The 288,358-nt window shown below is 37.9% G+C and overlaps 3 protein-coding genes across 3 annotated transcripts; 2 read left to right on the forward strand and 1 right to left on the reverse strand.

The window, feature by feature from the left end:
• Nucleotides 1–13,946: 13,946 nt before the first annotated feature.
• On the reverse strand, nt 13,947–145,444 carry LOC149195481 (uncharacterized). Its single transcript, XM_089407931.1, has 7 exons — nt 145,145–145,444; nt 80,767–80,823; nt 80,277–80,368; nt 75,118–80,002; nt 74,797–74,985; nt 14,101–14,215; nt 13,947–13,969 (listed from the first exon to the last, which is right to left on the reverse strand). The coding sequence occupies exons 1-7, from the start codon at nt 145,391–145,393 to the stop codon at nt 13,947–13,949; spliced, it is 5,610 nt and encodes a 1,869-aa protein (XP_089264057.1). The 5' UTR covers nt 145,394–145,444.
• On the forward strand, nt 120,232–121,196 carry LOC149195482 (uncharacterized). Its single transcript, XM_089406182.1, has 2 exons — nt 120,232–120,383; nt 120,544–121,196. Exons 1-2 carry the CDS (start codon nt 120,266–120,268, stop codon nt 121,194–121,196), a joined length of 771 nt encoding a protein of 256 aa, XP_089262308.1. The 5' UTR covers nt 120,232–120,265.
• Nucleotides 145,445–211,360: 65,916 nt separating the features above from the next.
• LOC149195483 (uncharacterized) lies at nt 211,361–215,393 on the forward strand. The gene is made up of 5 exons (XM_089407932.1): nt 211,361–211,499; nt 211,650–212,188; nt 212,347–212,765; nt 213,521–214,753; nt 215,246–215,393. The coding sequence occupies exons 1-5, from the start codon at nt 211,361–211,363 to the stop codon at nt 215,391–215,393; spliced, it is 2,478 nt and encodes an 825-aa protein (XP_089264058.1).
• Nucleotides 215,394–288,358: the final 72,965 nt, after the last annotated feature.

Raw genomic sequence — 288,358 nt, forward strand, 5'->3', positions numbered from 1 at the left:
AGCCTCACTGTCTCTGCCCCTCACCCACTGCTTCAATCTCTAGCTCTCTCCGGCAACTGACTGTTGCTACTCTGGGAATCGATCTGCCAAGAAATCTAACTACTCAAGTGTCTTCTCCATCACCATATCGACCTCCCTCTTATAATCCTTTGCTGGGGCACCAACTGCCAAGATTAAAACATAATCAATGGCTAAGATCATCTCTGAATCAATCTGTGTGAGTTTCTTGATGATTCTCACTTTGACTTAATTAATATTGATTAATTAACCATATTCCCTAAGTTTAGACTTAGGAAATATTTTAAAATTGGTTAATAATCTAATTAAGTCATTCCTCGGCAGAATTTCCATAAACAATTTCTGCGTTTTTGAGATCTCATGTATTCTAGCCTCTCCACCAAATTTCAAGGCTAGAACACATCCAATGCTACAAAAACTAACATAGTGACCCTTACAACTAGCCAGAAGAGGAGTAAAAATTTAATATTGAACCCAAGACAAGTCTATCTACCTACAAGAATCAAGCCCCAGTTAGATAAATTACTGCAAAAATTGTTTGTGATAAAGTCCTTACAAAAATTGCCAAGAAAAAGCTAGATTTGAGACTAGAAAGCTACCTACAGCCTCCAAATTTTCCTTTGACAAAAATCAACCACAAAATATGCTAAATTGAAATCTTTTGACGCATAAAGGAGCCCTCAAACCCTAGCGGTTCTGCAAAAACCCTAGACGGCCATGTTTGGTTGATAAACGTCCTCCAAAGGTTGAAAAAATAGGCCTAAACCCTGGCTATTTAGGTTGAATGAGGGTTAGGGCCGTCAGAACTTAGATCTCTTCGTCAAATTGAAGATGGCCAACCTACAAAATAAGCCTGAAAACCCTAGACATCTAGGGTTTGTAAGACATGGCCTCCTCACAAAACTGAGTTCCCTTGATCCTCGAGGGCTTCACTTCCAGAAAATTTTGAATTTGCCTTTACATTTTAAATCATGGCACCTGCAAATTAAATCAAAGTAGCCATCCACAATATCTAAAAAAAATCAAAATAAAAACCCCAAATTAATTCTATACCAGGAGAATTTATAATACAGGGTTAGTAAAAATATTTACATAATGAAAAAAAAATACGACGACTAAAAATTTATTTACAAAATTATTTACGAAGTATTCACAATATCTACAATAATTAGCGGATTAAATCTTTGTAGTCCAAGATAAAATAGAAATTTTGAGAATTTTTAAATAGATATTATGGATGAGTAATTTTGAAAAAAAAACTGGCCAGAACTCTCTTGCAAAATAATTCGTCACAATGAAACCCTAGAACTCAAACAAGGTCAGTCATTCCCCATAGTCTGTGAACTTGGAGCTCAAGGGCTAGGGTACATGTAAATCTCTATTCAATCTTAAGAATAATTGTTAGTCATTCCCCATAGTCTGTGAACTTGGAGCTCAAGGGCTAGGGTACATGTAAATCTCTATTCAATCTTAAGAATAATTGTTAGATCATATAGTGAATCAGATCACCTAAGATAACTCGTACCAATAGAATGTTCTTATCACCGATAAAAGAAAATCAGTTGCAATATTTGGCACAACATAGAGCATAAACAAATAAACTAGCATACCATAGATTAGCGAATAGAAGAACACCATGAACTGAAACCCCAAAGTCGTTCCATCATGAGAAAAATAATTCCAACAGAGCAGAAGCTCAATACATCAATAGAAAATTACTTCACCCAAAAGATGGAAATAGAAGCAAAATAGCTTCCTTATATAGAGAAACCCCTCCAAGTGGAAAATAACGGCTAGTTGGATTGATCCTCGTCAAAATACTCTCGACTGTCGAATAACTTGATCATCTTTAAATCTCCACCGTCGAATTTTTAATTTTAATGGAAAATTCGAATTTCTCTTAAAAAACATCTTTTATTAATCCAAAAATTAATATTTTGGATTAATTTCCTCAAAAATTTGACTTTGATTTAACCACTAAAGTCCAAGAACTCAAATTTTCTGAAATTTTCAATTTTTCCCTTGGTGGAAGACGTCCAAAAATTGACTCCTTTTTGATCCACGAAATTTTGATTATTTTCCACTTCGAGAGAAATTAATTTCTCTATAATTATCTTTTGACTCAAAATTAATTAATTTTCTAGCTTAGGATTTTTTATTTAATTTAACGAAAAAAATTAATTAATTGATTATAGAGGGGATTAATATTTTTTTCCACCCTCAAATATTTTAGCCATGGTTTCTGATTGTGAAGGACCATGAACCAAAAAAAATTTACATCAAAAAAATTCAACCCCTGAAAGGGGAAAAAGACATAGACCCTCAATAATTTGTTGAGAAATCTAGGGGCAGCAACTTGATGACTTGATTTCTCTTAACTTGTTAACTGTGTGTGATGTAATTTTAATTCACTTAATTACCTTCTTCTTTCACTTATTATTATTATTATTGTTCTCTATCATCAAACAGCTACCAAAGCATAAGGGACAATGAAAGAATAGGCATAGTATGTAGGCTATCAGCCAGGGCCAAAACCTCTCCAACTAAGAGGAAAACCCACAAGAATTCTTCTTCTTATAGAATCTTCAATTGACCTAGACCCTTGACCAAGACCCTCCAAGACCAAGCCAAACCTTCTAGCAACTTCTGCAAATTTAGACTTCAAGCAGCGTCTTTTGCAACTTCGACCTATCAAGCAGCGTCTTCTGCAACTTTGACCTATCCAACAGCCTCTTCTACAACTTCGACTTGCCCAACAGATACTATTGCAACTTCCACTTGCCCAGCAGATTCATCTGCAACTTCAACATGTCCGACAAATTCTTCTGCAACTTCAACCTGCCCAGAAAAATCTTCTGCAGAAACCCTAGATTTTGTTCCTTTCTCCTTCGCTTGGGTAGATTCTCTCTCCTAATGAATTCGGCTTCCAAAATAGCTCCTTTTGATGATCTAACCTTTTTTTTGCAACTTGAATTTTCTATAGCAGCAAGAATCCTAATTCCTTCGCACGTGTGGAGAGAATTAGCCCAAAAACCATCCCAAAAACTTGATTTTCTTTTCCTCCTTTGTCTTCTTCTTCGCACTTCTTTTCTCTCTTGTGATCGAACTTGAGTGTGAGTGTTGTGCATCTCTAAGTGAGGTCAAGGTCTTCTTTATATAGGCTTTCCTTTGGGTCGAATTGCTCCTCTTTAGGCCAGCTTGACCATGAGTGAAGCCTGACTTGAACTTTGCATTATGACTTGTTCTTGGAGGGTTCTTTGACTTGACTTTGACTCAAATAAATTCTTTTTACGATATGTAACATGCCCAGTTGGGTCTTTCATACATGACAATAACTCATAAGCCCTAGAAGCTCTCAATGGGAGCTTGACCTACAAAATAAATTTCCTTGAGCTTGAAACCCATGCCTCAAGATCAATCATAATAAATTTAAGTTTCTCATTACATCAAATACATAAAACCATGATTACATATGTCATTATGAAGACCGAACTTAGGTACATATAATAACACTCCCTCTTAATTAGGGAGGTATTAATAATCTATACAAGGTACTTGGACATTCTCAATCTGAACAATTCTCATAAGAAGAGTCGAATTGGTAACCCATATGTATAACATCATATCATCCAACATTGTCACATAGCAAGGCCTTGACTAGCAGCGTTATCTCTCCACAAGATCATAGCACAATGCTGGCAAGGTTAATGATTTATAGACACCATCATTATTGTCTCTCAAGGAGCATATCCCACCTGGGTGTTCACAGGGTATTCCCTTCCAAGACTATTCTTATCTTGGATTCCCAGTCCTCAAAGAATATGAGTCCTCTACGACTACTCTTATCTTGGATGCCCTACCACATCCTCAAAGAGTATCGGATGCCATATGATTACCCAAACCTCCCTTCGTTCTTCCCAAGTGAAGACAAGAATGATGTGCCTATCTCTCCCTCTCAACTAGGGAGGATATACCCATTCCTATAAAGGAATGTACCCATTCCCATAAAAGGAATGTACCCAAGCTCCCTCTCAACCAGGGACTTGTCCAAGCTCCCACTTAGCTAGGGACTTGCTTTCCAAGTTTCTTCTTTACCAGAAACTTGTTTCCAGGCTCCCTCTTAACAATGGACCTATTTCCAACAACAATTATCTCTTCTTTGGTGGAGATCATGGTACCTTTAGCTGCTTGTAGAGTTCCCTCATTTAATGTCATGAATTTCATCTTCTTCGTGTTGTAAAGCATCGGCCATCCATCACTTTCCTTCATGAACCATCTCAGTCATGTCATCCTATCAGAAAATGATATGCCAGTCCATGTCTGGCTTTCCTTCATACAACTACCTTTTCCACATCATGTATCCTCCAGGATCTTCCATCCTTCCACATGAGTACTTATTTGTAGATGGCCTCCACAATTCTCTTTCGGTAGTCTTGTATTAGCCCATCTAGATATTGTTCAAAAAAAAAAAAAATGAACATCAAATTGAAATTACCTTTTGTGATGGACCTTCATCATGACATCTACTTGTTGCAAAATAAACATCCTGCATACATATTGACACATCTCCAAGATATTCAATTTTCAAGGGTCTTCTTTCTTTCCAGACTTTCCCAAAGTCTTCGTATCTTTCCCATGGAGATATCATGGTCAATTTATTCTAGTCATCGGATGTTGATTTCCTTTTCCATAGTTGCATCTTTCATGATCTCTTCTTTCTCTCTTCACATATTGCTTCCCAAGAATTTCCATTCATAGTTCCTTCATTTTGTCAATCGCCTCATATTTCATATGAGGACATATTATGTTGATTTCATCTAGTCAATATGTGAACCATGCCTTCATGCATTCTTGAAAGAGATCCCTTTTCTTTGATCATACTCATGAGGTAGAGTATTCACCCATGCTATCTGCAACTACATAATGACATGACTTTGTCAAACATATGCATACATACCTCTTTTCTTCTTTTGGTCATCCAGACTTCCTTCAGCAACTTCTTTCCTTTGATTGAAAGTACTTCAACCATCTCGACATGCTGCATTTCTCCATCATCATACCATCATTCATTCAAACAATGAATCCCATCCAAAGTGGAATTCTTAGCGAGACATTTGCTTCTTCCAAGAGATGAACCTTCTAATGAAGATTCCAATAGAGGATCTTAATTATCCTCATCCTGCAAATGCTCCTTTCCAATGATGTATTTCTTTTGATGTTTCTAATTTGATACATAGGGTATGAGGGGATCTTTAATGGATTTTATGAGAATCCTTTGAGCCCTTACTTCCCCTTTCATGTACTTTGCAAGAGCTTGAGCTTCTTCCTCTGGAGGTTTAGTCATTGAGCCCTTAACATGATTCACAACTTCATTTTCTATGAGGATCAAATATGTCCTCTTCTTCCATGCAAAAAAGTTTGATGCCCCAACCAACTTGTTGCTCTCCTTTGCAAAAGAGAAATTTTGATAGATTCAGATGTGGACACAAGGATACTTACTTGAGAAGATACTCCTTGATAACAATATCTTCAATTTGTTGCTTCCTTGATTTTGATGATGGCAATGCCTTCTCTTGGCTTTTCTTCAAGATGCTCCAATCTGTAGTTCTTTTGTTTTAGTAGAGGTAGGGTCTTTTGAGGTCTCCTTCTTCGAGGTGATGTTTGTGCGAGGTTCCCAAGAATGCTTAAAGTGTAGAATCCTTCTAGGGTTTTTGAGGTCTCCTTTAGTGGCTTCTTTCAAGATGATGATGTAATCCTTGTCCTTTTGAGATAAGTGGTCCTTCTTGATGAATGATGCTCTTGATGATCCTCTAGTGCTTTGTTCCTTAAGTTTCCTTATTTAAGCTGCCCTTCCTTGACTTGTCACCTTAGCTCTAATACCATGTTGAGAAATCCAGGGGCAGTAAGGTAGGTGACTTCTCTTAACTAGATAATTGCTTGTGATGTGTTTTTACTTCACTTAATTAGCTTCTTCTTTCACTTAGTATTATCATTGTTCTCTATCAACAAACATCTACTAAAGCATAAAGGACAATGAGACAATAGGACACAATATGTAGGCTATCATCCAGGGCCAAAACCTCTCCAACTGAGAGGAAAACCCACAAGAATTCTTCTTCTTATAGAATCTTCAATTGATCAATTCCAAGACCTAGACCCTTGATCAAGACCAAGCCAAACCTTCTAGCAACTTCTGCAAATTTTGACTGATGAATTCGACTTCCAAAATAGCTCCTTTTGATGACCTAACTTCTCTTCTACAACTTCACTTTTTCGCAGTAGCAAGAACCCTAATTCCTTCGCACGTGTGGAGAGAATTAGCCCAAAAACTTGATTTTCTTTTCCTCCTTCGTCTTCTTCTTTTTCGCACTCCTTTTCTCTCTTGTGATCAAACTTGAGTGTGAGTGTTGTGTGTCTCTAAGTGAGGTTGAGGTGTCCTTTATGTAAGCTTTCCTTTCGATCGAATTGCTCCTCTTTAGGTCAACTTGATCATGAGTGAAGGTCGACTTGATCTTTGCATTATGACTTGGTCTTGGAGGGTTCTTTGACTTGACTTTGACCCAAATAAATTCATTTTACAATATGTAACATGCCTAGATGGGGTCTTTCATATATGACAATGACTCATAAGCCCTAGAAGCTCTCAATGGGAGCTTGACCTACAAAATAAATTTCATTGAACATGAAACCCATGCCTCAAGATCAATAATTATAAATTTATTTTCTCGTTACATAAAATCATGATTACATATGTCATTATGAACACCGAACCTAGTTACATATTTCAACATAATTTACCCAATTCTGCGACACAATATGATCTTGTATGAAACCAATTGTATCTATAATAAAATAATTTAGCCATGGTTCCTGATTGCGAGGGACCATGCACTAAAATTATTCTTAGACTCGATAAGCACTAGAACTCACCTAAGACCTTGTCAATAAATTTCACCCTACCTTTGGGGGGTTTAAGCTAAAAGAAAACTCTACCGATTATGCATGTTTACAAACACACATAATTCGAGGAGGTTAAAAAATTTCCTAGGATGAAATACTTTGCCAAAATCAGAGGCTTACCTAGGTGTCATTACATAATTAAACAGTCATACTAGCATCTTTTACAAATAAAACTTGTAGAAATTGGGTTTACAATGACATATTCATGTTGGTTGATGACTTTGATCCTTGAAAAATTTTGGTACACTGCATCCTCGGGTTGTTGACAAAATTGTGGATAACAATGATAATAGCTTTGATGGATATGTACGTTTATTATTGATATTATAATTATGATGATGATAGTCGTGATGGATGTGTTCATTATGTTGGCTACTTGCACTAGTTTTGGTTCACGATGAGCAACGATGTGGATGACTATGTCATGTTTATTTAACATGCTATTATGTGAATAACTAACATTGCGAAACATTGTTACTGATGATTATCGAGTATGATAGGAAACCACTAGATGCACTCACATGTGATGAGTCGACGACATTTGGTTTGATGGAATTGAATATTTTATCATTAAAATTTCAAAGTTCAGTTTGAATCGTGCTATAAATTCTAATGACATGTTAGTGGTTGCAAGCATAGGTTAGTTGCTTGGCCGAATGACTCACACATGGGTGATGGGGTTGTACAAATAGATGGAACTGCATAAGAGGGGTGGGACAGTATCCCTGATTTCACCCGCTAGCACTCCCATCGTGACTTGGGCTGGAATGGTTGGGGCACCTTCGCCTTGAAGATCATGATGTCATGGGGGCAGGTCCCAAATTGGGTCGCTCACGAGTATTTTACTAAGGGACGTGCATCAAGGCAGATTCATTGATCCCCAACACCATTAGTCTCACTATAGACGACAGTATGAGATATGATAGCAGTCTTTGTCATTGCACTTAGATTTCCCCCCTCAGAGTCACTGGATGCTTGAAGGACAAGTGGTGTGGCTCCCTTGGAACTTTAGGGGAAGTTCTTGAAGGGCACGACGAGCATGACTGACTTGGCACCCTTGGCATCCAGAACAAATTGTTAGGCATGGCACCCTTGGAACTTCAAAAGGATTTTCTTGAAGGCACAACCAACTTGCCACCCTTGGCATCAAAAAAAAACTACTAAATATAATCAAGGTATGAAAATCCTACTAATTCACATCACGTGGCAAATGAGGTTAGAACCAAGGCAACTAAACCAAGAATAAAACTTGGGTTAAATGGAGAAGAGGAAGAAATAAAAATATTGTACCTTAAGAACTCTACCCTTCTCATGTTAGAAAATATTAGGTAGATAATGTACATAAGCATTTTTAATATGTCAAAGGGGAGAACAGGGGCATAGAGTTAATTATAAATATTTATCCTAAAATAGTTACACTTCATTAAGAAAAGAGGGTGGTAATTAAAATAAGTATTAATAAATTAAATTAGAAAAATTTAGAGAACCTCCATGTGGCAAGAGCCAACATAAGAATATCCATTTAAGAGGAAAATTGAGTTAAATTTGGAGGTAGTTAGGGGACCAAACCTGAGACTTATCAATTGATTTCAGTAATGAACACAAATTAAGGAGTAGAAAAGGGGGATCAAGAGACAACTAGGAGAAGAAATAGGGAGTCTTGTTGGGGTGAGGAAAAATATTATTTGTTAAATTAAAATTTAGGTAAATAATTTTGGAGAGCCTTTGTGAGAGAGTGATACATGGGTAGGTAAAAAATCAAAATTTTGGATTAATAAAAATAATCAATTATGCATGAACTGCCAAGTGTCACATACGAAGCCTCCTATAAAAGAAGGGGCAAGCCATGGTAGAAGGGACCTTTGATGGAATCGAATATTTTGTCTTTAAAATTTTAAAGTTCAGTTTGAATCATGTTATAAATTCTAATGGCATGTTAGTGGTTGCAGGCACAGGTTAGTTGATTGGCCGAATGACTCACACATGGGTGATGGGGTTGTACAAATAGATGGAACTGCATGAGACGGGTGGGACAATTTCCTTGATTTCACTCGCTAAGACTCCCGTCGTGACTTGGGTTGGAATGGTTGGGACACCTTCGCCTTGAAGGTCACGATGTCGTGGAGGCAAGTCCCAAATTCGGTCACTCACGAGGATTTTACTAGGGGGCGTGCATCAAGGCAGATTCATTGATCCCCAACACCATTAGTCTCACTATAGAGGGAAACTTGAGATATGATAGCGGTCTCTGTCATTGCACCTAGATTTTCCCCCTCATAGTCACTGGATGCATGAAGGGCAAGCGGTGTGGCACCCTTGGAACTTCAAGGGAAGTTCTTGAAGGGCACGACAAACACGACTGACTTGGCACTCTTTGCATCAAGCAGAAATCGTTAGGCATGGCACCCTTGCAACTTCAAAAGGAATTTCTTGAAGATCACAACCAACTTGGCACCCTTGGCATCAAAAAGAAACTACGAAATATAATCAAGATATGAAAATCCTACTAATTCACATCACATGGTAAATGACGTTAGAACCAAGGCAATTAAATCAAGAATAGAACTTGGGGTAAACGGAGAATAGGAAGAAATAATAATATTATACCTTAGAGAACTCTACTCTTCCCATGTTAGAAAATATTAGGTAGGTAATGTACATAAGAATTTTTAATACGTAAAAGCGGGGAAGAGGGGCATAGAGTTAATTATAAAGATTTAACCTAAAATAATTAAACTTCATTAAGAAAGGAGGGTGGTGAATTATAATAAAGATTAATAAATTAAATTAGAAAATTTTAGAGAACCTCCATGTGGCAAGAGCCAGCATAAGAATATCCATTTAAGAGGCAAATTGAGTTAAATTAGGAGGTAGTTCGGCGACCAAACCTGAGACATATCAGTTGATTTCAGTAATCAACACAAATTAAGGAGTAGAAAAGGGGGATCAAGAGACAACTAGGAGAAGAAATAGGGAGTCTTGTTGGGGTGAGGAAGAATATTATTTTTTGAGTTAAAATTTAAGTAGATAATTTCAGAGAGCCTTTGTGAGAGAGTGACACATGGGTGGGTGAATAATCAAACTTTTGGATTAATAAAAATAATCAGTTATGCATGAACTGCCAAGTGTCACCTACGAAGCCTCCTATAAAAGAAGGGGCAAGCCATGGGAGAAGGGACTTTTTGCTTACACTATTATTGGATGGATGAGATTATGTCATTGTGAGTGGCCACGAGTTATAGTGAGTTTGGTGAGGTGGAGGTCTTTAGATATGAAACTCTTGAACCAAGGAGTGTTCATCTCTATCAGCTAGCATATTTCCTCTTTTGTACCCATTGCAGCTCGGGGGTCTGCATGGAAGAAGAGAACCTAAGGAGTAGGTTGGGAAGTCAACCACTGGATCACTAATATTCGGTCAGAGCACATCAGCATACACACTTGGACACGGACGACAGCAAGGGAGTGCAAGTAGCAGCAAGGCCAAGATCGAATCTCCACTTCGGGGTGAATGGTACATGTTGTATTCATGATGTTCTATTACATGATTTTGTTGTATCTATACTATATAGTTACCAAAATGTGAAAATAGATGATATGTGGAATGCATTGTAAATTATGAACATTTATGTATTATGCATTGTATTATGTGATCTTGGTATGAATGTCGCTAGCTATGATAAGTTAAATTGAAAATATTTATTCGGTTATGGTTGTATTCCAAACTTAACTGCATTATTTATGGTCATAGGGATGGTCCCTACAAAAGCTTGAGATTCTTGCCTACAATAAAATGAGGGAGGAATGGGAAAGAGTAGAAGAAGAGAACATCTAGATTCTAGATTCATTCAAGATATAAAAAACACAAATGTTACATGGAAAAAAAAAGAACAGGACTAGACCCTACCTCTTTGGCTCTACAATGGCGGTGGCAACCTTCAATCTCCCAAGCTCTCACAAATGGCATCCTTCAATCTCCCTTGCAAGCTCCCACAATCTCCCTTCAATCTCCCACAAGCTCCTCAAGCTCAAACCCTCTCAATCTCTCTCACAATCATAAAATGATGTTATGTGGAAGGGTAGGAGGCTTTTTATTCTTTTTGGCCCCTCCACTTCCCTCAAAAACAAAATCCCCACTCTCATGGCCACGCGCGAGTGTCTTTGGGCATGGGAACAGTTTTTTTGGGCAAGAGCAATCACTCCCATATCTCTCCCCTTCGTTAAAAATCGCTTCAGGAGTGACGGGGAGTGATCATTCCTAGAAAACCAAGGAGCGCAATTTTTTTTGCGGCAGTGCGCTCCCGAAAATCGCTCTCAAACGGGAACAATATGGGAGCGCACTCCCCAAGTCACTCCCTGAGCGCTTTTGATCAGAGGGTGGGCGAGGGCTCCCTCATAGCCCTGGTTATGACTTGGTGTTTACTTCAAGAAAGGTGTCATAACCTTATACTAGGTTATGCAAACCACTAACCATGAGTGCCTTTATGGAGGTAATGCTTAGCTACTTGAGTTACCTTGCCTTTATTATTTGCAATGTTGCGAACATCTCGATAACATCCCGATTTTATCTTAAAATCACGATTTTTTGTCCTAGCCGATTTTTGCCGATTATTAAAGATATTTTTATGGTATCTTAATTTTGCCGATTATTAAAGATATTTTTATGGTATCTTAATTTTGCCGATGTTTGCCGATTTTTTACCGATATTTTCCTGATTTTTAGGATTTTTTTGTTTTTCGAACCCTTGCCAATTATATCCCAATGCCGATGTTCGCAACAATGATTTTTTGAAGCCCCATATTTGCCTTTTTCTTTCTTGTTTTGATATGGCTTGCTTAACAAGATTTATGGATTTATCAATAATAATGATCATACAATTCCCCTTTAAAGATGGGCAGTTTACAATTCATCGAGGTCAAGATGTTTATCATGAGTTCCTTTTACTCTGATAGGCGTTATATGCATGGATACTTTCAGGGACGAGTGGCAATATAAGACGTAGAGGTCAAGCTAAAATTTGCTTTTGCTTCTTTTACATCCAACATATGGCCCACTTCCTCACAGGATGAGGCCAACAGTGATCTAATATGAGTGACTAACATCAACCAATCAAAAGATGGGATAACAAACATTAAGGAATGATGACAACTGTTAAGTAAGAATAACATGAAGTGCTACCATCATCACGGCATCCTATTTGTGCCCCTCTTAAACAGTGAAAGAAACACCCTAAGGAAGGTCACCCTAGACTAGGGACACATGATAACCACCAAGGTGTAAGGGAACAAGTACATAGCATTGTCCAAAAGGTGTGTCTCTTCATGAAAAGGTGCAATAGATGACCCAATAGGTTTGTTTCATCCCATAAGTGATATTTACTTACCAAAATGGTGCCACATCACTAAAGAAACCTCTCTCAAGCCCAACGCCATCCTCGAGAAAGCCCATGTCATCATAAAATGCATCATAAAGTTGACATAATCATGTTAGGGCATGATGTCAATATGGTAGGTGTAAAGTCCCATACAAAGGGGTCCTAAGTCATCATCATCATCAACAAAAGAGCAATGTCCATCAAAAATGTACAATGTTATCATAGGGGCATCTTGTCATCTCTTGAGGACACCTAATCTCGAAGCAACATCCAAGCCTAGATCATCAACATCCAAGGTCTTGCAGTTGAGGCAAGGTCTCATCAATTGTGCCAAATCAACCTTAAGGTCAACATCCCTCACAAGGTGCTCAATGTCCTCTGTCAAAGTGCTTTCCCTCATCCTCAAAGTTGTTGGATGTCGTCTCGAAAGTGTTGAAGTATCATATCATTCCTCAAGGGATCTTGGTTGCAACTAGAAAAAACATTTAGCACGTACTCAGAAAATCAAGTGAGATCAATGTCATGGGTACAAGAACCATCAGAGCATCAAGGTGGCCCATATTCAATGTCAAAGCCATCAAGGTACTTCACACAAGTATCACCTTCAGATGTCTTACTAATTTATGATTGTATACATGTCACCATACTTAGGTATGGGAAGGTTATCACGTGACCCCATTAGGTGCTTCCAACCAAAAAGGAAGGAACAATTCCTAGACTAACCCTTTCAAATGATAGGTGCAAATAACAGATGTTATGAATTGGTGTTTACTACATGAAGCGAGTCATAGTCTTATACGAGGCTATGTAAAACCATTGTACATGAGCGCCTCTATATAGGGAGTGACTAGTTGCTTGAGCTACCTTCCCTTGTCTTTGTTTTTCCAAGCCCCCATATTTGCTTTTTTTCTCTCTTTGACCTGGCTTGTTTAACAAGTTTCATTGATTTATCATGTAATAATGATGATATAATCCCCTTTTAATGATGGGTAAGTATCCCTTTATCGAGGACAAGATGTTCTTTGAGAGTTCCTTTTACTTTGATAAGAGAAATATGTGTGGATACTCTCAGGGATGATTAACTATATAAGAGGGGGTAGAGCTCAAGCTATAATTCGCTTTTGATTATTTTATATCCTTTGCGATTCTTTTGCATTTTGATATTTGAATTATGTTTTTTATTTTCTTACAATTGCATCAACCTTAGGTGTAATCAACCCCTTCTTCTCATAGGATGGGGTATACAGGGAACTAGTACGAGCAACTAACAACCACCAAAGAAAGATGCGATAACAAAATAAGGCGAATTGTGGTAAGTGTCAAGTACGAATAACATGGAACACTAACACCATCAGAGCCTCCTATTTGTGCCCCCTCCTAGAAGGTGAAAGAAAGACCCTAAGGAAAGTCACACTAGACTAGGGGCAAATGATAACCACAAAGGTGAAATACAGGAACAACTACACAGCCAACAATGGTCTATAATTCAATTTCAACCTGTGATCCATACTAGAATGCCTTAAAAAAGATACAACTTTTTTCCATCTTCCTTTCAATGTGCTCCCATGCAAACCAACAACTTAAGCTACACAAAGCTCAAACGAAATCAAAGATTAAACCTAATAAATACACATCAATATAAAAATGTAACACAATATCTTGTTCGTAACTGAGTCAAAGTTACACAGAAATAACAGGATCTCAATTTATAGTAAATCAAGCATGCTGCCACATTGGCAATAAATTCTACCTGCATGAAGATCTTGTAATGTGCTAAGCCACTGCTCCTCCCAAAGAACAGTAATATTGCCAAGTTCCAAGATGATTAATTGCACATCCTGAACTAGTTTTGGATGAACTTTGACCTGCATATATATACCATGATTAATGATCAAGTCTTCAACAAATAAATAGCACGACTTGTGAAAGTCTTTGGGTGGCACCAAATATTAAGGTCATGAACAGCAGCACCCAAGAGCATTGTATATCTTACAAAATAAGGTGATAAATGAAGATAGCTATAAACAGTCCATACATGTCTTAGCTCATTGGTACAAAATTGCACTAAAACCTGCTGTGGATGAATAGAGATGTGTCAGGGATAAGATCAGGGCTGCAAAATCCTGTTAGGATGAGGCATGATGTGCAATAAACTTAAGCTTCATTACAAAGAACAGTATGTGAAAGCCAACCAAATCAGGGTTACATGAAAGACTTATACTTAATCCTTTTATTGTATTTTGCAATTATCATGCATCACTAACAAACTATTATTCCAAAAAAGAAAATGGAAAGACTGTTTCAGGAAGAAGTCACCATCTAAGAGAGAATATTCAGAGAAACTCAATTATGGCAGAGCTCTAAGCTGTGATTCATGACTTCAGTATAATATTGTTTCCAAATGAAAAATCTATGCTTCAACGAAGCAACATTAGACTTGCACACCCAAACTCAATATAGACCACAGAAATAAGACTAATGTGTTGTTTTCTTTTGATCAATATAAAATGCTTTTTTATTTTCCTGGTCAAATTTTGCACATGTATGAATTGGCTCAAGAAGACTTTCAAGCAACAAAAAAGCATCTATGGTTTATGGTACGTCAATTCTCATACACCTTTTACCCATAGAATGTACTATTTTCAACTCCTGCTTCAGAAAATGGAATAGAATTACTAACATTCCAAGACCCCATAGGTAGTCAATCCAAATCCAAAAAAAACAGTGACATGGAGAAAACATGACTATTCCTGTCAATGCTTCATTGTATTAGCTCAAATGCCCAGGGGCCTTTTTACAAGATAAAAGGACCAAAAGCCTATATGAAACAACTTAGAAACCACAGGAGCATTATAGAACCCATTCCTTTCCAGAAACTCTAAGTTGTCAAAGTAACATCTGAATTGATTTGCTCCTTAACTTATATGGATGTGTCTTTTCCTGAAGTCATTCTAAGCATGAAAATCTTGATTCTCTCTAATTCCGTCTTTCCTGGAAAATAAAGTTAACTCCCACAGTAATGACCCTCTTAGTACAACTGCTTCATTCAATCTTAATGTAAAATTCTGCACTCTTGCCATTGACATGTTTTATACTCCCAAGCTAAATCCGAAGCTTCTCAGTTCTAACACCAGGCTCATGCACTGCAAACATTGTAATATGGTAACTTATTGGAAACTCTTCATAAACTTCTGGAAAACACTTCCTAGCAGTTTCATAAATGGAAACATGTCTGCCAATTGGGTTTAGCTGAGGTGCCTAGGAGAAATGTCGTTACCCTCCCCATTAACTCAAAATCTAGCAGGCCTTGTGAGAGGCCTCAAAATGTTGAAGCTTGTGGTAGCTTCAGAAGGTCTTCTGCATAGGCTTGGTGTCTTAGGATATGGAAGATGATTTATTGTCTCTTTAGCCGCTTGCTTGGTGGAGTAAATGATTTATGTTTTCTTTCCTAACTCAAACTTAGGAAAGGTACAATATTTAAATAAATTTAATTATCGTGGACTAAGTTGCACAAAACGGGGAAACGGGTATGAGTTTCCGAAACGGGCACGGATATGAAACGTGGTCCCCCCAAATTTTGGAAATAGGGAAACGCAATTTATATATATATATATATATATATCAGGACATTTAAGAAATATGTGCAATCATAAAGCATATATGATACATTCTAATTTATTACATTAAGATTAAATTGTCAATTGTCAATGCATAAACTATAAGTCTCTAAATTTACATCACATTTACTCATGAATGATCACATAATGAAAATAGAAATATCCAAAATCAGCCACGACAAATTTCTAATTTCTCGTCTCGTGCTTGATTGGGAGTCTCCTCCTACATAGTCGAACGACCTTGGTGCTCTTGATTAAATACAAGTTTCATACCCTAGTACCCTACATGCTCTTGACTATTGGGAGTCTCCCATGCATAGAGGGCTTGGTTATCTTGATTAAATACAAGTTCCATACCCTAGTACATGACAAAATCCAATGGAAACATTGCAATCCCCCCAATCCTGAAATCTTGAAAAACAGATAACTCTGCTGGATTTTGAGTGAGATCTAAAATTCTAGTTTCTCCATATGAAATCCAATGAGGGCGAAACCACTCTCAAACATCATGAGTCATTTCATGGTAATGTTAAAAATTTAAGTAAAAGTGATATTCTCCTTTATTTTTCATTTTCATCCTTTTACTTTAAGAATTTAACATTAGCATGAACTGCACATCAACACCAAGGCCATAGGCTTGAACATTCGGCTGCCCCACTCAAAAAAATCCTTTTTTTTAATAGCTTGAGAGAAATCTAGAAGCATCTAGAGGATATTTGAGTCGCCCAATAAAAAATTAAAAGCGAAAAATTAAAAAAAAATACAAGAAAAAGTTAAGTTACAAGAGGAATCTCCAACATACGACCCGGAAACTCGTTTCCGACCGTACTGGCCACATCTCCTCCTCAAGAAACATGCCAGTACAGCCAAAAACAAGTTTCCGGGCCGTACCGTACGGGTTTCCCCGTTCCATTTCATTTCCGTACGGAAACGAACCCTAGACCCACATTTCCTGAAACTTAAATTGTGGACTATTAATTCATTTTCTAAGGATAAATAATTCAATTATTTAAGTGACTTAGAAATAATCGCAACCATTGATCTCCAAGATCTTCTAGAAGGGAGATTAGGATTACCAATTTGGTCTTAATGAAGATTATAAAAAAACCTAGCGAAGAGATGAAGACAACAAGAACACAAAAGAGAGGCAACTAAAGGATTTTTGGGAAAATAATTTTCTCAAGAAAGAGAGAACGAATTCTCTAGAGCATGAGGCTCAGTTCGACTAAGGAGAAGGACGAAAAATATAGGGATAATTTTGGAGTACTTTCAGGAGGCTGATTTACTGGGAATTGGAGAGGCCAAATTGTTGAAGTAAGAAGGAAGTGTAGTTGCTGGGAAGGTCGATTTGTCAAGGTCGAGTTGTGAGTGCACAACGGACGAGCGAGAGCTAGGCGCAGAGGTCGATTTTCTAGTGAGAGGTGGGTCGATTTTTTTTCACGTTGAATTTGAGGTTGATTTCCAACTGATCGTTTTTCCTTGAGTTGACTTATTCCACTAGGCCCAAGTTGCACGTTCCAATCACTGTATTTTTCTTTGTAAATTTTGTGGGTTGAAACCCTAATATTTAAAATTAATAAATGACTGAGAATTGTTGTGGGTAAATTATTTCTATTGTAATGTGTGATTGATCTCTTTGATTTATTTACGCTGCATATATTTCTAGATGTTAAAATATCAGTGATTTTGTTTTTAAGTAATTCAGGATTTATTTTGTTAATTAAAAAAATTGTTGGGAATAAATCATTGTTGTAAGAAAATAAACCTGGGTTGGTATTAGGAGATTTAAAAGACAAAGCAAGATCCATACCAAGATGCAATAATGAAATGGTTGCCACTGTCACCTTAGCAATCCACCTCCTGCTCTTTAGTAGCATTTTACCACACATGAGGCTTCCCATTTTATCACCTAAAGGATGTTCTAAGTCAATTGGCTCAAGGTGATATATGTGAATGGCTAAGAAAGGCACTTCTTCTGTGGATTAGGACACGATCCCCTACGTAAAAGGAACAGTGTAACACAAGTTGGGCGTAGAAAGAGTGCTTGATACCTAGGGTTTCAAGATATAGTTCAACAAAGGTGCATATAGGCAACCAAACACAATGAAAAGGTTTACTTGAAGATATAATAGAAAATAAAAGATGTAAAACCTTCAAACAAACCCTACGTTGAATCCTTGTGTAGGATTAGGGTTTATTATGGCAATAATTACCTAGGGTTGATGACATACGCCCTAATGAGGCAATTTTCACCATAAAATAAGCTAGATTTTGAGTGTGTGATGTTAATCAAGGTGAAAACAAGCCAAATTAGCTCCAATGTTGTGATTCCTCAAACCTTAGTCGAATTAGAACCTTACCCTTGTTGAAGAATCTAGGGCAGTTAGCATTAATAGATTCTTCTATACTTGATAACAATTAGTGAAATGCTTTTACTATTTATCTTATCTTGATCTTCTTCTTATTACGAGTGTGTGTGTTTACTTCATCAAACTGCTACCAAAACAAAGAGACAAGAACACAAGAAGCTGGCATTTTGCTGTTGATTTCTGGTAGCATCGGATGTGCTCTAGCCACGAAATTTGGTGGAGAGGTTAGGGCACATGAGATCTCCAATACCCAGAAAGGGTTTGGGCAGATTCTAAACAGTTTAGGAGATATTAAAATAATTAATATTTTTAATGGAGTCCCTAAGTCTAAACTTAGGGAAATTAGAATATTAATGTGGATTAATATAAAACTGTGTTAAAATGGTCCAAAAGACATGGATCAAGCCAAATCTAATCTTAGCTTTCGATTAGAGACTTAATCTCGGCCGTTGATATGTCAATGAGAAAAGTATAAGAGGAGGCTTGCGGGTCACATGGAGGATACACCAGATGATCAGTCATTCTATTCTCTAGAGCGGGGTTTGCTAAGAGAGATAGAATCAGTGATCGGAGTTGCAGCTAAGAGGTAGTGAGTACAGAGAGACAAAGAGGCAGAGATAGCGTCGAGAGATCATCGCAGGAGCAGAGAGAGTGACGCAGTAGCAGCCAGGGCTCACGCAGAGGCAGCCAGGGGTTGCACAATGCTTCAGAGAGGCCAGCGTAGCTTACGTAGAGGGCCAAAAGGCAAACGCAAGTCCTCCTGAGGCTAGCACAGGCCTATTCAGGCTGACACAGGGCCAGTGCTAGGCAGAGAGAGGCTGACGCAATCCAGAAAGGCTGACACTGGGGTTTTTGGGGCAGATTGGAGCTGAGGAGCTGTCAGAGGGTTTATCCGGGGTTTCAGCCGGGACATCTGTCTCACACTGAGAGGTACTACTACCAAGGGCATTCTTTGTTGGGTAAGCCGGATTTGGCACCCAAATTGTACTCTGAAACTGTTTAATAAGAAAACCTTCAAATAGCTAACCCAGTTTTCCCGCATTGGTTTTTTCAGGGGACATTGGTTCAAAAATAACGATGTCATTTTGTGTGTTTGTATCTGTTTCCTTCAATTGATGATCTGTAATACGTTGAGCATGCACTAGTGTTTATTTTCAGTATTTACATTGTAAATAACTTGTTAAGTAACGGAACAAGTAGGCATGAATAAATCAGTGAAGTGCATGGAGGGTTTCTAACTGGTAGACTTAGAAACTTCAACATCTGCTAGGGCCAAAACCTCTCCCCTTTGGAGAGGAAAACCTGCACATAATTCTTCTTATAGTGATTCTATTTGACGAGCACCAAAAACATTATACTTGACCCTCTATGCCACTCCAAGGCCAAGACACCAATCCTCTTCCTTTGGTACTACTGATATCATCATCATTGTTGCACCATCACCGAGGTCTTCATCAACGAGATCTTCATAATGTGATATGTATAGGAGAGTTGCATGTAGATCCACTAATATCATGACAGTCTCATCATAATTGTACCTTCACTGAGATCATAGCCTTCGTGACTGTCTCCATCAAGAACAAGATCATGATTGTGACAGGATCATGATTGCACCTTAATGTATGTCAAGATGAGTGAATCACTGTGAGATCTTTCTATCATACTATGTCGAGACTGTGTATACTACTATGGGATCCCTTAGATCATTGTCATCACTAGTTATGCCGAGATTTTGTGACTGTGTTTTCTTCCTATACTGAGGCCTTCATGATATTGTCTAGCATGTTGAGACAGATTCTTATCATTCTACTTACGCAGACATTGTAACCATTTTAGCGGCACCCATCCGAGATTACTATGAAGTTGTCCATCCGAAGTTTGATCCTTACTGTTATACGAAGAAACTCAGTCTTGTACCCATCCGAGATCACAGAAGAATGTGAGTTCCTGCACCTCCGAAGTTGCAGAGATATTCGAAATTATCTGACTGTAATTTTGAACTTTACACGCCTATTTATAGTGGTTTGACCCTGTATTTGAGCCGACATGACCAAGTGAACTGTTGTGTCATTTATATGAGCCGACATGTCATCTTTTAGTTGTTTAATTCATTTTTGCAGGCTGACATGATGTTCTCTTCATCGTTTTGCTTGTAGTCTTCTTTGTTGAAGAATGGTGCTTGTCTTGGAGGGCTTCTTGACACTAGGTTGACCCATGTACATTACATAAATGCTCATAAAGAGCTCTTTAACATAATCTTGACTCTTTGACTTTCCTAGACCTATGGAATGAGCAAGAAACTCATTCATATAATTTTATAAAAATAATAATTTTTTTCTTGACAAGTACAATGATCAAAATTACATTGACAAATACCGAACCTAGTTACACTTTTCTTCAGCACTCCCTCTTAAATAGGGAGGTATTTACAATGGTACTTGGTTATTCTCAATCTGAAGAATTTCTCATATGAAGAATCAGATTGGCAATCCCATCTGTATAGCATCATATCAATCAGCATTGTCATAGTGCAAGAACTTGACTAAAAGCTTCATCTCTCCACGAGATCATGAGCTACAATGTTGGCTAGACCAATGATTTATAGGCACCTTCATCATTGTCTCTCAAGGTACATACCCACCTAGGTGTTCACTGAGTATGACCTCAAAGAATATCGATCCTCTTGCCTACCCTTATCTTGGATGCCCTACACATCCCCAAAGAGTATCGGATGCCAAATGATTACCCAATTCTCCCATTCTTTCTTCACAAGTGAAGACAAGAATGGTGTGTTTATCATGTGTCTACATTTCCATTCATGGCTTTCATCTAGACTTACGGATGTTAGTCCTGGTCTAGTGCATGACACATGACACGGAAAAACACAATTGTCACTCCTTTGTAATCAGGGGTGATCTTAATTCAAACTCCCTCTTGATCAGGGACCTGTCAAAGCTCCCTCTTGATCAGGGACTTGTCAAAGCTCCCTCTTAGCTAGGGACTCTTCTATATATCAACAACTTTTTCTTTGTGGGTCCATCAGCTACTTGATCAACTTCTCTCCTTGATGTCATGAAATTTAGTTGAGTTTCTTCCTTGTAGAGAAACAACCATCGACCAATTTCCTTCTTATTTTGTCATGTCATTTCTTTCTTCATGGACATTGGCCTTCTTGGTACATATCTCGAACCTTCTTCATATGGCTACTTCTTCCTCATCATGTTTCTTTTAGGAATTTCCATCCACCACATGAATGCTAGTTGTACTTGTACTTATAACTTTCGTGCCAATAGCCCTGCATGAACTCATCCAAATATAATTCAAGAAATCAAAACATAACATTAAATGAAATTGTACCTTTCGATATGGCTCTTCATCATGACATCTTCCTGTAGGTATCAGCGTCCTGCATACATGTTGACACATCTACCAAAGATATCCATTGTCAAGGGACTTCATCTTTTTCAGACTTTCATCAACGTCTTCGTATCTTTCCAGGAGATTTCCTAGTCAAATCTTCTTGGTCTTTTGGATGTTGATCGCCTTCATCATGGTTGCATATCTCACGATCTCTTCCTTCCTCACACATTCCATTTCCAGGAGCTTTCAATCAGAGTTTCTTAATCAACTACCTCATACTTCATATGAGGACATATTATGTTGATTTCATCTAGTGTGACTTATGCCTTCCTGCATTCTTTCAGAGGAGAAGATCATTTTTCTCTTGATCATGCTTCTCAAGATAGAAGTAATGATCCATGTTACCTGCAACCATATGACATGACATTATAATATTAAATACAAGCATACATACCTCATTTTACCTTTAGGTCATCTAGGCTTCTTCCAGCAGCTTCCTTGTTTGAAAAGATCTTCAATCCCTTGATCTGCTTCATGTCATCACACCATCATCCCATGAATTCCATAAGTTGGAGTTCCTGATGAAACACTTGCTTCCTCTCTAGATTAGTGAACCCTCTGATGAGGATTCCATCAGAGAACCTTGAGGATCTTGCATATCCCCATCTGGCAAATGTTTCCTTTTTGCCTTGATGTATGATGAGCCTTGTCCTAGATGACATCTGTCTTTCCTTCAATGTTCAATGAGATTCGCAAGAGCTATATCTTTCGTGTTTCACTGCCATGGATTTTGTCCATTTTGTCCTTCATGATTCCCATGGTGACGTCACGAGCTCTTGCTTCTAATGCTCCATGATGCCATGATGCATCTTATTATCATAATCACAAGATCTAGGAGCTTATGATAGGACCTTTTTGTGAGGGATGTTATCTTACTCATAGGAGAGATTTGTTATTCCCTCTTTCCTTCGCCCTTTTCTTCAGCTTCCTCCATCTTTCAGTGATATGAGCTTCCAAAATCTTTCTATAGCATTGAATCTTAACTATACTTATTTTGTCTTGCTTGAGGACAAACCTTGCCTTCCTTTTCTGCACATGGTTGAGTTCTTTCAAACTTCAACATTTTTGCCATCAACTTGTCCTTCTCTATCTTGCATAGAGACTACAAGTTGTTGAATGACGTAACCTTCTTGTTCATGGATATTTGTTACCTTGCCAGTGCATCAATGATGACTGCCTTCATTCCTAGATCTTATATATAAGATCTTGTGAAGATATCCTACATCCTCTAATGCCTTTTTACTTTCATGTAGATCAGATTTCATTTGACCTTCTTTATTGCACCTCAAGTTAATGAGTTTATCATCTACATCATCTTTCATAAACATCCCTTTTCATAAATTCAAAGGAGACCTTTCGATGACTTTAGCTACTTAGTGGACTATGTCTATTCTCCTTCTTCATGCAAGGAATATTGATAACCCATCCAATTCATAGATGTCCTTGCAATCATGAAGTCATTTAACCAAACTTGAATATAGAATGAAAAGATACTTACTTGTCATGTGAAGATGAAATCTTCACCTTGATGCTTTCTTGAATGATCTCCTTCAATGAGATTCTTGCTTGAGCTGCCTAGTACAATAGAGTTCGAAAACCTTTCTTGAGACTTCCTTGCATTGTTCAGCACCAAGCACTACTCAGCTACTGCCTTTTATGATATGTTGAGATTATTTGATTCCTTGACTGTGAGGGTATGGAATCAAAATCAAGAATTTTCAGACCACTATCACGATGTCCACCTGAGATGAGGCATTGTGTTCTCCTTCTAAAGTGAAATTGTTGTAATGTATGTTGTGACTATATATCTTTGTAACCTTGTTGCAATGCTCCTTGCTGGAGTAGAACCCTACTTGAGTTGACTTAGCATGAGCAAAGATCTTTGTGGCCTTCGAGCATTGTTCAATACCAATCATCGAAACTACTTAAGTCATTAAGATTGTTGTGGTATGACATGGTTTGTAATGACATCCAAATTTTGAGCCTAGCACTGAGACTGTGAAAGATTATGTTTTCCTTTTGTTGTAGTGTAGATTAGGATTGCTTCTCGGACTTTCGACCTTCTCCAAGATGATAACCTTTGACTTTGAGTTATCTTGCTTTGTAGTCATATTGATAAGGTTCTTGGTGACCTTTTTGATGATGACTGTGGAGAAAAGGTTCTTTACTGAGGTAGACTGCTTGTTGTAGACTTGATCCTTTATTCTTGACAAAACCCTTAAAGGATCCTTGTATGTCTCTTTTGTTGCCCTTCCTTTGACTTTTGCACCATAGCTCTGATACCATGTTGAAGAATATAGGGGAGTTAGCATTAGATAGATTCTTCTATACTTGATAACAATTTGTGAAATGCTTTTACTATTTATCTTATCTTGATCTTCTTCTTATTATGAGTGTGTGTGTTTACTTCATCAAACTGCTACCAAAACAAAGAGACAAGAACACAAGAAGTTGGCATTCTGCCAGGGCCAAAATCTCTCCCTCTTGGAGAGGAAAACCCACACATAATTCATCTTATAGTGATTCTAATTGACGAACACCAAGATCATTACACTTGACCCTCTATGCCACTCCAAGACCAAGACACCAATCCTCTTCCTTTGTTACTACTAAGATCATCATCATTGTTGCACCATCACCGAGGTCTTCATCAACGGGATCTTCATAATGTGATATGTATAGGAGAGTTGCATGTAGATCCACCGATATCGTGACAGTGTCATCATAATTGTACCTTCACTGAGATCATAGCCTTTGTGACTATGTCTCCATCAAGAACGAGATCATGACTATGATAGGATTATGACTGCACCTTAATGTATGTCGAGATGAGTGAATCACTGTGAGATTCTTCTATCATACTTATGCCGAGAATGTGTATATTATTGTGGGATCCCATAGATCCTTGTCATCACTAGTCATGCTGAGATTTTGTGACTGCGTTTTCTTCCTATACCGAGGCCTTCATGATATTGTTTAGCATGCTGAGACAGACTCTTATCATTCTATTTATGCCGAGACAGTAACCATTTTGGTGGCACCCATCCGAGATTACTGTGAGGTTGTCCATTCGAAGTCTGATCCTTATTGTTATACGAAGAAACACAGTCCTGTACCCATCTGAGATCACAGAGGAATGCAAGTTCCTGCACCTTCGAAGTTGCAGAGATATCCGAAATTATCTTACTATAATTCTAAACTTTACACGCTTATTTATAGTGGTTTGACCCTGTATTTGAGCTAACATGACCAAGTGAATTGTTGTGTCATTTATATGAGCCGACATGTCATCTTTTACTTGTTTAATTCATTTTTGTAGGCCAACATGATGTTCTTTTCATCGTTTTGCTTGTAGTCTTCTTTGTTGAATACCGGTGCTTGTCATGGAGGGCTTCTTGACACTAGGTTGACCCATGTACATTACATAAATGCTCATAAAGAGCTCTTTAACATAATCTTGACTCTTTGACTTTCCTAGACCTATCGAATGAGCAAGAAACTCATTCATATAATGTTATAAAAATAATATTTGTTTCTCTTGACAAGTACAAAGAACAAAATTACATTGACAAATACCAAACCTAGTTACACTTTTCTTCGACAACCCTAGCCCTAACAACTTGCTTAAAGGCCCGAAAAAGCTAGAAAGGAGAAAGAGGTAAAATTTTAATGAATTTTGACCATCACAAGGACCCCAATGCCTTCCCCTACTTGGGTAATGAAGTCTTAGGGGCTAAACTTTACATATATCAAATTCATGCATGGAGTAAAGCGGAAAACCCTTGCTTTCACTTGAAAACCCTAGCTATCTTTTTAAGTGGAGAAATCAACAAAAAGAATAGCTCTCTAGGAGGTCTTCTAGAGATTTCAAGGAAAATAGATTTAACATGCAATAATTCACCAAGACTTTTCAATAAAAATTTGCATTTAGACAAGAAATAATAAAAAACCCTAGCAATATTTCATTACATGTAAAACCATAAAAGATATGCAATAATACTCACAAATTTTCCAAGAAAATGCCTTCTTTCAATCCCAAAAAGATGTCTCCAATACACAAACTAGTCTCCAATAGCAATAGCTCCACAAAAGATCACATCTCCATGAGCAGCGAAATACAAAGGCTAAGTTGAGCTCTCTCTCCTGGACTTGAACCAGAGACCTCGCCCGTGAAGTAAATCCTCGCACCTGCGATACTATCCAATCAACTAATTGGAAGAGAATCAATAGATTCTTTTTCAAGAGCGATTCATCCTTCCCGAACGCAGCATACAACTTCCTCTCCGTTGTACTGCGCTCTCCAAGTGTGCTTGTTACCCTTTTCTTTTTATTTCCTCACCAAGCCAACGACGAGCAAATGGAAATCACTTTTGATCAGAAAAGGAGGCGTTGAAAGACCCTCCAGGCCCAAAATCCACAAAGATGATGATGAACAAATGAATGGAGCGATCCTTCTATTACAAAAGGTCTATGACTTCCATTAAAGAAGTTTACTTTTAAGTAGACACAAAGTAAATGGGTTACAAGCCAACCCAATAGCTCAACAACACGAACTATGCCAAAGAAATTCCACATAAATGAGCCATAAGGCCTCTCTAAGCATGATGTCATGCCCTTTTAAGACTAAAAATGCTTCAAAAGTGCTATGCTAGGGCTAGGATCCACAAATCAAGCCTCAAAACATCTCCACGTGTCCAAAAGCCAACTCTAGGTGCCCCGCGTCATCTCCATGGCTGTTATCCAGACAAAGTAATGTAATCTCTCTCAAGCGTTGGGGCTCCATGAGGCAATACAAGGCCTCCCTAATCATCCTAGGAATGATCAACATCATTTGGGCTCTGGATCAAGGCATTCCCATCAAGTAGTGTCAAGGCTAGCCTAGGGTCCTAGGGACATGCTAGGTCCTATTACCCATCAAAAAGGGTAACCCATAAGGAAAAAATATTCTCCTACATTTGATAGCCAGCCAATAGCCCCTGACAGCCACCATTTCACGATGTTATGCCATGTGCCTTTGCCATTTGCATCAGCCACATGCTTCTCACTATCCAACATTACCACTTGAATAAAGGTGGGATGTTATTCAAAAGGTACTTTGATCATTTTGCAATCGGGTGCTTATGCTTGTTTGTTTTGGGTATTTATTATGGATAAAGGGGTGATCTAGAAGATTGATCGATCTTGACTATAAATCGATTCTCTCACCTTACCAGTGGGGTTAATCTTTAGCCCTAGTCCAGCAGAACCTCTCTTGAGGCCTTCGCGTTATAGGAGGGACACTACTTGGAAAGCCATGATTGAGATATTATGTTCATTATCCCTTATACCATACATAGCACCTTCCACGCCACATTACAAGCCCCATACAGCACATCCATTCTTCAAGTTTAGGTTGTCATTCGTACTTTGGGATTTGGCACCCACATGTCCACATTCCTTGAGTAGGGTCGGAAAACTACTATCGTGGAGGTTGATGCAGCTAAAAGAATGAAAAAGCATATCATGGCCACAATAAAGAAAAAGAAGAAAATCAAAATGCAAAAGATTGTTAGGACATAAGATTAGCATGTGGGCAAAACCCTAGAATGAGCTCTATCCTCATCATTAGCCATCATCAATTCCTAAGCACATGATGCTCCCTCACATCAAAAGGAACCCCTGCATGTCCCAACCCTAATGAGCGATAAACCATCTCATCTTGAGGGGTAATATAAAATGCTACATCATAAAGAGCAAGCTCTAACCCTTGAGCTATATGTGATAATACAAAGCATTATCAACAAGAAGTAAAAGGCGCACAAGAGGGGTGGAAAAAGCTTGTCGAGTAGGGTAACTAATGCCTCCATGATTGCTCCCTCCTTTACATTCATGCACTCAAGATGTGGACTCCGCATCAACTAGTCCCTTTGACCATGCCACTTGGCCATGAAGCCTCTTCCCTTCCATTATCATTATTTACACCACCACTTGTTGATTGAGGAGTGGACCTTTGAACTATCACTTCCCCTTGAGGGCTAGAAACACCTAATAGGGTTGATCAATAACCATTTTTATGAAGGTAGGGAACACCTTTATGGGACTTGGTCTAGTTATATAGTGGAAGGTGATCCTTGTTTTAAGTATTAACATGCCCCTAACCTTCAAGTTTGGTCCACTTAGATGCATATATGATCTTAGATTGTGAGAGATGGTTGCTTTCACTTGAATTCATGATGCTTTTGTCAGGTGGTCCACAGTAGCCCAAGCCATGAGCACACCCACTCCACAGATTGTTGAAGAATGTCACTAGGTTCGGTCTTCATTCTTGTATTTGAGTAGTAACGAAGTGTATTTATCAAAAGAAAGAAAAATAAATTTTTATTATTATTATTATGACTTATTAAAGCATGGGTTTCATGCTTGGGTCATCATGTTTTAGGTCAAAGTCTCCAATCAGGACTTCTATGTTCTGTCTTGATTCATTTGAGTCATTGTCCATTTTATGAGACCCTTCTTGGTCACCTCCACAACAAGTCAGCCCTTACCTGATCAAGTCGGCCTACATAAGGGTAATTAGACCCACAGAAAAGGGTATATACAGTGCAGTTCGATTCATTTGGAGCATCCACTCACAAGTTCGATATACAAGCAGAAGAAGCAGAAAAAGTGTGAAATTCCAAGAGGTAATGTTGCACACTTTTGGATTATCAAATGACTCCAAAACGTCTCAAATTTATAGCCTTTAAAGCCTCCACATAATCATTTAAAGAGACCCATCTTTTGGCACCTTTTTACACCAAACCAACCTAGCTTGGCAACCAAAATTACATAGTCAACTTCAAAAATTCATTTCTCTCTAACGACAACTCAGATTCGGACGATCTTCAGTGACGAACTAATACCAAGCTTGGTACTGCACCCATACTGTTTTGTGATGTCCTTTTGAAAACGAACTCTTTCCTCCATGGCTTCCGGGTATATGGTCCTGGAACCTTTGTCCAACTCATCTTGAAGCATGCCCAGCATTGTCCTAGGTATGGTTGGACCACCAATGTACTTCTGCATATTTTCTACGCTCAGCCGCAAGTCATCGTTGGTGGCCTCTCGCATTAACTGCTCTATGTACCTGTCAACCTCCAGCTGAACTTGGCTCTTCTCAATGACTTGGGTGAGGGAACTGATTAAAGGGATCTTGTGTGTTCTCACCATGACATCTAGACTCTTGAACAACCATGCATAGGAAGCCTTAAATGCTATTGATGAGCAGAGGGAGCTACTCATAGTTCCGGATCAACATCCGGATCCATGCTTTGTCTAGCTCTGGTTGTGGCTTCATTATCTTATGCAAGTAAAGTGGGGCTCCCTTATATCTCATTGTCCATTCCTATACGTGTGCAATAGCAGAATGTATGTCGTTGAGAGTTTGGACAATCTTTATGCACCACTACTGAAAACCATATAGGTGGACAATTGCCTTCGGCACGGTGACAAATTCATCATAAAGTTTCTGCATGATGGTATCTAGAGTCGATACTTCAGCAAGTATCGCTTTCCTCATCTCTAGCATAGCAGATCCTGTGGATTGTTCTGCCTTCTACTTGCCCGCTTGCAAGTCCTTTGCCATTTAATCATTCTCTGCTAACAAGAACTTGACATTTGAGCTCGTGGCTTCTGCATAAGCCTTAGTGGCATCGACCATGGCAGTTGGATGCTTTCTAACATCTGACACTATCACCCTTTCCTTCATAAATGCAGGTGATGCGTGATCATCTAGGAAATGCTTTCTCCATGCCTGTACAATATTTTGCTACAACTCATCAAAGGATATATTGTACACATCCATCATCGGATCATCATCAAGAAGGACAGCCTCTCCTTGCTCGCTCGACATTGGTTCTGATACTGGAGGTGGTGGAGAACACTGGGTGACCTCGGATGCTCTCGGCATGAGGTCGATATCTTGGTCCTGTGGCTCCTGTTCCAACTTTGTGTCCATCTCTTCAACCATTTGCTCAATCTGTTGAGCAAGTTCCCGATCCTACAACTACTCACCCTCTTCTTCATCTACTGGTTGTTCTAACTCTTCAACCTGTATTGGCGAATTTGCTCTATGATCACGCCTTGCCCTTCTTCTTGTTCCTGATACTATTTCTCTTCCCTTTCTCTCCTTCTTAGCTCTTGCTCTTCTTTCAGCTTCTTCCATGTTTCCTGTGTGAAAAATTCTAACATGAAATTCTACTACAGTAACTGATTTATTTCTCCTACTCATTTTCCATGATAAGTTATTTACAAAAACCCTTCAGTAAACATCAAAGTAAATTCTACTGCAGTTGTCACATAATAGCATAGAGAAAAGAACAGTGAAATACAAGCACAAGAATCAATCACATCAACACAGTTATTTTCGGACAATAGTCCCCGGAAAAACCCAATGCGGGAAAATCGGTGTAGCAAATGAGGGTTTATTTATTATTCTTCAACAACAATCTCTTTACAAGGAATGATTTGCAGAACATAGAGAAACCTCTAAGAAAAAACCTGAGATAATTTTCCTCCACCCTTTGGAGAAATTCTGACACCCAAGAGACCCTCCAACCTCCATTGTGTCACCTCTACACCATCCCTGTGTAAGGACTATGTCTCTTGTTGCGCTGCCTCTCTGAGATGCCCCTCTACGTTGTCCCTCTGATGCACTGCATCCCCTCCTCAGTCTCTGACTGATCTTGATACCCTGCTCTTCCTTCACCCTACAACTCTCCCTCTAAAATCGAACTCTTACTTCTTGAGAATCGATTTCCCTCAAGTTATTGAGTATTTGCCTGGTGTGTCTCCAAATGACTCTCAAGTCTTCATTTATACTTTTCCATCAATGGTCGTGATCTAATCTCTAATCAACGACTAAGATTAAATTAGACTTGATCCTCGTCTCTTAGAAGCTTCTCACCCATATTTTCATTACTACCCATTAATATTTTAATTTTCCTATGTTTAGACGTAGGAACCCCATTAAAAATATTAATTATTTTAATAAAATACAAACCAGGTGGAATTTCTCCAAACAATTTCTGGGGCTTGGAGATCTCATGTGTTCTTGCCCATGACACTGCCACTATCACTGCTGCATCTGTATTGCATCTCCCTCTTAAGAACTACACTATTTGCTTCTACTACTGAAATAGATTCTCAATCATCCCCATCTTCTCGCTGAAATAAACAAACTTTGTTCTTCCTAGAGCCTTGGTAAGAATGTCTGCCACCTGTTCTCCTATCGAAGTGTAGAGCAACTGTACTGCACCTCGTTGGACACAATCTCTGATAAAGTGACACTTGACGTCAATGTGCTTCAACTGATCATGAAAAACTAGATTCTCAGAGAGCTTGATGCAACTCTGACTATCACACAAAATGTTAGTCACTCCATCCTTCTCCTGAATAGATTCACCAGTAAATTTCTGAGCCATATGGCTTCACACGATGTTGTGCTAGTTTCCATATATTCAGCTTCAGCTGAGCTTAGACCTACGAACTTATGTTTTCTACTACACCAGGAGGTCATTCCTGATCCAATATTGAAACAGTCCCCAGTGGTACTTTTCCTATCTACTGAACTTCCAGCCCAATCTGCGTCAGTGAACCCACTCATCCTAATATCATGGCTTCAGGGGTACATTAATCCATGCTCGATTGTTCCTCGTATATATCTGAGAACATACTTGGTTGTTGCCCAATGTGCCCTCGTTGGTTCCACCATGAACTGACTGAGGGTGTTGATAACGTAACAAATGTCTGACCTGGTATTGACCAGATACATCAGGGACCCTATAAGTTGCCTATACAAGGTGGGATCTACTTCTTTATCTTCAGACGCATCAATCTTCTTCAAGTTGGTGATCATTGGAGTAGCCATGGGTCTACAGTTCTGCATTCTGAACCTTTTCAAAATTTCTGTAGCATATCTCCCTTGTCCAAGGAAAATTCCACCCTTCTGCTGCCAAACTTCCAACCCCATAATAATGCATCTGTGACCTATCCCAAATCCTTCATGTCAAATTTTGTAACCAAGTTTTCCTCACAATCTTTGATGAGCCTAGATGAACCTGTCAGGAAAAGGTCATCAACATATAACACCAGAATTAGAGGCTCATTCTCTACAATCATATAGTAGAGGTTAGGATCTGTGTCACTCTTGATGAATTCCATCTTCTGCAAGTAAGCATCAATTCGACCGTACCATGCTCTAGGAGCTTGTTTAAGCCCATACAAGGCTTTCTTCAACCTACATACATGAGTTTTCTTCTCATGTGTCTCAAAACCTTCTAGTTGTTCAATGTATACTTCTTGTTCTATCACCCCATTCAAGAACACAGTCTTGACGTCCATCTGGTGAATCTCCCACCCCATATGTGCTGCAAGGGATATCACGGATCTAATAGAAGTATCCCTAGCTACTAGGACAAAGGTTTCTTCGTAGTCTATCCCTTCCTTCTGAGCATACCCCTTAGCCACGAAACTGGTTTTGTATTTTTCCATAATGCCATCTGCGGCATATTTGACTTTGTAGATCCATCTCGAACCTACAATTGATCTGCCCTAAGGCCTAGGTACCACTTCCCAGACATCATTGATCATTATGGAACTATATTCCTCCACCATAGCATCTACCCATACTTGATGTTGAATGGCCTCCTGAAAACTAGAGGGTTTTCCAACCTGAGCCACCAAAGTTTGGTATCTATCTGGTTGTCTATGCTCCCTTTTCTCGTTCCTAAGAGCTCCAATGAAGTCCTCTGCAACTCGTAGAATCTGTCGAAGTTTCGAGCTCGTTCTTCCACTGGTAGTGGGTAGATCTATTTGCTCCTTCCACCCTTTGTGATGCCTCTGGATCTTTGTCTTTTGTAGAAATACTAGAGCTGGTTTTTGCTGGTCGAAATGGCTGGACCAATGGATCATCCTTTGACTGCTCTTCGAAAGGCATTTCTCGAGATTTCCTAAAGTCTCTGTCGTCCATGAACTTTACATCCCATCGTACTACGATCTTTCTATTTCCCGAAAGGTAGATTCTATATGCCTTAGCATTCTCGCTATATCCCACAAGATATCCTTTTTCTGCAGTTTGATCCAACTTCTTCCTCTTTTCTTCGGGTATATGGCAATATACCAAGCTCCCAAATATTTTGAAATGACTCACTTCAGGCTTCTTGCCAGTGAAGACACTCTCCAGAGTAATCTTACCTAATGCCCTGTGAGGAGTCCTGTTTTGAACATATATTGTTGTGTTGCATGCTTCTGCCAATAGAAATTTGGGCATATCCTGATCATACAACATTGCCCTCGCTGCTTCAACAATAGTTCTATTCTTCCTCTCTGCTACTCCATTCTGCTTCGGATTATATGGAGTTGTCCATTCTCTTTTGATGCCTTCCCTTGCGCAAAAATCAGTGAAGTCCTTATCAATGTATTCTCCACCATTGTCTGAGCGCAACACTTTTATCCTCTTCCCTGTCAGATTCTCAACTAGAGCTTTAAACTCTTTGAATCGATAAAAAACCTCATCCTTGGTTTTTAGAAAGTAGATCCAAGTCTTCCTGGAATGGTCATCAATGAAGGTGACGAAGTATTCGGCACCACTAAGAGCTTTTGTGGACATGGGTCCGCAGATATCTGAGTGTATCAATCCCAGAACACTCTTTGCCCTACTCTTACTTCTGGAATAAGCCGCCTTGGCGTACTTGCCCAGTACGCAACCTCTGCATACATCGTCTCATTTGGTACTTAATTCTGGAACTCCTATGACGGTTCCTTTGAGAATTCTTAGAGCCCCATGGTGTAAGTGCCCCATCCTTCTGTGCCATAGTTCATTCAAATATTTTTCACCACTACTGCCTATCAGTGCCATTGGAGATTCTAGTTGTAACTTATACAATCTGTTACTTTTGACTCCAATTTGGGCTTTCTTCTTCCAACTCAGATGCTTGACATACGCTTTCTTCCCAATGAAGTAAACATCATATCCCTTGTTCTATCACTGAGATACGGAGAGTGAGTTCATTCCCAATCGAGGCACATTGGTAGCTCGAAGCCGATCCCCTGCTTCTGTTTGAAAAACTACAGTACCTCTTCCTACGGGGGTACATTTTGACTTATTTCCCATGGTGATTTGGAAGTTCATCTGTTCTTCTTGATAGCTCGAGAAACATTCTCGTATTCCCGTCATGTGCGTAGAAGCCCCACTATCAATATACCAAACCTCAGAGGAAGCAAAACTTGTCAAGCAAGCACCTTATTCTTCCAATCTAGAAGCCAACACAGAACTGTCATGATCCATTATATTCTTTGTGTTTTCTTCTTTCCCGAGAGAACTACGCGAGTCCCTTTGAGTCGCTGCTCTAGCATTACGTTCACGACTCATTGCAAATTCTCTAATCCTGTTGCCTGATCTCAGCTCTGATACCATGTGAACATTTCTAACATGAAATTCTACTACAGTAACTGATTTATTTCTCCTACTTATTTTCCAGAATAAGTTATTTACAAAAACCCTTCACTGAACATCAAAGTAAATTCTACTGCAGTTGTCACATAATAGCATAGAGAAAAGAACAGTGAAATACAAGCACAAGAATAAATCACATCAACACAATTATTTTTGGATAATATTCCCCAGAAAAACCTAATGCGGGAAAACAGGTGCAACAGATGAGGGTTTATTTATTATTCTTCAGCAACAATCTCTTTACAAGGAATGATTTGCAGAACATAGAGAAACCTCTGAGAAAACACCTGAGATAATTTTCCTCCACCCTTCGGAGAAATTATGACACCCAAGAGACCCTCCAGCCTCCACTGCGTCACCTCTGCACCATCCCTGCATGAGGACTGCGTCTCTTGCTGTGCTGCCTCTTTGAGCTGCCCCTCTACGCTGTCCCTCGGATGCACTGCATCCCCTCCTCCCCAATCTCTCATTGACGCTAATACCCTCCTCTTCCTTCACCGTGCAACTCTCCCTTTGAAATCAAACTCTTACTTCTTGAGAATCGATTTCCCTCAGGTTACTGAGGATTTTCCCGGTGTGTCTCCAAATGACTCTCAAGTCTTCATTTATACTTTTCCTGTTAAGATATCAATGGTCTTGATCTAATCTCTAATCAACGGCTAAGATTAAATTAGACTTGATCCTCATCTCTTAGAAACTTCTCGCCCATATTTTCATTAATACCCATTAATATTTTAATTTTCCGAAGTTTAGACTTAGGAACCCCATTAAAAATATTAATTATTTTAATAAAATACCATCCAGGTGGAATTTCTCCAAATGATTTCTGGGTCTTGGAAATCTCAACCCCATTAAAAATATTAATTATTTTAATAAAATACCATCCAGGTGGAATTTCTCCAAATGATTTCTAGGTCTTGGAAATCTCATGTGTTCTAGCCCCTCCACAAAGTTTCGTAGCTAGAGCACATCCGATGCTACACAAAAAATCAACATCTCACAACTTTCTTTATGCTTCCTCCAACCTTTGCTTTTCTCTCTTACTTTGCTTTGCTCTCTTTATGTGTTGTTGCCTCTTTGCCTCCACTGCCAAAGTTGTTTTCTCAATGAGAGGATCTTCTTTGAACTTGTAGCTTTGCTCAGCCTCTGGGTTCTCGGCAATCTTCCTCTTGCATTTGTCATGTGCTAGTTTGTTGCTTACTATTGTTGTTGTTGTTGCTTCCTGCAGTGCTTCTGCCTGTAGAGTAGATTTCCATTCTACAACCATGTTGACCAGTTCATTGAGCTTGGAGGAGTTGTAGCAGTATCTCCAGGGATCTTCCTCTGCGCAATGAAAAGTCTCATGGATCCATGGATAATACACCTTCGCACAATGGTTCTTGCATATACTGTAGGGATCATACGGATTGTAGTCCTTGTGCCAAACTCAAACTTCTCTAAGTCCTTGCCCTCGGCATCCGCATCCTTCAAACTCTTGATCTCGTACAATCTAATCCGCAAAGGAAGAGCAGGCCATGGTGCCTTCTTCCTCCTATGCAGACCTGTTGATAACCCGGTGGAGATATGATATCCAACCTCTTGCGTGACCAACTTATCTGTGGCAAACCTTGGTAGCACATGCAAAGGCTTATCTCTACCAAACATATTGATGAAGGTGCCACCGAGTGAGGCATACCAATCTGCAATGTCAAGTAATGCCTCCATCACTTCTTAGGACATGCAAGGTGGATCCTACTCAAAGATCAACTTGTAAACTGGGATGATGAAATGGTCAGATAGCCTCGCCATGACTCCTTGGTAGTTGCACTCAGAAAGCAACTTGCAATAAATATTCACGATAGCCTCTGATGGTGTCCAACCCATGTCAGGATACTGATGTTGGGCACAGATTGTATCAAGTAGGTACGCGAACATATAAAATCTCGCTTGCTCATCCTTGGGTGGATTCCAGGCATTAGTCACATGCACTTTCAACTGAAGAGCCAACAGATCCGACCAGTTGAATGGCCTTCCGTCATTCACCAACTGGTCCAACACAACCACCCAATTCTACAGAAAGGTCTTCGTGCTCTCTTGACCGTACAATCGGCATGCAAATATGATCAAGAGTTGGTAGGCCTTTCTGAGTGACTTAGTCTTGTAAACATGATTGGGTGTCGATCTGAACTTCGATAGCTCTTTCACCCAGTGCTTTATGATGTCTCTAGTGTTCACATTGTTGTGGGGGGCATAGAAAAGTGCATCCATGTGGTTCACCGACTGTGGTAAGTGATACATCTGATGATAGTTTTTCGTCCTGAAGGTAGCAAGTTGTGTTCCACTGGCACTACTCAATGTCATCGTCTCGGGATCGGTATGTGAGACAATCCAGTGAATGATGTCCGCACATGGGAAGGCGGGGAACCTACATGCAACCTTATATTATCCTAACCGGTGGATGCTGACATAGACCTGCCGATCTTCTAGATCTTCCTTGAAGCTTCCTACAAAGATATCCTCGATTTCCTGCCATGTTATTTTCATGTCCTTCTCTATGAACAGCAGTGTGTCCGCATAGACTAGCAAGTTCACTGACACCTGTTCAACTACATCCCCACTGCTGCTCTCGACAGTATCCTTTGATGCAACTTTCATGGAAGCCATGTTACCTGCACTGCTGAAGAGCTGCTCAAAACTCGTTGTTATGAAGTGCTACTCGTTGTTATCCATGATTTGTAAGCTCTTTTACCCAATTATTTTAATGATTGGTTGCACTGGAAGCCTAGGGGATGCATTGGATCTTATGCAGGATTACAAGTGGTTTCCATTTGGGTTTGGTCTCCCTATATGGGATCTTAACCCCAGAGGTCTACATTAGCACATGTAGGGTGTTCATAGAGAGCCATTAGCCTCCACAACAGCAGACAGCACTCCACGGATCTTCATGGATGCTAAGGGATTACTAGTGATCCACTTTTAGGATGATGATGATATGCTTGGTACATTATGCCCAGCAGGCCCCCCTAGAAGCCCTACACTCTTGACAGGTGTCCCAGGACTTGTATGATGTCATAGCAGCATTCATTCCACCACTTGAACCCCTGCAGAGGATCTAGGATTCATATGGAGACCCATGGGGTCATTTATGCGCCCTCATACCCACTGGAAGCACCACCGGTCTACTACTTGAAGAACAAGGGGCCACCCTTTGCCCATCATATTCTGAGGAATTTATTCCTCAATATGGCACTTCAGGATATTATTGAGCCTTTAGAGGGCACTACAACATGCACATACTATCATTTGGCCCCTTTTGAGGCTTATTTTTACCAATGGAGGTTTTATTTGCACATTATTTATCATTAGGGGCTAATGTAGGCCCATAGGCTAATTCGAATTCCTTAGGAGGCTATATATTGATGTTAGATACATTCATTTGTATCGTCACTTGACTCGGGATCTCTCTAATCATAGAGAATTTTCACACTCTCCTTGATGGATTTTTTGGACATGGATGAATTTTGATGTATGGATTTGGGCTATTTTTCTTGTCTTGGAGCTTTGTTGAGCAAATGAAATGTTGGTTGGATATACTTTATAACGTTGTAGGTAAATTTTGATGCTATTATTCTTGTCGTTGCATACTGCTAAAATTAGGGCCAGTTGCTGCATAATCGAAATGTGGAATTGAGCATGTTTTAGCTAATTTAATGTAAGGGCCAATGTTATATGAACAAAATGTCCTAGAGATTTATTTATCTCGAAAAGCTTGCATCATTTGCTTTGAAGTATAAATGCTTGAAGGTCACTTTTCTTTTCTTTCTCTCAACATTGGACGAAGTTGACTTTCTAGGCCTCCTTGATCATGAAACCAAGTTCTTACTCATCATTATCCTTGACTCCATATCCCCAAGTGAACTAGGCACCGATCCGTCAAAAAGGGTGATCATTTCAACCCTCTTTTAACCATTTTCCCCTTTTTCCCAAAGTCTAGCCCCATTAGGTCACCTAGGGCACCAATTTCCTTGGAATTGACCCAAGGAAAAAATTCGATCTCTTATAGCCTACTGCGCTGGGGGGGCGCCTCCCTCTCGAAATTTGAGGCAATTCTAACAGTGGAATCTCTGGGAATCTCAAGCCCTCACTTTAGGATGGAATCGTGCCTAGGCATCCCCAAGGCCCTCAATAGGATCAATTCAACCTTTTGAAGAAAGATTTTTTGTTTGGTCCTTTCCCCTCACCTTGTCCAAGATAGGAACATCATTGGTTGCTCCATTCCATCCCCGAACCCAAGCTGGGTCCACTTGGACCCGTGTGGTCCCACTTCTCAATAAAGACTATTTGTCAAGGACCATTTGGGAATCCAATTTTCCCAAGGATTATATGGATTGAGAAACTTGTTCATAAGCCTATCATTTCTCCCTCAACCCTCTAATCCTCACCCCTTATCCCTGGTGGACCAAGTCCCTTGCTTAAAGAGCAAGCAAGCTCCATTCTTCACTCCTTCCTTGGGAAAGGGTTTTCAAGGTCACTTCTCACGTAACCATTGACATATACTTTACAAGTGAATCCCTACACTACTGAGACTCCTCCCATCGGTGAAAGCCTGTAAAAAGTAGGGAGACTTAGCTGTGGTGACAATGGGCTAAGCCTCCATAGTTGTCCTTGACCTAGGAGTTGCTCTTTTAGGAACCCCTTTAGGTCCCCTGCTGGTTTGAGTGGTAACAAGGACCATTGATGAGGAAGTGTACATCGAACAACCAGAGGGATATGAAGTGAACAGCGAGGACTCTCATGTTTGCAGACACAAGAAGGCCCTATATGGTTTGAAGCAAGCATCGAGGGCATGGTATGCAAGAATAGATGCATATCTACTTAAAATTGGGTTAGTGAAGGGTTATGTTGATCAGAATCTATACATCAAAGTCATGAATAATGAGCGCGTCATTATTCTACTATATGTGGATGATCTATTAATCACGGGTGTAAAGCGAAGAATTCAAGAATGCAAGAAGATGTTGGCAGTTGAATTTGAAATGAAGGATCTAGGACTAATGCACTATTACCTAGGTTTAGAAGTATGGCAAAGACATTGAGAGATATATTTGGTGCAAGGAAAGTACATCATCAAGTTATTGCAGAAATTTGGGATGATGGGTTCCATGCCGATGACTAGTCCTATGATCACCAACCTCAAGAAGTTGAGGAGCTCTAACTCTAGTCTCGTGGATCCTACCTCATATCATCAGTTGGTGGGTTCCCTGATGTATCTAGTGAATACTAGGCCAAATATATGTTTTTCAATGAACATTCTTAGTCAATTTCAGTTGGAGCCTCGTCATGATCACTAGATAGTTGCCAAATGTTGAATTTCCACAACCATGGTGTTGAAATTTCTAAGTCTATCGTTAGAAATTTAATCTGTATTCTTCTGGTTTATTTCTTCTTCTTGTTAATTTCAAACAAGTTATTTAAAATGTATAAATAACGAAATAAACACAATACAGTCTCAACATCTACAAATCATCAGCTAAAAGAAAACAAACACACAAGTGACAACATTATTTTTGGACAAATGTCCCCGAAAAAACCCAATGCGGGAAAACCGATGCAGTTATTCTGAGGGTTTATTATTATGCACTATTTCGTTGAGTACAACTTGGTGCCAAACTAGCTCACCCGACAGAGAAAAATAACTAGCAGAAATACCTCTCTATTTGGAAACAAGTATTCAAAAAACTTGTCCCATGAAACCCTCACCAGCGACTCTGAAGCTCTGTGCTAGCCCTTCTGGCCTCTGCATTAGCCCCAAATCCCTCTGTGTCAACCCTTTGAGGCACTGCGCAGCCTCTAGGACCCTTTGCGTCACTCCAGCTGCTCTCTGCATGGATGACGCAGTCCCTGGCCTCTGTGTTGTCTCTGTTGGGCTCTGCATGGCCTGCTATGTCTGCTGCTTCACGCTCTCTGCCTCTGTGCTGGTCTCTTGGCATTGTCTCTGCGTCTCTGTGCAGTACTCATTGCCCCTCGTTGTTGATCACTGATTCGACTTTGCTTAGCAACCTCGCTCTAGCAAATCGAATGACTGATCACTCTGGTGTGTCTTCCAACTGACCCTCAAGCCTCCTCTTATACTTTTCCTGTTCGTCCTTCAACGGTCGAGATTAAATCTCTAATCAACAACTAAGATTAGATTTGTATTGATCCATGATTTTTGGAACCTTCTAACCCAGTTTTATATTAATACCCATTAATATTTTATTTTTCCCAAGTTTAAACTTAGGAATTCCATTAAAAATATTTATTATTTTAATATCTCCCAAACCGGTTAGAATCTGCCCAAACCATTTCTAGGCCTTGGAGATTTCATGTGCTTTAGCCTCTCCACCAATTTTCATGGCTAGAGCACATCTGATGCTACCCCAAATCAACACTCCCTCTTAGCGAGGACTGTGCTCTAGTAATACTTTCCACTAAGCATTACTCTGATTATCCGGCACCAGTACCTGTGCTGAGGCTAGGCCTCCCCGCCCAAAATCCCCTACACTATTGCATCTGTACAGTAGCTCCCTCTGCATCCGTGTTGTTGCTGGTCCATCCTCCCAACATTGCATCTGCATTGTAACCCCCTCTCATCTCGCTGCATCGTGCTACTGCATACTACAACTCAGTCACTAAGAAGTAAGTAACTGATGCACCCAACTTCTGACATCCCTGTCAGGCTAGAAACACTCCCGATGTTGAAGCTCTCTCTGCCGCTAACAAGTGCTCCCTCTACTCACCTCTGCGTTGCTGCAACAACTCCCTGCATCTCGCACCATTGCACAACTCTTTGTGCCATCCTGCACTTGTGCAACATTCCCGTGCCTCTCGCATTGTTGCAGCCTGCTAGCCTCGCGCTGCCTGGGGACTCCTGCACTATAGCACTCTCTGCCACTTCATCCGCATCTGTTTCTACGTACATCCCCCAATCCTGCTACTCTCTCTTCGGGGCTCTCGTAGCAAGGTGTAATCCAAGAGGTTGGGTACCTCAGGGATCCTACCCCTCATTGCCTGTAGTCTTCCTTACTACAGCTTGGTGTCTCCCCACCTCTTCTCTAGAGGTACATGAGCACTCATGGCACAATCGTCATCCTCCTCGACTTCCTTTTCCGCCTTCACTAGCGTTGCCTTAGAGTCAAATGCCTCTCCCTTGTTCTTCTTCCTCGGACACTGGTTCGCATAATAACCTAGTTCCCCACAATGGAAGCACTTGACCTTGGAGAGGTCCTTCTTCCTCTTCTCCTTCTTTCCCACAGATGCCAGAGATGCATCTTCTTCATCTTCCTTCTTGATTTGAACTCCTTTGCTGCTACTTCCCGCCTTGCTAAACCGCCTAATCTCCTCTTAGCGAAGAGCCGGCCACAATTCTTCCCAATCTGGAAGATCCGCCCTACCCTGTATGCTCTGGACAAATGTCTCCCACTCCTCGGAGACTGCTTTAAGTGCAGTCCTCACCATCAACTCTTCATCTGGCGCAGCTCCTATGGAAGTTAGTTGGTCCCAAATTTCCTTCAACCGGTTGAGGAAGTGATCTATCTGCTCCCCCTTCTGCATCTAGTATGACCGTAGTTGATTCTCAAGTAACATCTTCCTCTACACAAAAGGATGTCGGTAGAACATCTTCAAGGTGTCCCACATTTCCTTTGTCGTCTCCTTCTTGGCAATATGTTGGACCACATGATCCTTGACCCCATCAAGGATGATGCATTTTGCCTTGGCCATTACCTCCTTGTACTTCTCATTAGTTGTCGGGTCAACTAGGATAGCCATTGTTCTCAAGGCGAAGCCTTTGATGCGATGTCTATCTAGAATGGACAGGATCATGGCTTTCCAGACCACAAAGTTGGACGCCCCATCCAACCTGTCCTAATCCCTCAACCCATTCATGGCCATCTCTCTGCTCATCTATCGACTCCTCCAAGTCTCTCTACTTCCCTCCGGAAGTTCTCTCTTCGACTCCTATTGAGTCTCTCTACTTCCTGCCTGGAAGTTCTCTGCTAGACTCCCTCTGAGTCCCGATTTCCCTCCTGGAAATCCTTCTGCCAATCGTCAAGTCGCCCCTCTTCGATCGTTTGTGCACTCGCAACATTGATCCGGATTCCTTGGCTAGAAATCCACCTCAGTAGCGACTCCCTCTACCTTGGTTTTGCCCTATTAGGTATTGTTCTGCCCACAGTACCCCACCAGCTTCGCTCTTGCAAACTGCCCATAGCTTCCTATGCCCCAGCAACTGAAGGACCGAGCCTCTAAGCTCTGCTCAATCCCGGCACTAGCAAAACAGCTTCCTCATGCAACTATGTCAACCCTTCTGGTCTCTACGTGGCTCTGCGTCAGCCTCTTTCTGCCCTCCTCAGCGTCTACACAGGCCTCTCTTTGGCCCGGACTGATGACGCAGTCCCTCTGCGTCAACCCTTCTTTTGTTGCTTCTGCAAGGATTAGCCTCTGTCACTCAGGACAGTTGATTCTGCAGCAAATGCTCTGCTTAGCTAATGCCTTCAAAGCTCCTATGATCTGTAACCACGCTCTGAAACCATGTTGAAATTTCTAAGTCTATGCGTTAGAAATTTAATTTGTATTCTTCTAGTTTATTTCTTCTACTTGTTAGTTCGAACAAGTTATTTAAAACATATAAACAACGAAATAAACACAATACAGTCTCAACATCTACAGACATTAGCTGAAAGAAAACAAACACACAAGTGACACCGTTATTTTTGGACACATGTCCCCGGAAAAACCCAATGCGGGAAAACCAGTGGATCTATTCTGAGGGTTTATTATTATGTAGTATTTCCTTGAGTACAATTGGGTGCCAAACTGGCTCACCTGACAGTTAAAAATAACTGGCAGCAATACCTCTCTATTTGGAAACAGGTATTCAGAAAACCTATCCCATGAAACCTTCAATAGCGACTATGAAGCTCTGTGTTGGCCTTTCTGGCCTCTGCGTCAACCCCAAACCCCTCTATGTCAGCGCTTTGAGGCACTACGCGGCCTCTGGGACCCTCTACGTCACCCAAGCTACTCTCTGCGTAGATGACACAGTCCCTCTGACCTCTGCGTTGTTTCTGTTGGGCTCTACATGACCTGCTCTGGTCACTGCTTCTCGCTCTTTGCCTCTACATTGGTCTCTTGGCACTGTCATTGTGTCGCCTTTAACCGAACTCGTGCGGACGTTGCAAAATCGACTTGTAGCACATAACCAAAATCGTCTCCACCGTCGCCCTTCACACATGAGCACGCTCAACTCGTGGTCATGACATACTCCCCCACTTTAAACGGTTGTCGTCCTCGACAACACCATCTCAACAACCACCATCGCTAAGACTGCAAATCCATATATATGGGTATCCAGATGTGTCCACCTCTGACCTGCCTCATGCCATCGATATGCCAAACTCTGCAAGAAAATCATGTGCTGGTACCCCTCATGTTGGTGACTAGTTGGGTAGCTAATCCAACCATACATCACCTCCATAAGAACGCATGCTCCTACATCATCATGACTCATCTCTACATATTGCTGCCAATCGTGTCCATCTCACCCCAGATGTCTGCTCAAAACATAGGAGACTCACTGCCATGAGCAACTAACAATGAGCCTCATCCCCATGTCAGTCTAAGAAGAGAGGGAGGAAGTGGAGGTCGAAGGCTCTCCCTCTTCCTCAGCTAATAGCTCAATCCACCTGTCTGGATCTTCCTCCTCCAATCTCTGCATGTATGCTTCCCGACTCTCCATCTGAATCTCGGGTCTAGCATCTCCAACTCCTTCCACTGCCTCTAGTCTACTTGATAGATCCAAGATACTATCAGACAATGCTCTAATCACCTGTGACTGCTCCATAAGTTTTGCCTCTGTACAAGACAACCTCTTATAGACTTCTTCATCTCACTTGACTTCCTCCACATTCATCGTTGTCAACTTACATTCGGTTGTCGTAGTTCCTATGGTTGGTACACCAATGGGATCATCATCACGCCCGTCGTAAATGTACAACTTCTTCAAGTGAGGTACTATCATAGCTTCAAACTGTTTCATAAATTCCATACCCAGTACAGCTTCATAGTCATCTATCCGCACAATCGTGAAGTCGACTTTCCCAGTCCATTCACCTATGCTCACATCAACCTTTTTTGCTACACCGATCACTGAATCTGGTGGAGAATTCACTGCTTTCAACTGTGCTTGAACTAGTATAAATTTCATCCCAATCTTCCTCGCAGTTTCTTCACTCATGAAGTTATGAGTTGCACCACTATCTACCATAGTGAGAATAGTGCCATTCCCAATCTTCATCTCCACATATTCCAATTTGTTCCTTTCAGGATCTCATCATGAGACCGCTTCCATAGCCACCACCTCTCCCAAAATCTGCATCACTCCAACATAAGTTTCTTCTTCTTCGCATCGACTTGTGCCACAGCGGCCACTTTTGTTCTTGAAGGACAATCTTCACCATATGTGGTTCTTCACAAATCCAACACTCCAGAGGCTTCTTCGTCTTTGACTTGACATTCGATCTCGAAGACTCTTCTTTCATAGTCTTCTCTTTCAGCTTATCTGTCTTCTTCTTTCGTTCTTCGGTTCCCTCATCATAATGTTCTACCAAGCGATCAACCACTGCAAATTCTTCCTCTAGTGTCTTGATCTTCTGCCTCTTCACCTCATTGCATGCCCAAGGTTTCAATCCTATGATGAAATTGAATACCTTGTCTTTCTCCACCATATCAGGTAACTCCAAGATCGCACTTGAGAACTCTCATTGATATGCTTGTAGGCTCCCTTGTTTGCTTCATATATTTTATCTTCATCCTTGCATCCCAAGTCTCATCTTGTGGGCTAAAATGAGTCTGCAAAGCTTTCTTCATGTCATCCCAAGAAGAGATTTCCACTGCCTCACCATTGGCAATCTGGTCCATCTTTCTTCGCCACCACATCTTAGCATCTTTCATCAGCTACCTTCACTTTGGCCTCATCATCAGGTATACCCAAATTCTCCAAGTATTGCTCCATATCCCATAAGAAATTTCCAAGAGCTTTCGCACTCCTCATCCCATCATAAGATTCGGGTTCTTTGACCTTCACATGGGCAACTCCTCCAACAGAACCTTGCCCAACTGCTTTCTTCAAAACAACTATCTCGTTTCGAGCATCGTCAAGTTCCTTCTGCAACTTCAAGATTTCTGCCAAACCTTGATCCCTTGCAGCTCCAATGTCCTTGACTTCTTTCTCTATTTGCGCATACATCCATTCTGTATACTCGTATCAGATTTTGAGGTCTTCAAAGTCTTCCTTCAACTTCATGTGCATCTCTCGATGCTCGGCATACTCGGCGTTCACAGAAGCTATATTAGAAGCTAATTCCTCCATTTTATCCACTACCCTATCCATGAAAATTGTTTCAACATCCCTACTAGATTCCCCTGTCATAACTTGAGGTTCTTCCGCTTGATCAGCCATCAACTTCGCTTGTGATCTCGTTGAGACCATAAACTTCTCCTATCGTTCAACTTGACCCTTCACTTGTCCCTATCGAACTTTCCAAAGCCCTGCGGAAAGTCTAATACCACCTGTTATCAAGAGATATCTGCTTCACTTCAGCTTTCTGCAAATCGTTCAAAAGCCCACAGAATTCGGAGCTCTAATACCAAATGTCACGCGCCTATCCTGGAGGTGGTCTTTCAACCGCACATAGGCAGGTGTGGCAATGCTACCCACTTTCTTTTCACCAATATTTATGAATGCGGGCTACGCCTAACATTCAACACTTAGTTATTTTTCTTCACTTCTACTAAGCATTCATCATTTACACAGCGAAATAACATTTACATCATCATCATCATATCATAAATATGCACAGCGGATTACTTTCTTTTTAAATGGGAGGGGCAACTCCCAGATTAGAGTTTGCCCAATAACCAATAGTTCAGTATTTTACAAATACATATACAAGTGCAGCTTTGCTAGGAAACTCCAAATTTACCCTTAGCAAACTTTCCAAACTTTCAACAGTTCGGCCTGTCTGTGTCGGGTGGCCCTCATTCAGCAGCGCCCACTTCCTTTGTTCAGGGTTGCCCACTTCACCGTGTCGTGTTGCAGCTCACCACACCGTGTAAAGGCGCCCACTCCACCAGGTCGCCTTCCGCAGCTCGTCGCATCGGGCAAAGGCGCCCACTCCACCGGGTCGCCCTCCGCAACTTGTTGTACCGGACAGAAGCGCTCACTCCACCGGGTCGCCCTTCGCAGCTCGTCTTACCGGGCAAAGACGCCCACCCCACCGGGTCGAATCACCCTCCGCAACTCGTCGCACCATGCAAACTTGTCGCAGCTCGTCCGCAGTTTGTCGATTCGCTAACCGTGCAGACCCGACCAACCGCAGAATTGTACGCCTGTTTGCCAAACCACAACCCGTCCCGTTTCCCTTGGCTCGTCCATCGCTTGTGCCTTGCCTCAATCCAATTACTTTCGCTCTTGTTTGCCCAAGTGTTAGCTCAACGCTTTATGCTTGAACTTGCTTGCTTTTTTTTCCATCCAACTCATCCGCCTACATATATGAACTCGTCCATAAGTTAAGGTGGGTCGGCCTACCCACTCGTCGACCCACCCACTCGTCCACCTCCGCACATCAACCCGCCCAGGGCATCCAACTCCACATGTCAGCCCATCAACTCGTCGGTTTTTCGACTCTTCATATAAATTCATCATGCGTGCGCCCATACTTAGTCGATTTTCCACTTCTCAATTTTTCGACTCTCCAAGTAACTCGTCACGCAACTCGCCGAGGCACGTTTAACCGAACACTCCCGCTTGTCGTGTCACCTTTGACTGAACTCATGCGATTGTCGCAAAGTCAACTCGTCGCACATAACCGAAGTCGTCTCCCACCGTCACCCATTGCACATGAGAGCGCTCAACTCGTGGTCGTGACATACCCGGTCCTACGGCTCCCGATCTATAGCTCTTGCCTCTATCAATGATCCAAGTCCATCTGGCCACTGAATCTCGACTCTCCAATCTGCGCTCTAGTTGTGCCTTCGTCCGTCAAGGCCACAACACATCGAGACTCCTATCGACTTGTTCACAACTCCACTTATGAACAACTCTCAATCCGCCCACTGTTGCTCGTCAGCTACTCATGGACTTCAGCCCACTATGGTCTTCATGCGTTACTCCGATGAAGACCAACATAAGGCACGGAGGGTTGCCACCTATCACTGTAAGATGTCCATCTCCCACAATGAACACGAGCTAGGAGGACTACACAAGTCTCGGGCTCCATAACTGCTCCTCTGGTTCGTCAACCCTTGAGCTCAACAATTGCCACTCTCGCAACTACCTTTGTCCATCAAGGTGTTGCTCACCGGGCTCCAACTTGGACACTATCACGTTGTCCTCTAGCAAACCATAAGTGCCCAATCTCATCCACACTTGGTCTTCTCTCACGCTTCCCTCCAACAGTCCACGAGAAAACAAGGCCACACTGTAGCATCTACTCCTAGTTAGGATCCCCACACCTAGGAGACCCTTACACATGGCTGCCCACATACTCCACCAATCTGCCCTTTGTTTTGCAATAGAGGAGCTATTGCACAAATATGGGCATCAACAACATGTCCTCTCCTAGGACACCATCAACTCATCAACCAAGGGAACATCTACAACACACCTTGTTGTTGTCCTCTTGTCTCTCATCTAATGTACCTGTTGTCACCTTCGCTGCTTGGTAGGCTCCCCAACAGTCCACGTGGGCTCCTCCAAACAGCTCCTAAGATCTCCTACAAGTGCCCATCAAACTTATCATTAATACATACCTCTAGGGTTGGTGTGATTTTGTTGTAGGTTGTTGCTTCTGGTTAGGGTTAACTATAGATCATGTCAACCTTGTTCCATGCTCCAGAAAGCCTTCCTACAGTTGTGGAATCCCTCCAATAGGCTTCACTTCCCTTCGTTGTTCCTAATGGAAAGTCTGCACTTGATCTCTAGACTTTCCAGCCCTCTCCTCAAGCTGCTACAGACTCGTCCTAGGACTGCCAAGCTACAGGTGCCTGCGGCTCTATTGAAGGTTTGTCCACACCTTACACACCATGAAAATTTCCCATCAACCTGATCCAAGTCTTGGTCAAAACAATGACCCAACACAAGACAATTTGTTGCTCCAAGTCTGTTGTTACGTTGTTGTTGTTAAGACTGTGACTGGTTAGGGCTTCTTAGCTTGCTACACCAGCCCTTAACCAACCACCGAAACTACACCCAATCACTGCAGCATCATCAAGGAAGGGTCCTCTGCTACTCGATTGTTGTTTTGGGCACAAATCTACCCCAAAACCTCCCTACGCAGCCCCTGTTTTAGGTTGGTTAGGCCTACGGCCTACCACAATGACTTGTTGTCACCTATAGCCAACCAAAACAGAGTTTCTTTGCCTCCTATTAATGCCCAACAGACCTGCATCTAGCCCTCTCCCACTCGGCCTCCATGCAAGAGTATTCTTCCCTTCAAAACAATGCCTAGAAGGCTCCACACTGAATTTGCCCTAGTCTTGCGGCCCAAAAAAAATGCCCTTGCTCCCTAGGCCGAGTCTCTTTTTATCCTTCAAGGAGCTCTTGCATTGCACTATTGGATCACCCTAATAGCCTCACATTAGGCCTCCTTTTATAGGATCTCATGGGGCTCCAATGAACAGCCCTAAGAGGGTTGCCAACCTGTCAAATAACCTACTAACATTAGGCCGCTTTGAACAAGCCCACATCTTCACCCACACCTATCTTCAAAAATTCATAACTCCTTAGCGAGAACTCAGAATCAGATGATTCTCATTGCATTAGAATCGTCTCGTCGAGAGCTATCATCCTCATCCATCACATGTCGAAAACTCCTCATGGTTTTCGCCCAAACATCTATGGGTGCAAAACCCCAAGCTTGGGTTCTAGGCCCACAAGCCTACTTGTGGCGCTTTGACCTCCAACCCTCAAACACTAGGGTTTGGAGTACCTCCCAAGCTACACAAATCAATACCAAACATATACTGAGGTATCTTTGTGGCACTATACATCACTGCCTAAAGTATGATAGTAAGGAAGTCAAGCTAATTGGCTTCATAGACTCTGATTGGGGTGGCAGTGAGACCAATGGAAGGAGCACTACTGGAGGATGCTTTAGTCTGGGAGTTGCTACGATCTCGTGGATGAGCAGGAAGCAAGATCTCGTTGCACTGAATAGTGTCGAGGCAGAATATGTGGCTACATGCAAAGTAGGAAAAGAGGTTGTTTGGTTAAGGAAGCTTCTGACAGATTTGTTCGAGAAGTCTCTGGGTCCTACTGTGATTAATTATGACAATCAAAGTTGTATCAAGATGTCTAGAGATCTCGTGTTTCATTCGAGGACGAAACATATCAATAATAAGTTCCACTTCATTAGGAACTTGGTGCAGGATGGGATTATGAGGTTAGAGTATGTCCTGACAGATAAATAGGTATCAGACATACTAACAAAGGCTCTTCCTAATAAGAAGTTTGAATATCTAAGGAACCTGTTGGGTTTAGTAGATATTGGTGATTGTATTGATGATAAGGAAATGGAAAATATTTGTTGAGGCTTTGTGAGTGAAGCATTGCTTGGGGAGACATTAGGTCGGCACCCTGTGTTAATGTCTGGTTCCCGAAGTTGAAAAAGGTGGTGTTGGTTATTGAGCTCTGTTTTGGATACAGGCTCTTCCTAATAAGAAGTTCGAATATCTAAGGAACATGTTGGGTTTAGTAGAAATTGGTGATTGTATTGATGATAAGGAAATGGAAAGGATTCGTTGAGGCTTAAGCATATTGCCTAGGGAGACATCAGGTCGGCATTCTCTGTTGATGTCTGGATCTCAAAGTTGAAAAAGGTGGTGTTGGTTATTGAGCTCTGTTTTGGATACACACCTGTATGTTTGGGTTGGTGGTTAGCAAATAAGGTTGATGGTACCTAGAGGGGCTAAAAGCTTGAGTCTACCTTAGTCCCACTTGGATAGATTGCCCTGGTCAGGAATCTAGTCCATGGCATTGCAGTGCCTAAAAGTTCTTCATGTTTTCCATATAGTTTGAGATCTTCCATTGTATTTGTACATTATGAATACCTCCCTAGTTAAGAGGGAGTGTTAGAAAATGTAACTATGTTCAGTCTTTAATAATGTACTTGAGACATTATGTAATGTACTTGTCAAAAGAACAAAGAAAATAATTTTTACTATTGTAACAATGACTTATTAAAGCATGGGTTTCATGATTGGGTCATCATTATATTAGTCAAAGTCCCCATTGTGGACTTCTAGGATTAATATTGGGTTTATAATGTCGTACATTCAAAGAGACTCTTCTTGGGCTTTCGAATCATATAAAAGGATTTTGTATCAAGTCAAATATGAATTATGTACCCTCCACATCATGTCGGCCTAAAAGAGATCAAGTCGGTCTAAGGATCCTCATTCCACCAACAAGAAGCCTATATATACAAGGAGGTCGAAGTCATTTGAAGCATTCACTCTCAATCAAGTTCAATATCTCAAGAAGAGTTGGAGAAGTGCGAATTCTGTTGCTGGGAGGTGGAAAGAAGTGTGAGTTTGGGAAAGTCTTTAGAGAAGAAGAAAATCGAACTTTCGGTGCCTCTCTCTCTCTGTTTCATGGTCTGGATTGGGAGATCAAAGTCTCCTAAGATTTCGTTGTTGTCGAAAGCTGCTGCCTAGTCGAAATTGCTGGAAACCGTCAAAGATCTGGGAGGCTAACATGGTGTGGAGCGAAAGTTTGGTCTTGGTCTAGGGTAAAGAGTCTCAAAGAATACTATTGAAAGGAAGAAGTATCTTGATTGGGTTTTCCCCTTGAGGAGGGTTTTGCCCTGGCATGTGGCTATATCTTGAGTCTCTTGTTTTGTGATCTTCATACACATATAATATGGCAATTGCTTGATGAAAGATAAGATAATAAAGAATTAAAAGACGCCAACACACTCACAAGTAACTATCAAGAAAGGAGAATCAAACCCTAATATAATATCTTTGATTTTCCAACATTTTTCGCATTAAAATTTTAACAACAAGGTCTTGAAACAATTAAAATTCATCACACATAACTCATAAATTTTTAACTTAATTTTCTAGCCCTTTTCTCTTGATTAGTCGTGGGCTTGGTTGACTAATTTATCTAGGCCATGGGGGTTTTTTGAGGCCTAGTGCAAGTCACTAATCATTAGTGTGTAAGATCCATTACCTTTTGCCTTCCTCCTTGGTGTTTAATAGCTTGAAGAGTGGTTGTTGTTGTTAGAGTTGCTCATCTTCTTGTGATCTCTTCATGGTATTGGGAAGACCCTCAATCTTTTAATTAGTTTCTTTTGTTCTGGATTTGGATACTATTTTTGCTCTAATTGATTAGATAGGACGTCATTGATATCATAGTTATATCTGCCTTTGAGTTGTTTTTCTCATTAAGTCATTGTTAGTAATCTCATTTGTCATTAATTACTTGTGTTGACATCATTGAATTTTCACTTGTTTCCATTATAATATTATATAAGTGAAAATAATGTCAACTAACACTATAACTAAGGAATTTGAAATTGTTGTAAATAGTTTCATTGAGTAATCCTAAATTGCTTCATTGGTTATCATTGGAATCTTGTAACCTTGTGTTTTAAAGGTATTTCATAAGCTTGGTTATAAGTGGTTTATATCTCTTACATTGAAGTGCATTTTCACTATTGTATCTCTTTGAATCTATTTTCATCTCATCTCATTTGTATTATCTTTCTAATTTAGTTTTGCATTCCTAAAATTTACCTCCAAGTATAAGCTTGGTAGATAGAAAGTTAGGACCACCTTATTCATACCAATTTGTGAAGCTTGATCCTTGCTCAATAGTTAAAACAGGTGACCTTGCAGTTCTCTTGTGGGCAATCCCTAGTAGGAACGGAGGCACTTGGGTCGTTAGAACTGCTGGGGAGGTATCGTTAACGAGGCCTTAGCCTCCTTCCCCGGCAATTCTCTCTACAAACTTGTTTAAGACTTGCTTCAAAACAATTGGGGAGAAGCCTTTCATCTAGATTTAGGCATATAGTTAAAATTGACCAAAATCTCGCATCTCACATTAGATAGATCTTGCATTCATTTGTCATTTGATCATTAGTAATTGGAATTGTGAGCTCAATTCATAATTGCAAGCTTTACATTATTGTTCTTGTCATTTTCCTTGCAATTGTCCTTTAAACCATTTATTGCTCATATCTCTAGTTACCTTGATCTATTTCTTGTACTAACATTTCCTTGTAGACTTGTAGTATCGTGTATCTTGTAGCTTGAAGTATCTTTCATTATTATGCAAGTTCTTTGATTTATTTGGCCATTGTTATTAAGGCACTAATCTCTTATTGTTTCATCTTAAGTGGCATATTAATCTAATTAAATCTATATATCTCTAATTGCTTAACTCAATAACTCAACTTGCCATCTAATCTTAATTCAAGTTACTAAGGGAAGTGATTGCCTTGCCTCTTGATCTCCTAGACTTGTTGATTCCAACAAGTTTCCCCTCTACCCCCTTAGCTTACCTAGTAGAGAGCTTAAACAAAGTGTGTAGGGATCAGAGTGATAGCCTATACTCTAAGTGTTGCACTGTAAAGACCACACCTTGTGGGGTTAGAAATTTTTCCCACGTTTACGTGTACATCTTGGGCAACATGTCCAAATGAGCTCCATCTTCCCTCTATTTATACCGTCCAGAGGGGTGTGAATAGACATGGCCTTTGGGGCAGGGTCGACTTGACAATTAGGCCAACTTGGCATCCAGAGGGGACACATCTCTTCATAAACTCATGTCGGCTTATATACAGGACAAACAACTATATATATGCAGCCAAGGTTACCACAGACAGAACATAACTCAGATTTGTCTGAGATTTTCGGATGTCTGTCACAGGATAATTTTCGGATGGGTACAGGGGTCTGCAATCCGCACTACAGGAGGACACAACTTCAGAGGTCTCTGAAACTTCATAGGCACAGTTACAGTCTCGGTGTAAATGCAGTCACTAACACTGTCTCAGCATAATTACAGTCTTGACATACTCTCTAAGCACAGCTACAGTCTCGACATACTAATGATGAAGAAGATCTAGGTGGTATCTCTGTAACAGTCTCGGCATAGTTATGATGGGAAGGATTTCGGTGATCCAACAGTGACATAATCTGTCTCAGCTTGCATTCTGAATGCAGTCATGATCTCAGAATAGCAGCAGTCATGATCTCAATCATGATCGTGATAAAGATGTAGTTTCAAGATCTTGATCTTGATCTCGGTGCAGCTGTCATATATATATAGACATATCTAAGTATAAAGATCTCACTATTTTGATGAAGATCTCAGTGAGAAAGCAGTTGTGATCTTAGTAAAGGAGCAGCAAAGATCTCAGTAAAGAAGCAGTAATAATCTCGGTGAAAATGCAACAATGATGAAGCTGGAATGACCTCTGTGGTGCATTAGTAATGACCTTTGTGTAGCTGCAGGGATGATGATAAACTCAATAGTGACAAAGAAGAGGATTGTTGTCTTGGTCTTGGAGTGGCTTAATTAGGTCAATGGTCATGGTCTTGAATCTCTATAAGAAGAATTTTGAGCGGGTTTTCCTCTCCAAGAGGAGAGGTTTTGGCCCTGGCAAAAAGCCAACATTGTGTGTTCTTGTCTCTTTTGTTTTTGATAGCTATTTTTTGAACTAAGAAAGACACAATCTAATAATAAGGAAAGATTATACTAATAGGAAAAGTCAAAAGAACCTCACAAATAGTTATCATGGCGAGAAGAATCCCATTAATCTTAATCGGCCTAGATTCTTCAACATGGTATCAGAGGTAAGGTTCACAAGTCAAAGGAAGGGCAGAAAAGAGACATTCGAGGATCAAGTTTCAAGCAAGGCATCAAAGCAAGCTGAAGGATATCAAGATCTACATTGAAGAATCATCTTGATCAAACCCTAGATCAAAGAAGCAGTCTACAACAGCAAGGGTTTTGGAGAATAGCAGTGAAAAGATGATGCATTCGGAACTCTGGTACATGGCAACAGTTTTGGTGCCTCTCACAGTTTCGGTAAATGAAATATTAAAGCTGCATACTACAAGATTTGTCATCTCAAATCATTAATGTTGCATACTACAAGGTTTGAAGCAATTTAGTGTCATCTCAAATCATAAGGATCAGATGTATAAGTCAAGTAACTTGAAGGCAAGAAGGCAAGCTTCCTATCATCAAGAGTCTCATCTGAAGGAAGCATCAATACCAGTGTTTTACAAAACGGCCAGCTCGAAACTGAAACGGCTAAGCCAGATTGAGCTGGAACCTGGCCGGGTCAGCTCAAAGGCCGAATCAGTTCAGTTGGCCCGGTTGTTACGAGCCGGCCGAGTCGGTGACCGACTCGCCGTGGTCGAAAAGCGGCCTGCAATTTTTTTGGGGAGGAAAAAGGACCCCACAGTCAATTCTAATTTGGCTTAGGGTTATTCGGCATCCATTTACCTCTCCCAAACCCTATAAAACTACCCAACCCCTCTCATTTCATCACAACTATCTCATTGCATTTGTGTGAGAATTTGTGAGGAAATTGCGAAGAGTTGTGGAGTTTGTTTTTGGAGCAGCAGCAAGGAGTCTTGGGCAAGCATTGGAGCAGCAATGAGGAGCTTCTTGGGCAGCGATCAGAGCAGTGTTGAGGAGTTGGTTTGTTGGAGCAACATTGAGAAGGCAGTTTGTGCCTAGAGGTATTTTTTTCACTTCTAAAATTTGTTTTTGCTTTTATTTTTTTGTGCAAATCTATAAATTGAAAAGAGTGTTTTTTGTAAAAGAAATGAACATTTAAGCAATGCTAATTTTTTTGTTTTCATTATCAGATTTTTTTCCTTTCATTTCCAAGTCAAAAAATGGCTCTTGGAGTGAAAGATGTTGCTTGGGCATATGCTGAAATGGTTGATAATCAAATGCATTGCAAATTTTACCATAGAAAAATTAAGGAGCGTCCTAGGGGCATTAATAGGCTGAAACAACACTTGGCAGGTATTAGAGGCCAAATTACTCCATGTGAATCACCACAAATTGAGGAGATTAGGAAGTTGTTAAATAGCTTTGAGAAGTTTTAGGAAGAAAAAGTCAGGCAAAAAGAAATAGAGGCTGAAATTAGGAGGAAGAGGAGTATACAACAAATGATGGCTACCAACCCCCATTTTGATTTTGCGGGCTCTTCTTCTATCCCTTGTACTAATGCATCCAACCCCTTCCACTATGTTCCTCCCTCTTTGGATTCCATGCAAGAAAAAAAGGGTAAGGGTAAAATGTAAAAGAAGGGTGATATGAATATCAAAAGTTATTTCACTATCACACCCTCCTCTCCATCAGATACACATGGTCCTCACGCTAGTAGAACTTTGAAGCCCACTTTAGATGACCATTGGAAGAAGAATTGAGGGAGACTTCTTGTGATTACATATCTAGATGGTGGTATGATGTTGATATCCCTTCAATGCTTCTCGTTCACCATATTATGAGCCTATGTTTGATGCCATATTTGCTGTAGAAAAGGGCTTCAAAGGCCCTACTATGCATGAGTTAAGGGGGCATCGTTTGCAAAAAAAAAAATCCTCCATTAATGAGTATTTGAAAGATTTCAAAAACTCATGGGCAAAAACAAGATGTACCATCATGTCAGATGGATGCACTGATCAAAGGAATGTACCATCATAAACTTTCTTATCTTTTGCCCACAGGGAACCATGTTTCTAAAATCAGTTGATGCATCTGATAGGGTGAAAGATGGACAATTATTGTTTCAACTATTGGATGAGGTTGTTGAGGAGGTGGGGGTGGCTAATGTTGTTCAAGTCAACACAAATAATGCCTCTAACTATGTTCTCGCTGGTAAACTGTTAGAGGAAAAACACAAAACTATCTTTTGGACCCCATGTGCTGCACATTGCATAGACCTCATGCTTGAGGATACTGGCAAATTAGATTGGCTCAAGAACATTGTAGATCACGCCAAAAGCATAACAAAATTTATCTACTATCATTCATGGATTTTGAGCCTGATGAGGAGACACACAGGACTCAATTTTTGACATTGCAATCTATACTTTCCCAACATAGAAACTTGCAAAAGATGTTTTCCAGTGATGATTGGAATTGAAGCCAGTGGTCTAACAAATAGGAAGGCAAAGATTTGAAAAAGAAAGTTAACAAATAAATCTTTTGGAAAAAGGCAGCAGAGATTGTGAAGGTTGTTGAGCCACTGGTTAAGGTGTTGTGGTTGGTGGATGGGGAAAGACTGGCTATGGGCTTCATTTATGAGGCTATGGATAAAGCAAAGGAGCATATAAAGAGGGCATACAAGGATAGAGTGGCTAAGTATGGGCCCATTATTAATGATGGAACAATCAACTCCATCGCCCTATACATGCAGCTGGGTATTTTTTGAACCCACAGTATCATTATAAAGCTCTAAAGGCCGCAGCTTTGGGTGGGGAGGTTTGAGATGGATTTATTGACTGCATTGATCGCATGATCCCATTGGAGAGTGAACAACTAGAGATACACCGACAGGTCACAACTTTCAGCAAAGCCACCTGTACCTTTGGCAAGAACCTAGCAAAGATTGCAAGGGAACCAAATGAGCCAAGTAAACAAAAATTTCAATTTTCAAATTCTTATTTTGTTAAATTGTTTATAATTTGAAAGTTGGATATAATTAGTTGACCTAACTCATTACACTACTATGTTTTTTGCAGCACAATGGTGGGAGGCTTTTGGTAGCCATTGTCCTCAATTGCAAAAGTTTGCAATTCGTATTTTGAGTCAAACTTGCAGTGCTACTGGCTGTGAGCGAAATTGATCTGTCTTTGAGAGGATTCACACAGAGAAACCGTTTGGATCAAAAATGGTTAAATGATCTAGTTTATGTCCAATACAACCTTCAGCTCAGACGCAACCAATTGCTGAACAAAAGACCTGATTCAGATCCCATTGTGTTGGAAGATATTGATCCAACATCAGATTGGGCAGTGGAGAGTCATCCAGCTGAGTTTGATTCTGATAAGGAACTTGATTTGGATTTAAAGACAGAGACATCACTTGAAAAAAATGTTAAGTTGAATGCAAATCCACTTGTACCAACCTTAGGCCCAACCCCAATTCCTCCAGTTGCAGGCGCTTCCTCTGTTCAGCCACGACGGAAGTGCATGTCTCGTCTATCTAAGCATGCAGTTGTTGCACAGCCTGCTAGTGCTACCACTTCTATAGTTGCAGTTGGAGATGAGGAGGAGTCATGGGTTTCCATGTCTAAATCTGATTCAGAGTCTGAGCCAGATGATGTTGGCTCCTCTAGCAGTAGCCAGTAGTACTGGTGACTAGTGATGTTTCACAATTTACTTTTGTTGTAGAGGCCATTTCTAGCCTCCTTGGTTATGTGTTTTTGTTTTGATCTCTATATCATCATTCATGTATGTATTGGACAGTGCACTGGGTGCCATTTTGATATAATGGATATATTCATGAGCCTACTTTGATCATATGTTGTCTTCTCTCTATATTCTAAAGCTTTGTGTTTGGAAACATGAATGAAAATCTTTAAAATTATGTTTTTTATGAAAAAAAAATTAATGTAGTTTTTACAACGACCGAGTCATTGAAATCAAACCGGCTGAGTCGATACCGAGTCGGAGTCGAAGCCGACCCACGGCCGCTTCTGAACCGGAGTCGGAGTTTTAAAACATTGATCAATACATCTGCTTCAACCACTTTCAGCATAATCAAGGTGAAGATTCTATCTCCACATGTCAAGTAAGTATTTTCATTAATCAATTTGGTAAAATGACTTCATTGCAAGGAGATCTATAGGTTGGATGGGTCATCAAAGGTCCTTGCATGGAATAAGGAGGATTGTGATTATCATAATCCTCATAGACAAGAGAAGTCAATAAACATATCAAGGTCTCCTTTGAATTCATGAGAGGGAACTCTTAAGGTCCTCTCATCCCTATGTAGCAAGAAAGGAGACATAAAAGAGATATATGAAATGCTAGAAGATATACTCTCTGAAATGAAGTTAAGAAGGTCATATCACTTAAACCTGATTGAAGATATCAAAGAATGAAGAAATATCTTCATGAGATCTCAATTGGGAGATCTGGGAAAGATGATAAGAAGATGATCATCATTGATATACTAATTGATAAGCAAGGTAACAAATGTCCATAGACAAGGAAGTTACCTCATTCAACTTGTGGTCTCTATGCTATATAGGAAAAGACAAGTTGAAGGTCAAAGAACTCAAACATTTGCTAAAAGGAAAAAGGAAGCTTGGAAAGATTATGAAAAGAAAGCTCATATCACCCAAAAGATGGAGGAAGCTGAAAAGGGCCAAGAAAAAGAGGGAATAATAGATCTCTACTATGATTGAGATGGTATCCATCACAAAAGGGTCCCATCATACGCTTTTGTTATAGATATGACCATGATAATAAGATGCATCATGGAAGCATTAGAAACAAGAGCTCGTGACATCACCATGGGAACCTCATTGGACATTAAAGGAGAGGATGAAGTCATCTAGGACAAGGCTCATCATACAAGTAGTAAAAAAGGAAACATTTTCTAGATGGTGATATGCAAGATCCTCAAGGTTCTCTAATGGAATCCTCATCAAAGGGTTCACTAGTCTAGAGAGGAAGCAAGTGTTTCATCAGGAACTCCAACTTCTGGAATTCATGGGATGGTGGTGTGATGACATGAAGCAGATCAAGGGATTGAAGATCTTTTCAATCAAGGAAGTTGTTGGAAGAAGACTAGATGACCTAAAGGTAAAATGAAGTATATATGCTCGTATTTAATATTATAATTTCATGTCATATGGTTGCAAGTAACATGGATCATTACTTCTATCATGAGAAGCATGATCAAGAGAAAAAAGATCTTCTCCGCTGGAAATATGCAAGAAGGCATAAGTCACACTGGATGAAATCAACATAATATGTCCTCATATGAAGTATGAGGTGGTTGACTACAATGAAGAAACTCAGATTAATTGCTCCTAGGAATGGAATGTGTGAGGAAGGAAGAGATCATGAGATATGCAACCTTGATAAAAGCGATCAACATCCAAAAGACCAAGAAGACTTGACTAGGAAATCTCCCGGAAAAGATATGAAGACTCTGATGAAAGTCTGAAAAAGATGGAGACCCTTGACAATGGATATCTTTGGGAGATGTGTCAACATGAATGCAGGATGTTGATACCTACAGGAAGATGTCATAATAAAGAGCCATCTAGTAAGGTATGATTCGATTTAATGTTATGTTTTGATTTCTTGAATAATATCTGGATGAGTGCATGCAGGGCTACTGGAACAAGAGTTGTAAGTACAAGTACAACTGGCATTCATGTGGTGGATGGAAATTCCTAAAAGAAGTATGATGGGAAAGAAGTAGCTATATGACGAACGTTCCAAATATGTATCAAGAAGGCCACTTTCCATGAAGAAAGGAATGACATGATGAACCAAGAAGGAAAGTGATCGATGGCTGATGCCCTACAAGGAAGAAGCTCAACCGAATTTTATGACATCAAGGAAAGAAGTTGATCAAGCAAATGAAGGACCCACGAAAAAGAAGTTGTTGATGAAAAGGAGAGTCCCTAATTAAGAGGGAGCTTGGATTGGGTCACCCCTGATTAAAAAGGAGTGACAGATGTGTTTTTCTATTTCATGTGTAATGCACTAGACCACGACTAACCACCATAAGTCTTAGTGAAGGCCATGAAGATAAATGTAGACACATGATGGATGTATCCTCCTTAATTGAGAGGGAGAGATAGACACAACATTTTTGTCTTCATTTGGGACGACAGAATGGGGGATTGGGTAATCATCTGGCCTCTGATGCTCTTTGAGGATGTGTAGGGCATCCAAGATAAGAGTAGGCAAGAGGACCGATATTCTTTAAGGGTTGGGAACCCAAAATAAGAATAGTCCTAGAAGGTCATACTCAGTGAACACCCGGGTAGGTATGTACCTTGAGAGACAATGATGAAGATGTCTATAGTACATTGAGCTCTGATCTACTGAGAGATAGAGTTGTTAGTCAAGGCCTTGTGGATACAATGTTGGTTACTATGACGCTATACAGATGGGTTACCAATCCGATTCTTCTTATGAGAAATTCTTCAGATTGAGAATGACCAAGTACCATTATGAATACCTCCCTAGTTAAGAGGGAGTGTTGAAGAAAGGATAACTAGGTTCGGTCTTCATGACATTGTAATTATGATTTTTGTAAACAAGAAAATGAATTTATTATTCCTTGTTGCATGGGTTTCATGAGCAAGAGGTTTATTTATTAGTAGCTCCCATTGAGAGCCTTAGGATTTATTAATATGTCAAAAGAAGCTCTTCTTGAGCATGAGAAAAATATATATGAGTATATAGAAATGTCAAAGCAGCCCTCCAAAACGACAAGCACAATCCTCTTCACGTCGGCCTGCAAATGAATTAAAGAACAGACATGTCGGCTTAAATAAGGTGACACATCTCTTCATAAACTCAAGTCGGCTTATATACAGGACAAACAACTATATATATGCGGCTAGGGTTACCACAGATAGAACATAACTCAGATTTGTCTGAGATTTTCGGATGTCTGTCACAGGATAATTTTCGGATGGGTACAGGGGTTTGCAATCTGCACTATAGAAGGACACATCTTCGAAGGTCTCTAAAACTTCGTAAGCACAATTACAGTCTCGGTGTAAACGCAATCACTAACACTGTCTCGGCATACTCTCTAAGCACAGCTATAGTCTTGACATACTAATGATAAAGAAGATCTAGGTGGTATCTTTGTAATGGTCTCGGAATAGTTATGATGGGAAGGATTTCGGTGATCCAACAGTGACATAATCTGTCTCAACTTGCATTCTGAATGTAGTCATGATCTCAGAATAGCAGCAGTCATGATCTCAATCATGATCGTGATAAAGATGTAGTTTCAAGATCTTGATCTTGATCTCAGTGCAGTTGTCATATATATATATATATAGACATATCTAAGTATAAAGATCTCACTGTTTTGAAGAAGATCTCAATGAGAAAGCAGTTGTGATCTCAGTGAAGGAGCAGCAAAGATCTCAGTAAAGGAGCAATAATAATCCCGATGAAGATGCAGCAATGATGAAGCTGGAATGACCTTTGCGATGCATTAGTAATGACCTCCATGCAGTTGCAGTGATGATGATAAACTCAACAGTGACAAAGAAGAGGATTGGTGTCTTGGCCTTGGAGTGGCTTAATTAGGTCAATGGTCATGGTCTTGAATCTCTATAAGAAGAATTTTGAGTTGGTTTTCCTCTCCAAGAGGGAGAGGTTTTGGCCCTGGCAAAAAGCCAACATTGTGTGTTCTTGTCTCTTTTTTTTAATAGCTATTTGATGAACTAAGAAAGACACACTCTAATAATAAGGAAAGATTACTAATAAGAAAAGTCAAAAGAACCGCACATCATGGCGAGAAGAATCCCATTAATCTTAATTGCCCTAGATTCTATTGCCATACTGGGCTATAGAGCGCCTCTCGGCGTAATAAAATACATAATGGTACAAATTATGAAGACCGAAACTAGTTACATTCTCCAACAAGATGGACGTGAAGATAGAATAACTCAACGAGGTAGTTGAGGAGGAGATTTATATGGAGCAACCAGAGGGGTTTGAGATTTTCAACAGAGACACTCATGTTGTTTGCTAGAGAGAGTTATTTACAAGCTCAAGCAGGCACCGAGAGCATGGTACACTTGCATTGACAACTACAAGGATTGGGCTTCCGAGTGAGGCGGATGCGAACCTGTACTACATCACGGTTGGAGGGCTTCTACTCATTCTAGTGCTCTATGTTGACGATCGTATCTTGACTAGAGCAAACAGTTTAATCCAGGATTGCAAGGCAGATCTTACAAGAGAGTTTGAGATGAAGAACATAGGCCGTATGCACAATTTCCTTGGGTTGGAGGTATGACAGGGTGATGGGGAAATCTTCTTGGGGTAAGGGAAGTACACTACAAAGATTCTCAGGAGGTTTTGTATGCAAGATTGCAAGTTCATGACCACGCCTCTAGTCACAAACTAGAGGAAGGTGGATGCCATGTTGTATTGGCAGAGCATCGGGTCGTTGATGTACTTAGTCAACACATGGAGTGACATGTTTTGCAGTGAATCAGTTGGGCCTGTTCATGATGGAGCCTACCAGAATTCACTAGGTTGTTGCTAAGCATGTCTTGAGGTATCTCAAAGGCACGGCAGATTATGGTTTATGGGACAGACAAGTTGATTATGGTAGCTCCACAAATCAGAAGAGTAATTCGGGTTGCATCCTCATCATTGGGTCAGCAACTACTTCCTAGTTCAGTGGGAAGCAGAGATTAGTCACTCTCAATTCAGAAGAGGTTGAATACATGGTTCTAGCTTGGCAACATGTGAAGCCATCTGGATGAGGAAGTTGTTTGTGCATCTTTTCAGGCAAGAGTTGTATCCCACTGTGATAATCAAAGTTGCATTAAGCTCTCTAAGAATCCAATTTTTCATAACCACTCCAAGCAAAAAGAGATCAAGTACCATCATCACAGGGATTGTGTGCAGAAAGGGATAGTAAATCTACTATACATTCCCAAAGATGAGCAAGTTGCAGATATCTTGACGAAGGCCTTGGTCAAAGGCAAGATTGTGCTTTTCAAAGATAAGTTGGGATATGTAAAGAATCTCTTCCTTGCTAACAGGTAGTGTTGAAAATGTAGCTAAGTAAGGTCTTTTGGCTTGTGTCTTACCCAATGAAGACTTCAACCTGTCTTTCTCTAGCTTTCATGCGAGATCATGAGATAGACTTCAGTGTGATGAGTCGATTTTCAGTTTCCTGGAATGGTCATCAGTAGACTACATGCGTAGTGTTGGAGCTTCAGTTCGTTGGAGTTTTCTTTAGTAAGACTACAGGATCAGGTGGCAGAGACAAGTCCAGTTAGGACAAGTTAAAACTGCAGAGACAAGTTCAATTAAGATAAGTTAAGACTTCAGAGACAAGTGAAGAGAGGGCAAGTTAAGTCCTCAGTTAACTTGGTTCACAAAAATAGGAAATAAAGGAGCAACTCGAGCTAGTTAATTGGGAGCTAGTCCAAGTGTAACTGAGACTTGCTCTAGTTAATTAGCAAAAGGAACTCATTGCATTAGTGTGAACAGCAATTCAAACTTGGCCTCTTGCATGCATCAAAAGTCTATTAAGGCAAGAGAAGGATGAAGGCACAAAGATTGATGATTCTTTATTGATGGTATAGCACATTGGTTGAGGAATGAAGATCAAGAATTTGAGCAAGCTGAGACTAGTTTCAGCAGGGAATAATTGTGGGAGCAAGCCGAGATCAAAAGGCAAGGCCAAGAGCAATGTCAGGTTGAGAACAAAAGGTGGGGCTGAGATTAGTGAGAAGAAAGCCAAGAGATATCTCTGAGGTTATTTGCTAGCTATAGTAGTAGTGCATTGAATTGTAAAAGATTTATTTGCTCAAAGAACAATCAATAAGAAGACCACAACAAAGAAAGTAGGTTTTCCCATTTGGGTTTCCTGGGTAAAACACTAGTGTCAAATTTGTGTTCATGTGTTTTTGTCTCAACTAGTTCCCACTGCATGTTGAATGTTAAGAAACTTTGTATCTTGGCGAAAGTTAAACTTGGTTTCAGTTTTCAGTTACCTTGATTTTTTAGTGAATTCATTTAAGTAGTTGCAGAGTTACATGAAAATTAACACGGCCCTCCCTTCTTAAACATAGCATAGTTTGGTCCTTTACATAGTAGACAGAAGGACAAGATCTGAGGCCTTTTGGCCCCAAAATAGGGCTTTGGCCCTCCTCTTAATCACAGAACAGAACCCCTTTTATAGACAGAAAAATCATTCTTCATGAAATAAGCATTAAGACTTCTATTCCCTCAAACTTAGTTAAGGCATTGACTCTTCCAAAGTCCAAAGTGGGTTCTCCTTTTAGGGCATTCCAATGACTGCTCTTTAACCTTGCTTATCTTGACTTAAGGCTGCTCTTTAACAACCTTAGCTCTGATACCATGTTGATTTTTCAAGGAGAATTTAATCTTCTTATCTGATAATTACTTTCCAATGATTTCTTAAGCAAATTAATTTATGTCACATTCATCATTAAGCAATTATACATAGAAAATATCAACAGTAATGCAATAATGACAGTAGGATCATAAAGAGACAGCCAAGCACAAAGAGACACAAATTTTACCTAGGAAAACACTAACTAGGGAAAAACCCCAACAATCATTTCTTAGCAGAAATTCGTCAATTCAACAAAAGGTACAATCTGATTTTCTAGTTAAAATAGGACAAACTGACCACATAAATCCAATAAGTCAAACCTGGTCCAACAGACCAATTTTCAGCCCTCCTGCTGCTACTCAGAATTTCAGTCAACCTTGGTCAATAAGGCCAAAATTCAGGCTCGTGCAGCTGCCTAGTAAGTTTGTTCAATCTGCCCAGAAGTTCGGTCAACTCCCCAGAACTTTCCCAGAAAAATTTTAGTCAAACAGTCTGCTGTTGTAGCCACCTAGGTCACAAGGTTCGTCGAACTTTAACCTTGAGTTGAATTTTGGCGAACCTTCAAACAATTTTGAGGTTCGGCGAACCTCATAGCCATTGACCAAGTCCATAGATCGAAACTCATAACTTCATGTCACAACTCAAGCTTGTAATTTATCCTTGCAGTTGCCATGCCCATGATAGCATTTTTTATGTTTACTTATGTTGACTTCTTACTAGTTTATCCTATAATTCATTTTACCATATATATATATATATATAGAGAGAGAGAGAGACGAACCTAATGGTGAACCTCATCAAAAAATTCGAACTCAAACCGAACCTAATCATTGTCGAACCCGAACCTGAACCATGTGACATTGGTAGCCACACATGTGAGGTTAATGTTGGTCAAAAGATGGATAAACTTGGCTGCCACAGAAAAGACTTCTTCCTCGGAAATCTGGATCGCTTTCATAGACTCCTTCACACGTGTTAACAGAAGATTAGATGCTTTTTATGATGATCCCAATTGGCCTCCGAGTGATGAGGTTGTTGAAAATAATACTAAGAGAAGGGGGTGAATCGGTATTATTAAGTCAAATTCTTTTTCAATTTATACAAAGATTTGTATACGCTACTTCGGTTAATGAAAACAGTGTGTATACGCAGATCTGACTAATGAAACTCACGTATAACTTCCAGACTTATAATTTAATTTATTCTTCAGATGTTGATCATTCATCTGTGTGTCAGAACCATATAACAGCAAGCAGGAACAGAAAAGTAGAGCAGACAGTCACACAAAAGAACACAAGATATAAGGTGGAAACCCAATGTGAGTGAAAACCACCGCTGCAATATGTCTCTATCTTCTTTCAATTAGAAACTTCTTCTTTTTTTTCAATGATTCTGTATTGGTATAGTCTTATACCAGCACGCAGGCTTCAACTTGCAGAAGGCTACAACCTTCTCTCGTTCTCCAGACTCTCCTGGAAGGGAGCTACAACCCCCTTAGCTCTTGTACTAGCTGAGGTACTAGTACGTAGGTGCTGACCTACAGAAAGCTTCAACCTTCTCTTTTCTTCCAGGGATCACCTTTCATAAATTTTCAGACTGGATCCATGAATATCAGTCAAACATCAAGTAGATCTACAACAACCAATATCCTTTGTACAAATACTGAATCAACCAATAACTTCTCAGAATACTGTAACTAGAAAGTAGTACCAGTAACCAGACACCAATTCTGAACCCAGAACACTGCAGCAAGAAGCAGCTAAAACATATTTCAAGAGACGTACGCTACTTCACCAAAATAAACCTGCATATATACGTAGCTATGCGAAAGCCAACCGGCGTATACGCAGTCTTCACTTGCTTAACCTGCGTGTATACGCGCTTCTGCCGTGTCGAACCTACGTACAGATCTATAAAAGATAATTTATCCTCAGACGTTAGTTATACCCAGATTATCAGTTTTATAGATCTAATCATGCACCAAATATAATAGATCAAAATCACACAATGATACTACTATTCAAGCCTTGAGATCTTGACCCATCAATAGAACTTAACCATCTTGTAATGCTCAGGTTCCTCCTTGATTCAGGTCCAGCTATATCTCACCAACCAATCACCATTTTTCAAATCTTGCTCCTCTTAAGATATTCAATGCATAAGTCGATACCCTTGCCAAATGATTTCCTTCCCTTTTTATAGTCTTAGGCCTTACTCAAACCATGGTCCAAAACCATTGAGAACTAATACTAGGGACCCAATACTTGGGTTCAGCACTTTAAATGCAATACCAAGGACCAAAACCATAGGTTCAAATATGTCGGACTAAATACCATGGACCAACCATAAATTTTCCCAAATGTACGCGCTTTTCTTTGCATGAAAGTATGTGCATACGTATACGCGCCTTCTGATCGGTACACCCACGTGTATACGCGACTTAGTTACGAGGAACTTGTGTATACCTTATTTTCTTTCATTTTGAGGGCTTGACTGTGATCTGCCATTTGAGTGAGTTGCCATCAAGGACAACACCTGTGCCATAGTGCCAACAATCTCCCCCTTTGGACTTGATGGCAACCCCAAGTCACTCAAAATCATTCTCCCCCTTTGACATCAAGGGCAAAGGGTTATGCTCCCCCTGAATACATGCTGAAATCTCTACTCTGTTGTGCTGTCCAAGCTCCCCCTAACTGTAGGCAAGGTCTGCAAGAAGATGTTCTACAAAAGAAACATGACTTTATACATTATAAATGACCTTCCTATCACCAAAGACTCATACATACATCCATCTCCCATCCAAATGGGACTATACCAGTATTGACTCATCCACCCAACCAAGTGGTGATACATGATAAATTAAGAACATTACATCATTCATCCCAGGCATAGTGGGGAAACCAAAATAGGCCGTTACATGACCTTGATAAAAGAAATATAAGATATAGAGACAAAATATCTACAGCAAGACTCTGACAGTTATCAACAACTAACATCAACAGCATTTGTCAATCATTATTTAGACCAGCACCCATGTTCTCCTTCTGCACCTATTCTATCTAAAATCAAACCAACTGTGAATTTGAACCAAGATCTTCTAGGATAATGCCAACAATGCATTATTAGAAGAATATATGCTCCCCCTGAACCTGTGCCAGATGGTCTCTGTCAAACCCATATCAGACTCATTTCATCCTGAGCCTGGCCCCACTGCTTTTCTTCAAACCAACATATACGCGACTGTACCTTCATGAACCTGCATATATACGTGAATCCTCCTCATTCAACTCGCGTACAACCACTTTTCTCTGAAACAGACAAGATTCAACAGCAAGATGATGCATCAACTACCCCCAGCTTCTATCTGAGGTAATCAAATGTCTCATTGGGCAGTGGTTTGGTGAGGATATCAGCAACTTGTTCCTTAGAGGGAACATACTCCAATTTGACCTTTTGTTCAAGCACTTGTTCCCAGAGAAAATGATACTTGATCGGTATGTGCTTAGTCTTTGAATGCATGACAGGATTCTTTGAAATACTGATTGCACTTGTATTATCACAAAAAAAGGAGATAGTTGGAGTACAAGTGATTTGAAGGTCTTGTAATGTTTGCATCATCCAAAGGAGTTGTGTGCAACAAGATGCAGCAGCTACATGTTCTGCTTCAGCTGTAGATAATGCAATAGAACTTTGTTTCTTGCTGAACCAAGATACTAATCTAGGACCCATGAAGAATGCACCACCATTAGTGTTTTTTCTGTCATCCACGCTTCCTGCCCAATCCGCAACTGTATATGCATGAAGTGTGAGATTTGTACCTCTAGGATACCATAAGCCATAGTTTTGAGTTCCTTGAAGATACTTGAAAATTCTCTTAACTGCCTGAAGATAAATTTCCTTTGGATTTGCTTGAAACCTTCCAACTATTCCCACTGCATGCACAATGTCTAGTCGTGTACCTGTTAGATAGAGCAGACTACCAATCATGGATCTATAGGTTGGTTGATGTACTGCTGCCGATTCATCATTTGCGCTGAGGCTGCATCCTGTCACCATAGGGGTACATACTGGTTTCGAATCCTCCATCCCATATTTCTTCAAGATCTGCTTGAGATACTTGGTTTGTGATAAAAATATGCCGTCTTTGTTTTGTTGGACTTGTAAACCAAGAAAATATGTGAGCTCACCAAGCATGGACATTTCAAACTCTTTCTGCATCACCAAGGCAAAATTTTGACTCATGTCTTCTTCATTGCTACCAAAGATGATATCATCAACATACACAACAAGTATTAGCAACTTATCATTGTCAATTTTTATATATAGATTGCTATCAGTTGATCCTTTTATAAAACCTTGTTGATGGAGGTACTTATCCAACCGATAATACCAAGCCCTTAGAGCCTGTTTAAGACCATAGAGAGCCTTTTTGAGTCTGCATACAAGTTTTGGATCATTTCCAAGAATAAAACCATCTGGTTGTTCAATATATACTTCTTCATCCAAGTCTCCATTCAGGAAGGCAGACTTCACGTCCATTTGAAATACTTTGAACTTCTGAAAGCTAGAAAGAGCAAGGAACATTCTTATGGCCTCAAGTCTAGCAACTGGTGCAAAAGTTTCTTCAAAGTCTATCCCTTCTTGTTGAGCATACCCTTTGCAAACAAGTCTGGCCTTGTTTCTAATCACATCTCCATTTTCATTCAGCTTATTTTTGAATATCCATTTTGTTCCTATGACATTCTTATCTTTTGGTCTAGGAACCAACTCCCAAGTGTTATTCTTTTCAATCTACTCAAGTTCTTCGTCCATGGCCTTGACCCAGCATTCATCTTTGCATGCCTCTCTTACATTTTGCGGTTCAGTGGAGGAGAGCAATGCTACATAGTTTGAAGCTTCTGAAATGGTTCTTCTTGTCTGTACACCTGCCTCTTTCTGTCCCAAAATTTGAGATTCTGGATGATTCTTCTGAAAGTACCTGGATGGAGTCTTTTCTTCTATCCTCATCTGTTCTTCTGGTGCCTCATGGGTTTCTTCTTCATCATGGATCTAATTTGATGTTGATGGATAGTCCTCATCATCTTCGTAATCTTCATATTTTACCTACCTAGGAGTGTTTCCTTCTTCATCAACCACTACATCAATGCTTTCAACAATTTTTCCAAGTCTTTTATTGTAACACTTGTATGCTTTGATGTGGAGAGAGTAACCAAGGAGGATGCCTTCATCTGCTCTAGGTTCAAACTTGCCAAGATTTTCGTCAGTCTTCTTGATGTAGCATTTGCCTCCAAAAATTTTGAAGTATTTTACCGTGGGAGTCTTACCATACCAAAATTCATGAGGAGTCTGAGTGTTGTTTACCCGGATATTTGTCTTATTGATAATAGTAACTTCAACAAATGCGGCTTCACCCCAGAAGGTTGCGGGAGTTCCAAACTCATCAAGCATAGCACAAGCCATTTGTTGAACTGTTATGTTCATCCTTTCCACTAATCCATTTTGCTGAGGAGTCCTTGCAGTAGAGAATTCCCTTCTTATTCCATTTTCTTCACAAAAATGGGAAAATTCATCCGAGGTAAATTCTCCTCCTCGAACAGACCTGAGGCATTTGATTCTGCGATCTGATTCGTTCTCCACCAAGGCTTTGAATGATTTGAATTTTTCGAAAGCTTCATCTTTATGCTTCATAAATCCTATCCAACACATCCTGGAAAAGTCGTCAATGAACAATATAAAGTATTCTTCTCCTCGAGGTGACCTTTTCCTAGATGGACCACATACATCAGTATGGACAAGTTCAAGTGGCCTGCTAGCTGATCCTTCCTTCTCAGGGAAATTAGTTCTGGTTTGCTTACCAAATTGACATGATTTGCATATTGTATTGTCTGGAATTCTGATGTCAAGTAGATCACGAACCTCCTGATATTTGCATGCTTTCCTTATCTGTGAGAAGCTTAGATGCCCCAATCTTCTGTGCCATAACCAATGTTCATCATTCTTGCTTAGATAGCGTTGTTGTTGTCCTCCCTTGAGTATATATAAATTATTTGGAGTTCTTATGCCTTTGATCACTGTTTCTCCTGTATCAAGCTCACGAACAATGCATCCATTTGATCGAAATATTACTTCATTTCCTTGATCACACATTTGACTGACACTTAATAAATTATGCTTTAAGCCATCAACATACATAACATTTCCAGCCTTGACCTTCTCTTTCAAAAGAACAGAACCTTTACCTTTTATGAGTGCAGGGGTGTTGTTTCCAAATGAGACCTTCTTTTCTTTTTCACTGAAGTTTATCTTTATCACCTGTCATATGTTTTGAGCAACCACTATCGATGTACCATTGATTTTCTTGTCCTTCTACATATAAGGCTATCCCACATCTTTTTGGTTGCAATTCTTTCTTTTTCCATGTTTGGGGACTCAATGAAACTTGCTCCTTCTGAGTTGTTTGCCGAAACCTGCTCCTGCATTCAAAATCTTCATGACCGAAGTTGTTACAAATAGAACATTCTACTTCATTCTCAAGAGCAGAAAAGTTATTGTAGGTCCTTTTCATGATCCCAGTCATACTCCTTTGTTTTTGAGCTTCTCTAGTCATGATTGTCTTGTAGGCAACACATTGAGCTGCTTTGTGACCAAAGTTATGACAAGAGAAACATTGGCCATTGAAGAAGCTCCTGCGATTATCAAATCTACCAACCAAATGATTGTAGTTTCTATCCATTCTTGAGGCAAATTGAGAATGATTTACCTGTGGTTGGTTGTAGCTTCTGTTCATCCTTGAAGTAGATTGCCCCCGATTTACCTGGTAGTCTTTGTTCATTCTTGAGGTAAATTGTCCCTGACTTACGTGGTGATCTGCATTATGCTTTTGCTGAGGATTGTCAACCTGTTCACTTCTCCTTGCAGCTTCAAGATAACTTTTGGAAGTAGATGGCCTCTGTGCTTGAGATGTTTCTTTGGTATACCCAAGACCTGTCTTAATTAGTGGAGAACGCTGCACTTTGATAATCTCATCTAAAATTTCAGATCCTTTAACAAATCTAAGATTAAGAGCTTTCGTTTTCTCAATGTCCTTTCTAAGCCCCACAATTTCACATTCTAACTTTTCATTGTGTTTCTCCATTTCAGCAAGTTGGGAAGTCAAAGTATCTATAATCATATATTTCTCTTCTAAGCAAATTTTGAATTTAGAAATTTCTTCATAAAGACTTTCTTCATCTATAGCATCCAAGAAATCATCATCTTCAAAAGCCATCAAAAGTCTATAGTCATTACCTTGTTCATCTTCATCGCTATTTGAAAGTCCATCACTGTCTTCATGTGTGTAATAACTTTTCTTACTTACATTCTGTTTTTTGTTCCATCTAACTGGTTCCTTACCTTTGTCAAGTTTATCTTTATGAGGACACTTGGCAGCATAGTGACCGACTCTTCCACAAACAAAACATTTGAAAGGGAGCTTACCTCTGAATCTTCCAGATCCCCGTTGAAGGTTCTTGACAAAATTTGACTCTTCCTCTTCTTCCGACATATGTCCTGAGTCATTGTAATCTCCTTTTCTTGAGGCTTTGAATGCAGCTTCTCTCCTGTCTGATGGTCCACCTTTTCTCATTTCCTAAGCAGTTAGGATTCCGTGCAGCGGTGACACGGTAAGACTCTCTAGATTCTGCTTTTCTTCTATGGCAGAAACTTTTGAATCAAACTTAGGAGACAAAGATCTTAGAACCTTTTCAACCAAAACAACTTCTTTTATTTCTTCACCCAAGTTTTTCATACAATTAACAATCTCATCTATACAAAGGAAATAGTTAGCCACGCTCTCATCATTGTACATTCTGAGATTTTCATACTGAATTCTGAGAGTTTGAAGTTTTGCCCGTTTTACCTGATCATCTCCTTCATAGCTCAGAACGATCTTGTCCCATATTTATTTTGCGGTTTTGAGCTGCATAACCTTGACGAATTCTGATTGAGATAGACTCCCTAATAGGGTATTGACAGCTTTTGCATTTGTTTCATACTGCTTTTTACCAGCCGTATCTGTAGGAGTTGCTGAAGGAAATGTGTATCCTGTTTCCACAATATCCCAAACTTCTGTACCAAGAGATTGAAGATAGGCAGTGATTCTTACCTTCCAATAGAAAAAGTTGCTCCCATCGAAAATTGGTGGCCTGATTGATGCTTCCTTTTCATAGTTGCTCATGATGATAGATCTTCCTTCAAGCGATCAAGCTTCTCTTGAAGGACCTGCTCTGATACCAATTGTTGAAAATAATACTGAGAGGGGGGGTGAATCAGTATTATTAAGTCAAATTCTTTTTCAATTTATACAAAGATTTGTATACGCTACTTCGGTTAATGAAAACAGCGTGTATACACAGATCTGACTAATGAAACTCGCGTATAACTTCCAGACTTATAATTTAATTTATTCTTCAAATGTTGATTATTAATATGTGTGTCAGAACCATATAACAGTAAGCAAGAACAGAAAAGTAGAGCAGACAGTCACACAAAAGAACACAAGATATAAGGTGGAAACCCAATGTGAGTGAAAACCACCTGCTGCAATATGTCTCTATCTTCTTTCAATTAGAAACTTCTTTTTTTTCAATGATTCTGTACTGGTGCAGTCTTATACCAGCACGCAGGCTTCAACCTGCAGAAGGCTACAACCTTCTCTCGTTCTCCATACCCTCCTGGAAGGGAGATACAACCCCCTTAGCTCTTGTACTAGCTGAGGTACTAGTACGTAGGTGCTGACCTACAGAAGGCTTCAACCTTCATAAATTTTCAGACTGGATCCATGAATATCAGTCAAACATCAAGTAGATCTACAACAACCAATATCCTTTGTACAAATACTGAATCAACCAATAACTTCTCAGAATGTTGTAACCAAAAAGTAGTACCAGTAACCAGACACCAATTATGAACCCAAAACACTGCAGCAAGAAGCAGCTAAAACATATTTCAAGAGACGTACGCTACTTCACCAAAATAAACCTGCGTATATATGCAGCTATGCAAAAGCCAACCGGCGTATACGCAGTGTTCACTTGCTTAACCTGCGTGTATACGCACTTCTGCCATGCATAACTTGCGTACAGATCTATAAAAGATAATTTATCCTCAGACGTTCGTTATACCCAGATTATCAGTTTTATAGATCTAATCATGCACCAAATATAATAGATCAAAATCACACAATGATACTACTATTCAGGCCTTGAGATCTTAACCCATCAATAGAACTTAACCATCTTGTAATGCTCAAGAACCTCCTTGATTCAGGTCCAGCTATATCTCACCAACCAATCATCAGTTTTCAAATCTTTCTCCTCTTAACATGGTCCAAAACCATTGAGAACTAATACTAGGGACCCAATACTTGGGTTCAGCACTTTAAATGCAATACAAAGGACCAAAACCATAGGTTCAAATATGTCGGACTAAATACCATGGACCAACCATAAATTTTCCCAAATGTACGCGCTTTTCTTTGCATGAAAGTGCGTGCATACGTATACGCGCCTTTTGATCGGTACACCCGCGTGTATACGCGGACTTTATTACGAGGAACTTGCGTATACCTTATTTTCTTTCATTTTGAGGGCCTGACTGCGATCTACCATTTGAGTGAGTTGCCATCAAGGACAACACCTGTGCCATAGTGCCAACAAAGGTCGAATGCCAATTTATAGTGGATTAGGGTGCTCCAAGTGGTGCGTCTTTATGGCTGGGCCAACCTGCTCTTTTGAGACCAACTTGAGCATTTTGGAGGCAAATTAAATTCAAAATTTAAATTTCTTCCTTTTAATTTCTTTTGTGGGCCAACCTAAATCGTTGGGAATACCGACCGCAGCTACCCCAAAAAAATCAACAAATACTCCCCTCCCGAGTTCAATTCTTGCATGTGACAGTTGAGGTCATAATGAATATTTCTTGTAATGGCTTGGAACCTTGTTGTCTGAGCAATCTCTTGAGGACCAAAACATGTATATTCCTCATATTAAATATAAAGATATTTCTCATGGAAAAATAAAATGGAAACATGTGGGAAATATTTCCTAGACATTTCCTGGCAGATTGACGTATGAAATCCCATTTCCAAACTGTAAAAACAGTTACATTATTCTTCTCCAAATCAAGCATGAACAGATCCCACAACTTGAAAAAGTATAGAAAAAACAAAAGAAATAGTTTATAAAACAATAAAGAAAAAGTAGTTATCCATCAACTTCGAGCTCAAGATAATAAGATTTAATTCAGCTGTTTCAAGCTCTTCCAGTTCTAAATACCTGAAGAAAATTTCATGAAATATTCTCAACTTAACTGCTATTTAATATTTACATAAAAATTACTGAGTGCTAGAAATACAACACGATAAATTGATTTTTCTTACCAGACAATCTAAGATGCGTTGAAGCTCCTCTGATGGCTCTCCATCATAAGCACTGATATCAACAAGTGTAGGGTAGACTATAGCCCATGGAGATAACTTTGCCAATGTAATCAACAATCCCTCCAACTGTTTACGAACCTGCTGTTCAGGATGAGTGCTCAACCGAGCAAATAGTTGAGGGATTATCTCCTAAAGTGTAAAACAGAAATAAATAAAACATCAGATGAATGTAGAAACATATCAGATGAACATAGAAACATTGCATTCACAATAATTTCTAGAGAAGAATGACATAGATACATCAAACAGACTGAAGAATACCTGCCATGGTAGAGGGGGCACTGTCATAAGACCATGTTCAAGTGTCTCTCCTAATTCTACTCCATAATTTAGAAGGATATTTAATATGTATAAAGTTGCTCTAAGTGTGCAGTCTTCCCTCCCATGTTTTAGAACATCTAAGTTATAGCCTTTCCAAGGACCTTGTTCAAGATGTGTCCTATTTGATAGTGAAAGATACTGTAAGAAGCCATGAGCTGCATGGCCAAATAGTGATACCCTTCTCTTCCTCAAAGTCCACCAGATGTCTATCAATTCATTCATCAATGATGTCATAAGAGAGGGATCTAAATTGTGCTTGACACTCAGTACTTCTCGCTGAAGTTGAGCAACTAAAAGAGAGCATGCACTTTCACCATCTGAATTTTCGACTCCTGCCGCCCCTGCTGCTGACTGCATCAAATACACAGTACGTTGGACCAACAGTTCTACAAAGTTAATATTTTCACTGTTCATGTATACTTCAGTGTCTGGCCACGTTAAAATTTCCTCACTTCCTAGATTTGCTTTCTCATTCTTTAAGAAAGCTCTTATGATAATGGCCCGCACTTGCATTACCTCTTCTTCAAGTAAACCTGTCCCATCAGAAGAAACTTCCTGAATCAGAATTGGTGACAAATTGCATGACCTTAAAGCTGCACAGTCACCTGAAAGTGATGCTCTTGCTTGATGGTAACACCAAGAGGCATATGAAAGCCAAGCTTTAGACATATTTGGACACAGAAGTGTAGCTGCTTTAATGGAAGCACCAACCACCTCCTCAACTATCAAGTTGTAGCTGCCGGCTGACATCCAGCCAGTTTCCCTTGAAGAGGCTCCCTCATCCAAGTTAGTAGCACTATCATTTGCTTTGAACTTGGGGTTATCTAAACTCATTTTTGGGAGTAAGTTTGGCCAATGTATGTCAGTATACTTTTCTTTCAACCAAAATGACAATTTCACACATGCCTTTGCCTTCAACATATTGTCGGATGCAGAAACAGACAAGGTAGAAAATGGTATGTAAGAACGCACCAATGACCAAAGCTCTACTATGGCTTCCTCACATTTTCCGTCTGCAAACAGAAGCAGAATACTCTCATACTGTAAGCTTGCAACAAGCCATTCGGAAAAGTCATCTTTGTGATGTTTTGAAATACCACTCAACAATTCTTGATGCAGACGATGAGCCAGTTGGAAATTGGTTTGTTTGCGAGCCAGTCTTATGACTTGTTGGCAGAGCTGAAAAGTTGACTTTGACTCTGGTAGCACAACACGGTAGACACGTAAGAGTTTCAACCACAGAAGACAATCTTGTTGTAATGGATTCATCGGCACTTGAACTGCATGCTGCAGGGAACTAAGAACTGATGCAAAATCCCCAGATTCATCATGGCCAGAACGAATTCTGCGCCCTTGTTCAAAGGCATAAATGCAGTGAAACTGGGTAGCATATGCTGCTGCCTCAGGCAACCCATCAATTGAAGACACTAGCAAAGCCTCTTCTAGCATTGCCTTCGCCTTCTCTGTCTCCAGCTTAATCTCCTTTTCCTGGGAATCTGTACGAAGCATTGCCTGCAAAAGCATTTGCTCACTCCTGTGAAGAGCCTGCCTAGGATCTACTGTAAGTTCACTGCTGCTCTGTGGAGTCAAGTCCAAGTATCCCCATGCACCCTGTACATCACCTCCATCAAAGCGAGCTAGAGCATGAATAGCATTCATTTCATTGCCAGCTGTTGTCAATGCACCAGCATAGGATTTCCCTGCATGCTTAGCACGAAGCAACTGCAGTTCCTGCAGCCAGTGGTCTAGAGAATCCCAATCTGTTAGAGCCACATAGCCTTCAATTATACGTGCAATGACAAATTGCACTCCATCAGCACCCATCAAAGAAAGAGCTTCCTCAGACTGAAGCATGTGTGTAAAGTGGGCTGTGGCATTTTCATATTGCCCACGAGCTTGATATATAAGACCAGTCATCCATCCAAATAGTCCAAATGCTCCCATAGATTTCAGTCCTAGTGAACTGTCATCTAGAGGCAGTGCACCAAAGGTCGATGTTGCCCATATCTGGAGACCAACAATGGCATCTGACTCATGAAGTCTGGACAAGGCTAGTGATGTATGGCGTAGGATTCGGAGCACATCATTTAGTAATTTCGCTCTCAAGCTCTGTGAATTATCCACTGTTTGACTTCTAGCCATATCCCTTAATGTTGATGCTGCTGCATTTCTAAGGTCATGCAAACGTGTTGCAGCGTGATGGAATGTACCTGCATTACACTGGATTGCTAAGCTAGCATTCATCAGTGCCTCACAAATGCGAGCAAACCACTCTTCACACACCTTCTTATTTGCACGAAAGAATAATGCACTTTGAGTGGGCGAAGCTGGTAATACAGCAGAACCTTCATATGCATTATAAATTTGTTTCTTCAAAGACTCCACAAATTCTAATAAGAGCCTCATTGGCAATAAATGGACACTTAAAGAGCTGGTGCCACTACTTGATTCACGTTGCCCAGAATCAACTTGTAATAATTGTGCTACATCTAACAGCATTCGCTCTAAAGCAGCAAATGTTTGGGTTGGTCCACCGAGATGAGTACGAAGCCGAACAGTGATGCAATGACGAGCTGCTTCATGTATTGACCACCAAGCAGCAGCAAGATTGTTGGTGGAAAAGACTCTTTCAAGTGTTTCACAGTCTACATTAAGGTCCAACCACAGGCTACCTGCTTCTGAGTTTAATGGATCTTTGTGTGGTTTTGGAAGCCAACTCTTTAAATTTCCATGATAGCTAAGAACAAGACGCTGGAACCATCCAGAAGGAACAACCTGTGACCGTTGGGAAATGTAGTTCAAAATATAGACAAGCTGCTGTGACCTTGATGATTGCGATAAGTGCTTGATTGTAAACACTTGCTTCCAGTGTGAATACTTTCTGCTTCCTCCCTTAACATAAGATATAATGTGCTTGTATGCATAGTTATCATCATTTTCAATGCAACCTCCCAAATACAGTGCAGCGGGGACAACCAGAGAAAGAACTTTTCTAAATGCACTTTGAAGTGAGGAATCAGGGTCTCCAAGTTTTTCAAGAGCCACATTTGCAACTGCTTCAAAGTATACTGGATATATGAGCTTTGCTTGTAAAAGGAGCTGAAGAACTGATGCAACCCGGAATCTGACTTTCAAGTCTCTATCTGATGCTGCGCATAAAACTGGGAACAATATATTCTTGCTCAAACAGGTATGCCAACATGCCCGAAAATCTTCGCAACCCTGATAACAATAGAATTGGAATGTCTCATCATTAATAATGGTCATCATGCCCCTACAAAGGCTACTAACCCAATCCAAGGCTTCCAATTTGACAGAAAGACTGGCCGAAATATGCAGAGCTTTAGCAATATAAACCCCATACACATTTAAATTCTTGGATACTGCCATGCTTGTTTCCTTGCTTGTCTCTGCTAAAGGATGTGATTTTCCATTGGACCCGGAGAATAAAACATTCATTTCAGGATGTCTCTCTCCAATCATAAGTTTTCCAAAAACAATAACAATACAAATCCTATGTAGAGACTGAATTAGAGCATACTGCAGCTCTAAGTACCATATGAAAGGGTTCTTGAAAGGATTCAACTTCTCTATGATAGATTTGCTTAGTTCTTTTGCTCTTTCAAACATATAGTTGACCATATGTATTGAATCTGAAAGTGCTTTTCCTGTATCCGAGAAAGAATTTGCTAAGACCATCAGATCAAATCTTGTCAAGGCTACAACCTCAACTTCTGAAAGAACTCTTCCAAGAGAATCTGCTGCAGCCTGATTATGATTTCTGTTGTCAGGCTCTTCTGGGTCATGAATCCCTGCAGAATGAGCCTTCAAAAGTAGATCCTTCAGTATTTGTAATTCTGCCATCAGAGAATTGATGGCTTGCAACACAACTTCATTAGACGCATGCTTTAGCAAAAATAGATAAGTGGCTGCAGCCACCCCTGTCACAAGATGATTTGGGTGTAAGCGTAAATATGCAAAAGATGAATCCATCTTAAGAATGTTCTGGACTGCTGATGCTGGAAGGGCAAGTCTTTGTGCAGACATTAACTGCAGATTGGTCTTTAGAACTGCCTGAATTTGCTTAGATGAGAGTGCACCAGCACCCAGAACAACTCCATTCTTTGCTTCTAGGCATCGGAATAATATGTCCATTGCAGCAGGATAGAAGTTGGCAAAGCGTTCTTTCAATATATCAGCAAACATAATAAGGCATCTTGAGGATTCCTTCAGCCATTTGGTATTACCAAACTTTTTAGTCACCATTAACAAGCATGTAAGCAATCGTTGAAGCATTTCCTGAAGTGGCTCAATAATGTGTTCAAGCAAGTTCATTTCTAGCACACCAGTTGCTGTGGCTTGTAAAACTGTGACAAAGCAGGAAACAAGCGCAAGCAGTCGTCGTAATTGCTGCAGTGTTCCAGGAGTTGCATCCTGAGCTAATACTTCCATATCTCCTAAAAATTTGGTTAACAAGTTCAGTGAAAACTGCAAGTTACCCACCCAGAGCTTCTGAAACTGCAGGAATGTGTCAGTAATTATGCATCTATCAGTGTCAGAAAGATCAGGTACAAGCGCCCAACCGAGCAACAAATCCACAATATCTGCAAAATGAGACTGGAAACATCGCGTAAATTTCACTGAAAGAACTGTAAGAAGATTCAGAAGTGATCGAAGAAGAGTCAAGGAGGTTCTTTCATCTTCCAAAATTTCCTGGCATGCTCTGAGAACAGGTGAAGCATACCCTTCAATGACATTTGCATCACCTGTACTAAAAAATTCATGAAGCCCTGCCAAAGCCATCTCCGCAGCCCTATTATCAGCACTGGCATTGACATACAGATATTAGTGCATGCAGAGTCCTTGACAAGTTGACACTAAGATATATTAAATGATTAAATCAAAAATATAAACATCTATAATATAAATTAAAGAAAGACCGAGTGAGACCATATTGACCAATGGACTTCTTGCCCTCTGTGGAACTACGAGTCCAAAAACAAAATCAAAGGATTTCAAAGAATTTCATGATATTCAAAAAAGACATAATCTTCCTCACCATAAAATAAAGAATACGAAGGGGCATTAAATGCACAAACCTCGGAGCACAAGCGGCAAGTGATGAAACTTGGGAATTACTTCTTGGCAATGCACCTTGAGTCTCAAGCTCATTTGTACGCCCTTGCATGATCTACAAAATATGACCAGTAGGATAAGATAAGAGTGTTATTGATGTTCACAAGTGGCCAAAAGAATAGGTCAATGGGACTTGAGCACACAAACAGCAGTTGGCAAACTGTAGGACTCCCACAACTCATATAAGTTACATGCTACATACCACTACAGAGTCTGTAGTGTGTTATTTTTTAAACAATACACAGAATAGAAACTTTTTGAACTGTAACTTCCATGGAATTGTTTGCTATATATAGTACAAACAAAATGCATTATAGTTTGAACAGGGATTATTCTGAGCTACTATTGTTGAAAGCTACCTTAATATAGTCAATAAGGAAGGCAATCAGTTCTGCAATTTTAAATATAGCATTTTTTAATCTATTCAACTTAAGAAATCCAATAATCTCTTACATTGTGGACATCTCGAGACTGTGGTGCATCAAAAATGGGCCAAATGCCAGAAAAATCCTGCAGAAAGGCAACAAATATATCCCCCTCATAACTATGGAATCTAAAATCTAAAAATTTATATCGCAATTAAAAAGCAATCTGATGATTGACCTATAACCTGCAGACCCTAAAAGTGTAACAAATAAAACCTGCTATGAATTAAAGAGAATGTATAAAAACAGAGGGTAAAAAACATTGTGTGCTATGTACTATTTTTTCTGCGAAAATAAAAGAAATTTTCTTAAACTTCCTGTGACATATTAAATTTATTCTGTTATGACTGCTTAATGACTTGTGAATGTAAATAATTAATAATTAATAAGTTAACAATGATTAGTGTACTGAGGAGGCGTGTTTCAGAAGACATGACTTATCATGAAGGGGCACCTGCCGAGGTATATAAGCAGGCCCTCATTCGTAACAATTCCATCATCTCATATCTTCTATACATTTCTTATATAAATATATTATTGTCCTATCATGGATATTTATATATTTCAGATCTTCTGAGTATTCTGCTGTGTATATGAACTTTATTATTGTCCTATCATGGATATTTATATATTTCAGATCTTTTGAGTATTCTGCTGTGTATATGAACTTTGTTCGTAACATAATGCTTGAACCTGAGAGTAAAAGAGCATATCAAACATACTTTACCCAAAAACATGTTGCATCCAAATCTATCGACTTTATGTATTAGTATTCCAAATCTATTGACTTTATGTTAGTATTAGCTATTTCTTATGCATCCTGTACTTCTAGGCTAGGTCTAATAGAGAGTTAGTTATTTCTTGAACTACTAGTGCTTTCAGACTAGTTACAAGTCACAAATCTGAGTGTGTTGAGTATGTTTGACCTGGTCCCTTATAGGCTACAAGTAATTTAGTAAGTGGTTCTAAAATAAACAAACTATCTAAGACAAAATAGAGTCTCCATAATCTTAGCCAACCTTTTAAAACTTCAGACCCATATAAAAGCCATGCCCTGCAAGTTATGAGTCATGACCTACAACATAGAAGTGCATAAGTTCAACACAAAATGCCATAGAGGGAAATCTATTCATAAGGAATAAACTCAAAAATAGCACTTACCCATTTTTTTACATAATTCTCTGGATTCTGACATACATTTAATAAACAAAACAAACACTACATAAAGTCAGATATGATAATTTAACGAATGACCACAAAAAGTGGGTCAATGGAACTAAACGATTATATTCAGTGTAATACAAAGTGGCAGTGCAAAAGCAGCTCCTTTATCTAAGCTTACAGCAACAGGAAAGGATCTAAGACCTAAGAACAATGCTGCAGAATAATAAGAAACTTATCCAAGAAAGAAAGAAAGAGAGATACCAGCTAAGTTACCAGGATTCGCGTCCGGATGCGGATATGGATCTGCCAATTTTTTGAAAAGCCAGGATCCGGATACAGCAAGGAACAGCAAGTACAAACAAATATAAAATATTTTATAGTTTTTAAAAATTATATTTGAATAAAAATAAAATAAAAACATATATTAATTTTTAAATATAATACTTATAAAAATAATTATTAGATGAATAATATTAAAATTAATGTATCATTTGATTGTTAAGCGGGGCTCTGCAATCTGAACTAGGGTTTTGCGTTAGGGTTTTGTCGCTGGTCACCATGGCGGGGCACGGAGGAGGGAGTTCAGCTCCCTCCTACAGTCAAGTGGTTGCGGACAGAAGCAAGGGAGTTGGATCGCATCGCTTCAAGAAACCAACAGAGGTGGTAACAGAGGCTACGAATACAGAAAAATCGGAAACTATCAGACCTCAAGGACAGGAAGAGAATCATGAGGAAGCTAGTAAGGAGAAGAGGATAGAGGTTAGCAGTCAGAAAGTTGCTCCTATGAGTACAACAGGGGTCTGTAAACCCAATTCGACCACTATTCCTCGGGTCGTTTTAAGTGACCCAGCGCTACAGGTGCACAGAGACCACATGGTGGAATATGCTGTTATCTGTAAATTTATGGGGATTTGGCCGACGGAGAAGGATTTGCAAGCATGGATAAGGAACCACTGGAAACCAAAGGGGGAAATTAACCTTCACCTTAGGTCCAAGGGCTTCTTCACGGTGGTGTTCACAAGCTTAGAGGATAAAGACAGAGTGTTCGAGGGAGGACCCTATTTTTACGCTTCTACAGGCCTTTATATGCGACCATGGGTAATGAACTTTGTCCCAGAACGAGAAACTTTCACATTGATACCGGTATGGATAAGACTCTACTCCCTTCCTTTAGATTATTGGCTGTCGGAGTCTCTAAAGGCTATCGGCAACAAGCTAGGGCATTTTATAAAGATCTCAGATGCTACTCTAAGAGGCAAATACACTTCCTTCGCCCAGATATGTGTGGAAATGGACTTATCTGGGGCACTTCCGGATGCAATCATTTTAGAAGTGTATGACGAGGAATGGGTGCAGGCGGTGGACTATGAACACGTCCCATTTAGGTGCCGTAAGTGCCATGAACATGGGCACCTATACAGGGACTGCCCATTGAACAAGCTAGAGAGCAATACGAAAGCCACTACAGGCAAGGATCCCGAAGGTTTTACTAAGGTTGGGGGTAAAGGGAAAGGAGGCAAGCGGTACCAAAAGAAAATTAATGAAGACGGACAACCGAGCCACAATAGTTTCAAGATCTTAGAAGAAGAAGTCGAAAACAACGAGACAAACCAGGAATTGGAGAATATTCCCACTGAGAAGGAAAGGGATGCTAATATGGAGGATATACCAGAAAACAGCAAACAAAAGGATGATATGCCGAGCATTATGGAGCTCAGTAGGGACCACGAGATGACCCCAAGTGAGGCTGGAACGGAAGACCATGAACTGCAGGAGATTCTAGAGAGGGAGAATTTAGATCTAGAAAAGTTTCTGGAGCAAGGAATCACCAAAGCGGTAGACTCTCTGCTAAAAGAGGAGTTTCATAGGGTTCAACAGCTCTTCCTCTGGAGATCACAAACGAAGTGTTCTGAAGTCAAAAGAAACCATAATAGCCAGGAGAATAGGGGAGTGAAAACGATGGAGGATACACCGATGCATTCTTCTAGATATTTCCTCCATAGAAGGAAGTCGATTCTCTGAGAGAAGAAGGAAGTGGATTCTCCCGATTCGCCGCACCTTATTCTCAGGACCCGAAGCAGCTAGGGTAAGGACCAAACTAGCTAAAGGGCAAGAAGGTAAGGCCTGAACAAGCTAGGCTCAGGGCCAAAAGCTAAAGGGGTTAGGCGGAAACACACTATGGAAGCGAACACACATTGGTCGGGACCGTTGGGAAAACGGATCAAGGCGCTTGGACAAGAGGAAGGAGGCGCTATCCGATGCGAGGGCCCGACCCCGGCTGGCATAACGTATCTGAAGTCCGATAGTCAGGCACCGTCCCACCCAACTAGACTGTAAGAATGACTGAATGAAGAACCCGGGTAGGAAAAGAGGAAGAAAAAAACAGAATGAGCTGCTGACCGAATGTGGGAAACTTATGATTAGAGACTCCATTGCCTTCCAGAATTTCATGAATAACATGGGGCTAGTGTTCACCAAAACAGTAAATGGCACTTTTACTTGGAATAATAAGAGGGGAGGGGCTTCTCAAGTCGCCTCTAAGCTAGAAAGATTCATAATCTCAGAGATCCTCCTTCTCACAGGCCTTGATATGTCAGCTTTAATCCTTCCCTTCGGAGGCTCAGACCACTGACCTGTCCAGCTTGAAGCGACTTTTATGGGTACACTGAGGAATAGACCTTTTAGGTTTGAAAATGTCTGGCTCTCTCACCCTGACTTCACCAACAATATTGACAAATGGTGGACGGAAGATATGCCCGTTCAAGGCACTAAAATGTTCATGTTGCAGCAGAGACTTAAACACATCAAATCTAGGCTTAAAGATTGGAAACAAAAAGAGTTTGGTAATATTTTTAAAGCCATAAGAGAAGTTGAGAAAAAACTCCAGGGGATTAATTCAGGCTGACTCTCTTCAAAACGAATGGGAAAATCGGTGCATGCAAGAGGAGATTTTCTGGAGACAGAAATCGAGGGTGCAGTGGATTAGAGAAGGAGAAAGAAACACGAAGTTTTTTCATAGATCAACCTTGGATCACAGATCTCATAACAAAATTTGAAAACTTAAAGATTCTCAAGGGAAAGAGATTGTCTCTCACAAAGAAATGGAATCTGTCCTAGTTCAACACTTCCTTAGCATAGCAGAGGAGCCTCTCGTCGACAGATCTCGGTTCATTAACAAATTCACAAAGTTCATTCCTAAGCTTGTAACCAGGGAAGACAACCACAATCTTAACAGGCCAGTGTCTGAAGAGGAGGTTAGTGAAGTTATCAATGAGATGCAAAATGGGAAAGCTCTTTGCCCTGATGGTTTCAATGTGGACTTCTTCAAAGCTTGTTGGAAAACAGTGAAACAAGATATGCTTGATGTTGTGGAAGACTCTAGAAGATCCAAAATTGTTTTGAAGGCTCTTAATGCCTCTTTCATAGCTTTGATTCCAAAGCAGGAAAAAGCTATGACACCGAACAGATTCAGACCCATAGCCTTATGTAATGTGGTGTACAAAATTATTTCCAAAGTGATCGCTAACAGACTCAAGCCTCTTCATCCTGCTCTTGTCTTAGAGGAGAAAACTGGATTTGTGGAAGGAAGACAAATTCTCAACAACATCATACAAGCTCACAGGGTGGTACACTCTCTTAAGAGCAATAAGCAAGCTGGTATCACCATGCAACTTGACCTAGTGAAAGCTTATGATAAGCTAAGCTGGTCTTACATCAGGGCAGTGCTAAGAGCTTATGGCTTCGACCACAACTAGATAAGATGGGTTATGGCCCTTGTATCCACGGCTAGCTTCTCCATTCTGCTTAACGGCTCTCCCTCTAGAACCTTTATGCCTTCTAGGGGTCTCAGACAAGGGGATCCGCTCTCCCCCTTCCTCTTTGTTCTCATGATGGAAGGGCTAGGCAGAGTGATCAAAATGGAAAATGCTGAAGGAAGAATCCAGGGTCTGAAACTTACCCCGGATGGTGCTGCTTCTACTCATCAACAATTTGTTGATGACACAATGCTGCAGGGCATTCCTACGGTCAAGGAAGCCAGAGCTTTCAAACAAATCTTGAACGACTTTGCTTTGGCTGTTGGTACAGAGGTAAGCCTTGACAAATCAAAGGTGTTCTTTTTTAACACTGACATTGCTATTCAGAGGAACCTCACTAGAATTCTCGGGTTTCAAAGGGATCAGTTACCTTCCAAGTACCTTGGAATGCCTCTTATTGACAAACCTCTGAGCAAGGGAGTGTGGGAGTCGGTAACTAATAAACTTCATGATAAAGTCAGGAAATGGACCTGCAGGTCTTTGAATTTGGCGGGGCATCTTGTGCTTACAAAGGCTGTCCTGCAAGCTATACCCATTTTCATGTTTTCAGCTCTTCCTGCTCCTAAAGGAGTTATGCAACAAATCAAGAGTATTCAACGAGATTTTCTTTGGGGCAAAGGGGAAGAGAAAAAGAAGTGGGCTTTGGTAGCTTGGGACAAGCTCTGCAAACCTAAGGCCCATGGTGGTTTGGGGCTTCATGACCCTGAAACCCTCAGCAGAGTTTCGAGAGCCAAACTTTGGTGGAGGTGGCTCAAGGAATCGGCAACCCCTTGGGCCAAGATTTGGAAGCAGAAATATACAAATAATTGGCAGGAGAGGGATCATATCCAAATGTCAAGGCTCATCAAGGGCTCCCACATTTGAAACCTTGCTTGGGAGAATAGAGCCATTGTCTAGCAACATAGTTTCTAGGAGATCTAAGCTGGGAACCTTGCACGGTTTTGGGAGGATAACTGGTAGCAGGAACCAAATTTGTTTAGAGAAGAACTAACCGCTCTCAAAAATGACACTGACAACAAAGGTTTACTTATGGTAAGTGACTTTTGGGATCAGGTAAGGGAAAATGGTAAATGGAGAATGTGGAAGGATCTTGGTTATAGTGAAGAGAGTCCTTTGAAGGCCCAGGCGGATTCTCTTGCTCTTGACTTGGAGCAGAGGAATATTTTGGTGTCATCCTCGTCTGACCAACTAAGATGGGGTCGAAACACCAAAGGCACCTTTAACCTCAAAGAAGCTAAACGAATGGCCCTAGGTTTTGATTATCCAAACCCTGATCAGGTTTGGAATGACCTTTGGCAAAACTCGCAATGGATGAAAATCAAGTTGTTTATGTGGTTGGTTCACCAAAAGAAAATTCTCACATGGGAGAATCTTCTGAAAAGGGGATTTGTTGGCCCATCCAAATGCCATCTATGTGGCTTACAAGAGGAGACGATGGAACATTTACTAAACCTCTACCCCTTCACCTCTACCTTGTGGGATTGGGCGGCCTCAGTCTTCAGGCAAACTGACAGGGACAGACTCAGCATCACCAACACTTTGAAGAATTGGAGGAAAGACTTCTCAGGTAATGAAATCATTAACAAGGCTTGGACTTTGGTTCTAGGCTTTATTATCTGGGATGTCTGGAAAGAACGCAATGGCAGGATTTTCAAGAACAAAACAAGCTCGACCCAGAACATCATTGTCCAAATTTTACGACAACTCAAAGATACAGTAGGAGCCCTTATGTGGAAAATTCCTAAGGACCCTCCTTTGCCCCAGGATGCTCGCATACTGCTACAGTTGGGTCTCCATTCTCTAGTTCCCCAAGGCACTGACAAGGGTGTGAGCAAAACAACTGCTGGTAAAGATATCTGGCAGCCTCCTCCTCATGGTTTTTTGAAAATCAATATAGACGAGGCTTCTAAGGGCAACCCAGGGATGGCTGGATTTGGCGGTGTCATAAGAGATGAGCAGGGGCGCATAAAGGATATCTTTCACAGTCATTTGGGGACTGCCACTAATAACATGGCAGAGCTCATGGCCTTAGAGCAGTGCCTAGAAATCTTGATGGAGTCAAATTTACACAATGCCATCATTGAAGCTGACTCTAAATTGGTCATTAATGCGGCCAAGAAAATGTGTAATGGAACGGCACCTGGAAAAGTGTCGAAACATTGGAGGCTATCGCAGGTCTTTCAGCGTATTCATTCCCACTTGCGAACCCTGAGAACCGTCAGCTTCGTTCATGTGCGAAGAAAATCCAATATGTTAGTTGATCGTCTGGCGAATGAAGGAGTGCTATGTAAGGAAAGCTATATTCGGTACGATTGGGATTCTATACCCTCTGGTAAACTGCGTGATGATTGTCAACAACAGGCAGCCAAAGATATGGCGTACTTCTAGACCATGAATAATGAGCAGGAGGAAGACTAGCGGAAGTAGGAGAGAGCGGAAGTCCTTGAGCCTGGTTGAAGTGCCGCAGTAAATCCTAACCGTCGATCCCACAGTCAATGCTTAAGTCATAGCTAACTATGGGGGATGAGTATTTGGTAAACAGCGTGCTAGTTGAAGGGCCGCAAGCCATAGGTTTTGATGGCCTTCGTTAGCGAATGGATATGGGGTTTGAAAATGGTCGGAGGTTAAGTCTACGAGCAGACCCGAAGATTTATAGATCAATGGTTTATAATCTTTATCGGCTCCGTAAAGCGGGTAAGTGTCGTGCAAGTTTCTGATCCGATATCATTGAGGACCGTCGGATCAAAAGGGTCTTGATCGAATGGATATCAGGTTTCAAAATGATCGGAGGTTAAGTCTAAGAGCGGACCCGAAGTTTTATAGACCAATGGCTTATAATCTTTATTGGCTCCGTGAAGAAGGTAAGTGTCGCGCAAGTTTCCAGTGCGATATCATTAAGGACCGTCAGATCATTTGAGTTCTTGATCGAAAGGATATCGAGTTTTAAAATGGTCGGAGGTTAAGTCCAAGAGCGAACCCGAAGTTTTATACACCAATGGTTTATTTTCTCTGTCGGCTCCATGAAGCGGGTAAGTGTCACGCAAGTTTCCGATGCGATTTCTTTGAGGACCGTCGGATCAATGGGGTTCTTATCGAATGGCTATCGGGTTTTAAAATGGTCGGAGGTTTTGTGTGTAAGGTTTTGGGTTTTGTTGACCCTGTTGTCTGTTAATCATCAACGGGTTTGTCTTTTGTTGGTCTTTACACTTGTAAAGACGTGTACCATATGTAATCTTTTTATCGGTTAATTGAAGGCTCCACTCTTACTTGACCAAAAAAAAAATTAATGTATCATTTATAAATTTAATTAAATATTAATTAACTTTATATATAAATAAAAATAAAAATAAATATGTAAATATACAACTTCGGTCTTCTATATAATACTTTTAAAAATATTTTAAAATAATTATTAATTTAATAATATTAGAATCAATCTATCATAATATTCAAAAATTAATTATTAGTTATTATATTTATGTTACATGGCTATTAAACTTTATAAAACTTTATTATATTTGAGAATAAACTTAAAGATTAATTAGAATAAATAAATGTCAGTAGCTTACAAACTTTACCTCATAAACTCATATGAATTAAAGTTTATAATATGGTTTGCACTAAGGATTATTATATGGTTAAAAAAATTACGATCATAATATGGTCAACCCCAGAAAAATTATTGAACTATCGCATGCCAGCTTCCTAGTTTATCACTCGCTCTACTGATTTTTCCATTATCATGCGACTCGTTCACGAACTTTTTCTTTCTGGAATTTTGCGCTCACATTTGTTTTTGAATTTTGCGCTAATGTCGAAGAGTTTTACACGTGAATCAGATCCAGATCCGGATCCGTCTCTAATCTGAAGATCCAGCCACTGGCCTGGATGGATCCGGTAACATAGGATAACATCCTAGATCCATCTTAAGTACGGATATACCAAGTGCCGAGAGGGATCACGTCCAGAGTTAATATGTATCTAAGTTGGTACTCTTGCATTCCATAATGGATTTCCTCAAGCCTTTAAATAGGCTTCATCATAACAAATACCATGGACAAATACCATGGGAAAAACCATGGGTTGTCAAAACTTGGAGCCAAAAAACCAATGGTAAATTATTAATTTTACTTCAATTTTTTATTTTATTTTATTTTTTTATTTCACTGAGTCAAAATGTTTATGTTTACATTACAACATCTCTTCCATGTTGAGTTGGAAAGCGCCACTTGACGCAATAACATAAAATGAGTACATAACTAAAATCTCAGAAGACTAGACCTCCTCCAAGGCAGAACAATTTCAGAAGACCACCATGGCAATCCAACTCACCAAGGTACCAAATTATATTTCTTGGTTGCTATTTATGTACGAATTTTGGGCATAAGGCTAGGGATTGCAAATCTTATAGTAAGGTTAACTACAAAGAATATCATACAACCCTAGAAGCATGTGTTAAAATTTGGGTACCAGAGGACAAGTGGTTCCCTAAGGCTTTGATCTTTGGCTTAGGGAAAAGTGTCCAAATTTATTTGTACTTTTCTTCTAAAGTGACTTTATAAGTGGTAAAGTCAGTTTAATTTAAAAGCGACTTTATAAGTGGTAAAGTTACATTTTAATTTAAAAGTGACTTTAAAAGTGGTAAAGTTACATTCGAATTTAAAGGTGACTTTATTAAAGTCAATGAAAAAATAGAAAGTGAAAAAGTGACTATGGAAATAAAAGGCTAAGTGGGTCTTTATTTAAGTGGGTGAGTTAAAAAATAGAAAGTGAGAATTAAATGCACATTTATTCTCATTCCTAGATCTAAATGAATCTCAGCCATTAGATCTTAGGGTAACCCAAGAGGTCATTTAGAGAGTAAAAAGAGAAACGAAGAGGAAAATATCATTCATTCTTTCATGAGCATTTCAGAGAAAGAGGAGAGAGCAAGGACAAAATTATGAGCAGTAAGAAAGTGAAGGAGAGCAGCAAGAAGACATTTTAGCGAATCTAGGCCACAACATTTATTGGCACGCATCCCAAGGAAAAACCTTACAACAGAAAAAAAGGCACAGATATCAAGGAAGAGGGACAATAGAAAGGGCACGAATTTCGAGGCAAATTTGGGCACAAATCTCGAGGCAGATTTGGGCACGAATTTTGAGGCAATTGTACTGTTGAAATCTGTACAAGTTCTGGGCACGTTTTTCGAGGCAGGCCGTACAACATTTAATGTTGTTTTATTGCTGGAAAATTTATGTTTTGGCTGTTTGTTGATTGGCACGATTTTCAAGGTGGAGTGCAAGCACAGAAATCGAGATAAGCTATAATTTGTGGTTGCTGGAATTTTTACTATGTATTTCAGTTTCTATGTAAAAGCATTTTCAGAAATAAAGAAGAGCTTTCAAACTGGTTTTCCCCAAGAGTTGTAGGGGGTTTTCTAGGGTCACATTGACCAAAAATCACTGTGTTATTTCTGTGTGTGACTGTCATAATTTTGCTGTGTTTTATTTCTGCAATTTTAGCAGTTGTGAAATCTATAAATTTGTGTTTTCAGAAAATTATTGTCATTTCCAGATTTTAGAATTTTTATCATGCTTGGATTTAAATCTAAATGCATGGAGTGATAAGGAAAACTAATAACCGGAATGGAGGTTGAAATTTCTTCATGGTATCAGAGCTTGGTTGGCAAAGTGTAGTTTGGGACAGCAAAGTGAAAATTACAGCAAACAGATTTTTAACAGAAACCTTTACCACAGATTTGAAAATTTCAGTTTGGTAGGACAGTGAAACATGTCTTTGGGTTTGAGAATTGAAGACAGGTTGGATGGGCAGAACAACTACAGTGAATGGAAGGAGAGAATCCAGAGCATCTTTGAGAAAGCAGAAGTCTGGGGCATTATGGTAAATAGTAAATACCACACAGAACCCAATAGTAGTACTTGTTGACCCTATACAGTTGGCAAAGTTTAACAAAAAAAATGCTAAGGCAAAAAGATTGATTCTGGAAGGAATCAAAAACCATGTCATTCCTCATGTGAGAGGAAAGATTTATGCACATGAGATGCAGACAACCTTGACCATTCTTTACCAAAGCTCAAATGAAAACAGAAAAATGGTCCTAAAAGAGAAACTAAAAGCCATTAAAATGGCCAAGACAAGTAGTGCTACAACATACCTCACAAAGATCACTTCAGTGAGAGATGAGTTGGCAATTGTAGGTGAGATCATTGCACCCACTGAGTTGGTAAGGATTGCTTTGAATGGTCTTCCCAAGACTTGGAAGAATTTTGTGGATGGCATTGTTGCACGAGAAAGCCTTCCCGATTGGGAGAGGTTGTGGGATGATTGCATTCAGAATGAGATCAGAAAGAACCATCTTGGGGCAGCCAAACAGCTGGAGGAAGATAACAATGTGGCATTGTTAGCAAGAGGCAAGAAGGGCAAAGCAAAGAAGCAAGTTTCCAACAATGGAGGCAAAGGCAAAGGTAAAGGCAAGCAGCAGAACAAGGAGAAGGACTATTCCAAAGTCAAATGTTGAAATTGTCAAAAGTTAGGACACTATGTTGTTGTGTGTCCGGAGAAGAAGAACAAGAAAGGGAAAGATATACCCATGGCAGCTTCTGCAGAGATAAAGAGCTTCTCATAGAGCTTTGATCGGGAGTTTGGGTTCATAGCTTGTGAGGCGACTATTGCAGGATCACCTACCATACAGGTTCAGAGGGAGTGTGCATTCCCTGCTACTAGCATAGCATCTTCTAGCATTTGGTATGTTGACAGTGGCACTTCCCGCCACATGACAGGAGTCAGAGAATACTTCTCAGAGCTTTCAGAGGGTGATACTGATATGGAGGTAGTACTTGGTGATGACAGCATTGTTAGAGCAGTCGGTGTGGGGACATTGACATTTGATAGGGGATCCAAACCTCCCTTGAAAGTGTCAGATGTTTTATATGTGCCTAGAATGAAGAAGAACTTGATATCCGTCTCAGCACTTGAGGACAGAGGGTATGATGAGTTGTTCAGGGGAGGGAAGGTGCTTATATATCCTAGGGCAACTCCAGCTTCTTCAGCTAGAGAGATTGGTGTGCGCCATGCCAAGGTGAACAAGTTCTCATTCCAGCCCCTAATGGCATTGAGTAGCAGCGCCTGAGACAGGACCGACAATAGATCTAGCAGTTCAGAGTTGTCTGAGATTTGGCACCGCAGGATGGGGCACATGTATCATGGGGCCTTGAGTACATTGCAGGAGATCACCACTAGTGTGCCAGATTTCAGTTCTGATCACCTTGATGTATGCAGAGGATGTGCTATGGGGAAGTTTGCCAGATCCCCTTTTCCTAGCAATGACAGCAAAGCGACCGGGATCCTTGACTTGATTCATACCGATGTGAGTGGTCAGATGTCTCATGTATCCTTGAGTGGCTATGAGTACTATATTTTATTTATTGATGACCACTCCAGGAAGACCTGGATTTATTTCTTGAAGACCAAGAGTGAGGTCTTCAAGCAGTTTGAAGAGTTCAAAGCTCTTGTGGAGACCCAGACAGGTAGGAAGATCAAGGTCCTCAGGTCGGACAATGGAGGGGAGTATACCCTTGGTGAGTTTGTTGGTTTTTATGTTGATGTAGGTATTAGGAGGGAGTTCACAGTTCCTTACAACCCCTAACAGAATGGGATTGCAGAGAGGAAGAACAGATCCATTGCAGGGGCCGCCAAAGCCATGCTTCATGATTAGGGGTTACCTTTATTTTTGTGGGCAGAGGCTTGCAACACTATAGTGTGCTTGCAGAACAGGAGTCCACATCGTGCCCTGGGGAATGTTACTCCGGAGGAGGCTTTTTTTGGGAAGAAGCTTGATGTTGGGCACTTTCGTATCTTTGGGTGCCTTACATATTCCTATGTCCCCAAGGAAAACAAGACCAAGCTAGAGCCCACTGCAGACAAGGGCATCTTTGTGGGTTATAGCGAGACCTCGAAAGCTTATCGGATTTATATTCCTGCGTAGAGGAAAGTGGTTGTCAGGAGGGATGTGAAGTTCGAGGAGGATAGAGCTTTCAGGAGATCACGGGAGTTAGAGTATCCATAGTCAACAGACCCTCAGAAGCAGCTGAGTCAGTCACAGGGATCCAGTGGTCAAGGATTAGGAGGTACATCGATTACAGTGTCAAGTCCATCAGTGAGAAATGGCTCTTAGAGTCAGGTGGGTGGTTCTTCGGGCAGCATGCAAGGCACTGCACAGAGCAATTCACAGGGTAGTCCACTAATGGGCAGTTCGCACGGTACTTCAGCATCTACAGGCACAGATTCAGGCATGAGGTCAGTTGGCAAGCCTTCAGGAGTTCAGGCTTCTGATGATGATGAGGATTCTTTCACTTTGGTGGCAGAAGTATGCTCAAGGAAGAGGAAGCCCAAATGGCTTCAAGATACCTTGCGCGAGGCCACATCAGTTGTTGGGCCAAAGAGAGGTTATAGAGAGTAAACCACCTGAGTGGTTCTGTAGTTACATGGCATTGGTAACAAGCATTGTTGACTCCGAGCCTTCTAGTTATGAGGAGGCAACCAGCCAGCAGGTCTGGAGAGACACCATGATGGAGGAGTATTCTTCTATTATGAAGAACGATGTTTGGGAGGTAGTGTCGAGGCCTGAAGGTAAATTAGCTGTTACTTCCAGATGGCTCTACAAGATAAAGCATGTTGCAGATGGCAACATCGAAAAGTTCAAAGCTCAATTTGTGGCGAGAGGGTTCTCACAGGTAGAGTGAGTTGACTATGAGGAGACCTTCGCTTCCGTAGCTTGGTATACATCTATTCGCTCCATTATATCGATTGCAACAGAGACGGGTTGGAAGATCCACAAATGGATGTGAAGACTGCATTTCTCAATGGCTTCATTCAGGAGGAGGTTTATATTGAGCAGCTGCAGGGCTTTGAAGTGCATGGGAAGGAGTCCCATGTATGCAGATTGAAAAAGGCACTCTATGGCATGAAGCAAGCTCCCAAAGCTTAGTACTCGAGGATTGATACATACTTGCAGCAAGTGGGTTTCACAAAGGATGAGGTTGATCCAAACCTATACTTCATTGTGGTGGGTGAGGAGCCTCTAATTATGGTGTTGTATGTTGATGACTTGATCATCACTGGTGCAGAGAGACTCATTGAGAGTTGCAAGGGAGATCTTGCTTCAGAGTTTGAGATGAAGGATATCGGCTTGATGCATTATTTTCTGGGAATGGAGGTGTGGCAGGAGGAGGGGCATTTCTTCCTGGGACAAGGGAAGTACATTGTGGATATTCTTAGCAGATTTCACATGGAGGACTGCAAACCCATGTCTACACCTATGATCACTAACTAGAAGAAGCTTCACGCTTCTGATTTCGAGTTGGTGGATCCTACTCTATACAGACAGCTGAATGGTTGTTTGATGTATTTGGTCAACACTCGACCAGATATATGTTTTGCAGTTAACACTATGAGTCAGTTCATGTGTGACCCCAGGAGAGTGCACTGGGTGGCTGCAAAACACATTCTTCGTTACTTGCAGGGGACTATGGATTTTGGTCTGGATTATAGACAGGGTGATGGAGTGAGACTGGCAGGGTACACGGATTCAGATTAGGCAGGTTGTGCTTCAGATAGGAAGAGTACTTCCGGATGTTATTTTGGGTTGGGTTCGGCAGTTGTGTCATGGATCAGCTGGAAACAACAGTGAGTTGCATTGAGCGCCGCTGAGGCAGAGTATATGGCTGCTACTTTGGCTAGTTGTGAGGCCATATGGCTTCGCAAGATGTTGTTTGGTCTATTTGGTCAAGCATTGAGACCTTCAGTAATTTACTGTGATAATCAGAGTTGCATAAAACTCACGGAGAATCTAGTTTTTCATGACAAGTCAAAAGCATATTGAGATCAAGTATCACTTCATTAGAGACTATGTCCAAAAGGGAGCTGTCAAACTTGAGTACATTTCCACAAAGGAGCAGGAAGCGGACATTTTCACCAAAGCCTTACCACAGGGCAGGCATGTCTACTTCAGAGACAAGATGAGAGTGGTGAGGAACACTTTCCTCGGTAAGAAGGAGTGTTAAAATTTGGGTACCAGAGGACAAGTGGTTCCCTAAGGCTTTGATCTTTGGCCTAGGGTAAAGTGTCCAAATTTATTTGTACTTTTCTCCTAAAGTGACTTTATAAGTGGTAAAGTCAATTTGATTTAAAAGTGACTTTATCAGTGGTAAAGTTACATTCTAATTTAAAGGTGACTTTATTAAAGTCAATGAAGAATTAAAAAGTGAAAAAATGACTATGGAAATAAAAGGCTAAGTGGATCTTTATTTAAGTGGGTGAGTTAAAAAATATAAAGTGAGAATTAAATGCACATTTATTCTCATCCCTAGATCTAAATGAATCTCAGCCATTAGATCTTAGGGTAACCCAAGAGATCATTTAGAGAGTAAAAGGAGAAGAGAAGAAGAAAAGATCATTCATTCTTTCATGAGCATTTGAGAGAGAGAAGAGCGAGCAAGGAGAAAATTTCTGAATATTACTAGTGAGAAAGTGAAGGAGAGTAGTAAGAAGACATTTCATCCAATCTAAGCAATAGCATTTATTGGCACGCATCCCAAGGCAAAACCGTACAACAAGACAAAGGCACAGATATCGAGAAAGAGGGACAGCACAGAAATCGAAGAAGAGGGACAGCAAGTTTGGGCATGAATTTCGAGGTAGGTTTGGGCACAAATTTCGAGGCAATCACACTGTTGAAATCCGTAGAGTCCGTACAGCGAGTTCTGCATACGTTTTTCAAGGCAAGCCTCTTTATTTAAGTGGGTGAGTTAAAAAATAGAAAATGAGAATTAAATGCACATTTATTCTCATTCCTAGATCTAAATGAATCTTCGCCATTAGATCTTAGGGTAACCCAAGAAATCATTTAGAAAGTAAACGCAGAAGAGAAGAAGATAAGATCATTCATTCTTTCATGAGCATTTAAGAGAAAGAGAAGAGAGAGCAAGGAGAAAATTTATGAGCAGTGAGGAAGTGAAGGAGAGCAGTAAGAAAACATTTCAGCAAATCTGAGCAGCAGCATTTATTGGCACGCATCCCAAGGCAGAACCGTACAACAAGACAATGGCACAGATATCGAGGAAGAGGGATGACAGAGAAATCAAAGAAGAGGGACAGCAGTAAGGGCACGAATTTCAAGGCAAGTTTGGGCACAAATTTCGAGGCAGTCATACTACTGAAATCTGTACAAGTTTTGCTCACATTTTTCAAGGCAAGTCATACAGCATTTAATGTTGTTTTTATTGCTGGAAAATTTTTGTTTTTGTTGTCTGCTGATTGGAACAATTTTCGAAGTGGAGTGCAAGCACGGAAATCAATATAAGTTATAATTTGTGGTTGCTGGAATTTTTACCATGTATTTCAGTTTCTCTGTAAAAGCATTTTCAGAAATAAAGAAGAGCTCTCAAACTAGTTTTCCCCAAGAATTGTAGGGGGTTTTTCTACGGTCACATTGACCAAAAATAACTGTGTTATTTTATGTGTGTGGCTGTCATAATTTCGTTGTGTTTTATTTCTGCAATTTCAGCAGTTGTGAAATCTCTAAATTTGTGTTTTAAGAAAATTATTGTCATTTCCAGATTTTAGAATTTTTATCATGCTTGGATTTAAAACTAAATGCATGGAGTGATAAGGAAAACTGATAACTGGAATGGGGGTTGAAATTTCTTGAGCATGTTAATAAGTAGACAAATCGGAACCCTAATGGATTCTCCAGCAAAAGGTACACAACATTTGCTCCACAATTCAAGTACAAATAGAATGCTTTAAATGCCATAACTTTGGACACACTACACTGCACGAGACTACAAATGTGACATGAAGTGGACTCCTAAATAGATTAGGAAAGAAAACAAACCCACTAAGGTTTGGAGAAGAAAACATGCCGAGAAAGAAAAAGAACTATCGTCAGAGGGAGCAGCCCCGCAAAAGAAAGACACCCTTTGCCATTGACGTCAAAGGGGGAGAGAAAAGGAAGTGCAGCATGAAGCCAGGGGGAGCATGAGTGTTGACATCAATGACAAACGGGGAGATTGTTGGAAGAATTTTTCATTGATGTCAACAATCATGCTCACCCTATCATCATGTTCCCATGTCTCCATTGTTGGAAGAAATTGTCATTGAGGTCAACAAGACAAGTGTTGGATCAACACCGAAGAATAAGGACAAGTGTAGTATGGGTCACAAGAATATGTAAGACACTAAGTTATGAGAAGAGGAACGTTATCTAGTGAACAAGTATACATGGTTTAAAGACCCATTGCTTACTTAACACATTTGCTTGCTCGGATCACTATGACATACAGGGATCAATTACGAAATTTCACTAGACAGGTTTGATATCACATTGCAATTGATTCCAAGCCATGATTCACGAGTCGAAGCCATTCATTGTTCATTGAGATCACATGAAAAATTCAACATGCATTCTTAAGTAAGAATTCATATATATCTAGACTTGTCATGTTGGGAAAACTAGTATGTATAATGTGTAAAGTGATGAGCTCACGGACACCTCAACATTGAATGTTTCTCAAACTATACTAATGTGGATTAGCCACCAACCAATGGAGTTATGAAGCTCCTACTTGCAAGGGATGGCCCCAACCATTTATCAATATAATATAACACATGTCAGCTACATGTTGAATTCATTTGTTTCCGTGAGATATGAAGAACGTGGTGATGAAGTTGATTAAACAAGAACGCCATGGAGGGCAAATTAATTGGGCTTTGTTGAGAAACATTGTGAACTTTTTGTGGGAATAGGCATTGATAGTATGGATTGTTATAAAAACGATTTTGAAGGTCACAAGTCAGCTCGATTTTGGCTATGAGACAAAAATTAATCTTATAGGTTGGCCCAGCTATTGTGCCCACTCATAACCACCATATATTGATCTCATACGTGGCCTTTGATATTCAATCAAAAATTCTTCAATACAAATGTATCTAATCTTTGCGATTAAATTCATTTTGTTTCAGTGGTCTACGCTAAGGTTCCGGAGAGTTGTAAGTTCGGTCTGAGGAGTTTTTGGTCTGAGTTCTGAGCAAAGCACTATTGGTTGGCTCCAAGCAAGTTCTGAGCATTTGAATGACAGCCATCTATAGATCAATTTAGTTTACTGTGTGTTTTGGCACAGGACAGTTGGATAAAAACTAAAGGACTCTCATTTTGCGTGGCTCTCTACATATTTGGATTCATTGCATCCATCTTCTACTTTGTGGCTTTTTGTGTTAACACGAAGGACACTTCCTGACTTCCACGGAGGGAGTGACAATGATTATATCGAGAAGGTCAAACTCTACTATTATTCGAAATTGTTTATTTTAATGCAGAGACCATTGACTTCACTTGACCTTCGATGTATGAATGTAAGTCAAAGGCCAAGCACCATTGAAATCATTGTATTGTTTATGGCAGCGATACATTGATTATGGATTGTTATAAATTACTCTGGATCTTATTGCACGGTTTTGGTCGAGACAGCAAATGTGACATGAAGTGAACTCCTAAAACGATTAGGCAAGAAAGCAAACCCACTAAGGTTTGGAGAAGAAAACATGTTGAGAAAGAAAAAGATGTTAAAATTGGCAACTAGGGCCAAACTCCATGTGGGTCTTCTTATTTATGGCAGCTGATATTTTTCTTGGATTCCTCTGGTCGAGAGGTGTAGGATTGATCTAAAGATCATCCGATTCCGACATGTATTCATGGAGATATGAATTTATTTGTGTTATGTGACAATTCGTCAAGGTCGCCCAGCAACCAAATTACCCACATCTTACCTCAACATTGCACTGTAAATAGAGGTGGCCTTCAAGTCATTTTAGACTCATCTCTTGTGATCTCACTCTCCACTCGTTTGGCTTTTTGGTGGAAGGAGAGGTCTAAAGGAGAAGCCCTCTACACAGTCCTAAAGGAGGAGTCTTGGAGGTGCCCTAGCTGCAGGTAAACGTGCCCTAGCCGCAGTCAAGGAGGGCAATGAAGTGTAAGCTCTCAATGTTGTCAGGGTTGCATCTTAGATTAGTCATCATTAGTAGAATGATGGATTTACCACTGTTGTCTCACATTTGTATATTTGTACTATCTCTCTCTCTGTTGAACTATTGAAGAATATAAGAAAAATTGATCAAGGGTTTCCCCACATTGGGGTTTGTCCCTAGCTGGTGCCACATCTTGTCCTCTTGTCTTGGCTTGTGTTCTGTTGTGGTTTCCCCACATTGGGGTTTGTCCCTAGCTGGTGCCACATCTTGTCCTCTTGTCTTGGCTTGTGTTCTGTTGTTTATGTTTATGCTCTATCTGCACTTTACTATCATGTTGATGTGATTGCTAATCTGATTATTGTCATTGGACTAATATGAAAAATTGAAGTAAATTGCTCTAAGCATAGAACATACCAAAATTTAACATGGTATCAGAGATGAGGTGAAGACAAAGCCCAAGCAAGAATGAAAGAGCAATCACCAAAGACAGTTGGACAAGGTCAAAGGCACAATGGGTTCCTCATCCCACTTCCCGACTGAATTGGAAGAGCAAGAAGCGTTGGGTTTCGTGAAGGGTAAAATTCCTAAGCCCCCATCAAATGCATTGGTTGCTACAAAGAACAAATACACCAAGGATGAAGTCAAAGCAAAGATGATTATCAAAGATTCCACTGACAGCGTCTGGTTGCCTACCTAAAGGTCACTTCAATGGAACGTCCAGATCTAAGGGTGGAAGGAAAGGCAGATGCCTTGCTTGCAACAAGTTTGGCCACAATGCGAGGGAATGTCCAAATAGAAGGGACACATCACATGATGATGATCACAATCATTTCAGGGGCATCTTCAATGATCGAAGGTGTTAACCACTACGTGTCAACGACCCATATTAGTACACCCCCTTTTAATCGCAAAAGGGATAGTGCCTGATCGATGTGTTCGTGTCGTCCAGCTATCATCATCAGCTTGATCATCATCTTATAATGTAAACCCACTCTGCATGTCTATAATGTAAATAATCTCAGCAGATCCGTGTCGTGTATGTAATTACCTAGGTAAATCTACTTTACTAGTGACGATCTACATTCCAGGTGGTTTTTTGTCTCACCGATCTATTCTCGGATGCTCGGCAGAGTTTTCCTTCAGCCTTACCCCAAAGTTGGAATGCATTTTGTCACTGGGATCTTAGGGGAGTCCTAGTGTTCTAGATCGAGTCTATGTAAAAGTGATTTGGGAATAATCCTAACTATTTGGTTAGGTTACCCGGATGCGGGTGTCAACAGTAGCATTTAAATGATAAGACGGATCGTCGGCGAGTTGGGAGGCCATCAGGCTACTTGCTTCGTCCTGAGAGCCCACCGTAGAGGAATTAACAACACCTTGCAGGTGACATTTATGGACTCCGAAAGCTGTGACGAGCTCACCTCCTTCAATATCATGGCCCCTGCAAATCATTCTGTCAATCCTCCTCTTCTCCATGGCATTTGTTCTTCGCAAGCGACTGAACCATGTATCAGAACTGCAACAGGCAGTCGCTGCCTGATCCTCCCTTGTCAAGATTTTGGTAATGGTTTCCATTACTCGCATTCTCATCATTGCCTCCTTGATTGTGGCTCACCCACCCCTGCTCACGCTCAGCGTCGCCCTTCTTCCATTTCCTCCGCTGTCAATTTAGTTTTCATCTACGCCATGGCTCGCCTCAGGCACCGCATGCGCAGTAGACGTGGAGGAACACGTGGAGGTTTTATCCGCTCGCAAGCTTCAACCAGTTTCGCCTCTGATTCCCCGGACTCAACTACTGAAATGCCCAGCCCGCTCATTTACCCCACTCATCGCTACCCGAATACCAGAAGTGGTAGAGGTAGGAGGGACAATGTTGTCCACATTGTGAATCTCCCACTTCATCCGTTTTCTGCCCCTTACAGTACCCAGTTTCGATTCCGCAATGCCTTAAATAGGCCTACAATCACTGCAACCATCACAATCTCCTTCGAGGAAGAGTCTGCGACGCAAGCTCCTCTGTCAAGCCGCGGGAACGAACAGAGCAAGGAAATGCCTGGTAGTTATGGGCTCAGCAACAAGCAGCAAGGTGAAAGCAGCACGGTTCTACATGGCAAAGCCAATGCTGGTGACACTTCTGGTGAGAAGGACAAGCGCAAAGGCACGAAAGCTTCCAGCAGCAGGCACGAAGACTCTGGCAAGCGACAAATGGATGCAAAAGGCACTGTGGAAGTTCCACCTACTCAGAGTCGTGGCGCGTCTGAAGCGGATTACGATTGGTATCAGTTTGCCTGCCCAATTGAGGAGGAGCCAGCTCCGAAGGAACCACCAGCCTAACACGTGGCCTCATGCAACGGTCTTTGGCTCCAAGGTGGATACGTCTCACTGTTTTGTGGTTTCTTGTCTTATGCAAAGGTGTCCGGCCTCCAGGTGGATATGTCTCACTGTTTCGTGGTTTGTGGTCTAGGTGTGTTCTGTTTCTACGCCATGTGTCTTGGATCCTTTGGTTGAATCTCCGCCAGGTGGACATGTTTCACTGTTTCTTGGTTAGGCCCCTGTTTTTCGATTCTAGAATTGCACTCCTTTTTGTTCATTTTGGAAAACCAAGGTCTACTTTGAAATAGTTTTTCTGGTGCATTGGCTGGTTTCCCCCATAACAGGGGCAATCTTTAAAACTTCTTGGACTGGTTTCCCCTCTGTTGGTGCAGTCCATTTCAAACAGTTTCATTTTGTGATGATGATTGATGTGTAACACCTCTGATTTCCGGTCTCTCTGTATATTTTTTGTATCATATCAATAGATCAATACTACTTAAAAAAAAAAAAAGACTATTTGGTTAGGTTATTTTACTACAAATTGCTTGGTCTGTTGGATTATATTTGTGTCGCATAACTGGGTAGTCTATGAGGGTCTTCTGCAAATGGGTGTTCCCCCTTGAGATGTAAAAAATGTGAAAACCATGATGTAAAGGTTCTTGAGGGTTGGAAAAATAATTTATCCCCTCATAGGTTGATTAATTAAATTTTTTGGCCAAAATTAATTAAAATCCTAAGCCAGAAATTTAATTAATTCTAGGTCCTAGGTAAATTTAAATTCTCCGAAGGCAAAATTCATTGATCTTTAAAAATTAAATTTTAAGAGGTCAAGGGACTAAGGTAAATTAATTATTTTGCTAAATTTTAAGCCTTTGATCATTGGGGTTAAGTCAAAGTCAAAATTTTGAGGAAATTAATTCAAAATTTTAATTTTTGAATTAATTAAAATGCATTTAATTGAAAAATTCGAATTTCCTCAAAAATTTAAAATTTCGACGGATGAGATTAAAAGAAATTTTGATCCTCATCAATGGTCGAGATTGCTTTAATGAGGATCACTCGAACTAGCCGTTGGAGGATTTATCTTTAAATAGGAGATCATTTGTGAGTCATGAAATCCGATCTCTCAATCCTATACTAAGCAAAAAGCTCTTGTGTAAACTTTTTCGGATAGTAAAGGAAGACTTTGGGGTTAATTTTCACCAGTGTTACTCTTCATGGAACTACTGTAAAATGTGTCAAATTCATGCGTAAATTTTTTTAGCCATTGATAATAGCTTCTGAAGAGTGATTTGAGTACAGGTATCTTGCTCAGTCGCTAAGTTTTGAATAATAATCTAAATTCTAAACATAATAGCAGGTATCTCTATTTGTCTAAGTTTTATTATTGTTTTCTCGCTCTATGTTTATGGTTGAATTGAAATTTGCAGGAAAGTCTTGATTTTTAGATCATCGAGCGTTCGGGGAAGTTTTTGGTTGAACCAGCCAACTCCCGATCCGTTTTTCTGAAGAGCCGAGCTTAATGTGATCGCGGGCTTATCATAAGACATTTTTTATGGGTGATGCATGAAGGGTTTTGAGCTCCGTACCTCCTTTAAAATTCAAAAAAAATAATTTTTTTGTGCTAAATCAATAGATCTACCATTCATGTACATAGATCTGTAACTATTTTTGGTTTTCTGACTTAGGTTTTCTGGGTTTTAGTTTTTTTTTTAGTCATTGTATATAACGTTTCGGTGCTTCTTGTTGTCTTGCAACTACAGATCTGAAGGAGAAATCTGTATAGAGTCCAGATCTAGGCTCGGGAGGGTAAAATCTGGATCTCTCGGATTCATCAACATCATTTTGCAGGAATATTAATCAACCTTTTTGCAGTGCAGGGGTTTAAATTTAAATTCGGATCTAGAGATTTCGTGAGGGTTTCAGAGTTAAATCTGAAGCAAGTTGATTCAAAATTTTAAATTAAGTTTTCTAGAAATTCTTTAAGAGTTTTTGGTGGATTTAAAGAGGTTCTGGGCCACCATTTTTGCTGGTTGGTTTGCTCCCTGGGTTTTCGATTTTCTGCTGCATTCTTCTCCTCCAGAAAATTTTGAAGGTTTTTTTTTTGTTATCCGCGTTTCAGGGGTTTCTGGGAAATTCGAATTTCTTTTGTGGCCCTAATTTTTCTTCTCTACTGTCCACAGTTTGTTGGCCACAGTTCATCCACCCTCGAAAATCCTCTTGCTGCCCTTTTTCTGCCATCAATATGCCATTTTAGCGCTGCCATTGAGTTGTTCCTCCTCGAAGTTGTCCATTCATCCTCCTTCAAGCGCTCACGCAATTCGTTTTACCCGCCTCTCCTAATCCGCAGCCTGCCCGCAACATCCTTCAAACTCTTCGAAAGTCCCTTTCTTTTATGCTCCATCACGCTACCCATCCAGATCTCCTTGCGTGTTGCCTCAGATCCATCGATTTTTGTTGCACATTGTCCGCTGCCTTATTCCTCCATGCACAATCCTCTTCTATCAGAGTCGTAGTCACGTTCTACTCCATCCTTTGACCTACCATTCCTCTATTCTCCCCCGCGTTGCTCTTCACTTCTTACATTCGTTGCCCTCTGACCGCAGCATTCACCTTCATGTTCCATTCCTCTTTGCCTATCCTCATCACTACTAGTCGCAGCTATCCTCCACACCTGCGTCTTCTGCTCTTTCCACGCATCTATTCCTTCCATAACCCCGCATCTCTCAGCTCCTCGTTCCATTCCGCCAAACCTGCAGACACAATACACCAAAAACATTCGACTTTCTCATTTTATGTATACAGGTTAGGGTTATGTTTATTTTTATTTTCATTGTGATATATGCGTTGATTTAGTTTTAGGTTAGTAAATGGTTAGGGTGTATATATTTTTTAGTTTCATTAAATTTTAACTTAGGACTTCAACAAATAAAAAAATTAAAAAATCGATTTAGTTTTTTTTTTTCATTAAAAAATCTAAAAAGGTTTCAAAAAAAATCTAAAATCCAAAAAATATAAAACATAAAAGTTCTTTTGACATTTGATTTTTTCCTTTTTTTTATTTTTGATTTAAAATTCTAAAAATTAAAAAAAAAAATCATAACATTTTAAAAATCCTAAAAAATCTTAGAAAACATTAAAAAATTCTAAAAATTTTGACTAAAGAAATAAATTAAAGGAATTGCGCTTTAACATTAAAAAAATTTAACGTGACCTACGGCCCATTAAAAATTCAATTCATTAACCCTTTGATTTATTTTACTTATTCATTTTTCACATTGAAGTTATTGCCTAAGGAATAATTAAATTGTTTATCTAAAGTTCCTTAGTGTTATTTGGTGATTAAATGCATGTTTATATTTCTCTATTGTCAGTACGATTAATGTTTCAAAATTTATATTGACTATAGGAGAAAGTTAATTAATCCTAGATCTGGGCAGTTAGTGAAAATTATTATAAATCTAGAATCTCTTGCATGTTATAGTTTTGGGCGTTTATATTGATTATTCATGATTGTCATTATTTGTCACGTATTGGAAAATTGGTATGGATAACTTGTTTTACTTAATCTACAGTTAATTGAAAATAAAGGCAGTGGTCTATAATTGTTTCTATCTTGTGGTCGTGTCTTGGTTACATTAACATTTAATCTATTCATCTAAATTCATCGAGATTCGTTTACTTTCGTCAAGATGTTCATCATTAAAATCTCCTAGACTCTGTTTTTCACAGGCTATCCTCATCCATTTACTTAGGGACTACCCCCCTTGACTTGTTTGGGAAGGAGTCTAAACGGAGTAAGGATTTAAGAGTGATAGCCCTTACTCTGGGCGTTGTCGCGGTGCCTAGACACTTTGTGCGACAACATTTTTTGGTGTCGTTGCCGGGGATATTTTATTCTCGGTGTTTCGACGACATTTCCTCACCATTCTTCTCATTTCTCATCTTTTCATTTGACCCAGCAACGACAACATTTTTTGGCATTGTTGCCGAGAATAGAGTTTTTCTGTCCTTGGTTTTCTCGACATCGTTTTAATCATCTCATCTTTTCCGCCATTCATTAGCCTATCAAGCGGCACAACATTTCCTGGCGTCATTTGATCTTTTCATCAAATTGCCTTTCATCATCTCATTAATCGTTTCATCTACACCTTTAGCACCTGGACATATCAGTTCATTTCTTATTTGGGTGGCGACTCCACTTATTCATCCATTATTTCTCAAACAAGAAACCCTCCCTTATATCCAGTTGTTTGCCTTTTGGATCTTAGAGCTAGATTCATGTTCAAGTGGCAACTCCACTTCTTTCATTTCTTACAAGAATTTCTAATAGAAGCTCGCTTCTTGTTGATCTCTTGATTTTCTTGAGCAAGGGTCTCTCTCTAGCATCCATTTGGTCCCTCCTTATCCCTTCAAGCAAGTCATCATGGATGATTCATTTACCCCGTGTCATTTTACTGATTTTCTCCATGATATACCAGAAGAGGCCATTCGTAAATTGCCTTTGTTCTCAGGTAGTGATTCAATCGCTGTTATAAAGCATCTACGTAGGGTTTCTCATACAATAATCAAATATTGTAGTTCTGCCCAGTGTAATCATGAAGATGTCAAAATGTGTCTATTTGCTTTTTCTTTAGAGGTTGATGCTTTGAATTGGTTTAATAATTGTCCTGAAGATTCATTCGCTTCTTTACAAGACATTGTCAATGCTTTTACAGATCGATATGGTGATCAAAGTAGCTCGCCTTATGCCCCTAATCTTATGCAACAGAATGAGAGTGATCTTGTAAAGGATCCAGCTGTCAGTGAAAGATTTCAAGACAATTCTCCATATCAGAACATGTAATCCACTTGTACCGTTGCAAATCAAATCCATGACAGTGGAAAAGCAGGAACAAGTTATCAAATCAGTGGGGACAACAAAAGGGAAAATGATAAGCAAATTATAGAAGAACTAAAGCAATCGGTTAAAGACATGCAATTCAATCAAACGCAGCTGGTAAAAAATATGGAACTTAAACAAGAAAATTTTGTAACTAATTACATCAAGGATATGAGGACTTTGTACACCCACCTGGAAAAACATGATAAGGAGATGGAAATCATGAAAATTAAACACTCTGATCATGTAACCAACATGCAGAGTGAGCATGCTAAGGAAATGGAAACCATGAAAGCTAATCACGATGAGGAAATTAATTCTATGCAAAGCAAGTTATTAGTCCTAGAGGAAAGGATGACGATCATGGAATTCAATCATTCAAATCAAGTGACTGCCATGGAAGCAAGTTATCAAGAAGAAATAAGTTCAATTCAAAAAATCGTCAACTATGAATGAAGAAATGACCATCATGAGATTCGATTATAATAATCAGTTAGCTCCCATGCAAGCAAATCATAAGAAAGAAATAAACTATATGCAAAATTGTTTCATGGGCATGAAAGAAAAGAATGATAAAATTATAAAGGACATGGAATATGGTCAAATATCTCTTCAGAATAGATTATTGGCCATAGAAGAAAAGCAGGTACCATGTGTCATAAATACAGATGGAATACATATCATCGAAAACAGATTAAAAATAATGGAAATTAATCATTCTAATCAGATGTCCATAATTCATGATCAAATAAAGGCTATGCAAGCTAATCATGTCACTCTGCAAGAAAGATTCGTGAAAACTGAACTCAAATCAAGCGAAGTTAATAGTAAGACATGCCAGAGAAATGGGTTCAATACATAAGAGGCTGGATGAGAGGAAATCACAGATGCAAAATGAAAAAAGACATGTCACGCATATCTCACATACTTCATCTAAGAGTTTTGAAGCAGAATGTTCAACATCATCAGTGATACAGCCTGCCACAAAAAAAGCGCAAGAAAAAGAGAATGAGAAAGCGATTTGATGCATCAAATGGTCGCGAGCAACTTGATTTTCGGATAGAAAGAACTCCTACTGTGTGCAGGATTGGACATGGCACATACGAGAAACAGCCGACAGATTTGCCTAAAAGCAGGCAAATGCTCAGTATGTGCTATATTGAACACATCTGATGCCATGGGGCATCTTTGTGTTGTATTTCTAACCTTATGCCCTATTTCACTTTGTATTTAGATTTGTGTTTTTCATGTTATTAAACTAGTTAATAAATGAAGAGCTTATATCTTTCCTATGCTTAACGTTATATAATGATTTTTGGATGGACGCTACTTATGTTATGTTGTGTGTTGCTTGGATGCATATTCTGGATTCTCACATTCCTCTAGTGCAGTGACGTGTCCCCAAGTACAGCCAGATGTTGACCACTACGTGTCAACGACCCAAAGCAGCACACCGCCGTTTTAACGCAAAAGGGATAGTGCCTGATCGATGTGTTCGTGTCGTCCAGCTATCATCATCAACTTGATCATCATCTTATAATGTAAACCTAGTCTGCATGTGTATAATGTAAATAATCTTAGCAGATCAGTGTCGTGTATGTAATTACCTCGGTAAACCTATTTTTCTGGTGACGATCTACATTCCAGGAGGCTTTTTGTCTCACCGATCTATTCTCGAATGGTCGGAAGAGTTTTCCTTCAGCCTTACCCCAAAGTCGGAATGCATTTTGTCACTAGGATCTTAGGGGAGTCCTAGTGTTCTATATCAAGTCTATGTAAAAGTGATTTGGAAATAATCTTAACTATTTGGTTAGGTTATTTTATTACAAATTATTTGGTCTATTGGATTATATTTGTGTTGCAAAACTAGGTAGTTTGTGAGGGTCTTTTGCAAATGGGTGTTCCCCCTTGAGATGTAAAAAATGTGAAAATCATGATGTAAAGGGTCTTGAAGGTTGGAAAAATAATGTATCCCCTCATAGGTTGATTAATTAAATTTTCTGGCCAAAATTAATTAAAATCCTAAGCTAGAAATTTAATTAATTCTAGGTCCTAGATAAATTTAAATTCTCTAAAGGCAAAATTCGTCGGTCCTTAAAAATTAAATTTTAAGAGGTCCAGGGACTAAGGTAAATTAATTATTTTGCTAAATTTTAAGTCTTTGGTCCCTGGGGTTAAGTCAAAGTCAAAATTTTGAGGAAATTAATTCAAAAATTTAGTTTTTGAATTAATTAAAATGCATTTAATTGAAAAATTCGAATTTCCTCAAAAATTTAAAATTTCAACGGATGAAATTAAAAGAAATTTTGATCCTCATCAACAATCGAGATTGCTTTGATGAGGATCACTTGAACTAGCCGTTGGAGGATTTATCTTTAAATAGGAGGTCATTTGTGAGTCATAAGATCCAATCTCTCGATCCTGTACTAAGCGAAAAGCTCTTGTGTAAACATTTTCGGATAATAAAGGGAGACTTTGGGGTTAATTTTCGCCGATGTTACTCTTCATGGAAACACTGTAAGATGTGTCATTTTCATGCGTAAAGTTTTTTAGCCATTGATAATAGCTTTTGAAGAGTGATTTGAGTACAGGTATCTTGCTCAGTCGCTGGGGTTTAAATAATAATCTAAATTTTGAACATAATAGCAGGTATCTCTATTTGTCTGAGTTTTATTATTGTTTTCTCGCTCTATGTTGATCGCTGAACTGAGTTTTGTAGGAAAGTCTTGATTTTTAGATCATCGGCCGTTCGGGGAAGTTTTCGATTGAACCAACCAACTCCCAATCCGTTTTTTTTAAGAGCTCAGCTTAATTTGATCTCGGGCTTATCATAAGACCTTTTTTATGTGTGATGCATGAAGGGTTTTGAGCTCAGTAGCTCCTTTAAAATTCAAAAAATTTAATTTTTTCTATGCTAAATCAATAGATCTACTATTCATGTACATAGATCTATAATTATTTTTGGTTTTTTGACTTGGGTTTTCTGGGTTTTAGTTTTTTTTGGGTCATTGTATATATTGTTCGGGTGCTTCTTGTTGTCTTGCATCTACATATCTGAAAGAGAAATCTGTATAGAGTCCAGATCTAGGCCCTGGAGGGTAAGATCTGGATCTCTCGGGTTCATCAACATCATTTTGCAAGAATATTAATCAGCGTTTTTGTAGTCCAGGGGTTTAAATTTAAATTCGGATCTAGAAATTTTGTGAGGGTTTCAGGGTTAAATCTAAAGCAAGTTGATTCAAAATTTTAAATTAAGTTTTCTGGAAATTCTTTAAGAGTTTCTGGTGGATTTAAAGGGGTTTTGGGCCACCATTTTTGCTGGTTGGTTTGTTCCCTGAGTTTTCAATTTTCTGCTGCATTCTTCTCATCCAGAAAATTTTGAAGTTTCTTTTGTTATCCGCGTTTCTGGGGTTTCTTGAAAATTCGAATTTCTTTCGTGACCCTAATTTTTCTTCTCTACTGTCCACAGTTTGTTGGCCGTAGTTCATCCACCCTCGAAAATCCTCTTGCGGCCCTTTTTCTGCCATCAATCTGCCATTTCAGCACTGCCATCGAGTTGTTCCTCCTCGAAGTTGTCCGTCCATCCTGCTTCAAACCCTCACGCAATTCGTTTTACTTGCCTCTCCTAATCCACAGCCTGCGCGCAACATCCTTCAAACCCTTTGAAAGTCCCTTTCATTTATGCTCCATCACGCTGTCCATCCGGATCTCCTTGTGTGTTGCTTCAGATCCATCGATTTTTGTTGCACGTTGTCCGATGCCTTATTCTTCCACGCACAATCCTCTTCTATCAAAAGCCGCAGTCACGTTCTGCTCCATCCTTCGACCTGCCATTTCTCTATTCTCCCCCACGTTTCTCTTCACTTCTTACATTCGTTGCCCTCTGGCCACAGCATTCACCTATCTGTTCCATTCCTCTCTGCCTATCCTCATCACTGCTAGCTGCAGCTATCCTCCACACCAGGGTCTTCTGCTCTTTATGCACGTCCATTCCTTCCATAACCCTGCATCTCCCAGCTCCTCGTTCCATTCCGCCAGACCTGCAGAAACAATACACCAAAAACATTCGACTTTCTCATTTTATGTATACGGGTTAGGGTTATGTTTATTTTTATTTTCATTATGATATATGCGTTGGTCTCGTTTTAGGTTAGTAAATGGTTAGGGTGTATATATTTTTATGTTTCATTAAATTTTAGCTCAGGACTTCAACAAATAAAAAAACGATTTAGTTTTTTTTTTCACCCTTTTAATTTAATTTTTCATTAAAAAGTCTATAAAATATAAAATATAAAAATCTTTTGACATTTGATTTTTTCCTAAAAAATCATAACATTTCAAAAATCCTAAAAAATCTTAGAAAACATTAAAAATTCTAAAAATTTTGACTAAAGAAATAAATTAAAGGAATTGCGCTTTAACATTAAAAAAATTTAACGTGGACTACGGCCCATTAAAAATTCGATTCATTAACCCTTTGATTTATTTTACTTATTCATTTTTCACATTGAAGTTATTGCCTAAGAAATAATTAAATTGTTTATCTAAAGTTCCTTAGTGTTATTTGGTGATTAAATGCATTTTTATATTTCTCTATTGTCAGTATGATTAATGTTTCAAATTTTGTATTGACTATAGGAGAAAGTTGATTAATCCTATCTCTGGGCAGTTAGTGAATATTATTTTAAATCTAGAATCTCTTGCATGTCACAGTTTTGGGCGTTTATATTGATTATTCGTGATTGTCATTATTTGTCACATATCGGAAAATTGTTCTAAATAACTTGTTTTACTTAATCTACGGTTAATTGAAAATAAAATCACTAGTCTATAATTGTTTCTATCTTGTGGTCGTGTCTTGGTTACATTAACGTTTAATCTATTCATATGAATTAATCGAGATTCGTTTACTTTCGTCAAGTTGTTCATCATTAAAATCTCCTAGAGTTTGTTTTTCACAGGCTATTCTCATCCATTTATCTAGGGACTAGCCCCCTTGACTTGTGTAGGAGAGAGTCTAAAGGGGGTGAGTAAGGATTTAAGAGTGACAGCCCTTACTCTGAGCGTTGTCACGGTGCCTAGACACCTTGTGCGACAATAGAAGGAATGATACGTACAATGGCAAAGGAAAAAGGAATGCAGGACATCAAGGAAATGGTCGACACTCCAAGAAAGAAAGGAACTCTAGGCATGAAGAATCAAATGTTGTTTCCGATAAGCAAAAGAGTATTATCTTATATCGGCGCTCTCCACTACCTCTCCTCTGGACTCTTTAGGAAATTGGCTTATTGATAGTGGCGCCTCAAGGCACTTCACCAAATTCTAGGAAGCACTCTCTAATCTAATAGAGAAGGAAACAAACTTGGAGATTATTCACGCAGAAGATGCCACCTATCCCACAAAGGGTGTAGGGAATGTTACTCTTCAACTGGATCAGGGTAACTTGATTCATTTACAAGTTGTTCTTTATGTATCGAATCTCAAGAAGAACCTGGTGCCCATTTCGGCAATAGAAGACATAGGTTACAAGGTGGCATTCATCGATGGAAAGGTATGTGTTTGGAAAAGGAATTTTCAAGATGCTTTTACTCTTGCATTCAGGATTGGCAATTTGTATCAAGTTGTAGGAAGTCCATTGGGGACCATGTCATGTGACACATCTCTTCAATGGCACCAAAGGTCTGCCCATCTTCATTATAAGGCCCTACCCGATGTGAGACAGATGGTGACAGGGATCCCTGAATTCAAAGAAGAGCATGAAGTTACATATCTGAGATGTACCGAAAGAAATCTTATAAGGGGACCATTCCCCTCATGTAATAGCAAGACCACAAGTGTGGAATAACCCGAGGGGTTTGAGATTCATGATCATCTCATGTACGCAGGTTGAAGAAAGCTCTATAGTTTGAATCAAGCTCCCCGGGCTTGGTATGAGAGGATTGATAGCTATTTGATGAAGCTGAGATTCACTAGGAGTGAAGCCGATACAAATCATTGTTTTAAGGTTGTGGATGATAGACTTCTCATATTGATACCTTACGAGGACAACCTCTTTCTGACAGGTACAGACCCTCTCATTTGCAAAAGAAAGAGGAAGTTGGATTCCAAATTTGGAATGGTGGACTGCAACCCTATGACTACCCCGATGGAGCTTAACTTTAAGAAGTTATGTGATAGTGTTGTCAGACCTGATTTGGGAAATGCCTCTGAGTTTTATCTACTCATAGTAGCATTGATGTTGTTGGTGAACTCCTGCCCGGATATTTGTTTTGCAGTTAACATGTTGAGCCAACATATGCCTGAGTCTCATCTCTCTCATTGGATTGGTGCCAAGAATCTTCTGAGATATCTTCAGGGCACAATCACTCATGGACTGAGATACACTGTTGGAGCTATGAGGATGCATTGTTATTCTGCTGCTGATTGAGCAAGTAGTGTGGAGGATCGCAAGAGCACTTCTGGGTGTTGGTTCTCTTTGGGTTCTGCTTCGATGTCCTAGATGAGTAAAAGAATATCGAATGAATTGATTAGAAATGAGCAAACAGCTCAATGATAATACAAAGATATTTACAATAATAGAAACATCAGGTTTCTATGTAGAATATGGAAACAAACAGTTTCATCTAAGAAACTGCTAAAAGAATAAAAATAGCAACAGCTAAAAGACTGAGCATTAAATACTAAATAGAAATATTCTAATACCCTCCCTTAATGCTCAATCTATTTACAACACCAATAGACCCTCGGAATTTTACAAATTTATCAGGACCAAGAGGCTTGGTGAAAATGTCGGCGGGCTGCTCTGTTGTGGGAACATATTGCAACTGAACTGAGCCGTCTTCAACCAGCTGGCGAATGTAGTGGCAATGAGTTTCCACATGCTTTGTTCGTTCATGAAAGACTGGATTCTTGGCAAGTTTGAGCACTCCCTGATTATCACAAAACAAAGAAGTAGGCCCTGTCTGGAAAACATGCATATCTGCAAGCATACGACGAAGCCAAACTGCCTCACAGGATGCCTTAACTGCTCCTCGATACTCTGCTTCTGTTGAGGAGAGAGCCACTGCCTGTTGCTTCTTACTAGTCCAAGTAACAGCACCAGATCCTAGACTAAACACATACCCAGCTGTAGATTTACGGTCATCAACCGAACCGGCCCAGTCAGAGTCAGTGTAGCCACTGAGAATAGGATTGGAGCTGCGAGTATATAAGAGGTCATAATCAGAAGTACCACGCACATATCGTAGCACCCGCTTTGCTGCTATCCAATGATCAGCTTTAGGAGCTGACATAAAGCGAGAAATGTAGCTTACTGCAAAACTGATGTCAGGTCTGGTAGCAGTAAGATAGATGAGACTGCCCACTAATTGCCTGAATAAAGTTTCATCCACAAGGGGAGAGGGTGACTGTGCTGAAAGTTTGAGCCCTGGTTCCATAGGAGTCGTGGCCGGTTTGCAATCCTGCATTCTGAACCTTTCCACAAGATTTTTGGCATACTTGGACTGAGAGAGAAAGATCTGATTTTCAGTCTGCCAAACTTCAACCCCCAGACAGTAATGAAGAAGTCCCAAGTCTGTCATCTCAAAAGTTCTGCATAGATCTTGTTTGATCCCATGGATCAAATGTGCAGAGCTGCCAGTAATGATAAGGTCATCCACATAGACAACCACAAACAAGATATCATCACCAGTATGCTTGATATACAGGTTTGCATCAGATGGGCTCCGCTGAAAACCCTGATCTGTCAGGTACTGATCAATTTTCATGTACCAAGCCCGAGGAGCTTGTTTCAATCCATAGATTGCTTTAGCTAACCGACACACTTTCTGTTCTTGACCAGCAACCTTGAATCCTGGAGGCTGCGTCATGTATACTTCTTCTTGAAGATCACCATTTAGGAAAGCACTCTTTACATCCATCTGATGAACTTTCCAATTGAACTGAGCTGCTAGGGCAAGAACAAGCCTTATGGTACTCATCTTGGCTGTAGGAGAAAAAGTCTCCTCATAATCGATGCCTTCCTTCTGTGAGAACCCTCGAGCCACAAGACGAGCTTTATACTTGTCTATGGTTCCATCAGCTTTGTATTTCACTTTATACACCCATTTGCAGCCTATGGGCTTTTTTTCGGCAGGAAGATCAGAAAGTGTCCAGGTGTGATTCTTCTGAAGACTTTGGAATTCAGCTTCCATAGCCTGTTCCCACTCAGATGTACCCTTAGCCTCTGAATAGGTTTGAGGCTCAAAAATACTGTGTAGGTTAGTCATAAGAGCAAAATTGACTGTAGACTGTTGTCTGTTCTTATGTCTAGAAGTTCTACCTTCAAGGAGCTCATCATCCCGGAGATCACCTATGGTTTTAGCCCACCATTTAGGCCGAAGAGAAGAAGAACCAATATCAGGAGTAGAGGAACCAATATCAGGAGGAGGTGGAGAAGGCTCAAGAGCAATAGGGACAGCAAGAGGAGAGTTAGCTTCTGGAGGAAGCTCAGATAGAGTATTATCAAATACTGATGCTACATCATCCCTCCCATCAGGTGGACCGACTGGAAGAAGAACACTGTGAGGCTGATCCTCAGAACGCTGCTCAGAAGAAGAAGACTGAAAGAATCCTCTGTCTTCATCAAATACTACATCTCGACTGAAGCTAAGACGACCAGTGGCTATATCTATCAGCCTATAGGCCTTGTGATGATCACTGTAACCTGTCATCATGAGTTTTTGGCTTTTGGAATCCAACTTAGAGCGCTTAGCAGATGGAATCCAAACATATGCAACTGAGCCAAATACTTTGAGATGGCTGATCTTAGGCTTACGACCAGACCAAACTTCTTCAAGAGTCTTCCCTTTAACAGCGTGAGTAGGTGATCGGTTAAGAAGGTAAACAGCAGTAAATACTGCTTCAGCCCAAAATTTGTTTGGAACACTCCTGTGTTGTAACATGGAGCGAGCCATTTCAACAACTGTGCGGTTGCGACACTCGACAACACTGTTCTGTTGGGGAGTGTAAGGTGTGGTTAATTGACATTTGATGCCATGAATATCACAGAAGTTGGCAAAAGCTGAGGAACAAAATTCCCCCCCATTGTCGGTCCTAAGGGTCATGATATTACAACCAGATTCTTTTTCAACTAAGGTTTTAAACTTCTGAAAGGTACTAAGAGCATCAGATTTATTTTTTTAAAAATACACCCACATCTTTTTACTGAAGTCATCTACAATAAGTAAAAAATATTTGCAAGCAGTGATAGAAGTTGTATTCATAGGACCACAAATATCAGCATGAAGTAACTGAAGTACCTTAGATGCGCGCCAAGATTCTCCATTTTTGAATGAAGACCGATGTTGCTTTCCCGCTTGACAGGCACTGCATACCCCCAACTGCTGAGTCTGAATATCAGGTAATCCTGACACAAGTCCCTCCCGAGAGAGCTGAGAGAGATACTGCATATTTAGATGCCCATATCGCTGATTCCATAGAGTGCTGATGGGAGAGACACGTGCTGCTAGAGCCACTTCTGGAAAGTCACCGGTGTCAAGTAGCCTGTATAGACCATGGTCTTCTAGGCCAACAGAAACTGTTAGACTGGTCTCCCTGTCAATGATGGAGCACTTGTGTGCACTGAACACAACATCAAGCTGAGGAGAATTCCTCATAATCTGGCTGACAGATAGCAGATTAATCTCCATACCAGGAACATAGTATACATTTAGAAATATGAGCGTGCGTCCACCAGAATGAATTTGAACTGTACCCCTGCCAGCTACATTGTACTTTTCACCTCCACCAAATACCACTGAATCACTGAAAGGTGAGAAGTCAATAAACCAGTCACGCCTGTGAGAGAAGTGGCGTGATGTACCAGAATCAATGTACCATGCAGAGGAAGGAACATGTTCTGAAGACCTTTTAGCCATAAAGGCGTAAAAGGCAGAATTTGTCTGCTCGGAATGTTCTGCAACATTCGCTGTCTGATTTGGCCCTCCCTGTTTCTTCTGTTCAGAAGCAATCCTCTGTCGGCAATCTTTCTTCATGTGACCGAACTTGTGACAGTAATTACACTGCACACTTTTCTTCCTAGCAGGATCAAAAGGCTGAGGAGAGCCTTTCTGCTGAAAACACTGAGAGGACTGGTATTTTGCAGCAAATGCATTTTCCGAGGGCACTGATGAAGCACCACTACCAAACTGTTGTTTCCACCGATCCTGCTGCAGAAGTTTGGTACATAAATCTGGAAACTTTAGATCAACATTTGTGGTTGTAATGTTGAGTGTTTCTATGAAGTGTTCATAAGATTTCGGTAGACTTTTCAGAGTAATGACTACCATATCTTCTTCCTCCATGGCCCGACCAATGGCTTCGAGCTGATCTCGAATGTCTTTAATTTTGTTGAGATGTTCCTGTAAAGACATATGTTCATCCATCATGATGGAGAACAACTGATTTTTGAGAAAAAATGCTCTGCTTTTGTCAGATGTCTCGTGCAGTTCTTTCAACTGTTGCCAGATTTCGACAGCGGTCTTGCCAGAAGGAATCTGTGGTAACTGATCATCAGCGACAGAGAGCTTGAGAAGCATAACAGCCTCCCGATTTCGATCATCAAATTTATCTTGATCGGTACCAGCTGTACCGGGACGAGGCTCTTTGCCCAAAATGAGCTGATCAAGACGCCTGTATTCAAAAATGGTCAGCATTCTTTGTTTCCAAATGTTATAGTTGCTGCCATTAAAGCGTTGATTTCCTTCTAACATCAGATTGGTGAGCGTGGCCATTTTCCCAAAGTCAATACAGAAGTCTGACACACAAAAAAGTGTAGTTGTCTGCTTAAAATCTTCTTTCAAGATGACTGTACCAAACCTTAACAAATTCTGTTGTGAAAGAAATAGGCTTGCACACAAAAAATTACTCAGATCTGTATCAGTGCACCAGATCAAAAACACTAGACCAAAAGAAAAAATAACTCAGATCTGATCACGCCACTTTAAAGATAACTGTGATGCTGGTTTGATCCTCTGTTTTACAACTCGGCCGAGTTGAAACCGAAACGGCCGTTTCGGACCGAGTCAAACCCCAACACAATGACCCGGCCGGGTCCGTATTGACTCGGCCGAGTCATTAAAAGCACGGCTGGGCAGCGTATTTTATGAATTAAATTCACTTTTTTGCTGTTTTTTGGTAAAGTTAAGTAGGGTTTGTGGATTCCAAAGGGTAATGGTAGATTGTTAAATGCTTTTGGGGTCCATTTCCCCCTCCCAAACTCTATTTAAGACAGCCAAATGCTCTCATTTCACTCACAGCAGTCTTATGCATTTGAGTGAGAGTCTTCTTTGAGAGTTAGTGAGCAGTTCTTGAGCTTGTTTTGGAGCAGCAGTGAGGAGTCTTGGAGGAGCATTGTAGCTGGAGTGAGGAGCTTCTTGGGCAGCCATTTGGAGCAGCATTGAGGAGCTGATTCTTGGAGCAAGCTTGAGGAGGCAGTTTGTGCCTGGAGGTATTTTTTTCCACCTCTATAAATCTGTTTTTACTTAGTAAATTTTAGGTGCATATCAAGATAGCTTAGAGAGAATTTTTAGTCAAATAAATGAACATTGAATCAATTTTTTTTTTTTTTCATTTTCAGATTGTTTTCCTAGTCAAAAAATGGCACCTAGAGCAAAAGATCCTGCTTGGGCATATGTTGAAATGGTTGATAGTGAGATGTGTTGCAAGTTTTGCCATAGGAAAATTAAGTCAGGTCCTGGGGGGATTCATAGGCCGAAACAACACTTGGCAGGGATTAAAGGCAATATTACTCCATGTCCCTCTGATCAAATTGGGGAGATTAGAAAGAATTTGTTGGAAAGCTTTGAAAAATTTAAAGAAGAAAAGACTAGGCAAAAAGAGATACAGGCTGAAATTGGGAGGAAGAGGGAGATACAAAGAATGATGGCTGCCAACCCCCACTATGAGTTTGAGGGTTCTTCCTCTATCCCTCAAACTGATGCATCAAACCCTTTCCGTTATGTTCCTCCCTCTTTTGCTTCTGTTCAAGATAAGGGAAAGGGTAGAATGAAGGGTGATGGGACTATCAAAAGTTTTTTCACTCACTCAGGCTCCTCTCCATCAGATGCACATGGTCCTGAAGTTAGTATTAGTAAAGGTCTTGCTCAGCCCACTTTAGATGACCATTGGAAGAAAGAATTGAGGGAGACTGCTTGTGACTACATAGCTAGATGGTGGTATGATGCTGATATCCCCTTTAATGCTGCTCGTTCACCATATTATGAGCCTATGTTTGAGGCCATACATGCTGCTGGAAAAGGCTTCAAAGGCCCTACTATGCAAGAGCTAAGGGGGTTTCGTTTGCAGAAAGAAATTAAATCAATTAATGAGTATTTGCAAGATTTCAAGGAATCATGGGCAAGAACAGGGTGTACCATCATGTCAGATGGATGGACTGATCAAAGAAACCGTACCATCATAAACTTTCTTGTCTTCTGCCCACAGGGAACCATGTTTTTAAAATCAGTTGATGCATCTGATAAGGTAAAAGATGGCCACTTGTTGTTTCAGCTATTGGATGAGGTTATTGAGGATGTGGGGGTGGCTAATGTTGTTCAAATCATCACAGACAATGCCTCTAACTATGTTCTTGCTGGTAGACTGTTAGAGGAAAAACACAAGACCATCTTTTGGACCCCATGCGCTGCACATTGCATAGACCTCATGCTTGAGGATATTGGAAAATTAGATTGGGTCAGAAACACTGTAGATAATGCCAAAAGCATAACAAAATTTATCTACAATCATGCACTGGTTTTGAGTCTCATGAGGAAACACACTGGAGGCAAGGATATTATTAGGCCTGCCATCACTAGATTTGCTACACATTTTTTGACATTGCAATCTATGCTTTCCCAACATAGAAACTTGCAAAAGATGTTTTCCAGTGATGAATGGAATCAAAGCAGTTGGTCTAACAAACCAGAAGGCAAAGAATTGAAAAGGAAAGTCCATGATGAAACTTTTTGGAGAAAGGCAGCAGAGATTGTGAAGCTTGCTGAGCCACTAGTTAAGGTGTTGCGGTTGGTGTATGGGGAAAGGTTGGCTATGGGCTTCATTTATGAGGCTATGGATCAAGCAAAGGAGCAAATAAAGACAGCATACAAGGATAGAGTGGCAAAGTATGGGCCCATTTGGGCAATCATTGATGAAAGATGGAACAATCAACTCCATCGCCCTATACATGCAGCTGGGTATTTTTTGAACCCACGGTATCATTATAAAGCTAAGGAGTCAGGAGCTTTGAGGGGGAGGTCAGAGATGGACTGGTTGATTGCATTGAGCGCATGGTCCCATCGGAGTCTGATCAGCTGCTGATACATCAGCAGGTCACATCCTTCAGCAATGCAACAGGTACCTTTGGGAAGAACCTAGCAAAGATTGCAAGAGAAGCAGATGAGCCAGGTAAACAAAAATTTCAATTTTCAATTTCTTAATGGTTTTACTTTTTTTATTAAAGTTTGTTAAATCATTTATAATTTGAAAGTTAGATATAATTTGTAATTTTGTTGAGCTTCAGCCTTCATCTAACTCATAATTCATTACACTCCTATGTTTTTTGCAGCACAATGGTGGGAGGCCTTTGGTGGCCAGTGCCCTGAATTGCAAAGGTTTGCAATTCGTATTTTGAGTCAAACTTGCAGTGCATCTGGGTGTGAGCGCAATTGGTCTGTCTTTGAGAGGATTCACACAAAGAAGAGAAACCGTTTGGAGCAAAAACGGTTGAATGATCTAGTTTTTGTCCAATACAACCTTCGGCTCAGACGGAACCAATTGCTGAACAAAAGACCTGATTCAGATCCCATTGTGTTGGAAGACATTGATCCAACATCAGATTGGGTAGTGGAGAGTCGTCTACCAGAGTTTGATCCTGATGAGGATCTTGAGATTGATCAACTTGATGTTGAACATCCACTGCAGCCTGTTCAGTTGAATGCAGATCCCGATCCACCAGCCTCAGTCTCACAGCCAGCTAGTAGGACTCCAGTTGTAGGTGCTTCGCCTTCCTCTGCTCAGCCACGACAGAAGCGCAGCCGCATTTGTACTCTATCTCAGCTTGCATCTGCTGCACAGCCTAGTGGTACTGGCACCACTTCTACAGTTGCAGTTGGAGACGATGATGATGAGGAGGAGCCATGGGGCCCCTTGTCTGACTCTGATGATGATGATCCAGAGATTGGTCGAGATGATCTTGGCTCCTATGGCAGTAGCTACTAGCCTCCTTGGTTATTTGTATTTTGTTTTGACTCTTGAGTCTTTGATCATGTATGACAGACTACAGTTGACTATGTATTTACTATTGCCATTGGGTACCATTTTGATATAATGGATTGGTTCATGAGCCTACTTTGATCATATGTTGTCTTCCATGTATATTATAATGTTGTGTGTTTGGAAACTTGAATGAAAATCTTTAAAATTATGTTTTTTTATAAAAAAAATAAATATTTAATGTATTTTTTACAACGACCGAGTCATTGAAATCGAGCCGGCCGAGTCATTACCGAGTCGGAGTCGGAGTCGGAGTCGATCCTCGGCCGAGTCGGAGTCCGAGTCCGAGTTGTAAAACATTGGTTTGATCACGTGCACTGATGATAACTGTGATGTTGTTTTGATCAAAACACCAGATCAAAACCAGATGATAACTGTGATGCTGTTTTGATCCCACTTCAAAAATAACTGTGATGCTATTCTGGTCCCACCGCTTCAAATAAAATCACAATAAACTTTAATCCAATTGCTAAGCAAACACGTGAATCTGGAAAATACCTTTACGTGAAAATGCCAGATATTTTCAATGCCGTCACTATAATCTGGAAAATCCCGTCGCGTGATACAAGCGGGGCTTAAATCACTGGAAGATCTCGATCTGTGGAATACACGAGCCAAAATACGTGAGCCAAAATGGTGACGCAAACACTTCAATCTTCGGTTTCCGCTACCGCTTCCGATTCTGATTTAGGCTCACCGCTTCCGCTTACTGTAACTTGATATGTTTCCGGCGTGCGATTCCCGTGTGGTGAAGACTGTGGAGACAGTCAATAGATTGACATTACCGTAACTTGATATGTTTCGGGCGTGCAATTCCCGTGTGGCGAAGACCGAGTGGGCGTCGGGCGTGTAGACTGTGTTGCCACGTTCCCGTGTGGCAAAACAAATCCTCAGCTGAGACGTTAAATGAGGATTCCTCGCAGCGAACACTAATATGCTCAGTGGCTAGGGTTCAAGTGCCACGATGAGACAACAAGGCTTCAAACAAAATAAACTGTTCAACCGACAAATAGACTGCTGCCCCTGGATTCTAAATGCCGGATTTTAATTTCAAAGCAATTTCACGATTCCGCCACAAAGTTAATTCCTCATAAAATGATAATGCAGGAGAAGAATCCCTTTCTGTATCGAGATTGACGACTGTAAGCTTTTATCACAGTGAGCAAAGCCGAGGCTAAGACTCAGTGAAGGCTACCTGGCTTACAGAGGGCTCGACCTTAGAAAGGAATGAAGGAACTCAAGAGATTAGGATACGAAGAGGATAGCTGATCAAGAGATCTACAGACCCTGAGAGCAGTTTCGAAATGAACTCCTGAATTTTTCAAACTATGAAAAATTATTTCGAAAAAAAATCCCTGTGCTCTGATACCATAAAAGAATATCGAATGAATTAATTAGAAATGAGCAAACAGCTCAATGATAATACAAAGATATTTACAATAATAGAAACATCATGTTTCTATGTAGAATATGGAAACAAACAGTTTCATCTAAGAAACTGCTAAAAGAATAAAAATAGCAACAGCTAAAAGACTGAGCATTAAATACTAAATAGAAATATTCTAATAATGAGCAGGAAGCAGAAGTCGGATGCTTTGAGAACCGATGGGGCTGGATCCATAGCTGTGAGTATGGCCTCCTGTGAAGTTGTCTGGTTGTGGAAGCTCTTTTGTGAGTTGTATGGACACATGTTGGATACCATCGTGATCTTCTGTGACAACCAGAGGGGGACTCGATTGTTGAGGAATCTCGTGTTCTATGATCGCTCCAAGCATATAGACGTAAGGTACCACTTTATCTGGGATATGGTACAGCGAGGAGCAATAGGGATCCATCACTTTGGGACTGATGTGCAGGTCGCCGATATTCAGATGAAGCCCCTGGGAAAGGTCAAATTCTTGACTTTCCGAGAACGACTAGGAGTCGTGGAGAGACCCTCTCCTAAGGGTCCTGTATGATATATTGAGCTTTGGGAGCTCTGGGGGGCTTTGGATACTTCTTGGAGTGATGAGCAACCATAGGGTGAGTGGTTCAACCTTCCCCTAGTGGTTTGCTATATAGGCAAGATGAGTGGTTCATCCTTCTCCCACTGAGACACAATCATAGGGTGAGTGGTTCAGCCTTCCCCTAGTGATTTTTTATGTACAAGGTGAGTGGTTCAACCTTCCCTTGGGATACCCACGGCGACATGTAAGCAGGGTGAGTGGTTCATTGTTCTCCTGCTGAGACATCCTACCCATGCAGTCTAGGACTCATGGGAAGTACCTCTCGTCTGGCCAATGAGCAGGGAAATGAGGATAGGGACCATTGTACTACCGATGGACGCATCGTGTACTACCATACTCCCTATGTTAGGATGATATTGATCTAGGATAAATTGGAACTGATTTCAGATCAGTAAGAGTGGTATGATACACTCTCTTTATTTGGAACTGATTTCGGATCAATAAGAGTGGTATGAGACACTCTCTAGTTGGAACTGATTTCGAATCAGTAAGAGTGGTATGAGACACTCTCTATTTGGAACTGATTTCAGAGCAGTAAGAGTGGTATGATACACTCTCTCTATTTGGAACTGATTTTGGATTAGTAAGAGTGGTATGATACACTCTCTTTATTTGGAACTGATTTCGGATCAGTAAGAGTGGTATGAGACACTCTCTATTTGGAACTGATTTCGGATCAGTAAGAGTGGTATGATACACTCTCTTTATTTGGAACTGATTTCGGATTAGTAAGAGTGGTATGAAACACTCCCTATTTGGAACTGATTTCGGATCAATAAGAGTGGTATGAGACACTCTCCTTATATGGGACTGACTTCGGGTCAGTAGAGGATGGTATGATACATTCTCAATCACTTCTTCTTCTTCATAGTTCAGTACAGCAGAGCAGCGCATTGCATTGATGGCAGAGATAGTATGGACTGGCAGATGGATTAGCAGATGGAGTTCTCCCTAGTTGAGAGGGAGTGTTAAAATTGGCAACTAGGGCCAAACTCCATGTGGGTCTTCTTATTTATGGCAGCTGATATTTTTCTTGGATTCCTCTCATCGAGAGGTGTCGGATTGATCTAAAGATCATCTAATTCCGACATGTATTCATGGAGATATGTATTTATTTGTGTTATGTGACAATTCGTCAAGGTCGGCCAGCAACCAAATTACCCCCATCTTACCTCAATGTTGCACCATAAATAGAGGTGGCCTTCAAGTCATTTTAGACTCATCTCTTGTGATCTCACTCTCCACTCGTTTGGGTTTTTGGTGGAAGGAGAGGTCTAAAGGAGATGCCCTCTATGCAGTCCTAAAGGAGGAGTCTTGGAGGTGCCCTAGCTGCAGGTACACGTGCCCTAGCCACAGTCAAGGAGGGCAGTGAAGTGTAAGCCCTCAACACTGTCAAGAAAAGGCTCTCTAGTCTAAGGGAGCTTCAACGCAGATCTAAGGAGTCCTAGAGGGAGCCCTAGCCGCGGTAAAAAGAGGCCTACACACAGCTGAAGGATAAGCCCTCATACGCTGTCCTAAATGCCCTAGCCGCAGGTCATAATTTGCTGTCACAAGAGACCCTCAAACGCAGCAAAAGAGAGCCTTGATCTGATGTTTGAGTAGCTCCTAATCCGCAATCCTTAAAGGTCCTAATCCGCTGCCATAATGGAGACTCTAGCCACTGTATTGAGAACAGTTCTATATGCTATCTAGTGGAAGGTCATGAAGCCCTAGAAACAGTGAGGAGATCTGGGCGCAGGAAAAAAGGGAGATGTATTATGCTGTCAATATAGCCGCAGTGTTGTGTGATTCATCAGCTGTCCAAGGAACTACAATACGCTGCACAGGAAGCCCTAAAGAGCCCTATACGCAGCATTAAGAGGAGCCATATATCATCATCTAGCAGCATGGAAATCTCTGTTGTTTAAAGGCTGATTGGGTCACTGTGTGAAGGGACAAGGTTTCAGTAAACTGCTAGGCTAGGCCGCAGGCCATAGCCAGCAGTTGGAGGCCTCTTCAAGTGCTGTGTTCAGACCCTATAAGGCTGCGTATCATTGGAGGACTACATGAAGGCTACCCGCAGTAAATAAGTGGACTGCGGAGTATGTTTAGGGTGTTGGAGCTTGTGCACTAACCTGTAGATATGTTTAAGTTCTTTCAGCATATATAAGATGCCAGATGGGCGGCCTTGACATGATCAGTGAAGCAGCATTGCAGTGTACATTGAGTACAGGTGGCAGCGTGGATTAGGAGAGTCTCTCCTAGGTGGAATGCTACCCTTGAAGGGCTTAGTTGTCTAACAGCTTGGAAGGTTAAGGGCTTCTCCCTGTGCCCTTACTAAAATTGCAAGATCAGGCAATTAGAGGAACATTGCAGCAGCATTGATGATCTACTCTTCATAACTGCTTGAAGTCTGTAGGTGCTGCAAACCATCAGTGGAATGTTGCAGCTGTAAGGAGGACTACTGGATTGATGATCTACCAAAAGGGGATATGCAACATCACTCTTATTGAACGTTGTCAAGGCTGCATCTTAGATTACTAATTAGTCATCATGAGTAGAATGATGGATTTACTGCTGTTGTCTCAGATTTGTATATTTGTACTATCTCTCTCTCTGCTGAGCTATTGAAGAATATAAGAAGAATTGATCAAGGGTTTCCCCACATTGGGGTTTGTCCCTGGCTGGTGCCACATCTTGTCCTCTTGTCTTCTGTTGTTTATGTTTATGTTCTATCTGCACTTTACTATCATGCTGATGTGATTGCTAATCTGATTATTGTCATTGGGCTAATATGAAAAATTGAAATAAATTGCTCTAACCATAAAACATACCAAAATTTAACAAAAGAACAATCGTCAGAGGGAGCAGCCCCACAAAAGTAAGACACCCTTTGCCATTGACGTCAAAGGGGGAGAGAAAAGGAAGTGCAGCATGGAGACAGGGGGAGCATGAGTGTTGACATCAATGACAAAGGGGGTTGGAAGAATTTTTCATTGATGTCAACAATCATGCTCCCCGTATCATCATGTTCCCCTGTCTCCATTGTTGGAAGAAATTGTCATTGAGGTCAACAAGACAAGTGTTGGATCAACACCGAAGAATAAGGACAAGTGTAGTATGGGTCAAAAGAATATTTAAGACACTAAGTTATGAGAAGAGAATGTTATCTAGTGAACAAGTATACATGGTTTAAAGACCCGTTGCTTACTTAACACATTTGCTTGCTCGGATCACCATGACATACAGGCATCAGTTATGAAAATTAGACAGGTTTGATATCACATTGCAATTGATTCCAAGCCATGTTTCACGAGTCGAAGCCATTCATTGTTCATTGAGATCACATAAAAAATTCAACATGCATTCTTAAGTAAGCATTCATATATATCTAGACTTGTCATGTTGGGAAAACTAGTACGTATAATGTGTAAAACGATGAGCTCACGGATGTCTCACCATTGAATGTTTCTCAAACTATACTAATGTGGAATAGCCACCAACCAATGGAGTTGTGAAGCCCCTACTTGCAAAGGATTGCCCCAACCATTTATCAATATAATATAACACATGTCAGCTACATGTTGAATTCATTTGCTTCCGTGAGATATGACGAACGTGGTGATGAATTTGATTAAACAAGAACGCCATGGAGAGAAAATTAATTGGCCTTTGTTGAGAAACATTGTGAACTTTTTGTGGAAATAGGCATTGATAATATGGATTGTTATAAAAACGATTTTGAAGCTCACAGGTTGGCTCAATTGAATATTCAACTCAGCTCGATTTTGGCTATGAGACAAAAATTAATATTATAGGTTGGCCCAACTATTGTACCCACTCATAACCACCATATATTGATCTCATACGTGACCTTTGATATTCAATCAAAAATTCTTCAATACAAATGTATCTAATCTTTGTGATTAAATTCATTTTGTTTCGGTGGTCTACGCTAAGGTTCCGGAGAGTTGTAAGTTCGGTCTGAGGAGTTTTTGGTCTGAGTTCTGAGCAAAGCACTATTGGTTGGCTCCAAGCAAGTTCTGAACATTTGAATGACAGCCATCCATGGATCAATTTAATTTACTGTGTGTTTTGGCACAAGACTGTCGAATAAAAACTAAAGGACTCTCATTTTGCGTGGCTCTCTAGATATTTGGATTCATTGCATCCATCTTCTGCTTTGTGGCTTTCTGTGTTAACATGAAGGACACTTCCTGATTTCCACGGAGTGAGTGACAATGATTATATCGAGAAGGTAAAACTCTATTATTCTTCGAAATTGTTTATTTTAATGCAGAGACCATTGACTTCACTTGACCTTCAATATATGAATGTAAGTCGAAGGCCAAGCACCATTGAAATCATTGTATTGTTTATGGTTTTCACTCGAAATGATACACTGATTATGGATTGTTATAATTTACTCTGGGTCTTATTGCATGGTTTTGGTCGAAGCACATTATCGATCTAGGGGATTGGTCGCAACACAAGATTATTTGTTCGCAACACCAAACATGTAAAAGAGAACTAGCAAAATTACAAGCTAATTTCTAACAATTTTCACTTACAAGGCATTTTCTTGTCCTTAAGACGTTGGCTTGAGCTGAATCCAAACATGCCAAATGCTTCTTTGTACATATCTTGATCTGGGAAGATCTTCTCAATGTATATCACGACAACTCTCATCAACTCATGATCTTTTTGAATGTTAGACCCCTCATTATAGAATAAACTTGGATTTAAATATGCTCCTGTTGCATGCAATGGGGAATGTAGCAGCTTGTCCCACCTGGAATCAATAATTTCCCATAAAGGGTGATATTTAGATTCACCTCCCTTGTAGAAAGTCTTGATGGCCTCTTTGGCCCTGTCCATGGCCTCTTTGGCCCTGTCCATGCCCTCATAAATATATCCCATTGCAATCTCAAGACTTTCACAAGGGGCTTAGTGAGGCTAACAATCTCAGTGACTTTCTCCCACAAAACTATCACCTAAGAGAGATTCTTTCACAACCAATGCTTCTGGTTTTGTGCTATCTTTCCAAAATAGCCATTGTTGGCTACAAAACATTCTTCTCAAAGCTTGGTACTAATACAAAAGGATTTGCAGGGAAAGAAAGTTTGTAGCAATCGTGTGATAGTTGGGCGACTAAGCTCACCCTCTATAAATTCCCTCATAAGGTTCAACACCCAAGCATGGTTATAAATATACTTGGTCTTGCACAACATCTTGCACCCACCCCAACTTCCCAATGTCCTCCAAAATCAAGTCTATGCAATGGGCAGTGCACGGAGTCCAAAAAATGGTGGGATACTTGGCACAAAGCAAGCTTACAACTGCCACATAATTTGGTGCATTGTTCGTGATTAGTTGGACAAGATTTGCAACCCCAACTTCATCCACAACCTCAGCCAACAATTTAAAAATCAAATGTGCATCCTTTACATGTGCAAATGCATCAATGGATCTTAGGAACATGGTTCCTTTAGGGCAAGCTACAACAAAATTTATTATTGTTCTGCCCTCTAATCTATCCACCCATCAAACATAATTGTGCAACTTGTAAACTTCTGTGAGTTTTTAATGCTCTCCAATTGTGCCTTGACACACTCAAGCTCCTCATCTAAGATGGGGCTTTGTATCCAGGGCCAGCTGTTGCAATGGCATCCACCATGGGCTCATAAAACTAAGACTTTGCATAGTTGAATGAAAGACTATTAGGGTACCAAGACCTCCTCACTACCATATCTGTATCCTTCCTCTTCTACCTCCTCACTACCATATCTGCATCCTTCCTCTTCTACCTCCTCACTACCATATTTGCATCCTTCCTCTTCTTTTCATTAAAACACTCCAAGGTTGGTTGAGATTCTGGAGTTATACAAGGAAGAAAGGAGAGTTTATACTCTTGTTTGCCACAACAGTTGAAGAGGAGTTACCTGCACTTTGATCCCATGGTGCCATCTGACATCTACCTATCCCAAAAACCACAACCTTCATTCTTACACTCTTAGAATTTTGTTCTCTAATGGCATACAAAGAAGCTATCATTTCAATAGTGACTTCAGGAGGGCAATGATCACAAAACACCACACCTTTGCTAGGAATTCTAGTTAGGTGGTATTTCAGCCTGTTTATGCCTGCATACATTGTGGCATTGCAATAATTGTACTTGACTTGGTGGTCATCAACGAGAATGACTCGGACATAATGCACCCATGCCGAATCATGAGGCTTTCTACTACCCTTCGGTGGCATGGAATCTGGAAGAGAAAAAAATATTAAATTTAGCTCTAAATTTAAATTTTTTAATTGATTTAATAGTCTATAGGAGAATTTGTTGGCCCTATGTGTGATTAAGAAACTCAGCCACACACATGCCCTGTGTGGCTGAGAAACTCAACCAGCGAGCCTTATGGCTAAGTTTCTCAGCCACACAGGGCCTGTGTGTGGCTAAGTTTCTTAACCACAGGACCTAAAACAAATCGTAGAAAGGAAAAAAAATTGAAACTAAAAAAATTTGAAATGAAAAAAAAAAAATCAAACTTCATGAAGCCTACCAGGTTGTGATGAAGTTAGGTCTAATGAAGCCTCCTTTAGCCTCCTTCAGCCTCTTGCAAGAGCTCCTTCACTGTACAATGGAGTCACTCAGCTCCTTTAGTCAACACTCAGTGAATGAGAAATGAGAGGGTAGGAGGTACTTATAAAGCATTTCTTTCCCTCCATTTTCCTTTCCCTCCACCGAATATCAAAAAAAAATCAAATTTCGGCCAAGGAAGTTCGCGTTGTGTTGGCCCCGAGTATTATACGAGTCTTATGCAAGTCTTGGCCTCTATACGCATTTCATCTATCGAATTGTGAAGACTTGTGAGTCTTCACGAGTCTAGGCTTGTAAGAGTCGTGCTTCACTGCTCCATGTGCAAATTCATTAGTTGTAACTTCTAGTTGCGGCCAAGATATAGCATTCATCATGCTCTTCTTCCATGGACCATCAAGAACATCCCAAAAACAAAACAAATTTTGATGAACTAGCGGCCTCTTGTTCATTATTTTGGCAAGAATCGGTTGAGGAAGCCAGAATTGAAACTACAACAAAAACATCAATTAACAGAAGTCAAAGGTCAACTCTCGCATTATCACTCTTTGGCGCTGTTAATTTCAACCGCAAAGGATTCCATGTTTTCATACTGATCAAACTGCCAATGTTTGAAAGGGGGGACTTCTCCATACGTGACATCACACAAAATGACCTCAACTAATTCAAAATAGCTATCATCGCCTGGATTATGATTTGAATCAATATCTACATACTCCACCCCAGTATGACTGTTAACCCCTTCATGAGTTCCTGAGCACTGAGTGAGCTTCAGGTTCGAATGATAGTTAGAGCACATAGCCCAAATCCATAGTCGAGAAACCTTCCTTCTACACGAGCACGATTGAATGAATGAATTTCTCTACTAAAAGTTTCCTGATGCTCCTCTCCTTGAGACCTTCGGCCTACCCAAACAGGCCTCGCAACGCCTACAGCCTACTACAGAATTTCGGCCTTCCTTTATTCGACCTCTAAACAGAACGAAACAACCACTTTTTTTCAGAACTCGACTAGCACAAAATATTCCAAATTCGGCCTCCCAAAGGCAAAACTCCTCTTCTTAAGCTGACTTGATGACTACTCTTTTAGCCTGACTCTGATACCATGTTGATTTTTCTACAATAATACACAGGAGAAGTTAATCTTTTGATCTAATAGTGTTTTCTAATGATTTTCAATTAACTTGCGCCATACATATGATTAAGCAATTATATACATGAAATCGCAACAGTAAATCTAGTAAAACAATAAAATCAATAAGAGACAACCATGCACAATAGAGACAACAAATTTTCCCTGGGAAACCCAAACTTGGGAGAAAATCCAGCAACTCTTCTTCTAGGAGAAATTGTTCTTCAGCAAGATTTACAATAAATAGTCTAGAAATTTGTGCCAAAAACCAAGTCCAAACTTTAATCACTTCATCATTTTTTTGTTCCCACGAATGTCTTCTATTGAAGAGATATGTTGTGAGTGAGTGATCAAATGAAGCCTCACATTTTGTATATATACAAGTCGAATGGGTGCATTTACCCCAAGGCATGCACCATTTCATGGTGGGGCCAACTTGTCCCTTATAAGTCTACATGAAACCCAAAAATAAAATTTGTTTTATTTTAATTTCCATAGATTTTCTTGGTCGACTTAAGAGACCTATTGGCATGTAGGATGTTAGTTTTTGTAGCATCGGTTGTGTTATAGTCTCAAAACTTTGTGGAGAGGCTAAAACACAAGAGTTCTCCATATCCTAGAAATCGTTTATAGAAATTAAACCTAGAAGTGTCTTAATTATATTATTAGCCTATTTTTAAATATTTCCTAAGTCTAAACTTAGGAAAAATAATTATTTAATCAGAATTAATTGAGATAAGGTGTGAATCATCTAAAAACTCACACAAATCAACAGGAAATAATTTGGGCCCTTGATTTAGTGTTAATCTTGGTCGTTGGAGATCCAACAAAGGATTATAAGAAGTCAATGGGCAAATGGAGAACACACTTGTGAAAACCACAAAGAGCTCGATTTTCTTGGAGAATTTGATTTTCTAGAGAGCCAACAATGTTGGAAGAGTTCGAGCTTCAACAAGGAAGCAGAAATAGTGAGGGGTAGAGACAATGAGGCCGGAGGAAGATTTCCAAATCAGGTGAGTGCATTTGCAAAGAGGACGAAATTTCTAAAGGAAGTTGCGCAGAGGCAACGCAAAGGCTTCATTGGGCAGTTCGATTTGCCGAGGAAGAAAGACGTTTTTAGTTCCAGAGTGTTGGAGAAGCATTTTTCCAGTCAGCAGCATGCAGGACGGCTTGATTAGCAATCGATTCAGGGAGCACGTGTAGCAAGCAACTTCAAGTTGATGCAGATCCTACGCAAACCCAATTGGACGGCTTTCTTTTCAGTGGCAGTCAAGTGTCAAGATTGCTTAGAGTAAGGATAATTTCCTTTTAGATATTTTTTCAAGTATTTTTTCTGCAGGATTGCCAATTTTCGGCATCCAGATTATACACGGAATTTCTCACTACTGCATAATAATAAAAACCCTCAGCCACTGCACTGTTTTTCCCAAGTTGGGTTTTTCCGAGGACATTTGTCCAAAAATAACTGTGTTAATTTTATGTGTGCTAGAATTTTCTTAGTTTCTAACACTATTATTTTCCACAATTTTAATTGTGAAGGTTGCAGTGTGAATAATTTGGTATTTGTCATAGCAGATAAATTGTTAAATTAATTAACAATTAGAAAAATAATTTCCAATTGTTGCAATAGGATTTCAGACTTGAAATTTTCACATGGTATCAGAACGTGATTGATCAGCCGAGAAGCTCAGAAGCTAGAGAAGAAAATTTTGTTATTTAGGGGGAGCAGCAGACCAAAATTTTCTGGTGCTACGCAATGCCTGGCCAGGAAATTCGAACTGTTGGGCGAGGGTTCGATTTTCAGTTGCAGGGTGGCAGAAAATTCAATTTTCCCATATTAGTGACTCAAGCAAGCAGAGGGAGCAGCAACAACTCAGTTTTCGCTGAGCAGATTCCTTGGTTTGATGCAGAGGGTTTTGCAGTAGCAAAATCAACATCGGTGGAAGAGAAATAGCACACACAAAGGGAAAATTTCTCTCAGGGGACTTCAAGTTTTAGAAGTTTGATTTTTCAGTTGCAAATTGGCAGTAGTTGAGAGCAGATTTCCTCATTCCAGAAGGGAGTGTGAATAGCAGAACCAGCAACTAAGAAAAGGGGAAGAGGGAGTTTTTGACAATTTCAAAGATGACCACAATAAGGCTTAGAGACCAGGATAGGTTGGAGGGAACACCTCCAACTATGTCATCTAGAAGGCTAGGATGTCATTCCTTCTGGATGAATACAGCCTGAAGACCTACGCAGAGAATGTGGTAGCAGTACCCTAGAATGTCAATCAGCTCAAGGAGTACAGGAAGGAAATGGCGAAGGCGAGAGAACGATTTTGGATGGAGTCTGAGATCATCTAGTCTCACATGTGGCAGAGAAAGGGATGGCCAAGGAGATGTTGGATGATCTCTCCGAGCTATTTCAGAGTTCTTCCGAGCAACGGAAGATGTTTCTCCAAGAGAATATGAGGAGCATAAGATGCAGAAGGGCAAAAGCATAGATGGCTTCCTCACCAGACTTTAGGAAGTCTGAGATCAGCCAGCAGTGGTTGCGGAAGCACCCCAACCCACAAAGCTTGTATGATTAGCACTGAACAGTGTCTAAGATGACTGGTAGGTATTTGTCCAGAGTATCTTGGGCAGAGACACCTTGCCTAATTGGGACAGGATGTGGTCCGATCTACAACAGGAGGAGTTGAGGCAGGCTCTAGTTAAGAGTACCATCAGCAGCAAGGGGCCGAAGGGTGAAGAGGAGAATGTGACCCTAGCATCCAAGGGTCCCAGTCAAGGGCATGGGAAAAGAAAAAGAAGGACCTATCAACGGTCAAGTGCTTCAGATGCGGTGAGCTCGGTCACTAGTGTATGTAGTGTCCTCTCAGAAAGAAGGACAAGCAGGAGAAGCAGGACCAGGTAGTCGCATCCGCAGAGATTGACAAGTTGTCCTCCAGGCTGGAGGAAGACTTCGCGATGTTTGCAGTGATACCTCCAAGAGAGAGGTGGGGCGATATGGAGTTATAGCCCCAGACAGTGGCAGACATGGGCAGCGTCCATTGGGGTGTCCTCCTCATGGATCATTACCTTGCTACGGGGGCCCACAGTATTCAGTAGCATGATGGATCAGTGTCAGTTGATGCAGTTAGATTCCAGGGTGATAGTTGCAGACTAGTAGTAGTCAGGTACTGAGGAACGCAGTGCAGTGTTGGCAGCAGTGCAGAGTGGCACAGTGCAGAGTCAATAGCAGCGCAGAATCTTCAGTGCACAGTGCAGTGGCTAGTAGCAGTCAGGATACGGGAGATAGATGCATCATACAAAACACAGTTGATTGAATATTTCATATGCTTCTCAGTTGCAGTAGTTGCAGTTGCAGCAACAACAGATGAGAGGGAGTTGCAATGTCGATGCAGAGTTGGCAGCAGTACATCAGTGTCAACAACAGCAGTGAGCACAGATGTAGCATCAGAGTTGCGCAGTAGTTGGTGGGCAATGGCAAGCAGTCACAGTGACCAGACATCAGCAGCGTGACAAAGGGTGGTACAAAGGCAGAGTTTTGTGGCAAAGTGTGCAGCACTAGACATAACACCTTCCTCGCTAAGAGGGAGTGTTAGTTTCTATAGCATCGGAGGTGTTCTAATCTCGAAACTTTGTGGAGAGGCTAAAACACAGGAGCTCTCCATAACCTAGAAATCATTTCTGGAAATTCCTAAAGTGTCTTAATTAGATTATTAGTCTATTTTTAAATATTTCTTTAGTCCTAACTTAGGAAAAGTGGATAATTAATCAAAATTAATTAACATAAGGTGTGAATCATCTAGAAACTCACACAGATCGACAACGAAATAATTTGGACCCTTGATTAAGTTTTCATCTTGGTAGTTGGAGGTCCAACAAAAGATCATAAGAAGAAGTTAAATGGGCAGATGGAGAACACACTTGTGAGAACCACAGAGAGTTCGATTTCCTTGAAGAGTTCGATTTTCTAGACAGCCAACAGTGTTGGAAGAGTTCAAGCTTCAATGAGGCAGCAGAAACAGTGAGGGGCAGAGACAGTGAGGCTGGAGGAAGATTTCCAAATCAGGTGAGTGCATTTGCAAAGAGGCTGAAATTTCTCCGAGAAGTTGCGCAGAGGCTTCATTGGGCAGTTTGATTTGCTAAGGAAGGAAGATATTTTCAGTTCCAGAGGCCAAGTAGAGGTTCCAGAGTGTTGGAGAAGCGTTTTCCCAATCAGCAGCAAGCAAGACGGCTTGATTAGCAGTCGATTCAGGCAGCACATATGGCAACCAACTCCAGGTTGATACAAAGCTTCCGCAAACCCATTTGGACCGCTTGCTTTTCAGTGGCAGTCAAGTGTCGGGATTGCTCGAAGTGAAGGTTATTTCCCTCTATATATTTTTGCCAGTATCTTCACTGCAAGATTGCCAGTTTTCGGCATCCACATTGAACTTAGAATTTCTCACTGCTACATAATAATAAAAACCCTCAATTGTTACACTAGTTTTCCCAAGTTCGGTTTTTCCAAGACATTTATCCAAAACTAACTATGTTCATTTTTATGTGTGTGTGCTAGAATTTTCTCAGTTTCTAGCGCTATTATTTTCCGTAGTTTTTATTGTCGTAGCGGATAAACTATTAAATTAATTAACAATTAGAAAAATAGTTTCCAATCACTGCAATAGGATTTCAGATTTGAAATTTTCACACAAGAATACCTCCCGATGCTGCACAAAAATCAATCAGATGTATAGCCTCATCTATAAAGGCTAATTTTGAATTTTGCATCATGTAATCATCTATTTGATTTATTATAGACTTGGTTTTCCTTCTAAAATGTCATTTATGTGTCTCATTCTCTCTTTCTTGCAAGAAAATATGTTATTAACTTATTTGTAGAAAAAAATTATATATATATATACATATGATGTTTTGCCCAGTATCTACATTTTTGGGTGTCACGTTTCCAGCCGTGCCCATTTCAAAAATTTCCAGACATTTGCACATTTCATGCAACTTAGCTACAAAGGGGATAATGATTGTTTGCTTCATGGTTTTGTTAATCTAGATTAAGTAAGAGATGTAGTAACAAGGAATAACACTTTCAGAAACTGTTTTAGCATGGGTACATGTATGATTACTTTGTTTAGCAGGAAATAGGGAACAAATGACCTTAGCTCAGCTTTGCGGAAGCATACTATATTGCAGCTTCATCTGCTAGTTAAGGTAATCTGAGTTTACAATTTTGTAGCTAAGTTGATTGGTGTGATGTTGGAGACCATTGTCATTTATTATAATAATTAGAATTGCATTGACTTCTCTGAGAATTCAGACTCCAATATCAGATCTAAGCATACTGGGCTCAGATAGCATTTCCTAAGGGGCAATGTACAAAGAAAACCAGTGATCTTCAAGGATATTCCTTCAAATTCACAGGTGGTCAATGATCTGAAAAAAGGCCCTGACAAAGGGAAAGTCAAGTCACTGAGAGAGAGATTTGGTACGGTGGAGAACAAATTCCTCACAAAGATTTGGCTTGGTGGAGAACAAATTTCTCACGAAGAGGGAGTGTAAGTTTGTTGCTCTTAATATCTTCTCCATATCATTTATTTCATTTGGCATCATCTCCTATTTTCCTAAGATTTCTTAATCTTAGGAGTTACTTTTTTTTAGGGTAACTAGTATAGTGATTAGTCATGATTATTGTTTTTGCATTGATAAACCATAAGAGTCACTGAGGGCACCATATCGAGAGAGATTCTTTCAACTTCTCCTTGAAATTCCTCTTGCATTGTGTGCCCCTCCTACAAAAACATTCTTAGATCTACTCAAGCTTGTTTTATAGATTTATGCATGTCAATAAACTTTTGGTATGCATATCCCGTAAGTTGGGTGACCCTCCTATAATAGTAAATTTGTAAGTTAGTAGGAGTTACAAGTGAGTTATAACTCCTTTATGAGTTGATTTGTCTGTTTAAGTCTCTCCTACACTTGGTTGCTGGAGAAAAGTATGAACAGAGCGAGTGGCATTTATGTAAGGTTAACTCATCCAAGGAGGTTGCCCCACAATGCTAAGCACTATCCTCCTTTTGTTATTCATTTCATTGTAATCACTTTTTATGCTAATCAAAAAAAAGAGTGTTGGGTCTGCAAAACAGTTTGTTGCTTTGTAATTTCCAATGTTCCACCAAGACTCCGGTGCAGGGAGACACGGGTGCGGGGAGACGCACAAGGGGAACGTGTTGGAGTACCCTCAAATTTTACGGAAATTTTGGGGGTGCGGGGAGACGCACAAGGGGAACGTGTTGGAGTACCCTCAAATTTTACGGAAATTTTGGGGGTGCGGGGAGACGTCGAGGTATATAATTTAATATATATATATCAAGTTCATATTCATTGTTCACTGTTCAATAATGAAAGCATAAAAATATTAAATAGACAATTGAATCATTGATCCATCCTCATCATTCATTTTGATACATACATCATTCATATGACATACTCAAGTCTCATTATTGAATTATTCATACATACCATAAGATTCGATAAAAAATAAATAAAAATCAATAATGAAATATTCAAATACATTGATCCATATCATTGGATATTCCGACACATAGGAAATAGTTAAGTACAACTTGGTCTAGTAGGTAAAGTGTGTTTCTTTACCGTTGTACATTTTGTAACTTACAATCCGACGGTCACGATATGTAGTGATCCGACGGTTCATTCTCTCCTCGGTATTACCGACACTTGATCCATGGCTAGACACCCGATTGGTCCATGATTTCTATTTAAAGCGCATGGAGGGTCATTTGTAGGGTAATCCGTGCATGAGAGAAGCATATGTAAATTTTCATTCTTTTATTAATAAATTGCCTGAAGTGGCCGCGTTGGCTCAGGCCGTGGACTGTTTCCCTCTTTGAGGGTTTTAACCACGTCAAAAATACTAGTGTATTGATCTGCGATCTGGTTGTGAGCGGTGTCCTTTGGTGTTCTATCTGAGGAACTTACCCTGTAAATTCCTACATGGTATCAGAGCTATTTGAAGGCCGCGTCCGTTGGTGATCCAAATCTGAAGCCGGTAGAACTGCATCTAACTGCCATTTCCTAGATCTACTGTTTCTGACTGCTTTCGGGCCGAGAGGACTGCTCTGTTGTGTTGGGAGCATCTGTTCCAGTGAGGAACCCCTTTCGTTTCAGGCGAAAAGGTTTCCGGTAACCCTAGCTGCGTCATTTTTAAGATTTGGAGGTATACAGTGTTTATTTGCAGTTTATAGTTATTTTCTCTCAGTTTATTTCGGTTTCAATTTATTTAGCCTTTTTTATTACCGGATCTATACCTTTCATTTCTGCGTATGCTCTTTGCCCTGCGGCTCTGTGCAATCTGGGCAAATCAGAAACAAAAAGGAAGGATTTTTCTCATGCGTATGCTCTTTTCCCTGCGCCTTAGTGTGATCTCGGAAAATCAAAAACATTGAGAAAAATATTTAGTTTCCGGCTAAAGCTAACTTTGAGCCGCAAGGTTCATTTTTGAAAATATTTAGTTTTTCGGCTAAAGCTAACTTCGAGCCGTAAGGTTCGTTTTCTTTGCATGTCCATGTTGGGTTTTGTGTTTTTTGTTTTGTAGGGAGAAAGAGCTTTCTCAAAGCAAGCACGCAACTCAAAGCACCCCCCCCCCCCTCTCTCTCTCAAATTTTTTGTATAGCTCAATTGGTTCAAAGCTATTTTAAGAGAGTAGAGATCTTGGGTTCAAGTCTCCATTTTGTGGGGGCGGACTTTTTCATTTCCGCACATTCCCGCACTTCATCGGCAACTTCATCAACTTTTTTTAAAAAGCCATAACTTCTTCATCCGGAAGCCGTTTTCAGAGCCGTTTTTTTAAACCAGCCTAATTTTTCGAGATCTATCCATTGGAACACTTAGTTTCAGCATCTTTAGCTTCAGTTTCTGTTGAAATGGAAAGTCAATACCAAGTTACCCTTGACAGCACCAACTACTTCCAATGGTTGTCCTACATTGAGGATTTACTTAGAAGGAAAGGTCTCTACAGAATAGCCTCAGGCCAAGAAAAGAAACCTAAGGATGAAGATAAGGCTGCCAAATGGGAAAATAGACAAGATCAAGCACGTGGATTGATAGGGATGTCTATTTCTCCAGATCTTAGATTCCATATTGCAGAACTTGATACTCCTGATGAAGCAATGAAACAAATCAATAAAGTTTTTGGGATTAAAAATGAACTTAGAGCCCATCAACTTGAAAATGAGTTGCTTACATTGGACCCTAATAATTTTTCTTGCATTGAAGATTTCTTGTCCAAGTTCAAGACCCTTAGATATCTCTTGGAAGGTGTTAAAGTTAAGAAAGAAGATAGTAACCTTATCTATTCCATTCTTACTAAGTTGGGACCAGCGTACTCTGTGTTTGTTTCCACCTTCCATTCTACAAGAGAAGCCTTCATTTCTCAAGAAACAGACTACAAGTCCCCTTCCTTTGACTCTTTTTGTGATTCTTTAATAAGAGAACAAGAAAAACTCTTACACCTTGGTCTTCTTAATCTTGGAAACTCTTCCAAGAAAGCGTTAGCCGCCCAGCAGCAACCAAATTCAAAGAATCCTAAGAAGTCATATCCTAAAAAGAATGGTCCTAAACCAAACAAGGGTCCTAAGCAATCTCAGCCTCAAAATGAAAAATCATTTCAACAAAATGATAAGACAAATAAAAACAAATGGAAGAAGACTGATAGACATTGCAACTTTTGTAATCGAGATGGCCACTTAGAATCCAAATGCTTTAAGAAGATGGAAGCCTTGGAAGCAGCGATGAAGAAACATAACATCCATGTGGAGCATTCTTCAACTTCAACTTCATCTTCATGAATGGCACTTTCTGCATGTGGTTGTCAATCATCTCGGTCTGGTTATGCATTATGTGTATCTTCTTCTTCTCATTCTCATGAATTGCTCATTGATTCTGGAGCTTCTTATCACATGGCCAAAAACAAGGCCATGTTTTCTTCTTTAAATGATTGTAACACCAAAAATATATATGTTGGTGATGATAGATCTCTTAGTGTTGTAGGGACTGGAACTGTTCATCTAGACAATGGTCAGTTTAATGATGTATTATGTGTTCCAACCTTATCCTGCAACCTTCTACCTGTATGTCAGATAACTCATTCAAGTGAAGGTAAAATCGTTGAATTTTCACCTCATGATGTTGTAATCAAGGACCTAAGAGATCCTAAAAAGATTTTAGCCACTGGCATTGCTGATGATTCTACAAGGTTGTATAAGTTTCACAACTTTGGGTCATCAAATCTTCCCTCAGTATTTGTTGCTCATAACGATGAAGTGAGCAAACTTTGGCATGAGCGATTTGGTCACTTAAACTATCGCTCCCTTCAGCATCTATGTAAAGAAAATATGGTGACAGGGCTTCCTATGGTATCTTGCAGAGATGGTGTTTGTTCCGGATGTGTACCCAGAAAACATCATCGGGACAGTTTTGAAAAACGTGCCTCTTGGCACGCCTCAGCCCCTTTACAGCTTGTGCATAGTGATTTATGTGGTCAACTTCCAGTTGTGTCATTCTCTGGCTGCAAGTATTTCTTAACTTTCATTGATGATTTCTCCAGATGCACTTGGGTATACTTCTTAAAACTCAAGAGTGAAGTATTTAACACATTTTTGGCCTTCAAGGCCTTTGTTGAAAAACAATCTGGACATCAAATTCTTAAGCTAAGATCTGATAATGGCGGAGAATATGTTAAAAACACATTCATCAACTATTGCACTGAGAATGGAATTCAAATGCAACATACTATTCCATATACTCCACAACAAAATGGTGTAGCTGAAAGGAAGTATCGAACCTTAAAGGAAATGGCTAATTGTATGCTACAATCTAAAGGACTTGGTCTTAGTTTTTGGGCAGAAACAATTAACTGTGCAAATTACATAATAAATCACACTCCTACTAAGGCTTTAAAGAATATCACTCCAGAAGAAGCATGGAGCTCAATCAAACCAGATGTAAGTCACTTTCGTGTTTTTGGAAGTGAAGCGTGAGCCCATATTCCAGATGAAAAGCATAAAGCTTTAGAACTAAGAGTGAAAAATGTACTTTTGTTGGATATTCTGAAGATGTCAAAGGCTATAGACTTATTCCATTTAAGTCCAAAAATGTTATCATTAGAAGAGATGTAAAATTTGATGAAAATATATCGGCCTGCGGGCCTAGTCCGGCGGATGTGCCACCTCTTCCTATCTCTTCTACTTTTGAAAACATTTCTTCTTCAGATGATGATAGTGAGGATGACAATCCTCCCACACCTTCTCAGGATCCTCCTTCAACTCCTCAGCTTCCAAAATGGGTCCGTGCTACTCGGGATGCAGCAGGTGATCTTGCCGGTGATCCTACAGATCAGCGACGTACACGTTCTCAGTTCGAGAGAGCCGATTCTTTACTGGCTCAAGCTCCAGTAAATTATGATCCTGACACCTTTGTAGAAGCTTCAGGCCATCCAGATTGGGAAGCAGCTATGAATGAAGAATATCATTCATTGTTGGCAAATGATACATGGGATCTTGTTCCTCTACCAAAAGGACGAAAACTTGTTAGATGCAAATGGGTTTACAGAACCAAGTATGGACCAAATGGGAAAGTTGATAAACATAAAGCTCGTCTTGTTGCTAAAGGTTTTTCACAGGTTGAAGGCATTGACTACACTGAAACCTTCTCCCCTATTGCCAAAATGAACTCTATCTGCCTTGTTCCTTCCCTTGCTGCTTCGTTCAAATGGGAAGTCCATCAGATGGATGTTAAATCTGCCTTCTTGCATGGGGACTTGCATGAAGAAATCTACATGGAACAACACATTGGCTTCATAAAAACAGACTCCAGCCTTGTATGTCGGCTTAAGAAATCCCTTTATGGTCTCCAGCAAGCTCCTCGAGCTTGGTATGCCAAAATGGATAGCTTTCTTTTAGAATCTGGCTTTTCTAGGTGTCATTATGACAATACTGTCTACACCAAGCAAGTGGGCAAGTCTCTTATCATTCTTGTTCTTTCTGTTGATGATCTTATCCTTACCGGTAGTGATCCCAACCTTATAAACCATGTGAAGTCTAGCCTTAAAAGGAAGTTTGAAATGACAAACTTAGGACACTTGCATTATTTTCTCGGTCTTCAAGTCTTGCAATCCAAGGAAGGTATTTCCCTTTCTCAGGCCAAGTATGCCTGTGATATTCTACGCCACTTTCACATGGAAGACTGTAAGCCAGCCCCTTCTCCCTTTCAGTCTGGAGTCAAACTTTCAATCACTTGTACTTCTCCTGAAGTTGATGCTACCTTATACCGTCAGCTTGTAGGAAAACTTTTGTATCTAACCCATACTCGTCCTGACCTTTCCTTTGCTGTTGGCCTTGTTGCTCGGTTTATGCAAAACCCACGTGAAAGTCATTGGAAAGCAGCTAAAAGAATACTTTGTTATGTTCGAGGTACAGTTCAGTTTGGGATTCATTACAGTGCCGAAGCAGCTCCTCTATTGGTTGGTTTCACTGATTCTGATTGGGCTGGTGATCCTGATGATCGGAAGTCTACTGCCGGTTATGTGTTCACTCTTGGTTCAAGACCTATTACATGGGCTTGTAAGAAACAAGCTGCCATTTGTCTTTCATCAACAGAAGCAGAGTATCGTGGTGTCGTAGAAGCTAGTAAGGAAGCCTTGTGGCTGCGTCAGATCCTGTCAGAGTTTGGCTTTCAGCAGCAGCATCCGACTACACTTTGGTGTGATAATCAAAGTGCCATTCAGCTATGCAAAGATCCAGTCCAACATCAGCGCAGCAAACACATTGAACTGCACATGCATTTCATCAGAAAGCTCATTCATGACCATGTTCTTGAAGTGCAATATTGTTCAACAAATGATCAAGTTGCAGACATCTTTACAAAGGCTCTCACAGAGGCGAAGTTCACTAAACTTCGATTTATGGTTGGAGTTCAGGAAGTTGTCACTAAGGGGGGATAGGCTCTAGTGCCTCCTTCCTTCTCCTATTGTGTCATATTTGTAAATCCTTCAATCCTATCCCAAGTTGTTCTTAAGGGGGGATGTTAGGATATTCCGACACATAGGAAATAGTTAAGTACAACTTGGTCTAGTATAGAGTTAGGTATAGAGTTAGGTAAATTGTGTTTCTTTACCGTTGTACATTTTGTAACTTACAATCCGACAGTCACGATATGTAGTGATCCGACGGTTCATTCTCTCCTCGGTATTACCGACACTTGATCCGTGGCTTGACACCCGATTGGTCCATGATTTCTATTTAAAGCGCATGGAGGGTCATTTGTATGGTAATCCATGTATGAGAGAAGCATATGTAAATTTTCATTCTTTTATTAATAAATTGCCTGAAGTGGCCGCGTTGGCTCAGGCCGTGGACTGTTTCCCTCTTTGAGGGTTTTAACCACGTCAAAAATACTAGTGTATTGATCTGCGATCTGGTTGTGAGCGGTGTCCTTTGGTGTTCTGTCTGAGGAACTTACCCTGTAAATTCCTACACATCATTCTACAATCTACACTGATTTAAAAATTAAATTCATCATTCATCATTCTAGAATCTAAATTGAAAGCAAAACATACTAGTATATTTACAAAGTTTGAACACTAAATTTATATAACTCAAAGTTTGAACCTAGGTTTTAGACTGTTAGTTATTTAATATTTTTTTGTTCTATTTAGTTTTAATTTTAAATTTTTTAATTGTTTTGATTTTTTATTTTTTTATTTTTTTATTTTTAATTTGGGTCTTATTAGACAAATTTAAAGGGGGATGCCCAGAAGCACCCTTTTTGAAGGGGGGCGTCCAAACGCACCCTTTTTGGGGAGTCTAGACTCCCACACTAGGGAAACGCACCCCCTTGCGTCTCCCCGAAACTCCCCAAAAAGGGTGTGTGGGGAAACGCACCCCCAAGAGACTCCCCATCCCAGGTGCGAGCGGTCCGTGCATCCGACCCTAGGGGACGCGTCCCTGTGGAACACTGGTAATTTCAGTGGGTGAAAAACTAAATCTGCTGCTCAATACTTGGAGGATTGTTCTCAAATTCAGATATGTTGTGGCTATTTCCCTGATCTCTCATTCTATAACTTGTTTTAAAAAAGAAGCAGTTTTGATTTGCTGTTTCATGAGTTTTTTCTGTTTCAGGTCTAGTTTCAGATCTAAGGAATAAGTGCATATCATGACTTCGAAAAAAAAAAACCCAAAAACATGAATAACAACTCTACCTGCATAAGCTGGAAAATGTCGCATTTAGTGTGTACAGTATAAGTTATTTTTTAAATTTATATTTATCAGGGAGCCCAAAATAAATAAGTATAAGATGCAGTTCTGTGAACCTGTGATTCTAACAGCTCTGCTTAATATTAGGAGTTAAGACTATGAAAAAGCAGAGTTCTGCACAGATGTGGCTGAGGCAATGAAGACGCTAGTGCTTTTCAACAGTTCTGTAAATCAATGTTTATGCATGCCGGTGTCTATATATCTCAATGAACAAGTGTTCAGGTTTCTGTCTTTGTTTAAGATAGCCTTACGCTGCTATGGGTCTGCTATGCAAAAAGAGATTGGAATAGAAGAAAGCGCGGAGAATTTGGTAAAGGTCAGTTTTGACTTTTTCTGAAAGAACAGCAAAATCAATGGAGATTATCCAGCCACTACCATTGGCATGCTTATGTAAATCGTTTTTTTAAGCAATGGGAATATTTTTTGTTGTTAAAAAAGAGTTCATTTTCCAAACTTATAGGTGGTTTTCTTTGTTTCTTGGATTTCATATATTGTTCAATTTATCTTTTTTGTTGTTCCCTAGAAATTTGGGAGAGTGTCCCAGCATTCTGGACACCCATTCCGGCATTCCCCTTCTGTAAGCTCATGCAGCATGGTAAATATTTGTTCTGATGTTTTCAGTGTACCATGTGAAGCCACTTTGATCACAAACATTGTTTAGGTTTTATATTGTTCATATGTCAATTACAATCAGCAATCTAAACATCCAAAAAAAAAATCTGCTAACAGAAGAATTGGGTAGTTTTATCCTTCTGTTCTTCTCTGGAAATCTACTCCCATGTACCATGAATTAATTATTTATTTAAGCTAGAAAACGTCATTAAGCAGAGAATCAAAATATGGATAAAAACAAAAAAAATACCTTGGCAGATTGAGCAGGACCACGAATGGCACAAAGAAGGAAATGGAGGAGTGTCTCTCCCATTGTAGGGTTAGAATGCCTGAAGACTCCGGACCTGGGGGGTACTCCATGTTGACCAAGCAAAGAGCCATCTGAACCTAACAGCAATGAATTACTACTATTGTACATGGCAGCTTCCAATTCGAATTCTCTTTCAGGTTCACAGCCTTCCTTTTCCTGTTCAAAGTCATCCTCCTTCTGGGGCTCCATTGCAACCCAGATCTCTGGTAGATTTTAAAAAATGGATTGAGTTGCTTTGGCCCTCCTGCCCTGATCCTGCAGATAACACAGGGTTTATATATATGTACAAATTTTTATGTGCAAAATAAATTAAAAAGAGTGAATTTGTTGTTGCATTCATAAACAGATCACAGGCTTACACTAGATTAATTGAGACATTATTGTTGTTATTATTTGTTATGTATTATTGAAGGGGATAAAAAACTCAAAGGTGTACACTTCAATATTTTTTGTCCAAAATAAGAAAGATACAAAGTCGTTTACTCTTTCATTCTTTAATATTAAGACAATTGTTTTTTAAGTTAGCAGTTATTGTAATTTATTTTCATTTATTCAGAGTTACACATATGCACTAAGTGGAGGTTGATTCGGAGGAGTGGCATTCAGCTAGGGTTTCGGGTGGGAAGCTGCAGGTCACAGCTTCCAGCTCACGGGGGCAGGGTTGGCACTGGCCCCTCTTTCCTTCAGTGGTGGCAGAACACAAAATCCTGCATCCTTCAACATTGTTGGGTATGGTCAAGGTTTAGGTCTCATAGGAAGGAAATCAGGAAACGTAGGTAGTGGAAAACCCTCGTCTCCAAGTAGTATCTGTGAACATTGGAAGATACATTCGATATATGCAAGACAATGCAGTTATATGCAGATTTATGGAACTCTGATCAATGGGAACTGGAACTCTCTGCAAAAGTTTATTTTTGTAGTTTTCTCCAACACAGAGGATACGGCTGAGTATTTGAGGAAGGACCATATTTTTTCAATTCAGCTACGTTGTGTTGGATTTTGAAAACATAAGATGGATTTTGGAGGATATAAGAACAATGAAAGACATTGTTTTGAAAACATAAGATGGATTTTGGAGGATATAAGAACAATGAAAGACATTGTAAAAACGGACTAGAGTAAAATATATGCATTTATTATATTAAAGTCAATTGTTACAATAAGAGTGCTTCCTTTAGATCACTTGAGAGTGCTCCTCTTTTATGTCATTCATTGTGTAGTTACATTTGTTAGAAAATCGGAAAGGCAGAAAGATTTTCTCTAGTTGATAATTACTTGTGAAATCTTTGAGTTCTTATTATTTTTCTTATGTTCCTTTTTATCTTAGTTCATCAAGCAATTACCAAAACCAAAACACAAAGATCAGGGACATCAGATGTAGGCACTCAACCAAGGCTAAAACCCCTATATGGGGGAAAACTTCGTCAAGAACTCTTCCTTTAGTACTTCAAAATGAGATGGACCAAGACCCTAGACCAACAGACCTTCCTCCTCCACCAAGTCAGCGCTCCAAGATGATTTAGTAGTCTCTTCTTATCCAGCAGATTCAGCCTAACAACAATCCAGAAATTCGACTTCCCAGCTACAAAATTTCAACCCCCAGCAACAGAACTTTGACCCAACAGCAAAACTGCAGTTTCAGCCCCTCTAGCAGCTCAGCATATTCACATGCGTTAAAAAGAGAGAGAGAAAATTTCGACTTCTGGTGCTTGAGAGAGACCTTCTTCCTTTTTGCTAGCCTTCTTCCTCTTCTTCCTTGAAATTCGCACTTTTTCTAGCCCTGGCAGAGTTATATCAAACTTGGTGAGTGAGTGACAAATGAGGTCGAGTTGCTGCCTTTATATAGGATTTTTTACCCCTCTGTTTAGGCCAACTTGGTCGAGAAGGCCTAGTTTACCTATTTTACAATAAAATAAATTTCTTCTTTAACAAATAAATCCCAAGGGGGGTTCTTTACATTATGACATGGACAAAGACGCTTGACATAAACCCTAGAAGCCTACAATGGAGGCTTTGACTTATAAACAAACGACCCAAGCATGAAACCCATGCTTTAATAAGTCAATTTCTTTAATAATAAAATTTCTTTTTCTTTCTTTTGATAAAGAAATTACATCATATGACTTAAATACAATTATGAAGACCAATACTACTTACATTCTTCAACACTCCCTCTTTAACTAGGGAGGTATTCATAATTACATTTATACAGAGGTACATGGAAGATCTCCAAAATGAACTACAAAGAGTTTTAGCACACTCAGTGTTGCGGACTAGAAACCTGACCAGGGTATTCTCTCCGGGTGGGACTATGATGGACTCAAGCTTTCAACCAGTCTAGGTACCATCAGGCTTACATGCTAACCATCAACCCAGGGATCTAGGCGCATATCCAAGGTTAGAGCTCCAAGACCAATGCCACCCTCCCTCTTTGGGATATAGACGTCAACACAAAGGTTGGTCAGACATCCTCCGAAGCATGTGCCATTAGATGCTTCATCTCTCCCTAATAAACTTAACCAAATATATCCATTTGTCCAAGCATGCTTCCAAAGTATTCATTCTTCTTGTGGAGAGATCGACATGTACAAACACAAACTCCAATCAACAATAAACTTTCAAATATAAGTAAAGACACACCTTAGGTGTGCTTAATCATTATGATGCTACTATCATCATCAAGTTATCCATCTACAATTTGTCGGAAGCTTTCTTCTTCTTTCGTTTCTTCAGCAGCACCAAATACATCTTCAGATCTTCCTCAAGTCTTTTGTTTGCAACTTCATGAACATTTATCTATAGATCTTTCATTCATTCTTTGGTTTCATTCTTTCTTCAAGGTATTCATCATGACTATCAGAATATGTCCTCCCTCTCAACTGGGGAGACATACCCTATCTTCTATCCAGGCTCCCTCACTTAGGGAGATCAACCACTTCCTTCTTCTATAACATCGAAGAGCCTTTCATGGCTCCAATTCTTCTTACGACATCAAAGTCGTCTTGATCATCATAACTTCCTTTATCATGCTTACCAATATTATCAAGTCATCTTCACTTACGAACATCTTCAACATCTTGAAGATTATGTACATGCACAACTTAAACAGTGAGTACAACCAAAAACAAATATACAGAAGCATGAAGTTAATTATGTCAAATTCTTATAATGGAAGCATCAAAGCATTTAGATTTTAGACATCAAATACCTAAACCTAGTTAGGTTCATAATTGATAAGAGACACATCTATTTGCATACTAGACTTCAACTTCTTACTATGGTTTTGTCACAAACCCTAGATTCCATTTCGAGACACAAGACCTTAGATAGCAAATCAAATAATAATCCAATCACAGTACTATACATCTAAGGTTTCAATAATATATTCTATGACAGAATCTACTAGGGTTTGTTCCAAACCCTAGATTTTCATCATCAAAACTAAAACATATCAATAATATCATCAAGTCCTAGAATATCAATTTCTACTAGGGTTTTGTTACAAACCTTAGAATTCACAAACTAAACATGGGTATCAATAAGCATATTCACATATATATAACTAGGATTTCATAAACATGCACTAGCATATCACAATAATATCTACTAGGTAAACCCAAGACACAAACATCAATACATTAACAACAATTTTGACTAGGCTCAAGTTTCGAACAGACACACGAATATACACCTAGGCTTTCATTCCTAGGATCTTACAACTATCACAAGAATTTTAGCTTATAAATCCTAATTTATCAAACCCTAAAGATATAGGGTTTAGTCATTAATAACAAACCCTAAAAGACTAGGATTTTGCCATTACAAAAACCCAAAATATCAAAAGAATAGGATTTCTAGATTTCATTAACAACCCTAAGTAGATAGGGCTTCATAAATATTGACATAGTGAACCTTTTTAGTGTTCCACAAGAATGATAAATAAGGGTAGATTCAATCTAATGATTAATCACATTAACAAGAATCTTTTACGATTCAAAACCCTAGACATAACGATGTTAGTAATGTAAAGCAAAAATTTAAAAGAAGAATGATCGTACCTTTTACATGAAGAGAACTTTATAACAAAGCTTATAGTCTAAGACATACCTTGAGTTGTTTCTTAACAAACCTTGTAGTACATCAATCCTTGAAGGGATTTCTTTGCAGCAGAACTTCTTCCATGCTTCAAGTCTGTCCTTTGAAGTCTTCTTCATAGCCTTTGAGCATTCAGTAAGCTTTCCTAACCAGGAAAAATATAAAGAGAAGGTTATTAGCTTACAATACAAACATATTTTGATATGAGAGAGAAACCAAACACAAAAGAGGAGACAAGGAATAAGATACTTATCTTTTGGTAAAATGGTGAAGGCTCCCTCTTAATCCAGTCTTTGAGGGATACCTACAACTTATCAAAATTCAAAAGAAAGATGTTCTAACAAGACATGTTAGACCTACAAATTCTAGAAATCAAATCATAAAGGAAAACAAATCAAAAAATAGAAGACTAAGAGAGAAATGTGAGAGAGAGGACTTAGTAGTATAAGTCCTTGACTTCCGATTCTTCAGTCTTATTCTTCTTGGGTGGAGCTTCATCGGTAACATTTGCTTGATCCCTATCTCTCTTCTTATTCTTTGGACTTTCAGGACAATGACTTTTATAATGACCCATCTTGTGACAATTGTAACATTCAATCTTGGATAGGTCAACTTTCTTCTTTGGTCCTTTGAACCTTTTGAAGGTTCCTTTCTTTTTGTGATGAGCGGAGTAAGCATTAGAGGTGTTTTCTTCTTCATCCTCCTTATTTTCTATTAACGATACTTGACCTTCTTCTTGATTGCATGCATTCCACATTTGTTCAAATGTTGGAGTATCCTTCCAACTGTTGAGTCTTTATGCAAAGGCACTCCAAGATTTTGGTAGTCCTAGAAGAGCAGTAATTACGAGCTCCTTTTCTGGAACAACTTCATCTATTGCTTGGAGTTCATCTCTGATTCTAGATTTCCTTATAAAGTAGGATTATACAGTGTCATCTTTTTCATCTTAATAGTCCTTAATTCATTCTTGAGGCTTTCTATTTGACCAATGTTCTTGATGGTGAACAATTCGGAAAGAGCCTTATACATTTCTTGAGCGGAATTTATGTTGGATATGTATGGAATTAGGTTGTTTTTAACTCCATCCACTATAAGGTTCATAGCCTCCACTATAAGGTTCATAGCCAAGATTTCGATTTCTCTAAACTTTTCTTTTTTTGCTTCACTTGATTCATCTGTAAGTTTCTTGATTTTTCTTTGAACAAGATCCAAAACTTTGTTCTTGTCCAAAATTAGGTCTATCATATTTTTCCAAGCCGTGTAGTTGGAGGCACCTTCTAGTTTGTTTTCTCCCTTCATTGAGTTTGACATAGTTCCAGTCAATAGTAGGCTTGTCTCTTTATATGATCATTTTTCCTTAATGACGTTCCTTTGATCTCCTTTTCGTTAAGAAAGCTTCGACCTGCGTTTTTCCTTCTCCTTCACCTTAGCTTTGATACCATGTTAGAAAATTGAAAAGGCAAAAAGATTTTCTCTAGTTAATAATACTTGTGATATCTTTGAATTCTTATTAGTTTTCTTATGTTCCCTTTTATCTTAGTTCATCAAGCAATTACCAAAACCAAAACACAAAGATCAAGGACACCAGATGTAAGCACTCAGCAAGGGCTAAAACCCCTATATAGGGCAAAACTCAGTCAAGAACTCTTCCTTCAATAATTTAAAATGAGATGGACAAAGACCCGAGACCAACAGTCCTTCCTCCTCCACCAAACCAGCCCTCCGAGATGATTTAGTAGCCTCTTCTTATCCAGCAACTTCAACCCAGCAACAATCCAGGAATTTGACTTCCCAGCTACAGAATTTCGACCCCCAACACTAGAACTTCGACCCAATAGCAGAACTACAATTTCGGCCCATCCAGTAGCTCAACAAATTCCAAGTGTTAGAGAGACAAAAAAATTTGACTTCTAGTGCTTGCGAGAGACCTTCCTCCTTTTCATTAGCCTTCTTTCTCTTCTTCATTGAAATTCGCACTTTTTCTGGCCCCAGAAGATAGATCAAACTTGGTGAGTGAGAGTGACAAATGAGGTTGAGTCATCGCCTTTATATAGGAGTTTATGTCCCTCTGTTTAGGCCGACTTGGTGGAGGACACCTAATTCACCTATTTTACAATAAATAAATTTCTTCTTTGACAAATAAATACCAAAAAGGGTTCTTTACATTATGACATGGAAGCCTGCAATGGAGGCTTTGACCTATAAACAAATGACCCAAGTATGAAACCCATGCTTTAATAAGTCAATTTCTTTAATAATAAAATTTATTTTTCTTTCTTTTGATAAATAAATTACATCATGGCTTAAATACAATTATGAAAACCAACACTAATTACATTCTTCAACATTATCACATAATCTAAGCACTTTATTTTTAATATTTATTATACTTAACATATTAATAAAGTCACCATTATCTAGGAAAATATTACAGTCATCATTACATTTATCATACTCCAACACCAACAGGGCCCAATTTTAATGCTACAATACCAAATTGATAATAAAATCTTCTGAAATAACTTCATTCTTTCACAATCCCAAAATCAAGCAGGTACTCCATGATGTCCTCGCCCTTGTAAAGGTGGAAATTCCCAAATTCTCTAAATTTCTGAGTTTATAAACTCCTCAAATTCTCGAGCTCCCAAATTAGTAAAATTCTCAAATTCCTGGAATTCTTGCACATTAATCCATGTGGTGGAGTTAAACCTTCTCCAATTTCTTTCTGTTTTGGAAATTTAACCAATCAAAACAAAAATTCACAATCAGATTTTGTCAGTCATTTGTTGACTTTGTTTCATTGGGGTTGTATCAGTTTTTCTTTAGCTTTCTTGAGGGGTAAATGGCCCATCTCCTGTCTAATATAAACTGATTAAAATATCATACATAGTCTCTGAAATGAGAAACGTCCCGCATTTATTTCAACAATAAAAACTGTCCGTGAAACATAAGTCTCTCTCACGTCTCGGTTCCTCTTGCCACTCCGTACACACAAGCATCCTTCTGAAGTCTGCCTTCTAGCATCTAAAAAATGTGCTATTTACTAACAAGCACTGTAGGGTGCTATAATTTGCCCTTCTTCGCATTTTGTTATGCTTCTACTCGTGCTAGGGTTTCTCTGTCTTCTGTGAGGACATCTCTTCTCTAAATTCATGCAAATGTGTGACGTCCCTTCTATGGCTAGCAACTTTAAGGCTAACAAAAACACCTCTGTTATTTATTTTGTATGAACTTTCTGGAATACTCTATATAAAATAAAAATTGTGTATATATCTACATCCTCTGTTTCTTTGAAAATAGAAATTGTTTCCTCTTCCTAATCGCCTTGAAATTCCAAATAAACAAAGATGATTATCAACTTTTAAAGATTTACCTCCTCTTGATGGAATTTATGCTTGTGCAGATTGTTTGAAGACAAATAATACTTCTGTAAGTCGCCTCTGCTTGGACAATTACGCCTTTGAACCCATTGCCCTCCGTTTACAGTCGGACGACGGTCTTCAATGGTGGATCGTTTCATGGGCGGAACAAATTAGTGTCTTCTTGGTGAATTCTTTTCATGAGCAGAGCAGACTAGGCATAAAATTCTCAACAAATTCACTGTGCGCTTCTATATTAGGGCTTGCACTGCTCTTCGGCACTTTTATGATGCATTCTTCGAGTCTGGTTTGGCAATCTTTTGTTATTCTTCTAAATTTTGCGCACTATTTTTTAATCCCAACGCAATCTTCTCTACTGTAGCATATCCAACCTGACTGTAACAGTCAGTCTACTGGTATCAGAATCTGCCCGGTCATGGTTATAATCCCTTTTAAACATTGTTGGATTGTGGAGCACATCACAAAGGTGAAAGCCTGCTGAAACCGACACAGCGTAAATATATAATAAATCAATAAATCAATTTTAAGTTCCTTTGTTTATGTGACAGTGTACCTTGTTTGCGGAGTAATATTTGACGAGGTTTGATTGCTTGCAGTTTTTCCCTCCTGTTTTTTACCAGGTTTGATTGTTAGCATTTTCCTTACTCATCCTTGCGGTTTCTAACATTTTTTTGGGATTTTACATATGAGTTTTTTTCACATAGAATATATTAAAGAGATTATATATTTTAAGTAAAGTCTTTTGTATAAATTACATAAGAGAAATTATAATATATGTTTTTAAGTTTATTTAAATTATATTAATTATTATTATGGGGAGAGTATTAAAGGTTTCTTACCCTTAAGTTATATTGAAATGTTATAATTCAATATTAAATAGGTTTAACGGAAAAATATTTCCATGTAATTAAAGAGGATTTGGTGTAAGTATAGTATGAATTAATTTTTGTTCTTTAAAATAAGAAAAAATAATATATATTTTTTATAAAAAATATTTTGAATGGGATGGAATTGTATTAAAGGCAAATATTATATAATATAGTTTTAATTTTTTGTGGCTTAAAATGAGAAAAATTAATATATATTTTTTATTAAAAAAAAATGAATGGGATGGAATTGTATTAAATGTTAATATTTACAATATGGTTGTATTGGGGATATGTGAAGGTGTTCAATTTATATTTTATTATTCCAAAAGTGAATTGTACTAATTGTCAAACTATTGGATGTTGGTGATGGCAAAACAATATATTATTATTATTATTGTTATTAGTATTGTTATCCAATTTTAAGGTCACACTATTGGATGTCAGTGATGGCAAAACAATATATTATTATTATTATTATTATTGTCCAATTTTAAGGTCATGGCCAAGCCAGACACCACATTGGTGTATGAGACCCCCTTGTTTGTGGGACAAGAGACCCACCTCTGGGTAGTTATTTGACTGCTAAGTCTACAAAGGCATACATACTCTAACCCCCTCTAGTTTTGAACCTTTGACCTCTTAGGAGGAAACACATGCTCTTAACCATTAGGCCCACTCAAGCTGTTTAAATATATAAATATAGAAATTGTGGAATATTTAGCCTTCTTCATAAGCCCTTTGGTTTGCCTACATTCATTATCCTTGGAGTTCAAAATAAATTTTCAAAGGCTATGGGAACAGCTTAAGAAAATATGTTGAATACATGTTACTCCTTCAATGTTACAAGAATAGGCAAATATATTTTATCTACTCATATCTACATGTACATGAATGTTCTATATCTTCTCCTAGAATAAACATTTTGGACTATCGTGACTCTATGTGCATACAGCGATTAGATCATGGGGATGTACCTTTTCAATACAAGCAATGTAATGAACATGGCCAACTTACATGTAACTTTGTGTTGAATATTCCACTCCAACAGGGGGTGAAAGGAGACAAGGACGCTTTTCACCGGGTAAAGAAGGCTATGAGGTCAAGGTTGCTAGATCATAATCTCAAAACTCCCTTGCTAACTTCTTTCTGGCTTTATCTAACCTAGAGAATGATGGTGATGCTAGCTAAAATAGGACCACTAAAACTAACATAAAAGCCATAAGCAAGGAGAAGGGAATGGTGTGGACATTACCTCCTCAAAAGAATGGTGTGGGATTCAAAGGAGACAAATTGATCTAACAACAACAATCTCTGATCCAATGGGCACAAATGTGGTGCCAATCAATAACCTCAATTTCTAACCTCCATGACAAAAAAAAATGGAGAGGCTAAACACCAAAATCAAGAGAGGAGGGGAGAAAGGAAAATAGTTTTGAACCTCCTTTGTAAGGGTTAAACATAAGAAAGTGGGGAAAGCATAGCCAATATTGAACCAAAAGAAGGAAACGATACCAATACCACGCAAAATCAATACCCTAAGAAACAAGGAGTTAGAGGAGCAAACAAAGATGGCAAAGATTGGCTTGGCCTTGGTAGAGTAACATTAAAAAAATATAAATAGACCCTCTATCTACTGATCAACTAAAAACCTTAGCTCAAAGAGCCTTGTGAATCAAGTATACTACCCTCGAGCAATCCAAAGAAGATGCATGGAAAAATCGTAGGAAGGTGATCACATAAAATATTATCAAGGGAGAGAACCTCATTGACCCATATATGTGAGTTGTGTTGAAATATTCCTTCCTTCAATACTCCCAGATCTCATCTCAGTGAAGATGTTCTCTTGGAATATACAAGGACCCGATGCATTAGAATTTCAAGAGAAAGATAACACTAAATAACCTAGATATGTATTTCTTAAAGGAATATATTGTAGTATAAATTTCTTTGTGTAATCCCTTGCATTAATTCGAAGAGGGGTAAAATGCATTTCCAACAACAAAAGGGGATTCTTTGGGGGCTCAGTAATTCTATGGAAATGAAATTATATATAAATCACGAAGAGAGAAAGTAACCAATGGTACATTGTGAGTTGTTTCAAACACCTTGGTGGCAACATGAAAGGCCATCATGTCAACTTGTATGCACCCGCATGCCCACACAAAAAGTACTCCTTTAGAAAAATTGGACGTACGAATAAATTCAAAGAACCAATTGCAACATAGGCTTCTCACCCATTCGTTCAAGAGGACTCAACACTGATGACATTCATTTATAAGGCATTCCCTTATCTTCCAAATAGTTACAAAGTGTTTTTGAACAGAGTTAAAAGCGTTGTTCGACATAATAAACAAAATATTGATTGCATATTTATTTTCTCAATTGACCATTCAATATGCCTATTAAAGGGTTCATATCCAATCAACATGAAATTTTCTAATCTCCCAAGCGACTTAAAACATTATGTCTATAGTTTACATTTTGCACTCAAAAGGAAATACATTCTTGCAACACTACTAAGAAGCGCAAGGAGGTTGGAGTGGGAGGGGTGATTTTAAACCTCGAAGAAAAGACTGAATTAAAGTTCGCATGGGGACTCAGCAATGCCACGAACAATCAAGCAGAAGCTCTCTCTCTCTGGCAAGGCTTGAAAATCAACGTCTCCAAGGGCATCAGGAACCTAATCATTGTTGGTGATTCTATGGTGATTATCCAAAAATGTTTGAGCCTCGCCAAGCATGAGAACCTCATTGAGTCTGAAACCTCTCCAATTCTTATAAGGATAATGTATCTCTTAAAGAAAATTGAAAATTACAAAATTTTCCATGTAAAACGAGCCAATAACCAATCGGTGAACGCACATGCCAACATTGGTGCGAAGTTAGAGCAAGGTTCTATACGAATTAACAATATATGTCATATATGTCATATCCCATAATGTTGTTTAATAACACAAGATCTGTGCAGTATAACTGGAGTACGAGACTGCATAAGAATAAACAGGTAGTTAAGATGGATAACATTATGAGGTTTCACTGCAGTGCATCGGGAGAGGGGGCGGTTGGTAGGAAGTTATTGCACAAGTGTGAACGCGGGAGCAAGGAGGCCATGAACCATGACATGTGGCCTTTTAGTCCTTGGTTATTTGCCTGGTTATTTAATATGGATTCAATCGAGGGCAGGGTTGGTACCATCGCATTTTGAACCAAGCAAGATTTGGCGGTGATGGAGATGGATGGTAGTGGCTTCGCCATGGTGCAGAGACGATATTCATTTATGGTTGATAAGATAGGAAGGAATGTCGGGAAGGACTATGTGCTTGTTTATAGTTGTTGGTTGAAGTAGATAAACCATAGGATGTTGTTGGTGCAAGGGAGAATAGCTAGGAAAATGGCCTCAGTAAGAAATGGAAGTGGCAGCGACGCAGTGGAGTCTGGGCGCAGTGGGAATATAGGGGATATAGTTGATAGCTCCTGTAAGCAAGTTATCAAGGAAATTGTGAAGGAAATCAATGAAAACATGGCGGTCTTGTATGCTCAGTTGTCTAGTATCAGTAAGGATATGGAATTGATCCCAAAAACCATGGAACTCCTAACTATGTATGTCATGAACCTAATTCATAAGGTACAAAATATTGAAGATTGAAGTAAAGGTGGATACAACCACCGTGGGTGTGCTGAAAGAATTTTTTGGTGTCATTGATGCCTTTGCTCTTCAAGCTAATGGTGTTGTTGGCGCTGCAAATCGTGGCCTGGATCCTCGAGCAGGCAGAAACGAAGAATCAATCATGCCTCTTGATGAGGTTCTAGGAGAAATCGACCCTGGAAGTTGTGGGTAGCAGTTGTCTCTTTCTAGTTAAAATCTATGTTTTGTCGAACAATGGTGTATTGTGGAGTCTTTTGGAAGGTTTATAGTATAAAATATGTAAAGAGTATGTATGTGAATAATACAGGTAGCAATAGGGTCTCTCTTCTTGTTAATTTGTTGAACAATTATGAGAGCATGCTCTCCATATATGTAAGGGACCTGGCTTGTTTCCAACTTTGTTAATGAAATGGCTACTCATTCTATTGAAAAGAAAAAAAAAAACTACAATCAAATATCAACTCCCTTGATTATGAATAGTGCAAATATCTAAAGAGAATTTGACTCGAAAATAATATTTGTGATATTTTTCTACAACCTGTTTGACTATGTCTTTCTATTTGTGATAATAGTTGTGATATATATAACGTGTAATAAGTATATAAATATATACATATATAATCACTTAAATAGTATATTGGTTAAACTTATAATTGTTATAGAATCATTGATGCACATAAAAATAATATATGAAGTTTTATATACATACATTTGTATATATGGATAAAAACAGTCGATAAGTTTTGGCCATCATTGTAAATACATTAATACATCAGGAAATCAACTAAAAAAGAAAATACATCTATGAACCCTATGGAACCTTTCTTTAAGTGGTGTGTTAATATAAGTCTTGGGTTGAAGAGAGGTTTTCCTCATCAGAAAACTCTCATTAAACTGGATCTGATGGAATGTTAATACCTATTCCCACAAAATTTTAGATAGTAACAATTTTGACAACTTAGTATATTGATGGTCGTTAAGAAGTTTTAATTAAAATGTTTATAACCCCACTCCTAATCATGCAAATATGAATTACATGATTGATATTGTTACAAAGTGGTATCAAATCCCAGGTTCAACACTTAGATTGAATGGGCCTTCGACAGTGAAGAATCATGGATAAAAGTAAAGTATGTTTAGTAATTTCACTCATGATTACTATGAATAAATACTCCATTAGGATGTTGACATGTTATGTCAAATTTAATTGACAACCATATGTGTGAAGCAACATAGAAAGAAAGCAAGTAACATATACATAAACAGAGAGTAAAAGATAAGCAGCAACATGGAGCATTACAATATGGACAGAGCTACGTACGATCAAGAATAGGAATCCATGGGAAAGAGGGTGGAGAAAAATTCTCTTTACTAGATGGACAACCTTAAAAGTATGACGGTCGAGCTAAGAAGTTGTAAGGCATATAATTAAAGCCTGATTAGGGCTCAAGAGAAACAAGTATGGGTGAAAGCGATGATATTGTAAAGTCTATTAGACATCCAAAGACAAAAACAATATGATCCTAGTGCCAGCTTACGAGACAAACTTAAATCCAGGCAAAGTCCCACAAAAATAGAGAAGCATGGATTTGGAGATGATAAAACAAAAGACAATAAATAAAAAAGGCATAGGAAAGGGAGTGAGGATATTGTAAGAAGAGAGACTCCATTAACAACCCAAAAAGAAGAGCATATTACCCTAATCAATCATCAATAACAATAGCTCAGAGACATTACTGACATGGAAGGGGTGACAAGAGACAAATACTAGAGAAATTTAAGAAAGCAAGGACCCCACCTTCGATGGAGAGAATAAGAAAGCCAAAGAGGCAAAAGCTTGGCTACTAGGGATGAAGAAGTTTTTTAGAGTACATGACTACTCTAAAAATATGAAGACTAGAGTAGCAATCTTCATCCTAAAATGAAAGGCAAACATATGGTGAGAAGATTTTAGCAATGTCAAAGTCATTCAAGAAAGGGATTTGTCATGGGGCATATTTGTAAAACATTTCTAATACAAGTATATGTCCATGAGGTATTATGACGCTAAGGTCAAATATTTTCGTGAACTCAAGTTGGGTCAGCTTACTCTAGATGAATATGTAGATAAATTCTTAAAACTACTAAGGTATGTACCTTATATTAAGGACGAAAAAGTAAAAATCCAAAGATACCTCATTGGGTTGTCTCAGTCGTTCAAAGATCAGGTCGAATTCGATGAACCCAAAAAATTGGAAGATACTATACGGAAAATTTGATACTAATATGAACAATTCAAACACAAGACTAAGAACTGGTTGAACTGGAAAAAGAAACATTAGAGCAACTTTAAGGGGAAAGGACCAAAACTCTTTGGGCATAACTATATGGAAAAATGTAGGGAATTCACCATACATGCCAAAAGTGAATTCCAACCTAACAAAACTTGGTAATAAAGAGCATCCCTCCAAATCAGCTAGAGACAATGAATGGTGTAGTCTAGAGTATGCCTCAAATTTATGTTGCATTAGAAAATCGGTAAGCAGATCAACAAGCCTCAGTGATCGAGATGGAAGTTAAGATTGTTGATTGACTTGTTTCATTTTTAATTGATCCTAGATCTAACCTTGGTTATATTAGCCCTAAATTAGTAAAAGAGCGCACCATACAAAATAAGTAGCATACCAAGTCGTTGATGGTTCAACTAGCCACAGGATCCAGAAAGTAAGTAACGAAATTGATAGAATCATGTCACTCAGAGTTGGATGGTATGGATATAATAGTGAATATCAACGTCCTTTTGTTTGGTCCATATCATGTATTGATTGGCATGGACTGGCTGACAGACCACATGATCCAAGTGGAATAGGCGGGTGGCCACCAACATCCACCCGGATCACCACAAGACTAAGGTATATTATTATAATAAATCATTAGAATGCCTGCATGATGAAGGCAAGGGAAGGAAATTGCAAGGACAAAAGAACCCCATTTATCTTAAACAAATTTCAGTGTTACAGGAAAAGTAGTGTAGTAAAAAAGGGTTTACTCTATTCATGATTCAAGTGAATAAGTGTAGCAAAAGACAACAAAGCTAGATTTGAGAACCACCCCATCTTATAACAATATAGTGATGTATTTCCACATGAAATGCCAATATTACCACCTAAAAGGGACATTGGTTTCTCTATCAAGCTAATTCCTGGATTGGTGCCAATATCTAAGACACCTTATTACATGAGCACCCCTGAATTAGTGGAAGTAAAATTGTAGCTCAAGGAGTTGTTGGATAAAGAGTACATTAAGCCTAGTATGTCACCCTAGGAGCACCAGTTCTATTTTTGAAGAAAAATGATGGTACATTGCGGTTATGCATCTATTATTGACAACTTAACAAAGCAACAATAAAGAATAAATTTTCGTTACTGAGGATGTATGATTTGTTTGACCAACTGAAAGGAGCTACAATGTTTTCGAAAATTGACTTAAGGTCAGGCTACTACCAAGTCAAAATCAAGGATGAAGACATCTGTAATACAACATCTAGAACAAGGTATAAACATTGTGAGTTTGTGGTGGTGTGTTATGAAACCAGCTCACAAAAAGATAGAAAAGATAGATGAACGCCTTAGAAATAAGCCTCTTCGAGGGGGCAACCTCCTTTACATTACACAAATGAACAATTATTAGATGATTCAAATGACAAAACCTCCTTTCTATATGTAGGAGTCTAAGGGGTCACAATATAACCAAGCCGACCTAACAATAATAAAATAAAGGAACAAAAATAACAATAGAGGGATTCTATGGGGCACAGTAATAACAATATGGGGACAATAGGGGCACAACAATATTAATAAGGGATACAATTACAATATTAATGGGGGCATCACTAGTATTATATGGACCTAACATGGTGCCATTCGGACTTACCAATGCACCAATTACCTTTATGTGCTTGACGAACAATATGCATAATGAATACCTGGATAAGTTTGGAAATGACCATACTACTTGGAGGGGGTGTCGTGGGAATGGGAGAACTGCCCCCTTGTCGCGTTGGAACGAGAGAAATTCTCCCCTATGTTGTGGGAATAAGAGGATGTTCCCCCGTGTCATGGGAACGGGAGGATTTCCCCCCTGTGTTGTTGGAACGTGAGTATAATCCCCCAGTTCATTAGAACCTAAAGAAATGAGAAGAACCTGAGTGGTATGAACTTCACTCTCTATAGGAAAGATATGATCAACTGAAGGTGGAATGGAGTCAACCATTTTCACAACCAATGGTTAGTCGGGAATTGATTCATGGGATTCACATTCAAAGAGAGTGGGATTGACTGGAGATGGATTCTAATCAATCACTTCATCAACTAGTGGAGGATTAGGGGAAAGCTTCAAGTAGTTAACTAAAAGTTGTGGTTGATAAATAGTAAGGTTTCATAACAATTTGGATGCTTCATCCATATAAGGGGAAATGTGAATTGGATGATTCCCTTTACATAACCTACATGGATACTTAACTTTACCCTTTTTCCCATGGCTCTTACTATCACTAGTTAATGGTTTGTCACCAGCATGATCTCCAGAGGTTGATGACTAGGGATGATGTGACCCTATGGACCACACTTTTAGTACTTGTGGAATAGCAGGGAAATCTCTAAGAAGGTGGTCACCCTTACATAACTTGCAAGGGAATTTAACTCTACGGGGTTTGTTGGAAGATTTCTCAACATCAGTTGCATTAATAGAAATGTTTTCTTGGTTTCCACTCTGCTGATTTTGCTTCTTCTTGTTCTTCCTTTTCTTCTTCTTCTTAGCTTTTTGGTCAATAGAATCAAGAATTTTACCATGCGAGGAGGAAGAAAAGGACGAGGAAACAATAGGTGAAGAAGGCAAAGGGTCAACTTTAGGATCAACTTGAGGTTGATGTTGTTCAGGTGGAGGACTACTTGGTTGAGAAGCAGTTTCGACATTCATAACCATAGGGTTCTGTTGACGGTGTTGGATACCACCAACATACAGGGGGTCTCCCTCATGTGAAGTCCCAATTAGACCTCACACCATTTGGAGTAGGAGCCCCATCCGGAGTATCGACCCAACCACCATAACACAAAGGTTCATCTTGGTTTCAATGAATAACATAAGAGATTATATATGTAAACCTTAAATAAGCAAGTAAGTTGACATTGTGAAGCACCAAGTGCAAGATGTAAAAGGAAACCTTCACGAGGGGAGACAAGAAGTGAGTATCTAAGAAGAAAGTAATAGTATTGTCCTACAAGAGGCACACGATAGCATAGAAATGTTTGTTATCGAAATAGTTCACATAATGATATTAAAGTGAATACAACACACATTCAACAAGATGAGTACCAAAGCCACCGAAATAGTTCAATTTCTCTAGTACATATGAACACAACATATATCATAAACATCCCAAGAATAGTCCTAAAACATTTGTGATACATGCATGAAAATGTGTTGGCTCATAGAGCTTCAATTATAAGGTGAAAGATCCAATAATTACAATGGTGAACACTAGTTCCAATAGTGGAACATTAAGTCACTCCTTGCTTCTCCAAAGAATAGTTTTCTCTCCTATGCCAAGTAGAGAAGCCAAGACTAGCTCTCTAAAGCTTAAGCCTCCAAAAGCCTTTTGCTTGAGTTATGAGGTTGCTTTTATAATAAGGGGAATGACCTTTCATATCCCCATGACTCTTGAATTACCCTCATGACTCTTGAACTTATAATGTGTCCTTTGGACTTCTAAACAACTCTTGAACTTCCAATGTCTTTTGGACTTCTCTATATGACTTTTGGACTTCTCCTAAAGACATTTTTTTCATATATGACTAAGTGACTTTCCACATTCCACATATGACTCTTGGACTTCCACACATTACATTTTGTCTTTTACAATGATTACAATACCACATCACGAATTCCACATCATCATATGATGAGACTTGACATGTCACTATCTTTGATTACTGGGATTGATAGTGACTAATGACACGGAATTTCTCTAGTGGTTACATGATTACCACTCTACATTTGCTCTTTGTTTATCTTCTGATCATGGTGCTTTCACCCTCCAAAGGGTCTTCAATCTTGGAGTCTTTGGGGTGTCGTGATTATCAAGTTTCAAGTGTGTTCTTGGTTCTTTTCATACTTCCTTTGTTTATCCTCTTTGCTCGATCTTCCTTATGTGTGCTTTTGTAATCACCCATGACGTGCAACTATCAGCCTGAAAATCTCCTAATCTACCATGTTTTATGCATATTTTCTGTTTACACCCTTTTGGTGCACTAAAAAATGTCAAAGGTGCTTCTAGGCACATAGGTGCACTTTTAAAGGTTGAAAGGTTGGGGAGGAGGAGCTTCAAGGCTTCAGAATGCACTCATGCACCCTAAGGGAGAAATCAATCAAGGCAGGGTGCATGTCGCAAGTCTAAAGGATGAAGGGGAAATATTCGAGCTTCCCAAGTGCGTTATGCACTCAAGGGAGAGAGGGAGGGAACAAGGCGCACTTTCGAAGGCTAAAGGCTGAGGCTTCATGCCTTCAAGGTCCGCTCATGTGCCTAAGAGGCCTCAGGAAGGGTGTAGGGCACACTCTTGATGGTTGAATGTTGAAGCGTGTGGAAATGCGCTCAATTCAAGTCAGTATACCACATGGCACATTAGGGAAGGCTGAAGGCCTGAGCTTCAGGTCTTCAGGATGCACCAATGCGCTCAAGGATGGCACACTTCTTCGATTCGAAGGAGTGTGCTCAAGGAAGAATTAGACTCTTTTTGAGGGTGTAGTTTGGAACATGGAAGGGGCTTCGTGCTTTTGTAGTGTGTTCAACTCTTTAAGAGGGTAGAAGGCGCACTTTTGAACAACGAAGGATCACCCATAAAGTATTCGGAGTGCGCTCATGCACTCTTGACCTTAATGGACTCACTTGAAACCGAAATTTGTCTAAGTATGGATGATTGATCGAGGGGTGGTCAAGATGATTTCTAGATATAAACTATGTGCGAAACATACTAACTCATTGAGAAAACTTAGATAAACTTAACCAACAATGAATATCCATGCAAACACCACTTTATTCACATTCTCCAACTATAAACAATTAAGTGTGTGTGATTGTGCCCTGAAAGTGTCGTTTTACAACAACAAAGGTGTTACAACCATAAAATGTGTGTAGAGATGTTCTAGTCAATGCGATGACACTTGAGAAGGCTTGAGAACTCTTAAAACATATGAAGTAATATAAAATGATACTTGACAATAAAAGAGACACATAACATGACCATGAAGTAATTTCCAAATTATAATGTAGTGAAATTTTAGAGGGTGTTGTAGCAGCAACAACAGGGATGAAAGCAACCAATTTGACAAACCAATGGTAAATCCGGTAAGGGACAACATTGCCATATAAGGAGAACAAATATTTCCAAAAGAAGGAAAAGGACCAGGATTCTTGTTAGAGGGGTTTCCTTGACTAGTAGACTCAAGAATTATTGCCATTAGTCTCAACCTAAGATCCACTAAGGAGTTGTTCCATGGTGAGGATGTTGTTCTGCGATTGGTTAATTGATTTTAGAAATTAAAGACACAAAATAAAACAAAGGGGTAACTAGGTAGATAAGGATTACCAAATCACTGTGAATTACAATATACCACCTTGGTAAACCAAGGATTTACGTACGTGTAGGCAATCTCCCCGAATGTTGTGTTCGGTGTATCACGAGTGACAAGGCGACTGACTAAGATTCTTAAGGATGACCTCCAAAATATACCTGGAGGTACATGGAAGAATAGTCCATATTAGTGTTGTCTAATGCATAACCGTTCGATGAGAGTGTTCTGATATACTCAGAATACGTGGAATGGGATACCACCCCTAGAATGTAACGCTGACAAGTAACAATATCTCCTATGTTTAAAGATGTCAAAAGACATCTCTAGCCGAGACCTTTATGTGTGTCATTAAGTTTCAAATGCTCCTTAGGTTAATAGAGTGAATTTTAGAGTTTATATTGAATTATGTTTGGATTTCAAAGCTCAAAACTCGATGTCACCTAAACACACCTATGATGCAACTAATATAACAAAACAAACTATTTTAATTTTCCTATTAATAATGAAAGGACTAACAAAGTAGGGGAAGAAGAAATCAATAAAAAATGCAACAAACAAGTGATGAAACAATCAATCTCCTCAACTTCACTATTCCAATCAAAACCAAAGCCATATTCGCAATACAAATAATTGGTTTTATTTTCTTTTCTTTTAATGTTTCAAATGCAAAGAAACATATGAATGCAACTTGATTACTGACTAAGAGAAACCACACAAACTTTAACTATAATGTAAAATTTACTTTTCAAATTCAACAATCAATCTATACATACAAACCCTAATTGATAAGAAGAAAGAACGAAACAAAATCTTATCAAAAGATGATGACACTCAGAGGTGGTTAAAACTCATACAAATAAAAACACACAATTTCACACTAGGGATTGGCTTTACAGATACACGGACAAACTTAGAGACACAAATAAAACTTTCTGAACTCAAGAAGAAAGAGAAGCAAGGCCAAGGAATGCAAATTTTTGCATCCTACGGGATCAATGCAGGTGTATAATAGACACTAGTGCACTACAACACATGCACAAAGAAGGAACAGGTGTGCTGAAGCGCTCTGTCTCATAATAGGGAATGTGATGGGGCTATTTTGGTAAAAAAAACGACACAAGAAACCCAACCAAGATTAAAAAGGTGTTTTCCTAAAGTCAATCAGTGTCTGAATGAGTCAATTAAGGTAGCTTTAAGAGGTGAAAAAGATGCTAAGGTCAAGGAAACCACTAAGGGAAGAGTCGTTTCCCAGCGAAGTCGCCAATTTGTTATATAGAATTGTCATGATTGCGGATAAAGGTGAATTCCTTAGATCTAGTGCTCTGATCTAGAACAAAAGAAGAGAAAGAGATTCAATTTTTCCTTAGAGAAATTAGAGAATGGGAAAGAATCCTACCTAGATTCTGAAGCAAGCCTTCCTTTCCTCCTTTCTTGTAAGCTCCAACTCTAGCTCCAAGTGCTATAATTAGAACTTGCACACGTGACTAAAACAAGCAAAAGAACCACAATCCCCGTAGCATAATCTAAATTCTCTATTTAATGAATCAACATGGCATTGAAATATATGAGTGCAAACATAACACAACAACTATAGGAAAATGAGATGCTCTTTGTTTTGATAAATATAGGAGAGAGTTTAAAACGTTAAATAGAAGTTGATCTTGTAGATGTCTCCCCAAATTGACTTGTCCTTCCTTGTCACAAAGAACACCTTAACACCAACCATAATGCATGAATGTGATGACTCCTTTAGGTTCAAAGCAGCACATGAGGGCACTATTAGTCTCCAAAATCCAACCTTATGATCTCTAAATCCAACCAAGGCCCTATGGGAGGTAGTAAATAGATAGGGTAAGAGTGGTAGTTTAGGATTTACCATTCTAGGCTTGATTTCCACATAAGATGGGAGGATGAGTTGAAGGTATAAGAGATAGGGTCTCCAAGGTAGGATCAGATAGGAATTCGAGATCTCTATCCATGGTAAATAGTTAAAACTACCTTGGAAGCTTCTAGAAGAGGAAGCTTCAGAGATCTGTTTTATTTTTCCCAAATTTATAGAATCAACACACCTACAGAAGTGAGCAACATGTGTTGATCAATGTTGGTTCTCAGGTATGCAACATGCGTTGAGCACAAGTGACTAGTAATGCAAGATGTTTTGGGACTAAAAACAATGTTTTTGAGCTAGTTTTCTCATAAACTCAAACTTCTTAGAGAAGTCATGCTTAGGGATTTGTGAAGGGATGATGAGAAAATGTTCAAGGATGTTGATTGATCCAGTGTATAGGCCTATTGACTAGATGTGACAAAATGGCCTGTAACATCCAAGTTTAGCAAATGCTCATTTTACCAAGAACATATTCAATATTTTGGACATGTAGTGTCTAAGGAAGGGATTGTTGTGGATCAGAAAAAGATTTGAGCTATCACAGAATAGTCGATACCTAAAGATGTAGCTGATATCGGGTCATTTGTGGGAATTACAGGTTATTACAAAAGATTTATAAGAGGTTTGTCTAAGTTGGTATGTCCAATAACTTCATTGCAAAAGAAGGGGACAAAATTTGAATGGAGTGAGAAGTGTCAAGATAGTTTTGAAAGACATAAGCAGATACTAACTACTGCTAAAATCCTGAAACTAGCTGATCCTAATAAATATTTTTTTGTATGTATAAATGCTCGTAAAGAAGGATTGGGAGGTGTTTAAATGCAAGAAGGCCATGTAATTAGTTATGAATCTAGGAAGCTAAAGGATCACAAAAAGAATTATGCCACACATGACTTAGAATTAGCAGCTATAGTACATGCTCTTAAAATGTGGTAACACTATCTTATAGGAAGAAAATTCCAGCTAAAGATAGATACTGTTAGCCTCAAATACTTGTTTGACCAGCCAAATCTGAATTCTAGGCAAGCTAAATGGTTATCATTCCTTAGTGAATACGATTTTGAAATTGTACACATTAAAGGAAAAGAAAACAAAACTGTGAACATGTGAAGGCTTCCCATCAACACCCAACAAGATTGTTGCAACCCTTGCCCATTCCAGAATGGAAATGGGAAATAATATCCATGGAATAATTATTGGTTTACCAAGGACTAGGAAGCAACATGACTCTATCATGGTAATGGTAGATAAACTCAACAAAGCTGCACATTTTATTCCTATTAAATCTTCCTTTGAAGTTATTAATATAGTAGAAATCTTCAAGAAGGAGATGTTTAGACTTCACGGTATGCCCAAAACTCTGATTTTAGACCATAACACCAAGTTCACTTCAAAATTTTGCAAGGGGTTATTTGAAGATATGGGGAAAAAGTTAAACTTTAGCACATCCTTTCATCCTCAAACCAATGGTCAAATAGAAAGAACTAATCAAATATTAGAAGATGTATTAAGAATGTATGTTATGGACAGAACAACTAAGTTGATCTAAATGGAAAATGGCATCAACCCATGGTATTCATCCACCCATGGAATTTACCCATGGTATTGTAAGTGGAATCCACCCATAGTATTTATCCATCCATGGTATTGTAAGTGACATCCACCCATCGTATTCATTCACCCATGGTATTTTCCCATGGTATTTTGACATCCGCCCATGGTATTCATTCACCCATAGAATTGACTCGTGGTATTGTGACATCCACCCATGGAATTGAGTGACATCCACCCATGGTATTCATTCACCCATGGAATTGACCCGTGGTATTAAAACCGATAATAACTATAAAGGCTACATTGTGGCGGACAATCTGTCCTTTTACAAAATGCAACTTGTTACTTAGAGTTGCAATACCACAGGTCAATTCCATGGGTGAATGAATACCATGGGTGGATGTCACAATACCACGGGTCAATTCCATGGGTGAATGAATACGATGGGTGGATGTCACAATACCACGGGTCAATTCCATGGGTGAATGAATACCATGGGAAAATACCATGGGTGAATGAATACCATGGGTGGATGTCACTTACAATACCATGGGTGGATTCCACTTACAATACCATGGGTAAATTCCATGGGTGGATGAATAACATGGGTGGATCAATACCATGGGTTGATGCCATTTTCCATTTGGATCATAAGTGGAAGATTATCTCCACTTAGTTAAGTTTTCCTATAACAATGGATATCAAACATCTTTGAAGATGAGCCCCTTTGAGGTATTGTATGGTAGAAGCTGCCAAAAGTATGGCTAAGTTGGGGCCATCCTAAAGATAAGTTAGTAATTGGACCATATATGTTAAAGAATATGGAAGAAGTGGTTAAACATGTCAAGCAAAATTTAAAAACAACCCAAGATCGATAAAAGAGGTGTGCAGATTTGAAAAGAGTTCAGAAGGAAATGAATGTAAGATATAGTGTATACTTAAAAGTGAAACAAAAAAAAGCACACTTAGACTCGGCATGTGCCAAGTTATCACCTAGATACTGTGGACCTTTCGAAGTTTTAGCCAGAATTGCACCAATTTCTTATCAACTTGCCCTTCTAGCAAACATAAAAGTTCATAGTGTATTTCATGTATCTTTGTTAAAGAAATATGTACATATCCCAACTCATATAATTGATTGTAATGTTGTACAGTTGGAACCAAAGGGAAAGTTCCTGGTAGAACCACTACATATTCGAGATAGGAGGGTAGTCACACTCCATAATAGAGACATAGCTCAAGTGAAATTTCATTGGAAAAATTTCAGTACAGGAGAGGCAACTTGGGAGTTGGAGGATACTTTTAAAGAAACATATCCATCCTTGTTCTATAAGCGAGAATCAATTTCAGAAATTAATGTCAGACACTGGGATGGTGTCAAATTCAAGTGATGGAGAATACGGTATCCCTTGACTTGAAGTATATGTGTAAATAAATTGTATATATTTGTTTTCCTTTTTTATGTTTAATTTTGAAAGACCCGTGAAGAAATTATTTATCAATATTTTATTACTGATAATGAATGATTGTAAATTTGTATTTAAGATAATAATAAATAAAGAGGTTTGGAAAATTAATAATGGAGTACACTTGGCTGAAAGATACGAGGCTGCAAAATGATGACCCAATATTAAGTCCTAGACATCTAATCTGAATGATTAGATTAATTGCGAATTATGGAATTGACCAATTTATGACTTCCCTAGAGGACAAGATGCTAGCTTTGGGAGTGGGAAGTAAAGCTCATAAATGAGCTAGTAACTACCTGCCACATGTTGGTGAGATGGAGGTAGTTATGAACTACCAAATGAGTGGTATTTGGGTAAGAGGATTTTAAAACTTTTGTCTTCTTACTAAGGGAAACTCATGTAGACTTGGAGAGTTGATGAGAAGCAAGTGAAAAGGAGAAAAACATTAAACAATTTGCAGATCCATGCTCCGGGGGATACATTTTGGAAGAAGTATCAAGGTTGGGATGAGTTGAATACTCTAATATTAATTTTATACACAAACATTTATAGTCATTGCTCTTTATCCTCTAAACTTTTAAAAAAAGTAAAATATACTATTATGTTTTTGTTTATATTTCTGTACAATTTGATTTGATGATGGAATTAAGATGATGAGAATGACTTCAGAACAACTAGATTTTCTTAACGAATTCTTAATGGACTATGCGAAAGTAGAAAATAAGAAATTCGTAAAGTTGATTTGTATTTGTTTATATTTGTAAAATTCTATTAACGTGTGAAGTTGCTAAGAGTACTAAGACTACATAGTTACTTTTGTAAGAATCTTCGTATTTGTATTTTAGAAGCATTCGAGAGCAAAAGATACTTAATTATTTGTAGCCCATAATGGAAAATTTGAGTAAAAAAGGGACTAAATAGGAAAAGAAAGAATTTTCACATACTTTATGTTCTTTCTTTACACAATGAAGGAATCTTATAGCAAAAAAATATAGGAATATATATATATATATATATATATATATATTATTTTTTTTTTTTTCTAAACAATATCAGAATTGAAAGAAAAACCCTTAGTTAACAAAGATAATCATTTCAAGGCCGAGTAATTCAAACTTTGAAGGAATTATACAACAAAAAATTCTAAACAAATACAGAGAATAATTAAACATGTAGATAGAGCAATTAATAACACTACAAGAAACAAAAGTATTGTAACCAAGCAACAACTGACCAAAGTATATAAGTACATAAAGAAAATCTATTTTTCAACCGAAAAAGTATACATAACTCAATGATAAAGTTATTAAATGGAAAAAAAATGCTATATAGCAGCGTGGGCCAAAATAAGTTACCCTATTAGATTCATATACGAATACACTTAGGGAAAGCTTCATAAACAAGGGTACATATGCAGGGGCAGAGGATTGTAGTTTACACTCTTCCAAAACTAAAGTGTAAATCAATAAATACACATAAGATTTTAAAACAAAACAAATAGAACTATGGTAGTTGAGCCACGAACACAAGAACCAGGTACAAGAAGATGAGAACCCAAGGGTACATGAGCATCTGATTTGGTAAAGGTAACCAAATGTCATGTGAGTCGTAGAAGCAACCCCAAACTGGAAACATCAAGGAAAAATAAGTCCAATAGGTTTATTGGAGAAATTTACCTGTAAAAGCATTAAACCTGTAGATAGAGCAGTTAATAACACTACAGGAAACAAAAGATTGTAACCAAGCGACAATTGACCAAATTATACAAGTACATATATAAAATCTATTTTCAATCGAAAAAGTATACAAAACTCGATGATAATTTTATTAAATGGAAACAACTGCTATGTAGCATCCTGGGCCAAAAGAAGTGACCCTATTACGTCCAAATATGAATACACTCAGGGAAAACTTCATAAACAAGGGTACATATGTAAGTGTAAAGGCTTGAAGTCTACATTCTTCCAAAACAAAAGTCTAAATCAATAAAAATACTTAAGATTTTAAAACAAAACAAATAAAATTGTGGTAGTTAAGCCACGAAAACATGAATGATACAAGAAGATAAGAACCCAAGGGTACAAGAATACCTGACTTGGTAAAGGTAGTCGAAGGTCCTGTGAGCCATAGAAGCAACCCCAAAATGGAACATACAAGGAAAAATAAGTCCAATAGGGTTATTGGAGAAATTCACCTGTAGATACACAAGAAAAAAGAGTAAGGAAATTAACATTTGATTATAATAAAGGAAAAAGGGAAACAAAATAATAGCATAAAAGAAGAGGTATTAGGGGACTACCTAAAGAAGGATTCATACCCCCATTCTTCAAAAATAATTACAAGGGAACAAACATGTTAGTTAGAATGAGATATTTACTAATTTAAAGAGAAAAAGAAAAATCAACTAGGAATACAGTGTATATATATATATGTATATATATATATATACACACACACAAAGTTAAACAATTATGGAGACATTATATACAACACAGTTATAGAGTTGCTACATAAATAAATAAAAAGAAAAATATAGTGACATATAAAGAGGAAATTTAATCACAGTCCATAACAAACTGTTGATGGCCAAAAAATGACCTCATTAACATCAGGGAAGGCCACCCGGTTAGAGTCCCAAATCAAACTCCTATCCATTTGTATAATGGCTCCAGCTGGTTCAATTGGGTCCAATTACCCCTTCTCTTTCCTTGTTAGCTTGTGTTTTGTCTACTGCTTACCAACAAAAAAAGCAATCAGATCTTCCCTCTTGCTGTGCACATGTAAACAAGCAAATCCTTAATCTAACTTAAGGGCTCAACTAGGCCACAACTAAATTCTTCCCTTGCGTATGGGGACTTCTAGAATGCAGAATCAAATTTAAATGCGGATCTACTCTAGTATGCAAGCAAAAATCTAATCCTCTCTCGAATTGGAAAATGATAGACTTCTCTCAATTCGAGAGCAGATGAACTAACTAAACAAGAGAAGAGGATTGTTTATATAATAATTGAATTCATTAATTAAAGAAGTAGAAGTAGTTCATTCAATTAATGAAAGAGAAAACAAAATGGGAATGTGTTTAAACAATAAATAGCTACTGCTCAATTCATTCCTATTTAATGAATTCATATTAATTCTTATTTTGTTATGCTCCTACAATGCTCCTACAAAAATTCAATAGCATAAATCAAATTCACGCGACAATAGTGCTCAATAAAATGTAATACACTATTTAGAACATAAATTAAAACCAACTAGATAAATTTTAGAAATAACAGATTAACTTATCATCCAAACAATATTGCATTGAAATGAACATTTATTAAAATCATACCAGAACTTTATTACAAATTTTACAGTCCATGAGCAGCTTCAGCTCCTTGAAGAAATTTTTTATAGTAGTGCAAACCAATATTCTCTTTCAGAACTCAAAATGCTATGTCTCTCCATAATTCAACTCACAACACACTATAAAAGTACAAATGCACAACAAGAAAAATCATTTAATTTTCCCCAAATACCTCATATCTTAAGTTTTCCCCTCAACTACAACTATAATCTCCTATATAATAGTGATTTCAGAGCCTCTAGTTGTAGAGAAGAGGAACCATTTCCTCATTCTCAAAATTGATATTTAATAATTACAAGAATATCCAACAATGGAGAACTGTTGAGAGTAGTTTTCTAGATCCTGAATTAGAGCTGCAAATTCCCCATTTTTCTCTTTGTTGGTGTCTTTCCATTGCTCCAAAATGCCTTAGATATAAACTTCTCTAATTGATCTCCTACTACAAAGCAATCAAAACCAAAATAAAAATAAATTAAATTGCATATTAGAAATGAGAAAACAAACTCTCATAAAATTGCTAAATTAGCATATGATTATTGACTTATATCAGTTGCGACAACAAGAAGTAGCTTCTGATTATTGACTTATATCACAAATTTTCAAAGTAAAGGAAATATGAAGAGAAGTACTAATACAGAGCACAAACATTTTGATGAGAAAGCAGATACTTCCCTGAACGTTTTATAACTCAAAGAAAGTTAGTTGCTCACTTTATTGTTCTACCTATAATATTAAAAGAAGAAACAAACAAAACAATAAACTAACTAAACTAATTCTAACCCTATCCTAACTAGAAGAAAGGAAACATAATTAGGTATAGTCATATTTCCAATGTAACCATTCCAACATTTTATTTCCTGCATGTATGTACAAGTCAAACATCAGTAACATATCTTGAATTAGAGTTGCAAATTCCCCATTTGTCTGTTTTCTGGTCACTTTCCATTGCTCCAAAATGCCTCAGATATGAACTTCTCCAATTGATCTCCTGCTACATACCAGTCAAAACCAAAATAAAAATAAATTAAATTGCATCTTAAAAACAAAAACAAAAAACAAACTCTCATGAAATTGCTAAATTAAAATAAATAAAATCCAAAGAAATTTCATGCTCCTATTGCCTCAAATGGATCTGTTTAGCCTTTTGAATAATGCTTGGAGGATGAATTAGTGACAACATTTTTCTCAAGCCAATGAAATTTTCCCAAATCAAATTAGGAAAAACCAATTGTTGTTGCAAATTCATCACTTTGTCTTCTGTTGAATTTATGGGTCATTAAATGATTAAATATGCTAAACTTATAATTCCGAGATTATTCTCCTTAGTCTTAGCTTTCCAATAAACTATTGTGAGCTTCATTTGGCCAAGTAAATATTGAGATATGCCTCTCCAAAGATGAAGTGTTAAAATTACGAGAATTTTGGAAAAATGCATCCCTCGGCCAAAATTAGAAAGTTTTAATTAAAAATTCTAATATAAACAAAATTAATAATTGTAATTAACTGTATAATTATAATTAGAAAAGAATTAATTAATTACAATCATTAGATTAATTAATTAAAATTATATTAATTACATAATTAAAATACATTATATAAACTAATTAATATTTCAATTATTAAAATTATTAAATAAATAAATTAAAATATATTATTAATAAAAAATTCAATAGTGGCTTTTGGCTCCATTGAATGGGCCATAAGGAGTAGAAATAAGGGAGTCATAAGGAGGTGTTGGAGTTTTAGAGGAGGAAGATTTCAAAGGGTCTTTAAAATAGGAGTTACGAAAAGATAAAGTGGTGAGGTGCCTAGGTGAGGAAGGAGGGAGGAGAGGAGAGATAAAGAGTCTCGAGGCTCAAGAAATATAATATTTAGGAGGAGAATTAAAACTAGCATTTGCACCACATGTTGCAAAGGAAACGCCGTAAGGCAATGGCATAAGAAATAATAGCATAGAAGAAAGAAGTCAAAAATTTATGCAATTTTGTTTCTTTACTGGTGCTTCTTTTTTATCATATGTTATCTTTCAAGGAGATTCCAACCAGGATGTGTTCAAAGTGAAGGATTTATGAAAATGCTCTTCATTAAGACTCTAGAACCTTTACAAGTAAATGATTTAAATCAAACATTTCATAACAAAGTAATCTCATATCACCTTAATTCACAATGCAATGGATAATAGTTTTTGTTCATTAGAAATTGGTATAATTTTATGAGGAAAGCTTAATAAAAAGACTTTAGTAGTAAGGGGAACATTAATAATTTCCCTCATCATTTGTTATATGATGTTGTTAATTTAGTTACTTGTTCCTTGTTATTCTTATTTCATTAGTGTAAAATGTCCAAAATATAAAAGAGTGGTATTATTTGTTGTCTCTTGGGACCATTGTATTTTATCTAACTCAATCATTTCCATAGCCTCAACTAGGTGCCCATCATTCTCTTTCCATAGTCACTCAATATCTTCAAATGCATTTCATATATTTGGTTTAATAAATGTTGGTGGAAAACCAATATATTTCACTTTGTAGAAAGAAGTGTACATTTCTCTTACCATGTGATGATGCATCTAAATATTGAATCTTTCTCACCACTTATGAAATTCCCCATTCTAATTGTTGTTTGACCATGATGATATTGGCATCATAATCCTTGTTCACGAGAATTATTTACTAGCTAGGGTGGATATATGTCACCACCGAAACCATTATTGATTATCTAGGGTGGATATGTTTCACCACCCAAACTAATACTCACTAGAGTTTTCACCCTTTATTTATAAGCTCTAAGAGCTCACCAAATCAATTTAGACAAATAACCAATGCATGCCCAAAAGTGAGCTTCAACTCTCCTTTTATAACTTTTGTCTTTAGAATACCACGAGTATATACCATGGGCCATTAAAATATCATGGCTCAAGCATCAGTGATCAAAATACCATGGATCTTCTTTTTCCCTTTTTTCCCGCTCAATAATATCAAGTGAGTTTATAAAGTTTCTTTATTTTTGTCCATAGTCACTTTTAATTTAAATATTTCTTGTCACTTATATATGTTTTTCTTTTCACCCAAGTGACATTCAAAAAGATAGTTGATCCCCTTTTCCCTATATTTTAGGAGAATTAAATATGCTATTGAATCAGTCTCCAGAAATGATCGTTTGAAAAGGGACATTATAATCCTCCCTTCCCTAGATTGCTTGCCCTCAAACAATCCATAACTTGCATATCAATACCATTATCAAATATATGCATGTAAAATTTTCCTATATACCTGTTATACCATCCACACAAAACGAATCCCAACATCACTATTACACTCTGATATGCTACAAAACGATCCACTATGTTTTTGCTGCTTCATTATGCTATAATTATAAACTAAGAATCTGTTATCATATTAAAACCTATCACACATGTGAGATCTATAGTTCCTTGAATTCAAATCATCAAGCATGCTCACCATCTTCAGTGTACAAGGGCCTCTTCCTATATGTCGGATGATAAGGCAAAACAAGGCAATGTCAAAATTGTTGTTTCTTCGTGGAATAAATTTCCCAATTGGAAAATGTTGATCAACTCTAGGAAAATCAATCTATTTTTCACCCACTGCCATATGGAATCAACAATCAAATCCCCCATTTTGTCAACCTCCTCTATGAAATTAGATGCATCTTTAAAAATATAGCTAATATTTGCATCATCAACATTATACATCTGAATTTTTTTATACTCAAAAAGGTCTCGATATTGTGCTTCTGATTGACTAAATTGATTAGCACAAAAGCATAGAACATGAGTGACATCCAGAACTATAATGTAGTTATAGACCTTGAAGCCAAAGATCCACCAATAAAAAATATTCTGTAACATGTGATGGTCGCTCTGAGCTGACAGCCTAAGAGAGCAAAGCCATCTTTTCCAAAATGTGTTCACTATCAAGCTTTGAAATCTTGTTCAAATATTTCAATTTAACTATCAGGGATATACTATGAGATGAATCACTATTTCCTTTTGGATATTTTCCATGATAGTTGTCCTGGAAAAATGGTGACATTTCTATGTTATCCTTATATGGTGATTTTGAGAATGGATACTGAGAAAATCCTGTAAACCTATACCACTAGTATATGCAAGATCTTGAGGTTTTGTGTTTTCCCCATTTTCAAGCATTCTTTACCTACAACAGTTAACTGGAAAGAAAAAAATTGAAATGATGAGTGCAAGTGACCTTATTTAGTGGCCATGGAATCTTCTTTCTCGTCATCCCCTGAAAGATATTTTCTTAGAAATGTATTTGTCAAAACATTCAATTTATGGTGAAGTTTGAATATGAATGGTTGCAACTTCATCATTTCTCTTAATCCTCCACGAAAGCTAGCTTGAATTCATGCACAATTTTTTTTTGGTCAATATATCCATAGATAAATTGATCCATTGATCCAATTTTTGTTTCTAAAATGTAACAACCAAGCTTTTCCCATGATATCTCATGTAACAAATATGAAGCAATTTCTGGACTATTTAGAAAAAGCTCGACTAGTCTTGGATGCTGTGAAATATCAAACGATATTTTTCTAGTGGAAGGATGTCCTGGAACCCCTGATTAAATTGCCACAATATGAAAATCACTATCACGTGTATTTTTGTCTTCAATGCTAAGGAAAATTCCTTCAAAATTAGTCTCAGTCGCATTGTAGAATGCATCCACACGAACCTTATCATATCATGCCTTTAAAGCCTTGATCCATCTCAAGTTTGAAATACAATTGATATTCCAAGGACAAAAATTCTAGAGCGTTTACCATAGAACATTAACTCTGGTTCCTTATGTTCTAAACTTTTATTTGAATTTATTTAAGGATTTTTCCTTTCTTGAATCATGGAGTCTCTCTCCATGTCCTTTTGGATGCCCATTCACGATAATATCAATTGACTCATCTTGAGGTGAACCAAACTCGCCACAGGAGATAGCCTAAAGATTTGTTGTATTTGATCCATTAATTACTCTCTCTTGGGTAGAATGAAGGTATTTTCCAGTAATTTCATGTTAACTGCTGCCTAATAGCCCCGTACGTTTTCTTTAAAGTAAAAGAAAAAATGAAGTCTCATCAATGAAAAAAAGTCGACAACAATCTTTTGTAACATAGTGTGACATGCTGCTGATGATTCTTAACAATATCAATGCCAAACAGTGTCCCAAACCTCCTCAAAATTTCAACGAGCATACAGATTTCAAGACCCGTGCCATCAAATCTAGGAAGTGCCCTATCTATGATTTCATTAGGCCCGATGAATAACCTGACAAAAGCTTGACAGTGTGTCCCTCAAAGAGGTATTCCAAATCATTTCCCAACATCAACATTGTTGATTGCATTAAATCCTTCTAGGTAACAATATTTTGATGCATTGATCACTCCAACAAGGACTTGAACATGGTGGAGTCTAGAAAAAAGGCTTAGAATTCCGAAGCAACACACCTATGCCTTATAGCATATGTAGAAACTAATGATGCATAATTGATCAAATTCACAAATGGTGTTTCCAATAATTGTAAAACTGCAATCGAGCCCTCGACTTTCTGAAGGGGTATCTTAATAATAAAAATGGAACTCCATAGTATTGCATATATCTCAATGTCTAAACAATTAAGTTCTCACGGATAACTAAAGAATTTGTCCTCACATGTGGGAAAGAATGTGCGTAGGAGATCAATTTCCTCCTCTTTAAATTTGCAAATTGCAACGAGATGTATATGCTCTTCTAATCCAACAAAGACAGTGTACTCCCCACCTAGGCAAACTCCATTGGGGTGGCCTTCGAATATCTAGTCGAAAGCCTCACAAATCTCTAGTTGTCTTCCAACATATATAACAATCAGCTTTCTGAGGTGACTTGATTCTGGTATGATTTCAACAATTGTTTTGTTGATAACTGACTCAAGGCGTGGGATGCGTGACTTAATTACAGTTTCAAGATGCTTCCATTTCAGGTCATTTTGAAAAAAACCATGTTGATAGTGTGTAATATGTTGCAATTGATTATATCCCATAGTTCAACAATATGTCCAACTGAAACAAGATGTAGAGTGTTTTTTATTCTTCTGCCATAAGTGCTTTCGAAATATGTCTCATGCTGGAAAGGGGAACCCATTTACCCACTTCTTCACCATCCTCTTCACTGGTAATCTTTGTTATGACAAATAATTCTTCCAAAATCTCACAGATATTTCCAACAATTTTGTCATGTTTTAGACCAATTGCACCTTGGTCTATTCTTTTTTCACTTGTATATTTTCTTCTTATACTCAACTTGATTGTAGGAATTGGTGTTCATGCATCAGTAGAGACACTTTGTAGAGAATCAGACACAAGCCCTACATGATTGTTTTGCAAAGCAATGCTAACATGTTCATTTTGCTGACTAATTTCTTTTTCCCATAACTTACTCATTGGATGGAATGGATTAGAACATTACTCAAGTCTTTTTAGAGATTATCCTTCTCACTCATCTACAAGGAGAAAAATTGCGTGGAAAATATCTTATCTAAGGATGGACGTTGTGGATTAATGGGTATGATTAATTACTATGCTTTTGATAATGAAACATTTCAAATATTAGAAGTATAAAAATCTAAAAGATCTTCGTAAACAATTTATATAAACTACTATTTGATATTGTTGATACCTAAAAATATTATTTTCTCTTTTTGTGAAGAAATTTTTTAGATATTTTAAATAGGATCAACCAAGGTAAGATATATTAGGAAGATCGATAAAGATGGGAAGGTAGATCTTTTGAATTTATATATTATTTATATGTAATGATGAAATAAGATATAATTTTGAGGGGCATAGTAAAGGGATCAAAGATGTATGGGGATGACATAAAAAATATTGAATATGCAACTAATTTTTGATAATGAAAATATGTGAGTTTTTTCTTATTGAAAAAAAAAGATGCACTCAGCAGCTCTAAAACCTGTGAATCAGCAATGTAGTTCACAAATCAACCCTATAAATTCAATAAACAACACATTGCACTAATGGGATGTTGGATTCTAGGTGTGGTTTCAGCAAAATAGATTCATCAGTAGTCATATATGCCACATTTATCTTTTGACTTGTGTTCTTGTGGAGACTACTCGTAATATTGAGTGAAGAGTATTAAGAATCAGTGGAAAGAAAAAAATTGAAATGATGAGTGCATGTGATCTAATTTAGTGGCCCTAAAATCTTCTTCCTTGTCATCTCCTAGAAGATATTTTCTTAGAAATGTATTTATCAAAACATCCAGATAGCCTGAGGATTTGTTGCATTTGATCCATTAATTACTGTCTCTTGGGTAGAATGAAGGTATTTTCCAGTAGTTTCATGTTAACTACTGCCTAATAGCCCCATACGTTTTCATTAAAGTAAAAGAAAAACTGAAGTCCCATCATTGACAAAAAGTCGACCACAGTCTTTTGTAACATAGTGTGACATGCTACTAGACGATGCTTAACAATATAAGTGCCAATCAGTGTCCCAGACCTCCTCAAAATTTCAGCGAGCATACAAATTTCAACACCCGTGCCATCAAATCTAGGAAGTGCCCTATTTGTAATTTCATCAAGTCCCATGAATAACTTGACAAAAGCCTAACAGTGTGTCCCTCAAAGAGTTATTCCAAATCATTTCCCAACATCAACAACGTTGATTGCATTAAATCCTTCTAGGAAATAGTATTTTGATGCATTGATCACTCCAACAGGGCCTTGAACATGGTGGAGTCTAGAAAAAGAGCTTAGAATTCCGAAGCAACACACCTATGCCTTACAGCATATGTAGAAACCAATGATGCATAATTGATCAAATTCACAAATGGTGTTTCCAATAATTGTAAAACTGCAATTGAGCCCTCGACTCTTCGAAGGGGTATCTTAGGAAAAACAATGGAACTCTATAGTATTGCATATATCTCAATGTCTAAACAATTAATTTCTCACAGATAACTAAAGAATTTGTCCTCACATGTGGGAAAGAATGTATAGGAGATCAATTTCCTGCTCTTTAAATTTGAAAATTGCAACGAGATGTATATGCTCTTCTAATCCAACAAAGACACTCTACTCCCCACCTAGGCGCACTCCATTGGGGTGGGATTTGAATATCTAGTCGAAAGCCTGACAAATCTCTAGTTTTCTTCCAACATATATAACAATCAGCTTTCTGAGGTGACTTGATTCTGGTATGATTTCAGCAATTGTTTGATAAGTGACTGAAGGCGTGGGATGCATGACTTAATTACAGTCTCAAATGCTTCCATTTTAGGTCATTTTGAAAAGCAACCTTGTTGATAGTGTGTAATATGTTGTGACCAATTATATCCCATAGTTCAACAATATGTCAAACTGGAACAAGATGTAGAGTGTTTTTTATTCTTCTGCCATAAGTTCTTTGGAAATATGTTTCATGCTGGAAAAGGGAACCCATTTGCCCACTTCTTCACCATCCTCGTCACTGTTAATCTTTGTTATGTCAAATAATTCTTCCAAAATCTCACAGATATTTCCAACACTTTGTCATTTGTCATGTTTTAGATCAATTGCACCTTGGTCTATTCTTTTTTCACTTGTATATTTTCTTCTAATACTCAACTTGATTGTAGAAAATGGTGTTCATGCATCTGTAGAGACACTTTGTAGAGAATCAAACACAAGCCCTGCATGATTGCTTTGCAAAACAATGCTAACATGTTCATTTTGCTGACTAATTTCTTCTTTCCATAACTTACTCACTGGATGGAATGGATTAGAACATTAATCAAGTCTTTTTAGAGACTATCCTTCTCACTCATCTACAAGGAGAAAAAATGTGTGGAAAATCGCCTATCTAAGGATGGACGTTGTGGATTATTGGGTATGATTAATTACTCTGCTTTTGATAATGAAACATTTCAAAGGTTAGAAGTATGAAAAATTAAAGGATCTTCGTAGAAAATTTCTATGAACTATTGTTTGATATTATTCATACTTAAAAAGATTATTTTCTCTTTTTGTGAAGAAAATTCTTAGATATTTTAAATAGGATCAATCAAGGTAAGATAGATTAGGAATATTGATAAAGATGGAAAGGTAGATCTTTTGAATTTATATATTATTTATATGTAATGATGAAATAAGATATAATTTTTATGAGCATAATAAATGGATCAAAGATGTATGAGGATGACATAAAAAATATTGAATATGCAACTAATTTTTGATAACGAAAATATGTGGGTTTTTTCCTATTGAAAAAAAAGATGCACTTAGAAGCTCTAAAACCTATGAATCAGCAATGTATTTCACAAATCAACCCTATAAATTCAATAAAAAACACATTGCACTAATGGGGTGTTGGATTCTAGGTGTGGTTTCAACAAAACAGATTTATCAGTAGTCATATAGGCCACATTTATCTTTCAGCTTGTGTTCTTGTGGAGACTACTGGTAATATTGAGTGAAGAGGACTAAGAATCACTGTAAAGAAAAAAATTGAAATGATGAATGCATGTGACCTAATTTGGTGGCCTTAGAATCTTCTTTCATGTCATCCCATAGAGGATATTTTCTTAGAAATGTATTTATCAAAACATCCAATTTATGGTGAAGTTTGAATATGAATGGTTGATAAATTGATCCATTCATCCAATTGTTGTTTCTGAAATGTAACAACCAAGCTTTTCCCATGATATCTCATGTAACACATCTGAAGCAATTTTTGAATTATTTAGAAAAAGCTCGACTAGTCTTGGATGTTGTGAAATATCAAACGATATTTTTCATTCCTTCAAAAGTAGTTTCAGTCATATTGTAGAATGCATCCACACGAACCTTATCATGTCATGCCTTTAAAGCCTTGATCCATCTCTAGTATGAAATACAATTGATATTCCAAGGACAAAAATTCTAGAGCATTTACCATAGAATATTAACTTTGGTTCCTTGTGTTCCAAACTTTTATTTGAATTTATTTAAGAATTTTTCCTTTCTTGAATCATGGAGTCTCTCTCCATGTCCTTTTGGATGCCCATTCACGATAATATCAATTGACTCATCTTGAGGTGAACCAAACTTGCCATAGGAGATAACCTGAAGATTTGTTGCATTTGATCCATTAATTACTATCTCTTGGGTAGAATGAAGGTATTTTCCAGTAATTTCATGTTAACTGCTTCCTAAGCCTTGTACGTTTTCTTTAAAGTAAAAGAAAAAATGAAGTCCCATCAATGACAAAAAGTCGACAACAGTCTTGTGTAACATAGTGTGACATGCTGCTAGAAATGCTTAACAATATCAATGCCAATCAGTGTCACAGACCTCCTCTAGATTTCAGCGAGCATACAGATTTCAACACTCGTGCCATCAAATCTAGGAAGTGCCCTATCTGTGATTTCATTAAGTCCCACAAATAACCTAACAAAAGCGTGACAGTGTGTCCCTCAAAGAGGTATTCCAAATCATTTCCCAACATCAACATTGTTGATTGCATCAAATCCTTCTAGGTAACAATATTTTGATGCATTGATCACTCCAACAGTGCCTTGAACATGGTGGAGTCCAAAAAAAAAGCTTATAATTTGGAAGCAACACACCTATACCTTACAAAATATGTAGAAACCAATGATGCATAATTGATCAAATTCACAAATGGTGTTTCCAATAATTGTAAAACTACAATTGAGCCCTCGACTCTCCGAAGGGGTATCTTAGGAAAAACAATGGAACTCTATAGTATTGCATATATCTCAATGTCTAAACAATTAAGTTTTCATAGATAACTAAAGAATGTGTCCTCACATGTGGGAAAGAATGTGCGTAGGAGATCAATTTCCTCCTCTTTAAATATGAAAATAGCAACGAGACGTATATGCTCTTCTAATCCAACAAAGGCAGTGTACTCCCCACCTAGGCCCACTCCATTCGGGTGGGCTTTGAATATCTAGTCAAAAGCCCGACAAATCTCTAGTTGTCTTCGAACATATATAACAATCAGCTTTCTGAGGTGACTTGATTCTGGTATGATTTCAACAATTGTTTTGTTGATAAGTGACTGAAAGCGTGGGATGCGTGACTTAATTACAGTTTCAAGATGCTTCCATTTCAGGTCATTCTGAAAAACAACCTTGTTGATAGTGTGTAATATGTTACAATTGATTATATCCCATAGTTCAACAGTATGTCCAACTGGAACAAGATGTAGAGTGTTTTTTGTTCTTTTGCCATAAGCTCTTTGGAAAGATGTCTCATGCTGGAAAAGGGAACCCATTTACCCACTTCTTCACCATCCTCTTCACTGGTAATCTTTGTTATGTCAAATAATTCTTCCAAAATCTCATAGATATTTCCAACACTTTTGTCATGTTTTAGATCAATTGCACCTTGGTCTATTCTTTTTTCACTTGTATAATTTCTTCTTATACTCAACTTGATTTTAGGAAATGTTGTTCATGCATTTGTAGAGACACTTTGTAGAGAATCACATAGAAGCCCTGCATGATTGTTTTGCAAAGCAATGCTAACATGTTCATTTTGCTGACTAATGTCCTTTTTACATAACTTACTCATTGGATGGAATGGATTAGAACATTAATCAAGTCTTTTTAGGGATTATCCTTCACACTCATCTACAAGGAGAAAAAATGTGTGGAAAATCTCCTATCTAAGGATGGATGTTGTGGATTATTGGGTATGATTAGTTACTCTGCTTTTGATAATGAAACATTTCAAAGATTAGAAGTATAAAAATCTAAATGATCTTCATAGACAATTTATATAAACTATTGTTTTATATTGTTGATACTTAAAAAGATTATTTTCTCTTTTTGTGAACAAAATTTTTAGATATTTTAAATAGGATCAACCAAGGTAAGATAGATTAGGAAGATCGATAAAGATGAAAAGGTAGATCTTTTGAATTTATATATTATTTATATGTAATGATGAAATAAGATATAATTTTCAGGGGCATAATAAAGGGATCAAAGATGTATGGGGATGACATAAAAATTATTGAATATGTAACTAATTTTTGATAATGAAAATATGTGGATTCTTTCTTATTGAAAAAAAAAAGGATGCACTCATCAGCTCTAAAACCTATGAATCAACAATGTAGTTCACAAATCAACCCTATAAATTCAATAAACAACACATTGCACTAATGGGGTGTTGGATTCTAGGTGTGGTTTCAACAAAACAGATTTATCAGTAGTCATATTCAGCTTGTGTTCTTGTGGAGACTACTGGTAATATTGAGTGAAGAGGATTAAGAATCACTGGAAAGAAAAAAATTGAAATGATGAGTGCATGTGACCTAATTTAGTGGCCCTAGAATCTTCTTTCTTGTCATCCCCTGGAAGATATTTTCTTAGAAATGTATTTATCAAAACATCCAATTTATGGTGATGTTTGAATATGAATGGTTGCAACTTCATCATTTCTCTTAATCCTCCACGAAAGCTAGCTTGAACTCATGCACAAATTTGTTTTGGTCAATATCTCTAGAGATAAGTTGATCCATTGGTCCAATTGTTGTTTCTGAAATGTAACAACCAACATGAACCTTATCATTTCACTTATCATGTCATGCCTTTAAAGCCTTGATCCCATCTCCAATCTGAAATGCAATTGATATTCCAATAATTGTAAAACTACAATTGAGCCCTCGACTCTCCGAAGGGGTATCTTAGGAAAAACAATGGAACTCTATAGTATTGCATATATCTCAATGTCTAAACAATTAAGTTTTCATAGATAACTAAAGAATGTGTCCTCACATGTGGGAAAGAATGTGCGTAGGAGATCAATTTCCTCCTCTTTAAATATGAAAATTGCAACGAGACGTATATGCTCTTCTAATCCAACAAAGGCAGTGTACTCCCCACCTAGGCCCATTCCATTCGGGTGGGCTTTGAATATCTAGTCAAAATCCCGACAAATCTCTAGTTGTCTTCGAACATATATAACAATCAGCTTTCTGAGGTGACTTGATTCTGGTATGATTTCAACAATTGTTTTGTTGATAAGTGACTGAAAGCGTGGGATGCGTGACTTAATTACAGTTTCAAGATGCTTCTATTTCAGGTCATTCTGAAAAACAACCTTGTTGATAGTGTGTAATATGTTACAATTGATTATATCCCATAGTTCAATAGTATGTCCAACTGGAACAAGATGTAGAGTGTTTTTTGTTCTTTTGCCATAAGCTCTTTGGAAAGATGTCTCATGCTGGAAAAGGGAACCCATTTACCCACTTCTTCACCATCCTCTTCACTGGTAATCTTTGTTATGTCAAATAATTCTTCCAAAATCTCATAGATATTTCCAACACTTTTGTCATGTTTTAGATCAATTGCACCTTGGTCTATTCTTTTTTCACTTGTATAATTTCTTCTTATACTCAACTTGATTTTAGGAAATGTTGTTCATGCATTTGTAGAGACACTTTGTAGAGAATCAAATAGAAGCCCTGCATGATTGTTTTGCAAAGCAATGCTAACATGTTCATTTTGCTGACTAATGTCCTTTTTACATAACTTACTCATTGGATGGAATGGATTAGAACATTAATCAAGTCTTTTTAGGGATTATCCTTCACACTCATCTACAAGGAGAAAAAAATGTGTGGAAAATCTCCTATCTAAGGATGGATGTTGTGGATTATTGGGTATGATTAGTTACTTTGCTTTTGATAATGAAACATTTCAAAGATTAGAAGTGTAAAAATCTAAAGGATCTTCATAGACAATTTATATAAACTATTGTTTTATATTGTTGATACTTAAAAAGATTATTTTCTCTTTTTGTGAAGAATTTTTTTAGATATTTTAAATAGGATCAACCAAGGTAAGATAGATTAGGAAGATCGATAAAGATGAAAAGGTAGATCTTTTGAATTTATATATTATTTATATGTAATGATGAAATAAGATATAATTTTCAGGGGCATAATAAAGGGATCAAAGATGTATGGGGATGACATAAAAAATATTGAATATGTAACTAATTTTTGATAATGAAAATATGTGGGTTCTTTCTTATTGAAAAAAAAAAAGGATGCACTCATCAGCTCTGAAACCTATGAATCAACAATGTAGTTCACAAATCAACCCTATAAATTCAATAAACAACACATTGCACTAATGGGGTGTTGGATTCTAGGTGTGGTTTCAGCAAAACAGATTTATCAGTAGTCATATTCAGCTTGTGTTCTTGTGGAGACTACTGGTAATATTGAGTGAAGAGTATTAAGAATCACTGGAAAGGTAGATCTTTTGAATTTATATAATATTTATATGTAATGATGAAATAAGATATAATTTTGAGGGTCATAACAAAGGGATCAAAGATGTATGGAGATGACATAAAAAATATTGAATATGTAACTAATTTTTGATAATGAAAATATGTGGGTTCTTTCTTATTGAAAAAAAAAAAGGATGCACTCATCAGCTCTAAAACCTATGAATCAACAGATCCTCCCTCAGAATATCATAAATGCTAACTATTCCATTAAATTCAATATTTTTTTATCCCGATAAAAACATTAATATATGCAATAAAAACCTGTACCATCTAAATGTTTAAAAGGTTTTAGAAATGGTAAATCATATATATATATATAAAATAAAACATAATGATCAGAGTAGATGAAAAACATAATGTATTATAATATATGATCAGAATACATGTCAAGTTCATCATACAGTTTATTTGAGAAAGCATATCATGCTTCTGAATCCGAAAAACCCATACCACACAAAATACAGTATATGAACACTCAATGAGCCCAGTGCTGTTCCGAAATTTAGAAGAGATAGACAAAAGTAAAACCATAAAACATACGGCCAATGAAACTTGAAAAAATTCCCCAACCCCACCATTTTTGACACACTGATATATCACATAGATGATACATGAAAAAAATACTAATCATGATAATATTTATTCTTACTAACGTTCTGCAATCTCAATTATCTCGTCAGGATAGCCGAAAATTTGACTGCCTTCCTCCGGGGTCTCGTCAAATTTGATTTGTAAGTCACCAATGTCAGTCTACACATCAAACAAAACAAAAATTAAGTTGCCACTCCACACATTATACAAATCACCAATTTATTGAATATTTATTCATTTATGGTTTTGGTGATACATAAATAAAAAGTGTAGATAGGTTAAATATTTTTTGGAGAGTCAAAATTATTATTGTTCATTAAAAATTAATGTAATTAATTTAGTTGTGATATAGGGGTTGGAAAAGTAAAAAAATATAAGAAGAAATAGTGTATTTTTGTTATTCCTTAAAGATGGAAAGTAAAAATCATTTTATTTTAGAATGTGAGGCTTTCAAAGACAACACAGAACTTTATGCAGATATTTTGGCTGGTAACTCTTAGAACAACCTATTTAGTAAAAAGTTTGTCCAAAAGCTAAAAACATTTGTTTATTACACAACTTAACAAAAAAAATACAAAATACATAAACCAAATAAAAAAATAATCTATACCATAAAATATTTTTAACTTCGTAAACATTAAAATATATATATATATATATATATATATATATATATATATATATATATATATATATATATATATATATATATATATATATATATATATATAAATAATTTTCATTGTAATACCAGGCATTAAGATTGTACCTTCACGGCCTCAGCTATGCCAGCTACAAATGCTACCTGGTAGATGTCGATTTCATTTCCTTCCTGTGCCCACTTATCGCAATTTTTTATGATTGCCTTGTCTACCTCCACATCAATGCAACCGAAAATAACATTGGCCAGTAAGCTCTTTAACCTACCCATTGAGTGAGTTCTATCAAGACCCAATGCTTTCCTTGTTTTGTACACGCTGCTTTTTGCAGCTGCACTCTTCATCCATTCCTTGTTGTCGTGAAATCTGTCCCTGTATTTGCTGTCTTTTCTCGCCTTCCTTTCCTGTTCATCTGAAAGTAGTTTCAGATCCCCTAGTTCTTCACAAACTTGGCAAAGTTGGCCCTTCTTCATCTTCCCTTCGACTAGTTCTGACAGTTGCTGTTTGGAGTGACTGTATTTAGGATTTCCAATAGACTTGATATGCTTCTTCCAAATGTCTTCAATGGCGTTGAATTCTTCGTCTGCTGCTTGACTCACCAAATTGGCTTCAGGATTTGAGGTGTCAACGATATTCATGAGGGGCCATGCTTGACAGTAAGCTTGGATAGCATCATCAATATCTGTACACACACAGTCCTCATAATAAAAGATCATAAAACGGATCAATGAAACTGCTTTCATCTTCCACGACATTTTCCCAAGCTGCTGGAAATACTCTTCTTCTTTTACAGAGACCGCAGCTTCACTGTGAGGGTCCCCTGTTCTATGTTCCTTTAACTTGATCAATTGAGAACTGTCTTTGCCCTTTTTAAACCCTTTCTTCATATGCTTCTCCACTTTCTTAAATGCCGATTTATTCGCTATCCACAAGCTGTACGCGGTTTCTCCTGGCATTCTTATGATCTCCAAAGCTTCCTGGTACTTGAAAAATGGATTTTCACCTGTCGGCGAACGATTGGAAGATGGATTTTTATCGGCTGGTGAGCCGTTAGAGCCAGACAGCAACGCATTCATTTCACGGCCGAATAATACAGGCCGAATCATTCGGAATACGATCTCAGAAAGACACCAACAAGCTTTTCTGAGTAAGACCATGAGTTTCTGCAGCCAGAATACCATGGTGAGGAAGAAGCAATGTAGCCGAATCGCTATGATTGAGCTCATAATGCCATTTTCTTGTACGGCTCTTTTAGGAAGTCTTCTGTCTCGAAACAATTGTTCTCTGTAGCGTGCATTCAGATCAGCTTTCAGCCCAACAATATTACTTGTCCAAAAATCTTCCCAGTGAAGCAAGGACCGCAGATCTCTTGGAAAATACATAACACTCATCAACCATCTGATTGAAATGATGAACCATCCTATTATGATAAACACAAACTGAATAACATGCATTATTAGGTCAGGCATTTCATCGGCTGGAGGTGGAATAGTTAGCGTTTCATGGTCCATTGTCAGATCCTCCCTCTCTCTGTCTTCCACCTGGTGGAAAAAAACAGATTAAATCATTCTATGAAAAAAACAGATTAAATCAACGGCAGAAAACACTCCAATCGTTTAACACAAGAATCAATGGCTCAGAATCACACACGTCACATTTTAGGGATGTCTTTCTCAGAAGGAACGCCTTACGGCGTAATTAAGTTCTGAAATTTGGAAGCCCGAAATCCTAAGGAAGAGAGAGGAGAGATAAGAGAGGATTTCAAAGCGATAAGAAAGTCTCGGGGGTTGGATTTCAAGAGATGAGGATTTCAGAGGTCATAAGAAATATGAGTTACAAGAAGATTGAGCTTCGAAGTGAGGTGGGACCGATTTGACGAGGAGGGATAAGGAGTCCCGGTTATCGAAGGATTTTAGAGGTGGGAGATTTCAAGAGGATTTAGAAATAGGTGTTACGATATTTGGCTGTCCTGAAATGAATACAAGGCCTAAGGTGAGGGAGGAGAGGAGGGCCACGTGGAGTGGGGTAGTGTTGCTAATATCTGGGACCTTACAATGGGGATTAGATTTCATAGGTGAAATAATTCTAGCATCAAGTAACCAATACATATGGATTCTAATTGCTATAACCTACTTTACCAAGTGGGTAGAAGCAATTCCTGTCAAGAATGCAACAAATACAATAGTCATCAAATTCATTGAAGAGAACATATTGTCTAGATTTGGCTGTCCACAACAAATAGTTACAGATAATGCACAAGCTTTCAGCAGTATTAAAATGATAGAGTTTTGTCAGAAGTACCAGATTTCATTACATCATTCTACACCTTATTACCCTCAAGGTAATGGATTAGCAGAATCATCAAATAAAAGTCTAGTTAAGGTCATTAAGAAAGTATTGGCATATCATAAAAGGAGTTGGGATAGTCATCTTAAATATGTAGTTTGGGAAAACAGAGTATCACCCAAAATATCTACATGCAAGTCCCCTTTTCAACTTGTCTATGGAACTGAGGAAAATTTTCCAACACAACTAGCATTTTCAGTCATGAAATTTTTGCAGGAATGATATGACGAAGCTGATGATTTTTCAAGAAGAATCAATCAGATTATTGAATTAAATCAAGAAAGAGATGGAGTTCAATTCAAACTTCAACAATATCAAAACAAGATGAAAAGTTTATTTGACATAAAAGCTAGAGAAAGAGACTTCAGACAAGGTGATCTAGTTTTAAGATGGGATACCAGAAGAGAGGAAAGAGGCAAGCATGGAAAATTTGACACTTTGTGGTTGGGACCATTTGGCATTGTAGAAGTGAAGGGTAACAATAATTTTTTTTTTGTAGAATCTGGAAGGGAAATATTCTTCATTTCCAGTCAATGGGAAATATCTCAAGCATTACATTCAAAATTAAAAATGCTTGTAGCCATAGTTCATTGAAAATTTCCAGTTTTCTTCTAAGTTTCATTGTTAAGTGTGGTTTTCATAGCAAAGAATCCATAGTCTGAGGAAAAGGCACATGGATATGCAAGTTCTCTGCATCTTGCAGGGGCAAGCAGTACCTAGATGGAGCCAATGTTGTAACTTTTTTTCACCATGTTATGTTTTCCATTTCCTTTATGTTGAAAAGTAGGAAAAAAATAATATAGAAAAAATATAGAAAAGAAAATAAAAAAAGAAATAAAAATAGAAAATGGAAATAAAATGGGATTTCATATACACACACACACACACACACACATATATATGAGAAAAATAAAAATAAAATCCAAAAGTATAGGAGCGCTTGTTTAACTGCTGCCACATTATTTTTGTATTATTGTTTAAATCTATATTATGTTAATTAATTGATGATTAATTAATACATTGTTAATAAAGTAAATTGATTGATGGTTTTGTCGACTTACGATAAAGCCCGGGCAAGAATCAAAGGTGGAGATCACCCTCGCCCATATCAACAGCGGGGGATGAAATTCAGACCCCCCCCGCTGCGCTATCGACATTTAACCAGGGGGGTCCGAAAAGATGTTTTGTAAATTCCTCACTTGGCTGCGTGGCCTCCCCACAACCATTTCAACTCCCCCCCTTCTAAAAAAAATTCTCTCTCATTCGCTCCACCCCCACCACCACTTTCATACCTCCTCACACCTCTCCACATGTCATTCCCTCATTTGTCCACATCACATTACCGTTATCACTGATAAAGCTCTCTGCCAATAGCTAATTAACCATTATGACTAATAAATATTCTCGCCAATGTCTAGTGCATTAACTAGAGGCGCAAAAAATGGTTAATTCGCCCAATCCCTTTAAAACATTTTGCTGCCCTCTGAATTCCTTTTCTTCTATCCTCTTGGTAGTAGCACAAGTACTATTGGATTTTATCAACTGACAAGAACTTGCTACACCAACGATCACCAGTTTCCAATAATTCGATACACCTGTCTACAAATTCATAGTTCAACATGTCGCCGTCCAAAGGAAAGTCCAAATTAGTGGTAGAAAGCCCAATATTGTCCCCTATAGTGAATTTAGACGAATTTCCCCTGGTTGACAAGCAATACAAAATATCTGAAACCCAGTGTGAGTTCGATCTTTATGAACTTCACAACTAGGCAAATTATAAATTCTTAGATGATAGTGATGAATTGAACATATGGGACTCCTTCCTATCCCAATTCGTCTTTCCTCAGACCCATTTCTTCCCTGAATTTGTCACTTGGTGTCATTTAAGGTATTTACCCAGTCAGAGGGTTGTAATTGCCCAAAATAATAAAGTCTTGTTTACTGTCACTCCTGAGTCAATATGTCAAATCCTTCAAGTTAAACCTACAACCCCTCTGCATCCTTTTTCTGTAGATTCTCTCATGGAGGTCTATCATAAACTTACATTCCCTCAAGGATCCAACATCTTTGAATAATTTTTGCATGAGAACTCTGAGTTACTAAGAACCAATCCATCTTACTCTTCTCCAATATTTCCATAAATCTCTAGGCAAGTCATCTCTATGGTTTCATGTTTATTAGGTTACCCTAGTGACCAGTGGGTTGATGTGGTAATTCTAGCATTTTTATCAGTATTTTCAGCAGGTGATAAACCATCACTCATTTTCATGATCAGTTTCTGAAGTTTTCTACTGATGGTGCTTTTAAGCATCAATCAGTCCTTGTGTATTTATTTCTATTTTTCCAAGCAGTTAGATTCAAATTTTCACTACATAAATTAGATACATGTGGGAATCCTTAGCCTGTTATTCATTGGACTTCATTGGTAAGAAAGAACACAGAGGTGTATTCTTTCAGTGATTATGTAAATCAGTTTTTACATATGACATTGGGTCCTCTCAACATTGATATTATACCCAGAATTTCACTTGAAATCAAAATATTTCTTCACCTCTCTGACCAAACTAAGATTGGAGACTGGTACCTCTTTTAGAACTACACAAAAATTAGGATATATGGGTGTGAGATTCCTCCCTATAGGTTGCCAAAATTTGTACCAATCAGAATTTTTGCACTAGAATATATTAGACAAACGATGAACATGGATAATCTACATTTTGTATCGAGCAAGAAGAAATCTCAGTTTAAACTAAAAGCCTAGATTGAACCATTTATCGTCGACACTACAGCAACAACAAAGGAGGCAACTCTTCTCTTAAAACAAATGAAGTTCAAATTGAGCTTCACCCGGTCTTATGATCCCTTGGGGATTATTTCTAAGTTAAGAGTTGAACATAAGACTACACTTTATGCACATACACCTAGGCTAGAGAACAATATGCAAATAAAGAGGAGTGGTAAGAGAACACATTGCAAGAGGTAGAGGAACAAATTGATATTCAAACAACTTCAGAAACTCCAGTTCATCAAGAGAAAGAGACTAAGAGGCTAAGAGCAAGTTTGTCTCCTTCAGTTTTAGAAATTCAAGAGATAGACTTCCAAGTGTTTAAAAGAAGAAAGAAACCTAATAATCAGGAGGAGCCTTTTCAAGTAGAAAGTTCACAGGAGCAGGAAACAATGATATTGACAGTTTCTCATACTTCTACCTTCCAAGGATTGAGGAGATTTCCACATATTCTCCTATATCATCTGTTTCTTAGGGTATAGAAAAGCAAAACATTTTTGCTAGGTATAAAGAGATTAAAGAAAGAATGAAGCACTGAAGGTCACCACATATTCCAAATTCTGGAAACATACTTCTACTACCCAATACAGAGTTCTGTGTGCACTCGATATTGGAACGAGACAATTTTAGTTAGCTTTCTTGGAACCCAAAGTTCCGGTCCCTAGAGGTCCAGAAGATTATAAGACATCAATTTTTGCTTTTGACACCAAACAAATTCATGCTAGTGATCAGATTGACTTGCATAATAAGGCTAGAGAAATGATATATTCCACTTTGACCAGTTCAGCTATGGAAACCTCCAAACTACAAGCTTCATTGAATACCATTCATTCACAATAAAAGATGGAGAAAATGTCATCCCTGGCCAAAGATACTAGAATTAAGTCATTGGAAAATCTGGTAATAAAATTAGGATATGATCCTAATGATGTTAAAGCACCTGAATAAATGATCAAGAACAAGAATGTTGATATTCAAGCATTAAGGACTGAAGCTTCCTACTATAGAACATCCATAGGCTAAAGAAGTTGGTCAATTGGAGGTAGAAAAAGAGAATATGTTCAAAACAATAATTAAACAAAATATCTAGATACAAAAGATGGAAGCCGAAATGGCGACATTGTTAAAGGAAAAAGAACAACAACAAGGACTTCAACAACAACAACAACAACTGTTACAGTGGATACATAGTCCACTAATGCTACAACAGATTTATCAAAATCCATGAGAGACTTAACACTAAAGGATTAGGAGATTGAGAAATTAAAAACTTTACTTCAGAAGCTCCAAGAACAAAAGATTAAGACTGATAATGCATACTTGCCCGAGTTGCAGAAAAGTTATAAGTTGACTCAGCAAATGAAACTTATGAAAATGAAGCTGTAATTGCTCATATCATTGCTCAGGCCCAAGAAAATACCTGGATTAATATTAATGAATCAATTACTGAATTGTGGCCTTCAATTGAGATTATTTTTGAACAAGAAGAGTTGTTACAAAAATCAAAGGAAGCAGTTGCCGAAGTAAAGGAAGACCTCGACCATAAACCAAGAGATGGTACAAAAATAATCAAGGTTCTGAATTCCAAGACAAAAGAAGAGCTTGAAGAATATGGTATTGAAGACAGAACTGAAGTTGTCTTGGAGGTGAGAAGGGTACATACTAAAAGAAATTTAATGCTACAACTGGAGAATAAATGTCATAATTTAGAACTCCAGATAAAAAAGTTTCATAGAAAATTTAATTCATTACATATAAAAGGACTTCCAAGTCTGCAGGGTATAGGTGATAAATTAATTCCACTAGAAGAATATCAGTAGAGATTGCATGATATAGCAATAGATAAAGCTAAATTTGCTAAAATAAAAGGAACCATCACTGGAAAGGATTTCATGGAAGGTCTTAGTTATGATTTATTAATTCAACATGAGATCAAGCATATGTTCATAACTAAGCCTACTTTTGAGAAATAGAGATGAATCATGCATAAAATTATTAATTTTTTCTATTCCTGATGAAAAAGGATGGGACAAGTTGTGTGATCTCATTGAAAGAGAGACAACAGGTTTTCAACAACAGAATACCATGTTTTCAGGGACAAAGAACAAATTTCCAGGAACAAGAAACAAAACAAAAACTTTATAGCCCCAGTCACCATCAACAATCCTCAAATTCTGTGCAAGATGTCAAAACAATTCAGATTTCCTCTTTTCTAGTTCTATTTTTGTAATAAATCCAAATCAGTTTGAAAAAGATATTTTGAAATAAATTTTGATTTTAAGTCTAGATATTTTGAGAAGAAACTCTATAGATACTTTGTAATTCAAAGTATGAAAGGTTGAACCCTTGTGATAAGCTGCTGAGCATAATTGTAATTCTTTGCACTGTTTCTGAGATTAATAGAAGGATTTTGGAATCATTTTGAAGCAACTTGTGTTTTCATGTGAGTTATCTAGTTTCTTATTATGTTTCTATCTTTATTTATTTCTACACATGTTTAGAGTTAATAGGAAATTTGGGAAAGATAAGAACGAATATCAATCTTCCTGAAATCCCCTGCGAAGTTACAATCAATTACAAAGATTAATTAACTCAAATTATTTGTTTGAGTTAATTCCTCTGCATAATTTAATTGTTGCTTCCTATTATTGTTAAATATGCTCTTTTTGGCTGTAAAAGGATTTTACACGCATAATCTATATATGACAAGTTAAATACTCTATTTGAATGTTTAAGGAATCATATATATCATCTTAAAATTATACCTTTCATAAACATTTTAAAGCTTAATTATGTTAAAGGTGAAGAATTGACCCTTTTATTATATTAGAAATAATTAGGATTTGCATTTGTTTAATAGTTTAAAGCACTGGTCATCCAAAATTAAGACAACATTTTAGATGGTTTGACATAGTTCCTTAGCCTAGAACTGTCTACAAAGGACAACAACTTCTATAGTCCACTTGACTTCCCTACCCTTCTTCAACGTTTTAGTGATCTCTTTGACACTTTCAACATAGTTTGGTATAAAGCTTCTTAACAAAATTATTTTGCCTAAGAAAACCTGAATTTATTTCCTATTCCTTGGTAATGGAATATTTTTAATAGCTTCTAGCCTTTTGGGATCAATCTTCACTCCTTCCTTCACCACAATGTGTCCTAATAGCTTCCCTTCACTTAAAGCAAAGTGAGATTTCCTTGGGTTTAAGGATAGACCATACCCTTTTCACTTTTCAAAGGTGATTTGCAAGTGTTTGATGTGTTCTTCATCTGTTTTTGAGAAAACAATGATGTTATCCAGGTAAATCACTATAAATTTATCTCGTTCCCTAATGAATGGTATATCCACCGCTGTTTGGAAAGTAGCTCCAACATTTATCAGGCCAAAAGTCATTATGGCATATATAAACGTTCCACAAGGTGTAGTAAAACTTGTCTTCTTCTGTCAGGGTGTACACAAACTTGGTTGTATCCAGAGAAACCATCCATCATAGACATTCATGCAGACCCTACCACTTTCTGCAGAATGTAATCCATTTTAGGCAGAGGATAATTATCTTTTAATGTGGCCTGATTCAAATTTCTGAAATATACACATAGCCTTATTTCCCCATTTTTCTTCCTAACAGGGACTATGTTTGCTACCCAATCTGAATACCTCAAAGGCATAATAATCTTAGTCTGTAATAGTTTCTTCACCTCCTTTTCAATTGATGGGAGTAGTAGAGGGTTAATCTATATGAGCTTCTGTTTATATGGCTTCACTCTAGCTTTGAAAGGAATTTTGTGTTGTATGACATTGGTGTCAAAAGTCTTCAAATCATCATACAACCAAGCAAACACGTACATATATTCCCTAAAAAGGTTGAGATACCTTTCTTTGTATTTTTTAGGAAATCCTTTAGCTAATTTGATGACTCTTGGATCTCCTTCTGTGCCAATATTACAATCATCCACATCTTCCTCAAGTTATTTTTCAGTTGGCTTAGCAACCACATCATTTGAGTTGAAGAGCCTGTCCAATGGGACCAACCCTCCGGGGATGGTATTTCCCTTTAGTTGTAAGATTTTGTGACTAGCAATAGATTCCTCCATAAATTTGACTATTGTTCATCTGTTGTCTCCTCATCCTCCTGATCAATCACTAAGTTTGAGAACTCCCTAATAACCTCCATAAAGCATTTGATCTACTCCTTGTCTTCAAACACCTGCTAGTGCTTTACATTGTCTAGTACTGAAGGTTTGTACTTGACCTCAGCCTCGTATCTAAGCAATGGGTTTTGAGGGGGTTCTAAATTGCTAGCAGCAAATTCCAAATAGTTAGCCATCCTATTTCTTTCTCTGGGAAAGAACTTAATATTGAAGGATGAGAAAAAAATTTCAACCAAATCCCATACTTCGTTCCTGTAAGACTTCAATCTTGGATTTTTGGTATAATATTGATTCTTTACTTGCTTCACCACCAATTATGAGTCCTCAAACATAGTCAAGAAACCAATGTTAATGTTTTTTGTAGCTTGTATCCCCAACAACAAGGCTTCATATTCAACTACATTGTTCGTGGCCTCAAACTTCAGTTTGAAAGAGAGAGGGATCAAGATACCTCCTGGAGATACCAATAACACACTTGCTCCATTATCTTCCCTAGAATAAGAACAATCAAAATATAATATCCATACCTTATCATGCTTAAATGATTGTTTACCTAGCTGAGTAGAAAATTACACCTGGTTATCTCCCATGATTTGATCATCTTCTTCTAATAGAAGATAGGAAAAATTCTTCTCTTTACCATACACATGAGCATTGTTGGAACAATTTGCTTTTGTAACCGTCTTCACAAATCTAGATTTCATGTACAATCAATGCTCTCCTCCACCAAACATAGGAATGGTAGCATAAGTTAGATCCAGTTTAATGGAACCCCCAAGTTTCATTCCCTATGACATAGACAAAGGCATACCAATTCTTACAGGGATGTCAGCCACTACAATATCCGTTACTACACTTTTTACTAGGATTTCAGCCAAATTAACACCAAATCCTTGATCATACCCAAGCACTTTACTCTTTCGGAATCAAAGGAGTATAGATCTTTGTATGGTTTCATTATTTGCAGTCCCAATTGTTCCATCACAGATAATGACATTAAGTTATGAGATGCTCCTGAGTCAAGCATACAATTATGTAGTAGCAGGTCATGAATTACCAAGGTGACATAGAATGGAGGAGTGGAAGGGTCCTGCTCCTCCACATGTGGTCCAAACATAACCATATGCATTTCTTCTTGAAGGTTAAGATTGTTTTTCAAGGGATTAGTGGTGGGTGAACTCATAAACTGAGACACTTGAGCTTTATAATTGGGTTGTTTCAATAATTTAGTCAAAGGGACAACTATCTTGACTTTCTCCAACTCTTTTTGAAGACTGAAGGCAGAGGGATTCTAATAATTTTAATAGATTCAACAAGTTCTTTGTTCTCATTACATATTGGCTTTATCGATGGGGGAAATTTATCTATTTTGGAGGCTCCAGACTCATTTGGAATGGGATTGGTGGAGTCTTTTTTGGTAGGTGAGACATTGTTGAGTTGTTTATTCCCTCTAGCTACTGGCTTAGGGGGACTAGGGTGAAAATTTTCTTCATTCTGATCTTTCCCTTTGGACCTTTTCCTAAATGGCTTGAGATCATATTTCTTGTGTAGCTGGGCTTGCATGAAGTTAGCAAAATGTTTGCAATAGTCATCTATCTCATCATCATCCAGTGGGGCATCCAAATCATCCCCTTTTCCTTCAGGTACTTCTATTTCATTTTCTCCCTCTGAGAGAAGAGAACTAGTTTTCTTGAACTTCTATAGTTTCTTCAATTGTCTCCTCAGGATCATCTTATAAATACAAAGGAGGTTGAATATGATCTTGTTGATCCTTTCTCTCACTTTGTAAGAACTGCAAGGGTAACCTCCTTGATCGGGGGTTAAATTTTCTTTCAGGGGTTGGTTGGCTCTGTCGATGAGGGTTTTTATTCTCCAACTCCATTTTACGAGTTTGTTAGACAAACTCATTATTAAATTGCTTATCTCATCTAGCTTTTGTTATTGAGTTTCCTTTACATGGCCTGAAGAATTGGCTTCCTCTTTTCCCCTCCTCGTGTCACCATATTCAACCTTCCCTTTCCACTTTCCAATGGAGGTGAAATTTGCTTCAACTTCCAAGGCATCTATTTGAATTTGTTCCAAAGTATGAGTCTTTCTTTCTTTGAGGGTAAACCCAAACTCTGGTTCAAAGGCTCCATCAAAAATGACTTTAGCAGTAGACCATGGGGGCTTAATTTCAGCAAGAAGGCTATTATATAATTTATTAAATCTCCTTATAAATTCTCAGACATCTTCATTAGGCTTTTTCTTCATTCCATTAAACTTTGTTAGGATATACCCATGGTCCCTTTTCTCCCCCCATTTTTGCATGAAAGAGTTCTCCATCTCCTCCCAAGTATTAGTAGAAGCATCAGGTAGGATTTTGAACCATTTCCCGACATCTCCTTCCAAAAAATGGACAAAGAGTCTTAGGACAACATCCAGATGTTCGACATTCAAATTATCAATGAAGGAACATAAAGTTTCTATATGCTTTTGGGCCAAAATATCATGCTCTCCAGTGAACCTTAAGGTAACCTTGTGGCATCCCATTCAAAGGTTGTGGCAAGTTAAGTGGAGCATATCTATTAAGTAGGAAACTAGGGACAACCATGTTTTGCAATGGCAGTGGTAGAAGATTTACTATAGGGCCTTGTTAAGGAGTTGTATGGATTGTAGCCAAATAGATTTGAGATGAAATGTTAGTAATGCTTTGAGTTGGACTATTTATGAGGAAACCTTTGATTTCTTCAACTTTTTGGAATGTATGGAATGTGAAAAGAGGCGTACTGATAGAAACCTCTTCGAATTTGAATCTTGAGGAAAATGAGCTAAACAGATGGCAATGTTCTTCTGAATATTCCAAGGCTCTGGAAGAGGACTCAGGGTAGTTTATCTCAACCTTCTAAGATATGGAAGTTGACACTTCAGGAAATGAGATTGCAGGATCTAGAGTAATAGGAGTCCTCTCTTTCCCAACCATCCTAGATATGATTATTTCAGGATTGAATATAAGGGGAGTTCTCTACTGAGAAGTGTTAAAATGAGTATGAGGCCTTTTGAAAGCTAGGGTGATCAAATCAAGATTTAAACAGTGGAGTCGCCAAGGTGAGAGATCTTCAACCCACACCCCCTCTTACTCACCTAATTGAGGGGTGTACAAGTGTCACGCCTAAGGAAAATGTTCTAATTCATCCCCAACAACGGATCCATAAGATGTTGTTTCTCCTAGAGGCAACCCCTAGGTTGAGGAGAGACCAGTTCCTAGGACATCTTAAAGAGTGTTTGTAAGATCTGCTGCAATTACACTCAACATAGAACATATTTTAAATATAATTGATTCAAAATCTCTTTCAAGAGTGTATATTACAATTTATATTAAAATAGACTCATAGAAGACTTAAATATCAAGCTCTGGTGGCTAACTTTCAGAAGCATATAGTTCATTAGTCATTGTAGCAAGGGTGAAAGAAGAATATGAAGAGGAGAAATCAAATACATAGGGCTAAACATAGAATCCCATGCATCAAACTTCGGTAAGAAATGAAGGAATGAACATTTGAATGATTTTTCAGATTACATGGAGCGCATATTAAGGATGTTAAATTTCATTAGTCACAAGCATCTCAGACCAATTTTTGACATAGATGAATCCATGATTTCATAAAACTATGTCCAACAACTACTATCACATGTCATCTAAGAAGAAAGCATAGATAAATGGAACAAACATAGAAGAGAATACATACTACAACCATATGGAAGAAGAATCACCAAAATTGTTTATTAATCTTCAGATAAAGCATACATTTTCTATTTCTCCATTAACAGTTCTAGAGCCTCTTTGAAACAAAATTCAGAACCCTTCAAAATGTATCATAAATGGTCTTTTATAGGGTCACATGATGAGTACCCCTTACAAAATATTCATTCTTGATTTCTCAATGATTCATCAAAACATAATGAGTGTGCTACTTGCACCACTACACTGAAAAAACCCTAACTAACTTGAGTTCATTTCTTAAAATAAAATATTTACAGAAAACATAAAGCAATAAGGTGTCATGATTGGCACTGTCAGAAAAATCTTCATTCGCGGTAAACCGCTTCTGGAGGAAGGGTTGTGAGATTGATGATCTGGAGTTGTGGAGGGTTGATGAATTGGTCACATCTCTGCCACAAATGCTGGACTTAGTATAGGATCAGGAAAGAAAATCTATTAGGAAACCTTAATACCAATGAGCCCTACATAATTTGGCATGGAGAAAAACAAAGTCTTCATCTGCTCCAACAGTTGGAAATCTCTCCTTAAATATTTCACCATTGTCTTTCCCTTTGAGGAGGAGGTCTTCTCGTGGGAGGAATCGACTCTAATCTTATCCTCTACCAACATTTTACTATACTATTCCCATGGAATTATTCCTCCTACGAGGTCCCAACAACTGGGAACTCCTGCTCAGACCCTCTGCTCGTACTATGAATAAAAAACAACTACATCCTTCAACACTTTCTCCAGACATTCTACAACTTTAGCTCTGACATCTTCTTTCTGAACCGTTTTGGATACCTCCATGATCGCTGTCACCTGATCTACCACATATATGGATCTCAACTCATTGAGTGTCTTTTCATTGACATACTAGATAAATATTTTAGGTGTATGAGCATTCTTTTCACCCTCCTCCTTGGAAACTAATATGAAGAAATCATAGTCCCCAACTACAAATTTTTTCTCTGCCATCAGAGTTATATACTCCCAGTTATTATTCATCTTTGTTATCACTTCATCCCATATTAACTATTTATCCTGGAGGAGACACATGTTTCCTATCAGTTTGCCTTTCAACTTAGTGATTTCTTGATTTGCTGCCTACAATTTTTATTTGATAAGCTCTGCATTTGTCTTGGCAATCTCTAGCTATTTCTCCTTTTATGTAAGGGCACATTTGGCATTTTCTAAATCCACATGTACCTTGTTGAGTTATCCTTTTGAGAGTTGCAGCTTAGTGAGAGTTTTAGTGAGCTACGTAGTGGGATTCTAAGGATTCTCTGGTACCAACACTACACAAATATGGGAGTCGATTTTCTGTTGGATCTCTGCTACCTATTGTTTCAGGACCACCACTTTTTTATTCCGGTCTATTAGCTCCTTATCTAGAATCTCTTTTTCTTCTTGCACCTATGCTAGTTCTTTGGACTACACATGTTCATTAGCATACATCTTCAACTTATTCCTCAGTTCTTGGATCTCATCCTGCAAACTCTGGACAAGAGTTTCTAAGGCAACTTTGTCTTCTAGATTCACTCCCAACTTTACAATCAGTGCCTTGAAGTTTTCGTTTTGCATATGTAGGGATCTAGAGTTAACTCTCTCTTATTTCAACTTCGTTGTAGCCTTCTCCAACAACTTTTCAGATTTACTAATGGTCATGGAATTCCTGCTCAGTTCACTATACAATATTTCTCCCACTCGCCTATGAAAATTGATTTTGTCAGGTCCGGAGACACGTCACAAGCCTTAAACTTTGAGCTTGATGGGATGGACTATGCCAAGGGGTGGTGTAATGAAAACTTCATTTGATTCTTCTCTAGGTCCATGGTAGCCAAGAGTCTTATCTAGTAGGGGACTGAATGTGATGCTAGCTACTGTTGCATCTCTTCTCTAACATTTTTGTTGCTTTCCTCTATTGCCTTCCATGTAGGCCAACTAGATTATGTGATTGTTGAACTCCCTGTAGAACTCATAAGGGCTACTTCTGTAGATGAGGAGGCAAAAGCTTACAGTGGTTCTTCTAGGGTCACCTAAAAGCTTGGATGGTTTGGCTTTATCTCCATCAACTTGGTCTTAATCTCCTCCTCCTCTGCTTCTTGGGTTTTGGCCCTTTTGCTAGTGTGAACCTCTTCCATTTCCACATACCCGGTCTCATCCATACTCCTTTTTTCTGTGTTTCCCTTTGTTGCTAGAGCCTCAATTTTCATTTATGTGTTAATAGGTCAAGAATTAAGGTTAGCTTTCCACTCAATTTAAAGCCTGTATTAATGATCACAATTTGAAGCATTAATGCCTTTCCTTTGAATCTTTGCCATGACACCATGGGGGTCATAATGCCAAATATCCCCCATTTCAAAATTCATTTCTTTCAACAGATTCTCAGCTAGCTGAAAGGCTTTCCTGGTATTGACAATGAAAGGGCCTATAGACTTTCCCAATTTGAACATATAGTCTTTCTTAGCAGGGACAAAGTGGATTTGATCCACATGTAGGTTTTGTCTGATAAAATCCAGGGAAAATATTCTCATTGACATGAACACATGTAGATCATAAAGAGGAAGCTCACACCCATAAACCCTAATTTCAGTGTAATTCTCAAACAAATACCAATCACCAACCCTGATGTTATTACTAAGCTAGAGGACCTCTTTCTGCTGAGGTATGATTCTTGGTAGGGAGACATTATGGATGATTTTATATGCAATAGACATATAAGAGGATATGAATAGAGAGTAGCCCTCATTGTTGGGTTTCTTCTTGACAATAACATCCCAATAAAATAAATAATTTCTCTGCTCATTTTAATCCATTAAACTAAGACCCAAGAATTCAAATTTATCTACATGGGAATACATGAACAACTAAAACATTATGGAATAATATCTGAAAAATGAGGTGACAAAAAAGTGGTGCAGTTGGAAATCGATGGACTCATCCAGGAAGGAAGATATGTCAAACAGATGGTATTGCTGCATCATCTCTCTCAGAAACCCTATGGTGGCCTTGGTAGCAATATTGGCATCATCCTCCCCAAATAACTGAGCAATTACAGTAAGGATAGGTTGCACTATATATGTAAAAGTATATATTGGGAAAGTATCATCAATAGGCAAGGACTAGTGTCTAGGGGCCAAAATCATTTGCAAAAGGGACTGTTGTTCCCCAACAGAGAGGGCACTATAACTATAGAATAGGGATGTTTTAGTAGATTTTTGTGGTTTAGGAGAGATTGGGTATAATAGATCCTTTTGAATCAACTTTGGGGTCACCTCCAAGATTTTGGCTCTGGTAGAAGATATGAAACAGTTCTTCTTGTTGACGTAGGATGCAACAAGCCATGAAATGAACTCAGGAAAATGATATACAGAGGGAGAAATTTGGTAATATAGATCGAACTCGACTACTCTAAAAGGGTCTTCTCCCTTGAGGTAGTGGCCATACATGTTGAACTAAAGTTCCAACAAGTGGTAGGGACAAGACGAGCCAAAGATTTGTGCCTTTGTGTCCATTAGTGGCTCCATGTAGGATGAGGGTTTAGCTTCCTGAGATTTGGTGTCTTTGGGGTTTGTTTCTTCATTTTTAGCATCGGGACAAAAATTATAGGCAAGAGGCTGACGAGTTACCTGGTTGACCGGGTGAGAATTGGGAGAACAACATTGGTGGGAGCTCTGGAGCAATTCAGTGGATGAATGACATCACAGACCAGTTGAACGACAGGAGAACTTTGGCTGCGAAAAGAATGAATTTGAATTCAAATGGTTAAGAGGGTAGGGCCTTTATAGGCAGAGAGGAATAGTCATATGACGTCGGATGAGCTCATGAGGGCGGGGTGGGGGGGAGAACGTGGCAGGAGATGATTGGAAGGGTGACAAGTGGACCATGGAGGGGGTACCTTACCATTACCTCAGTGCTTGCTAGAATTTTTGGCAACTATATGCATGGAAAGTGTGGACCCCACCTCTCTCCATTGGGTGAGGGAGTAGGAGGCTGGATCAAGCCAAGACCCCCCAGAGTTAATTTCAACTATCGATTGGTTTATCCTGCCCAATTGACTTTTGAAATTTGGCGGGTGGCGCCGACGTATCAGTTGCACCAGTTACCCCCTAGATGAATGGTGATCTACCCATTATTCGCTCGGTCTTTAAGTAGGGGTCCGCCTTTGATTTTTCTAAGCTCCACGACCAAGTGCCAATCACTTCGGAAGTGCCTTTCATCGTAACTTTTCCAAAATGCTTTTACTCTGGAGTTCCAATATCTACATCCCCGATATGGTCCATAGCGCTTGGGTGCTAAGGCCTGCTCTATGCCCTTGGTCCTTTGGGTCCTCACGCCCAAGTGCCACTCGACATCAGAGCCCCCTTCCATCGTAACTTTTTCAAATATCATTTGCACAGGAGTTACGAAATCTATATCCTTCGATATACTGACCTTCGAGATGATGTCATGCTGATGTCATCTGCCTCATCGACTTCTTAGAGCTAATAACCTTCTGCTGTGTGTCCTATTAAATGATAGAGAAAAGTGTCCCTGGGGTCCTTGGTTTTGCAAATGATTTCCTTTATAAATCCATGCTCCTCCTTACTTCGACACTTCTAAAGAATCGCGATTATTAAGAACTTACGACATTCCAATCTTTGAAGTTTTGATATGACTAACTTTTCAAATTTTTGCTCCCAAAATTTCAGATCTTCCTTTTTATTTCGACATCCGACTTCTGAGTTTCGGGTTCCAAACTTTGACTCTCCCTTTTCATTTCCCTTTAATATACCTAGATTTCACCTGTCCTTCTCTGTATTAGGGATTAAAAATAGGACCATTTGACACAAATATAAGATGGTATGCCAGATAAAAATAGGTCCCACGCTAGTGATTCAATCAATATAAGTTCAAAAAGATAAGTACTCGAACCAGACTAAGTCTATAATCATGAATCTAAGTTTTGGGGAATATTTAATATTTAAGATTACCTCATATGAGAAATAGAAGAACGTATAGATATGGAGTTTTAAATAAAACATATATCCATCGATACGAATGGTCTTTGAAATTGCTTTGCTGCTAGTGAGCCAGGTCATTACCCTGACGAAGATGTCTTTTATTCCATACAAGCATAGCCCCACTGCTAGCAAGCATCCATAGCCCCGACGGGTTTACTCATACTTCCCATGCTTCCCATTTTGGTCACCCTTATAATAAGCACATTTGCGAGCTATGTTTATGATGTACTTGAGTGAAAGAGGTGGGATGGTAAACGAGACTTAAGCTAATGGATATAATACTTCCATAATGTTGACTCTGTATTTTTCCCCGCGACTATTCATTCAGATGCTTTTATAAAGTGGAGGGATGGGAGAGATCCATTGAGTTAAACTCAAGGTCAATTCTTTCCTTGAAAAGATGAGCTATATTACTTAGAAAATAAATGTTCCTCCATGGAAAATATTTAAGGTAAGAGGGCTTTAGAATTCCATAAAAACACCCCTTTAAGGTAAATGAAACCTTTTGAAATAGACAAAGTAAAAATTTTCCATGTATGCCAATCAATGTTGGGTATGGAAAAATTCCTTCTACATAAATCTTTGCGGTATCACCAAAACCAAACCATAACCAATAACAAAAGGAAAAATAAATCCAAACTAAAGCGAAAGAAATAAGCATACTCCAAAAATGCTGAATAAAAAAATAAAAATGAAATAAAAACTCAAATTAAAAAGACAACCCCAACAAGACTAACTATAAAATGTCTCAACAAAAGAGTAAAATAAGACAAACATGTGTGTGTTCATCTTATGTTGAGATTTTAATAAATTTCTATCTTGCAGAGTTATAAGCAATTAGGCTCTCAAATCGTAAGGTGAATAACAGTCATGGGGTAAAATTAAGCCAAATGAGAATTTTTTTCCCTTTGCAATTTTTCTAGTTTCATAAGAACATATTAACAATTTTCTAATAAAAGCAATGCTTATAAAACAAATTGAAAGTTCAGGGACTCCCCAATTTAGCTGACTTGATAAACATCGTAACTTCTCTTCCAAAACTCAAAAGCAAGCAACAAGGAGAATGAGCATCAAATCTGAGCTGGTAGGGGTGTGAAAAAGTTTGTGAAGACCTGCAAAACAAATTTCAAGATCAACAAAACTAAAAACAAAGCTAAAACAAAAATGGAAAGAAATGAAAAAGGATGGAAAGGGACAAATGAAACTTACTATTGAAGATTTTCGTTTAAATTTTACCTAAGAGATATTGATTTTATCTAAACCTCTTCTTTTAACTGGAATTAGAATTATGAAGAAGTGGCTTTTTATGAAGTTTTTTTTGACCCAAATAATCACTTATTAAATCTATACTGAAATGAGCAGTAAAGCTAGGAAAACAAACGATTCATGTTCAAGGAATCTGAAGTAAATAAAATTCATCAAAAATGAAAATGAAGATGTGCTTCTCTACGAATTGAAACAATAATTTTTCTCTTTGTTTCTTCAGATTTCATATCGACTCCATGGTTTACATAAAACCTAAAAAATCAAGACCAAGTCCCAACCTATGTAACACTTATGTGTATATGGAGAGATCTTAAATCTTTTATAAGATAAGTATGGAGCGATATATAAAAATTCAAACATAATTTTACCATGAACCATTGCGTTTGCATATTCCGTATTTTCCTACCATCTAGTTGTATTGCTATAGTGGGTGCTCAAGAATGCCTTTAAAAGATAAAGATGATGCATATTATAGGACAATAGAAAAGGAGATGGGCATCCGATAGTAAAATAAAGACCAAAATATGAGTAAGCCCCAGATTATGAGAGCATATCAATACAGATTCATGTAGACACACCAAGTAGAATGGAGATCCTTGAAGTCACTTAGTTATCTTGAGAAATAATGCTTGGAATTAAAAATACATCCAAGATCTCGAACACCATGATAACATGGAAGTCAACGTAAAGATACAATGATAATAAAAAATGACTCCATGTGCATAGTGATAGGTTTGACTGTATAGTAATGAATGAGTTGATCAAAAGCCTATGAGATTTGTTTAAAACCACGTGAAAGGTGCCACATAAAATCTCGGGATAGAGATTTAAGATAGAATTTAAATTAACTTACGAGATTGCAACAAATTCAATATGTTAAGGTTCCGAGAGGGAAAGAGGCGAAAAGGAAATCTCGGGAACAACCCGATATAAGAGGAGGCTTATACTCGGAGGAAAGAATGGAGCGATGAGGAACCAGGGAGGAAGCGAAGAGATTCGACCCTGGGAGGATTCTCATCTCTAGCCATTAACTCTTCTCGTCTGGCATATGCAAAAACCTAGTGTGTTTCCTTCCTTCATCCGACAGTTTCAACCAGGCAAGCGGGCTTCCCTTGGCAGGTGTCAGCTCTCTCAGTGCCATTCTGTCGGCTTACCCTTTCTCGCGGAGCATCCACCCCCGGTTCCATCCCTCCTCTATCACTCCTTTGGTTTTTTTATGGTCTTGGGAGTCCAGCCACTCCACAAGTCCCGAGCTCTAACCGCCGCGGGTCAAGACCTGTAACAGTATCGCAGCGGGTTAAGGGAATAAGGTTTCACTACGCGGTTACTATTAGCTTCCCATCTCACCTTAAGCAGTTACTCCGTGACCCTGCGTCCCGGCCCACCAGCTCCTAATCTCTGTAATGGAAGAGGGTTACGAGGAGGAACTCGTGGATTACTCATCAGACAACTGCCCAGAATCCGAAATATTCGTGGCCTCCCGTCCGTTGCCACAAGGGGGGGTTGTTTTGGAAATGAACAGCGCACCGGCAGCTCAGGTTGACCAAGTTATTTACGGTCTGGCAGACATGGAAACTTCCTTGTCAGGATTGGAGATCTCTCAACTGAGAGTAACGGTCACCGAGGGTTTTATAAACCCTATTGAGGGTTCTTCCACCCCTTTTCTTTCTATCCCATCTCCAACCGATCTTCTAGCTTGGAACAGCCAGCTCCAGGTCACTGAAGCTATTCAAGGCGGTGAAGGTCTCTGCCTAGGGTTTCAAGACGAACCGTTTCTCGGAACTGTGGAGCCTCATAGTGATCACTGCGGCCCTAATATCCGGAACAACCTTCCAGAATGTTCACAGGCTTGCTCGCAGTTAGGCGATTTTAAGGAAAAACCCCAACCCTCCGGGTTCTTTGAAGGCATTGTCAATAATGAGCCGGACAACGAGGAAGTAAGGGATTTGGACCCTGAACTCAGTTCGGGCAGAGAAGATAACTCCCAGCTGGACCACCCGAACCCCAGGGAAAAAAAGGTTAAGTCATCTAAGCGCTCCAAAACCCGGGAACGAGGGAGATCTCTGGTTTTTGGGGAAGGCATCGGCATGGACAAGGCAGCCCTAACTAAGAATACGGTCCTAGTCGGGCAAGTCTGCGGCCGAAACTACACTCCAGGACGGCTAAAGAAATGGACCATGGAGGTGTGGGGGAATGTTTTGCTGCAGCTTCCCGCAGTGTTGGCACTCTCTCGCAGATGGTTTGCCCTTATTTTCGACGAGCCAAAAGATGTCAACTGGATTCTCACCCATTTCTGGCATATAGAAATGACCCCAGTACTCCTAAAACGATGGTCCACTCTTTTCGACCCAGAAAAGGAAAGTTTAGGAGCAGGGCCGATATGGGTTCGTTTGCCTAGCCTCCCGCTTCAGTTCTGGTCGGAGGAAATCTTCAGGATCATCGGAGACGACCTGGGCACCTACCTCGACCATGACAGATCCTACATGGACACAGGTATTCTGGCGATGGCCCGCATTTTAGTTCATTTGGACACCAGGGACGGCCTGGTGGAGAGCTATCAGTTCCACATGGGTTCCACAACGCGCTGGCAGGAGTTGGACTACGAGGGTATCCCCTTCAGGTGCCGGAAATGCCACGAGGTTGGCCATCTCTACAAGGAATGCCCCCTAGTCACAGGGCATAGACCATCCCCTCCAAAAAGGTTAGCAGCGGCATTCACTCAGACGGATTTGGGAATGGCAGAGATCTCAGACATGCAGTCCAGGCTATCTAAGGCCACCAGTAGACGACCTCCTACTCCATCCAGCCTCCCGGGACCCGACTCCTTGCACTCTGCGGCGCCGAGCACTAGGGCTCACTCCAAAGAAGGCGTGGGATTCACGGGTACCTCCTCTCCTCCTATCTCTGTTTCTCCGTCTGTTAATTTTATTGAAGTTTCTATTTCTAGTTTGATTACCTCAAATTTAATCTCTCCCCTCCCCAAGCTGAGCCAAATTACTTGCCCGGTGATTTCAGCCCCTCCCCCATCCCTTCCCTCCCCCTGTACCCTCAGCCACCTCCCTTCCAATGAAACCCCCGGGGCCTCGACCTCTGGCTCTTCCCACCGTTACAATCTGCGATCCATCCCCCCTTCCCTCCATGCCTACGGATTGGAGGATGACCCTCTCCCCGAAAGCCCCTAGGGGCAGACAATCCCGCATCTCTAAAGCCATTAAAAGAGCCAACTTTGAGGTGGCCTCAGGCATCCAAGCCCCCATCGATCAGGTCCTTAGAGCAAAGGGGAACCCTGCCTCAGTGAACCCATGAAAGGCTTCTCCTTCAATTGTAGGGGGCTAGCCAGCCCTGACAAAAAACTGGCTTTCAAAAGACTCTGTAACTCTCATAATCTGGATTTTTTAATGCTCCAAGAAACTCTTGGGGATGGAATGTCGATCCACAATACCCTAAAAAAATTTCTGCCCGACTGGAGTTTCTTCTACCTGGATGCCAAAGGTCGCTCAGGTGGACTCGCTCTGGGGTTCAACAACCGCACAATCAAAATTTGCAACGCTTGGGGCGGGCATGGTTTTTTGGGTGCGGATATCATCTCAAACTCGCCCCTCATTTCTCTGAGAATTTTAAACATCTACGGGCCTTGCCATCATAGGGAGGCTTTCTGGGACAGTCTCCTCCAACAGGATTTCATGTAGTCGAATGACATTATTATTGGGGGAGATCTAAACTTTTCCCTGGGGTTGGCCAAATCCTGGGGACACAGAGCCCAATCTGACGCCCTAACCGGCTACTTTGAGAAGCTTCTGGATGACCATGAGCTCCTTAGCCTCGATTCGGCCCGCAAAGTGCCTACCTGGAGAAATCGTCGAATTGGGGTCCATGCACTGGCCCGTCGTCTTGACCGCTTCCTCATCAGGCCCAATCTTCTCAACAGACTTGGGCGCATTAGACATTGGGTTGGCACGGGAGGTTGCTCTGACCACTCCCCTATATTTCTAGAGCTGGAAGATGAGGCCAAGAAGTCGGGATCCCCTTTCAAATTCAATGCTGTTTGGATTGGGGATGCTAGTTTCCAAGACCTGGTAACCAAGAGCTGGACACATTTTAACAGGGAAGAGGGGCTTTCACCAGGTTCTGTTATAACTCAAAATTTGAATCAGCTTAAGCATGCAACAATAGCCTGGATCAAGAATAAAAAACTAGAGGAGGATAAGGAACTGGCTAAATTGAGGCTGAGCTGGCCCTCCTTGACTCCCGAGGCTTGTTGAGCTACTCTACCTTCGACTCCAAGGAACATCTGGTCAAGCTAGAAAAGGAAAAAATTAAAATCCTTCAAAGAATTGAAGAGACTTGGAGGCTTAAGAGCAGGGCAACCTAGCTTAAAGCGGGAGACGAAAACACCAAGTTCTTCCAACAGTTCGCCAGAGGTAGGAGGAACATCAACACCATTTGGGGCCTAAGAGACAAAAATGGAAGAGAAGCCAACACTTTCGCTCAGCTAGTGGACCTGGGAGTCAGAAATTTCTCAAACATCTACAAGAGACCCAGGGAAGCTAACATAGCGGAGATTCTCCAAGTTACAGAGGCAATCCCCCTTTTCGTCGAGGAAGAGGACAAGGAGATTCTGAATGCCCCTATCACTCTAGCTGAGCTGGAGGTGACCCTCAAAAGCATGGGCAAAGATAAAAGTCCAGGGCCGGATGGTTGGCCAATTAAATTTTTCATTGCTTTTTTTGAGCTCATTGGTCAAGACCTGCTGCTAGCTGCAGAAGACTGCCGAATCACAGGGGTTATGCCTGAGGCTTTTAACTCTACCTTCCTTGCCCTTATCCCAAAGTGGATAACCCCCAATCCTTTGATGATTTCAGGCCCATCTCTCTCTGCAACTGCATCTATAAGATTTTTTCCAAAATCATTGCCCTTCGTATTAAACCCATCCTCTCAAGAATGATCTCAAAAGAAAAATTTGCTTTCCTTAGCCACCGCCATATCCAGGAAGCTATTGGCACTGCACAGGAAATGCTCCATTCAATCAAATCTGATTCGATAAAAGCCTCCATTCTAAAAATTGATCTGTCTAAAGCCTTCGACAGAGTTAACTGGACCTACCTTCAGCTCATTCTAACCCATATTGGCTTTCCCCACCAGTTCATCAAGTGGGTGGGTAGCTGTTTCTCTGGAGTCTCCTTCAGTGTCCTGATAAATGGTGCAGCCTCAAACTTTTTTCATGCTGAAAGGGGGCTCCGACAAGGTTACCCTCTCTCCCCTCTCTTGTTTCTACTGATAATGGAAGGTCTCAGCAGACTCATATCTGCTGCCAGGAACAATGGCTCGCTAAGGGGTGTCAGGATCAGTGACAAGACCACCATCTCTCACCTTCTCTTTGTTGATGATATTCTAATTTTTCTAAACGGGTCCCTTAGTGACTCCTCTACTTTCAAGGAAATTTTAACTTTATTTTGCAAAGCTACAGGAATGGAGCCGAACTCCACAAAATCAATGATTACTTTCAGCTCCTGCCATCCTAATGAGCAACACTTTGCCTCCCAACAATTTGCTTTTGTGTGACATGACTTGGATGCTGGTCTAAGATACCTGGGGTTTCGCCTCAAACCCAATGGATACCGCATTGCTGACTGGGCATGGCTGATTGCAAAGATTGAAGGCCGCATAAATATCTGGCAACAGAGATGGCTTTCCAGGGCTGGGAGACTCACCCTTATTAAATCAGTTCTAGAGGCTATCCCGGTCTATTGGATGTCTCTGGCCTGGATTCCCAAAGGCATCCTCCACAGAATCAAACAGATTTGCCACAGGTTCCTTTGGCGGGGACAAGCCGATGGCAAAGTCTTCGCCTGGGTAAACTGGGATCGGATAGCTAAGCCTAAAAAGTGGGGCGGCTGGGGCCTAAAGGAGCCTCAAGATTTCGCAAAAGCCCTGGGAGCAAAATTGGTCTGGCAAATTATCTCATCAAACAGCCTCTGGACCGAAGTAATCTACAACAAGTATATCTTTCCACTGTCCCCCATTGACTGGATCCATAGTACTCAGCACCACCATTCGGGGGCCTCAATCATCTGGAAGACAATCATTCACTCAATGAACATCATAAAATCTGGACTGGTTTGGAAGGTGGGGAATGGTACTCAAATCAGAATAGGGGCGGATCCTTGGGTTGGCAGCGGGAATGTCCACATCCTCCCACATGATATGAGAAGGGATCTCAGGGAGACGGGTCATACCCTCCTGGCTCACATTCAAGAGGTTGGTTGGGAGGAAGCCCCTCACAGGCGTTGGAAGGACTTTGACACTTTGGGAATCAGTGGCAGATGGAGGGAGGACTGGGCTGGTTTTATTGGTGGCCTGGAGGAAGCAAATGTTAAGATCTCAGAAAGAGAAGACAGGCTTATCTGGGCCAAGGCTGCCACAGGAAACTATTCCCCCAAAGCAGGTTTTGATTCCTTAATGGAATCTCGTGCCACTGGTCCTCAATGCTGGTGGTGGAGTTCTCTCTGGAAGCTGAAAGCCCCCCACAAATCGAGACTCCTCTTTTGGGCTATCCTCTCCAACAAGATTCCCACTGATCATAACCTGGCTAAGCGCAACATCCATGGGCTGTCAAGATGTAGCCTCTGCAACTCCGCCACTGAGGACACGGACCACCTTTTCTTATTTTGTCCAGTCTCAATTGAGATCTGGAATACTATCACTCAGGGGCATAATTTTCCCTGTCAGTGGACTGGTAGCAATATTAAAGAAGGAGACTTGGTGGTCAAAATCAGCAAACTTGAGACAAAAAAACTTGCCACTCATCATCTGCTGGGGTATCTGGATAACTAGGAATTCCAGAATTTTTCAGGACAAAAATATTTTGGGTGCAGCTCTGTGTAACAACATCCTAGCTATCTACAACTCTCTTCCCGAAGAAAAAGACCTCCCCCCCTCCCCCCCCGAATTATTATCCCTGAAACTATTGATAAGAACCAGCCTTGGGCTTACTTTGATGGCTCTGCCAACGTCGAAGGCTGTGGGGGAGGAGCCATCCTACACCTGTCAGAGGCAACAAACTTCAAATTGAAAGTGGGGCTAGGAAGGGGCACAAACAACTATGCCGAACTCAACAGCCTCAGACACCTTCTGCTTTTTGCCCTGGAAAAACATTGCCCCTCGATCCAAATCTTTGGGGACTCTCAGCTCATCATAAACTGGATAAATGGAACTTATCACTGTCACGTGCACACACTCAGAGATCTGCTGGAAGAAACAATTGGTCTGAAATCACAGTTTGAATCTTTTGTCTGCTGTCACATTTACAGGGAAAGGAATGAAGTCGCTGACCTTCTTTCCAAAGAGGTCGCGCAGCTGAATAGAGGACAATGGATAATACAGGAATACAGGAATGGTGACTTCTTCCAGGTTTATCACAGGCCGTATATAGATGTGGAGGCAGGTGCCAGGGATTGATCGACTGGATCAATCCATTTTTTGGTCTCTCTGGTTTATTTTGTTTCACTTTCATTATATGCAGAACAATCCACTAAACAGTTTGTACACAGTTTTTGGACCTTCAATTTATTGAAGGATTTTGTAATATTTAAGTAACACAGAACTCCATCATCAGACAGTAGAGAAAGCATAACACAATGCTGGCATACAACATGTAATTTTCTTAACAATCTTAATGAAAATTACGCTTTTTCCTTGGAAAAAAAGAGAGGAGGCTTTGGAAAAGATTACTTGTAAATTCTTTAAATAAGAGTTACAATAAAAAGGAAGTCTGAGATTACTATTGGATGGAAATATAATATTGGAAACTTGGATAATGTTATAATTTAATATCACTTTAAGAGATTCTGAAACCAAGGAATTCGGGTGGAGAAATAAAATAGGCCACGTAGATCTCGGAGAGGAAAATCTCGGAATGCGTTTTCAAAATATTTTTCGATATGCTAACTTACATTTTAAGAACCACGAGCCTTCTTCATCTTTGTTTGTAAAGAGCTCAATTCTCAACTTAGCTTGTTTCTGAAGGTCCGAGGTATTGAGTTTTTAGATGATAAATCTCAAAAAATATTTTAGAATACTTCGATATAACACAGACTCGAGAGTTTGATAAGCCTGAAGGTCTAAAGTTTTGAGGGAAGGATATCGAAAAGGTTATTCTCTTAAAAATGAAATGAAAAGCAACATATCGAGATTTACCAGTTAGAGGGTTTATACCATCTCGAGAGGAAGAAATGTAACTAAAGTGGATGAGAGATGAACTAGTGTAGTGCAAGGGTTCAACTTAACCTGAAAAATGTAAGATTTAGAATGGGTAGAGGTAAAATCCTCGATAGGAGAACTTTTACAACCTGCTGCAAGAATTAATTGTAATTTCCTTTGCTTATGGGCCTTCTTTAATTTAACATTTCAAAATTGAGATGCTGTAGACCTACGGCAAATCTGAACAAGAAAGAGTTCAACATTCCATTTTAGCTGTGGTAACAAGAAGTAGCATATGATTATTTACTTATTTCGCAAATTTGCGAAGTAAAGGAAATATGGAGAGAAACATTAATACAAAGCACAAAAATTCTAATGAGAAAATAGATACTTCCTTGAACATTTTATAACTCAGAGAAAATTAGTTGCTCGCTTTATTCTTCTACCTATAATATTAAAAGAAGAAACAATCAAAACAATAAACTAACTAAACTAATTCTAACCCTATCCTAACTAGAAGAAAGGAAACACACTTAGGTATAGTCATATTTCCAATGTAACCATTGCAACATTTTATTTCCTGCATGTATGTACAAGTCAAACATCAGTAACATATCTTGAATTAGAGCTGAAAATTCCCCATTTTTCTCTTTGCTAGTCTCTTTCCATTGCTCCAAAATGTCTCAGATCTGAACTTCTCCAACTGATCTCCTGCTACAAACCAATCAAAACCAAAACAAAAATAAATTAAATTGCATATTAGAAATTAGAAAAACAAATTCTCATGAAATTGCTAAATTAAAATAAATAAAATCCAAAGAAATTCCATGCTACGATTGCTTCAAATGGATCTGATTATCCTTTTGAATAATGCTTGGAGGATGAATTAGTGACAACAATTTTCTCAAGCCAATGAAATTTGCCCAAATCAAATTAGGAAAAACCAATTGTTGTTGCAAATTCGTCACTTTGTCTTCTACTGAATTTTTGGGTCATTAAATGATTAAATATTCTAAACTTATCATTCCGAGATTATTCTCCTCATTCTTAGCTTTCCAATGAGCTATTGTGAGCTTCATTTGGTCAAGTAAATCTTGAGATATGCCTCTCCAAATATGAAGCATAAAAAATTACTAAAACTTTGGAAAAAATGCATGCTTGGGTCAAAATTAAAAAAAATTAATTAAAAATTCTAATCTAAACTAAATTAATAATTGTAATTAAATGTATAATTATAATTAAAAAAAATTAATTAATTAAATTAATTAGATTATTTAATTATGTAAAAATTAATTACAAATTAATTAAATTACATTATATAAACTAATTAATATTTCCATTAATAAAAATAGTTAAAAATTAATTAAAATATATTATTAAAAAAAATTAATAGTGGCTTTTGGTTTTATTGAATGGACCCTAAGGAATACAAATAAGGGAGTCATTAGGAGGTGTGAGAGTTTCAGAGGAGGAAGATTTTAGAGCGTCTTTAAAATAGGATTTACGAAAAGATAAAGTGTCGAAGTGAGGAAGGAGGGAGGAGAGGAGAGGAGAGATAAAGAGTCTCGAGGCTTGGGGGTTGGAGATAAAGAGATAAAGAGATATAAGATTTCAGAGAAGAGATAAGGGATGATTTCAGAGTGATAAGGAAGTCTTGGGGGTTGGATTTTGGGAGATGAGGATTTCATAGGCCATAAGAAATAAGAGTTATGAGAAGCACGAGCTCCGAAGTGAGGTGGGATCGAGGTGAGGAGGAGGGATAAGGAGTCTCAGGTATCGAAGGATTTTAGAGGTGGTAGATTTTGGGAGGATTTAGAAATAAGTGTTATGATATTTGGAAGTCACGAAATGAAGAGAAGGCTCAAGGTGAGGGAGGAGAGGAAAGGTGAGGGAGGAGAGGAGAGGAGGGCCACATGGAGTGGGACCTCCCACCCTCATATAAATTACAACCACTATTAAATAAGTCTCTATGACATAAAAAAAACTACAACCACTTGGGTTTTTAGAATTTCAGAAGTTTTTTAAAATTAGAATTTCAAATAGACTTCTAAGATCCGAAAAATATAATTTGAATTGTTCTATAATCTCGAGTGCAATGTTTCTATAGGATCATTAGTAAAATAGAAATGAATTAAGAATTAATAAAATTCAATATTTATAATTATTTTACAAAAATTAAAATAATATATACTATGTACATTTTTAGCCTAGGCGGTAAAAATCATCGAACTTCGGATAAGCGCAATTTGTAAACCATGCATCCAAATGAGATGAAATGAGAACCAATGGAAAGCTAGCAAAAAATCGAATGCAATGAAGAAATCATAAGAGAAATATGAAGAAAATAAAAATATCGCAAAATTGTCGTACACTTAACCAAATAAAATAAAATAAAGTAAAGGGTGATATGACGATAATTCATGTAGAGGGTCCCCATTTTTTTTTTTTTTTAGACAAAAACGGTTAATTTTATTAAAAGGCGCCAGCGTTAAGGCAAAGAGTGAATACAACGCTTTTCTGGAAACTAAACGAGGGCCTATTTTTTCAGCTATTACAAAACACTGCTAAACGGAGATAGAAAACATCCCACTGCTGGAGACTATCGGCAGAAATCAATTGAAACATCAGCGCTTTACCTTCAGATTTGTAGCGGTTCGCTGGATGCTGAATGGGCCCAGAGGCAAGGGATCTCACCAGAGCAGTAGACGGATTCATCAGTCCCAGAACACCACGATATGCGCTCTTCGTATTAATCTTTTGGTTGCACTTACAGCAGAGAAAAAACTCAGGGCGATAAGTCAGTAGCAAAGGATCCAGGGAGCACTTCTTAGGGGATATTGCAGAAGCAATCGACCTGGTTAACTGACAGCGAACTTTTGCTTCGCAGAACGCCTTGGTTGGCTTCCATGTAGAGGGTCCCCATTATTATTATAAAGATAATGAATTAAAAAATGGGGGGGCGGGGGGTTTGATTTCACCACAACAATTGTGACACACGGGGAAGAACCAATAATCTCTGATTAAAAATAAATGAGATTAACTTTACTCAAAGGTTAAAATTTAGGAATTTTATTTAACCGTCAAACAATAAAACATTCCCCATGGGTCCCACGTTTGTGAATCAAGAAATATAAGTTCAAAAAGATAAGTACTTGATGCAGACTGGGTCTATAAACATGAATCCGAGGTTTGGGGAATATTTAATATTTAAGATTACCTCGTATGAGAAATAGAAGAAGGTATAGATGGGGAGGTTTAGATAAAGCATATATCCGTCAATATGAATGGTCTCTGACATTGCTTCGCTGCCAGCAAGCCTGGTCAGTGCCTCGATGAAGTTGTATTTTATGCCAAAGAAGCATAGCCCCAATCAAGTAGGTGTCCACAGCCCCGACGGGTTTACTTGTACTTCCCATGCTGCCCCTTTTGGTCACCATTTTGATAAGCGCATTTGCGAGCTATGTTTATGATGCACCTGAGTGAAAGAGGTGGGATGGTAAAAGAGACTTAAGCTAATGGATATGATACTTTCATAATGTTGACTCCGTATCTTTCCCCGTGACTATTCATTCAAAGGCCTTTATAAAGTGTAGGGATGGGAGGGATCCATTGAATTAAACACAAGGTCAGTTCTTTCCTTGTAAAGATGAACTATATCACTTAGAAAAAATAAATGTTCCTCCATGGAAATGATTTAAGGTAAGAGGGATTTAGGATTCCATAAAAATGTCCCTTTAAGGTAAATGAAACCCATTGAAATAGACAGAGTAAAAATTTCCCAGCCAACCAATGTTGGGTATGGAAAAATTCCTTCTACGTAAATCTTGGTGGTATCACCAAAACCAAACCATAACCAATAGAAAAAGGAAAAATAAATCGAAACTAAAGTGAAAGAAATCAACATACTCCAAAAATGTCAAATAAGAAAAGAAAAATGAAAGAAAATCTCAAATTAAAAGACAACCGCAACAAGACTAAATATAAAATGTCTCAACAAAAGAGTAAAATAAGACAAGCATGTGTGTGTTTATTTTATGTTGAAATTTTAATAAATTATATCTTGCAGAGTTATAAGCAATTAGGCTCTCAAATCGTAAGGTGAATAGCAGTCATGAGATAAAATTAAGCCAAATGAGAAGTTTTTTGCCCGTTGCAAATTTTCTAATTTCATAAGAACATCTTGACAATTTTCTAATAAAAGAAATGCTTGTAAAATAAATTCAAGGTTCAGGGACTCCCCAATTTAGTTGACTTGATAAACATAGTAACTGCTCTTACAAAACTCGAAAGCAAGCAACAAGGAGAATGAGTGTCAAATTTGAGCTGGTAGGGGTGTGCAAAAGTTTGTGAAGACCTGCAAAATAGAGTTTAAGATCAACAAAATTAAAAACAAAGTTGAAACAAAAATGTAAAGAAATGAAAAATGATGAAAAAGGGGCAAATGAAACTTACCATTGAAGAATTTTGTTTAAATTTTACCTAAGAGGTATCAATTTTATCCAACAAAAGATAGCCTCTTCTTTTAATCGGAATTAAAATTTTGAAGAAGTGGCTTTTTATGAAGTTTTTATTCACCTAAAATCATCACTTATTAAATCTATATTGAAATGAGAAGTAAATCTAGGAAAACAAATGATTCATGTTCAAGGAATCTAAAGTAAATAAAATTAATAAAAAATGAAAATGAAGATGTGCTTCTCTATGAATTGCAGTGACAATTATTCTCTTTGTTTCTTCAAATTTCATATCAACTCCATGGTTTACATAAAACCTCAAAAATCAAGACCAAGTCCCAACCTATGTAACACTTATGTGTATATGGAGAGATCTTAAATCTTTTACAGGATAAGTATGGAGCGATATATCAAAAATTCAAACATAAATTTACCATGATCCATTGCCTTTGTGTATTCCATGTTTTCTTACCATCTAGTTGTGTTGCTATAGTGGGTGATCAAGAATGCCTTGAAAATACAAAAATGATGCATATTACAGGACAAAAGAAAAGGAGATGGGCATCCGATAGTAAAATAAAGACCAAAATAGGAGTAAGCCCCATGTTATGATAAAATATCAATACATATTCATGCAGACTGATCTAGGTGGATATTGGTGGCCACCCGCCAATTCCAATTGGACCCCCACCATTGTTTCTTTCAGTTTTTCAGTTTCCTTAATTGTAGCACAATTTACTATTTTTAGCAATTTTTCGGGTCCTAAACTTTCGAAGCTGTTTTGAGACCCTTAACAACCTTCTCCTCTTTTTTTTTTGGTTCAAGTTTGAGACTAAAGGTGTATGGATCAATTAGAGTTTGGAAGCAGTTCTGGAGGCTATTTGGACATGGAGAAGACCTTGTAAGGGTATTCTCAATTTCGTAAGGCTACTACAACAATTTTAACCAACAGGGTTCAGATTAGGTTTAACTTCTTTTATTATGAAGTTTTGTGTATGTACTTCAATGTGGAATTGAGGTGTTTTCATGCTTGGTTTAGCTTATTTTAGTTGGAGTTTTGTCATCTTTATAGGAGATGATTTGAGTTGATGTTATTGTGAGAGTTATTTGTAGGAGAACATTACCCAAGAGGGGTAATAGCCACATATTTATTACAACACTTGTTTATGTAATCCACTCATACTAAATATATGAGTGGTCTAGTCACGTTGACAAGCTCGGAGATGTAGCCCAAGAGGGGTGAACTCTGTTAACAAATCCTTTGTTTTGCTCTTTTTTGGGCATCAGTTGTTTCAAGGCCCATTTTTTATGCTTGCAAAGTGTTGACTCAATCCTTAGTTTTATTTTATTTGATTTTGGAAAGAGAGGTAGAATTCACCTTTTCCACTTTCAGATCACTTAGTTCAACTAAAACAAATTTTACAAAATCTTAACTTCTCTTGCCTACCCCTTCACCATCATAACCCATCTCTCTTAATCACCTAGAACCTATGCCTTTATTACGGATTTCAAAATTAGTGTAGTGCCCTTGAGAAATATTAGCTTCTACAATAGAAATGGAAGGTTCTTGTGCTTCCTTGGTCTCTTGGACAACTATCTATAACTTGGAAATGCCTCCTCCTTCACTATCAATTCTTGTTACAACTAAGCCATCATATGAGAGATCATCTCCATTTGCTGATTATCTAAGTGAATTATTTTGTCTCCCAATTTCACATGTTGAACTCTCTTCTTGTCGCCATTTTCCATAATGGTGGAGAGTGAGTCTTGGCATTCAACAAAGTGATATTTTACCAAAGGTAGCAATTTCGTAGAGGTCTAAGGTCATTTTTTATATTTGTTACCCTCTAGTGAAACATTTATACCTTCTCCTTCAAATGTTAGCTCTCCTTTCGTATATGCGCATCAATAGCCGTTAGGTCTTCAAAGCTCTACCTCTTTAATGCCTTACCAATGCTAGGTGTACTTTCTCCTCAAATTATTTGAAATTTCTTTAAGGTCAAGGACTTAATGGATCTGATCATGAAATCGAATACTTGGAGGGAAATACGGTAAGACACAAATATGTAATGCATTATTGACATCAATATCATGGCTAATACCCAAGGAGTGTGGGATCAACCATAAACATGATGATGGATATGTGAGGTTCCTTAGGGAGAATTAATCAATCCTAAGGCCATGTTTATTAGGGAGAATTGGCCAACTATAAGGCTATTTTTCAATAGTAGATCTTCCCATAACCCATAAGGCCAGATACATTAGGGGCATTTTACCAATCCTAAGGCCAAATCCTATATAAGAATTTTACCACTTGTGACATCAATATGATCCATAAATGTGGGACTTATAGGCACAAACCCCTTTGATCAACGCGGATCCTCTATGGAAATTAAATAATTATGTCTCTATTCTAAGTGAAATTCCGAGTGCAAGTCTCATCAACTTTAGCTCACCAACATGCATAAGAGGATGACTCTATTTCAAATTTGGTTTCATTACTTTAGGCTAGTTTCTTTGCTTCTAATGGCTATGTCAATGCCCAACAAGGGGATGAGACTATGCTCTACGTTAATTCCAACAACAAAATAAAATCATCTTATTACAATGTCACGGACCAACACTATGACTTTCCCAACTAGTTGCATGCATTCTTGAATATTTGAGAAATTAAAACTCACTGTACAATGAAAATATGCATATGCAATATTTTAGCACATCACTTCAGTTCATTGAAGACACACACACACACACAAATGAAATTAACATAAATACCAGTGAATCCTTCTTTTTCAACTATTCCTAGTTAAATGACCAACACTATGAATATATGTGTGTGTGCGAGTGTGTTAGCATTAGGAATTGTATGAATTAACCAAGCATACATTATTAAGGAAGCTCATGTTCCTTGAATATTCCCATTAATTATTGGGTCAATTCAAAGTAGTAATTATAGGAGTAATCAATTTCTATGGAAGTTTGAGGTATTTGGTTGGTTGTAGTTAACACAAAATGGGGTAATCAGAACAAACTGGCTATGGTTTTAAAATACTCACCATAGTGGATATATTTATCTCTTGTTTTAAATTTGAATAGTTAAATAACTAGGCTTGGAGACACCTAAGTTGCATACCTTTAGGTGAATATAACTGATAATGATCGAAATGATAGTTGTAGTGATGGATTAACACAATACACATGTAAATAAAATATGCCAATGAACCATCATAATGGTTGAATTATTAAGCTAATGACTATTGTGGAATTCAAACAAACAAATTATTCCCACGAATGAACACAACAATGAATAAAACTGCCCAATCAAGTCATGACAATGTTATCTGCATTTAATTGTTAAACCCCATGATTCCATCAACATAAATGAATTATGGAAATTCAAGTTTAATGTTGTCGGTGATTTCAATACAAAGTGTTGTAAACTATAACTTTAAATAGTAAGGAATCACACCAAATTGAAACATTTAGACAATGAAACCTATTCACATTGCATTTGAACGTTATAACAACATATCTTTACCCTAGAAACCCAAATGAGAAAAATACATTTTGAATGGTTTTGGTTTGTCTTTATTATGAAAAAATGCTAAGTCATAACGCAGTGTGATGGCTTCTGTGGCCATTTAGCAATTTACATAGAAAATATTTTCTTTTGCATCCACTCTTACTCTACTAGAGAAGAACCCTTTTTGAATCAATTTGCGAGAGGATATAAGAAGCGCTAGGCTTTGTTGGGTTGTTGGAGAGCCAAACATCCTTGTCTTTTCATTTCCCATTCTAAGACACTTTTCTCTACAATTTCATTCTTTGGTGGCAATGTTCCATTTTAGAGTTTATTTCATTCTTATCTTCTTGTGTTTAGTGTTTGCATTGTCATTGTCTAAGCTCTCAATTTTTTGTCAATTACTTGCTGTGCCAAGAGGCATGTTCTATAGCCTAGTATGATGGCGATGTGTGATTTCATCTTTGCTCAACATGGAGTTGACACATGTCCATTTTTATTTATTTTTAATAAAAAGACAATGTTAGGTATAATAAATAAAAAACGATTATACATATTTGGCTAATTCTAATTAAAAGCATTATAAAACATCAATATTCTCATTCTCATTGTGCTCACTTGGTTCATTGTTAATATTGCCAGTGTAAATCCATCTTAACCACAGATCTACCAAGCGCCGAGACGGATCAAATATCTTGATATGCAGAACACTTTTAGAGTAGAACACTTGGAAAAATGTTTGCACCTCAAGAGATTTAATCCCTCAAGACTCTTGATAAATCCTTGGTTAAGATGAATTTCCTATGTAATTTTCCATTAGTTAAATTTCATTTTTTAATGCTTAAAAAGATGGAATGCCACAGTAATAAATTTTTATGGAAGTGTTGTGGCCACAACTACCCCCCTTAATTTTTCAAAATTATGAAACCTTCCATATAAATTTTGTTAATGTCATTTTTAGTTTGCTTTCTTTTACTTTAAGCATTTTCAATTTTACTTATTTATTTTAGTTTCTTATAGCTCCATTTCTTTCATCTCCTTATTAGATTTCTAATGACATATATTTCTTTTAGTTTCTTATAGCTCCATTTCTTTCATCTCCTTATTAGATTTCTGATGACATATATTTCTTTTAGTTTCTTATAGCTCCATTTCTTTCATCTCCTTATTAGATTTCTAATGACATATATTTCAGTTCATTTCAATTCATAGTTGAAAATATATGCTTATCAAAATTTGGCTCATTTTCACCACTTATAAATGAAAATATGTAAATATATTTTGTTTAATTTATTTAGATATTATTTAATTTATTCATTTAAATTAAATCATTATATAAATATAATTAAATAAATAAATAATTTAATTTAATTATACAAATTAAATTAATTTTAATTTAATTGTATATTATTTAATTTGTAAATATTTAATTTTAATTTTTGAATATAATTTAATAAAGGTCCAATGCCTAGCACCACTGTAGTGAAGTCCTTTATTTCATATTCCTCAACTTCTTCTATGGTTAGTATGGAAGTGGAGGAATAGTTTAGTTTTTCAAGATGGGAAGGAGAATAAGAACACTATGCTAGACAAGATTATATCTACTCATTCCTCCCTCCCATTTAAGATGATTTGCCACAAAATTCAAAAATTCAAAGGAACAGTGCAGTTTTCAGATGGGCTTCCCGCGGGTTTTCTTTGATGGGGCTTCTCAGCAAGGTATATGTGCTTGTGGCATTCACATAGAAATGAATGAAGAACAACAAATCTCCATTTATTGGAATGGAGGAAAGGGTACAGACAATAAAGCCAAAGCTATGGCTTTGGATGGTCTTCTTCATTTTGGCACATTTCTTAACATTCAGAATCTTCATATCTTCGGGGACTCAAAAATCATTATTGAACATGTCAAAAAGAAATTAGTCATAAAGTTCCCCATGTTATCAGGGTGGATGAACAGGATAGATGCACTGTGGAACAAGAAAAAGGACTATTGTATCAATCATGTGGACAGAATCCATAATCAAAAAGCTGATACTTTGTCAAAGATGGGACTAACGAGCCAGCTTGGTATATGGAAAATGGAGATACAAATGGGTCCAGTCACATATCAGATCGAAGATTTCTCCTTGCCGGGTACTTGATCCATTCTGTTTTTGGTATCTTTCAGGGATTTTTCTTTTGCTAAATGCTTTCTACCTATTCATGGAAGGTATGATCTCTTTTAACTATCCTTTTGTTTTATCTCAAATGGTCGGTTTTGTTTCCTATCTATATGGGCCTGGAAGTTATCTGGGTAACTTGGATGTGTTCTCCTGCTCACACATAACCATATTATACATATTGCGACTATCCTTGCAATGTATTATCATCTCAGCGTGCCGTGTTTCTACACAGCCTTTTTAAATCTTTTTGTTGTCAAAGCATATCACTTTTACAGTATGTAAATATTCTAACTTTAATACAAATACTACTTTTTTTTCTTACTGAAAAAAAAAGGTCCTTTATTTCATATAATCATCGTGGCCAAGGGGTGTTTTTATATAAAAAAACATATATTATAAACCAAATAACGGTAGACCTTTCATAAAATACTCAATTAAAATAAATTCTCAGGGTGATGTGTTGCTCATACGGGGAGCATTTATCATTTATATAAATAAATAAATTATTTAATTATATTTATATAGTGAGGGGTTTGTCAAAAATTTGAGAGTATTTATTTTGAAACTTAAAAAAAAAAGCCAAATACATCAAACAGATAAAACAACAATCTATCCTATAAATGATCTTTAGCCTCAGAAACATTAAATAATTTCTTTTTCTTATTCTACTCATCCATGTAGACTTTTTTTTCTCAAAACACATAAATTTTTCCCATCCACGAAGGCCATTTCAGTGCCCCACCTGCCACGTAATCCTGGAGGAATATCCCGGGTGATTTCTTTGACAGCCCCTCTCGTTCCTTCTGGTATATTATTTCCAGGACAATGTGGATGACAGGCCCCTTTAATTGACAAATACAGTCCCTCATTGTGCACGTAACCCTCTCCTTCTTCCTTCGCTCCTTCACTTGCCACATAGCCTCGACAATATTTCCCCGACGAGTTCGAGCAACGCTTCCTTGGGTTAGTCCAGGATTTTATTACTCGGATGAGTTAGTTGTCCACGTAGGATAACTTTACGATAATTATTTGTGGGTCCTTTATTTTAGGTGTCTGCCTAGATATTCCACCAGTGAATTAAAGCTAATGAAGTCAAGCCAAATCTTAAGATCATGGCACAATCCTAAGAATAATTCATACTATGGCCAAAATTAAAACCAATTGGAGTAAAATTTTTGGAATGCTCAAAACAAAGCTCGCACAAAAAGGGATGATTGGGGGATTTGTTTCCAGTGGATCCAAACACTTCAATTCAATATTATTTCGCGATCCTTGATTCAATCACAAGAGCCTCTCCTAAACAAAATTAGTTAATAAAATCCAATCATGGATACAAAGTGTGAATCTTGGGATCAATTAGTTGTCCACTATTTTGGAAAATCATATTTGATAAGAATTAGCCAACGATGCACTTCAAGGAGTTACATCAAACTGTCATAAGTTATGTTTGTCTTATTGGTTCCAATTTGTTGATAAATATGTGGAGGAGGCCGTGATCTTCAATGGCTTTGTAAATTATTAGAAACATGATTTTTTTGTAAACAGGGTTTCAGATCTGCAGAGTATAGGGGGGAATTTTGTAGGAGGAGATTGTCGATTACACTATTGTAAGAGGTGTTGGAAATCAGAAAGGCAATAAAGATTTTATTGACCTTGATAATTACTTGTGATGTTTATTATTATTACGCTTCTTTATATCTCTTTTCTTTAGTTCATCAAGCAATTACCAAAAGTACCAACACATAAAACAATGAACGCAAGATGTAGGCACATGCTAGGGAAAACCCCCCCTCGAGGGGAAAACCCAGTCAAAGTAATTCTTCCTTTCAATAGTATTCTTTGAGACTCTTCACCCTAGACCAAGACCAGACCTTCCCTCCACACCAAGTCAGCCTTTAGAAGATTTACCTCTTGCCAGCAACTTCAACTATGGAGCAACTAGCAACATCTAACAACTTTCGACAACAATCCAACTTGGAAGACTTTGATCTCCCAATCCAGAGCACGAAACAGAGAGAGACCACCACCAAAATTTCGATTTTCCTTGACTCCTTAGACTCACCCAAATTCACATTCAATTTGGCTTCTCGACAACAAACTTTTTCAGCAACCCACTTCGCACTTATGCCCAACAACAAGATTTCACACTTTTGCCTAGTAGATGAGAAGATGAGAAGTGATGCTCCAAATTAATTTGATGCCATTCCTTTTATAGTCTTCTTGTGGGGTCAAATAGGGTCTTTGGCCGACTTGATCTTCCCTTAAGCCGACATGGTGTGGAGGTTACATAATTCATATTTGACTCAATACTTAACCTTTTTACATGATTCAAAAGCCCAAGAAGGGCCTCTTTAAATGTACAATAATTTTATAAACTTAGAATAAATCCTAGAAGTACTCAATGGGAACTTTGACCTAAAACATGGTGACCTAAGCATGAAACCCATGCTTTAATAAGTCATAATAATAATAATAATAATTATTATTATTATTTTCTTTATTCTTTTGACAAGTACATTACATAACAACTCAAGTACATTATTGAAGACTGAACATAGTTAATTTTTCCAACACTCCCTCTTAACTAGGGAGGTATTAATGGAAGGTATCAAACTATATGAACCATGAAGAACATTTAAGCACCACAATGCCATGAACTAGATTTCTGACCAGGGAAATCTATCCAAGTGGGACTACGGTGGACTCAAGCTTTGAACCTGTCTAGGTACCATCAGGCTTACTTGCTAACCACCAACCCAAACATACAAGTGTGTATCCAAAACATAGCTCAATAAACAACACTACATTTTCAATTCCGGGATTCCAGACATCAACACAGAGTGTTGGCATGATGTCTCCCCAGGAAATGCTTCACTCGGAAAGCCTCAAAAACCCTTGATCTAACAGATCAAGGAATGACCAATCTCTCCCAATCAAACTGATTGGTAACCATCATGCTATCAAATCCTTCAAGAGATTCACCTGTACAAACACAACCTCAACCAATACTATACCTTCACTTATACATAATCAAATACAAACCTCCAGGGCCTTCCAGGCAACAGATGTTGTTTCTCAACTTTCCATAGTAGGACTATCAACCGAATCTTTGACAAAATATTCCTCAATCATATGCTTTTCCATCCTACTTCTCATGCAACAACATATCCTCCGAAATTTATTCTTCAGTTAATACCAAGTTATGCCCTCCCTCTCAACCAGGAAGAACCTCTTTATCTTGACTCCCTCTTAATCTTAGGGAGATCTCTTCTATTCATGCTTCCTCTAGGAGATCATCTTCTTCTTTTCGACATCGAAGAATCTTTCGTGGCTTCCAACCATTTCATCAGAGTTATCATCGTCCACATCATGCTTATCACATCAATGTACATCTTCACCAAGTTGAAGATTGTGCACCTACACAACTTTAATAGCAAGTACAACCAAAACTATAGAAGCATGATGTTAGCCATATCAGAATCACAGAAGCATTTTATATATATATTAGATACCCAGACTTAATTATAAACGAGAGACATATACTCTTCAACATCTTGCTAGGGGCTTTGTCATACACCCTAGACTGCTTCATGATAAATTTCATTACATCTAGGGTTTCAATGTTTTCTTCCAAAGGTATGATATACCTTCCTTGAAACATATAGAAAACCCTAGAAAAAATTCACACAAACATATATCTACAAAACATCTAACAACCTTCCAAAATAGATATGTTAGACTTTTCACTAGGGATTCATACAAATCCTAGATTTCATACGAAAGAGTCAATCAAAATCAATCACAACTTAGTCATTAACCTGACCAACTTCCACTAGGGTTAGTTCCAACTCCTATATTTTAAATCAATGACCAACCATCACTAGGGTTAGTTACAAACCCTAGATTTCCGAACAATTATAAATCTTCAACCAAAGATTCAAAATTTCAATAATCTCAAATTATCACATAGTCAATGTTCATCAGAGATTTCTACTTCAACTAAGGTTTGATTCCAAAACCTTAGAATTCCATTTTCACAATCTATACATAGATCTTAGATTGTTACATTTCACACTAGACAATGTCACTACTAGGATTTAACTGTTAAACCCTATATTTTTTTTAATTTCAATAGTCATCTAATAGATTTTAGATTGTTATATCACACATATTATACAATTTTAACTTCACTAGGGTTCAACTATAACACTCTAGATTTTCAAATATCATCATCCTAGAATCTCAGACAAGGACTTCCATTAAATCCTAAAACTCATGACCATCAATGACTAGGTCAACACATATCTAGGAATTCATAACCATACATACGCATATCATATGTCCAACAATATTAATACATCTTGACCTAGACCAACCTACGATTCCAACCAAAAGGACATATCTATATATGCCTAGATTTCATCATCATGCAACTATATTTCGTATCATGTGTTAGTCAAATCCAAGTTCACAAATATCTATACACAACCATCTCGATTTACACTAGGGTTTGATCAGACAAACACACACATACCAAAGTAAATATTTCTAAGACAATGTAAGGGTCTTGCTCACACATTCCACCAAACCCTAATGATTTAGGGTTCCAATGTAGAACACACATTCTACCAAACCCTAATGGGCTATGGTTCCAATGTAGAAACATAGAAAACCCTACATTACCAAAGCTTCAAAGGTTATGATATTTTTGACCTTATCATTCAATCCTAACAAGTTAGGATTTCTTGATCACACCAAAATCCCAAACAAGACATTATCAATAAAACTTCAACTAGCATTTCACAACATTCCTAAGCAACTTAGGATTTTAGACATTCACATTAGCATACCCTTCGATTAGGGTTTTCCAGAACCTGTCTAGGGTTCTACATAGTCAATCAAGAATATGAGTGGGGTGGGTAGATTTATCAAGAGATGAATCACCCAAACAAGAATCACTAAGATTCAATATAGCTAGTCATAACAAAGTTAGTAATAGATCATCAAATGAATAATCCTTTCAATCAATGTATTCAAAGCATACCTTTGTTTCTTGACTAACCTTGTCTTGAGAGATCCTCCTTCTTGCAAATGTTTTCCCTAACCAAGACAACAGAGGGAGAAAGGTGATTAATATTTAATATAATCAAAACTAAATGAGTACATGAACCCAAAACTAAAAAGAAATGGGATACTTATCTTTGAGAGTTGTCGGGAGCTCCCTCCAAAGCTTGAGGGAAACATACAAACTTAAAAGCAATACAAAATGTGTTTTCTAAAATATGTTAAAAACCTATAAATTCTAAAACTTGTAAAACAAGATAGGTAAAGCTACAAGAAAAATAATTAATAGTGTAAATCCCTAATGTCAGATTCTTCGGGCTTGACCTTCTATGAGTCTCCTTCTTCAACAAAGTTAGCTTGATCTTTTCCTCTCTTCTTATTCCTTGGAATCTCGGGACAATCACTCTTGTAGTGACCTTTCTTATGACATTGATAACGCTATCTTAGACATGTCAACTTTATTTCTTGGTCCCTTCAATCTCTTTCCATTATGATGAGCAACATAAGCATTAGATACTTTTTCAGGATTGAAAACCATAGATATCCTTAACTCTTCTTGACTACATGCGGTCCATAATTATTCAAAGGTGGGAGCTACCTTCCAACTGTTGAGACCTGAAGCAAATGCACCCTAAGAGGGTGACAATCCTAATATAACAGTGATCACCAATTCTTTGTCAAGAACAATATCATCGATGGCAAAAGATCATCCTTGAGTCTAAATATCTTCACAAAGAAGGTTGCAACAATATCTTCTTTAGTCATTTTCGTATTCCTCAGCTCATTCTTCAAACTTTCTACTTGACCAATGTTCTTAATAGTGAACAACTTCGAAAAGGCTTCATACATCTCTCGAGAATGATCGATGTTAGCTATGAATGGGACAAGATTGTATTTTATCCCTTCTACCATCATAGTCATAGCCACCAATTCTAAATCCCTGAACTTTGCTTTGTTAACATCACTGGCTTCTTCTGTAGGCTTCTTTACATTTCCTCTTACTAAATCCAACACCTTGTTCTTCTCGAGGATTAGGTCAATCCTCTTCTTCAAATATCTAAGTATGGATGCTCCTTCAAGTTTGTTCTCACCCTTGATTGATTTAGACATCTTCCTTGAATATAATATATTCTTTCCCTCAGATAGTGCCTATGAATGGATCTGAATTTTTCTTCTTTCTTCACCAAAGCTCTGATACCATGTTGGAAAATCAGAAAGGCAATAAGTATTTTCTTGACCTTGATAATTAATTGTGAAGTTTCTTATTATTACGATTCTTTATATCTTCTTTCTTTACTTCATCAAGCAATTACCAAAAGTAGCAACACATAAAACAATGAACACAAGATGTAGGCACATGCCAGGGAAAAACCCCCCTCGAGGGGAAAACCCAATCAAAGTAATTATTCCTTTAAATAGTATTCTTTGAGACTCTTCACCCTATACTAAAACCAAACCTTCCCTCCACACCAAGTTAGCCTCCAGAGGATTGACCTCTTTCCAACAACTTCGACTATGGAGCAACTAGCAGCAACTAACAGCAGTCCAGCTTGGAAGACTTCGATCTCCCAATCTAGAGCATGAAACAAAGATAGACCACCACTAAAATTTTGATTTTTCTTGACTCCTTAGATTCACCCAAACTCAAATTCACTTTGGCTTCCCGACAATAGACTTTTTCAGCTACCCACTTCGCACTTTTTCCCAGTAGAGAGAATTCGAACTTGATGAAAAGTAATGCTCCAAATGAATTTGATGTCCTTCCTTTTATAGGCTTCTTGTGGGGTCGAATAGGGTCTTAGGTTGACTAGATCTTCCCTTAGGCTGACATGGTGTGGAGGTTACATAAATTCATATTTGACTCAATACTTAACCTTTTTACATGATTCAAAATTCCAAGAAGGGTCTCTTTAAATGTACAATAACTCTATAGACTCAAAATAAATCCTAGAAGTCCTCAATGAGGACTTTGACCTAAAACATGGTGACCCAAGGATGAAACCCATGCTTTAATAAGTCACAATAATAATAATAATTATTTTCTTTATTCTTTTGACAAGTACATTACATAATGATTCAATTACATTATTAAAGACTAGACATAGTTAATTTTTCCAACAAGAGGGAGATATCCTTTTCTGTAGAATTGAAAGAGTTTTGATTTTTGTAAGGAAGAGGTCATTGCACTATTATATAACTACTTCCTCATAGTTTGAGACTTATTAGATTGTACTAAAATAGAGACATTTGGAGCTAATAAAGAGTTTACATTTCCATGCACTATTGTATGATTTGCAAGCTTGTCATTATTTCTTTTATGGTAATTGGATTTTGGTTGAATTCTATTTCGAATTAGTGTATTAATATTTTTTTGTAAGTTTCTGCAAGTGATTTCTATTAATAAGAAAGAGTATTATATTGATATAAATTCATGTTCCCTTGACCAAAAGACTCACCGAGGAGGCTAGTGCCTCAACTAGGTCTACACAAAACCCACCAAAATACAAACTAGACAGTAAGATATTAAACTTAAACATGAGCATAGAGAAAAAAATTCTTAGCTTTCAACTATATCCACCAATGCCTTGAAGCATTACAAATCTAGGGATGATGATAAGAAAATGAGCAAAGTAGACTACATAACAAGTAACTATTCCCCTGAGCCTTGAACAAAAGAGAGATATTATTTTTTCGTTTCATTTAAAGGAAATGGTGAGTGTGAGGCGTTAAAACAAAAGAAAAGACATTCTAAGGTTGGGAGAGAAAACCAAGCTAACACCAAAACAACCATGCCATCTTGCCAACGTCCATTCAGGAATAACAACTGCATAACCCATAAAAAACTTTAATCTAAGATAATAATTAGAGAGAGGGGCAACAAATTTTCCTGTGGAGAGACGATGACGAGAGATGAAATATTCAGTGTTGGGACATTAATGAAAGCAAGGGAATCATTCACCTTTGATGACTTAGTCTCCGAGTCAAGGACTATAAATTTCTCAACCCTTATTGATCTGGTCTCAATATCATCAAGGTTGTATCAGATGTTTTGGAGAATCCTTTTAAGATCCTCCTGACCTGCAAACAATTTTTAGTTGTCTACTTACTTGTCCTGAAGAACCATGTGAAGCATGGTCTCCATCTGTTGGTGTGATGCTATGTAATGCATAAAATGAAGTCTATGCAACCTGAATCTCCCCGGATCCGAGGTCCATTTGAGGCTATCTCCAACAAACTTTGAATATGAAAAATAAGATCTTTCACCAAATTATTTTGACTCAAGGAGGAGAATATCCTTCCTTACTTCCAGAGGTATCGAGTCAAAGTAATTCACCACAGACTCCCAACCAAAGATTTGTCGACGTGAGGAAGAAGAGCCTGTCATTGCACGTCTACAACTTGGCGTTCTATGGCGAGGAGCCATAAGAGTAAAGAGACAATAGTAATACAAACTAGAGAGATGACTGTAAAACACATGCAAACCAAACAAGGGATTGAAAATGATAATTGATGTTAGCATTGTTGTTAATTTCAGTAGTTTTGTACTACTTGAAATATTGTAAAGCTATCTTTACAGCTAAATAGATTTTGAATCAAGATTTGATATTAGATTAGAGGATATTTATGTGTAGTTTCTGATAACTACTTAGCTATTTAATTACAATCTTGTTTTATATTAACCACTCGTGTTAAAATAACTATTTCTTTAATACCATAGTACATCTTATATTGAATCCATTTGTTAATAATTGAGGTTAAGTATATGCATGCGGTTTTCTAATAACTATTTATTATGATCATCGTTATTACACATATGTTTTGAATTGCCGCAAATTATAAGAACTATTTCTATAATTTGCTAGCATATTTTAACCTTAAATTCAATTACGGTGCATTCCTCTTCTTATATGTTGCTCTTGTTTAGGATAAGGACTATTGCTTTCCTTATCGAGATAGATTATGATTTGTTTTTTTTGCTTGCATCATATAATATATCACATTTAAATTAGTTCATCGCATTTTTTAAAGTCTCCTTTTGTAGGAGAAACATTAGTGGTGGTTTGGCTGAGCTCTTATGTCAGCTTAAGGACTGCTTTCTTGCAAGTCCACTGCAGGTGATGCCTCTTCTTGTTGATAAGTAATTAATAATATAAAAAATCAACAAGGAGAGTGAGGGGTAACTGGACCCATTTGAACTAGTCAGAATCACCATCCCAAATGGCTAATGCCCTAATTGGGGCCCTGACCGGGTGATCTTCCCATTGTTGATTATGGCCATTTTTGGCCATAAACAAGAAGTTTGTGGTGATTGGTTGGTTGCACATAAAACAAAATGAGGTAATCAAAATAAATTGGATATGGTTAGAAAATACTCACCATAGTGGATATATGTATCTTTTGTTTTAAATATGAATAGTTACAATTGAATAGTTAAATAGTTAGGCTAGGAGACACCTATGTTGCATGCCTTTAAGTGAATATAATTGATAATGGCCCAAATGATGGTTGTAGTGATGGATTAACACAATACACATGTGAAGGCAATATGCCAATGCCCCATCATAATGGTTGAACTATTAAGCCTTCTTGTGGAATGGATACACAAAAAGTATTCCGACCAATGAACATAACAATGAATAATATTGCTCAATCAATTCATGAAAATGTTGTGTTTATTTGATTTCTAAACCCCATAATTCCATCAACATAAATGAATTGTGGCAATTCAATTTTAATGTTGTGGGCGATTTCAATACAAAGTGTTGTAGACTGTAGTTTTAAATAGTAAGGAATCACATCAAATTGAAGCAATTAGACAATGAGACTCATTCACATTGCATTCAAACATTATAAAAACTTATCCTTACCCTAGAAACCTATTGGCCCGCCAACAAGTCCCTTCCATTTTAGCTAAAATGAAGGCCCCCCTATATCAATTCTTGTGATTATCACCTTGTTGTCGATTTGATTGCTCTATTGCCCTCACTTTTCTGATAGTTTTCCAATAAATAAAATTTTGATAGACCCTGATTCACGATTAAAAGTTTGATTGCTTTTACCATTTTGGCGTCTTGCTTCGATAAATTCTTTCTTTTGAATTATTTAGTTTTAGGTCGATTTAATCCTTACATAACAATATTCTCGTGTTCCCATATATATTACTTGAATAGTATATAAATATTAACTGATATATATATTAAATAATTAACCTATGTTATTAAACCTAAACTAACACATATAAATAAACCACATTATTATAGGTTTAATATATATGGTACATATTATATTTATATTATTACTTATAAACAAATATTTTATAATATTATAAACCTAAAACACAAAACAAATTATATATATAATATAAAATTATAAATCACGAAAACAAATCCACACCACCATGAATAAACATACATATAATGTAGGTCATTTTGTATTTCATTGGAATGTACATAGGTCAATATAGGCCAAATATAAAACTACAACTCACATGGTGCCATGAATCTCATATAATATCAAAATTGCATATAGCCCATTCTTTAGTGTGAAACCGTAAGAGGGAGTGATACATATATCCATGCGGAAGAAATGATTTCCAGGATTCTCACATCTATGCTATCAAGGGACACATTGCCAAAATGACCAATCAAACTTTGTCAAGTTCAAAGATCCTCCATGCATGCACTCCACGCGCAGTTTGTTAACACATTTTAAATGCATTGGCATATGCATTTTTCGGCCACGTACAATAATTTAAAATAGACCTAGGTTGCACAACTCTCCAAGAATGGCATTTGTGCCATCGTGTCATGCAAATATAAACCAGAAAAACATGAAATATTTAACAAAGAGTTTGATTTAACGATAAGGTTTATGATTGAGTCTAGAAGTTTATTTTACATTAAAAAATATAAAATAAATAGTTAAATAATATCAACTCATAAATTTTTTAACACAATTCTCTTTAAAATATCAACCTTCCCTAAAATATCTATATCTACATAATCACCCTCTCCTCTATAAATTTACTAGTCAACCGATCTACAAAATGTCGAAACTGATAAGGAGTTTTAAATATTTTCGGCTTTGATACTCGGATCTATCCAATCACTGGAAAAATGATATGTGAATCATGTATGAACCAAAGATACTGGGTCCATGCCACTTCCTCTTTTGTAGATTTTCCCAAGGGAGATTTTTGTTTTTGTAAACCAGCCAGAAGAATTTAAGGATGATTTTGATGGGAAGTTTAGGCTTCTAGAATGCATAAAAATCACCCGCCAGGCAGTACCTCCTTTCCACATAGGGTGTTATATATGTCGACAACCATAATATTCCCCACCTTCATCTTGCCCGTCTAGACAAGTTGATCACAATTCCTTTCACGACATAGACCAAGAAATTTCATGCCGACACATATCCGATCCCAATGCTGCGCCGATTGCCCATCCGTGAAGAGGCAATTGAGAAACATATGTGCATTGTTTTCCTCTACTATTCTGCAAATCGTACAGATACTGGGTCCACGCCACTTCCTCTTTTGTAGATTTTCCCAAGTGAGATTTTTGTTTTTGTAAACCAGCCAGAAGAAAAGGATGATTTTGATGGGAATCTTAGGCTTCCAGAGTGCATAAAAATCGCAAATACCGCTAGGCAGTACCTCCTTTCCACAGAGGGTGTTATATATGTTGGCAACCATGATATTCCCCACCTTCATCTTGCCCGTCTAGACAAGTTGATCACAATTCCTTTCACGACATAGACCAAGAAATTTCATTCCGACACATATCCGATCCCAATCCTGTGCCGATTGCCCATCCAGACCCAACTCCTCAACACTTTTCCAAGCAGGACAAGGACCCCGCCAAGTGGATAAGACTTGGCTCCAAAAGTAAATACCGTGTCCATTAATGCATCGAATGAACTCCTCTAAAATATTGCATTCCACTCCAGCACCCAGAATGTGATCAATGCCTATGAGAATCCTGTGACTCGACCCCATAGACCAAGCAAGATACTGTAATTTTTTTCACCTATCTTTTGGAAACTAAGCCAGCTTGCCAAGCCCAATGGGATCCCTATACATCCTTTTGCGATACCAAAACAGAAAATCATTCTCCTTTTGGTATTTATATCTAATCATCTTCCCCCAAGTACCAACACCGAAAATTCCCCTCCATAATGATTTCAGCAATAATGACCATCCAAAGCGGCGAAGATTCAAAATCCCCTAGCCCCCCATATGCTTTGGAAGTGTAATTTGGGACATCTTGGCTAAATGAAATTTATTTTGTCGACTTCTACTCGCCCAGATGAAGTTGGCCATTATTCTATTAAGACTGTTTATAATAGAGAGAGGGATATGAAACAGATGAGCCCAGTATACCCCAACTGTGTGAGAACAACTTGTGTCAGAATTATGTGACCTCCCAGAGATAGGCATCTAAATTCCCATCCAGAAATCCGTTTATAGAAATGGTCCACAAGCCACTGCCAATTGACAATCCTATAGCTGCATGGTTTGATATGATAGCCAAGATATTTCATACCACTCATCATCAGCTCTGCATCTGTCCCAAATAGGCTTTTAATATAAGCAATTACCTCCATATCACATATGCCATGATAAACAATGGACTTTTGTAGATTCATATGTAATCCAGTGGCATTAGAAAATTTTGTAAAAACATGAAAAAGAGTCAGCCAAGCAAAATGGTTTAACATACCCATAATAAGCACATCATCAATGAAGAAACTATGTGAAATTTTGATGTCATTTCCCATGTGCAGTGCTTGAAACTGTCCATCCGACACTGCTTTATTAATGTGCAAACTCAGCCCATCCATCGCCAAGATAAATAAGAGTGGGGAAAGAGAGCATCCTTGTCGAAGCCCCCAACCAACCCTGAAGAATTTCGATGGATATCCATTGATGATCACAACATAATTTACGTTTGTAACACATGCCATTATCCATTCCACACATCTGGGTTGTAAACCAATCTTATGAAGAACCAGTCTGAGGTATCCCCAGTCCAGGCAGTCATAAGCTTTTTGTAAATCCACCTTCATGATGGCAACATTTAGATGCTTTGTGTGGATCGAATGCATACATTCTTGGGCGATAGCAACAACATCATGTATTTGTTTGTCCTGTAGAAAACCAAACTGTTCTGGTGAAATATAGTGCGACAATGTACTCCTCATGCGATTTGCAATAGTTTTTTATATGACTTTGTAGATAAGATTACAAAGTGATATGGGCCGGTAATCAGAGAAACTGACTGATGGAATCCGCTTCGGAATGAGAGCAATATAGGTGGAGTTTATATGCGGGTGAATATCCCCCATGACCCTCGACTCCTCCACCATGCCAAGGAGGTCGTTTTTAAAGAGATCAAAGAAATGAGTAAATAGCTCCACCGTCCACCCGTCCGGGCCTAGACTCTTGTCACCCTTAAAGGATTTTAACACCTCCAGAAGCTCACCTTCAGAGACAACTTTAAACAGGTCAGAGTTTGTATCAGCATCAAACATGGTGGGATAAAGATCCACACCCCATATTAGGTCCTCCGCATCTATCCCCTCAGTTTGTCCATAGGCCTTCTGGAAATGTGTGACAACAACACTGTAAACATCCCTCTGCGACTGAAAACGATGCTCATCAGCATCAATAATCTCCCAGATTGAATTTATTTTGCGCCTGTGATTTGCAAATCGATGGAAAAATTTAGTGTTTCGGTCCCCTTCTCTAATCTAGATAGCTCTTCTCTTCAAGCGCCATGAGGCTTCATTAATGGAGAGAATCTGCTTCTTTTTTAGTTCTAATTCATGAATACGATTCTAGGTAGAATCAGGGAGACAATGTGTATTCATCTGGGGGCAAAGAGCATCAAGTTCATGTTTTATATCGAGCAATTCCTTATGCAATTGTTGATTCTTCTGTTTCTGCCAAGCTTTTACCTCCCCGCGAAGGATCTCTAGTTTATCCAGGATGTGCACCATGGGAGATGATTCCCGACCCCCATCACGGGTCCATACAGTATGCACCAGTGCATTAAAATCCGAGTCATCCAACCAAATCCGATTGAACTTGAAAGGCAACCCATATCTAAACTCCGCCCTCCTCCATTGTAAAGTAATGGGCCGGTGATCAGATAAAAAATTGTTGATAACCTCAGCATGAACATCTCCAAGGCGCTCCACCACCTGTTCATGCAATAAAAAACGGTCCAGCCTCTTTGCAACATATGCCAACCCCACTCTCCCATTGTCCCATGTAGGAACCATCTTTTTAGGGCATATATCAACAAAGTTGTGATCCATAATCACATCTCGGATCACCCCTGCCAGAGGGTCGATTTTCCTAGAATGTCCCCAAACATCATCCAAGCCAACCATACAATTTAAGTCCCCCGCGATGATGAGGGATACTAGCTCCAATATTCCAGATGAAAACAACTTATCCCAGAAAACAACCCTATTCTTATATGGGGCATACATATTGAGAATGTGAATGCGCCCCATCAGACCACGAATATGTCCTTCAAGCAGAATACCAGCAAAACATGAAAAGTCCTTGAGCTTAAACCATCAAGGGTCCCATGGGGTCACAAGACCACCTGATAGACCAGCAACAACCATGGCAACCATATGCCAATCCGGGAACATTTTTCGGAAATATTGAATCACATGAGGGACTAAAATCATGGTTTCCTGAAGGAGAATAATGTAAGGATGGACAAAGAGAAAAATGTTGAAAAGTGTGCAACAAGAAATGCTTGTTGAGAGTGCAACAAGATGATGGAGCTTAGTGAAAAGAGTCGCCTTCACTAAGTGGGCCCGCAAGCTATTTTTGGCGCAAGTCTATTTTTAGACTATGTCTATTTTTAGACATATGGATCATGTCTATGGATTGCAGGTTGTTGTTTATGGATGATTGGTCAAGTTGGGAAAAATAGATGGACTTCTATTTTTGATCAAAGTGTGAGTGATCACAGTGTGAGTGATCAAAGTCTATTTTTAGACTAGCTGTCAAAAATAGAAAAGTCAAATATTATTGTCTCATAATAATATTTGGACTATAAACTTGATCTTATTCTCTTGGAGCACTTCAGTTTGAGCTACAGAGGTGGCACATGCAGCTGTCAGAAGGAAATACGCTTTTCTTATGAGTCAGTTGAGTTGTTGCATGCATGACTTCAGTTAGAACTCAATCAGTTGAGTTTGGTGGAGTTGATTGTACAGTTGATGGAGTTGTGTTCAGTTTAGCTTTGTTAAACTAGTTGTATTTAGTCTAACTGATCAATAGACTAGAGATGAGTTGGGTGAATTAGTTATTAATTAATTCACAAGTTATTAACTCATAATGCAACTATAGAATACATCAGTTAACTCAGTTGCATGTCAGTGCATGTTCAGTTCAGCAGGGACAGGTGTTAGAGAATTAGATTGCTATCAATTGTGACTATAGTTGTGCACCAGATCTTGCACAATCAAGGGATTGAGTATGCCAACGAGTTTGCTCACGTATTTGCCCAGTATTGTAGCCTTTTCTCACGTCCAACAAAGTGTGAGTGATTATTTTGAGGTGAAATACGAGTTTGGGAAGTCATTCTCATCAGTTCTTGAGCAGTGGAATAGATTTGGAGATCAGATCTGAGCTGTATTGTGTGTAACAGGTGGAGATGCTTGTGAGAAGTATTATGCTGTGTATTGTTACATGATTCAATCAATATAATATACAGATAGTGTGGGGTTTTTAGCGAGATGCTTTCCCCGGGATACATACAGTGTTAATGAGTTTGATTGATGCTTCTATGTGTGCCTGTGAATGTTTCTGCTTCTGTAAATTGATGATCAACGTAGAGGAGATTATGTATTATACATGTTCCGCTTATAATTGTATGATCAAGATAATCTCTGTGAATATGTGTTAAATTATTCAAAATTTCTATATGGTATCGAAGCTGCTTGATTTGTAGAAGAGATTTTTACAGGATATCAAGCGAGGATTGATCATCAGATCTACTATTCAGGAAGTGTTTACATTCTATTTCTTCAGGCAGAGTCTGTAATCGGGCCAGGTAGCCTCTGGATTCATCCTTCCTTTGGAAGGTGAGATATCCGGTGAATGCCCATACAGTCAATCTCTGTACAAGAAATATTGTGTTCTCACGAATCTTAGATCCGAGGCGGTTGAGTTGGTTGCTGGTGGAATTCGAATTTGCAGCAGTATTTTCTTGGTGACAACGCAACAATGTCTTTCAACGGATTGTGATTGGAGTATGCTCTTGAGGGTAGCTCAAATTATATTGCATGGAAGGACAAGATGGAGGCAGTATTGGATGATAACGAGCTGAAGGAGTTCATAGATACGAATATCCCAAAGCCTACTGATGCTACTCAAGCTGATGCTTGGCAAAAGAAGATCGCAAAATGTTGAAGGATTCTGTTGGAGGGCGTGAAGGATCACATTGTGTCCAGCCTCCATGGAAATGCTACTCCATATTTGATGTGGAAATCATTAACAGAATTATTCCAAAGCAAGAGCAATCAGAGGAAGCTGGCGCTCAAAGATAAACTGAGAAACATCAAATGCGAGAAGGGTGACAGTATTCCCAAGTATCTCACGAAGTTCACTCAGTGTCGAGATGAGCTGGGAAGTGTGGGGGTTACTGTCGATGATGAGGAATTGGTGAGCTTGGCTCTCCTTGGTCTTCCGAAGAGTTGGCATTCCTATCAGGACTCTGTCAATGGTCGGGAGAAATTGCCGGGATGGGAAAGATTGTGGTCAGATCTTGTGCAAGAGGAGATTAGACGGAGCACCAGAGACGGTTCTTCATCTATGCAGGATGAGGAGAACTGTGCCTTAGCGAGTAAGGCGAAGAAGGGGAAGGGGAAGGTTTCTCTTTCCAAATCCAGTTCTTCCAATGATGGGAAGAAGGTTGACAAGGCGAAGGTGAGATGCTTTCGTTGTCATGAGTTGGGTCATTATGCTACTAATTGCCCAAAGAAGAAGTCCAAGAAGGGATCCGGGGAAGGATCTGAAGGTGAGGCAGCCTCACTTGCTTCACAGTTTGAGTTGGACTTCACACTCTTCGCATGCATGGTTTCATCCATGGTGGGAAGTGGTTGGTTTCTTGACAGTGGAGCTTCTTTCCACATGACCGGTGACAAAAGTTTGTTCAGTACTTTGGAGGAGAAAGATCTCCAGATACTCATAGGGATGGGTAATGATGAGAAGTATAGTGTCTCAGGTGTAGGCACGGTTATTTTTTAGAGGGAGCATGGAGCTCGCCTTACCTTGACCGATGTCAAGTATGTACCAGGACTGAAGAGAAACTTGGTGTCGATTGCGATGTTGGAAGACAGAGGCTATGATGTGGTCTTTAGTAAGGGAAAGGTTTTCCTTAGACACATCATCACTAGACAGGTGAAGCAGATTGGTTCACGGGTCAAGAACCTGTATGCTCTTGAGGTTCAAGATGCATGCAAAGCCTTGAGCAGCGAGGCAACTGATGGAGACTTGGTGGTTGAGAGGGAGCGTATATTACCTCTCAACATGCAGAGCCAGAAGAAGTCTCAGACGATTGTGGAGGAGCCACGATTGGTGCAGCAGCTTCAGGAGGTTGTGGAGGAGCCACAACAGGGGAAGCTGAGAGGAGATAGAGTAGAGACATCTACTCATCCAGAGACCTCCAGTAGGGGGAAACTTCGAGCCAGGTGGGCTGAGGGATCGCATGCAGCCATACCTCCAGGTAGGAGGTGGGGTGATGTGGATTGATCGTCCCAAGGAGGACGGGCAAGATCCTTGAGGTACCCAACCTCTTGGATGAGACCTTGCTACGGGAGCCCCGATGTGTAGTAGCAGGAACTGACTGATTGGGTAGAGACAGATGCAGATGGAGCGGCAGATAGAGCGACAGTGCAGGGAATCCCAGGACAGCGCATAGCTAGCAGGCTGTAGCAATGCGAGAGGCACAAGTGTTTTGCACAGTGCTAGGTGGCACAGAGAGGTGTGCAATGGTGCAAGATGCATGGAGATGTTGCAGTAGCACAGATGTCAGAGAGGGAGCACTTGTCAGCAGTAGGTAGAGCTTCAGCATCAGAGGATGTTTCTATCCCAACAGGGAGGTCAGTTGGGAGGTGCAGTGCGGATGCAATGCTGGGAGATAGACCAGCAGCAGCACGGATGCAGTCAGAGATCAAAGTGATAGAGGCTAGAGCAGTCAGATACTGAAGAGCACAGAGATGCAGAGTTTCAGTCGACAGAGGCAATAACAGTCACAGACTTTGATGACAGATCAAGTGGACGGGCCAGATGTGTTGCATGGAGAACATTCCAGAGTTACAGGATCAGGTTTGAGAGGAAGCCTTTCTTGTTGAGAGGGAGTGTTGAAAAGTGTGCAACAAGAAATGCTTGTTGAGAGTGCAACAATATGATGGAGCTTAGTGAAAAGAGTCGCCTTCACTAAGTGGGCCCGCAGGCTATTTTTGGCGCAAGTCTATTTTTAGACTATGTCTATTTTTAGACATATGGATCATGTCTATGGATTGCAGGTTGCTGTTTATGGATGATTGGTCAAGTTGGGAAAAATAGATGGACTTCTATTTTTGATCAAACTGTAAGTGATCACAGTGTGAGTGATCAAAGTCTATGTTTAGACTGGCTGTCAAAAATAGAAAAGTGAAATATTATTGTCTCATAATAATATTTGGACTATAAACTTGATCTTATTCTCTTGGAGCACTTCAGTTTGAGCTACAGAGGTGGCACATGCAGCTGTCAGAAGGAAATACGCTTTTCTTATGAGTCAGTTGAGTTGTTGCATGCATGACTTCAGTTAGAACTCAATCAGTTGAGTTTGGTGGAGTTGATTGTACACTTGATGGAGTTGTGTTCAGTTTAGCTTTGTTAAACTAGTTGTATTTAGTCTAACTGATCAATAGACTAGAGATGAGTTGGGTGAATTAGTTATTAATTAATTCACAAGTTATTAACTCATAATGCAACTATAGAATACATCAGTTAACTCAGTTGCATGTCAGTGCATGTTCAGTTCAGCAAGGACAGGTGTTAGACAATCAGATTGCTATCAGTTGTGACTATAGTTGTGCACCAGATCTTGCACAATCAAGGGATTGAGTATGCCAATGAGTTTGCTCACGTATTTGCCCAGTATTGTAGCCTTTGCTCACGTCCAACAAAGTGTGAGTGATTATTTTGAGGTGAAATACGAGTTTGGGAAGTCATTCTCATCAGTTCTTGAGCAGGTATTGAGCAGTGGAATAGATTTGGAGATCAGATCTGAGCTGTATTGTGTGTAACAGGTGGAGATACTTGTGAGAAGTATTATGCTGTGTATTGTTACATGATTCAATCAATATAATATACAGATAGTGTGGGGTTTTTAGCGAGATGCTTTCCCCGGGATACATACTGTGTTAATGAGTTTGATTGATGCTTCTATGTGTGCCTGTGAATGTTTCTGCTTCTGTAAATTGATGATCAACGTAGAGGAGATTATGTATTATACATGTTCTACTTATAATTGTATGATTAGGATAATCTCTGTGAATATGTGTTAAATTATTCAAAATTTCTACATGGTATCGGAGCTACTTGATTTGTAGAAGAGATTTTTACAGGATATCAAGCGAGGATTGATCATCAGATCTACTATTCAGGAAGTGTTTACATTCTATTTCTTCAGGCAGAGTCTGTAATCGGGCCAGGTAGCCTCTGGATTCATCCTTCCTTTGGAAGGTGAGATATCTGGTGAATGCCCATACAGTCAATCTATGTATGAGAAATATTGTGTTCTCACGAATCTTAGATCCGAGGCGGTTGAGTTGGTTGCTGGTGGAATTCGAATTTGCAGCAGTATTTTCTTGGTGACAACGCAGCAATGTCTTTCAACGGATTGCGATTGGAGTATGCTCTTGAGGGCAGCTCAAACTATATTGCATGGAAGGAGAGGATGGAGGCAGTATTGGATGATAACGGGCTGAAGGAGTTCATAGATACGGATATCCCAAAGCCTACTAATGCTACTCAAGCTGATGCTTGGCAAAAGAAGATCGCAAAATGTCGAAGGATTCTGTTGGAGGGCGTGAAGGATCACATTGTGTCCAGTCTCCATGGAAAGGCTACTCCATATTTGATATGGAAACCATTAACAGAATTATTCCAAAGCATGAGAGATCAGAGGAAGCTGGCGCTCAAAGATAAACTGAGAAACATCAAATGCGAGAAGGGTGACAGTATTCCCAAGTATCTCACGAAGTTCACTCAGTGTCGAGATGAGCTGGGAAGTGTGGGGGTTACTGTCGATGATGAGGACTCGGCGAGCTTGGCTCTCCTTGGTCTTCCGAAGAGTTGGCATTCCTATCAGGACTCTGTCAATGGTCGGGAGAAATTGCCAGGATGGGAAAGACTGTGGTCAGATCTTGTGCAAGAGGAGATTAGACGGAGCACCAGAGACGATTCTTCATCTATGCAGGATGAGGAGAACTGTGCCTTAGCGATTAAGGCGAAGAAGGGGAAGGGGAAGGTTTCTCTTTCCAAATCCAGTTCTTCCAATGATGGGAAGAAGGTTGACAAGGCGAAGGTGAGATGCTTTCGTTGTCATGAGTTGGGTCATTATGCTACTAATTGCCCAAAGAAGAAGTCCAAGAAGGGATCCGGGGAAGGATCTGAAGGTGAGGCAGCCTCACTTGCTTCACAGTTTGAGTTGGACTTCACACTCTTCGCATGCATGGTTTCATCCATGGTGGGAAGTGGTTGGTTTCTTGACAATGGAGCTTCTTTCCACATGACCGGTGACAAAAGTTTGTTCAGTACTTTGGAGGAGAAAGATCTCCAGATACTCATAGGGATGGGTAATGATGAGAAGTATAGTGTCTCAGGTGTAGGCACGGTTATTTTTCAGAGGGAGCATGGAGCTCGCCTTACCTTGACCGATGTCAAGTATGTACCAGGACTGAAGAGAAACTTGGTGTCGATCGCGATGTTGGAAGACAGAGGCTATGATGTGGTCTTTAGTAAGGGAAAGGTTTTCCTTAGACACATCATCACTAGACAGGTGAAGCAGATTGGTTCACGGGTCAAGAACTTGTATGCTCTTGAGGTTCAAGATGCATGCAAAGCCTTGAGCAGCGAGGCAACTGATGGAGACTTGGTGGTTGAGAGGGAGCGTATATTACCTCTCAACATGCAGAGCCAGAAGAAGTCTCAGACGATTGTGGAGGAGCCACGATTGGTGCAGCAGCTTCAGGAGGTTGTGGAGGAGCCACAACAGGGGAAGCTGAGAGGAGATAGAGTAGAGACATCTACTCATCCAGAGACCTCCAGTAGGGGGAAACTTCGAGCCAGGTGGGCTGAGGGATCGCATGCAGCCATACCTCCAGGTAGGAGGTGGGGTGATGTGGATTGATCATCCCAAGGAGGAGGGGCAAGATCCTTGAGGTACCCAACCTCTTGGATGAGACCTTGCTACGGGAGCCTCGATGTGTAGTAGCAGGAACTGACTGACTGGGTAGAGACAGATGCGGATGGAGCGGCAGATAGAGCGACAGTGCAGGGAATCTCAGGACAGCGCATAGCTAGCAGGCTGTAGCAATGCGAGAGGCACAAGTGTTTTGCACAGTGCTAGGTGGCATAGAGAGGTGTGCAATGGTGCGAGATGCATGGAGATGTTGCAGTAGCGCAGATGTCAGAGAGGGAGCACTTGTCAGCAGCAGGTAGAGCTTCAGCATCAGAGGATGTTTCTATCCCAATAGGGAGGTCAGTTGGGAGGTGCAGTGCGGATGCAATGCTGGGAGATAGAACCAGCAGCAGCACAGATGCAGTCAGAGATCAAAGTGACAGAGGCTAGAGCAGTCAGATACTGAAGAGCACAGAGATGCAGAGTTTCAGTCGACAGAGGCATCCATGTGTTGCCAGATGTGTTGCATGGAGAACATTCCAGAGTTACAGGATCGGGTTTGAGAGGAAGCCTTTCTTGTTGAGAGGGAGTGTTGAAAAGTGTGCAACAAGAAATGCTTGTTGAGAGTGCAACAATATGATGGAGCTTAGTGAAAAGAGTCGCCTTCACTAAGTGGGCCCGCAGGCTATTTTTGGCGCAAGTCTATTTTTAGACATATGGATCATGTCTATGGATTGCAGGTTGCTGTTTATGAATGTTTGGTCAAGTTGGGAAAAATAGATGGACTTCTATTTTTGATCAAAGTGTGAGTGATCACAGTGTGAGTGATCAAAGTCTATTTTTAGACTGGCTGTCAAAAATAGAAAAGTGAAATATTATTGTCTCATAATAATATTTGGACTATAAACTTGATCTTATTCTCTTGGAGCACTTCAGTTTGAGCTACAGAGGTGGCACATGCAGCTGTCAGAAGGAAATATGCTTTTCTTATGAGTCTGTTGAGTTGTTGCATGCACGACTTCAGTTAGAACTCAATCAGTTGAGTTTGGTGGAGTTGATTGTACAGTTGATGGAGTTGTGTTCAGTTTAGCTTTGTTAAACTAGTTGTATTTAGTCTAACTGATCAATAGACTAGAGATGAGTTGGGTGAATTAGTTATTAATTAATTCACAAGTTATTAACTCATAATGCAACTATAGAATACATCAGTTAACTCAGTTGCATGTCAGTGCATGTTCAGTTCAGCAGGGACAAGTGTTAGAGAATCAGATTGCTATCAGTTGTGACTATAGTTGTGCACCAGATCTTGCACAATCAAGGGATTGAGTATGCCAATGAGTTTGCTCATGTATTTGCCCAGCATTGTAGCCTTTGCTCATGTCCAACAAAGTGTGAGTGATTATTTTGAGGTGAAATACAAGTTTGGGAAGTCATTCTCATCAGTTCTTGAGCAGGTATTGAGCAGTGGAATAGATTTGGAGATCAGATCTGAGCTGTATTGTGTGTAACAGGTGGAGATACTTGTGAGAAGTATTATGCTGTGTATTGTTACATGATTCAATCAATATAATATACAGATAGTGTGGGGTTTTTAGCGAGATGCTTTCCCCGGGATACATACTGTGTTAATGAGTTTGATTGATGCTTCTATGTGTGCCTGTGAATGTTTCTGCTTCTGTAAATTGATGATCAACGTAGAGGAGATTATGTATTATACATGTTCCGCTTATAATTGTATGATCAGGATAATCTCTGTGAATATGTGTTAAATTATTCAAAATTTCTACAAAAAAGTCGTTGGAGGGCCAGAAATTTTGGGTCAGCTCCTAATGCTCGATTGTTGAGAGATAGGATGAAAGTCATGACAACCCCTGTGCGGGCATCCGTGCTCCAAGGGCCCGAGAAGAAGGTATATCAGCAATAGGAACCTCAACAAGGAATTGGTCGATAGGGGAATTAAGAGGGATAGGCCTGGGTCACCCACAAAAATGTCGACTGCCACGATTTTTCTTTCATCAAATAGTGATATTGTCGGCAGAGTTAGGGCTAATGTGGGGGGAAGAGGAGGCAGGTGGTTTATGTATAATGAGAGAGTGTAGATCCAAGGTCTTTCTCTGAAGAAGAAAGTCCAGGTCACTACCAACAGAATTTGTGGGGGAGGCAAGTGGCGAGTTTGGCGATGTAAGGCTATTCCTAGGCCCCTAGGACCATTGAGGAAAACGTGAGGGTGACAGAGCAGGTACGTATGTAATATGTGAGGTTGAGGGAATGTCATGTGATGAATAAGGGGCCGGAAAGTCATGACGGGGAGGAGTGATTCTTGGAGGAGCATTTCGAATATGCGAGGATGGAATATTTTCGACAGGGATGTTTGACTTCTCGAAGGACAAAGGGGATGATGGAATAGTGATGGGCGAGGAGCCATAATTCAAGGATCTGTTAACAGGGGGACGGATAGAAAAAGGGCCATGTGGAATACCTATTTTTCATCATAAGATATTTCCATGTTGAGGCACTGCACCATTTTGACTGGGCGAATCATCTCCATATTGTGACTACTCTGATGCACGTAAACAATTCCGGCCATGTGAATGATGACGACCACCCAGTCGGCGAGGGCAGTGAGCCAGAAGGTGACCAGTACGATGATTGTTTAAACATCTGAAGGGTACTCCCCAGAAATCCAGACGTTGTGACAAGTGAGTCCCCCCCCCACCAATGCAATTTGATATGATCCGGAAAGCCACCCCGATATTCCTTCTCAATCAAAATCTAGGCGACTCTTTTATTCGGAGCCCCCAAACACCATGGATCAACATAGACAAACTTACCGATGGCATTTCCGATGTCCATGAAGACCTGCTTTGTCTAGAATTCTATAGGCAACCCAGGGATTAACCCAAATAAGTTTGTTATGTGGCGTGTCTTTAAGAGGATTAAACCCAATGTACTAGGAGTGAAGCGCCAAGAAACTTCTGCCATTTATCCACGGAATGGCCTTAATTTTCAAAAGGTCATCCTGGCTAAGAAAATGGAAGTTGTACCAACCCCGCAACAGCCGCACCACAGTGGGCATGTAACCTAGCATGGTTTTCCATTTTTTGTCCACCCAAATACACATCTCAGCATCACTTAGCTCCACAAAATGCCACCGACCGACGAGAGCACGTTTCTGCAAACTGGTTATACAATCAATCAATACTTCATGGTCGAAAACCAGAGCGGGTGGCGGGGTGGTAGTCCTGATAGAATGTTGTCGATGCCTGGATCGTCATTCAAAACCCGCGTGATCGACACCATGCAAATCGAGGGCCGCATGCACACCATCTGGCACAGGAACATCTCCTGGAATAGTGTGCCAAGCATCTAGAGACCATGTGCCACCTTGTCAATCCATCCCTGATGATTGAAATAAATGTGACTTAGCATCCATGGTGGCACAAATGAATGCCTCATGGGCTGACGTGTCAGAGTCCAGTACGTCCATACCCCTTGTATGGAAAGAATAACCAAGATCAATACAATGACAAAAGAGGTTGCCACGTCAGGAATAAAGGGAATGTCAGAGTGGTAGATGGAAAGAAATAGGATATGTACCGGAGAAAACTGCCAGAAATCTAGGGATCATACAAATCACAATCCACGAGGATGTAAGGCGTACAGAGAATAAAACCCACATCAAGCATAAGGAAAGTACCACTGTCGGTTCATAATCCAAAACAGGATAAAAGGTGGTGCACGTAATATAAAATTAGGAAACCAGATATGGGTCGGAGTACGAGGATCCCAATTCACATGGATATCAGGGCCGGATGACAAGTATAATTTAATGGTGGTAGATCCAAGACCAACCCGAGAGTAATTACCACCCACCACCCCAAAGAAATTGAAAACCGCCGAAAAATACAGGATTTTGGCGCCGGGAAGTTCAAGCCAGTACAAAGCCGAAGCCAGAGGGAAACCAGAGAAACATGATAGACAAACATAAAAACCTTGCCACAATGCATGTGGGAGGAGAGGACTAAAGATATTCATAGCAACAACAACAACAACAACCACCTATGTAGGTCCACCATCTATTACAAATGCGAAAACCAAAATATTTGCATGGCCGAGAGATAATGAAAGAGTTTATCCACCGATGCCAGAGCAAGTGTAAGCTATTTGGATACAGGCAAGAACCCTCCCCGAAAGAGGCTTGTGGACAAACAAGCTCAAAAATTTTAGTCTCGAAAGGCATTTGAGCGCTTGGACAGGGGAGGGGAGTGAGTCATGAAGATACATAAAAGGATGTATGTTGCGATAGCAATTAACATCAAAATGTGAAGGAATTCCGATTGAAGAAAACTGAGAGGGAACACGTTATTCATACCTAGAGAGTATAACAGAACCATAGAACACCGCTCATGAAATAAAAGATAGAAACATATAAAAAACCAGGTCCCTCATCACGAGAAGAAAATAATCCCTATAAAGGTATTCTCAGACAAGAAAGGAGCTAAACATCAAGAAAACCTGTGTATAACAAAAACTGTCCATAACAATCTCCACCAAATAGACCATAAGACGACCCTGTGATCTCAGTGAAACATGGGTCTTCTTCCACTAAAAATATTTAATAATTTTTTTTGAAATTTTTAATATTAATATCATTCAAATTCAATTTTTAAAAAATTTGAATATATATATATATATATATTATATTAATCATATTAAGATGTATATTCCCGAATATTTTTGATATTAAATTTATTATAATTTTTTTAAGTATCGAATCAAATTCAAACTCGAATTCGATTTAGAATTTGGTAACTATGCTTTTATACACTACCAATGTGGAAAATTTTATATCTACCGAATCTGATGGAGCTCGAAAAAAAAGTATAAACGATCACGTTGAATTGCACTTCGCTTTGATGGTTTTGTATCTTTGCTTTTCTAGTTGGATTGCCACCGTGGATCATGTTTTTAATGACTAAGAATTATGGCAAATCTGGATTTCATTTAGTTTGCATTAAATTAGGTTTTTTTTGCTCTCCGCTTGCTCTGCTGAACTCTTTGTTCTTTCTCCGTTTTAAGGTAGCACAAATTTGATATAGGTAAGGGAAATCTATCCATGGAGCCGTTTTGTTATTGAATGTCTTTAATTAAAAAAACACATCATTGTCACTAATTCAACTCCTATGATTTCTTTCATTGTCTTTCAAGAAATTTTTCTGGCTAATTTACTATTGCACATTTGATTGTGTTTCAATACATTGATAGTTTCCTATAATTTCATCTTTCCACCTTTTGCTTGGAATTTTAGATCAGATTATTTTTTGTGTTTTTTTTTTAAATGGGCAGGGCTAGTTCCCTACAGAAGTATCATGGACTTTCTTTTTTTATACATATATTACAAATACGTGTCAAAACTCGGCTGACAATCGTCATATTGTTTTTGATAATTCGCCATGGATCTGAATATACTACAGCATGCAGCTCGGCGGATTCGATCGGGGGTGAGCAAACCAACCGCCCGACCTATTTTATTTTTCTTTTATGTGATTAGCATCAACAATATTTAATTTGTGTCTGGTATTATGTGCATTTAAATTTATGGAATGTTTTGTATGAATTCAAATCGTGGCATATACACTATTAACACAAATGGAATTGGCGTATTAATTGTTTTACTTTCTAATGCTTCAATCTTTTATTTCTGGTGAGCAGATGTCTCTATCTCGTAACGAATGAATAGCTCGTAACGAATGAATTATTATTTTTCAAATGAGAAAGTAAAATTAGTCATTCAATTAATTTTATGCTCTTAGTGGAGATATATAGTTAGTATTTATTTTATTTCTTTTACGATTTTTAATGTGAATCAATAAAGATTATTTCAGATTATTTAATGAATCAACAAGATAAGTTGCGATCGGTTTTATTGTTTCATACCTTTATTTGTATTAAAGATCAATTCCATTTTAAAGTTTTAGAATCCAAACTTATTTATAATATTTTTTTTCCAAAGAGAAAAAATCATCATAGTTTATATTAAGAGAATATAATGATATGAATACATAGATATGTTGGAAATAGATTTTCCAAATATACTGAAGAGTATCAGCTATTCCAAATAACTAATTACCAGATACCAAACTATAATATCATATCAATCCAAAAACTTTCAGAATTGTCTTAGACCGATCAGCACATATTAACAGGCCAAACTGAAAAGATTTACAAGATTGAAACGCTTTCAAAAACAAAACATATCAACAATCCCTGATAAGAGACACATAATTGAGAATCAAGGTCCAAAATCAGCCATTTAGGTCGTGACTTGCCAAAATTCGCAACAGAATAGAGTTCAGAGGCGCCCTTGAATCTTGAAAAATATTAGCATTCCTCCATTTCCACAAGAACCAGCAGACAAGGATAAACAAAGTTCGCTGGGATAAACTCTGCTCGCTCCACCATTTAAAGCCATCCTGAACAGAGGAAAAGACCAGGTAAGGAAAACCAAAAGACAAAGAAAGTTCATACCAGATATGGAGAGATGAAGCACATTGGAAGAACATATGAAAATTTGTCTCAGCCGCATTCTGGCACATGGCGCATCTGCCCGGACCATGCCAACCTTTCTTTTGAAGGACCTCCCAAGTAAGGTTCCTGTTCCTGAAGACCAGCCACGAGAATAAAATCATTTTAAGTGGGCATGCCGCCTTCCATAGTTGAGGAGGAAAGAGCAGGTCGGAATTACACGAGAGGCCTGAAGACATTGAAGCATATAAATCCTTTACTCGAATAGGCTGAGAAGATCGCGGAAGAGTCCAGACCAGAGCCTCCCTGGAGCCCGAACGATGAATCCCCAAGCCGTTTAGGAACAACCACTTAAATAATATTATAAGATTTTTAGGAAGAATAATACTTTTTTTCTCGTAAAGGAAGCAAACATTTGACTAACAAAACCACTAAACTCATTAGGAACAACCACACCAAACAATTTGGGTTATTAAAAGAACCTCAATCCAAATTGTCTCCTCTCATTGATGAGTGGTCATCTCTTCCTGTTGACAAAATACCAATAAGAAAAATAACATTTGAATGGTTTTGATTAGACTTTATTATGGAAAAATGGAAGTCATAATGTAGTTAGTTGGCTGCTTTAAGCAAATATTTTCTTTCGCATCACTAGAGAAAAACCCTTTTTAATCAATTTTCTAGAGTATATAAGCCGGCTTGGTTGGGTTGTTGGAGACGGCATCCTTGTTTTTTCATTTTCCTTTTTCAGACACTTTTCTTTCCAATTTTATTTTTTGGTGGAAACTTTTCATTTTTAAGTTGTTGTTATTTTTTTTCACATTTTACAATCTAGTATTTGGGTCTAGGTGATCCCATTAATGTTCAATGTGGAATTGACAAGTGCCCATTAAAAAAAATAGACACTCTAAATAAAAAATGTCAACTATAATAAAAACAAAAATGATTATACATATTTGGTTAGTTTTAACTAAAAGCATTATAATCCCATTCTCACTGTGCTCACTTGGTTCGTTGTTAATATTACCAGTATAGATCCATCTTAACCACAAATTTACCACGGATCTACCAACTCTTGAGAGGGATCAAATCTCTTGATATGCAAACACTTTTAGATTGTTGAGAGGGATCAAATCTCTTGATGTGCAAAACACTTTTAGAGTACAAAACTTGGAAAATTGTTTGCACCTCAAGAGATTTAATCCCTCAAGGCCCTTGATAAATCCTTGATTAAAATGAATTTCATGTGTAAGTTTCCACTAATTAAATTGCATTTTTTATTGCCTAAGTAGATGTAATGCCTTGAAAGTTCCCTTGGACGTATGGATTGTGCACACTACACAACTTAAAATGTGAAATTCCAACAAATCTTTGTTAGATTTTAGAAAAAATTGACTAAAAATATACTAAAAAATAGGCAAACTTAAAATAGCGAGACTACTAAAAAAGAGTTTTAAAATATTTTAACCTTAATAATTTATTTTTTAATCGCTTTATATCATATATACATATATGCATGATTGACATTAAAATATTTTATTAATATGACATAAGTATTTTATTTATGAACCACATTCTCCATACAAATGTTATTAATATATTTTAAAATACACATTAATATTATTAAACTTTGCATAATGAAATATTTATATACCACCCATGTGAAATATTTTATTATTATTAATATTTTTTGAATGCCACATACCAATTTTCTATTAAGAATTGAATGAATTACACAACTTTCTTTTATTAGAAAGTAACGTAATTATTTTACTTTTAATTACTTCTTTTGAACAATATTGCAACATTATATTGCAAGATTTATTAGACAATTTTTTTTTTTTTTGAAATAATTTTATCTTTCTAAAATTGATATAAAATTATATTAATTAAAGTAGGCATAGAAATATTTTATGTATGACTCTTAGAGTAAAGGTGAAATATTTTTACCACACAACTCATATTAGATTGTAATATTAACAACCAATAGAATGATCACAATGATAGTGACATTATTGATGTTTAATAATGCTTTTAATTAAAACTAACAAAATATGTATACTCCTTTCTATTTGTATAATCGCTGACATTGTTTTATTTAGAGCCCCACAATGAACACATCTCCCTCATACTAGTAAGTTGTAGAATGAAACATCAATCTAGTAAGAAAGATATGTGCTAAAAATATTTCACTTTCACTCTTGGAGTTATAAATAAAATATTTCAATGTCTATGTTAAATAATATAATTTTATCTCAACTTTTTAGAGATAAAGTAAATAAAAGTAAAAAAAGAAAACATAATCTTCCATTTCTCTTATAATTATTTCAATATAGAACTACGAATTAGTTTCCATTTTTTTATAGGAATGATTCACTCAAATTTTATGAGATAAAATTATTTTACTTAAAATTTATCAAAAAATTATAGAGATTATATAAAATTATTAAAAATTTAAATATTTTTACAAAAAATATCCCAAACATTTTACAATCTACTAGATTTGCCAAAGTTTCTAAACTATACATACATACAAAGAGAACATCGATTTGCCAAAGTTTCTAAATCATACATACATACAAAGAGAACATCTATATATATAGAGATGACCCTGGTAAAATATTTCAATATTTTAAGAAGTAATTAAAAGTAAAACAATTTAGTTACTTGTTAATAACATAGAAATGTGTAATTCATTCAATTTTTAATACAAAATATTATTAATAATAAAATATTCAAAAATACAATTTAAACAATGAAAAATTGTTAAACTGTATGTGGAGAGCCATTTTAACCACTAATTAATCAAGCACTAAAAAAATTACATCTCTTGACATGTAAACTTGTTTTGAAATTTTACATTCTAAAAAAAGACATATAAAAAAATGTTAGATTCCTCTCAACTCAACTCTTAATAGATTAGTGATTAAAATAAAATTAATAGATTAGTGATTAAAATAAATTTATATTGATATTAAATATCATTAACCACCTTAGTCATTTGGGATATTTGTCACATGAGCTTCTTGTAAAAGAGGAGATAATGATGTTACACAGGTAAAGAGAGCACGTGAATACGTCAAGGTCCATGTGATTGGAATTGAAAGGATAGAGAGGATGCAGGTTACACATAAAGGTTCATATGTAAGTTTTAAAATGATGTGAGAATGGAGAAGTACATCTATGACACACCACCAATATAACTATAGAAAATATAGTAATGAGAACATTAAAGATAAGTGTATGATGCATTTATCTTTAATGTACTCTTTTGCAATTCTACAAAGTGAGTGTGAAATATATATATTCTAAGCATGTGGATAAACTTCATATACAATAAAAACAAAATTTTATTTTTATTTTTAATATTTTTAGTTTTTAAATAAATAAATTAAAGTAAATGTTAATTTTTAAATCAATGCTAAATAAAATTAAAGAAATAATTTCAATAATAACAATAATTATAATTTTCAAAACATTTTCATTATAATGACTTATGTTTAAGTCTAAATAATAATAATAATAATTATTATACATTTTTAATTTAAGTTTATGAAGACATACATATTCTATTCTCTTTGGTTTTGAACCTATCACTTTTTAGGAGGAAACCCATTCCCTTAACCATTATGCCTACTCAAACTGTATAATAGTATACTAAATACTAACTACTTTAAAATAATAAATTACTATGGTACAATTCTGCAATAATATTCACTTTAAACATATGAGTTGAAGTTGATGGGGCTTCAAATTGATCGTGAATGGGTGCATCATTAAGGCACTCTATTCAATTTTTCTATGTGTTTACCCCAAAAAAACATAGGAGTAACTTTTTCATACTATAAAATAAAAAATTCAATAACCTATAAAAAAATTATTTTAAAGGTTTTCATCATTATAACTGAACCAAAACAAATTAGAATGTCTCTTTCAAATCAATATCAAACAAAGTCAAGGAAACATGTTGCAAACTTTTCAACTATGATGAGCTATGCATGAAGCCCAAATAATAAATAATAGACTTAAATAATTGTTTTTGCCTCTAAAGAGACTTTGTATTACAATAGAGTTACAAAAATTAAATTCATCAGAGCATTAGAGCTCAACAATGATTGGTCATGAACATGGGCCTAAGAGTTAGAAAGCAAAATATGAAAGCATATATGGGGAGGTCTCTACTCCCAAATGAGAAACTAGAGAGCCTCCCCGTTGTTACATTCCAACAAAATGTATAAAACCATGCGTAGCAAGACAATGCATCCTTGAAAGACCAACAACACAAAACATAAAGCAAGACATGTAGGAACACTACCTTGAAAAACCACCAACACCAGCTACCATTCAAGGGGGTCCTCCTAGACCATAGGGTACGGTTTGTAGTACTCCAAGTTGTCTCACAGAGGGAGCCCTAAGGAGGTTGGCTAGCTAGAAGAGGTTGGAAACTCAAAGTGCCTTCGAAGAGAATTGCTGACATGGACACCTTGACCGCTGACTTGACTTTCGAGACCACCACCTTTGTCACAGGAGGAACTTAAACCAACAGATCCAGGTTTCGACTTGCCATGTGAATGGCGACGTCATGACGAGGGGCTACTAGGCCTAGCATGGGTAGCACTTGCATGGACTAGAGAGAGTGAGGAATCATCCACTGTGTCTATCAAGGGTGATTGAGACCCCTGAAGTTCCATGCCCAAAAGTTGGGCAATTCGATGATATGCAGATTTCACATGGTGTAAGTGGCATTCCAGGTCCAGGACATTTCCTTCCAATAACACATTGGTGTCTTCTTGGTCTCAATAGTGTCACCCTAGGATATCGTGCAAGGCTCATAGATGGTCACCAGAGACTTGGAGCTCACGTGCCTCAACATTTGCAACCATTCTTCTGAAACCATGAGGAATTCCACAGTCAAAATGTTCTTCATCGTGCCCATGCCGGGGAGGGTGGGGAGGTTGGCCTCGCCCACAACCTCCTCTACTAGGCCTTACTTGCTCTCATACCATAACTGTAAAGAAACCAAATATGACAGTCGGAAGCAGCGAAGTGTAACCACCTTCATGCTACATGAGAAATTGATGACCATTGCAAAAACTCCCATCAATTTAATGAAGGGTGAAGTACTCGAGATGCCAAGTGGTGAATTTATGTGCTAATGTGCTTTTAATGCCGGAGGCAAGTTGACTTAACACCACCACTACTCTTCCTTCTTGAGACATGGTGGGAAGTGGGCTCGAGGTGTTGCCAAATTCTCACCCAAGGTTTACTTGCTAGCTACATTAAGTGGGAATGAAAGTTGGAGTTGTTACACTGCCATCTACTCAAACATTTATTTTAAAATAAATAATTTAACAAATTACTTTTTTACTATCCATGGTGGGAAATTATTGAGAAGGATCATCCACAATCCATTTATTAAGCATTGATGACACCACCGTTGACATTCATGGTTAGGGGATAACTATGAAGGTTTAATGTAACACATATTAAAAGGATGATGAATGTTGAATATGTTGGTCATTTCACCTTTTCTTTGGCTTTGGTTATGATTTCCCCCGCGATTGAACATCCATTGATTGGAATAGTATCTATCTTGCATCGAAGAAGGGAATTTTCTACCCCAATTTCTCCATCATTATTACTAACCTCTCTATGGAGTTTATTTTAGGTTAGTTTTCTTAATTGTATTAATCTTGCTTGTCGCTTCTATATTTTGATGTTCTATTCAAGATGACCTTATCTATAGTTTAATTGTTTCTCCCCTCAGTCACTTATTTTCATCCTTTGGTGGTTTTCTTGAACCTCCCATCTCCACCTTCTAAACTCCCCTTTGCTCACTAACCTTTAGTCCCCTATCGCCTCCATCAACATCAGTGGGAGGTTGGTTTTCATTGGTCCTACCATCCAACTTCTTAAATTACTTCTTTGGTATTCCTTGGTATCAAATCATGCTTTATCTAGGTTAATCTCATTCTAGCCAAGGTCATAGAAGAGGGGATTTTCTTCTCATACCCATGCATAGGCTAATGTGGAGGCCTTTCCCAACAAATATTGGGAACACACTTCACAATTTCCTCATCAAGAAATTGAAAAGGAAAAGGAAAAATAGAAAGAGAGGGTCAAGCAAAAGTTCCTCTTAGACATTGAGGTTGAGGAGAATGTATTGATAGAGACGACACCCATTCTCGCCAGTCCTAATATATGCAAATTGTTTATATAAGCAAGTCAAGACCGTAATGGGAAAAATGTTTATTAAGAGAAGTGAATCTCAAGAAATTCTCTTAAGGGTTGATGCTTTACAAAAAGAAGTTAACAAAATGGACATGAAAAACTTAGTGATGGCCAACTTGAAATTCCCCAACTGTGATGAAAATGATTCAACACTAGCACTTTCCAAGTGGACACAACTTATGGATAATTGTGATAGCTCTAACTTGTTTTTGTTTTCTTGAAAGAACATATAGGTTAGACAACCTAGTAAATAAGCTTTGCTCTACCTTTTATTATTAGGCCGAGAGGTAGTCTACAACCCAGTATGGGGGTAGATCTCACGTAAACATGTAATGTTCAACATTTAACATGGGGTAGATCTTAGGCGTAAACATGTAAATATTTAACATTTTAAATTTAATGTTTATCCTATTTAAAAATCAATCTATTTATTATTATGTATAAACACAATATAAATTTAAAATATAAAGAGGTTTATGAACACTCAAAAAAGAGGTATGATAAATAAATAAAAATATAAATAAACAAGAGGTATGGTAAATAAAAAAAACCTCTTTTTATACTTACTCTCGAAGTATGGTAAATAAATAAAAATATAAATAAACTAGGGGGTATGGTAAATAAATAAAAATATAAATAAACTAGAGTAAGGGAAAAAAATATGGAACAAATTATTATTAATACCATGGGCCAAATACCATATTTATAAAAGAGGTATGGTAATAAATAAATATAAAAGAGGTATAAGGAGGTATGGTAAATAAATAAAAATAACATCTAATTATATACCAAACTTATGGGTCAAATACCATGGTAAATAAAAATATAAATAAATTAGAGGTATGGTAAAAAATAAAACCTCTTTTTATATTTAATCCATAAACCTCTTTATACCTATGAAGACTCAAAAAAGAGGTTTTATTTAGGTGAAGCCTATGGACCAAATACCATGGGCCAAATTATTATTAATATATAATGATATATATTAACTCTAGATATATATGAGAGGGAAGAACAAGAACATAGTGATAGAGGTGGAGAAATAGGGGGGAGTCACAAAGGAAAGATGTAGTTGGAGGGGGAGAGAGGGAAGGAAGAAAAAGACATAGAATGAGAAGTGGGGACAGAGAGGGAGTGACAAGGGAGAGATGGAGAGAGAGAGAGTGTATATTTAGAGGTGAGATAAAGAGACAAAGAAGGAGAGATGGAGAGAGAAAGAGAGAAGGAGGGTTTTAGTAACATAAATGGAGCGAGAGAGAGATGGGGGAAAAGAGGATTGGAAGGAGGGGAGAGAGAGCGGGAGGAAGAGAAAGGGAGGTAGGAGAGAAAGGGAGAGAGGGGGAAGACTTGAGAGAGAGGAGGAGAGTGATGGGGGAAGAGAGAGGATTGGAGGGCAAAGAGAGAGAGTGTGTGTAAAACTTGAGGAAAAGTTTGTTCCTCAAGAGATTTGGTCCCTCTCATGGCTAGATGGATCTAAGCTAGTAAATATCTACATAGCTGTAAAGTCAAGTTCTTAAACATTTTCAAATTGACTAAAAACTTATCTTTATACTTCTGATATGGATTCTCTAGTGAAAAACCAAAAGAAATGAATAAATAAAATATCTTTTTTATTAATAATATAAATAAATCTAAAATACCATGCAAAAAGAAAATAATAAATAAAAATCTAAATAATAAATAAAACTCCACTTAAATAATTATCTTAAAACAAATAATTTAAAATAAAAAATTACTATACATTTTTTATAAAGTAAAACAAAAAAATAAATATAAAGAAATTTTCCTTTCAAAATTTTCTATTTTCCCAATATTTTAAATTAATGTATAGAATTCAAAGTCTAGGCAATGCAACTATGACCATGTAAATGAAGGATTATGTGCCAAAAAATAAATATAAGGAACTTATCGTTTCAAAAAATTCTATTTTCTAAATATTTTAAATTAATGTCCAGAATTCAAGGCCTAGTGTAAATGAAAAATTATGTGCCAAGAAGTTTGTGGTTCAAATCTCCCTAATTCACCTATGCGCAAATATACATTCACACTTACACATTATAATGATAGCAGTTAGAATCGATCTTATATCACAAAACTACCACACTAACCCAATTATTAATTTGTCTAAATACAAAATAAATATAAAACTTTAAAAATAATACTAACTTATTAATTATTGTAAAATACTATACTATAATATAATATAATATATTATATTATAATAAATATATATATATATGTATAAGAGAATATTTGGTAAAGGTATCTGACTTTCTTTCAAAATATGGAGTGATCTTCCAGATTAAAATAAATGAATTGCCCCTAGCCTAGAACAAAAGTACTTAATAATCTTAAAAAAACAAAGGCTTGAATATGAGGTAGGTTCAAAATTAATTAAATAAAAATATTTGATTTTTATGTTATTTTATATATCTTTTGGTTTAAATTTGGCTTCCAGAATTAAGATTTTATCAATTTAAACATAATTCCCAGACTTTTAAATCAACCCAGCATCGAAAGTTGGCCCATAGATTAATAAATTGAAAGATTTTTATGGAATTCCAACCAGACCAATCGAAATTGGGATGATCTGGTCAGTCGATAGACTATACAGGACAAGATTTATTCAGACAAAGTATCAATCAGTTGATAAAGGACAAAGGCATTCTAATGCTTCAAGTACCAGTGAAATTTTAAAGCGAGGCATTATAGAGTTTCAGGTTACCAATGAAACTATAAAGCGAAGGGAATATAGATATTTTCAATGTGATACCCCTTATCAAATTAAGGGTCATCCATATCCAACCAGGGGATGGCAGTGAACTAATTTATATAATAAAAAAAATGAAAGTTGATGATAAAAAGTATTTAGGTACAAACAAATACAATTAAGCGCTGGTTGGCATTAAGACAATTTATAGACTAAATGGTCTTTTCACATATCATGTCAGGCCTGGTCACTGTCTTTCACTTCATACTTTACCTGTACGTTTCTTGCCATCATAATTAGGTAGGCTATTAATGTGAAGTGCAGATGTCAGGAATCAGGACTCTCATGTACAGTCAAAGAAATGGGTTGTAAAAGTTGATCAGATGTGGTAGAAATGGGTTGTGAAAGTTGATCAGATGTGGTAGATTTTTATTGGGTTGCAGCTAAACCTCAGCCAAACAAACAAAATGAAGATAACCATCCTTGCACTGACATAGATATATCAAACCTGGCAGCTTTTCATATTCAATGCATTCAATACACTGTCTAGATTCACCCTGCAGTTTACACATTCATTTGTAAAAAAGGTAAGTTAATTATGATGCACTTCAATGTTTTTTTTATTGGAATCTGTCAATATAATATAAGATTCACTCTCCAGTTTTCACATTCATTTGTATAAAAGGTAAGTTAATTATTATGCACTTCAATTTTTTTTTAACTGGAATCTGTCAATATAATATAATTGTTTTTTAAGTGAAATTGTAATTTTTAAAATTTAATTGTATTTATAATATATTCATAGTTTTCTAAAAACCCAAATTATATAAATTTAATTATTAACATTTATAATTTAAATTTATAAATTATAATTAAATTTTAAATAAAATTAAGAAATTAAAAAAAAACATTTAAGCTATTGTAATTACGATTAATAAAATAACCTCATATAACTCACATTAAATACCAATACAACAAATAAATACTTTAAAAGTAACATCTATTTAAAAAATCAACCTGAATTAATAATGATAAACTTTAAAAGACAAGTAAATACTTTAAAAGTAACATCTATTTAAAAAATAAACCTGAATTAATTATGATAAACTTTTATATTTATAATGCAAATCTAATACATAAAAACTTTCAAAAAGACAGTTAGATAATGGATCTTACAGTACCATGCTGAACATAAATATCAAAACAGGTATCTGTTTATATTCTATATATTTAATCCTCTTAAAACATGTATCCTTACATTATCATACTTCACATAAATATCAAACCTGGTTTATCTTTTTCTATTGAAAAAGACATTGAAAAACCAGCGTGAATGGAAAACTTTACAAAAACACCTATTGGAAAACCAAAATGAGTTAATGAATTAATTATAAGATGATGGACCATGCTTGACTTTAATATTAAAGCAGATTATTTGGGTTGACTAAAGAATCAAAGCAGATTATTTGGCTTGACATAAACATCAAAGCATATCAAAGCAGATCATTTGTCTATAATTCAATGTATTTAATCCTTTTAAAATATACATCTTTGCATTTTGTCTATAATTCAATGTATTTAATCCTTTTAAAATATACATCTTTGCATTATCATGTTTCAGATAAATATCAATCCTGGTTATTTGTTTCTATTTAAAAGTCACCTATTGAAAAAACAAAACATGAATTAAAACTTTCAAAAGAACATTGATTGAAAATCCAACCTGAATATTAAAATTAAAATTTTGCAAGCAGATTATTTGACTTATTAAAGCAAATTATTTCTCTATATTCAATGTATTTAAACCTCTTAAAATATGCATCCTTGCATTATCATGCTTCACCTAAATATCAAACCTTGTTATCCATTTCTATTTAACGTACTTAATCCTCATGCCACTCACTGGTGTGGTTTACTATTCATATGGATGTCATATGGCAAACAGTGAGGTGACATGATGCTGATGAATGATAAGGGCAGATAATTACATAAATATGAAACCTAGTTATCCATTTCCATTCAATGTACTTAATCCTCTTGTCCTACCCACTGGTGTGTCCTGTGATGGTTTACTATTCACATGAATGTCATATGGCAGGCCGTGAGGTGATGTGATGCTCATGAATGATAAAAGCAGCCATAGAAGTTCAACAATCTCAAGTAAAGTTTATACAGAATTAGTTTGAGAGTCGATTGAATATGGATTTAGTTCATACCGAAAAGTTTATACAGAATTAGTTTGAGAGTCGATTGAATATGGATTTAGTTCATACCGAAATAGATTCATCTAGATTTACAGTTAAAGCACAGTTCAACCAACTAATTGAAGATGTGCATCCTTGCACTAACATGTTTAACATATATATCAAACTCTTTAAATATACGCATCTATGCATCCTTGCACTATCATGATGAGCATAGACATCAAACCAGGTTATTTCAGGTTAATAGTTTATGTTCAATGCATTCTATACACTGTCTAGAACCAGATCATACTGTCTGGAACGAGGTTCTTTCAGGTTATTTGTTTGTGTTCAATGCATTCAATACACTGTCTAGAACGAGATCAGACTGTCCAGAACCAGGTTATTTGTTTATGTTCACTGCATTCAATCCACTGTCTAGATTCCATACATGGGTTACAACTACAAGTTTACTCTAAAGCATGGCCATTGAAAAACCTCAATCTGTAAATTAATATAAGTCCCATCACCCTATTTACAGTCCCTAAATTCTTTAATGAAATTAGATTTGAACTGAGTACAAATCCCATCCCATCACCTCACTTCTTGTACCTAAACTCTTTAGTGAATCTAGAGTCTATCTGCACAGCAACACCGAACGTGCTAACACCTAATGCACTTCAGAAACAAAATGGCTAAAAGCATGTTAAATTCAGCAAGAAAACTGATCATTCTGTATATAATTCGCTATATGATCTACCTATTTACAATGCTACACATATCCTTTCATCCCCCACTGAACGTAAAAGCACCAGATGCATTTCAGAGACACAAAGGCCAAAAACATGTCAAACTCAAACCAGAAAACTGATCCTTCAATCTATAAATGATCCTTTCTATCTATTTACAATGCTACACACTTGCTCTCATTGTTATCAGCATCTATTTACATGGCTGGAACATAATAGATCTCTGATATTTTCCAGATTAGGCCTGCATGCATGCACTTTGAGAACATTATTTACTGTACAAATTGTAGATACCCATCATATCACATTTTGAACATTTTGACAGTTACAGCCAGTCAAGCATACCATGGGGTTTTCCTGCATATATTCTCCTCTTAGCCCACATCAATAGTGCAGAGATCTGCCATAGAGAGGTCCCAGGTTCGCCTCGGGCAGATTGATAGACATTAAAAAGTTACAGATGCCCGAAGTATCACTCACCAAATAGTTGATCATCTCTATGAGAACAGAGGAGCAGTAAGCATAAATGGACAGCACAAGCCCAGCACTGAACATCTCTACCTTGAAGATCTAGCCTCTAAAAAGGAAATAAAAAGCCCTCTGTTTATTCTTTTTTACCTGTCCACCACAATCAATTTCTTGCCTGAAGAACCCCTATGGCGGAAACCCTTGTTTGCCTCTTCCATATCCTCCTCCCTGACTCTCCTGGGCTTTAAAAAGTTATGAAATAGGAGCAGAAACCGGCAAAACTAGCGGAGGTTTCCGCGCTGATCATACAGAAAGAACATTCAGAGAATAATCTGTTTGAAAAGATTGACACGAAAAATAAGGTATGTGGGAGCGTTTGAGGATGCAAAGGGCATTTAAGAAGCAATAATAACAGATGGCAGAAGGGAGAAGGCAGATCGGTCTGATGTTCCTGTGCGGGTGGGTGGTGTGCATGTATAGGTATTGGTGGGGTGTGTGGCAAAGAGCCGGAGGCCCATTGAAACGAATCAAATCGGACAGAGGATTTTCCAGCCCACCTAGGGTCTCCCCCATGGCCTTTTGGCTTTTGGTTGGCCAATCCCACTTCTTATCCTTGCCCTCTCCCATGTGACTCCCCTAGCTAATGCCCACCAGCAAAGCAAAAAGTAAAGGATAAGACTTGCTTTACATTAAATGATAGAGTTGATTTCATGGTAATATATTATATTCAAAATAATATTTCTTAGAGTTTCATGGTAGACTCCATCATTAAGATGGACAATGATTCTTGTCTCCATTCATGGTAGAGTCCATGATAGCATCCATTAGGATGGATAGAGATTCTTAGTTGCAATCATGGTACAGTCTATGATAGGCTCCATGATACCATCATTTAGGTTGGACATGGATGGCCACTTTTAATCATGGTGCACCCTATGATAGGGATATATATATGGATATGGTACATATCATATTCTTAGTTGCAATCATGGTACAGTCTATGATAGGCTCCATGATACCATCATTTAGGTTGGACATGGATGGCCACTTTTAATCATGGTGCACCCTATGATAGGGATATATATATGGATATGGTACATATTATGATAGGGATATATGTGGAGAGAAATTGATTTTCTTAAATCATTTATGAGATGGATATATATGGTGAGAAATAGATTTTATTAAATCATTTATGAGATGGATATATGAGATAGATATATATGGAGAGAAATGGGATGGAAAGCTAGATTTTATTGTATATTATTTTCCAAAAATAATTAAAGAAATAAGTAAAGTTTTATTTTTTTATTTTTATTTTATAAAGAGTTAGTTGTATTATTTGATTTGATTTTTTTTTTTTTTTTTTTTTTTTCACATCATTTTCTCAACAAAGTTTGATGTGCCTTTTTAATGGATCCACTTGAATTGTTGATTTTCCATCTTTCAATTCAAACTCAACCTCTTCCAAATCCATGAGTATGCTTTCCCTTTAAGAATTAGTTGCAGTGTTAATCATAATCTCAACTATTTGTTTTTTTCTTGCATTGTTATTAATCAACTCTCAACTATTTGTTTTGCATTATTATCCACCAACCTCATTATACCTCTTATTTGTTTTGCATTATTATCAACCAACCTCATTATACCTCTCATTAGGTCCTTTTGAAATGTTGATTGTTTTTTCTTGCATTATTATCAACCGACCTCATTATACCTCTCAATAGGTCTTTTTCAAATATTAATTCCCAATCTCCAAAATAAAAATTTGATTTCTTTTTTATTTGTGAATATGGTGAACAATGTAGAAGGAAGTGTTGGTCAATTTCTACCTTCCCATTAACACACTTCACATAACCTTTCTTCACACAACTTTTTTTATTTTTCTTATTTTTTGTGTTTCACATCTCAACCAATGTTGACTCATTTTTAATTGTGATATTATTTGGATATAAATTTTAGGGTCTAATACATTTGAATTTTTGAGATGTAAATCATAAAATGATTTAAATACATTTTAACACAATTGGAAGACAATTTAAATACAATCAAAGCACATATTAATTTAGGAAACAAAAGTCAAAATAAATGAAAAAAGAACTTGAAGAATGAATATGACATGCATAGCCCCACGGGGTAGGCGAGTTGGTAATCACAATGCGGTGAAGTTCGTTAGAAAGTTGGGCTCCGTACTGAAGGTCGCAAGTTCAAATCCCCCGGACTAGCTTGGAGCTGTGGAGAGGGGCGGGCGCAGTTTCCTAGGGGTTATAGTGGTAGCGGTTAGAATCGACCCGTGTTACGTGAGTTGCGAGGCTGCTCCAGTTGCCGATTCCTCTGTAACTAAAAAAAAAGAAAAGAATACGACATACACAAAACAAATTATATTGAATTAGACATATAAAATACAAATTAGAATGTAAGGATGTTTATATCATTGTGTCGATGTTCTATATAATAATCTATAAAAACTAGAAACAGGGAGAGAGGAGAAAGGATTTAAATTCATAAAACCCATCCCAAAACGTCAAACATGAAGCATTATCATGTGTTATTTTTCGATGTTATTGATATGTGTTCCTATGCACCATTTCTGTGTTCCTATGCACCATTTCTTACAAAGGAGGAGAGGGTTGTTGAGAAAGCATATATATAATTTGACAACCATTTAACCATTAACATGCATGAGAAAAAAAAAAATATATAATGCATATTTTTTTTTTCTAGTTAAGACTAACCTAAGTACCCACGGGGGATTTGAACCGGTGACCTATCGCAAGGAGTGCCTTAACAGCGCACTCATTCACCGTCAATCCAAAGCCCCGTGGGCTATATATAATGCATATTAGTCATGCAAACATTTAACTATTGTCTTGAATGGGAGAAAAACAAGAATGACTAAATATATTTTTTATTTTATTTTTTATAATACAAAATGTACATATAAGTCAAGATTTAATTATTGTAAAAGATTTTGTTTTACTAGTAATTTTGATATCATGTTATTCTCTTTTATATATAATAATTATAAGTAGTCTAATCATTAATTATTGTTATAAAAATGGTTAGATCTAAGACTTTTGTGATCCATAATGTAGATAGATGTCTTTCGGATCAATCACATTATTAAGATTTGGTCGACATTTCAAACCAACTAATATGGTTCATCCTCAAAACAAAATATATTTAATTTTTTAATAAATTACACATTATAATAATATAAAAATATATTTTAATTACCAAATTAAAATTTAGTTATAAACATAATTCAATATCATGATAATGGATAAGTTAATTATTCATCTTGATATTATATTATAAATTATTCTTAACATATATCTTAAAATTTTAAAATATTACCCATAAACTTTACAAGATGCAATGTCCCGTGACCCTTCAGAAATTAATGATTTAAAATGATTGACTTAGAGGAGACCTATACAAAAGTTAAAACACTCTTTTGATGTATAAATTAAGCTATGTAAAGCCACGCATACATGGATCATCTAATGGAACAAATTTTGTCATGAAACCATATATGGGAGGGACCCCTTAGGGTGTTGTTAATGCATGCTTGATTGGTGCCATTTTTGGGTGTTACTCCTTTGTTTATTCTCCCTTGACTGAGTGAATGGGTCAGAGTATCATTATGTGTTTATTTTCTCCTAAAAGAAGAGAAATAAAACTTATGATACATTGATGCCCACTGTGAAAAATATGAAATTGGACTTTGCTAAAGAATGGCATCCCTATCTAGTCCTATCGAATCAAATCTAAGAGTACCACTTGCTTTGCTCATTTAATATCTTTATTTGGGATATCTAAATTACAAAAATAAAGCTCTCCCTAAGGAGAGAAATTAAAGTATAATGAAAAAGATTAAAATATGAAAACCATGACCATGTGAGGTGCTCTCTCTTTACAAATATTACCAACTAAATCATACGTATACAAATTAAATAATTATATATTTATAAAAGGATTAAAATATGAAAGCCATGACCATGTGAGCTACTTTCTCTTTTTGACCAAGTAAATCATGCATATGCATATACAAATATAAATCCATATAAATAATTAATAAGACTTTGATACTTTTGAAATGGATTCAATTTGAATGACATTAAAAAAGTTTCTTCTATCCGAAGTATATTGTAAAGCATTAAAGAAGTCAAAAGAAAGAGGTTAGAGATAACATGAAGTCTTGAAGATGGATTCATGTAGCTTTTGAGAAGTTGCTAGAAGATATCCAAATCACTTATGAGTTTCCTCTTAGATGTAACTGAGAATTAAATACCTAATTTTTTTCAAGTTAGTGTTTTTTTTTAATAACATTTTTAATATATTTTTTCTAATTTTTTCAAGTTAGTGTTTTTTTTAATAACATTTTTAATATATTTTCTAATTTTTTCAAGTTAGTGTTTTTTTTAATAACATTTTTAATATATTTTTCTAGATAATACAATATTTCCTAAGTTTTATAAGTGTTTTAATCGTATGTTGTCTTTAAATTTAGGTGTTTTTTTATAAGTTTTTTTTTTTACAAATAAAATGAAAATTATACATTTTATTGGGTAAGTTGAATGGTGAACATCATGTACTAGCAAATGTTTACTAATTAATATTGGGGTCTAGACTAGGTGGTTCACCTATCTATTGTGGCTTGCGCGCAGTTGCATTAGGCATAGAAGTATAGGAGCAATCACCCCGACTCTACCCCGAGCCTCCTCCATGATAAGTGGGTGGACTATTGATTCTCATGATACCAAAGAAGAAAAGAAGCAAAGACGCAAAAGATACAATACTTTTTAAAAATGAAAGTCATTATAACTTTTGTAGAGTTTGCTCATGAAGGGTTAATCGAGATGGAATAACCATTGGTTGGTTGGAATAGTTGTTAAAAATAATTTTAAAAAATGAATTATGTAATATGTTGATGTAGTTTAATAATTTGGGATTTGATACCAAAATCCAAATGGAAAGAAAAAGTGTAATAAATTGTGAAAAGAAAGGTTTTTGGAATGTTGTACTCAAAAAGTTTGAAAGCATAACATTGGAAAATCACAATATAAAGGTGTAGATACTAACCAGTTATAATGAGATTCAAAACCTTGAGTTGTGAGTGTTTATGGGTGATGGAAATGTTGCTAATGTAAATTAGCCACAAGTTGGAAAATCGAATAAATAAGCAACACAGTTGTGAAAATGAAAAAGTGTGCATAAAACCAAGGAGAAAAATATTAGTTGAGTATTATAGGTCATAGAGAAATGAGGTTTAAAGAATCAAATGTTAGAGCCAAAGTGAAATAGTCATTAAATGGTATATGAAAATGTACTAAAATGCATTTATTTAAATATTATCAAAGATCAAGTCAAATTAAGTTTAGTGAGTCTAGTAATTGAATGAAAAGATTTTGAAGAATGTTGTGCCCATCCCCAGACCACCTTCCTTTTAGGAAAGGGATAATTTTTTACATTAAAAGGAGGGGATCTAGCCTAGTTGTATAATTGAAAAGAATATAACAAAAAACATATTTTCTTTTGACAATTCAAAATGAACCAAAGCTTTAAAATAATTGCTCAAAAATTGTTTTGTTTTTCTTATCTTATGCTTGCTACCAATCACATGACATGTGTAATGTTGGATAAATTTATCCAACAAACAAGGAGCCATATAAAGCATGACAATTACTGAAAACTACATAGAAGTAGGCCCACTTAGGGATTCTCCATTAACACTGACCTGATATTCCACTTTCATAGTAATTGATTGTTATGTCTTCTCAGTTGGAACTAATGTATTAACGAATCCATAAACAAGATTTTGACTTGGACGCCAAGGGTGTTGAGCCATTGACTAACCCTAAAAGCATTATAGGTTAGATAAGACAAAACTAGTTTATAGAGAAACTTGGGAAGAGGGAAAATGATTGAATAGTCTTTGACGAGAAATGAATGGTGTTAACTATTTTGTATACCAAAGAGTAGAATAGTTTTAATTTAAAGTTCATGAGAGCATATTCATGTTTATGATCTTCCATAAATAACCCAAATTTTTTCTCTTTCACTTTGAGCAAGTGGAATTGAGTAACAGCTTCTCTTTCATGACAATATTAGGTTTGGGATTCCTTGGAGGCATTATATTCTCTCCTGTCTTTCATCCTAAAACAATTATTTTGAGAAAGAAAGAGTTCCACTCTAGTGTCCTTTTGGTCTCTACTAATGCACACTAGATACATTGATTGGGGTAGCATTGACAATATTCCATTTCATTAATCCCTCCTATTCTGGGAAGAAGGCTCTCTAAGGTCACTTGCCATTAAATTTTCTAATTAAGTTGTGTATTACCAAAGGGAGGACCTCAAATGATCTATAAATTTATGTGGATATTCCACTGGATAATTTGTAACAACATATCTAATAAAAATATATTGAAATATGAAATCTACACTATGAGGGTTAATTTATCCTAGATTTCTAGATTTTTTTTTTTTTTTTTTTTACTAATGCATGTAATAGATAAAATGCAAAAATAGAGAACAATGAAATATAAATATAAAGAAATCAAAATGAACACCAAGATATGATAAGGGAAATCCTTTCAGTAGAAAAACCATTTGAAAGGTGAGATTACTATGCTCTCATTTGTTTGAATGGGAATGATGCAAATACACAGGACAAGGAAATCTCTACAGAGTTACCTAAGACCTATGGCCTGTGTGTTGTGACAGAACACAACCCCCCTCCCACCACCCCCCACTCACCCCCTCTCTCTCTATCTATCTACTTTCAGCTGCTCTACTCTACTATGCAACAAAATGCACTTGAATGGAATGAAACCATTTTTCCTCATAGTGGTCTGGATAGAACACAACCTGATATCCAACTAGGGGTTAAATTTGACCCATTCAACCCTCAACACGAGTTATAATGTGACTCTTATAATTTTGTCTACAAAGTCCCCATGTGGCTAGCCCCTTTTCCATGACTAACAAGGACTAATGTGGTATCCTATTCAATTATGGTGGTCAATCACGATTAGTCACTTCTGGGAAGAATCACTTTTGCAGCCACACTACAATTGATGTCTTTCTTAAACTATTAGAAAGGTTTCTTCGTGTAGAATAATGTCAAGGGGTGTTGCACTTTAGAGATAAATTTTTAACCCCAAAAAACATCAGTTAAGGCCTCAAACCAAGCCTAAAAGGTTTCTAACCCTAATTCTTGAAACATGGTCCCATAGTTAAACTACTATTGTAAGTTGATTTCTTTGATTTTCCACCCCAAAAACATTAAGATGGATAACAAACAATATAATGAACCAATCTGAATCATAGCTCCCAATTTTGGAAGATTTCGATTCCCAAAAGATTTTATTGAATGAGGTGAGGACAATTTTCTTCTCCCTTCTCTTGAGAGTACAATTTAGCCTTTCTTATAAGTTATCTTTCAATCCAATTTGCTATAGGTCATATTGCCCCTATCTAGTAGTTATATACCTCTACTATAAAAATATACCCTTTGTTAACTCTGTGTGAGCGTTTGGAGCTAAATCCTTTCTGGAAGGTAGGACTTGCTCCTATTCTTGGTCTAACATGGAATACTTATAGAGCTTCAAATTTTCCACATTCACCATCAAGTAAATGTGCATGTATGTGGGTATACTAAGTATGTAGGCGTTATCTCCCACCTTTTCTGGTATCTCTAAAGGACCATATCACAGAGCCTTGATTTTCTTACCAAGACACTATATCCCTTCCTTATTTAAATGTAACCATACTCTATCACCCACTTTGAATAAATTTTTTGTTCTGTGTTGATAATGTCTGGTCTTGTACTTTTCTTGTGACTTCTTCAAATTCTCCTGAACTTGTAGATGGATATGCTTGATCTTCTCATTACATCTCTCTTCCCGTAAGGAATCCCTTGGGATATCATCTGAGCTCTCTCGCTCCTCCATGTTGTCCATATGCAATATCCAAAGGTGAAGGTGGAAAATATCCAAAACAAGTTTCAAATGGGGACTTATCGGTAGAAGTGTGGGCTACTCTATTATAAGAGCATTGTATATATACTAGATTTTCATACAAAGACACCTCGATCAAAATAGATAGATAAATCAATCTATTCTCTCCCTCTTCCTTGCTCATATTATCCCTCCCTCTCCATTCCACTTAATCCCAAGCCTTCGAATGCTTCTAATTGTAGCCCCTCAAAAATTGCACCAAAGTCACGTCGACTACTTTTGCTTTCCCATATGTTCATGGATAGAATGTTGTAGACCTCTTAAAAGTCATGTCCATCTTCTCCTACAATGTAGTCCAAAATGCACTAAGAAATCTAGTGTTCCTGTTTGAAATGATGCTCCTTGGTATCACAAAGTGCACCCAAACTTGTCCAAAGAACAATTTCATTGCTTCTTGCCCACTAATGGTCTTTCTACATGGCATGAAAATGCACATCTTATTGAACCTATCAAGTAATAGTTAGTCATGCTCCTTCATTGTTTTTGGTAAAACTCCCACAAATTCCATGGAAATTATTTCATAAGAACAAGTGGGTACACATAAGGGATGGTATAGATCACGTTTCTTGTTACTAGGCTTGTTGGTACAACAAAGCATACATCCTCTTATGAACCTAGCTACACATTTTTTATTTTTGGCTAGTACATTTACCTTTTCAAAATGGAAGCTATCTTCCCTACCCCAAAATTCATTACAACCTTGTAGATTTGAGCCTCTCTAATCAGCTATAGTCACTCACCTTTAGCAACACATAGTTTTTCCATCTTGTATAGTAACCCACTCTGGAGATGATAATCAACTGTCTTTTCTCCACTTTTTGCATGAGTTTGGATCTACAATTACTAGAAAACCTCCTTGAATTCTTCATACTTTGTATATGCCTCTTTGTATGCATCATGGGTGAAAGGCTTCATGTGCATCAAAGTGCCCAAATCTATGATTTTTGATGTGGATGACCTTCAAATAATATTGTTTGATTTGTTTGTGATACCCTTCTTGTACTTAATCGCTAAATGAAATTGTTGTAAAAAAACCCATCTACTTGTAATGCCTATTTTCTTGTAACTTAATTTGGGCATATATGTATTGTAGTGATTTATGATCTATATAGATGAATATCTCCTTATCCATAAGATCATGCTTCCACTTTTTTACATATTGTACCAGGGCATAGAACTCCTTGTCATAGATAGGGTCATTCAGAAACTCCCATGAAAACACTTCATAATGGTAGCATATATCCCTTCCTCTCTACATCAAGACTATTCCCATAGCATACCCACTCCCATCCATCTCCTCTTAGAAGGGCTACTGAAATCTTGGTAATGCAAGAAATGGTGCTTGATTGGTTTTATTCTTCAATTCCTCAAAGGCCTTCTATGGACCCTTCCCCACTGAAAACTCTGTCCACTCATCAATATGACATGGAGTGGTGTGGCTATTGCTAAAAAATTGGCTATGAATTTCCTCAACTACTATGTTGTCCCAATTAAACTCCCACTAGAAGGAAAATACCTTATAGTGGAGGTTTTTGTGGAAGCCCCTATAAAAATAGCCCAAAAATTCGTTTGTAGTGAAGGTCACTAGCAGAGGTGGGCAGGCGGATGTTTTAGCGGATGTTTTTTGGATGGTGTGTATAAAATCTACAAGCACACTTTACTAAACATACAAGCACTGACGCTTCATTTCTTCCTTGTAGTGAAAAGTAAATTATATTTTTTTACTCATTATATTTCTTCCTCATAATAAAAGCTATTTTTTTTTACTTTCCGTTACTTTATATCTCTATATAAAGTTATATAAGATTAAGGTGTAAATTGAAGTATTATAATTATGGGCGACATCAATTTTTTTTTGGTATTACTAATTTTAATTATTATTTTACCATTTTTAAATGTAAATGTTACATGGCAACATCTCTCCCATATTGAGTTGTAGAGCTCCTGTGGGCACAATTAATTTAGATTTAATATAACTTTAAAATACGTAATTTAATAAAATATAATTGATTACTAAAATTATGAGATTTTCAAGCAATTTAAATTTAATATTTATAGCAACTCTTATCAATTTAAATTAGAAATTTCTCTCTCTAAAAATGAGGATAAAGAAATGTAACATAAGGCTTCATGTGAAGTTACTTGTAATTGGGGATTTGCTCTATAGGCAAGTGGATTTTTTTCTAGTAATAAAGATATGACATTTTGATGCTATTTTGGTTCTTTATTTGCTATTGTATTGGTTTAAATTTAACTCTTTTTAATAATAAATATGAGTTAAATAATACAGAAATGATAATATAATAGATTTCAACTTTTGACAAATAATATATTTAATTATTTCTTAATGAACAACTCAAAAAATATTATTTTTTCCACATATTTTTCAAGAGATAGTCACTAAAATTCATGTTTTTCACATTTCTCCTAGCTAATATTACATCATGTTCACAATGATAAAGACATGTTTACTTTAAATAATTCAGTTATAAATACATTAAAAATAGATATTTATTTCACATAATCTAACGTGAACTTTCTGTACCGATGCTAAAACGTTATACATGCGCACCGGTGCATAAGTGTAACGCACCGCTACAAAAATTTAAATTTGTGAACTAACAATGGTGCGTCAAAGGTATTTTCCATCTTTCAATTCAAATTCAACCTCTTCCAAATTTATGAGTATGCTTTGACTTTAAGGATTAGTAGCATTGTTAATCATACTCTCAACTATTTGTTTTTTTCTTGCATTATTATCAACCTACTCTCAACTATTTGTTTTTTTCTTGAATTATTATCAACCAACCTCATTATACCTCTCAGTAGGCCCTTTCGAAATGTTGATTGTTTTTTTCATGCATTATTATCAACTAACCTCATTGTACCTCTAAGTATGTCCTTTTCCAATGTTTATTCCAATCTCCAAGATAAAAAATTGATTTCTTTTTTATTTGTGAATATGGTGAACAATGTAGAAGGACGTGTTGCTCAATTTCTACCTTCTCATTAACACACTTGACATAACCTTTCTTCACACACTTTTTATTTTTTATTTTTCTCGTTTTTCATGTTTCATATGTCAACCTATGTTGATTCATTTTTAATTGTGCTATTATTTGGATATAAATTTTAGGGTCTAATACATTTGAAATTTTGGGATGTAAATCATAAAATGATTTAAATACATTTTAACACAATTGGAAGACAATTTAAATACAATCAAAGCACATATTAATTTAGGAAACAAAAGTAAAAATAAATGAAAAAAGAAAATGAAGAATGAATAAGGCATGCACAAAACAAATTAGATTGAATTAGACATATACAAAACAAATTAGAATGTAGGGATGTTTATGTCATTGTGTCAGTGTTCTATATAATAATCTTTAAAAACTAGAGACAAGGAGAGAGAGGAGAAAGGATTTAAATTCATAAAACCCATCCTAAAAAGTCAAACATGAAGCATTATAATGTGTTATTCCTTGATGATATTGATATTTGTTCCTATGCACCATTTCTTACAAAGGAGGAGAGGGTTGGTGAGAAAGCATATATATAATTTGACAACCATTTAACCATTAACATGCATGAGAAAATATATATATATATATTGTCTTGAATGAGAGAAAAAAGAGAATGACTAAATAGATTTTATTTTATTTTCTATAATACAAAATATACATATAAGTCAAGATTTAATTATTGTAAAAGATTTTGTTTACTAGTAATTTTGATATCATGTTATTCTTTTTTTATATATAATAATTATAAGTAATCTAATTATTAAATTATTGTTATAAAAATTGTAGATCTAAGACTTTTGTGATCTATAATGTAGATAGATGTCTTTCGGATTAATCACATTATTAAAATTTGGTCGACATTTTGAACCAACTAATATGGTCTATCCTCAAGACATGTATATTTAATTTTTTAATAGATTACACATTATAATAGGTATAAAAATATATTTTAATTACCAAATAAAAATTTAATTATAAACATAATTCAATATCATAATAATAATGGAGAAGCTATTTATTCATCCTCATACTATATTATAAATTATTCTTAACATATATCTTAAATTTTTTAAAATATTACCCATAAACTTTACAATAAACTTTACAAGATGCAATGTCCTGTGACCCTTTAGAAATTAATTTTTTAAAATGATTGACTTAGAGGAGACCTATACAAAAGATAAAACGCTCTTTTGATGTATAAATTAAGCTATGTAAATCCACGCATACATGGATCATCTAATGGAACAAATTTTGTCATGAAACCATATATTGGAGGGACCCCTTAGGGTGTTGTGAATATATGCTTGATTTGTACCATTTTTGGGTGTTACTCCTTTGTTTATTCTCCCTTGACTGAGTGAATGGGTCAGAGTATATTTTTGTGTTCATTTTCTCCTAAAAAGAGAAATAAAATTTATAATACATTGATGCCCACTGTGAATTGGACTTTACTAAACAATGGCATCCCTATGTATTCCCATCGAATCAAATCTAAGAGTACGACTTGCTTTGCTGATTGATTTAATATCTTTATTTGGGATATCTAAATTACAAAAATAAAGCTCTCCCTAAGAAGAGAAAATAAAGTATGATGAAAAAATTAAAATATGAAAACCATGACCATGTGAGGTGCTCTCTCTTTACAAATATTACCAATTAAATCACACATATACAAATTAAGTAATATATATACAAATTAAGTATAGATATTTGTAATTATATATTTATAAAAGGATTAAAATATGAAAACCATGACCATGTGAGCTACTTTCTCTATTTGACCAAGTAAATCATGCATATGCATATACAAATATAAATCCATGTAAATAATTATAATATAAGACTTTGGTACTTTTGAAATGGACTCAATTTGTATGACATTAAAAAAAGTTTCTTCTATCCGAAGTATATTGTAAAGCATTAAAGAAGTCAAAAGAAAGAGGTTAGAGATAACATGAAGTCTTGAAGATGGTTTCATGTAGCTTTTGAGAAGTTGCTAGAAGATATCCAAATCACTTATGAGTTTCCTCTAAGATGTAATTGAGAAATAAATACCTAAATTTTTTCAAGTTAGTGTTTTTTTTTTAATAACATTGTTAATATAATTTTCCAGATAATACAATATTTCATGGGTTTTATAAGTGTTTTAATCGTATGTTGTCTTTTTTAAATTTAGGTGTTTTTTTTATAAGTTTTTTTCCTTACAAATAAAATAAAAATTATACATTTTATTGGGTAAGTTGAATAGTGAACATTATGCACTAGCAAATGTTTGCTAATTAATATTGGGGTCTAGACTAGGTTTGAAACTTGGTTCACCTATCTACTGTGGCTTGCGCGTAGTTGCATTAGGCTTAGAAGTATAGGAGCAATCACTTTGACTCTACCTTGAGCCTCTTCTATGATAAGTGGGAGGACTATTGATTCTCATGATACCAAAGAAAAAAAGATGCAAAAGATACAATATATTTTTAAAATGAAAGCCATTATAACTTTTGTAGAGTTTGCTCATGAAGGGTTAATCGAGATGGAATAACCATGGGTTGGTTGGAATAGTTGTTAAAAATAATGAAAAAAAATGAATTATGTAATATGGTGATGTAGTTTAATAATTTTGGATTTGATACCAAAATCCAAATGGAAAGAAAAAGTGTAATAAATTGTGAAAGCAAAGGTTTTTGGAATGTTGTACTCCAAAAATTTGAAAGCATAACATTGAAAAATCACAATATAAAGGTGTAGATACTAACCAGTTATAATGAGATTCAAAACCTTGAGTTGTGAGTGTTTATGGGTGGTGGAAATGTTGCTAATGTAAATTAGCCACAAGTTGGAAAATTGAATAAATAAGCAACATAGTTGTGAAAATGAAAAAAGTGTGCATAAAACCAAGGAGAAAAATATTAGTTGAATGTTAGAGGTCATTGAGAAATGAGGTTTAAAGAATAAAATGTTAGAGCCAAAGTGAAATAGTCATTAAATGGTAAATGAAAACGTACTAAAATGCATTTATTTAAATATTATCAAAGATCAAGTCGAATTAAGTTTAGTGAGTCTAGTAATTGAATGAAAAGATTTTGAAGAATGTTGTCTGGTTGGTTTAGCCCAACCTTAGACCACCTTCCTTTTAGGAAAGGGATAATTTTTTACATTAAAGGATGGGATATAGCCTAGTTGTATAATTGAAAAGAACATAACAAAAAACATATTTGCTTTTGACAATTCAAAATGGACCAAAGCTTTAAAATAATTGCTAAAAAATTGTTTTGTTTTTCTTATCTTATGCTTGCTACCAATCACATGACATGTGTAATGTTGAATAAATTTATCTAGCAAACAAGGAGCCATATAAAGCATGCCAATTACTGAAAAACTACATTGAAGTAGGCCCACTTAGGGCTTCTCCATTAACATTGAATTGATATTCCACTTTCATAGTAATTGATTGTTGTGTCTTCTCAGTTGGAACTAATGTATTAACGACCACAAACAAGATTTTGACTTGGACGCCAAGGGTGTTGAGCCATTGACTAACCCTAAAAACATCATAGGTTAGATAAGACAAACTAGTTATAGAGAAACTTGGAAGAGGGAAAAGGATTGAATAGTCTTTGAGAAGAAATGAATGATGTTAACTATTTTGTATACCAAAGAGTAGAATAGTTTTAATTTAGAGTTCATGAGAGCATATTCATGTTTCTGATCTTCCATAAATAACCCAAATTTTTTCTCTTTCATGACAATATTGGGTTTGGGATTCCTTGGAGGCATTGTATTCTCTCTCATCTATCATCCTTAAACAATTATTTTGAGAAAAAAAGAGTTCCACTTTAGTGTCCTTTTGGTCTCTACTAATGCACACTAGATACATTGATTGGGGTAGCATTGACAATATTCCATTTCATTAATCCCTCCTATTTTGGGAAGAAGGCTCTCCAAGGTCACTTGCCATTAAATTTTCTAATTAAGTTGTGTTTTACCAAAGGGAGGACCTTAAATGATCTATAAATTTATGTGGATATTCCACTGGATAATTTGTACAACATATCTAATAAAAATATATTGAAATATGAGATCTACACTATGAGGGTTAATTTATCCTAGATTTCTAGATTTATTAATTTTTTTTACTTATGCATGTAATAGATAAAATGCAAAAATAGAGAACAGTGAAATATAAATATATAAAAATCACAATGAACACCAAGATATGATAAGGGAAATCCTTTCAGTAGAAAAATCATTTGAAAGGTGAGGTTACTATGCTCTCATTTGTTTGAATAGGAACGATGCAAATACAAAGGATAAGGAACTCTTTATGGAGTTACCTAAGACCTATGGCCTGTGTGTTGCTACAGAACACAACCCGCCCCCCTCTCTCTATCTATCTACTTTCAGCTACTCTACTCTACTATGCAACAAAATGCACTTGAATGGAATGAAACCCTTTTTCTCAGAGTGGTCTAGATAACACAACCTGATATCCAACTAGGGGTTAAATTTGACATATTCAACCCTCAACATGAGTTATAATGCGACCCTTACAGTTTTGTCTACATAGTCCTATTTTGGGAAGTTTTAGTGTCTACGGATAAACGCTTAAACCCCTAGACTAGTAGCTAAGTTTAGAACAACAATGCAAAGCATTCTCTATAAGAGGTAAAGAAGCCTACCTGTAGCTTTTGCTTACTCCTTATCTCCCTTGACCAATTTTGTCGCTCCTTTCCGTACTTAATCCGCTTGAAGAGTACCTGCACACAGACAGAAGACAAAAACCGATCAAAGCATATGATAATGATCTATTCATTAAACATAGTATGGAATCAAGTACATAGTACACATATGAAAGCATCAATGAATAAAACAAGCATATGGAAAAAGATTTGAACACTTTATTAGTAAAAGGAAGAGTTACAACCCAATTTGCTTGATTCAGCGTCACTCCTCCAATTCAATCCCATCCTCTCCTCATAACAAGCAAGACATTTTAACATCATTACAATACTTGAAATCAACTCAAGTCTCATACTAACAACATCTCCCTATAATTCAATAAGTTCCAGCCCCTAATCACCTAGATGAGTGGTCTTTTTATAGGTGAATGAAGGAAGTTATGCCATAAATGGCGATAATGAATGCCCTCCCAAACTTAGGATTTAGTTCCATGGAGGAAGGGATAAAGGGATTGATGTTCCTTAACTCCCTACCTCATCCAAATTCGAGCTCAAAAAAGTAGATAAACTTGGGAAACTTCTAGATGCATCCAATGGATGAGAATATTCCCAAACCCCAATGCAATTTCGCTCAAATTCACCCAGCACAGGACAAAGAGCTCTCAAGTGCACTGCATAGCACCCTAGCAGTGTACTGGATTGCACTGCAGTGCACCCTAATGAAGGCCTGCCTGCACTGATCTTCTTAGAGGTAGTTTTTGGATGATTTCAGTCATGGAACTTCTTAGGAATCTAGGCATTCTAATGGTCGACTTCTTTAGGGCATGCAACAACTGAATTAGGTTTTGATGGGCCCTAATAGTACCGATCTGTATGTTGGGGTTGATGTGCCCAAATGGATCTGTAACAGTTGCCCCCTAAAGCATGAAGTCGTAAATATGTGTGTCGAGTGAAATGCTTTATCATGTGGAGAGAAGGTTTCGAAGTGGAAGGTGACCTACATCAATTACAATACATATGTCATGATAATTTGATTTTTTCTCATGAAATTGTTGAGGGAAGGCATACCCATGCTAAACTTATAAACTTTCATTACATGTACAAATATACTCGCCTACATATATAGACCCATGAATGGATGACCATGAATGTAAGGCCATTGTACATTTGATTTAGTACTCCTGAAAATATCGCAGCCCGGATGGATAAAACTAGATCCGGGGTCTTCAATCTCGTTCAAACTCTTGCTCAAGTGCAAGTCTAACCATGTGAATAGATGATTTGAAGTCAAACATGGGAAGACATCATCTGATTACCAGCCAATGATGTAAGCCGTTAACAGACGCGAGAGGAATCACCGATAATGATAATGACCCTCAAGGTACTATAGTACATTTTGCATGGTGTGAATAAATGATTTGATGTCAAACACCATACAAAGTATTTTGGTCGAAGGCCAATGATGTCAACCTATCACCGGAAGCGAGAAACTTGCCATTGATGTATGCAAGCCTCAAGGTACTGAAGGGGTGTTTCTAAGTCAACTTCTTGGATAATGTGATGATGTCGACAAGAAGCGACTCGTCGCAAGAGGGCCTTGACGTATCCCACATCAACGACATGAAATGAGGTAAATGATTTTGGAGATGAAAAATCGACTGATGATAGAAGGTTTAGGAATGGCGGTCATGAAAATGAAGGTTTACGGCATTGCAAAGGATGAAGTTTGAACTGAATGACTTCTCTTGAACATGTCGACGACACTAAGATGAATTGGTAGCATTGACCCAAAATAAAAGTAATGGATGGTACGATAGACCATAGTGTGATAACCATCAAGCTGATAACCCAACCCAAATAGTTTGAATGAATTGGCAGCATTGACCAAAAAAAAGTGATGGATGGTATGATAGGCAAATGGTGTGATAACCATCAAGCTGAATGACCCAACCCACATAGTCACGGTGATGAGGTGAAAGTGTCATGTTCAAGAGCACCTTGCTACCATAAAGTGTTTTCCCTTTTCCATGCTTCCCCAGTCATTGTAACTAGTACCTCTTTATTTTTTATCAAGATTGAGGAGGATAACATATGCTTGTTGTATAATTCCACCCTTCGGGTGAATCCATCGCTATTTGATGCTTTAACGAGTCTAGCGAAGGTGAAACTCGGTCTTGTCTAGATGGACAAGTTTGTCATTTGATGTTTTTAACGAGTTTAACGACAAAGATAACTCGGTCCTTTTCATGTTTGGAGAGTTTGAAAAGGGACGAAAAGGAAACTACAAAAGTTATTTTTCGTAGATTAATCTCTCAAGTCTAAAAAGCATAAAATAATACAAGAGAGATATCATTTCAAATCCATTAAAGAGCCGGAAAGGATAAGCGCTCGATAATCTTTTCATGTTTAGAGAGTCTGAAAAGAGCTTAAAGAGGACTCCATTTTGAGGAAAAAGTGGTGTCTAAGATAGCAATTGGTTTCGGTGATGTTGGAACTTCTCAAAACATGTTGATTGATGTGAAGAGGCTGGCTAATAAGACCACTCATTGCAACTGTTCCTCAAAAAAGGTAAAACAACCAAATGAAAGCATATGATCGGCCAAAGAGATGGTGGTGATGGAATGAAACAACCAAGGCTCAAAAGGCTGATAGAATGGCAATCACAAGGGTTAAAATGGAAATGGGTTCATTTTTACACAAGCTTGAACCATAGGGAACTATGCTTGGATTCAGTTTCATGTTTATACAAGCTTGAAACGAAAAACTATGCTTGAATTCAGTTTCATGTTTACACAAGCTTGAAATGAAAAAACTATGCTTGAGATTGGTTTACATGCCCCAGCATGATGAAAGGGAGAGTCTCCTGTAACCAGATGGAAGTTGCTGTGGTGAAGCAGGATGGTTATCCAACACCTTTTTGGCTTCGTCCAAATAGGGACAAAGGTGAATGGGGTGATTCCCTTCACCTAACCTACAGGGAAACTTAACTTTACTACTAGGTGCATGCCCCCCAAGCTTCATTACATTCACCTAAGTAGACTACTCGTGGCTATTAGGTGGATGGAATGAAGGTTCACTTACGAGATCAAGTGAAAGAATCGATTGGGATTTTACGAGATCTAATCAAAGACTCGAATTGGAACTTTGCTCCAGGGGACCTTGTTTCATTTTTTAATGAGCTTGACACAAGACAAGGAACTATTCTCAAACTCCTTGTTTCAATTTTTAACGAGGTTGACACAGTAAAATAACCATCCTCATGGGCCTGTTTCATTTTTTAACGAGGTTGACATAGAGCTAGGAACTATCCTCATACCATTGGTTTCATTTTTTAACGAGGTTGACACAAGACAAGGAACTATCCTCGTTGTCATGTTTCATTTTTTTTAACGAGGTTGACACAGTAAAGGAACCATCCTCGTATTCCTTGGTTTCATGATCCATACGAGGTCATGAAGGAGAGATCTGGTTCTAATGCCCCCAGTACATGATATACAACATCACTGAATTGATCGTCAGTTGATGTAGGTATGGAACAGGTTGCCACATAATTAACCCGTGGCGGGGATGATACCATTGGTACAAAAGGACCATTTAGAGAAGATGGTTGACTGGGAGCCATATTTGGACTGGTAAATGAAAGATGGTCAACGGTGACAATTCGGCCTTCATGCGGGAAACAAATCACTTGAAAGAGTGTTGAAACAATAGCTCCCATGTCATAAACATAGTCACGCCCAAGAAGTAAATTATAATCTAAAGGGTCTGGGACTACCATCGCATTCAGATAAATGATTTTTCCTCCCAAAGTAATAGGTAACTGAGAGAGGATCCCTAATGGTTGACTGGTTTCTCTGTTAAAACCCAACAGATTCTATGTAACAGGCACAAGCGGCGACGAACCAAGTGCTTGCCAAGCAGTTGAGGAAAGGATGCTCATTGATGCACCTTCATCTATAATAGTGCCAGATACAAACTTGCACTATGATCTAGAAAGGCACATAATAAGGAGGAAGGAATCCAGCCAGTCGATTCCAATCAAAGGAAGTGACTAGACTACTTGGAGGGGGTACCGTAGACACAAAAGAATTAACCCCTTGAGTTACGAGAGCGGGAGGATTGTCCTCCTGTCTTGATGGAACAGGAGGACTACCCCCAAGCTCATTATAATCTGAAGAAACAAAAAGAACTTGAGTGGTATCATATTCACTCTCTTCTGGAAAGGTATGATTAGATGAAGGTGCAATCGGGCCAACTATTACCTCGACTTGTTGATTTGGGTTGGCTATAGACTCATAGGATTCACTTTCAGAGAGAGTGGGTTTGACCGACGGTTGATTTTGGTCAGTCAATTCATCAACTAGTGAAGGATTAAGGGATAGTTTCCTGTATGGAAGTCACTGCGGTGAAGCAGGACGGTTATCCAACACTTTTTTGGCTTCATCTAGATAGGGACAAAGGTGAATGGGGTGATTCCCTTCACATAAACTACATGGAAACTTAACTTTACCCTTATTTCCATGAACTTTACTACCAATAGTTGATGGTGTGTCACCAACATGATCTCCAGAAGTCGATGACACAGGATGATGTCAACGGGAAGACCATTCTTCTAAGATCTGAGGAATATCAAGACAATTTCAAAGAAGATGGTCTCCCGTACAAATTTTGCATGGATATCGAACTTTGTGAGGCTTAATGGACGATTTCTCATCATATGTTGCATTCAAAGCAATGTTTGCTTGATTGCCCTTCTGTTGAATTTGCTTCTTGTTCTTCCCTTTCTTCTTTTTCTTAGCCACCTAGTTACTAGTACCAATACTTTCACCAGGTGAAGAGGAAGAAGGGGAGGAAGAAACAACCGAGGAAGAAGGCAAGGGTTAACTTTAGGATCAACTGGAGGTTGATTTTGTCTAGTTGGAGGGGTACTTGATTGCGGAGAAATCACGACATTTTGAACTAAGGAGGTTGAAAACAACCATACTGGCAAGCCACTGGTAAATCCCAGAAGGGACAATGTAGTCATATATGGAGCACCAATATTTCTGAAAGGAGGAAAAGTACTAGGATTCCCATCAAAAGGAATTCCTTGATCGGTGGACTTCGGATTTGTTGCCATATGTTTCAACCTAAGATCAACTAAGGAGCGAGCGTGGAGGATGTTATCCGCGGTCAATTAATTTATTTTAATCAAAGTAACATAACAAAACAAAAGAGGGATAATCTAGGCAAAAGGTTTACCAAGCAATTGTGAACTGCAGAATACCTCCTGGCGAACCAAGAAGTACGGGCAGGCAATCTCCCCGAATGTTGTGTTCGATGTATCACAGTGTACAAGGCAGCCGACTTGGTTACCTAAGGATGGATAGCAACCTAGTGTTGTCCTCCCATATATACCTGAAAGTACGTGGAGGCCCAATCCGTATAAGCGTTGTCTAATGCAAAACCGCACAGTGAGAGCATTCCCATATACTTTACGTACTGTAACACTGCCCTATATACCCGAAGGTACATGGACGAGCTATGATATACTCACATACGTGGAATGAGGTATCACACTCGGGATGTATTGCAGACAAGTTAGTGACAACTACTTTGTTTTACGACACCAGAACATGTCTCTAGCCTAGACCTCTAAATGTTTTTCGTTAAGTGACAATGCTCCATTAGGTAAATTCAGATAAATTTTAAGTTGATCTTCTTTAGAATTTGCCTTTCAAGTTTCACCATGTGATGTATGTTTGCAATTCCTAAAATGCAACTATCATGATAAGCATTCTTTCCATTCAATTTAACAATGAAAATCCTTAGCTAGTAGGGATAGAGCAATCAGATTCCTTTTGATCAAAGAGCAAAGAGCACAATCTAAATGCAAATTTCCTACCTATTCCGTTCAAGCATTCACAAACTTTTTCAATGCAACATGCATGTATTTCTTTTCGATTTCCCTTAATGTGAATGAACAAAAAGGAAAACTAATGCAAAATCGATCAATAAACTCTT

Source organism: Pinus tabuliformis, chromosome 2_2, assembly GCF_031772625.1.
Source record: "Pinus tabuliformis cultivar Carrire ecotype Pingquan chromosome 2_2, CPIR1, whole genome shotgun sequence".
NCBI lineage: Eukaryota > Viridiplantae > Streptophyta > Pinopsida > Pinales > Pinaceae > Pinus > Pinus tabuliformis.

Bases quoted from the DNA above. Each gene is read 5' to 3' on its own strand.
- LOC149195482 (XM_089406182.1), top strand. From the start codon at position 120,266: ATGGTCCCATCGGAGTCTGATCAGCTGCTGATACATCAGCAGGTCACA. The intron at 120,384-120,543 runs GTAAACAAAAAT...TGTTTTTTGCAG, and splicing joins AAGAGAAGCAGATGAGCCAG to CACAATGGTGGGAGGCCTTT.
- LOC149195481 (XM_089407931.1), bottom strand. From the start codon at position 145,393: ATGGAGCCCCAGAAGGAGGATGACTTTGAACAGGAAAAGGAAGGCTGT. The intron at 74,986-75,117 runs GTATTCTTCAGT...TTTACACTTTAG, and splicing joins TGCCCCCTCTACCATGGCAG to GAGATAATCCCTCAACTATT. The intron at 13,970-14,100 runs GTAGAATTTATT...TGTATTTATTAG, and splicing joins ATTACAAGATCTTCATGCAG to GTTTAATCTTTGATTTCGTT.
- LOC149195483 (XM_089407932.1), top strand. From the start codon at position 211,361: ATGTCGATCCACAATACCCTAAAAAAATTTCTGCCCGACTGGAGTTTC. The intron at 211,500-211,649 runs GTTTTTTGGGTG...TTATTGGGGGAG, and splicing joins CAACGCTTGGGGCGGGCATG to ATCTAAACTTTTCCCTGGGG. The intron at 212,766-213,520 runs GTGGATAACCCC...TGCTGGTCTAAG, and splicing joins TTCCTTGCCCTTATCCCAAA to ATACCTGGGGTTTCGCCTCA.